The sequence below is a fragment of the Geotrypetes seraphini genome, chromosome 10, assembly GCF_902459505.1.
Source record: "Geotrypetes seraphini chromosome 10, aGeoSer1.1, whole genome shotgun sequence".
Taxonomy (NCBI): domain Eukaryota; kingdom Metazoa; phylum Chordata; class Amphibia; order Gymnophiona; family Dermophiidae; genus Geotrypetes; species Geotrypetes seraphini.
In genome coordinates, this window is record NC_047093.1 from 2132121 (window position 1) to 2397930 (window position 265810).

The 265810-nt window shown below is 45.4% G+C and overlaps 3 protein-coding genes across 10 annotated transcripts in view; all 3 read left to right on the forward strand.

Annotated features, from left to right (window-relative positions):
* Window positions 1–3194: 3194 nt before the first annotated feature.
* LOC117368010 (transcription factor MafG) lies at window positions 3195–150717 on the forward strand. Of its 7 annotated transcripts, XR_004540891.1 has the most exons (13): window positions 3226–3423; window positions 24612–24676; window positions 35857–35961; window positions 82128–82265; window positions 82759–82863; window positions 83656–83726; window positions 112002–112074; window positions 112221–112319; window positions 112402–112638; window positions 112793–112873; window positions 115396–115487; window positions 124334–124496; window positions 124717–124823. XR_004540891.1 is itself a non-coding variant. In XM_033961218.1 (12 exons), the coding sequence occupies exons 2-12, from the start codon at window positions 24641–24643 to the stop codon at window positions 143442–143444; spliced, it is 1278 nt and encodes a 425-aa protein (XP_033817109.1). In that variant the 5' UTR covers window positions 3250–3423; window positions 24612–24640; the 3' UTR covers window positions 143445–150717. The 7 variants fall into 7 exon arrangements, 6 of the variants coding, with proteins under 6 accessions (XP_033817114.1, XP_033817115.1, XP_033817109.1 ...); XM_033961218.1 differs by lacking the exons at window positions 115396–115487; window positions 124334–124496 and adding an exon at window positions 143219–150717 and having other exon boundaries at window positions 3250–3423; XM_033961220.1 differs by lacking the exons at window positions 35857–35961; window positions 115396–115487; window positions 124334–124496 and adding an exon at window positions 143219–150717 and having other exon boundaries at window positions 3257–3423.
* A 30901-nt stretch (window positions 150718–181618) lies between these two features.
* On the forward strand, window positions 181619–247194 carry PCYT2 (phosphate cytidylyltransferase 2, ethanolamine). Of its 2 annotated transcripts, XM_033961233.1 has the most exons (13): window positions 181619–181758; window positions 192544–192632; window positions 201532–201693; window positions 202282–202348; window positions 225486–225570; window positions 233183–233227; window positions 233500–233638; window positions 241220–241302; window positions 245039–245116; window positions 245337–245402; window positions 245528–245593; window positions 245728–245816; window positions 246734–247194. In XM_033961233.1, exons 1-13 carry the CDS (start codon window positions 181679–181681, stop codon window positions 246852–246854), a joined length of 1170 nt encoding a protein of 389 aa, XP_033817124.1. In that variant the 5' UTR covers window positions 181619–181678; the 3' UTR covers window positions 246855–247194. The 2 variants fall into 2 exon arrangements, with proteins under 2 accessions (XP_033817124.1, XP_033817125.1); XM_033961234.1 differs by lacking the exon at window positions 201532–201693.
* A 16231-nt stretch (window positions 247195–263425) lies between these two features.
* NPB (neuropeptide B) overlaps window positions 263426–265810 on the forward strand; it is a 3783-nt gene continuing 1398 nt past the window's right edge. Inside the window, exon 1 of the mRNA XM_033962171.1 lies at window positions 263426–263932. Within this exon, the coding sequence (XP_033818062.1) occupies window positions 263699–263932 (234 nt within the window). The 5' untranslated portion in view covers window positions 263426–263698. The remainder of the gene's footprint in view (window positions 263933–265810) is intronic.

Here is a 265810-nt window from a genome sequence, read left to right on the forward strand (position 1 = left end):
GTTGTTCTTGGTTTTTAGTTTACACATTATTTATTTTTTTCTATGACATGTTCGCATCGCAATTTTACTCAAAAGTATAAATAGATATCCATATTCAAGTTTCATCACGGTACTCTGGTTTTGGCTCCAGTATTTGTCACTTCCGTCCACCAGGTCTGGCTATCCGTTACCGTCTCATATTTTAAAGACTCACTCGTTATAATTAGCGGTGATCCGCACATCTCTTCATATGGACATGTCCGATTTTAGCATTTGGATCTTAGTACTATGGGTTTGGTCTCTTCTGGTTTCCTTTCTATAGTCTGCTTTTCGTCTGAAGTCTTTTGAGTTTAGAATTACATTTTATGACATATTTTTGTGGTTATAATTGTATGACATGTCTAAATCGGTAAAGTTATCCATTCTTTTTATTATTTTTTGTCCCCTCATACAGTGGCAGACCGCCCCGGGTACCAGCCCTAGGGGGGTACACAGCCGGCTGGATCCAGAACCTTCCAAGCTGCTCTAAATGGCACCTGCACCTCAGCATGGCTGCAGTACTTATTCTGAAGCAGAGTCGGCAGCCGCAGTGAAGTGCAGGAAGGTCCCGCTATGCCGCCTCTGCCTCCGGAAGACATAAGTGATGTTGGAAGGGGTGGACCGGCAGCTGCAGTCATTGCGGAACCTTGCCACAACTCCCTGCGTCTGCCGGCCCACCCCCTCCAACGTCATTTACATCTTCCAGAGGCAGAGGTAACAGAAGCAGTCATCATGGGACCTTGCTGGTTTGGAGGGAGCGAGGAGCATAGAAGGGTGGTGGAGGGAGAAAAAGGAGGTCAGGGTGGTATGGAAGGGTGGTGGAGGGAGAGAAAGGGGGCAGATGCTGATGGAATTGGTATACAGGGAAAGGAGAGAGACATAAGGGGTAAGGATACTGGATGGAATTGGGTTGGAGGGAAAGAAAGGGGGCAGATGCTGATGGAAGTGGGGGAAGGGAGAGGAGAGAGTGAAATGCCAGACCATTGAGGTGTGGGAGAGGGAAGGGAAGAAAAGGAGAGAGATGCCAGACCATTGAAGGAGGGAAGGGAAGAAGATGGATGCCAGAATAATAGGGGTAGAGAGATGGAAGGGGAATACAAGGAGAGAAGATGCCATATAGAAGGGGCAGAGAGAGGGTAGACAGTGGATGAAAGGAAGAGAGTGACAAGACTATGAGGAAAGCAGAAACCAGAGAAGACAATGTAGAAAAAAAATTATATTTATTTGCTTTGTGTGCAATTCTGGAGGCCGCATTATCGCAAGGATGTGCTGAGACTGGAGTCGGTACAGAGAATGGCCACCCGGATGGTCTCGGGACTCAAGGATCTCCCATACGAAGAACGTTTAGACAAATTACAGCTATACTCGCTCGAGGAGCGCAGAGAGAGGGGGGACATGATCGAGACGTTCAAGTATCTCACGGGCCGCGTCGAGGCGGAGGAAGATATCTTCTTTTTCAAGGGACCCGCGGCAACAAGAGGGCATCCGTGGAAAATCAGAGGCGGGAAACTACGAGGTGACACCAGGAAATTCTTTTTCACTGAAAGGGTGGTTGATCGCTGGAATGGTCTTCCACTGCAGGTGATTGAGGCCAGCAGCGTGCCTGACTTTAAGGCCAAATGGGATCGACACATGGGATCTATTCACAAGGCAAAGATAGGGGAGGGTCATTAGGGTGGGCAGACTAGATGGGCCGTGGCCCTTATCTGCCGTCTATTTCTATGTTTCTATTTTTTTGCTTTAGAGGAGATGCATTGCTGTTTCTGTGGTGTTGCATTGTATGCAGAGTCCAGCTTCTTGGTGGTTCCAATTTAACCTTTGTCTATGTTTTTCTATTTTATCTCCCTTTTTACAAAACTGTAGAGCGTTTTTTTTGCACCGGCCATGGTGGTAATTGCTCAGAATTCTATGAGAGTCTGAACTGTTACCAATATGGCTAAAAACCGCACTACGGTTTTGTAAAAGGGGGAGGGGTTAGTTTGTGATTACATATTCCATACTAAGTGAAGGTGTTTTCTGTGTTCGAAAGATATGCTTTTCTGTTAGGATTGACTGTGCAGGATTGATCTGTACTAGTCTGGCTTGTTTAGTTTTACAATGGGTGTATTGATGTACTGCTCACTGCAGTATGCAAGATGCTGCCTTTTCCTAGGTACACTCTTGTGCGATGTGTGCACTGTTACTAAAAATCATGTTTTTCATACAGATGGGGGGAAGTGTGTCAAAAAATGATGGGCCTCGGGTGTCACATATGCTAGGTACACCACTGCCTTCATAGTTTATATCTAATCCACAAACCTGCTTTTAGGACTTACAGGGCATGTATCCCTCTGATTCATGATAATTTCACTTCTCATGTTATCTTATCCATTCTTTTTATTATACATCTGCCTAGATAAGCATCATTCTTTGACGTGATTGGACCTTGAAAACTAACGGCAACAGTGTTCTCCCCAGAAATTTTTTCCAGCCATGAAAAACATTTGCTCCGTTTAGTGTGCAGGAGTTAAAAAAGTTTGAGAGACGCTGCTCTATACCATTTGAAAGAGGGCAAATATCTAATTATTCACTTCTAGAATTGGATACTTCTTAAATTTAATAAAAAAATTATTGGAACAAGTGTCAAACCTTAAGAAAGGCAGTCATCTTAAGCATTGGAAAATAACTAATAATAATTAACTAATACAAATAGTACACATTTAGGGCTCCTTTTACTAAGCTGCAATAGCAGTTTTACCGCGCGCTTAGCTCGCGCAGAATTGCCGCATGTGCTAGACGCTAATGCCAGCATTGAGCTGGCGTTAGTTCTAGCTGTCTAGCGCGGCAATTCTGCATGCGCTAAAAACGCTATTGCAGCTTAGTAAAAGGAGCCCTTAATTTTCCCCGCCACCCGGTTGGAAAAAAGTTCTGGGGAGAACACTGACTATAACTAACCACTGGCAAATGAACTGCTTCCAATGGCTTAGCAGACTCAGTATTCTTTTGCTAGGTTGTTTCTTTTTCTCCTGAACTCCCTTCCATATTTACATTCTCAACAACTATACAGAGCTGCAAGCTGCCTCCTCCTTTGGAGTTGTCTATTCTGCTTTGTCCATGGAGAAAGCGAATGTGGCTCACCTTTAAGAGGCTCCAACAATCCCGCCCTGCAGTTCGCTTTTCAATGAAAGGTTCAAAGGCACTCGTTCGGGCGGGAACCTACAGCGCATGCTCAGTAGCCTTTGTCAAGCTCGATCTGAGCTCGGTGACGTCACTCCTCACGTGTGGCTGTGCTCGCGCCTTCACTGAATTTCCTGGTGAAGAGGAGGCGCGTCAGAGGGGGCGGGGCGCCGCTGGAGGAAATCGGCGGGGCCGGCGGCGGCGGCGGCAACAACAACAACATCGTCATCCCGAGGCCTGATTTCGATGGTAGGATGTGGGAGAAGTTGGGACGGAGCCGGCTGCTCGGAGCGAGAGCGCGGCCCAGAGGCGCGCTCCCGCTCCCTCATCCTATGGCCCTGTCTAGTCGCTCTCGTGCCCCGCCCAGGGACCCGAGTCCATCGCCTTTGTCCGGACGGACCGTCGCCCCACTCTCTCCCATTTCGCCCTTCCCCACTTCCATGTCCTTTACTTCCCATTCCCCTGCTCACACCCTCACCTCTTCCCCTATCATGCCAGTCCTTTCCCATAGTCATATCCCCCCCCCAAAAAAAAAAAAAAATCCTTGAATACTCTCCCATACTACCCCTTACTATCACTGATTTTGCTGCTGTCAGCTTAATATTTACAACCAGATGAAGGTTTCATTTTTTGAAAAATCATTTGTCATGCTAGTTTTACAGTTATAAGACATACATAGATAAAAATTGCAAAATTATTGTGAGGTGAACTATCTCTAGTTTCATAAATTAATAGTTCATATTTGGACAACTTTTCTGTTGTACTTTGTTGAAAAGAGAAACATAATCTTTACCTTAATAACAGTTTCAATACTTTTATTTGACCAAAACAATAACGTTATAGCATATATTTTTGTCTTTGCTTAAGCATCCATGTTAACTCTTTTGTTCATAAAGTGGCAAAGAAAAACAAGCTTTTCTGCTTTATCAGCTCTCAGTGAGCAATGAATAAATCCAAAGGCAGAGAATATTCTTTCTGTGCCAGCAGAAGAAGCTACTGCTGTTAAAAGTGAAATCATTACTTCAACAGTCTCTAAATCCAAGTGCTTAATCAGGGACTACCAGTTCACCGGTGTGACTTTCTTTAAAACATCATCGGAAAACATATATTCCTTGAATGGTTCCCTCTTGGCTCTGAATTTTATTATAGTTCTCATTACAGATGGATGATTCCTGGATACTTATGTCATAACTCAATTTTCTTCTTCAGCACTTAAGGTTTGACCCTGGTATTGAATATTGACAATATTTTCAAGAAAATGATCTGGAGACAGTGATTGTCTCTTTTTTTTTAATGCTTGTAATTTAATTGTTATTGTGCAGTTCTGGTTTTAAGTGCTCACTCGGTTCCTTCCAAATTTCAACAGCATCAGCAATAAAGCTATTTTTCTGTATTTTATGTAAAGCTTCAGAAGAGGTTTTGGAATTCTCAGTACATCTTCAACATTTCTCTTAAGTCCATTGTTGAGGATTTTAGCCATAACAGTGCCATCTATTTTCTCTCAATTTTGTTTACAAACTTTCATCAGAATAGGCCAATTCTTGATACACTGCTCAAAACAGTCCACTACAGAGTTTCATCTAACATCTTGTGGGAACATTGACTTGGTTCCACCCATTCATTTTAGAGCTACTGCTACAAAATGATTGCTATGGGAGTATTTAGTAATTTCAACGACAATCTTTATTCCTAGGACACTGAAGTCTCTCTGTTAAATCTAAACTCCCTTGCTCTGTCATGTGACAGAAACTTACTAGGCAGTAAGGCCCTGATTCTGTAGTCCGCCAAAAGTTAGGTGCCAATCAGTGCTGATATTGCACTCAGTACCTCACATTCAACTTTAGTTGGACCTAACTCAAAAAAGTGAGTGTGGTTGAAAGGCAGATCATGAGCGTGTTTTTGAGTTAGGTGCCTCTTTGTGAATCAGGTGCTGTTAGGTTCTGATATTGGCTTCTAACTTTAGGCATAGAAAACCCTAGTATAAATTGGAGCTGCCTAAGCACATTTAGGTGCCGCTAAGCGCTTCTATAATGGAAGCCTAAGTTTTATAAAATCAACTCATATATCGGCTTCTATAAAATCAGGGCCTGGCTGACACATGCTGAAAATCACAGTCTCATTAACGGAACCAGGGTTTGATTCTTCTGCTAGACCCAAAGCTCATTGCTCTCTCACGTGACAGAACCTTGCTAGGTAATGGTTAAATTGTTGATGGAAAGCCACACAGCCATGCCAATTCCATGAGAATCCTTCTTGTAACTCTGCTACTACTTCTGTTTCTCACAGTAGCACCAGGCTACTGGCTCCTTAACAGATAGATCTTGTGCCAATGCATATCCATCCCAGCATTCTCTGAGTAACTCTCTAGTCCACCCATTCCACTTAGGGCTTTCACTCCAGGTGCCTAGCCTTCCTATCCCCCCTTTTCCACCTCCATGGCTGGAAAAACCAAGACATGTCCCCTCTTTAGAGGACTGTCCAGGTGCCCAGAGGGATTTCCAAAACCCAGCAGTTTGTCTAGGTTTTGGTAGGCCCCAAGCTCAGGGAAGGAGACATGAGGTTTGGGGGAGGGGGGGGGCAGGGCAGGGCCAGGTGTCCTTTTTTTTTTTTAAGAGGAAATCTGATAACCCTAACCATGGCTCCTGCTCACCACCACCACCTAATACTGACTCTCCCCAATCCCTTCTCCACCCCAAACTATTGAACTCCTCAAAACCATATTGCCCACTTCTTGAACTTGTCACATCTCCTTCCCTTCTGTCTTCTTCCCTTTTCTCACCTCCTAAAGCTTCAACACTTTCTTCCTCTCATTCAACTATCCCCATTCTGCCTACATGAACCTTGTCTTTAGCTTGGAAAAGAGACGGCTGAGGGGAGATATGATTGAAGTCTACAAAATCCTGAGTGGAGTAGAATGGGTACAAGTAGATCAATTTTTCAAGACTAGGGGACACGCAATGACGTTACAGGGAAATACTTTTAAAACCAATTGGAGGAAATATTTTTTCACTCGGAGCATGGTTAAGCTCTGGAATGCGTTGCCAGAGGATGTGGATAGCATAGCTGGTTTTGAGAAAGGTTTGGACAAGTTCCTGGAGGAAAAGTCCATAGTCTGCTATTGAGAAAAACACGGGGGAAGCCACTGCTTGCCATGTATCGGTAGCATAGAATATTGCTACACCTTGGGTTTTGGCCAGGTACTAGTGACCTGGATTGGCCACCGTGAGAACGGGCTACTGGGCTTGATGGACCATTGATCTGACCCAATAATGCTATTCTTATGTTTGTGATGTGGTTCCCAAGCCTCTCCTACTCTTGTCCATATTCTCTTGCTCCTTCTTTTGCTCTCTGCTGGGGATATCATTCCCAGCCCTGGTCCTCCTAATCAACTCTCACCCTACTCATACGAGTTACACTTCAACGTCTCTAATCTTCTCTATCCCTCTCCTTTCCCCTTCTTCCCTGCCCTTCTCTTGTGCCATCTGGAATGTTCACTCTGTCTCTAACAAGTTTGCTTACATCCATGACCTCTTTCTCTCATTCTCTCCATCTCTGTCCATCCAGAATGACACACCTATTGCACTAGAAAAAGAGGTTAGATTCTTACTTGCTAATATCTTTTCTAGTAGATAGGTGTGTCATTCTGGAGCCCTCCTCTGTCAGTTATCATCTGTGCCTGCTTATTGTCTCAGTCAGAAAGTTTGCGTCCAAACTAAACTTTGGATGTCAGAACTTAAGGGTATAAAGAATAATCAATTGCTATAACACATTGGGCTAATACTTGAGCTCTATAAAGTTTCTATTTAGCATAATGTTTCAATGGTGTGATTATTCAATGGCAATGTTTAACATGTTTGTTTATAATTTCAGAGCAGAACAGAATTGTAGTTCGGGGAATTTTCCTGTACCCCTCCTTCGCATGTGTTTATATATAGGAATATTGCCTGCTTTGGTACAAACTGAAGGGAGCAGTTGAGCCCTCTGGTGAAGGAGGAGGGATTCTCAGAATCTACTTTTTGTTCCCTCCCTCAAAACTTTTCATATGCGATGTACCACTTCATTTGCTGTTACAGCACCCTAAATCTGGAACTCCCTGCCCTCTTATCTGAGGGAAGAATCAAACATTGATAAATTTAAAGGGCATTAAAAAGCTTCCTCTACAGAGATGCTTTTACTCCATAATTTAGGACTCTCTTACAACCTATGAAAAAGCAGCGCTCAACTAACTTTCCCCTACCCCTCTGTGTTATCCTTAACTGTTTTCTTTTCTAAAATATTGTATTTTACCCTCTACCCTCTTGTTTTCCGTTTGTTTGTGGGTCTTGTCTGTGTTTTGATTCTTGTTAATTATTTTAATTTTGATCCCCTCAATTTAATTGTATTGTGTATCGCCTAGAATGTTAATAGGTGAGTAATCAAATTTTTAATAAACCTTGATTCAAAAGCTGGAGTGGATTCCTTCTGCATGGCTCGCAAGCATGGGGAGATTACCTATCTAACCAGAATGCACACCTAACTACTAGAATAGATATCACCAAAATCTGACCCATCCCCTTTGAGCACACCCCCAGAACCTTTATCCATACTCTTAGTTTAGCCTTGACTACTGTAAATTGCTTCTCATGGGCCTTCCACTTAACCATCTCTCTACCCTTCAGTCTGTCCAAAATATTCTGCTGCACAACTCATATTCTGCAGTTGCTATGCCCTCATCATCCCCTCTTCTCAAGTCACTTCATTGGCTCCCCATCCATTTCAGCTTATAGTTCAAACTCCTCTTACTATCCTACAAGTACATTCATTCTGCAGCTCCTTAATATCTTTCCTCTCTTATTTCTCCCTCCTCGGGAACTCTGTTCATTGGGCAAGTATGACTTAACTGTACCCTTCTCCTCTACTGCCAACTCCAGACTCTTCTCTCTTGCTGCACCATATGCCTGAAACAGACTGCCTGAGTCAGTACATCACACTCCATCCCTGGCAGTTTTCAAATCCAGTCTAAGGGCCTACTTCTTCGAGGTTGCTTTTCAGTCCTAGCCCCTACTGGCTTGTTATGCATCCATACCTAAGAAATCCCCTAGTCTCCTACTCATTCTGTTCATCTGTTAATTAGATTGTAAGCTGTACTGAGCAGGGACTGTATGGCTTAATATATAACACTATGTACCTTTAGCAGTGCTTTAGAAATAGGTAGTAGTAATAGATGCAGCGAATGAGCACTGGAACCATATACAGTAGTACCTTGGATTACGAGTATAATCCGTTCCAGGAGCATGCTCGTAATCCAAAATGCTCGTTTATCAAAGTGAGTTTCCCCATAGGAAATAATGGAAACTCGCTTTGATGCGTTCCCCCCCCCTGAGAACCGGCATTGCTCCCCTCGAAGGCCCCCCCTGCGATCAGACACCCCCCTCTGCGATCCGGCACCCCCCTGCCTCGAACCGGCACCCCCCCCCCGCCATGATCCGACACCCCCCCGCCACGATTGGGCACCCCCCGACACGATTGGGCACCCCCCCGACACGATCCGACATCCCCCCGACACAATTGGGCACCCCCCCGCCGCTGCTTACCCTCATCTGGGCACTCTAGAAGATCGGACTCCTCGTCTGCTGGGTCTTGAGCATCTGAGCATGCTCAATAATAATAATAATAATAATTTTATTCTTATATACCGCCATACCCGGAGAGTTCTAGGCGGTTTACATCAGTTACAGTAGTATCTGAGTTGACACGCAGATTTACAAACAGTTTGAACAATTTTAAACAATTTATCAGCAATACACAATTTATCAGATAAAAACAAATGTTAAAGCAGGGTTTACAGCATTTTATCATGTAAAGACAATTTATCCGATATAAATAGTTTATCGGATATAAGCAGAACGTGAACTCGCAGGCCTTGAGCATGCTCAGATGCTCAAGGCCCAGCAGACGAAGGCAGTTCTTCAAGAGTGCCCAGATGAGGGTAAGAAGCGGCAGGGGGGTGCCCAATTGTGTCGGGGGGGGGGGGGGTCGGATCGTGGCGGGGGGGGGTCGGATCGTGGCGGGGGGGGGCCGGTTCGAGGCAGGGGGGGGGGGTGCCGGATCGCAGGAGGGGGGGGTGCCGGATTGCGGGGAGGGTGCTCGTAAATCGAGCCATGCTTGGTTTCCGAAGCACCGATTTTGCAAATGTTTTGCTCGTCTTGCAAAACACTCGCAAACCGGTGCACTCGTAAACCGAGGTACCACTGTATTAGCTTGGTATTCTGTTCATGCTCTTCTAAATTTCTTCTCGTTTTGAATTCATTTGCAGAATTGTCTGTGACTAAACTGTGTACTAGGCATTTGAATTTTTGTTCACATTCTATTATAGCTTCTGCTGTTACTTCTGTAAGTATTCTGCTGTATGTGCATTTCCTGAAGTATCAATTGTTTCTGCAAGAAAGAAATTTCCTTTTTCTTTACCCTCTAGACCTGTTGTTGCACATTGGTCCATTTCTCTGTCATACACTTTATCCAGCAGTTTCCCTGCAACATCTGCTTTGCTGGGTGGACTGTATCCCTATCTCAGTGACTGAACCATATTAATGAAGTCTGGGTTTTCAATCAGATGGAAAAAAGAGTTTGTCGCATAAACAAACTGGGCAGTTTTAGAATTAATGACCTCTTTCTTTTTTTCTTTTTCTTTATTTATAGATTTCAAAAATACAATACAAGAATCCTCTTGTTACAGAAAATCAGAGAAGAAAAATATAAGAACACATATTTGCATAAAATCATGTAAACAGATTAAATCTGTAGAAAGAAGTTTTTAATAAGTAAAATAAATTATGCAAAATTTATAAAGAGTTAAACAGCCACTCTTTCTTGGACCTCTGTAATATCCAGGAGAACAAGAATATAACGAGATAAGGAGCTCTCTAACAATATTTCTGTTTCTCAAAGAAAAAAGGCTTAGCGTGATTCCATCCAGTTCAATTTTCTAATAACAGCCCTCAAATCTATATTACTTTTTTGCATCCAGAAAACTTCAAAGTTGCTCCAGCACAAAATACACATATTTCATTTCAGCATATTTAATCATACATTTGCATAGATAACTGAGCAAAAAGGTAGCTCCAATTTTTATAGTCTCCTCTCTTATACTCAGGAATATTTTCCTTCTCTCTTGAGTGGACTTAATAACATCAGGAAAAATCCATATATTTTTTCTCCCATGAACAAACTCTGGGAGGAACGAAAGAAAATTTTCATTATCGTATTTAAGTCCTGCTCAAAATCAAAAGAAACTAACAAAGTACCACGGTATTGAACTTCTTCCTGAGATGTTTCAAGTATACCAGTTAAGTTCTTTAAATCTATCTCTTGTGGAGGAGAGTTATTTAACTTCTTGGCAAGTAATATATTTTATTTATCAGTGGTATCAGATCTGCAGCAATTTTTAAAGTCTCCATTAAGTATTTCTTAAAGGTGTCAATAGCTGAAACTAAATTTAACTTGGGGAAGTTCAAAACACGCAAGTTTAATCTCCTATTAAAGTTTTCCAGCTATTCTATTTTATGTTGTAGAAAGTTCCTTTCTTTCACCACAGTTTCTGAAAAAGTCTGTAATGAAGAAATCTCTTTATCAACTCGCTCAAATTTCTTATCTCTATTTGGATAGGTTGTACTGAAGTAGTCAAATCTTCTAATTTACTCACGACTTTAGAGATGTCTTCCGCCGATTTTGTTGCCGGAGTTTTGAGTCTCTGTACTATCTTGAAGATATTTGCCAGTGTCATCGCTGAGGAGTCAGCTCCCTCTGCCACTCCAGAGAATATCGACTCAGCGTCTCGGTCAGCAATTTAACCCTCCTCTGTGTGAAGACGCCGTGCTCATCTGGCTTGCCGCTCTCTCACGTTGCATGCTGCCCTGCGCTGGATTTGGCGGTGATTGGGCTGTTGGGGGGGGAAGAGACATTTCCAAGCCTAAGGCTCCGGTGGCTCCTTCCATTGGGGCAACAGCAGGCATTTCTCCCCCAAAGGTAACCGGGGAGCTTGTTAGAAAGTGCTCCATCAACGATTGACCGATTATGGAGGGGTCTCCCCGGACAACGTTCTTACGTTTTGTATGAGGCATGGCTGGAAAAACCACACCAAAAGGTAATATTCCAAAAGATAAAGCAAGAGTAGACAGAACTCCGTCTCTAACAACTCACGCCGCCACCATCTTGTTCTCGTGCACACTTAATGACCTCTTTTTCTAATCTGGTTTTTATCATAGACTTATCTATGGTGGTTCCTGACTGGTTGGAATTTTTCTTTTCTAGGTTAGGGTTACAATATTTGTGAAGTACAAAAAGAGGACACATCCCCATCCCCCACCTTTCACAAGTCTTACCCCTGCCCCGCCCCACCTTTCACCCATTTCCTTAGTCCCCCTTCTCATCTTCTATACCTTTTTAGTGCTTCTCTGTCAATCCCTCCTTCTATCCCCCTACCACCGCATGTGCTTCTCTCTCTCCCCAATGCCCCCCCCCAAATGGGGGCTGGTGCTTCTCTCTCTCCCCTTTATGGCTTTCCTCTGTCCCCAGCTGACTACAGCGAGGTGAGCCTGCTGCCATCAGCCTACCCCAAAAACCCCCTGTCAGGCCATCCTGCCTATGTGGGAACAGTCCTATAAATTTGACTCTCTTAGAATTCTCATTTCCTTATCTATAGCTTGCACAAAATAATAATAAAAATTTTATTTTTTTATATACCGCCAAAGCCAAGGCGGTTTACAATAAGAAGAGCTGGACATTCTCAGACTGGGAAGTTCTCAGACTGGGAGAAAGTGACTAGTGGTGTGCCCCAGGGCTCGGTATTTGGGCCCATCTTATTTAATATTTTCATCAATGACCTAGAAGAAGGAACATCCAGTGAGATCATCAAGTTTGCAGACGACACAAAGCTATGCCGGGCAATCAGATCGCAGAAAGATAGCGAGGAACTCCAGAGTGACTTGTGTCAGTTAGAGAAATGGGTGGAGAAATGGCAGATTAAGTTTAATATGGAAAAGTGCAAAGTAATGCATTTAGGCAGAAAGAACAAGGAACATGAGTATAGAATGTCAGGTGCAACTCTGGGTAAGAGTGAACAAGAAAAGGACCTGGGTGTAATGATAGCTAGGACCCAGAAACCATCAGCACAATGCACGGCAGCGGCAAAGAAAGCAAATAGAATGTTAAGCATGATAAAGAAAGGAATTACGAGTAGATCGGGGAAAGTTATAATGCTGCTTTATAGAGCAATGGTAGACCACAATTGGAATACTGTGGCTAACATTGGTCTCCCAACCTAAAGAAGGATATAAAACTGCTGGAGAGGGTGCAGAGACGAGCATCGAAGCTAATAATACTTCTGTTCTGTGTTCACAGAAGAAAATCCTGAAGAAGGACCGAGATTGTCTAGCAAAGTTACACGAGAAAATGGAGTAGATTCTGCGCCGTTCACGGAGGAGGATGTTTATGAGCAACTTGAAAAACTGAAGGTGGACAAAGCGATGGGACCAGACGGGATCCATCCCAGGATACTAAGGGAACTCAGAGAGGTTCTGGCGAGTCCTATTAAAGACTTCTTCAACAAATCTCTGGAGACGGGAGTGATTCCTGGGGATTGGAGGAGAGCGGATGTGGTCCCTATTCATAAAAGTGGTCACAGGGATGAAGCAGGAAACTACAGGCCGGTGAGCTCACTTCAGTTGTTGGAAAAATAATGGAAGTTTTGCTGAAAGAAAGGATAGTGTACTTCCTTGAATCTAATGGGTTACAGGATCCGAGGCAACGTGGCTTTACAAAAGGTAAATCGTAACAAACGAACCTGATTGAATTTTTTGATTGGGTGACCAGAGAGCTGGATTGAGGACATATGCTAGATGTAATTTACTTGGATTTCAGCAAAGCCTTTGATACAGTTCCTCATAGGAGACTGTTGAACAAACTTGAAGGGCTGAAGTTAGGACCCAAAGTGGTGAACTGGGTCAGAAACTGGCTGTTGGACAGACGCCAGAGGGTGGTGGTTAATGGAAGTCGCTCGAAGGAAGGAAAGGTGACTAGTGGAGTCCCTCAGGGTTCGGTGCTGGGGCCAATCCTGTTCAATATGTATGTGAGTGACATTGCTGAAGGGATAGAAGGAAAAATGTGCCTTTTTGCAGATGATACCAAGATTTGTAACAGAGTAGACACCGAAGAGGGAGTGGAAAATATGAAAAAGGATCTGCAAAAGTTAGAGGAATGGTCTAATGCCTGGCAACTAAAATTCAATGCAGAGTAATGCATTTGGGGATTAATAATAGGAAGGAACCGTATATGCTGGGAGGAGAGAAGCTGAGGAGAGAGGGACCTTGGGGTGATAGTGTCCGAAGATCTAAAGGTGAAAAAGCAGTGTGACAAGGCAGTGGCTGCTGCCAGAAGGATGCTGGGCTGTATAAAGAGAGGCGTAGTCAGTAGAAGGAAGAAGGTGTTGATGCCCCTGTACAGGTCATTGGTAAGGCCCCACTTGGAGTATTGTGTTCAATTTTGGAGACCGTATCTGGCGAAGGACGTAAGAAGACTTGAGGCGGTCCAGAGGAGGGCGACGAAAATGATAGGAGGCTTGCGTCAGAAGACGTATGAGGAGAGACTGGAAGCCCTGAATATGTATACCCTAGAGGAAAGGAGAGACAGGGGAGATATGATTCAGACGTTCAAATACTTAAAGGGTATTAACGTAGAACAAAATCTTTTCCAGAGAAAGGAAAATGGTAAAACCAGAGGACATAATTTGAGGTTGAGGGGTGGTAGATTCAGGGGCAATGTTAGGAAATTCTACTTTACGGAGAGGGTGATGGATGCCTGGAATGCGCTCCCGAGAGAGGTGGTGGAGAGTAAAACTGTGACTGAGTTCAAAGAAGCGTGGGATGAACACAGAGGATCTAGAATCAGAAAATAAGATTAAATATTGAACTAAGGCCAGTACTGGGCAGACTTGCACGGTCTGTGTCTGTATACGGCTGTTTGGTGGAGGATGGGCGGGGGAGGGCTTCAATGGCTGGGAGGGTGTAGATGGGCTAGAGTAAGTCTTAACAGAGATTTCGGCAGTTGGAACCCAAGCACAGTACAGGGTAAAGCTTTGGATTCTTGCCCAGAAATAGCTAAGAAGAAAAAATAAAAAAATTTAAATTGAATCAGGTTGGGCAGACTGGATGGACCATTCGGGTCTTTATCTGCCGTCATCTACTATATTACTATGTGTGGAGAACTTGGAATACGAGGAACGACTTAAGAGACAGGGATTTTTCTCCCTTTGAGAAAAGGAGACTGCAAGGGGATATGATTGAGACTTTCAAAATACTGAAAGGAATCAACAAAATAGAGCAGGAAAAAAAATTATTTACAATGTCCAATGTGACACGGACAAGAGGACATGGATTGAAGCTAAGGGGGGACAAGTCTAGGACAAATATCAGGAAGTTCTGCTTCACGCAACGAGTGGTGGACACTTGGAATGCTCTCCCAGAGGAGGTTATTGCGGAATCCACCGTTCTAGGATTTAAAAGCAAACTAGATGCACATCTCCTTACGAGAGGCATAGAGGGATATAGGTGACTAAAATTACGCCAGGTGTACACCTGGCTGGGCCTCCGCGTGTGCGGATCACCGGACTTGATGGACCGAAGGTCTGATCCGGAGATGGCAGTTCTTATGTTCAGCAAAAAATAAACAATGAAGTCTTAAAATACATGAATATTTGTAGGGAGGAAGGGGGACAGAGTAAGTTTACAATAAGAAGAGCTGGACATTCAGCGGAGAAATAAACAATGAAGTCTTAGAATAAATGTAAGATAACCTTGACATCATTGGCATCACGGAAACATGGTGAAACGAGGAAAATGTCTGGGACACTGCTACTGGGATACAAGCTATACCGCAGAGACAGTGGGTCAAAAAGGTGAGGGTATTGCCCTATACGTTAAAGAGGGAATTGAGTCTACTGGAGAGAACATGCTGGAAACAAAAAATAAGGTAGAGTCTCTATGGGCCAAAATTCCAGAAACAAAAGGAACGGAAACGAAGATCGGCATCTACTACCGACCCCCAGGGCAGTCCGAAGAAACAGATGGAGAAATGATAGACGAGATTAAAAGCAACTGCAAGGGAGGCAACGCAGTTATCATGTGCGACTTCAATTATCCGGGGATAGACTGAAACCTAGGCACCTCCGGCTGCGGTAGGGAGACCAAATTCCTGGATGCTGTAGGCGATTGCTTCCTGGAACAACTTGTCAAGGAAAATACGAGAGGAAATGCAATTCTGTACTTAATTCTAAATGGACTATGAGGACCGGCGCAAGGTGCAGAAGTAGAAGGGATGCTGGGAAGCAGTGATCACAATATGATCCACTTCAACCTGGACATGAAGGCAAAACATCGATCCAAAACGACGGCCACAGCGCTGAACTTCAGAAAAGGAAATTACGAAGGGATGAGACTCATGGTGGGGAAGAAGATAAACACTGTAAAAACGCTAGAGCAAGCATGGGCCCTTTTTAAGGACACAGTCATCGAGGCACAAAATCTATATATACTCAAGGGATCCAAGAGGAAATAGAACAAGGAACCGGCGTAGCTCATTGTAGCGGTGAAAGAAGCGATCAGAGACAAGAAGACTTCATTTAAGGAATGGAAAAGGTAAAAAAACGGACAAAAACTGGAAAAAGCACAAACATCATCAAAACAGGTGCCATAAGGCGGTAAGATGGGCCAAAAGAGACTATGAGAAAAAAATAGCCAAGGAGGCAAAAAAACTTCAAGCTGTTCTTTCGATATATTAAGGGGAAATAACCCGCGAAGGAAGTGGTGGGGCCATTGGATGACCATGGAACAAAGGGAGTGCTAAAGGAGGACAAAGCCATCGCCGACAAAGAACACATTTTTTGCGTCTGTAATTATCGAAGAGGATATACACAGGGGGCGTGGCTTGGAGCGCGCTAAACATGGAGGTGTGATCGAGTTGCTCTGTTTTTCCAGGCAGCAGTTTTAAGATTATAAATACCATTTTCGCCATAATTGTGGTTTTGGGTGGTTCGCAGGCTGTGTGAAGATGGCCAGTACGCGGCAAGGGAAAATTGCCGCGGCTTTTGTGACAGCTGGCACGGCGAAGCGAGTGAAACATGATCATGTGACACCCTCAAAAACACCACTTCCGGAGGAGGAGGAGATTGAAAAAAAAGAAATTATGGCTGAGCTTAAAAAAAAAATATCCACAGCAGATTCAAAAGAATGCTGAAAGTATTCACGAGGTAAAGGAAGAAGTTTTAAATACAAATAAACAGATGGAGATTGCTAACCAGAGAATGGCAGTTTTAGAACACAGAGTGGAGCAGTTAGAAATAACTGCAGCCCAATCTAAAGATGACAACAGAGTTATTAAAGATTTACAAAAACAGCTGGTAGATTATGAAAATCGCGGGAGGAGGAAGAATGTAAAAATAATTGGGCTAGCAGAAAATTTGGAGGGGGGGAATCCAATTCAGTTTCTGGAAAATCTGCTGCCAAAATTATTGCAACTGAATTCTAAGTACCCCCTAGAGATTGAAAGAGCACATAGGATTCCTTTTCAAAGATCTGCTAACAACTCTAAGCCCAGACCTTTTATTTTCAAGCTATTGAGATTTCAACAAGCCTTTGAAATATTAAAATTAGCAAAGGCAGATAAAAACTTAAATTATAAAGGCTCCAAATTATTGTTCCTGCCGGATTTTGCAAAGAGCACTGTGGCTGTAAGACAGCAGTTCCTTCAGCTTCGTCCTCAATTGAAATAAAAAGGATATAAGTATGGATTATACTATCCTGCAAAGATGAGAGTATCCAGTGGGAATAACTCTTTATTTTGAGGATCCTGAAAAACTGAGATTTTTTGGCTATTTCAGAGCCAATGTTTATTTGAAGGTATTCAAAAGAAGAAAAGAAGAGGATGAACAGGAATATGCTGCACCATGATAGTGTTCTTATGATGTCCAATGGAGTTTACTTTATTTCAAAGATGTTATAGGATTTGATTATATCTATTTATTATTTTTCTTTGTTCTTTCCTTTGTGTATGTGACTTGTTTTATGGTGTTGGTGATGTCTTGAATGTTGTATGTTATTTGGTCTTAATGTATTGTCTATCAGTCATGTTTAGGTTTTATCAATTGGTGTCACAAGATTACAAGGAAATACAGTTAAATGTGTTTTTGAACTAATTTAATTCCTTTAGGATAATCTAGACACATGGAATTTATTTGTTTTGATATTAATTGTTCTGTATGTGTGATGTGTCAGTTGTGATTGATTTAGGAAGGTATCAGCGATTATTCCTTATTAGTTATAATCCTAGGATTAATTGCTGCTTTCATTAGCTGATTTTGGAATATGGTAGTTATGAATTATTTATTTGATTTTCCAACTATAATATTATATGTGCTATGCTCAAGTATGATAAGTATTTGAATATGAGGATGGATATAAAATATGTGTTTAATGTCTTCATTTTAATGAATTGGTTGGGGGGATTTTAATGATATAATTTAAAATGTGTTAGGGTGGTGTATATTTGTTTAAAAAAAAAAAAAAGCTTTTAAACAAAATATAGAATGCATATTATGAAGATATTTAAAATTTTTGTTTGAAAGAAGAATATAATTAAAGGGGATCAAATGAGTTCTAATGCTAGTATTTGGGGTATTAATAAGTCTCTGTGATGTACTATAATTGATCTATATAGTCAACATGAATTTGATTGATAATATGATTATTTATTTTATGAAAGAAATGAATTGTTGTATGAATATTTATGGCATTAATGAATTGATTTATGTTATCATTTTTATGAGAAAATGGATTGGAGTTTACGTTGCCTGGGGGGAGTGAATGGGTTACATATCCTATGCGTGTTACAAGTTTAACCATTTATAGGGAGGGTTCGGGTGGGTTAGTGAGGGGGAATTCTTTTACATTATTGATAAAGATGATTTTAGGGAATAAAGAGGTTTGTTATTTAATTAATTTATTATTCGTTTTCATGAAGGTGCTGGTGTCTAGTCATTTCAAGTTGATTAAGCATGCATACTATTATAGGTATTTCCATATTTTAGATGATGATTAAGCTTTTTTCATTAAATGTCAATGGCCTTAATCACATGATTAAAAAGAAGAAATATGTTAGATTTCCTTAAAAAGCAAAATGCTGATATTTATTTAATTCAAGAGACGCATATGTCAATTATTGAATCTAGGAAGCTGGAAGGGGGTTGGATTGCTAAAAGTTTTTTTGCTCCAGCAGTTGGGAAAAAAGTGGGGGTTGCTATCTTAGTTAGTAGAAAGTGTTCAGCGAATTTCCAAATGGTTGCTTCGGACCCCTTAGGAAGGTGGGTACATATCAAAATGAGCATGGGAAATAATACCCTTGATTTGTTCAATGTTTAAGCTTCAAATACGAATCAAATGGAGTTTTTTAAGACTTTACAACAATTATTACTCCCACTGGCTGCCTCTAATTTAATGGTGGCTGAAGATTTCAATGCTGTAATGGATCCAATAGTGGATAAGAATTCAAGAAGGATTATGAAATCATTAGGTTTAGATAATTTGGTTCAATCTTGTGATTTGATAGATATATGGCGTATTCTTCATTTTGGTGATCGGGAATTTTCCTTTTGTTCACAGGTTCATAATTCTTTTTCAAGGATTGATTATATTTTTGTTTCAAATAAAATAGCTCAGAAAGTAATAAAAGCCATCATAAATTCTATCATTTTATCTGATCATGGTGGTGTTTGGATTGAATTACAAGTGGACGAGCAAGTTGATGCTAAGCCAATTTGGAGGTTTGATAATACTTTGATTGCAGATTCAAAATTTCTTGAAGATTTCAAATTAAAAATAATTGAATTTTTTCAAATTAACGCCTCTGATGATATTAATATTGAAGTGTTGTGGGATGCTTTTCAAGCAACCATGAGAGGACATATTATTTCATATTCGGCTTATATTAGAAAACAACTTAAAAAACAATTTTATGATTTGGAAAAAGAAATGATTTTGGAAAATAAATTAATTAGCAGATGGGAACAGAGTACACTACAAATTTTATTAAAAGCCAAAGCCAAGTATAATGAATTATCTTCAAAGTTTGTAAGAAATGATTTGTTTTATTAGCAAGCTCAGTATTGTGGAAATTCAAATAAGGCAGGGAAATTACTAGCAAACTATCTTAAAGCAAAAAAAAGGAAAACAAAAATTATTGTAATAAAAGATAATAAAGGTGAAATACATACTAAAAATGAGCATATTTTACAACAGTTTCTTACTTTCTATAAGGACCTATATTCTTCTGAGACTTATAGAAACAAAGAACAAGATGGTTTAGAATTTTTAAATTTAATTAATGGACCAAAAATTCCTGAGCATATAAAAGGAAGTTTAGAAGAACCTATATCTCTAAAACAATTAGAAATAGCATTGAAATTTCTTTAGAGCTGGATCCGCTCCAGGTGGTGATGGATATACTCTAGAATTCTATAAGTCATTTCAAATTACTCTTTTACCATATTTGTTAAATTTATATCAATATCAACTGACTAAAGGTTGTATTTCAGGTACTATGGCAGATTCCTTGGTTATTGTTTTGCCAAAACCAAACAGAGATCCCACTATGGTTTCAAACTACAGGCCGATTTCATTAATAATTGTGGATGGGAAAATTATTGCCAAATTATTGGCTTTAAGGTTGGCAAAAGCTCTCCCTTTTATTATTGATACTCACCAAACAGGATTTGTTGCAAGGAGAAATTCTTCTCATAATACTAGACTGACTTTTCATACTTTAAATTTAACAAAAAAAGTGAATGATCTGTCTTTCTTGGTTTCTTTGGATGCGGAAAAGGCCTTTGATAGGGTAGAATGAAATTTTATGTATCAAGCGTTGGAATGGTTTGGGGTGGGCTCTGGTTTCATTCAAATGATCCAGACGCTGTATAGCTCTCCTGGTGCAAGATTATACATTAACAATAGTTTATCGGATCGGTTTAACTTGCGAAGGGGGGTTAGACAGGGTTGTCCCTTGTCTCCATTGCTCTTTGATGTTGTTTTAGAACCCTTGTTAATTGCTATTAATCAAGCAAAGGGGATACAGGGTATTCCTTATTCGAATTGGGACTATAAACTTTCTGCTTATGCAGATGATATACTGCTTTATTTGAGGAATCCAGAGTCCACCATTCCATGCTTACTTGAATTGATAGAGAAATTTGGAAAGTTTTCAGGATATAAGATTAATTGGAGTAAGTCTGAAGTCCTCCCGCTTAATGTTCACTGTGCCAAAGGCTTATTCGATTCATTTACTTTTGTCTGGAAAAATGATGGTCTAAAATATTTAGGCATCATTATTAAAAACAATATTGAAGGAGAATGAAAGACTTTTGTTATAAAAAAGTAACAGAAATGTGTGAGAAGTGGAATCCGTTGCATTTATCACGGTGGGGGAGAGTTCAAACTATTAAAATGATGATACTGCCTGTGGTTTACTATCAAATTAGTATGATACCAATTTTTTTTCAGGGGTCCTTTTATAAAAAGTTAAATGGTATTCTTACGAAATTTGTTTGGTTGGGTAAAAGACCAAGAATTGCTTTAGTATCTTTACAGAAATCAATTATGGAGGGAGGGGTAAATTTTCCAAAGGTTATCTTCATTTAAAGCCTTGAAGTTGTCCGCCATTATGCAAACATAGTAACATAGTAGATGACGGCAGATAAAGACCCGAATTGTCCATCCAGTCTGCCCAACCTGATTCAATTTAAATTTTTTCTTCTTAGCTATTTCTGGGTAAGAATCCAAAGCTTTACCCTGTACTGTGCTTGGGTTCCAACTGCTGAAATCTCTGTTAAGACTTACTCCAGTCCATCTACACCCTCCCAGCCATTGAAGCCCTCCCCAGCCCATTCTCCACCAAACGGCCATATACAGACACAGACTGTGCAAGTCTGCCCAGTACTGGCCTTAGTTCAATATTTAATATTATTTTCTGATTCTAAATCCTCTGTGTTCATCCCACACTTCTTTGAACTCAGTCACAGTTTTACTCTCCACCACCTCTCTCGGGAGCGCATTCCAGGCATCCACTACCCTCTCCGTAAAGTAGAATTTCCTACCATTGCCCCTGAATCTACCACCCTTCAACCTCAAATTATGTCCTCTGGTTTTACCATTTTCCTTTCTCTGGAAAAGATTTTGTTCTATGTTAATACCCTTCAAATATTTGAACGTCTGAATCATATCTCCCCTGTCTCTCCTTTTCTCTAGGGTATACATATTCAGGGCTTCCAGTCTCTCCTCATATGTCTTCTGGCGCAAGCCTCCTATCATTTTCATCGCCCTCCTCTGGACCGCCTCAAGTCTTCTTATGTCCTTTGCCAGATACGGTCTCCAAAACAGAACACAATACTTCAAGTGGGGCCTTACCAATGACCTGTACAGGGGCATCAACACCTTCTTCCTTCTACTGACTACGCCTCTCTTTATATAGCCCAGCATCCTTCTGGCAGCAGCCACTGCCTTGTCACACTGTTTTTTCGCCTTTAGATCTTCGGACACTATCACCCCAAGGTCCCTCTCTCCGTCCGTGCATATCAGCTTCTCTCCTCCCAGCATATACGGTTCCTTCCTATTATTAATCCCCAAATGCATTACTCTGCATTTCTTTGCATTGAATTTTAGTTGCCAGGCATTAGACCATTCCTCTAACTTTTGCAGATCCTTTTTCATATTTTCCACTCCCTCTTCGGTGTCTACTCTGTTACAAATCTTGGTATCATCTGCAAAAAGGCACACTTTTCCTTCTAACCCTTCAGCAATGTCACTTACATACATATTGAACAGGATTGGCCCCAGCACCGAACCCTGAGGGACTCCACTAGTCACCTTTCCTTCCTTCGAGCGACTTCCATTAACCACCACCCTCTGGCGTCTGTCCGACAGCCAGTTTCTGACCCAGTTCACCACTTTGGGTCCTAACTTCAGCCCTTCAAGTTTGTTCAACAGTCTCCTATGAGGAACTGTATCAAAGGCTTTGCTGAAATCCAAGTAAATTACATCTAGCATATGTCCTCGATCCAGCTCTCTGGTTACCCAATCAAAAAATTCAATCAGGTTCGTTTGGCACGATTTACCTTTTGTAAAGCCATGTTGCCTCGGATCCTGTAACAGTGCTTTTTCTCTACCATAGAGCTTACTGGACCCCAAATAAACTCTCTAAACTGCATTCCTCTGGCTCTAATAAATGCTGGTCGTCCTTCAAGGTGTGGGTACCCTAGATCACATGTTATTCCACTGTCCTCATCTACACCAAATGTGGGGATACATATGGGGTACTTACTGTTTGTGATGTCTTACCCATTAATGAAGAGCTCTCTTATTCAATTGTATTGTTTGGTCCTTGTGCACTAAAGCAGGAGCTGGACAGATTTGAGACTAAACTCCTGAGGATCTTGCTCTTAATAGCAGTTAAAACAAATCTTTCCTGCTGGAAGGACTTCTCTTTGCTTAATCATAATACCTGGTGGAATACAGTATGTCTTTATTCTAAGTATGAATATGTTGCTGCAGAACGTACTAACTCTCTATTGTCCTTCCAAAGGGTGTGGGCCCTAATTTTAACATACTGTAAAAAAGTTTGATGGTCTAATAATGGTCACAATTTCCTCTATCCCCTTGTAAGTAATTGTTAATCCTGAGTATGCTCTATCTTGTGGGTACACACTATTCCTATTTATGTGTATTATGACAGTTATTATCATTCATGTATGTACGAATTTTGCAGGACTATGTTCATTATTTCTTGTTTCCTGACTTTGTATTTTGTCTTCTTGTATTATAAACTTTAATAAAACGGATTGAATTAAACAAAAAAATAAAGCAACCTAAAAAAAACCTCTTCAAACTGTTTTGATACAGTTTAAGCACACAGCTTTTACTTAAAGTTCTCACACAACTGCTTTTCACAAGACAGGTGCAGGAGTATTTTCAAAAGGGATATTCATGTCAGAATGCTGAAAATGGGCAGACTGAATTGTCCATTTGGTCTTTGTCTGCCATCATGTGTCTATGACATCTCGAACAGATGTCCATCTTGCATGTATTTTCAAACGGGATACAGACATTCATGTCCTGTTTGAAAATCATAAGATAGGCATCCAAGTGCTAAGATCGTCCAGAATGCACATCCATTTTCCAAACTGAAATGGCCACATTTGAACCTAGGAAAGCATGAGAAAAGGGCATCTGTATAGCATTGTTCTTAGCAAAATGGCCACACACATCCATGAAGCAGAGGGGCAGGCTTAGTGCAGTAGAATGTAAACCATGTGACATCAATAGTTTAATTGTGAGCCACACCATTTCATTAGCCTTCAGACTTGCAGGCGTCTCATTTTGTCACATTAGGTATTTTTATATTTTTGGAGGGCTCACAATAAAAAAAAAAAAAGTTTTAAAGTGGGATTTCAACCTGGATCCTTTGGGTCATGCAGTGGACTGTAAACTACTAGGTTATTCCTCAAACGTGCTTCTTGCTCTGGTAACAATGTGCATAACACATGAAGCTGTTTCACTTTCAGGGGAGAGGGAGGGAGACTGTAGCCACTGGAGCATTAATAGAGGTGTCATGCCTTCAATCTCTCCAGTGACCAACTACTCAATCAGAGCTCCTTTCTGTACCCTGGATAAATATTAGTGTCCTTTTTAGACTTGAATGTTTCTTCTCTTTTGCTTATTGCTGTTGAATGTCCTGTATAAGGTCACTCTCTAGTTCCGCCCACCTTGCTCCCTCTTGCTCTTTGGATGTACAGTACAGCAATTTTGGAAGTCCATATTCTGCCTTTGCCAAATCGGTATTTGAACTTTCTAGCATATGGATGTCTGTTGGACATTTGGGGATGTCTGTGTGCTTGGAAAATAAGCTCCTTGGGGTCATGAAATCATTCTGAGAAGGCCAGCAGAATCCCTGCTGTGTCAAATCTTTAAGGAAAGAAAATTCTACCGTACTTGAAAACACCTTAAAAATAAAATGTATTGATCCATGTGTGACTGTTGTTCAGTACTCGTGTATGAGGCTGCTTGCATGGTAAGGAACTATCTGCTCAGGAAGGTCTGGTCTTCAGGGCAGAGAAGTGGACCCTAGCATGGTCAGGGCATGCTGAGCATCCAAATATGAGCTCATTATCTACCATGCTCTGGGGCACAACATAGGCTTGCACTGAAATGGAGCCAAGCAGGATTTTGCAGCACTATTGAGGGGAAAAGGGTCAGAGAACCATGGGGAGAAAGGAGGAGGGCTAGGGAGAAGAGAACAAACTGGTGTTTCTGATATCTCCTTCCATCTTGGATGCTTTGAGCTTATTTTGATCTTTTTCTCACCAGAGTTGGGTAACAGACAAGGCCCTCGTGGTATGACGGCCCCCAACAAAGGAAACAAAGCCCTGAAGGTAAATTTTAGACTGTTTGTGTTTTGGTCTTTGACTCGTACAGATGCTTTACACCCACTTCTCCCACTGCACTTCACCATGAACATCTTTCTGTCCCAACTCCATATTGCTTTATTCTCCAGAATTCCACACCTTTTGTTTCTTTTTTAATTTGATGAACCATCTTTCATTAAGACACAACAAAGTGGTGTATGCAGTAGTAAAGTACAGTAGTACCTTGGATTACGAGTATAATCCGTTCCAGGAGCATGCTCGTAATCCAAAATGCTTGTTTATCAAAGTGAGTTTCCCCATAGGAAATAATGCAAACTCGCTTTGATGCGTTCCCCCCCCCCCCCCCCCGAGAACCGGCATTGCTCCCCTCGAAGGCCCCCCCTGCGATCAGGCACCCCCCTGCGATATGGCACCCCCCTGCCTCGAACCGGCACCCCCTCCCACCACAATCCGACCCCCCCCCGACACGATTGGGCACCCCCCCCGCCACGATCCGATCCCCCCGACACGATTGGGCACCCCCCCTCGTCTTGCAAAACACTCGCAAACCGGTGCACTCGTAAACCGAGGTACCACTGTAGTAGCAAAGCTGTTTAAAAGCCCCCCAAAGCAAGACATAAAAATGATCCCACCCACCCCCAAAATCCCCAGATTCTTAAAGCCTGTCATGAGCTTCACAGAATACCCCACCATGGGATGCTCCAACACCACACCTCACACCTTTCTATTGACCTGTCCACTTGAATCCCATGTATCTGCTACTGCCTCCAGTCTTATACTTTGCTGTAACCTGCTCCTGTGACTCTTAAAGCCAGGATTGCCCCTCATTTCTTGATAGGGGGGAATGGAATGGAGGGTTGTATTTCTATAAATGTGTGCAGAAGCTGTAAGTGGACTTTTGCTAAAGCAGCTATGTAATGTTGTAATGTGAAGAATGTGAGCAAGAGCCACCCTTGGAGTCCTGTTCGCATGGTAATGATCTGCCACTTCTCCTTTGGGAAATAAAAGCCTTTTCTAAGCCACATCAGCCTGTGGCTCCATGACTCTGTGTTTGTTTAAATGTATGAGCTGCAAATAAGTTGAGCAGGAAACAAAAAACACAGCATAACCTAAACCAGGGATGTCCAACCCGTGGCCCTGTGAAGTATTTTGTGTGGCCCCGGTTGAGGGCGATGCAGTGTTTTCCTCTGCTGCCCCCGAGTGTTTACCGTCTTGCCGGCTCCCTACTCTGTCTTGCTTCAGCATTTGTGCAGCCCCAGAAAATTTTTTTTCGGCCAATGCGGCTCAGGGAAGCCAAAAGGTTGGACACCCCTGACCTAAACCCTAATAAAACCAGCCTAATAAAGTTTAGGATTGTTTCTACTTGCTTTTGTTGTTCAAGCAAGCAGAAACATGCTTAGACTGCCCCAGCCAAGGTCCCATTGCTGCCCATCTGAATCCCACATCACATGGTACATGTCTGATGAACTGGTGAAGAAAGAAAGGTTTTGGGTCCTTGAGTAGCTACGAATCACTGCAGATGGGACAGATACTATGGTTCTTACCTGTCTGTCTTGGACTGATTTTAAATCAAATGATGGGGGCCACAAATTATTCTCATCTGCAAGTGAAAACCAAGCAAGATAAATAAGGGAAGCCTTCAAAGAATAAAAGTTCAAAATATTAGATGACAGCATTCTGAAGAGAGCCATTTCGTGCACTATGAAAAGAGGAGGAGAACAGTTCTGAGTCATTTGTGTGAATGCTCCAAGTCTTAACAGAATGTGGCAGTGGAAAGCAGGAGTGGCATGTGACCAGGCTAGGTTGTCATATTTTCAGAAAGGGGAGAAAAAGTAGGGTAAGGATCTCTTTATAAGAGCAAAAGAAGGGAAGAGTTGGGAGTGGTTGAATTACTATATATTGTTGTGAGAGAGTATGGGGTTCTCCCTCACCATGGCTGCAAGTGTACCATTGGGCTAGCCCAATAGTATGTGGATTCAAGCTTCCAGAAGGCACTGAGCCACATCAGAAGGGTGATGCAATCCTGCTGAAGCAGAAGGGGCAGGGTTCAGCCAGGAAGAAGGATAAATGTCCTAGTAGGGAATTAATCAGTGAGGTCAGAGAAGAAGCCCCGAGAGAAGAGGTCTCTAGGAGAGGACCTGGGAAGAGAGAAGTGACCTTAGAGTTTGGTTCTCCCTTGCATGTGTGTATGGAAGTTATGAGAAGTCAGCCAAGGTAAGACAAACTAACTTTGTTTAGAAGATCTGTAGGGAGCCAGATCCATGTTTGAAAACACTGCAAATAGATGTATGTATTGAGGGTTTGAGGGCTGTGTAAAGTTGGTCTCTGAACTTAAGAGACATTGGCCTAGATTCACTAAAGATAGCGATTCAAATCGCTGTTGGCCGATTCTTTGGCTGATTTTCAAACAGCGATTGATTCACTATCAAGTTTGCATGCAAATGATTTGCATGCAAACCCACCAACTCAATCGGTCAGTGAGTGATTGAGACATGCACAGAGCCTTAACAGTAGTGACAGGGGAAGCAGCCTCCTGTCACTGCTGTTAGGGCTTCTGCTTTTTTTTTTTTTAATAGGACAGATGTTCTGGCTATTTTGCATAGGGTTTTACTGATTTGCATGGCTGGATCGGAAAATGGGCAATTGAGGGGAAAAGCATGTGGTGGGCCATTATCCCAGGACAAGCAGGCATGATATTCTCACATGTGGGTGACGTCATCTACGGAGCCCCGATGCGGAAGCATTTTCAAGCAAACTTGATTGAAGATTTAAGTTTGCTCTGCTGCTCCACGCATGCGTGCCTTCCTGCTCCACTAGGGGGTGCATCCCCTCGTGGTCTCCAGTTCAAAATTTTCCGCGAGCCTAGAAGACGTGTTTTTCAGGCTCTGCCCCAACTGCCTTCTAGCACCGCGATTTTTTCTTGTTTTTTCACGATTAAGTCGCTGTGCGCGAATTCCTTACCTTTTTACTTGATTCCTGCTTCGTTTTCAACGACCCGGAGGCTTCCGGGTCCCCGTGGCCGCGTGGCTAATCGAGCCGTGGCTACTTTCGATTTAATGTCCCGGCCTTTGACCGGCTTTAAAAAGTGCACCCGGTGCGAGCGGCTTCTTTCTCTCACAGACCCGCATCGCCGGTGCATCCTTTGTCTGGGGGCGACTCATCCAACCGACTCCTGCCCCCAGTGCGCTATTTTCCAAAACCGGGCCCTCCGCCGAAGAAAAGCCCGCATGGCGGATCTCTTCACCCCGGACCAACCCTCCACTTCGGCCTCGAGGTCGGCCCCGGCCTCGGCCCCGGCCTTGACCTCGGCCCCGGAAACCTCGGCATCGCCTCGAGACTCGACCCCGAAGTCCTCGGGACAACAGAAAGCCTCGGCTCCGGGTAAGTCCCCTCTTCCCTCTTCAGGTTCTGTAACAGCGAAGAAGCCAGCCTCGGGGACAACGGCGACGCATGGCGGAAGCCCCATGCTTACAGCCCCGTCTAAGCCCTCCAAGCCTTCGGGCCGTGCCTCCACCACACGGGAATACTCTGATACGAGGTCGCCCCCGGTGGAGCGCACAGAGGCAGGGGACATGCCTTCGATGCTGTCCATGCCCGTCTTCCAGGACCTACTCCGAGCGATGATCACGTCGGAGCTGTCCGCTGCAATGGCCCAGTTTCAATCGGCCTCGACCTCGAATGTGCCAGACCAACCTGAGCCTCACACCGAACAACCTCGAGGAAAGGTGCGCAATCCTCGCCGCATCCCATCCTCCTCGGACTCCTCGCCGAGACGCCCGAGACGTTCCCCCTCTGGGGACCGCCGAGGGGCAAAACGTCGGGCTAGAACGACAGAAACCTCGAACCGCCGTACCTCCAAGAAGGCCCGAGGTTCACCAACCCTACGAGGCCGTTCTCCCACACCTCGTACAGGACCACTAAGGGTGGCTGAGTTATCACTCTCCAACCCGCGTATCCTCCGAACTCCCCCTCGGACGCATTCTCCGAGGGAGTCCGGATCGAGGTCACCAATCCGACATCGATCGGTACCCCTAACCCCGGCATCGTCTCCGAGGGGCTCCTCGAGACGCCGAAGATCGACAACCCCGGAACACTCTCACAGTGCTTCCCCAACCTCGGAGCATGGATCAGAGCATGAACCTCGATACTCGAGGGAAGCCTCCTTATCCTTCTCCACCCGACGAAGGTCTCGTTCCCTGACCCCGCACGGGGCTCCGGGGACATCTCGCCCATCCTTCACTCGCTTTGTCCAAGACATGGGCCACGCATTGGACTTAGATCTCCAGTCCGACTCCAGATACTCTAAGGAGTACCTGGCGGAGCTGGATATGCCATCACTGCCCAGAGAGTCCCTTCGCTTACCACCTAACCCGGTACTCCAACAGGCCTTCTTCAGGAACCTGGAGACCCCCTACATGGTCACGGCCGTACCCTCCAAAATGGAGGCCAAGTACCGCACAGTACCTTATCCGGGATTCGAGCAACCACAGCTCTCCCACCAATCGCTGCTAGTGGAATCCTCCTTGAAAAAGGCTCACCCGTCCCGGGTCTCAGCAGCGGTACCCCCAGGCCGGGAAGGCCGAACCCTGGACAAGTTCGGCAGGAGACTATACCAAAACGCAATGATGGCCTCTAGGGTGCAAAGCTACACTTTCACCTTCACATCATACCTCAAACACCTCATTGGACTATTGAGAGCCTTTGAGACTGACCTACCGGCCTCCCGGCAGGAAACGTTCGGCCTGCTTTTAGAGTCCCTCTCCAACCTGCGCCTTCATCTATTCCACGCGGCCTACGATGGCTTCGAACTCTCCTCCAGAGAAGCAGCCTTCGCTATCGCCATGCGCCGACTAGCTTGGCTGCGCCTGGTCGACATGGACCCCAACTTACAGGACCGGTTAGCTAACCTCCCCTGCGTGGGAAAGGAATTGTTCGATAGAAACATAGAAACATAGAAACATAGAAATAGACGGCAGATAAGGGCCAAGGCCCATCCAGTCTGCCCACCCTAATGTCCCTCCCCTACCATTGCCCTGTGAATAGATCCCTCCTCTTCTTTTGCCCTGTGAATAGATCCCACGTGACGATCCCATCTGGCCTTAAAATCAGGCACGCTGCTGGCCTCGATCACATGTAGTGGAAGACTATTCCAGCGATCAACCACCCTTTCTGTGAAAAAGAATTTCCTGGTGTCAGCTCGTAGTTTCCCTCCCCTAATTTTCCACGGATGCCCTCTTGTTGTCGTGGGACCCTTGAAGAGGAAGATATCTTCCTCCGTCTCTATGCGGCCCGAGAGATACTTGAACGTCTCGATCATGTCCCCCCTCTCTCTGCGCTCCTCGAGTGAGTATAGCTGCAATTTGTTTAACCGTTCCTCGTATGGGAGATCCTTGAGTCCTGAGACCATCCGAGTGGCCATTCTCTGAACCGACTCCAGTCTCAGCACATCCTTACGATAATGCGGTCTCCAGAATTGCACACAGTATTCCAGGTGGGGCCTCACCATGGATCTATACAATGGCATAATGACTTCCGGCTTTCGGCTGACGAAGCCTCTGCGTATGCAACCCATGACTTGTCTTGCTTTGGATGAAGCTTGCTCCACTTGATTGGCAGCCTTCATGTCCTCACTGACGATCACCCCTAGGTCACGTTCTGCTTCAGTTCTTGTAAGGATCTCGCCATTTAGGGTGTAAGTCTTGCATGGATTTTGGCTGCCCAGGTGCATAACTTTGCATTTTTTGGCATTGAAGCTGAGTTGCCAGGACCTAGACCAGCGCTCCAGTAGGAGTAGGTCGTGCATCATGTTGTCGGGCATTGAAACATCATCTATTGTGCATTTGCCCACTACATTACTTAGTTTGGCGTCATCGGCGAATAATGTTATTTTACCCCTAAGCCCTTCTGCCAAGTCCCTTATAAAGATGTTGAATAGGATTGGGCCCAAGACCGAGCCCTGTGGCACTCCACTGATCACCTCCGTCATTTTAGAGGGTGTGCCGTTCACCACCACCCTTTGAAGCCTACCTCCAAGCCAGTTCCCAACCCATTTCGTCAATGTGTCACCTAATCCTATAGAACTCATCTTGTTCAGCAACCTGCGGTGTGGTACGCTATCAAATGCTTTGCTAAAGTCCAGGTACACGATGTCCAGGGACTCCCCAATATCTAGCTTCCCCGTCACCCAGTCAAAGAAGCTGATCAAGTTGGATTGGCACGATCTCCCTTTTGTAAATCCATGTTGACGGGGATCCCGTAGATTCTCCTCATCTAGGATCTTATCCAATTGGTGTTTTATCAGAGTTTCCATTAGTTTGCATACTATCGATGTTAGACTTACTGGTCTGTAGTTTGCTGTCTCCATCTTGGAGCCTTTCTTGTGGAGTGGAATGACGTTAGCCGTCCTCCAGTCCGACGGAACGCTGCCTTTGCTAAGGGAGAGGTTGAAGAGCTTGGACAGTGGCTCCGCCAGGACATCACACAGCTCCCTTAGCACCCTGGGGTGTAGGTTGTCAGGCCCCATTGCCTTGTTAACCTTGAGCCTAGATAGCTCACTGTAGACACTGCTTGGCGTAAACTCGAAGCTACTGAACGGATCAACTGAGTCAACCCTTGTCTGTAGCTGAGGGCCAAGCCCCGGCGCTTCTCGGGTGAAGACTGAGCTGAAGTATTCATTTAATAGTTGGGCTTTTTCCGAATCCTTTTCCACATAGTCTCCGTCTGGTTTCCTAAGACGTACAATCCCGCTTGAGTTTTTGCTTCGGTCACTGATATACCTAAAGAAGGATTTATCTCCCTTCTTGATGTTTTTTGCCAGAGACTCCTCCATGAGAAACTTAGCCTCCCTGACTGCCTTTTTGACGGCTTTTGATTTGGTCAAGTAGTCTGCTCTAGAGACCTGTTTCCCTGATTGTTTGTAAGAGATGAATGCTTTTTTCTTCTCCTTGATAAGGGCCGAGATCTCTGTAGTGAACCACTTCGGCTTATTGTTCCTTCGTTGTTTACTTACTAATTTAACATATCGAGGCGGCGACAAAACGCCTCTCCGAGCATGAACGCTCATTTACCTCCCTTGTCCGGCAAAAGCCCAAACCGCCAGCGCCCAGGCCATACAGGGCCCCTCCGCGCCGCTACCCACAAAAGTCCACCCCTGCTTTCTCGCGGCCCCCACCCAGACGTCCGCAAGCCCATCACAGGGCCATGCCCAAGTCCCAACCGCCCGCGACCACCAAACCATCCCCGTCCTTTTGACGGGACACGCGGAAGGGGGCGGGCCCCCTCCGCCATAGTCCCAGGCCGCCTTCCCATCGGAGGTCGACTCAAAGCCTTTTACCCTCGCTGGGAACAACTCACGACGGACGCATGGGTCCTTGGCGTGATCTCATCAGGGTACTCTCTCAACTTTCGGGCCATTCCCCCGGACAACCCCCCAAGGAATTGCCCTCCCAACAGGACTCAGCTACCTCTACTCCTCTCCGAAGCTCGAGACCTGCTTCGCCTGAGAGCAGTGGAGAAGGTCCCCCCCGACCAACGGGGGAAGGGCTTCTACTCCCGTTACTTTCTGGTACCGAAAAAAACGGGAGACCTACGCCCAATACTAGACTTGAGACGCCTCAACAAATTCCTGATACGGGAAAAGTTTCGGATGCTCTCACTACCAACACTCTACCCCCTGATCGACGAGGGCGACTGGCTCTGCTCCCTCGATCTCAAGGAGGCGTACACACATGTCCCAGTGCACCCCGCTCACCGCAAGTTTTTGCGTTTCCAAGTAGGAGACTGGCACCTACAATACCGAGTCCTCCCCTTCGGACTAGCATCATCACCTCGAGTCTTCACCAAGTGCCTCGTGGTGGTAGCAGCAACCTTACGCTCCCAGGGCCTCCAGGTATTCCCCTACCTGGACGACTGGCTAATCAAAGCCCCGTCCAAAGAAGGGGCTATCTCAGCGACCCAACAGACTATTACCTATCTACAAAGTCTGGGGTTCGAAATAAACTTCCCAAAATCTCAACTACGCCCCTCACAATCCCTACAGTTCATCGGGGCCACGCTGGACACGGTTCGCCTCCGTTCCTTCCTCCCCCCTCCGCGCCTGGAGGCGTTAGTAAGTCTGAGCCGAAGGATCTCTCGGCTGACCTCAGTATCAGCCCGACAGATGATGACCCTCCTGGGCCACATGGCCTCCACCGTCCATGTCACACCCTTCGCCCGCCTCCATCTGAGAATCCCTCAATGGACCCTGGCGTCTCAATGGCGTCAAGACCGGGACCCGATCGACCGCTCCGTGACAGTGACTCCTTCATTGCAACGATCGCTCCGCTGGTGGGCCGACTCTTCAAATCTTTCCAAAGGTTTGCTCTTCCTCACCCCACCCCACAGCAAGGTACTCACCACGGACTCGTCGGAGTACGCTTGGGGAGCCCATCTGGACGGCCTGCGCACCCAAGGAATGTGGTCAGCACAAGACCGCCGTTGCCACATCAACGTGCTAGAACTTCGGGCCATCTACCTCGCAGCAGTAGCCTTCCAACATCTGCTCCGCGACCGAGTGGTTCTCATCCGAACCGACAATCAAGTAGCGATGTACTACGTAAACAAACAAGGGGGCACAGGATCTTGGCCCCTTTGCCGGGAAGCCCTGCGCCTCTGGAAATGGGCAATCTCCAACAACACCTTCCTTCGGGCGGTGTACATACAAGGAGAACAAAACTGCCTGGCGGACAGACTCAGCCGCCTCCTCCAGCCACACGAGTGGTCACTACACTCTCAGGCCCTACGAGGAGTGTTCGAACGGTGGGGGACGCCTCAAATAGACCTGTTCGCGTCCCCTCACAATCACAAGCTGCCTCTCTTCTGCTCCCGGATATACTCCCCGGACCGGCTCGAGGCCGACGCCTTCCTCCTCGATTGGGAGGGAAGGTTCCTGTACGCGTTCCCGCCGTTCCCTCTGATACTGCGGACGCTTGTCCACCTGAAAACAGTACAAGCCACCCTGATCCTGATTGCCCCTCGCTGGCCACGCCAGCCGTGGTTTTCCCTTCTACTTCAACTCAGTGTCAGAGATCCACTGCCTCTGCCTCTGTTTCCCTCTCTACTGTCACAGGGTCAGGGTTCACTGTTACATCCCAATCTTCAATCTCTTCATCTGAATGCTTGGTTTCTCTCCCCCTGACTGCTCTCCCCGTGTCTCAATCAGTCAAGGAGATATTGGAGGCCTCTAGAAAAACCTCGACGAGAACCTGCTACTCCCAAAAGTGGACCAGATTCTCAACCTGGTGCTCCTCCCACAGCCAGGACCCGGTGTCGGTCCCCGTCCCCCTGGTCCTTGACTATCTACTTCAACTATCTCATTCCGGCCTAAAGACCAACTCCATTCGAGTACACCTCAGTGCGATTGCGGCCTTTCATCAGCCCCTGGAAGGGAAAGCCCTCTCGCTCCATCCCTTAGTCACTCGCTTCATGAAGGGCCTGCTGAACGTCCACCCCCCTCTCAAACCTCCCCCGGTGGTTTGGGACCTTAACGTGGTTCTGGCTCAACTAATGAAACCTCCATTTGAGCCCCTAGACAAATGCCATCCAAAATTCCTCACTTGGAAGGTAATTTTCCTACTTGCACTCACGTCCGCACGGCGGGTTAGTGAGCTACAAGCTCTGGTAGCGGACCCACCCTTCACGGTATTCCATCACGACAAGGTGGTACTCCGCACCCATCCAAAGTTCCTACCTAAAGTAGTGTCTGATTTCCATCTCAATCAGTCCATTGTCTTACCTGTGTTTTTTCCCAAGCCCCACTCTCACCCTGGAGAAGTGGCGCTCCACACTCTTGACTGCAAAAGAGCGTTGGCCTTTTACCTCCAACGCACTCTGCCACACCGGAAAGTCCCACAACTGTTTTTGTCCTTCGACCCAAACCGGTTAGGTCACCCAGTTTCCAAACGCACCTTGTCCAACTGGTTGGCCGATTGCATCTCCTTTTGCTACGCTCAGGCTGGTCTCGCGCTGCATGGTCGAGTAACGGGACACAAAGTCCGAGCGATGGCAGCCTCCGTAGCCTTCCTCAGGTCAACACCTATTGAGGAAATCTGCAAGGCTGCCACATGGTCTTCGGTTCATACCTTCACCTCCCACTACTGTCTGGACTCCCTGTCCAGAAGCGATGGCCGGTTCGGCCAATCGGTGTTGCGAAATCTATTTGCTTAAATTGCCAACTTCCCTCCATCCCTCTTCAGTAAGCTTGGAGGTCACCCACATGTGAGAATATCATGCCTGCTTGTCCTGGGATAAAGCACAGTTACTTACCGTAACAGGTGTTATCCAGGGACAGCAGGCATATATTCTCACAACCCACCCACCTCCCCGAGGTTGGCTTCTTGGCTAGTTAAGTGAACTGGAGACCACGAGGGGATGCACCCCCTAGTGGAGCAGGAAGGCACGCATGCGTGGAGCAGCAGAGCAAACTTAAATCTTCAATCAAGTTTGCTTGAAAATGCTTCCGCATCGGGGCTCCGTAGATGACGTCACCCACATGTGAGAATATATGCCTGCTGTCCCTGGATAACACCTGTTACGGTAAGTAACTGTGCTTTTTGTGAATCGGGTTGGTTAGCAGTGATCATTGCTAAACCTGTGAAAACAAGTTTAGCGACAATTACTGACTTTAGTGAATCTAGGCCATTATTCATTTATTGTGCCAGAGGAGTGATAAGGATCAGTCTTTGGTTAATAAAGGTTTTTGTTTCACCTTGTATCCCTGTCTGACTGTATTTTATGAAGGCATTGCTTCCCCACCACTCACACAATTGTCCTGGAAGAGCCAAAGAGAAATAGGATGTAAAGAGAGGAACTATAGAACTTTCATCCTTGAGAAAGGATAGGCTTTTGCCCATAATAAGAGATCACCAAATGGTATGTATATTCCTCTGGCAATTATTGAGGAGAACATCAAATTCTTATTCTGTGGGTTTTAGAAATTAATAAGCTGCCTTTTAGAGAGATTCATTAATGCAGAATATAAAAGTATGAAAACAGCAACATAAGAACATTAAGTACATATCATGATAGGATAAAAGCAGATTGCCCTCCTTCCATTACATTCATTAAAAAAGCAAAGTTTTCATGCTCTCCTAAACGTCATTGCACCAATTTTTAAATTCCATGCTTGCTGTTTAAATTGTTCATTATAGATGGTCAGGAGAAGGACAGGTGTCAGCGTATGGAAAGCTGAGGACTGGATTGTATGGAGATTGCGTCTTGTATTGGGGAAGAAAGTGTCCCGGGTGGCTGCACAGGTATCGGTCCTCTCAGTATTAGATTATGGTAGATATGCAGGTTTGGCAGGATGTTATCATCTCGTAGGTGGCACAGAATTGCAACTGCAAGAGTAATTTCATGAAAATCAAGATGGGTTCCTGCAAATTCACGGTTAGGAGGGCTTCATTGGCTTCAGATACATTTTTAACTATTTTGCCTTCCGTTTTTAAAGCATTAAATGATGAAGGATCTAAGTGTCGTGTGGAGTAGCTGAGAAGCTATATTTCAAGAAGACAGTTAAGATCTAGTCACAAGGGTATAATTTAGAGAACCATCACTTCCAGTGGACCAAGTTGAGAGCTGGGGCTTTTTCTAGAGCTGTTCGCATACTATGGAATACCCTACCAGAGTTGTTGAGTCAGGAAAGGAATTGATGGGGGGAGGGGGGGTAGAAGAAACTGAAGATGTGTATCTTCCCTAAATGAGGAGAGACTGGTGGGATCTTTGAAATCTGTATCTGCTGCTGCTTGGGGAGGGATATCATTTATGGGGTTAGGGAGTGCTTCTGTTCTTTTTATTTGGGGTTTTAATATTATTATTAACTACTTTACATGACTGCTATAACATGTAGGGAGTGTACAAGAATTTTAAATAAACCTGCTACATAGAAACAGTAAATCATAGTATTAAACATGACATTAAGCCCTGGATCCAAATGTTTTGAGAAAAAACCCCAAAACGTTTGCTTTCCAGATGTCAGTAAATTAGATTCTTCCCAGAGTTCTTGAGCCTAAGCATCCCACAGTAAGTATAGTGTGTAAACAAAAAAGGCCTGACCTGTGTTGAACTAAATGTGACATTGCCATCCAGATAGAGAGTAGTGTCAAACATCAGTGGAGAGCTGGGAGGGCTGCAGTTGTTTGGATAGTGGTAATTATCCAAGTGCTAACCAGATCCTTTACCAGGAAAAGTTAGGATAGTAATTCTTCTGAAGATATGTGCAGCAAGGAGTGCTGTAACTGTTTTGGATCAGTGGGTCCTAGAGGTTATTTGGAACAGCTATGCTCTCGTGTTTCCCCGGCCCTTACCAGATCATTTCCTCTCTTCTCCTTATCAGGCAACTTGAAAGAAGTGGGCTTTTCAGCAAAAGTTGCTGGACCTCAAAGCAATAGTCCCAGTGCTTCCTCAGGAGTTTCGTACTGGCAACTATTCAATTTACTTCATGGTACCCAAGGAAAAGGGGTCTTTTCGGCCCCTCTTGGATCTGAAAGGTGATAACAGGGCACTTTGGGTTCCGTCCTTTCGCATAGAGACCCTAAAATCTGTCATTCTTGCCATTCAGCCTGGGGAATTTCTGACTTCCTTCGATCTGACAGGGGCCTCCCATCAGCAATTCCTTTGCTATCTGATTTTGGGAAAGGACTATCAGTTTTGTGCGCTTCCTTTTGGTCTGGCAACGGCTCCACAGACTTTCACCAAGATTATGGTAGTGGTGGCGGCCTTGCGCAAGGAGGGCTTTCTGGTTTATCCCTTTCTGGATGACTGGTTGATTCGAGCAAAGTCCTTTCTAGAGAGCTCCCGGGTCACAACTCGGGTTGTGGAGTTTCTGCAGTCTCTGGGTTGGGTGGTCAATTTGTCCAAAAGCCGGTTGACTCCGTCTCAGCACTTGTAGTATCTCGGAGTTCTCTTCGACACCAGCTTGGGGAGAGTCTTCCTTCCCGAGGCCTGGGTATTGAAATTGCAGTCGCAGATTCGCTTTCTAATGGATTGTCATTGCCCTTGGGCTTAGGATTTTCTGCAGGTCTTGGGGTTGATGGTGGCCTTCCTAGAAGTGGTCAGGTGGGCTCAGGCTCTCCTTCTGCAATGGTCTCCGCAGTTTCATGATCTGGACTCCCCTGTCCCTCTTTGGGGGTTAGTTTGTCACAGCCTTCCAATCTGGTTCAAGGAGTGAGTCTAGATCAGATTCAGTTGGCTAGTGCTTCTCACGGATGCCAGTCTCCTCGGTTGGGGAGCTCAATGTCTCAGTTGCCCAGCTCAGGGCAGCTGGTCACCGGAGGAAGTGTCCTGGTCGATCAATATTCTGGAGACCAGAGCCATTTGGTTGGCGTTACTAGCTTTCCAGTCATTGCTGGAGGGCAAGTCAATTTGGGTTCTCTTGGACAATGCCACAGCGGTGTCTTATGTCAATCGTCGGGGGGGAGGGGGGTGACCAAGAGTCATCTGGTAGCGCAGGATAAATCTCTTCTCATGGAATGGGCATCTTCTGTACATTTCGGCTTCTCACATAGCAGGAGTGGACAATGTCCAGGTCGACTTATCAGTCGTCATGTGCTAGATCCCGGAGAGAGGCTCAAGGCATTCAAGTTGATTGTTCATGGCTGGGGCCATTACGTCTGCGAAACACGTTTCTGAACTGCAGGCCTTTTTGTGTAGGCCTTCCTTCCTGGAGTTCTCTAGGGAGTGGTTCGTGCTGCGGCTGGTTCCTTTCTTTCTTCCAAAGGTGGTTTTGCCTTTTCATGTTAACCAGTCTGTTGTCCTTCCGGTCTTGGGTAGTTGGGAGGGCTCTTTGGAGCAGAGACCATTGTGCAAATTGGATATCTGTAGTGTCCTTTGCACTTATATTCAGCGGACCCAGGAGTTTCGTCAGTAAGATCGTCTTTTTGTCCTGTTAGCAGGTCTTCGTAAAGGATAGTGCTTCTAAGGCTATGATTGCTTACCTTCTTCAGAAGAAGCCTGCTCCAGATTTTCTCAAAGCTCATTCCACTTGGGGTTAAGCGGTCTCTTGGGCTGAGAGTTCTCTTGTGCCTCCGGTGGATATCTGTAAAGCTACGGTTTGGTCTTCTCTCCATTGTTTTGTTCACCACTACCGTGTGGACGTTCAGGCGCATTAGGATATGGTGTTCAATGAGTGTGTCCTTTGGCGGCCCTTCTGGGGTCCCACCCAAGATGGGTACTACTTTAGTGCGTCCCATCCGGTCTGGAGGGATGCTAAAGAAGGAGAAATTAGATTCTTACCTGCTAATTTTCTTTCTTTTAAAAGACTCCACAGACTTCGCCCTGTCGTTTTTATTCAGTGTCTTTTCAAGAAGAGTATGTTTGTTTGTTTGTTTTGTGGTATCTTTTTGTTGGGGTTTAATAAGAGCAGCTGTGTTTTGGTTTGTCTGGCTTAGCTGATGAACTGTGGGGACATTTTTGAAGGTTCTTTTTCTCATCGGTATCCAACAGTGTTTTCCTTGTCCAATTAGAACAATTGCTTGATATTCTCTTTCGGGGTTTATAGTTGTTGTGTTTATAGTTCACAGTTCTTAAGGTTTAGTTAGTTCCTGCTTGGCTATTCGTTAGACTGATTGTAGATGGGACTGCACAGCCCACTTGTACTATAGCCAAAACTAAGTGTCTCAATCTCCACCTTCTGGCAGAGGAGTGTAAACCCATCCGTTCTATGCCGTTCTGGAGGGGCTAAAAGAAAGAAAATTAGCAGGTAAGAACCTAATTTCTCCATTTTCTGGATAAATGTCTGTGAATAAGGGACCCATATAATTAACTTTACCTTATTGAGGTAAAAGCTCTGGTTCTCATCTTCAGAAGTTTAAGCACCCTATAAGAAGATATTATTGATAAAACTTTAGATAGCAGGAAAGCCTGACCCATTAAGGGCCTTAACAACAACAGTAAAAATCAGCCAAGCAGTGGGGTTTTGAATTAGAGAATGACATGGTGACTGTTACCCACGGTTAGCTGAGGGTAACCTGCTGAAATGGGGGGGGGGGGACTGGTTGCCGCAGGTATGGGGCCAAGGCCATTCACCACCCCATGGAGCAGTGAAAGGCCTTGTCCCCGCACTAAAGTGCTGCGTTGCTTCCTTTCCCAGCCCTCCTCACGATCGCACACTCCCTTCCGCTGGTGGCAAAACAAAATCTGGCTATCTCTTCCCTTTGTCTAGCCACCTCCCTCCCTTCCTCTCATCTTCACAGGCGCTGATCAGAATTTTATCTTCTTTCTGAGGTGTCTGGACATGGTAAACCATTCTCACAAGTCCTGTGCTTGACTGCCCTAAAGCTTCTCCTCTGACGCACTTCCTGTTTGCATCAGAGGAGAAGCTTTGGGGCAGTCGTGCGGGACTTGAGAGACTATTGCTGCGTCCGGACACCCAGAAAGAAAAAAGTCTGAAGAGCACCTGAGAAGGTGATGGGAAGGTGGTCTGATGAATGGAAGAGGTTGAGTGGCGCTGAAGGGAACTGGAAGGAAAGGGGAGAGCAGATGCTGGTTGGAAGGGGATAATGAGAGAGGGGAACAGACACTGAAATTGGAGAGAGAGGGAACAGACACTAGAAGGAAGTGGGGAGGAGAGAAAGGGGAGCAGACGCTGGATGGGAGGGGGAAGAGAGGGGAGCAGACACTGGATGGGAGAGGATAGAGAGGGGATCAGAATCTGGAAGGAAGTGGAGAGGAGAGAGTGAGCACATACTGGGTGGAAGGAGGGGATAAAGAAAAAGAGCACATGTTGGATTGGGGTAAGAGGTTAGATCTAGTGAGATACTGGAAGGGGTGAGGGAAAAGGGTGGCAAGATGTAAGTAGCCACAATGAAAGGGAAATTGAGGACTGGAAAGTAAGAAGACGAGAGGTAGAAAACAAATTGAGAAAGAAGAACAGGAAAGGGAGAGGAGAGAGAGATACCAGAGCATTGGTAGAGACATAGAAATAGATCAGATACCATAAGGAAGAGGCAGAGAGAAGGCAGACAGTGGATGGAAGAAAGAGAATGATGAGAAGATGAGGAAAGTGGAAACCACACAACAAAGATAGAAAAAAAATTATTTATTTTTGCTTTACGATAAAGTACCGTATTTCCCCGAAAATAAGAGACTGTCTTATATTAATTTTGAGCCCCAAAAAGGCACTAGGTCTTATTTTTGGTTAGGTCTAATTTTTTTTATGTACAATGATCATCTCTCTCTTCTTCTCCTCCACCCCAATTCTTCCTATTTCCTTTCTCTCTTCCACATGTGCAGCATCTTTCCTCCCCTCTCACCCATCCCCTTGTGCAGCAGAACCCTTGCAGCTTCTATCCCTCCCTCCCATCCCTTGTGCAGCAGAACCCTTGCAGCTTCTATTCCTCCCTCCCATCCCCCCCAGCCGCATGCACTCCCCCTTCCATCTCTCCCCCGCCAACTGCGAGACCGAAATACTTTGTAACAAACGGCAACGTCGGCAGCAATCTAGACAGGCTGCTTTGCAGCTTTCTCCCGCCCAGGCTTTACTACCGCATCACTGATGTCATCAGCAACGCAGCACATGGAACGCCCGAGAGAAGGTCATGAAGCAGCCTATCTAGATTGCTGCCGACGTTGCCGTTTGTTACAAGGTATTTCGGTCTCGCAATTGGCGGGGGAGAGATGGAAGGGTCAGCAGGGGGAGCAGGGTGGGAGAAGTGCTGCCGCTGGCGACTAGGGCTTATTTTTGGGGGTATGGCTTATATTAAGACTTACCCTGAAAATCATGCTAGGGCTTATTTTCAGGGTAGGTCTTATTTTCAGGGAAACACGGTAGTATTGCTGTAGGATAAAGTAGCATTGTAGCTGTGATCAGTATAAAACTATTCGAGGCTTGTATGGATGGGATCAGATGGTTTACGGCAGGGGTCTCAAAGTCCCTCCTCGAGGGCCACAATCCAGTCGGGTTTTCAGGATTTCCCCAATGAATATGCATGAGATCGATGTGCATGCACTGCTTTCAGTGCATATTCATCAGGGAAATCCTGAAAACCCGATTGGATTGCGGCCCTCGAGGAGGGACTTTGAGATCCCTGGTTTACGGGGACTGAGTGCACAGGGGCGAAGACGGGGACAAATTTTTTCTCCATTGTCATTCTCTATTTTGAATAACTTGCAATACTTTTAGTAGCTGCACTGATAAAACCCACACAAACAGCAGTACAGTAATATAGTTTAAGTAGTGGGGAGTAGGGTTATGGATTGAAGTCTGTATTAAAAAGGTGGGTTTTCAGTCTACTAAACAAGGGACGGGGCGTGAAGGACGCCACTGCTATGCTTCCCTCTTTCGCAGTGTGTTCACATTTTTCCAGCCTTTCTTCTAATTACTAGAGGTGTGCATTTTTATATTACTGTAATATGTGCACACTTACAAAATGATCCAAATGAGAAAACAAAACACCCCTCCCCAAATCGGACATAACCAAATGAAATTTTTTTGCTCATGTTCACATACTGTTTTTCTTTCCATGAAATCAGTTCCTGAGTAATCCATCTCTCTCCTTTCTCCTACATCCCCATCTTGTGGTTTGTTTGTTTTTTTTCCACTATCAGCGTTAAATCACATTTCTGCTTTTCTGTTATGGTCTCCTCTTGATCAAGTGCTGTGCCAGCATTTTGTTGGTCTTCCTGATTCAGCATTTCCTAGCTTTGCTTTCACTGCTTAAGTTAAATATCTTGCAGTATTTAAACTCTTTATGCTACAGTATGTACAAATGCATTTATGACTTGTGCTTGTCACTCATAATCTCAGATTCTGAGCCTTGCAGTGAATCGTTTCCTTGCAGTAACAAACTTGCCTCTCGTGTCAAAGAGCTCTTAGGAGCAAACTAAAACTATCTAACTTGTCTTTCCTGATAATATATTGCATTGCACAACTTCTGTCTGCTTTCTGTTATAACTTGAGACACCCTAAAGAAGATGCCATATAAACAAATACAAACTTTCTCCCCTACCTACTGAATGCTAAGTCTCATGTGAACTCACTTTCTGTTGAAGAAGAGAGCAGTGTCTGAAATTTCATTCACTCTGTAGCTGACTGGTAGAGCAGAGGCTGCAGGAAGCTGATCCTTGATCTTCCTCATCTCCCAAACACCCAGATGGTGTTCAGAGGATGGGGGTGTGCAGAATGTTTATGAGAGAGGGTGAATCCAAACACCAAATGTAGCACATTGCTTTGTAAGGTGAGGAAGAGATTAATGATTTTGATGAAATGGAGAATATGGTAGTTCAGAAATTGCTTGCTCTACTGTACTCTCTTCTCTTATGATGTAGGTGAAGCGGGAGCCAGGGGAGAATGGTACCAGCCTGACAGATGAGGAGCTGGTCACCATGTCTGTACGAGAACTGAACCAGCATTTGCGGGGACTGTCCAAGGAGGAAATCATCCAATTGAAACAGCGCCGGCGCACATTGAAAAACCGTGGTTATGCAGCCAGCTGTCGAGTGAAAAGGGTAACGCAGAAGGAGGAGCTAGAGAAACAGAAGGCTGAGCTGCAGCAGGAGGTAGAGAAACTGGCTTCTGAGAATGCCAGCATGAAAGTAGAACTTGATACACTGCGCTCTAAATATGAAGCTCTCCAGAACTTTGCTAGAACTGTGGCCCGCAGCCCTGTAGTCCCTGTGCGGGGACCTATCATTCCTGCCAAAGTTGCCACTACAAGCGTAATCACAATAGTGAAATCCAAAACAGATGCGAGATCATAGTAGGGGGGCACAGTTTGCAGGATTGGCCAGGCTTGTCTGTACATCGCCTTTATGAACAATGTGATTCTTATATTCCCCAAAGCACAAGAGCTCCACTTAAGGACTGCGCTGAGATACCACTGCTACAAGCCCACTCTCCATACAGCCAAATCTTTTGCTTCCTGCTTAATATAAGCAGTTGGATATCCAACTGAGCTGGATTCCAGATCTCACAATGGGCACTTGAAAGTCTGAGAAATTGCTTGCTTCTACATCTTCCTTCAGTAGTAAACAAAAATGAGGTTGGGTACTCCTCTGGAAGGTCTTGAGTCATCTCTTGGGAGTAGGAGGATTGTGGTGTAACGCTTTGCCTAAAGAAGACCAAAATCTCTGTTCCGTATTTCAAGGTAGTCAAGAAAATCCATCAGTTCATTATGGTATTTATTTTGAGATGTGTATTAGTGATCATTTGCCTCCTTTTATAAAGATGTTCATTTTGAAATGGATTAAATTACAGAAACTCTCTGCAACTGAGCGGCACTTTCTCCATGATCTTCCACCTGTCTCCACATTCCAAGTAACTTACAGGCAGGAGGGACAAGGCATTTAGAGATTCAGCATTATTTTGAAAAGTTGAAACAAAAAAGTACTATTTGCCACTTTGTTTGCAATTCTAAAGCGTCACTGAGCCTTGCAGTGAGCTCTAGGTGTGCACCAGTGTGATGACATACACTTTCATGATTTGGGGAGAGGGTACTTTCCCCTCCATGGACTTAGCACAGTGAATGAGCCCCACTGTGAGGTATCTCCAGAAGAGCCCCAATTCCTGATACAGGCAGTCCCTGAGTTACAGACGCCCGATTTAAGTACGACTTGTACTTAAGACAGTGGTTGTGGCTTCATTTGATTTCATTGAGCAGTATTTCCAGTGGCATAGACTCCTATACTTCTCCTGTAGCAGATTCAGGAATGATGCATGGCCACATTAAGAACAGTGTGTGGTTGTGCAGGCTGTACCTTAGATCTGGTAGGGAAAGTTGGCCCTTTTGTCAGCTGGGAGCAGAGATAAGCAGCAAGAATCTGAAAATCTACAAGTTCTGAGTTACATACAAATCTGACTGAAGAACAGCTTTAAAAATGTAACTCGTTCTTAACCCGGGGACTGCCTGTACTGAAATTTTCACAGATGAAGCCAGTTTTCAACCTGCAAAGTATGGTGGAAAGGAAAGGAGTCTTTGAAGCCTTTCTCTGCTTATTCTGCTCAGTCACTTGCAGGTACGGCCTGTTCCAGAGGAACACACCTACTTCATCCCTTAGTCTTGGGATTCCTAACCTTAAAACGTTTTGGTTATTAGCTAAAGCTCTTAATCTCAAATGTCTTCTGTCTAAATTAGCATCCTAGTCACCTGTCAGGGAACGGTCTCCTCTCTCAGGTACTACTGAATCTACTGAGTTACTGGGTAGGCCTATTTGACGGGAAGACTGAAACTTCTAGTTCAGTCATTCTGGTATTTGTAACCTAGGTCCAGGATCTCTGAAATGCCTCCCTTCCCCCCTGCTGTTCTCTCCTTTTTTTTCCTGTACCAGAGCACTTGGGAGCTGGTATTTCCCCCTTGTGCTTCCAATGGGTTTCTGGTAGCATGTCCAGTTTAATTTGCATTTTCTATGGTAGATGCCCCATAATGCACTGGTGCACCAGATCCCCCAACAAGTGTATTTCTGGGGATGGGGGAGAGTTTGGGGGAAATACCAAAAATGAGTTTGTTTCTTTAAAAAAAAAAAAAAGGCTTCTGCTTCCTGTTGACCTAGGGCAAGGTGAAAATGTGTGCTAAAATTTTAGTGCATATTTCTTTAACACCTGCTTTAAATAAAGGTAACTGACAATGCAGTAAGCAGTTTAATGCTCCTCCTTATATAAAAATGTAAGCTAAATGTAGTAACTGTTAACTTCCTTGGTCAGTGGCGGAAGTTAAGTCTAACTGTTGAGTTATAGAAATTGGAGCGTCCCTGGTCCAGCTCCTGACTTTGCTGCAGGATGCCCTCCCCATCCACTAACACCCTCCTCCAACCCAGAGTCCTATCCTATTCGTGGCACAACTTAACTGTCACTCATCTTCTCATTAATACAGTGAGTAGGTGAATTGGTAGAGGGGGGAATAAGGATAGATTCCCTGATTTGAGTACCCTAGTGCTTAGCCTGTTTGAGTTGTTGTTTTTTTTTTTCCAGGTTAGAAATTTAACTTCTGAGCTAATGGTAGTAGTTTTAGGACTATTGTTAATCCAGGGTGATGTGCCAGTGTAGTCTACAAACCTGGGGTTTCTGGGTGTACTGATCCAATCTGGGCTTAAATCCAGAATCGCTACAACTACAACTCTAGGTCTGGGATCACGCTGGCACTGTACCTTGTAAATGTGAGCTAATTTTACCTCTGACTTGGGCATTAACTGGTGTGCTTTTAAAGTCTAAAATGTGAGCTTTCCGAGCTTAAAAGTGTCTCCTTAATTCTAGCACCTTTATTAAATCATGAGTAAAGTTTAACTTAAAAAAAAGGTGTTAACTGAGAAACTCATCCTGTTTCATTCTTTAAGGAGAGAGGGAGGAATTTGAGTAGAAATAGGCGCAGCTACTCACCCTTAAGCTTTGCATTAAAGAATGCTGGTGTAGATAGACACTAAAGAATGACACGGGATGATTTCCTACGGTTATCTGTGGGGACAGGAATAAATTCTGTCCCCATGTCATTCTCTAATAGAGCAGGCAAAACAGAAGAGCCCCTCGTCTTGGGATACAGGCAAAAACAACACAAAAAGACATGTTGGATGTCTTAAATAACCAAAATGGATCTTTATTCAAAACAGTAAATTCCTTATTCAAAATATTAAGTCCCAACAAGGATCCTAGTTTCGGCGTTTAGAAGACGTCTTCTTCAGGGGACACTTATTCAGGAGACACTTTGCTGAATCAGCTCAGCATGATTTTTCTGCTCATGCAGTCATTATGTATTCGCATTGTCTTCAGCAAAGTGTCTCCTGAAGAAGGCGTCTTCTGAACGCCGAAACTTGGATCTTTGTTGGGATTTATTGTTTTGAATAAGGAATTTACTGTTTTGAATAAAGATCCATTTTGGTTGTTTAACACATCCCCCTTGTCTTTCCTTGTTGGGTTTTTTTATTCTCTAATAGAGCATCATAATACAGTGGCCCTTTAAGGTTATTTATTTATTTATTTAAAACATTTGTAATCCACTTTCTCCGTAGTGACTCACAGTTTAACATACATAGCTTCAGACACATACAAGCAGTTGAAAATTAGGGATCAAAATTACTAATAATACATTATAACGGTCTTAAAAGAGGTAAACATCATTTTCAAAGAGGCAAAGTGCTAACCATGGTAAGCCTGAGCAAACATATAGGTTTTGAGTAATTTTTCTAAATTGCAACAAATTTCTAAAAAACCTCAAACTGCCATTCATGGCATTCCATAACACTGGCCCAGTAGTTGAGAAACAAGACTTTTTAGTTTGCACACATTGGACACTGTTCGTTTTCCTTGTATCAAGTAATCAACGATTTTCAGATCTCATTGCTCTTGAAGGACTGTGCATTTGGCCAAATAATTTGGCAAGGTGTCATAAACACCCTGTTGGACAAGTTTTAAGATCTTAAATTGAACACGAAATAATATTGGCAGCCAATGTAATTTCCTTAAGATGGGAGAAATGTGTTTTGACTTAATTCTGGATGTTACCAAAATCAATATACAGTACTGCATTTTGAAACTTGTAAGCTGCTTTCTCTGTAATTTTCTCTGTACACTTTAAAAATCCTCTAGCTGATGGATCATGTTTTGATTGGTTTAATTTGTGATTTGGGGTTATATTTGTGCATACTATGACAGGAATGAGCATCACTCCGACAGTATGATCTCAGTCTCTTAAATTTACTACTGGCACTCACCATGAAGCTTGCATCATCCCAAAGAGAGCAGTGTTTTGCTTTATAGTTCCTTGTGAAATCTGGTTCCCTTCTTGTGTAAAATCTTCAGCTCTTGTTAACAAGCTCTCTTGCCACTTATAAGCTCTCTTTTAAGAGATGGATTGATGTATGTTTGGATAGTACTTTGAAACCTCTCATAGTCTTAAGACCATTTTGGACTCCTTCAGTTCTGGATGTCAAGCTTCTTCATGTGTTCTGTGGTCTCCAGGTTCCTTGCTGGAGAGCCACTATGGCTGTTCTCATGGAATCTGTGTCTCTCTTCCAAGCTGGCTGTCCTTATCGACAGGGGGTTCTTCCTTGCAGAAGACACTCGTTTCTCCATAGTGGAAACTTCAGTATAGTAGTGGATTCCAGCTGGACTTGGGGAGCCTGAATGTGAAGCTCCTGTTTGTGTAAATCCAGGATCCCTATGGTCTACGGTACCAGCTTTGTTTGAGTACGTTTGAAATGGAATATGCTTCCTGTTCAGTTTTTGTATACACAGCACTGACCTTTGTAACTTCACCAACCACTTTCAGATACATCCTGCATATCAGTCTTACAGCAGCAGTGAGAAAGCTATGGAAGGGATGGATGGGCCCCTTTAAACTTCTAGATTGAAAATTTCCAAATGTAAACTAAATTTTGAATAATATGCTGACATTTTCAGACCAGTGTGCTCTGGCTGCTAAAAAGGCAAGTAGAACATTAGGGATTATCCAGAAAGGTGTAGAGAAGAAATCTGGAAATATTGTTCTTCATCTGTATCAGTCCCTGGCACATCTGCACCTTGAGGACTCACTCGCAAATATATAGTGCAACTGGAGAAGGTAGAGATGAGATGGAACACCTCCCTTTTGAAGACAGGCTAAAGAGATTAGGGCTCTTCAGCTTGGAGAAAAGATGACCGAGAGGAGATACCATATAAGGTTATAAAAGGTGATCACTGGACGTAAAAAAAAAAAACTGGAAGAAAAAAAAATAGAGATTTTAATGAATTCTTTAAGAACAATTTGCAATTCTGTTACATCCCTTCTGGATTCCATATGCTAGGTGTTCAATCCCAACCCACAATCCGGGAGTTGCAGAAATCCACAAACTTTTCTGAGCACATGCTCCACCCCCCTAGCCTGAGAGCTAGCAAACATATAATCCATGCAGAAGTATCTGGCAGTTGCTCTGCTTCATTTTCTTATTTTTTTGCTTAAAAGTTTATTTCTCGGTGGCTTCAGTGCCTTGAGACCCCTTCCCGGTGGTCTCCTGTTGGAGAAAAGGATGCAGTCCAGAAGTGCCGGATTGCAGCTTTACAGAGAAACTCTGGTGGATCTGTGGACCCAGCCTACTGTGTGCCACCCTTCTTAGAATACTGAGTCCCTTTTCTTGAGAGTCTGCTTGCCGGTGACCCTGTCACAGGTTTTAAGCGCAGGCTATGTGCGTTTGGAGGGAAACCCACCCGGGTTTCAAGGCGCAGGCTGCCTTTCCCACCCCAGACCATGTGGCAGAGGATCAGTGGAGGCAGAGGTTATAGTTGGTGTCTAGCCAGCTGGCAGTCCGAAGATCTACAACTCTGAGCATTTGGTGCTGTTTCTGAGGCAGAAAAGTCATTTTTCTCCACTCTGCTGCTTTTAAAATCGCTGACAGGAAAGGAACTTTGGGGGTGGCTTGTGAAGAGTTTTAAATCATGTTTTTCATAGTTTCTGAGAGTAGAGGTCAGGTCTCTTACCTCCCCAGACCTCAAATCGCTATTTTTTTTTTTTTTTTTTTTCAGGGGAGGGGATGTATGCTGTTTTTGGCATGAAATCGCTGATGGCGGCTATCTTGGATTTTTATTTATCTTTTTTTTTCAAAGTTTTGTTTCTGCCTCAAAACTCCTTGATTTGTCTAAAAATCGTTTGGGATGGACTCCCCACCCCTAATCTGCTGGATATGTGCAGTGATTGTGCCAGATGGCAATTCACCCGATAGTATGACACAGGACCTACATTTGTTGGATATTTGGTCCTCGACCTGGCAGCTGGGCTTCAACGCTAAGAAATGCAAGATCATACACCTCGGCAGCAGAAATCCGTGCAGAACTTACACCTTGAATGGTGAGACCTTAGCTAGAACTTCAACAGAACGAGATTTGGGGGTGAACATCAGCGCAGACATGAAAACTGCTGATCATGTGGAGAAGGCTTCATCTAAGGCAAGACAGTTGTTAGGTTGCATCCGCATGCGTTTCGTCAGCCGGAAGCCTAAAGTCATAATGCCATTATACAGAACCATGGTGAGGCCTCATTTGGAATACTGTGTGCAATTCTGTAGGCCACTCTACTGAAAAGATGTGCTGAGAGTAGAGTCAGTGCAACGGATGGCCACCAGGATGGTCTCGGGGCTCAAGAATCTATCGTACGAGGAAAGGCTGAAAAGTTTGCGGCTGTACTCACTCGAGGAACGTAGGGAGAGGAGACATGATCGAGACTTTTAAGTATATTACCGGCCGTATCGAGATGGAAGAAGAGATTCTCTTTCTCAAAGGACCCTCAGCCACAAGAGGGCATCCGCTCAAACTCAGGGGTGGAAAATTTCATGGCGACACCAGGAAATATTTCTTCACTGAGAGAGTGGTTGATCCTTGGAACGAGCTCCCGGTGCAGGTGATCGAGGCAAACAGCATGCAAGAATTTAAGAGCAAATGGGATGCCCATGTGGGATCCCTTAGAGCACAGGTGTCAAAGTCAGTCCTCGAAGGCCGCAATCCAGTCTGGTTTTCAGGATTTCCCCAATGAATATGCATTGAAAGCAGTGCATGCAAATAGATCTCATGCATATTCATTGGGGAAATCTTGAAAACCTGACTGGACTGCGGCCCTTGAGGACTGACTTTGACACCCCTGCCTTAGAGGTTTAAGCCAAGGGAACCTGTCACCAGGAGTGGGATCCCTAGGATAGTAGACTTGGGGGTAGGTCAGTAGAGTGCGCAGACCTGATGGGCTATGGCCCTTATCTGCCGTCATCTTCTATGTTTCTATGTTTAGATCCAGTACCAAGCGAACATTCGGGTTCATACAGATACTCTGTTTATTTTATCGTTCCTAAGAGAGAATCAACAGATTGGAGATCGATTCTGATTTTGCAGCACTTCCATCCGGCTCTCAAGCTTCCTCGGTTCTGGATGGAGACTTGATTGATCCTTACAGCAATGGCTCCGGGGGAATTTGTGGTCTCCTTGGATCTTAAGAAGGCAAATTTGCACATTCCCATTTTTCCAGATTACCGCAAGTTTCTGCGATTTTCATGTGCTGGATCTGCATTGTCAGTTTTCGGTCCTGCCCTTTGGGCTGGTGACAGCACCCCAGACCTTCACCAAAGTGATGGTGGTAGTAGCGGCTTCTCTGAGAAAGATGGAGTTGCAGGCTCATCCTTATCCTGCCGCCTGGCTGCTCAGAGAGCCCTCAGAAAAGGGTGCACTACGGTAGCGACATTGCTTCGCATGTTGGAGGACCTGAGTTGAATTGTGAATCTTAACCCCCCCTTCCAAAAAAAAAAAAAAACCCCTTCTGATGCCCACTCAGTCGCTGGAATAGTCTATATGGCAGCGGGCCATGTTTACCTCTGAGCACAGATTTCAGAGATATTGAAGATGGCGCCCCTTCGGCATGAGATGTCCTACAGAGTTTGGGTTCCAGGATTACCAAGCTGGATGCGGTTCCTCTTCAGAATGCGTCCTCTTCAGAATGCCTTCCTCTCTCACTGGGACCCCCACTGAGATGTTTTAGAGCTGAGTCTTCCATGAACTCTGGAGGCCAGAGTTTGTATGACTTGGTGGCTTCAACCTCAATCACTCTGCCAGAGCGTTCCATTAAGCATTGCCTCGATTGTAGTAACCACGGATGTCAGCCTTTATAGCTGGGAGGGGCTCACTACAGTCGTCGTCCTTTTCAGGACTATTGGACTCCATCACCACAGAAGTGGTCGATCATTGATGGCAGTGGTCTCTGTTAATCGTCAGAGAGGAGCCAAGACCTCTCCCTTGGTTCAGGAGGCTTAACTTCTTTCCCTTGGGCCGGAAAGATTTCCTCATCCATCAATCTAGAGTTTTGGGTGAGTGGATTCTAGGCGCTGTAGGCATTTGGGCAATTGTGAGGCACTGGGGGCAGCCCCGCCTCGACCTCATGGCCACAGCGCAAAGCAAGATGGCTCCACACTTCTTCAATTGCAGATCCGGCTCAGAAGCAAGAGACTTGATGCTGTTGAGCAACTGTGGCCTCCGGAGGTTCTTCTATCTGTTTTTCTGCCTTGGCCACTGATTGGCCGGGTCCTTCGGAGTATTGCAACTCACACCAGCCACGTCATTCTGGTGGCGCCTGATTTGCATAGAAGGCCATGGTGTGTGGATCTGATGCAGCTGCGGGTAGCATACAATCTACACCTGAGTGTCTTTCTGACTTTCTCTTCCAGAACCAGTTGCCATGACTGATCCGGGTCATTTTGCTCTTATGGCTTAGCTCTTGAGCGCTCAGCCTTAAAAAAAAAATAGAATAATAAAGGCTATTCGGAGCTTGTCATAGCTAAAGCTTCTTAGGTCTACCAAGTCGTCCACGGTGTCTGGTTATGCTAAGGTGTAGAAGACCTTTCGAGCGCTGGAGTGACCAAGAACGGAGGACCCTTATTTGGCTCAGGTGTCACAGGTCCTTGCTTTCTCCAAGCGGGCCTAAATAAAGGCCTCAAGATGGCGTCTCTGTGGCTCCCAGTGGCCGGTCTATCTGGTTTTAGATCCCAGGATTGTCTGTTCTCTTTGGCGTTTCATCCGGATGTTACTTGGTTTTTACAGCAAGATCTTCGGGTCTGACCACCCGTTAAGAATCCGCTTCCAGCCTGGGACCTTAATGTGGTGCTGTCTGGTTTTGCCAGTGTTCCTTTTGAACCATTGAGAGATGCTTCTCTCTGGGATTTAACTCTCCAGACTATTTTTTCTGGTTGCTTTCTCTTGGGACTGTGGAGTTTCAGAATGGTAGGCATTGTCATGTCGATACCCTTTGCTCCGAGATCCTGAGAGCAGACAGTTCCTTCCTTTTTGATGAAGGTGGTTTTGGCTTTCCATGTCCATCCGGAAGTGTGTTTTCCAGTTGTTCAGCTAACGGGTTCCAATCTCAGGATTGTCTGCTAAAGAACTTGGATGTGCGCAGGGTGCTCCTGCATTAATGGCGGGTCTCTAAAGGGTTTCGCTTTCTGACCATCTATTTGTGGTGGCTCATTTTATTATGCGGGGTTCTCCCGCTTCTAAGGCTACGATTTCTAGGTGGATTCGTAGAGCCATTTCGTCCACTTACATTCTTGTGGAGCAACTGTCCCATATTTATGTTAAGGCGCTTTCTACCATGAGTGTAGCTTCTTCGTGGGCAGAAGCTAGATCTGTTTCTCCTGAAGAAATTTGCAGAGCGGCGACATGATCTTCTCTTCACACGTTTGCCAAGTTCTACAAAGTGGATGTTGCTGCCAGACAGGACTCTGCCTTTAGGTCCTTGGTCTTAAGGGCTGGCGCAGCAAGCCCACCCTAGCTTTCTTGGGGGACTGCTTTTGTATGTCTCTGTGGTCTAGAATGTCTCATCTATTGCACTGGAAAAGGAGATTATGTACTTGCCCTGGTAAGCTCTTTTCCAGTAGATAGGTGAAACATTCTAGACCCCACACCCAGTCTTTGCTGTGCCTGTTTCAGATTCTGATTTCAGTCTCCTTCTGTTTATCCAATCTGTTTCTTGGAGACCAGTCAACCTTTTGGGGGTTAAGAAGGAGTACTTCTGAACTCCTTTGATGCCTTTGTTGGCGGTTAACGGTATTGTTTAGTTGTGTGAGCAGAACAATAATTTAACTTGTTGTTACAGGTGCCTCTGCTTCACAGATGGGTGTGGCTCTCTATGCTTGGGTACTGACTAGAGAATGACACGGTGAATGCTACCTGCTGAAACGGGGCCGAAAAAAAAATGGTCGCCGCAGGGACAAGGAGAAGGCCATTCACCGCCCATGGAGCGGTGAATGGTCTAGTCCCTGTAATTAATTGAGGATCGCACTGAAGATTGCACGGTCCAGCAGCCCCCTCCCTCCCAATCATAGAAACATAGAAATAGACGGCAGATAAGGGCCACGGCCCATCTAGTCTGCCCACCCCAATAACCCTCCCTACCTGACTCTGCGAATAGATCCCACATGTCTATCCCATTTGGCCTTAAAATCTGGCACGCTGCTGGCCTCAATTACCTGAAGTGGAAGACTGTTCCAGCGATCAACCACCCTTTCAGTGAAGAAGAACTTCCTAGTGTCACCGTGCAGTTTCTCGCCCCTGATTTTCCACGGATGCCCCCTTGTTGCTGCGGGACCCTTGAAAAAGAAGATATCTTCTTCCACCTCGATGCGGCCCATGAGATACTTGAATGTCTCGATCATATCTCCCCTGTCTCTATGTTTCTCGAGTGAGTAGAGCTGTAACATCCCTAGCCGCTCCTCGTATGGGAGATCCTTGAGTCCCGAGACCATCCGGGTGGCCATTCTCTGGACCGATTCCAGTCTCAGCACATCCTTACGGTAATGCGGCCTCCAGAATTGCACACAGTACTCCAGGTGCGGTCTCACCATGGATCTATACAACGGCATAATGACTTCAGGTTTACGGCTGACGAAACTCCTGCGTATGCAACCTATGATTTGCCTTGCTTTGGAGGAAGCTTGCTCCACTTGATTTGCAGTCTTCATGTCTTCACTGACCCCTAAGTCTCGTTCTGCTTCAGTTCTTGTTAGGATCTCGCCATTAAGGGTATAAGTCTTGCATGGATTTTGGCTGCCCAGGTGCATGACTTTGCATTTTTTGGCATTAAAACTGAGTTGCCAGGACCTAGACCAGCGCTCCAGTAGAAGTAGGTCATGCATCATGTCGTCTGGCATTGAATTATTGTCATGATCCGGGCATCTCCCTCCCTCCTTCCCTTCCCCTTCCCTGGCTTACTTTAATTTTCATCTTAACAAGCCACCAGAGCCTTAAAGTCGCGTGCGGCTGCCGGAAAGTCCTCTGACGCAACTTCCTGTTTCAGTTGCGGCAGAGGAGGACTTTCCAGTAGCTGCACGTGACTCCAAGGCTCCGGCGGCTTGTTAAGATGAAAATTTAAAGTAAGCCTGCAAAGATAAGGGGAAGGAAGGGAGGGAGGGGGCTGCTGGATCGGGTGGAGAGGAACAGACTTTGTACTCGGTGAGGACTATATATGGAGGTGGGGATGGGGACTGAGCTCGCGGTGATGGGATGGGGACGAGCGGACAGGGCGGATGTGTCATTCTCTAGTACTGACTGCTAGAGAGCGCTAAACTAGCCTGTGATGTACTCTGGAAGCAGAGTAAAAAAACCTGGAATGAATTTCTTCTGCAGCTCACGCGAATAGTGGGAAATAACCTATGGTCTAGAATGTCTCACCTGTCTACTGGAAAAGAGCTTACCAGGGTAAGTACATAATGTCCTTTTTGTTGTTATGAACAGTTAAAATGCACATTGCCTTTAGAACAGGGGTTTCAAAGTCCCTCCTCGAAGGCCACAATCCAGTTGGGTTTTCAGGATTTCCCCAATGAATATGCATGAGATCTATTAGCATACAATGAAAGCAGTGCATGCAAATAGATCTCATGCATATTCATTGGGGAAATCCTGAAAACCCAACTGGATTGTGGCCCTCGAGGAGGAACTTTGACATCCCTGCTTTAGAAGCATAGAAGAATCATCGTCAACTGAATCTAATTATAGGCTGTAAGATGAGACCTGGTCAGGACGCACAAGGCTTCTCATTCGGAACCTCTTTCCAGACCTTCTAAATTTACATTACACAGAAACTCCGTAGCACGGCTTCTGCATTCTGTTAAGAGGCTAGTAGAAATACAAGATTTATTTTCAAAATGTTTCATTCACAGAAGCTAAGTTGAGAGATCTGTCTGGTCCTTCTCCATTCATACTGAATCTCTGGAGTGTACCATCTGACCCTGAGACTCTCAGCACTGTGTTGGCGTGAATCTGGGAGGTTTCTGCTTTTACAGTTATATTTATTTGGCTGGTTTTATTGCCATGAAAGGTGATTTTTCTTCCTCCTTTTGACTCTTCAGTGCATTGAAGTAGGATTTTCTAATGCCCTTTTTGGGAAGATGCTGAGGGACCCTGGAGTATCTGAGAAGAGGGCAGTCTGTAACTGTCTGTGCTGCTGCTACCACTGGACTCATACTGCCAAAGGTGGTTTTGCTGCTGAGTTTACCTCTTATTCCTGTTGGTTTTCATAGCAAGAATATTTGCTAGTATGGTGCACTTATGGTCCTGTTTTTCTTTAGCATATACTGTTTGTTGTGTGTGGTTTTGTGCTTCTGCACATTGTCGTTTCTTGCTGCTTCTGTTGATGTGGATATGAATTAGTGTGGCAGAGCAGTGAGAGGAATTTAAGCTTAAAAGTGAGACATTATTCTAAAGCAAATTTTCACTTAATAGATTTTCAAAACATTTAGAAATGCATTTCTGAAAGTTCAGCGTGACAAGTTATGGATTAGCAAAAGCGGTTTACAAATATTTATGTGAAGAAGTCATTGTGTCCTGTTGGCAGCTGAGGTTATGACCGCACCTGCGCATACACTCACACTCAGAACCTGCCAAGTAGAGAACAGTATTTTAGGATGTTTGAATAAGGAACTACTTTATTTGTAGTGATAATTACTACAAATGATGTCACATAGGGTATAATCTGTTCGCCTTGTTTTCTCTCTTTGAAGAGCACTGAAATGTAGGAATGCATGCTCAGTATAAATATGCAAGCACTTAGAATTGGGGCCCAGAGAGCAGCTGGCTGAGGGAGCCCTGGTTTACTGTATTGCAGCTATGAACTTGCAGTTGGTTTTCCTAAAGAATTTGAAAGTATAAGATCTAAGCCAGGATGCACATAACACTCCCAAGTCCAGCATGACCATACATGCAGCTCAGAAATCTAATCTAATCTTCTATTTGTGAGTCGCACAAACCTATACAAGCAATCTAACGTGGAACCCCCAACAACTTGCACAAACTGCTTTCTGAGCAGGGATGGGAAGAAAATGAGAGTTTTCTGTGTTGGTGGGTGTAGACTTGCCTTTGTGACTAGGAGTGGGAGGTGCTGAATGTGTGTGCTGGTGAACATTGCCCTCCGTGTGTGCTTAGGGAACAGCAGCGCCAGCGAATATTCCCCTTCATATGTCTAGAGGCCGAGTGGAAGAGTTCTTTGTATAGATAATCTCCTGTAAATACACAAACCTTCTTACAATCTCGGTGAATGATCAAACTCTGTCTTCTCAAATGTCTGATCTTTCTTACTGGAACTGTCTTGATATTCCCCTGTATGTGTGTGAGTGGGGGTGGGACTGGGTTGCTATGCCCTTGTGTGTGAATGGGTAAGAATGGGTTGGTATTCCCCTGTGTCGGTAGCACCAGGTTGATACTCCTCAGGGTGGGGGTGGAGTGGGACTGGGTGGCTGATATTCCTCTGTGTGTGCGCGAAGGGAGTCATCCCTGGATAGGTAACTGGATATTCCACACATTGTTTTGCGTGAAGGCATTCACAGACTAATGTTCTTTGCATATATTGTTGAAGCTTCCAGCTTGTGTGAATGTGGTAGGAACAGCTGGATGGGTAAGTTTCCCCTTTCATCATGTATGGGCAGAGGAAGCTGACTGAGTGGATGGCAAAGGGCTACTCCCCTGCTGGACAGTAGATTCTCCCTGCCGTGGGGTACTGCTGGAGCCTTTTTCTGGTGTTAGCCTTGTTTACAGCTTTTATGAAACGGGAAAGTTCCTTGCCAGACATTGCCGTGCTCTCTTCTTGTACAATCCCTCTGGAGGCTGAACTAGAGGGTTCTTGTATGTCTGATAGCTTCTGCTGCAGGGCAACCAAAAGATGATCCTTCCCCTTTGGACTACCTGCTCGGGAGCTTCCTGTCCTGCTCAGTTTTGAACCTGCAGCTTCTCTGCATGGTTGAAATTAGTTAATTCTGCTCATGATTTGTTTTCAATTCCTAGTTTGTTGTTTTTTATATTTTTGCGGGTTTTCCCACATGCTGCAGATCAACTCTGTGAAGTGATCCTTCGGCAGGAGATCGCAGACATTTAAAATTTTGTCTGCTTCTGGAGGGTCCTCTGTGAGCCTGAAACTGCAATAAGCCCTCTGGACAGCCTGCAGATTGGATCAGGTCTCCAGGATCGGGAGCCCTTCTCTCCCCTGGTTCGTTCGCAAAGGGGTAAAGCGCAGGCTGCTGCAGTTCCGAGGAAGTACGCTGGGATTGGAACCGCACCGCGTGTCTTCCCTGATTTCCCTGAGGAGTCCTGGTGGTCATGATCTGAGGTGACAGGGAAGGTGAGGCAGCCAGAAAATCTGAAAAATCCAGTTTAATCATCTCCTGAGATACTGATCTCCCTATGCTTGCACTGTATTGCTGGCTGCCATTGAAATGCATTGCAGCACATGTCTCTGTGGTGTCTGAGTCACAGAGTTTGCTGATTTTGGGGGATACCTCTCGGAGAGAGGTCTGCGTCTTGCTTGCCATCGGAGGTTGCTTACGCAGGGCTCGATTACACTTCCAGATCCAGACTGCTTTGGTCTTTTGGTCTGGCGCTTGAGCGAGCGGCCTTGACGGCCAGGGGTTATTCCTCTGTGGTTATCGCCATGCTCCTTCAGATCAAGCAGAAATCAACTATATCGGCCTATGCGAAGGCCTGGAGATGCTTTTAGGTTTGGTGGATCCATTGGTACCATTGGTGGCTCATGTTCTGGACTTAGAACATAAGAATTGCCGCTGCTGGGTCAGACCAGTGGTCATCATGCCCAGAAGTCCGCTCATGTGGTGGCCCTTAGGTCAAAGACCAGTGCCCTAACTGAGTCTAGCATTACCTGCGTACGTTCTGGTTCAGCAGGAACTTCTCTAACTTTATCTTGAATCCCTGGAGGGTGTTTTGCCCTATAACTACTCCGGAAGAGCATTCCAGTTTTCTACCACTCTCTGGGTGAAGAAGAACTTCCTTACGTTTGTATAGAATCTATCCCCTTTTAACTTTACAGAGTGCCTTCTCTTTCTCCCTACCTTGGAGAGGGTGAACAACCTGTCTTTTATCTACCAAGTCTATTCCCTTCATTATCTTGAATGTCATATCCCCTCAGTCTCCTCTTTTTAAGGGAGAAGAGTCCCAGTTTCTCTAATCTCTCACTGTACAACAACTCCTCCAGGCCCTTAACCATTTTAGTCTCTCTTCTCTGGACACTTTCGAGTAGTACTGTGTCCTTCATGTATGGGGACCAGTGCTGGATGCAGTATTCCAGGTGAGGGCGTACCATGACCTGGTACAGCGGCATGATAACCTTCTCCGATCTGTTTGTGATCCCCTTCCTAATCATGCCCAGCACTCTGTTCGCCCTTTTCCCCGCCGCCGCGCATTGTGCGGATGACTTCATTGACTTGTTGACCAGTACTCCCAAGTCTCTTTCCTGGGGGGTCTCTCCAAGTACTCCACCGGACATCCTGTATTCGTTTATAAGATTTTTGTTACCGACATGCATCATCTTACACTTATCCACATTAAACCTCATTTGGCATGTCGCAGCCCATTTCTTGAGCGTGTTTGTCCCATTACAGTTCTTCGCAATCCTCCTGCGTCTTCACTAGTCTGAATAACTTCGTATCGTCTGCAAATTTAATCACCTCACTTGTCTACCTATGTCCAGATCGTTTATAAATATGTTGAAGAGCATGGGTCCAAGCACCGAACCCTGCGGCACTCCGCTCGTGATGATTTTCCAGTCCGAGTATTGTCCATTTACCCCCACTCTCTGTTTCCTATCCGCCAGCCAGTTTTTAATTCACATGAGTATTTCACCCTCGATTCCATGGCTCGCAATTTTTCAAAGTAGTCGTTCATGCGGAACCTTGTCAAACGCCTTCTGAAAATCCAGATATACAATGTCAACCGGGTCACCCTTGTCTATCTGCCTGTTTACTCCTTCAAAGAAGTACAGCAAGTTCATCCAGCAAGATCTTCCTTTGTTGAAGCTGTGCTGGCTGGTCCTCATCAGATTGTGTTCGTTAAGGTAATCAATGATGCGGTCCTTTATCAGCGCCTCTACCATCTTTCCCGGTACCGAGGTCAGAATCACCAGTTTGTAGTTTCCCGGATCTCCCCTTGAACCTTTCTGGAAGGTATTAACTTAGAACAAAATATTTTCCAGAGAAAGGAAAATGGTTAAACCATAGGACATAATTTGAGGTTGAGGGGTGGGAAACTCAAGAGCAATGTAAGGAAATTCTTCTTTATGGAGAGGGTGGTGGATGCCTGGAAAGTGCTCCCGAGAGAGGTGGTGGAGAGGAAAACGGTGATTGAGTTCAAAAAAGCGCGGGATGAACACAGAGGATCTAGAATCAGAAAATAATAGTAAATATTGACGAACTAAGGCCAGTACTGGACAGACTTGCATGGTCTGTGTCTATATATGGCTGTTTGGTGGAGGATGGACTGGGGAGGGCTTCAATGGCTAGGAGGGTGTAGATGGACTGGAGTGAGCTTTGACAGAGACTTCAGTAGTTGGAACCTAAGAACAGTACCGGGCAGAGCTTTAGATCCTTGCCCAAAAATAGTTAAGGAGAAGAAGAAGAAAAAAACCCAACAAATTTTTAGATTGAATCAGGTTGGGCAGACTAGATGGACCATTCGGGTCTTTATCTGCCGTCATCTACTATGTTACTATATTCCCCTTTGCAAGGTTTAAGGGTTGGGGGGTGCCCCTTCTGATCTTCAGGCTGTGTCTCCATTCCAGCCCTGGGTTTTGCAGTTCATAATGTTCACATTATGTGTTAATTACAGTTTGCTTTTTTTTTGGACGTAGTTTTTAGTATAATAATTTCTTGAGCAGAATTGACTGGTAGCGGGAGTTCCCATGCCCTCCCTTTCTTTTCTTGTTTCCTGTTGTCATAGATCTGCATGGCTTTTCTATTAACAGAGCAAGACAGGAAGCTCTCGGACAGGTAGCCCAAAGGGAAGGGATCATCTTTTAATTGCCCTGCAACAGACACTATCAGACATACAAGAACCCTCTAGTTCAGCCTCCAGAGGAGATTTACAAGAAGGAAGATTAGCAGAGGTAAGAAACCTAATCTTTCATTCTGAACACTGAAGTATCTTTGAGTCAAAAGTAAATAGCTAAGTCTAACTGGAAATTTTTATTTTAATAAACTTCTGATAATTTGTAAATATTGTGCAGTAATAAGAGTCCAAGCAGTGTTTGCTAAATGTTCAGTCTATATGTTCTAAAGGGTGTAATAAACTTCCATATCACAGTTTGTTGTTCTAATAAAAACAAAATCCAGTTAATTATCAGTATTTATTGCTAAATTATACTTTTCATTCTGTAGAGAATTGTCTGTTTCTGACTGTTTGGAATTTGACAGTATTGCCAGCTGAAGACTTTAATTTATTGATGTAAATAAATGTATGTTGATATAAGATGTACTTTATTTTGTATATGAGAAATAAATATCTTGTAAAAAGCTTCTTTGATTTTTCTTTTCTTGGGATTTGGCAATTGAGAAGGCTGAACCTCCTATCTTGTTGTAGGGAAGGTGTGGTATGTGGGAAATGGATTGGAGAATGATAGCATAAGAAAGGAGAAATGGTAGAGGATGGGGAAAGAATGGAAAGTGTATGGAACTGGGGAACAGTAATAAATTCAGAGGGTTAGATTACACAGTAGTATAGGCGGAAGTGGTAAATGATATAAGAAGCTCTGGAATGGCTGGGGAATAGTTTAGAACAGGGGATGGAGGAACTTGGTGAGTGGGTAGTTTGCTGAAGGAGGATAATTTGGGGTAAGGGTTGGCGGAGTGTTTAGGATGGAGGAATGAATTTGGGGAAGGAGGAGGATGGGCAGAAAACACTATAGGGTGGGAGAGGGTATGTAGAGATGACTGAAACTTTGAAAAACCAAGCAAATGAAACAGGACTGTGGAATCGATAATCTTGATAAAAAGTTTACTAAAAGTCTTCACAATGAGATGATGCAGATCAGTTGGTCATTTCATATACAGTCAAACCTTGGTTTGCGAGTAATGCGGTTTGCGAGTGTTTTGCAAGACGAGCAAAACAATCTAGCAAATTGTGACTCGCAAACTGAGCGTTGACTCAATTTGCGAGCACCCCCCCCCGGCATTGTTTCCCCCCTGCTCGCGAACGTCCCCCTGCGCAAACTGGCACCCCTGCCTGCCTGAACAGAAGCCTTACCCCAGCTGGCACCGGTACGCAGCCCACAGGACATGCCGGTGAACGAAGATCCTTCCTGTTGCCTGGGCCTTGAGCATCTGCGCATGCTCAAGGCCTTCTGGCTCGCTCTCTTGGAGAGAGCGAGAGCCAGAAGGCCTTGAGCATGCGCAGATGCACAAGGCCCAGGCAACAGGAAGGATCTTTGTGCATCGGCACATCTTGGGCCTGCATGCCGGTGCCAGATGGTGTAAGGCTTCTGTTCAGGTTGGCAGGGGATGCCGGTGCGAGCGGGGGAGCGATGCCGGTTCTCAGGGGGTTGGAGCAGTGCCACTGGCCTCAGGGGGTGGGTGGAAACAAATCAAGTGAGTTTTCCTTACTTCCTATGGGAAACTCGCTTTGATATACGAGTAATTTGGTTTACGAGCATGCTTCTGGAACAAATTATGCTCGTAGACCAAGGTTCCACTGTATATCACAATACAGATATGTGGTGTGGACCCAACATGGTGCGTGTTTCGGAAATGACAACCTTCTTCTGGGGTCTAATTTGATGATGCCACGAAGAAAGATATGCTGAGAAGCATCCAAAAATACAAATGTGAGCTAAAATCCGGAGTGCTGGCGAAGCACAAGATACTCTTCACCTGCTCCTATTTACATCACAGGCTTGGATCCAACCCACCAACCTACCTACACTCCAGTGTTGTCATTGCTCATGGAAGCATTGCCATAAACTTCTCCCTGATGCAGCGGGAGAGTTGTTTGCCCCGAGAAACGCAGGCTGCGTCGGATGGATAAAAGAAAGTAAAGCAAGCAACTGCTTTCAGCATAAATTCAAGCACTTTAAAACGTTGCAGATCATGAGCATGTATCCAAGCACTTTTAAGCACGAGTGCACTTTCCAACAACGCACTTTAAAGCATTAGTGTACTTTAAGATAAGTACAAATGATTTTTTTAATTGAATTTTTGCACTAATCTGCCGGTTCTGTTACTGAAATGAGTTGTTGGGTTAATAGTTTGTTATAGAGAGTTTACAAAGTCTTTAGTAAGTTTTTAATAATGAATTTGAGAAACTTTGATTAACTACACTACACCAATATGAGATTTAATAAAGATAAAAAAACATAAATTTAGTGATGGGTGGATAGGTTGAGTCCAAGCCTGTGATGCAAATAGGAGCAGGTGAAGAGAAATTTCTTCATAAGAAACCCCAAAGTGGGTATATAGCTCCACAGCCTGAGGCTTGTAACCCTTATAAATATTTTCAGTGTCATTTCTGTTTTTGCCAATGGTTGTGAATATTTGATTTAACAATTTACTAACCACCATCTATTCGAGTATATTGTTGTATTACAATTATTATATGCAGGAGTAGTATAATGGGTATGCCTCATATCAAACTGATTGGTCGATCCTTATCTTGACAGCTGTCAATCAGTGTTCATTTCTGGGTTAAACCATGCCCACCTCCCATCCTGCATATATTACAGAATAAAGCCTTAAAAACATCAACCTCATATATCAAAATGTTTACAGCAAAAAGAAGGGGGAGAGGGATTTCTCAAATAGACAAAGAAACAAATTTAATTAAATCTTTAACTAATTATAACTGTTATGACAACAAATGAATTATGCATTGATAATTTTTTAATGTTCACTAATTCATCTATTTCAAATGTTATATTGTTTATTTCCTCTAAGTATTTTAGTGAATTCATGGTGGACATATCATAAATTATTTGTGTGTGTGTGTGGGGGGGGGGGGTCTGAGCTGTCAAACCTTCACTTTCTTGTTAGTGCCTGAGCCATTTGGCACTCAGGCACTGAGCAGAAAGAACATAAAAATAGCCTTTCTGGGTCGACCAATGGTCCATCAAGTCCAGTAGCCCGTTCTCGCGGTGGCCAATCCTGGTCACTCATACCTGGCCAAAACCCAAGGTGTAGCAATATTTCACGTTACCAATATAGGACAAGCAGTGGCTTCTCCCTTATCTTTCTCAATAACAGACTATGGACTTTTCCTTCAGGAACTTGTCCAAACCTTTCTTAAAACCAGCTACGCTATCCACTCTTACCACGTCCTCTGGCAACGTGTTGCAGAGCCTAACTATTCTCTGAGTGAAAAAAAATTTCCTCTAATTGGTTTTAAAAGTATTTCCCTGTAACTTCGAGTGTCCCCTAGCCTTTGTAATTTTTGAAGGAGCGAAAAATCGATCCACTTGTACCCTTCCTACTCCACTCAGGATTTTGTACACTTCAATCATGTCTCCCCTCAGTTGTCTCTTTTCCAAGCTGAAAAGCCCTAACCATTTTAGTCTTTCCTCATGGGAGAAGAGTTCATCCCCTTTACCATCTTGGTCGCTCTTCTTTGAACCTTTTCCAGTGCCACTATATCTTTCTTGAGATATGGAGACCAGAATTTGACGCAATACTCCAGATGAGGTTGCACCATGGAGCGATACAGGGGTATTATGACATCTCTTTTTTAATAATTCCCAGCATCCTGTTTGCTTTTTTTTGCCGCTGCTTCTTTGGGCAGACTATTTCAACAATATCTGCATTAAAATTGGTAGGTGTCATTTTAGATTCTCAACTTTCCGTTTCCCAGCAGATATCTATTCGAAATTATCTTGGCAAAGATGCACTACTTCCCCTATTCTATGCTTTCATCAACTTATGATATAACCGAGGAAAATTGGAAAGAGCACAGGAAACATCAAAAAGAATGTCACCGTGTGGTCAGAACAGCAAGAAAAGAGTATGAAGAGAGATTTGCCAAGGAGGCATGGAATTTTAAACCATTCTTTCGATATGTGAAAGGAAAACAACTGGTGAGGGAGGAGGTGGGACCCCTGGATGAGGGAGACAAGAAAGGAATGGAAAAGGAGGTGGCAGATAGATTAAACAAGTTCTTCTTGTCGGTCTTCACAAAAGAGGACACATCCAATGTGCCGAAACCGGAAAAAATCTTCAAGGGGGATCAAGAGGAAAAATTATTGTCAATGGATGTGAGCCTTGAAGACGTACTGAAACAGATAGATAGATTAAAAACTGACAAATCTCCGGGACCAGACGGAATCCACCCGAGAATACTGAAAGAGCTCAGAGACGCAATAGTGGAGTTACTACAGGAGATTTGCAACCTATCCTTGAAAACAGGGGTAATCCCGGAGGACTGGAGGAGAGCGAATGTTACACCTATCTTCAAAAAGGGATCCAGAGGCGACTTGGGGAAGTACAGATACCGGTGAGCTTAACCTCAGTTCCGGGGAAGATGGCCGAATCATTAATCAAGGACAGCATCAATGAGCATATAGAAAGAAATAATCTGTTGAGAACCAGCCAGCACGGTTTCTGTAAAGGAAGATCTTTCCAAACGAACCTACTGTACTTCTTTGAGGGGATAAACAAACAATTGGATAAAGGTGACCCCATAGACATCATGTATCTGGACTTCCAAAAAGCCTTTGACAAGGTACCCCACGAGCGCCTACTAAGGAAACTGTGGAACCACGGGGTGGAAGGGGACGTGCACAGATGGATCAGAAATTGGCTGGTGGACAGGAAACAGAGGGTAGGAGTAAAGGGACACTCCTCTGACTGGTGTCCCGTAGGGGTCAATGCTGGGACCACTGCTGTTTAATATATTCATAAATGACCTGGAAGTAGGGGCGAAGTGGACACCTGGAATGTGCTTCCAGAGGAGATGGTAGAGCAGAGTACGATTTTGGGTTTCAAAAAGGGATTGAAGGGTACAATTAGAGGGGTACTATACAGGATCATTGAGCTGGGGGGCTGCTGGGCATGATGGACCTATGATCAGGCGATGCTTATGTTCTTAATTATGAAAGCTAATACAGTATTAAACACACACTTTGCTTAGTGGTTAGGGCAGCTGGCTCGAACCAAACAAAACTCCATTTTCCTGTGGAAAAAGACCTCCCTCAGCTACAGATCAATTGTTATTCATAAAAGCCAGTGGGCTCAGAAACCTCAGCTGGCCAGGTCCCCTGTTTGGCCTGTCACAGTGTGTTTATTCTGGATTTAGTAGCAGGGTTGGCTCTCGGCGCTAGAGAATACACCCAAACTGGCTTCGCGCTCACAGGCGCTATTGCTGCCACGGTGGGGGGTGACGTCACGGCGCTCCGGGTTTTGTGCGTCACTTCCGCTCCGCGCGAACTGTAGCCAATGATTGTTGCGAGTTGGCGGAAGCGGAAGTCGTGTCTTGCCGGTGCTGATGGCAGCTGGACGAGTGAGTCGTTGGGAGAGGAAGGCGGTCGAGAGGGATCGGATCCTGCGTCGGGAGCAGCTTCGAAGCCGGCGGAAGCAGGTATCGACCTCCGGGACCCTTGCAGCCCTAACCGTATCCCTTTACACGCAGAGCCTAATAGCAGGGGACCCCTCCCTGCCCGAGTAGCGCCTCTGGGGGAAAGCCTAGTGGCCCGAGTCGTCCGTCACCTAATAAAGGTAACTTATGCGACCCCCAAATGGACTTATAGGAGTTGGAAGGTTACAGTCGAAATAGGAGTTAACCAATAGAGCGAGAGATTCTGAACTATAACCCCAAGATGTAGTAGAGCTTCTTAAATGCACATTAGGTTCAAAGTGAATCATGATTAAATAAACCAATTGGAATCAGAAACTGCAAAACCCAATTAAATCGTTTTTATTACTACAAAAAAATTCTATATAGATGTCCCAATCCTAAATCCAAATATTTGTTATAAAGCGACAAGTTCAGGTGTTCTTTCATAAACAAAGAAGCAACTAACAGGAAAGAAATAATCTGCAGAATGGGACTTGGTCGCTCTTTAATGAAGACTTTCAACAAAATATTCAAAGGCAAGGAAATAACACTCCAAACAAAGAGCAAACTTGTCCGCACATTCATTTTCTCAGTGGTCACTTATGGATGTGAAAGCTGAACACTATGGAGCCAAGACAGAAAGATTGACTTATTTGAGCTTTGGTGCTGGAGAAGGATTTTCAGCGTGATGTGGACTGCCTAAAAAACTAACAAATCGATTTTGGAAAAGATCAAACTGGTTATGTCACTCAAAGCCCAAATAATGAAGTTATGACTGTCTTGTTTTGGTCACACTGTCGGAAGAAAGTAGTGCTGCCCGATTCACGATTCGAATCTATTCAATTCAAAGCAGGAGCGGGGGAAGGGTCGGTCAGAAAGGCCTCCCCCAGCTTCCCCGCTCTTGCCTCCTTAACGCTAATAGGGCAGCTTGCAGGCTCGCTGGTGTTATAGCGATCCCTGCAGCTGCCCGTGATCCTCAGCAGCACGTTCTCTCTGCCGCGATCCTGCCCTTGCTCTGATGTCAGGGGCAGGATTGCGGTAGAAAGAACATGCCGCTGAGGACCACGGGCAGCTGCAAGGATCACTATAACACCAGCGAGCTTGCAAGCTGCCCTATTAGCGTTAAGGAGATAAGAACGGGGAAGGTGCAGGCTTGCAAGGGGAGCAGGCATTTGTTTGCGGCGGGGGGAGGAGAAAATGTGCCTTTGCGGTGGAGGGGAGCAGGCGTTCGTTTGTGGGTGGGGGAAGCAGACCTTCGTGGCGGGGAGGAAGGGAAAATGTGCCTTTGCAGTGGGGGGGGGGGGGAGGAAGCAGTCCTCGTGGAGGACCTGCTTTATTCCTCTCAGGCACCTTCTCCCTCTTTTTCTGTGAGCTAGCAGCAGTTACTTAAGCACGCAGCTGCTAGCTTCCGCCTCTCCTCTTTCCGATTGGTTCTCCTGCACAAAGTGAAATCAATTGCAGAAACACATCAGCCTGTCTTGCGAGATCAGCAGCAGACCAAAAGCAAACACGACATCGGGGTTCCCTCCGTTGCTGACCTATCTCCCCTATTTGACCATAGCCCGTAGTGAATCTGCCGGGGGGGGGAAGAGAAATGCTGCTGCCACTGCACCCAATTGGGGGGGGGGGGAGGAAGACAAGGAGAGGAGAGGAAAGAGAGATGCCAAGACTATGGGAGGGAGGGAAAGGAAAGGGCAGACCATGGAGGGGGAGGGAGAGATGTCAGGGCATATGGGGGGAAGGAGACAGATGTCAGACCAGGGGGAAGGAAGGAGTGGAGATGCCAGATAATGGAGGGAGTGGGGGAGATGGAAGGAGAGGAGAGAGATGACAGGGTATGGGGTGGAGGGAAGGGAAACTAAGGAGACAAATGCCAGACCAGAGGGAAAGCAAGGAGAGGTGCCAGAGCAAGGAGGGGGAGGGAGACATAGGAGAGGAGAGAGATGCCGGGGCATGGGGGGGAGGGACAGGAAGGAGATAGAAATGCCAGATCATGGGGTGGAGTGGGAAGGAAGGAGAAGAGAGAGATGCCAGAGCATAGGAGAGAGGATGGAGACAAAAAAATGGAGAGGGCATGAAGCTGAAATGAATCATGTACAAAGGAGAGAAACAGCACAGGATATACAGTTTATTGAAGGGACAAAGAAAGAGGGAAGATGCTGTATGGATGGAAAGGGCAGAGAGGGTGGACAGTGGATGGAAGGGGCAGAGAGAGGGTGGACAGTAGATAGAAGGGTTAGAGAGAGAGGGCAGATGTTGCATGAAAGGGAGAGAGGACATAAGCTGAATAAAAAGAAGAGAGTGAAGAGAACATGATTAAAGCAGAAACGACAAAAGGTAGAAATAAATTTTTTTTGTTGCTTTACATAGAAACAAGTAGCGTTGTAACTGTATTGTTAAAATCTATAAATAGAGAATGGAAATAAGGTAATTTTTTTTTGGGGGGGGGGGACTAAACCCCTTTCCTCAGGTCAGGACAGGATACCATAACAGCAGTATACTGTACTGTCTTGAAGAAAGATTTGGCCTCTGAAAGCTACCGTATTTTTTGCTCCATAAGATGCACTTTTTTTCCGCCTCAAAGTGAGTGGAAATAAAGGTGCGTCTTATGGAGCGAATACCCAACTCCCCCCCCCCCCCCACACCTTTCACTCCAACACCCTAAGTTTTTCCCGGGTCCCACTTCCTGATTTCTGGGTTGTCGCACCGCCTCGCGCTCACCGAACAGCTCCTGCACCAGTCCGAGGGGGTTCAGCAGCCAATCCCCACTGCCCGGCATTCTCCCTCACGGACGCTCTCACTGCTGTTTCTGCCTCTGCTGATCGAGTGAGTTGCTGCTGTGGGCCATTCCATTGGATCGGACCCGTCCCAGTTGTGCGGTCCCATTGGCTGCGCATGTCGAGAACTGGCGTCTGATTGGCTGTTTGGTTCGCTGTACTTGGATACTTGTAAGAGTGGCTCAGACATGGCGGACGAGAGAACGAATGGCTCCACCACCAACATGATGTTCTCCTCCGCCACCAACTTCAGCTTCAGCATCCCCTTCATCCCCGTGAGCCAGCTGGCCGAGTCTGCTCTGCTGCCTGCGGGTAAGAGAGGCTGATCCACTACTACTAATCCCTTCTATGGCGCTGTACACTTAACCTTCAATTGACGGTCCCTGCTCAGAATCAGCTTGCACCTGCCTTGACGCTGCTCTGACGCTGTCGGAGGAGTCAGACGGTTGGAAGGGCAGCAGCGCAGGATACAGTGCTGGATGGCAGCAATTTTTAAAAAGTACCAGGGGCCCCTGCCTGCCTGCCTCGGGGTGGGGGGTCCTACCTGTCACAAGGCCACTAGGCCTGCCTGCCTGCCCTATGCCCTGTCCTAGCCTACCACTAGATCACCAGAGGGGGGACACGATGCAGAGCCTGGCAAGGAGTATGGGGTTGGGTGCAGAGCCTGGCAGGGAGAATTTGGTTCAGAATGTTTTTTTTCTTGTTTTCCTCCTCTAAATCTAGGGTTCATCTTATGGTCTGGTGTGTCTTATGGAGCAAAAAATACAGTAATTGAAAAATGGATTAATCATTATTTGTTTTATTTCTATTTGTTAATTTGTAAAGTGGTGATTGTTATGTATCAGTTTTTTCAAATTTACATCTACTGTCTTTATATTTTGCACAGTATTAGGGGACGTGTCACTGTTTCTGTGATTTTGCATTGTATGCAGAGTCTGGTTTCTTGGTTCAATTTAACTTTTGTCTATATATTCCTATTTTTAGTTTGTGATTATTCATATTGGGTGAGGACGTGTATCTGTGTGTATGAAAGGGACATGGCTTTCTGTTAGCATCGACTGTGCAGGATCTGGCTTGTTTAGTTTTACAATGCATGTGTTGGTGTTCTAGTGCTCACAGCAGTGTTTAAGATGCTGCCTTTTCCTAGGTGCACCCTTGTGTGACTCGTGGATTATTACTAAAAATAACTTTTTATATAGAGGAGGGGGTTGTTAAAAAATGATCAGCACTGGCTTTTATATATATTAGGTAAGCCACTGGATTTAATGACCCTATTCTAACTTTACTGTTGATGTAAGTGTTGTGTCCCCTCCCACCCCCCACACACTATAAAGAATTAAATTAAAGTTGAATTAACATCAAGCAGCTTTCAAATGACATAAGAAAATAAAACCAAAATTTTTTAATACATTGCTAATTATTACCTGCATCTTTACCTAAACTATTTTGCCCTAGCTCTCACTATGATCTTTATCTGCTACTTTTTTATTTTGCTGTAGTGCAATCACACAGATCTCCAAGGCTCAGTAACACCTCTCCATAAATTATGTGGAAGAGGTCTGGAAGTGGGGATCGCATCTATTTCATATCCTCAGTGAGACCTCAGGGAGGAACCTAGTGATCAAAACATTATTAGAGGTGCTGTAGAGCCATTTCTTCTATGACTGGATGAGCTATAATTATTATTATTATTTTTTTTAGTTGTTTAAATTCATGCAGAAATAAATGGCTAGATTGAACCTAATGACTTCATTAACGCATTTCCCTTTTTTAAACCTAGTCTATACCATTTGAAAGAGGGCAAATATCTAATTATTCGCTTCTAGAATTGGATACTTAAATTTAATAAAAATATTCTGGCACAAGTGTCAAACCTTAAAAAAAGAAGTCGTATTGAGCATTGGAAAATAATTAATAATAATTAACTAATAAAAATAGTGCACATTTTAATTTTTCCCACCGCCAAATTTCCCCGTCCCATCCCGCCCTACCCGGCTACTTTTTCATGCCACCTGGCTGGAAAAAAATTCTGGGGAGAACACTGCAGGGTACTAAAAGAACTCAAACATTAAATTTCTGACCTGCTGTTAGTGATATGTAACCTGTTGCTAAAATCGTCTGTAGTACCTGAAGATTTGGAGGGTGGCCAATGTTATGCCAATTTTTAAAAAGGGCTCCAGGGGAGTTATAGGAAATTACAAACTGGTAAGCCTCACTTTTGTGCCAGGCAAAATGGTGAAAACAATTTAATAGAATAAAATTATTGAACACCGTAGACAAATATGATTTAATGAGACATAGTCAGCATGGGTTCAGCCGAGTGAGATCTTACCTCACAAATTTGCTTGACTTCTTTGAAGGTGTTAATAAACATGCGGCTAAAGGTGAGCCAGTTGATATAGCGTAGCTAGATTTTCAGAAAGCTTTTGATAAGGTTCCTCACGAGAGGCTCCTGAGAAAATTAAAGAGTCATGGGATAGGTGGCAAAGTTCAGTTGTAGATAAGGAATTGGTTATCAGATAGAAAACAGAGGGTAGGGTTAAATGGTCATTTTTCTCAATGCAGGAGAGTAAACAGTGGAGTGCCACAGGGGTCTGTACTGGGACCGGTGCTATTTAACTTATTTATAAATGATCTGGAAATTGGAACGACGAGTGAGGTGATTAAATTTGCAGATGACACTAAACTGTTCAAAGTTGTTAAAACGCATGTGAATTGTGAAAAATTGCAGGCGCACCCTAGAAAATTGAAGGACTGGGCATCCAAGTGGCAGACTGGGCATCCAAGTGGCAGATTAAATTTAATGTGGAAAAATGTAAAGTGATACACATTGGGAAGAATAACCTGAATCACAGTTACCGGATGCTAGGGTCCATCTTGGGGATTAGTGCCCAAGAAAAGGATCTGGGTATCATTGTAGACAATACGATGAAATCTTCCACCCAATGTGTAGCGGACGCCAAAAAAGCAAACAGGATGCTGGGAATTATTAAAAAAGGGATGGTTAACAAGACTAAGAATGTTATAATGCCCCTGTATCGCTCCATGGTGCGACCTCATTTGGAGTATTGCATTCAATTCTGGTCTTATCTCAAGAAAGATATAGTGGCGCTAGAAAAGGTTCAAAGAAGAACGACAAAGATGGTAAAGAGGATGGAACTCCTCTCGTATGAGGAAAGACTAAAACGGTTAGAGCTCTTCAGCTTGGAAAAGAGACGGCTGAGGGGAGATATGATTGAAGTCTACAAAATTCTGAGTGGAGTAGAACGGACAAGTGGATCGATTTTTCACTCTGTCAAAAATTACAAATACTAGGAGACACTCAATGAAGTTACATGGAAATACTTTTAAAACCAATAGGAGGAAATTTTTTTTTTCACTCGGAGAATAGTTAAGCTCTGGAACACATTGCTAGGGGATGTGGTAAGAGCAGATAGCGGTAGCTGGTTTTAAGAAAGGATTGGACAAGTTCCTGGAGGAAAAGTCCATAGTCTGTTATTGAGAAAGACATGTGAGAAGTCACTGCTTGCCCTGTATTGGTAGCATGGACTATTGCTACACCTTGGGTTTTGGCCAGGTACTAGTGACCTGGATTGGCCATCATGAGAACAGGCTATTGGGCTTGATGGGCCATTGGTCTGACCCAGTAAGGCTATTCTTATGTTCTTATGTAACTTAGGCACAGTTTGGACATGCTTAATGCGATCTGCTAAATAGCTCTCTGGGTTTTTATTTTTGCTTTATTAAGAACATAAGAACTGCCGCCGCTGGGTCAGACCAGTGGTCGATCGTGCCCAGCAGTCTGCTTATTCGGCAGCCCTCTGATCAAAGATTAGTGCCCTGAGACTATCCCTAACTGAGCACGTTCCGGTTCAGCAGGAACTTGTCTAACTTTGTCTTGAATCCCTGGAGGGTGTTTTTCCCTATGATAGACTCCGGAAGAGTGTTCCGGTTTTCTACCATTCTCTGGGTTCATACGGAATTTATCCCCTTTCAATTTTAGAGAGTGCCCTCTTGTTCTCCCTATCTTGGAGAGGGTGAACAACCTGTCCTTATCTACTAAGTCTATTCCCTTCAGTACCTTGAATGTTTCGATCATGTCCCCTCTCAATCTCCTCTGTTCGAGGGAGAAAAGACCCAGTTTCTCTAATCTTTCACTGTACGGCAACTCCTCCAGCTCCTTAACCATCTAAGTCGCTCTTCTCTGGACCCTTTCGAGTAGTACCATGTCCTTCTTCATGTACGGTGACCAGTGCTGGACGCAGTATTCCAGGTGAGGGTGCACCCTGGCCCAGTACAGCGTCATGATAACCTTCTCCGATCTGTTCGTGATCCACTTCTTTATCATTCCTAGCATTGTTTGCCCTTTTTGCCGCCACCGCACATTGCGTGGACGGCTTCATCGACTTGTCGATCATAACTCCCAAGTCTCTTTCCTGGGATGTGTCTCCAAGTACCGCCCTGGACATCCTGTATTTATGCATGAGATTTTTGTTACCTACATGCATCACTTTACTCTTATCCACGTTGAACCTCATCTGCTCAAAATACATTTGATAAGGCACCACATAAATAGGTCACATCAAAACAGATATATTGCATGCAAAACCTTCTATTTTTGTGGACAAACAGCAATGCTATTTGCTGGAGGAAAAGATCCATTGACAAGCACAGCATGTGAAAAACACAGCTTTATGTTTGATGCTAAAAAGCTGCTTTCTGATTAAACAGTGCTCCAATCAGCTCATTATTGAAAGCAAGAACATAAGCAGTGTCTCTGCTGGGTCAGACCAGAGGTCCATCTTGCCCAGCAGTCCGCTCACGCGGCGGCCCATTAGGTCCAGGACCTCTATAGTGATTCTCTATCTATACCCTTCTATCCCTTTTTTCTTCAGGAATTCATCCAATCCCTTCTTGAATCCCGATACCGTACCATGTCCTATCACACCCTCTGGAAGCGCATTCCAGGTGACCACCACCCTTTGGGTGAAGAAGAACGTCCTAGCATTGGTTCTGAATCTGTCTCTTAATTTTTCCGTATGCCCTCTCATTCTTGTAGTTTCTGAAAGTTTGAAGAATCTGTCCCTCTCCACTTTCTCTATGCCTTTCATGATCTTACATTACATTACATTACATTACATTACATTAGTGATTTCTATTCCGCCATTACCTTGCGGTTCAAGGCGGATTACATTTCAACTAAAAAACGGGAATTACATACAAATTAAAAGGAGTAGAATAAGCGATGACATAGAATTTTTTAAGGTAATAAACATTGGATAAAGAGTTACCAAAGGGAAGTGGAGGTCTTTAGGAGGTAAGAATATGATGAAATTATGGGTTTTAGATAGCATTTGATAGGTAAAAGTGTTGTTAAGAGTAAGAGGTTTTAAGGGTGGGTGTGGTTAGGACTGTTTCAGGGCTTTCTTGAAGAGTATAGTTTTTATTTGTTTTCTGAAAATCTTGTAGTCTGGGGTGGTTAACAGTAGGTTGGAGATTTGGTTATCCATTCTTGCAGCTTGAGTGGCTAGGAGGCCGTCGTATTGTTTTGACCGTTTTACTTCCTTGATCGGGGGAGGTGTGAAAGGGGAGTGCGTTTTTCTATGTCTGGTTGAGGTTGCTTGGATGAGGCGATTGTTTAGGTAGGCTGGGCTGTTTCCATTTAGGGTTTTGAATATCATGCAGTAGAATTTAAATAATATTCTTTCTTGGATTGGTAGCCAGTGTGAGTTGATGTAGGCTTCTGTGATATGATCATGTTTCCTCAGTGAGTAGATGAGTCTCAGAGCAGTGTTTTGGATTGTTTGTAGTTGCTTGGTCATCGTGGCAGGGCAGGGGAGGTAGAGGATGTTGCAGTAGTCTAGCACTCCTAGGATTAGGGATTGCACTATGAGCTGGAATTGTGATCTTTCAAAGAATTTCCGGACTTGTCTCAGGTTTCTCATTATTGCAAAGGATTTCTGTATGGTTTTATTTATTTGCAGTTGCATAGTGCAGCATCTGTCTATTGTCATTCCTAGTAGTTTTATGGTGGTTTGGATTGGATAGTTGATTGAGTTAAGTTCTAAATTGGTTATAGTTGGGACTTTGTCATTTTCGAGGAGGATGAATTTAGTTTTATCTGGGTTGAGTTTTAGTTTGTGTTCTTTCATCCAGGTTGTAACTGTTTCTATTGTTTGGTGTATTATGTTTGTCATGGTGGTCTTTGGCTGATCATATGGTATGAGGATGGTGATGTCATCCGCATAACTATAGGTGGTAATGCCTAGGTTATCCAGGTATGCCCCGAGAGAGGCAGTGTATAGGTTGAAGAGAGTAGGGGATAGTGGGGATCCCTGTGGTACGCCGCAAGGGTTTGACCAAGGATCAGATTTTTCTTTGTTTGATTTTACTCTGTAGGTTCTGGATTTTAGGAAGCCTTCAAACCAAGAATATACTGTATCTGAGATACCTATTGCATCCAAGATTTGGAGAAGGATGTTATGATCAACTAGGTCGAATGCTGCAGTTAGGTCCAGTTGTATGAGAAGCATTTTTTTTCCTGTGCTGAGGTGTTGTCTGGCTGTGTCCATAAGGGAGCCCAGGAGTGTCTCTGTGCTGAAGTTAGTTCTGAATCCTGATTGCATGGGGTGGAGTAGGTTATGGTCATCTAGATAGTTTGTGAGGAGTTTGGCTACTAGGCCTTCTGTAATTTTGACATATAGCGGTATAGAGGCAATGGGTCTGAAGTTGGATGGTTGGTCTGTTGGTCCTTTTGGGTCTTTTTGAATTGGGGTGATGATAATTTCGCTGAAGTCAGTAGGGAAAAAGCCGTCTGTGAGTGTTGTTTGTATCCATTGCAGAAGTAGAGTACGGAATTTTATACTGGAGGTGGTAAGGAGATATGCTGGGCAGTGGTTGAGGTCACAGGAGGCGTGGCTGTATTTTTTGTAGAGTTTATTGAATTCGGACCATTGTATGTTGGGGAATTGAGACCATGTTCTGTCCGCTGTAGTAGATTCTTTATCCGTGGGTTGGGTTGTGATTTCGTTTAGGTGGGATGGGGTAAAGTTGAGGGTGGATCTTGTAAGTCTCTATCATGTCCCCTCTAAGTCTCCGCTTTTCCAGGGAAAAGAGCCCCAGTTTCTCCAATCTCTCAGCATATGAAAGGTTTTCCATACCTTTTATCAATCGCTTCACTCTTTTCTGAACCCTCTCAAGTATCGCCATATCCTTCTTAAGGTACGGTGACCAATATTGGACGCAGCACTCCAGATGCGGGCGCACCATTGTCCGATACAACAGCAGGATGACATCTTTCAATCTTGTTGTAATGCCTTTCTTGATAATACCTAGCATTGTATTCGTCTTCTTAGAGGCCGCTGTGCACTGTGCCAACGGCTTCATTGTGTTGTCTACTCTTACCCCCAAGTCCTTTTCTTGGGCACTTTCACCCATTACCAGCACATGAAAAAAATATATAGATTGCAGCGTGAAAGCCCTGCTCCGCCCCTCTCCCTGACCGAAAGGGAACATTTAAAAGAGCACAGCAGCCAGTTGGGCCCCCTTTCAGGCCACCAGCGGGAGACAGCGTATCCAGATTGTTCCCGAAGAGAGGCAGCGTGGGAGCCCTGCTCCGCCCCTCTCCCTGACCGAAAGGGAACATTTAAAAGAGCACAGCGCCAACGGCGCGCCGACGAAGGCGCACGACAAAGGCGCATGAGCCTTAGTGCGCGCCTTTGTGAAGCGCCTGCAGTGACGACAGTTGGATTCTGAAGCTAACAAAATAACAGGCTCCAATCAGCAGGAGCACACCAGCACTTTACGAGAGCGATGGAGGACCCAGGATCCCAGAGGTACTTTCCGGTATACTGCACAGAGTGCAATATGTACGACTACCTCCCCTTGGGAAGGCAGGAGTACATATGTAGTCGGTGTCAGGAACTGGAAAGCCTGAGGATGGAGGTCGGCAGATTGAGGGTCAGGGTCCAGGAACTGGAGGGACTGCGCACCACAGAGGAGATGAGCTGGTCAACCCAGAACACAGACGGAGCAGGCCCCATTGTGGACCAGGTGAGGGACCTCGAGAGATTCATCGAGGAGGCCTATAGGAAGGTGGAGGAATGGGACCAGCAGCTGCACAGACGGATGTTGGCAGACGAGACCCAGGATCCACAAGGCGACACCGGGGAAGGACCTAGTGGAGGAACCACGCAAGAGGAGGAGACCGCGACTCACCGGGACCCCGAGGGAGAGACACCGCACTACACCAAGGACACGGACCTGAGGCAGAGGAGGTTGCTGAGGAAAGGGAAGTCTGCTATTGTGGTGGGAGACTCGATCTTGAGAGAGGTAGACAGTCACGTAGCTGGAGGACCGGCTAGTGACTTGTCTCCCAGGGGCCAAGACACGAGACATCACTGATAGGATTGAGAGGATCCTGGACGGAGCAGAGACAGAGGAGACTGCGGTAATAATCCACGTCGGAACGAATGATGTGAGCCGGAGGAACTTCAGCATGGCCACACTGACTGACCAGTTCAGGGTCCTGGGACGAAAGCTGAAGCGGAGCACATGGAGGATAGCATTCTCGGAGATCCTGCCTGTACCGAGAGCAGATGCAAAGAGGCAGGCAGACCTCCAGGCTGTGAATGCATGGTTGAGGAGATGGTGCCAGGAGGAGGGCTTCCACTTTGTGAGGAACTGTACGTCCTTGTGGGGAAAGAGCAAGCTCTACCGGCGGGACGGCCTGCACCTGAGCACAGCGGGAACTAGACTACTGGCAGCCAATGTGAGGAGGGAGATCGAGAGGGCTTTAAACTGAGGAGAGGGGGAAAGCCGACAGCTGATCTGATGTTGACGTTTCGGACAACAGTATCCAGAACAGATGCTGAACGGGCTGACTGCAGGGAGGAAGCAGAGGGACCGGAGGATCTTATGATCAGACAGCGAGGGAAACATCAGGTAAAGGGAGCTTGCTGGGAGAAGACTAAGGGGCATGGAGACACAGGAGGACTGGGTGGCACGAGGGCGAAAGCTGAGGGCAATATAGAGGTACCACAAGGCGAGGGGGATCAAACAGAGGCTCAAGGGATGATAGCCCAGGAGGGGGTCGGTAGGGCTAGAAAACCCAGAGGAAAAGCGGGGAAGTGGGGTGGCGGGAATGTGGGGAAGCTGAAAGCTAAGAGGGTAAAGGCTGAGGGCAAAGCAGAAGCACAGGGAATGGGAGAACTGCCCAAAATCCAAGGGAAGGTGGCCCAGGTAAATGCAGAGGTGGAGGAAAAACGACGGGACCTGCGGTGCTTATACGCAAATGCAAGAAGCCTCATGGCCAAGATGGGTGAACTAGAAGTCGTGGCCAAGGGGGAGGACCTAGATATAATTGGAATTGCAGAAACCTGATGGACAGAGGAAAATCAATGGGATGTGGCGCTGCCGGGGTACAAGCTCTACAGGAGGGACAGGACACACAAGAAGGGGGGAGGCATAGCACTATATATAAAGGACTCTATCCACTCGGTCGGGATGGATATGGCAACGAAGGCAGAGGGGCTGGAATCGCTATGGGTCAAATTGCCGGGAAACAAGGGTGCAGGCATAAAACTGGGGCTGTACTATCGCCCACCTGATACGCCAGAAGGAGTCGGACACGACTTGGAAGCGGAACTGAGACAGGAATGCAGGACTGGAAGTGTAACAGTGATGGGGGACTTCAACTACCCGGGAATAGACTGGAGTACGGGTCACTCCAACTGCACTAGGGAAACAGGATTTGTAGAAGCTGTGAGGGACTGCTTCATGGAGCAACTAGTCAAAGAACCGACGCGAGGGGGTGCTACTCTTGACCTCATCCTAAACGGATTAGGGGGGCCTGCAAGAGGGGTAGAAGTGGGAGGACCACTAGGCAACAGTGATCACAACGCGATCAGATTCACATTAGAAAGGGGGACACCCATAGTAAGGAGGACCGCAACAACTGCGCTCAACTTCAAGAAAGGGAACTATGTTGCTATGAGGGAAATGGTGGGGAGGAAGCTCAGAAACATCTTTAGGATGGAGACTGTGGGAAGCGCCTGGACCCTATTCAGGGACACCCTGCAGGAAGCACAAAGAATGTACGTCCCCAGTTTCAGGAAAGGCTGCAAGAACAAGCGATCAAAGGACCCGGTTTGGATGTCAACTGAAGTAAAGAGGGCAATAAATGACAAAAAAGTATCCTTCCGGAGATGGAAAAAGGACCCAACGGAGGAAAATCACCAGGCGCACAGGAAATGCCAAAAGGAATGCCACCGAGAGGTTAGGAAAGGGGAATACGAAGAGGGGCTGGCCAGGGAGGCGAAAAACTTCAAGGCATTCTTCAGTTACGTAAAGGGGAAGCGACCAGCGAGAGAGGAGGTGGGGCCGTTGGACGATGGGGATAGGAAGGGAGTGATTAAGGAGGATAAAGAGGTAGCTGAGAGGTTCAACACGTTCTTCTCGTCGGTTTTCACGAGCGAAGACACATCTAATATACCGGACTCAGAGGAGCTCATGAGTGGGGAACAGGCCGAAAAATTGGAGCACATAGAGGTAAGTAAGGAGGATGTCCTCAAACAGATAGACAGGTTAAAATGCGGTAAATCACCGGGTCCGGACGGGATCCACCCAAGGATTCTGAAGGAACTAAGACAAGAAATAGCGGGCACAATCCAGCATGTTTGCAACCTATCCTTGAAAACTGGTGAGGTACCAGAGGACTGGAAATTGGCGAATGTCACACCTATCTTCAAGAAGGGATCGAGGGGTGACCCCGGGAACTACAGGCCGGTGAGCCTGACTTCAATTATAGGGAAGATGGTGGAAGCTATGATCAAAGACGGCATTTGCGAGCACATCGAGAGGAATGGCCTACTGAGAACAAGCCAGCACGGATTCTGTAAGGGAAGGTCGTGCCTAACGAACCTTCTGTACTTCTTTGAGGGAATAAGCAGTCGGGTGGACAATGGGGAACCCATAGACATCATTTACCTCGATTTTCAAAAGGCTTTCGACAAGGTGCCACATGAAAGGCTGCTTAGGAAGCTGTGGAACCACGGGGTGGGAGGGGATGTGCACAGATGGATCAAGCACTGGTTGTCGGGTAGACTGCAGAGGGTCGGAGTGAAGGGCCAATATTCTGACTGGCGGGGAGTCACAAGCGGTGTGCCACAGGATTCGGTGCTGGGGCCGTTACTCTTCAACATATTTATCAATGACCTGGAAAAGGAGGCAAAGTGCGAGGTTATAAAATTTGCAGACGATACCAAACTGTGCGGCAGAGTTAGGTCCAGGGAGGAGTGTGAGGACCTGCAAAGGGACCTGGACAAGCTGGAAGACTGGGCAAACAAATGGCAAATGCGCTTTAACGTGGAAAAATGCAAGGTCATGCATATAGGGAAAAAGAACCCGTTGTTCAACTACAAATTGGGGGGGGGCATTGTTGGGAGACAGCAGTCTTGAGAGAGACTTGAGTGTGCTGGTGGATGCATCACTGAAGCCATCTGCACAGTGCGCAGCAGCCTCGAAAAAAGCCAACAGGATACTGGGCATCATAAAGAGGGGCATAACAACCAGGATGCGGGAAGTCATCATGCCATTGTATCGAGCGATGGTGCGTCCACATCTGGAATACTGCGTTCAGTATTGGTCGCCGCACCTCAAGAAGGACATGGTGGTACTTGAGAGAGTCCAAAGGAGAGCAACGAAACTGGTAAAAGGGCTGGAACACTGCCCATACGCCAAGAGGTTGGATAGGCTGGGGCTCTTCTCTCTGGAAAAAAGGAGGCTCAGGGGAGATATGATAGAGACTTTCAAGATCATGAGGGGCATAGAGAGGGTGGATAGGGACAGATTCTTCAGACTGAAGGGGACAACAAGTACGAGGGGGCATTCGGAGAAACTGAAGGGAGATAGGTTCAAAACAAATGCAAGGAAGTTTTTTTTCACCCAAAGGGTCGTGGACACTTGGAATGCGCTACCGGAGGAAGTGATCAGGCAGAGTACAGTACAGGGATTCAAACAGGGATTGGACGGATTCCTGAGGGATAAAGGGATCGTGGGATACTGAGGGAGGAGCTGGGATGTAACACAAGTATAGAAAGCTAACCAGGTAATAAGTATAGAAACCCAACCAGGTCGTGCATGTGCAAGACCGGAGGGTTAGGACTTTGATGGGAAGATAGGACTTCAATGAGAAACCAAGGTGGCAAGGGAGCCCCTTCTGGTGATTCAGACAGGTTGTGAACTGTTTGGGCCGCCGCGGGAGTGGACTGCCGGGCAGGATGGACCTATGGTCTGACCCGGCGGAGGCACTGCTTATGTTCTTATGTTCTTATTTGCAAAAGCTTAAAAACAGAAAAAAAACAGATACAGACCTTAGCATGTCTTCTACTTCATTGCAAATGGAGATGTGCAGCTGCACAATGCCAACCTCATTGTGAGATTATCAAGGTGCACCTGCAAGGTAGAATGCCACAATTAAAATATGTGCTGGGATTTGAACTCATGACCTCTGGAAGATGAGCACAGAGCTTTTACCCAGTGAGCCACAGCTGCTTCCTTTCAGTTGTGGAGGATCCTACCATGAGAGCTTAGTGATCCTAGCCATGTGAAGGTGAAAATAACTGACTATGAAGTTTAGCAGATCCCTAAGCTATCATATCAGATGTGAGGAAGAAAGACATTAGTGGAAGCTTCTGTGGCATTAAACAGATCCAACTCCCAGTATCACAATTATAATGAAAAACACTTTAAAATCACCATTCGAATAAGGAAATAATATAACATTAAAGACATTGTTTGGCTGTCTAACTCTTGCCTAAAACCCAATTCTCTAAAGGACATCTCAAAATTTGGACGTGTAAACAATGCTGAGCGTCGCTGAGCACAATTCTACATAGGACGCCCAAACTGCCCCTAACTTTAGGCATGCTTTGCAAAATCAGGGCCTCGGTGTCCTCCTGGCTTTGGCTATTGCCTTATCTGTTTATTCACCTTAAAGTCATCTAATACAATGACCCCCTCCAGATCATTTTTACATGGAACAACTTGCCATCCATCTGTGGTTTTCTAAGTTAGAGTGTGACTTTCTTGAAAGAGGATTTAATTGTACTTTCTTAACCTCTAACTCATGGTTTATAGTGCTGGCAGCAGTGAGAACAGCTCCAGTGCTCATAGAATTCTAATGAGCGTCAGAGCTGTTACCGCTGTGGCCGGCGCTAAAAAAAGCACTAATTTAAGCTGACCTAGGTATATTAAAAGTGGGAAAGTTTGTTCCTCCCCCTGTTGCAAATAACTAATATTTAGTGTTGCCCCTCCCACAGATGCTAGGCAATCAGAAGGAAGGCTGGAATTGATAGCACCCTGGTTTGCTTTCAATCAAGACTAACTGTAATTCTCCTTCTCCTGGGAGGGATTGTAGATCTCTTGGATTCTTAAGAAAACGGTGGAAGAGCGAAGTCAGGAGGAGTGTCTAATGCTTAGTGAGAGTGCAGATCTGGTGAAAGAACTGGAATGGCGCAACCAGAGATGTGAAAGCTTGAGGAGGAGGCAAGAAGAGGTGAGTCCCAAATGAAAAAAGTGGAAAATTCTGATTCCTTGGCAGATGTTCATGCTGATATTACATAGGTCTTATCCCTAAACACATTACGTGCTTTAACTGTCTGCCTTTAGTACAGTAGGATGTGGATAAAAGCATACAGGTTTAATAAAAGGTGTACATTTTTATCCCTGTAAAGGATGGAAAATAACAAAAAAAGTGTGGCATCTGAGGATCATTTGTAACACATACACACCCTCTGAAGCAAAAGGAACTCTGCTAGTGCCATGACTGATCTAATCCAACACACAGGCTCTCATGCATGTCTTCTTATCAAGCTGTTAGGGCTGTCTTTATCCTGTGTAAGAAATAGAGATTAAAAGCATGTTGCTATGTGAAGCTTGATGGATAATATGATTAATCAAATGCAATTAAATGAGAAATCCCCCTACAGTTGGTCTACTGTGTCACTGTTTGGCAGAGGAAGTTTAACGGCACTTGATTTGAACTGTAGGTGTTTGATGAACCGGAGACGTTGAGGAAGAAAGTGTGGGAATTGGCAAGTGCCGTCCAGAGTGCCAAGCACTTGGTGGTGTACACAGGAGCAGGCATTAGCACGGTGAGACCCCTTTCTCAGGATGCATGTGAATGTCACACCAATCGAGCAGGAGAGACTGCCTCTGAATATACAATGGCATCTTAGCAGTCTCCTGGTGGCACTGGAGCCTGATCCACAAAGGGGAACATAAGAAGTGCCTCTGCTGGGTCAGACCAGAGGTCCATCGTGCCCAGCAGTCCAGGACCTTTATAGTAATCCTCTGTCTATACCCTTCTATCCCCTTTTCCTTCAGGAAATCATCCAATCCCTTCTTGAACCCCGATACCGTACTCTGTCCTATCACGCCCTCTGTAAGTGCATATCACAGAGAGTGGCACAGTGGTTAAGGCTACAGCCTCAGCACCCTGGGGTTGTGGGTTCAAACCCACGCTGCTCCTTGTGACCCTGGGCAACTCACTTAATCCCCCCATTGTCCCAGGTGCATTAGATTGTCCCCCCGGGACAGAAAGGGAAAAATGCTTGAGTACTTGAATAAATTCATGTAAAGCACTCTGAGCTCCCTTGGGAGAACAGTGTAGAAAATGAAATGAATGAATAAAGTGGAACAATTCCAAACTCCAGCCCACCCGCTAAGCACCCAGGCCTGTCTTACTCCCTCTGTCTAGATGCACCTTATCGACCAGCTTGTCTGTCAGCTCTTTTGAGCAGGGACTGCATATGTCTCTTAGTCTTGTAGCAGCATCTGGTGTTGCACTTTTCTTTGAAGATCACCTCCTTATTCTAGTAGCTCTCTTTACGTCATCAACTTGGTTCCTTTTTATGCTAGCTATGTTTTTGTGTTTGTGGATGCAGGCGGCTTCCATTCCAGATTACAGGGGCCCAAATGGCGTGTGGACTCTGCTTCATAAAGGAAAGTCTACATGGTAAGGCAAAATTAGAAAATGTTCTGTATTAGACAACAGAGGTGTTCCTATCAGTTATGGCAACAATAAGCCAACTTCAATTTCTTAATAACTTAAATTTATACCCCACCCTCCATAATTGATTTTTGTAAAGATACTAAGGCAATTCTAGGCCTTTTACCCAGCCAAACAAATTTTGTAAGAATACAATTTAATTTTTTATAAAAGGAACCCTGAAAAAAAACCTGGTATCATACTCATTTGATAACAGACCACAGGCAATATCATCATTTTAATAGTTTGGACTCCCCCACCATGAAAGATGTAGAGGATTCCATTGCTCGCACATTTCTGATACTTTTTTAATAAAAATTCTTCATTCTCCTTTACAGTGTCTTCTAGTGTATTTTTAATTCTAATACCTAAATATTTTAACCCATCTTTCCATACAAATGAGAATGAATCAAATAAACCTTTAATACAATGCACATTAAGTGGAAGAATTTCTGACTTGTTCCAATTTATCTTATATCCTGAAAACTTTCCAAATTTCTCTATCAATTCAAGCAAGCATGGAATGGTAGTTTCTGGATTCCTCAAATAAAGCAGTATATCATCTGCATAAGCAGAGATTTTATATTCCCAGTCTGTCCGAGGAATACCCTGTATCCCCTTTGCCTGTTGAATAGCTAATAACAAAATTTTCCAAACTTTTATAGGTATCATCAAGCCTATATTTTACGCCAGGGTATGTATTGGGTCCTCCCAGATCTCATGGAAAACATCCCAGACTGGCTGTATTTAGAATGGCGACTCATGTTTCCTTTACATCTTTCTCATGTTCTCAGTATAAAAATGCCTAGAATATATAAAGAGAATAGAATATTGATGGATATATGGAAAACATTATATTATGTCAGCAACATAACACCTAATCCAATACACAAATCAACAAATCAATCTATTTGGCTAAACTCCAAAATTCAAATTGGCGATTTTAAAATCGTATGCAAGCATTGGATTATTGCAGGTATACGAACTTTAATTGATGTTATTTCAAATGGTAAACTGCTTGATTTTTCACAGTTGCAACATAAATATGGTCTAAACAAATCACAAAGTTTTAAATGGTTGCAGCTGAAGCAGGCTATTCAGGAGGGGTTCCCTGAATGGAAAAATCTTAGCAATCTGGAATTTCTATGCTTTCAGACGGATTTCTTGGGACACCAAGCCGCACAGTGGTATAAATTGATATCTGGATTCATGAATAAAAAACTAAAGACTGGTCTTAGAGACATTTGGAGCATTGAGATTAAGCATCAAATTTCTGCATCTCAATGGCCACGAATTTGGTCTTGGAGAATGAGATGTACAGTGTCTGCATCTATGAGACAAACTTGGTTCTTTTTGTTACATAGAGCATTTTGGACCCCAGTTCGATTACAAAAGTTGGATAGCTCTAAGTCTAATAGATGCTGGCACTGTAATCTGGAAGCAGGAACTCTTGATCATTTAATTTATTTTTGTCCCTTTATCATGGCCTTTTGGAAATCAATTTGGTCCCAAATTAATTGTTTATTAGAGAATCATGTAGCTCTATCATATGATGCAGTTCTATTTGGGACATCCATGAGAATAAAAAGTCAAATTTCATCTAGCAATAATAAACTTTTGTTGATAATGACAGAAGTTGCCATTAAACATATTACCAGAAATTGGAAAAATTACAACAGACTTAATTACACCTTCTGGTGGAACTCGTTGTGCCATATATACAAAATGGAGAGAACACTTGCTGTACAAAATGGAAATTATAATAATTTTAACAAGATTTTGGGGCCATTGATAACATATTGTAATGATTAGACACCTTTTTACACTAAAGTATAATTATAATAATGGGAAAGGGGGGATATATTGCTATATTATTGGTATAAACAATATTTTTGAATGTATTACATGTATATGTTTGATTTACAATATTTGTGGAAAGGGAGGGTGGGGGAGGGGTTTAATTTATGTATTGAAATTAATAATAGGAAAGAATTTCAAGTGATGTATATGAGTCAATTGATATAATATTGTACACTTGATGTAAGATGAAAAATGAATAAAGAATTGGGAAAAAAACCTTAAATTTTATAAAATAGCATTGTATGTGGAGACATTAAGCTTACCTGTTATGTTCTTTCCTTTAGTCCAGAATCTGTGGAGAAAGACTGGAGAATTGGAGACTCTACCCTATAGAAACATAGAAAGATGACGGCAGAAAAGGGCCAAGGCCCATCAAGTCTGCCCACTATAGACCCTCCCCTTAAGATTAGCTAGTGTTTTGCCCTGACCCTCTTAGGGATCCCACATGGGCGTCCCATTTATTCTTAAAATCTGGCACGCTGCTGGCCTCGATCACCTGCACTGGAAGCCCGTTCCACCGATCAATCACTCGCTCCGTGAAGAAATACTTCCTGGTGTCGCTGTGAAATTTTCCGCCCCTGAGTTTGAGCGGGTGCCCTCTTGTGGTTGAGGGGCCTCTAAGAAGGAAGATGTTATCTTCCACTTCTATACGTCTGGTGACGTATTTAAACGTCTCAATCATGTCTCCCCTCTCCCTGCGCTCCTCTAGAGTGTAGAGCTGCAAATTGTCCAGTCTTGCTTCGTACGGGAGACCTTTAAGCCCCGAGACCATTCTGGTGGCCATTCTTTGGACCGACTCGACCCTCTGCACGTCTTTGCGGTAGTGTGGCTTCCAGAATTGCACGCAGTATTCCAGATGAGGTCTCACCATGGCCCTGTACAATGGCATAATGACAGCAGGCTTTCTGCTGACAAAACTTCTACGGATGCAACCCAGCATCTGCCTTGCCCTTGAGGAAGCCTTCTCCACCTGATTGGCAGATTTCATGTCTGCACTAATGATTACTCCCAAATCTCGTTCCGCTGAAGTCCTGGTCAAGGTCTCCCCGTTCAAGGTATAAGTTCTGCACGGGTTTCTGTTACCTAGGTGCATGACCTTACATTTTCCAGCATTGAAGCCCAGCTGCCAGGTTGAGGACCAGCATTCCAATGTGCGCAGGTCCTGCGCCATACTATCTTGTAAATTGCCCTCGCTTACCATATTACATAGTTTGGCGTCGTCGGCGAATAATGTTACTTTACCTTGAAGCCCTTGAGTCAGATCTCCTATGAATATGTTGAAGAGGAGCGGACCCAAGACCGAGCCCTGAGGCACCCCGCTGGTCACCTCCGATGTCCCAGAGAAAGTACCGTTAACCATCACCCTCTGACGTCTGCCACTCAGCCAATCTCTGACCCATGCCGTACCTTCAGCTTTAGCTCTTCCTTGTTTTGAGTGATAAAGTAGTGGCAATTAGGTGTGTGTTTTCCATTCAAATTATAAATTAGGAAGAAAAAAATAATGGAACAAAATCTTATATTAACTTGGGGGGTGGGGAGCACTCTGAACTGGTCTACTGGTCTAAAGAAAATCGGTGAGCCTAATTTCTCCTTCCTCAGAACCTGTGGCTTATGAAGGATGGGACTCTAAAAGCCTTGCTGTAATCACTTGGGCTGCAAACCCAGTAACTGCTCATGCACTCCTTAGCTTGCAAAAGCATGAAGGGATGACTAGCAACTGTTCACTGAAGAAGTTAAGAAGTGCCATGTTTGGTCAGACTGAAGGTCCATCCTGGTTTTAACTGTGGCTAGTCTAGGTCACAAGCATTTGGCAGAATCCCCAAGAGTTGCAAGATTCCATGGTACCGACCCCAGGGATAAGTATGTTTGTGTTTATTGTTAGAGATTCGCTATACTGCCTTTACTAAACAAATAGGTCAAAGCAGTGTTCAAACTAATTCAATTCAAAGAAAAGAGCTCCAGAGATCAAAATAGACAGTCAAAGAAAGAAAACTTATAAATTGTACATCCAGGACTAGGAGGCAAAGCATCTGAAAAAAGTAAAATAAATAATGGCTTTCCCCGTGTTTACCTTAACAGCAGTTTGTGGACTTTTCCTCCAGGAACTTATCCAAACGCTAAATGCTGTTACCACATGAGTTCCAAAGCTTAACAATTCTTTCAGTGAAAACATATTTTCTCCTATTTGCTTTGAAGGTATTTACCATGTAACTGAATCCAAACATCTTCCAAGTGAAACTGAGCATGCTGGACCTAACAAGGAAGCAGCAGAACCTTAAGCATCATCTACCATCACTAGAATAGCTTCTTTGGCAACTACAATGCTTAGTTGAAAGGATTGCATCTTAGGTATAAGCTCTGAGCCTCTTTTAATGGAGAGAAGCCTTTTGGAAATGGCCTTTCCCAAGGCATGTACCTGAGGCTCTCTCAACTTTCCCTTATAAATCAGATATGCCTCTTCTTCCTAACAGCCTCCGTGATGGAATATTATACTTTATTCTGCTCCTGGGTTAAGGCTTCAGCCATGCTCAATGCTTGAAGATCTAACAAACCGAACAGAAACTCTAATGTGTGGAAATCTTCCCCATTATCTAGCAGCCTTAGAACAAAAGATGCATCACACTCCGAACAGTAATGGAAACTGTTGAAGGTAAATCTCCAGATGGCCTAGCTGAATGCTAAAAAGTCTGCACCTACAGAGGAAGGAAGAATTTGCCTTGATTTTTCTTTTGAGTGCTATAAGATAACTTTATCGATAATACAAGCAGCTCAGGGAAAAAAAAAATCTCTGCTCCTCACTCACCAGCAGGGGGAAAGGATGGTGAGCAAGTATCAGCGTTATTCACATTGGCAAATGCGACTCGGACAAGAGGTCATGGCCTGAAGCTGAGAGGGGATACGGCCAGGACAAATGTCAGAAAGTTCTGCTTCACACAGCGAGTGGTGAACGCCTGGAACTCTCTCCCGAAAGAGATGGTGGAGGAAACCACCATTCTAGGATTTAAGGGAAAATTGGACGCACATCTTCTTGCAGGACACATTGAGGGATATGAGTGACTAATGTATTCGCCAGGATATGCCTGGCTGAGCCGCCGCGTGTGCGGATCGCCGGACTGGATGGACCCCTGGTCTGATCCGGTGTAGGCATTTCTTATGTTCTTATGTTCCTAGAGATTCATTCAAGCCAGAAGGAAGAAAAGGATTAAAGGAGATTTAAAACTCTCTGGTGCTCCTGCATCCAACATCAGGTCTATAACAGAATCGCTTTGGGAAAGGTGTGTGCCAGAATGTCTGTTCCTGTCACAGGATCTGACTTGGAATTGCAAGCCTGCAGAACAGGAGCAAAGAGCTCCTTATTCCACCTTAAAACCACTTTTTAAGTGGTTGCAATTGAAGCAGGCTATTCAGTAAGGGTTCCCTGAATGGAAAATTCTTAACTCTCAGTATAGTTTGGAATTCCTATGCTTTCAGGCGGATTTCTTGGGTCACCAAGCCGCACAGTGGTATAAATTGTTGTATGGGTATTTGAATAACACAAAACTGGTCTTAGAGATATTTGGAGCATTGAGATTGGGCACCAAATTTCTGCCTCTCAATGGCCACGATTTTGGTCTTGGAGAATAAGAACTACAAGGTCAGTATCTATGAGGCAGACTTGGTTCTTTTTGTTGCATAGAGCTTTTTGGACCCCAGTTCGTTTACAGAAGTTGGATAGCTCTAGGTCTAATAGATGCTGGCATTGTAGTTTAGAAGCGGGGACTTTAGATCATTTAATTTTTTTCTGTCCCTATATAAATGCTTTTTGGAAGTTAATTTGGTCCCAAATTAATTCATTGTTAGAAAATCATGTTGCCCTTTCCTATGATACTATATTATTTGGTACATCTATGAGATTTAAGAGTCCAATTTCAGCAAATAATAATAAACTTTTATTAATACTGACGGGGGTTGCCATTCAACATATTACTGGAAATTGGAAGGATTATACTAAACTTAATTATACTTTTGGTGGAATTCAGTATGCCATATTTATAAAATGGAGAGGGTGCTTGCCATGCAACAAGGAAATTATCACAAGTTTAAAAAGATTTGGGGGCCATTGATTAATTATTCTAATGATCAGACACCTTAAACACCTTGTTATTATATAAGATATAGGTAGGATGGGATTTGGCAATATGATATTTGCTAATTGGTTTATTATTAATGGATGGTGTGGGTGGGGAGGGATTCTTTTATACTTTAATGATTATAAGTAAGAATGTCAAGTGAGTTGTAAAAAGTTTTTGATTGAATATTATACACTTGTTGTAAGATATGAAAATGAATAAAGATTTAAAAAACAAAACAAAACACTATAAGAGGTTTCAGGAGATTTGGGAGCCATTAGCAAAATGTTGTAACATTTAAATAGTGTTTTCCTCTTTAAATATGCACATGCAGGTGGGAGGATGGCAGTCTCTTACAATTCTCTTCCTCCCAATGACTCAAACCCTATCCCAGCGGATAGATCCTGGATGACATTTGAACCCATATCTGAACCCCAGATCTCTAAACTCTGCCTCAGACTGAAATCCTGCAAATGCATCTTAGATCCTTTCCCATCCCACCTTTATGAAAACATTCCTGCACAGGCCATCTCCTCCCTTACGAGACTCATTAACTCTGCTCTACTATCAGGCTATCTCCACAAAAATGGGCCACATTGCCTTGTCACCTATTCTGAAAAAAGCCGATCTCGATCCCTCCCTACCATCAAACTACCGTCCCATAGCAAATATCCCTCTACTTACCAAACTTCTAGAAATCATAGTTGCTACCCAGCTCTCCTCCTATCTCGAGAGATTCTCCATTCTTCACCCCTACCAACATGGCTTCAGACCCTGCTTTAGCACTGAATCCCTCCTAGTTTCCCTAATTTCAAAGGTACAACAACTACACTCACGTAACAAATTCGCTGTCCTACTACAATTCGATCTTTCCGCTGCTTTTGATGTCGTCCATCACGACATACTACTTTACCAACTTTCCGAGATTGGAATCGACTCCACCGTCCTAATGTGGTTCTCAAACTTCTTACGCTCCCGTTCCTACATCGTCAACACAAATGGCACCATGTCCACTCCTTGGACTCCATCTTGCGGTGTCCCTCAAGGATCACCCCTTTCCCCTATTCTCTTTAACATCTACATGTCCTCCCTGAAACTCTTTCAACTATCCCCCCTGGAAACAATCTACACTTATGCAGATGACATCCTTGTCCTCCTTGAGACTGACCATAACCTCACCAACCTCCACGAAAACATTACAGCTTGCATAATGAGACTCCGTGCCTGGTCCCTCTCGGTACAGATGAAACTAAACGAATCTAAAACAAAACTACTCTGGCTCGGCCCAAAATTTGAACACCTGCCCACACTTTTCACACTACCTACAGGCGATACACTACAGCTCGAGTTCTCATGCAAGGTCCTTGGTATCACTATCGATTCCTCTCTCTCCCTCAATGACCACCTCAACTCCTTGGCAAAATCATGCTTTTTCAGCCTTCACATGCTGAGGAAAGCTAGATCCTACTTCAGCCAACAACACTTTGCCATCCTTGTCCAATCCATCATCCTCTCCAAACTAGATTACTGCAACGCCATCTACTTAAATCTATCAAAAAAAAGTATTCTAAGACTCCAGCTAATCCAGAATACTGCAGCCAAACTGATCTTCTCAAAACGCAAGTTTGACCATGCCTCCCCACTCCTTGCCAAACTTCATTGGCTCCCAATAATCTCCAGAATCCATTTCAAATGTTCCTGCCTGGCTTTCAAGATCATTCACGGAATCCTGCCTCCTCTTATCCCACTGTCTTTCAACTCCTCCAGTCCCGACTCCTCCAGAACTGCCCAAAGGCTTAAACTAGCCTTCCCCTCTCCACGTGGCATCCACTATTCAGGCAAACTGGGAAAATCCCTTCTCTTCAAAATCACAGGTCTTTGGAACGACCTCACCACCCCGCTGCGGAACCTGAGCTCCCTTCAGTTATTCCGCAAACAACTGAAAACCTGGCTTTTCAGCAAATTGTAGCTCTATCCTTCCCCCCTTTCTCTCCCCCCTTCTATACATAAGTTCATGTAATCCTTTTTCTTCTTCTCTACCCACTATTTTAAGTTCTTGAAAACCGTGTCGAGCTCCATTCTCATGGAGATGATGCGGTATATAAACTTAAGGTTTAGATTAGATTAGGTTAATGAATTTTGAATAATTGATATAGGATGATTATAGATATTTTATGTATGTGCATTGTGATTGTTTAGGGGGGAGGGGGGATTAATTCTGAAATGGATATTACAAGAATATTAAGTGTGATATTTGAGCATAAAATGCTATATTTACTGTTACACTTATTGTAAGTATTGAAAATAATAAAGAAGTGGGGAAAAAAAACAACCACTTTTTTGCTGGGCTCCACCTCTGGACAGCAGGCAAAGAGGTCTTGCTGGGAATAGAGCTGCAGATCCCTGCCACACTTCATTGGCCCTGGTGCCAGCCATAACTACCAGCCAGATCTGCTATGGCCTTTAAGTCAACGCAGCTGCAAATCTCTTTTAAGTGTGCCTGTCATCCTAAAAATTGAAGTCAATGTCGTGGCTTATTGCAGCTGATTGTCCAGACTTTTAAGACTTTTGGAAACAAACATAAACTAAACTAAGCCTTAAATTTATATACCGCATCTTCTTCACAGAAGTGGAGCTCGGCACGGTTTACAAAGCTTAAAAATATAAGAAGAGAAAAGAGAGAGATTTACAGGAGCATATAAATAGAGGGAATAAAAGGAGGGAAATAAAGTTATATGTTAGAGAAAAGCCAGGTTTTCAGCTGTTTGTGGAATAATTGGAGGGAGCCCAGGTTCCACAGCGGGGTGGTGAGATCGTTTCAAAGGCCCATGATTTTGAAGAGAAGGGATTTTCCCAGTTTGCCTGCGTAGAGAATACCGTGTAGAGAGGGGAAGGATAGTTTATGTCTGTGGACGGATCTGGTGGTAGCAGGCCTCGAGGCGTTAAAGGATATTGGGATTAGGGGAGGGAGGATGCCGTGAATGATCTTGAAAGCTAGGCAGGAGCATTTGAAATGAATTCTGGGAATCACTGGGAGCCAGTGAAGGTTGGTAAGGAGTGGGGAGACATGGTCAAATTTGCGTTTTGCAAAGATCAGCTTGGCTGCAGTATTCTGGATAAGCTGGAGTCTTTGAAGATTTTTTGTTAGGCATAAATAAATGGCATTACAGTTATCGAGTTTAGAGAGGATGATGGATTGGACAAGGACGGCGAAATGTTTTTGGCGAAAGTAGGATCTTACTTTCTTCAGCATGTGGAGGCTGAAAAAGCAAGATTTTGCCAGGGAATTGAGGTGATCATTGAGGGAGAGAGAAGAGTCAATAATGATGCCGAGGACCTTGCTAGAGAACTCAAGGTGCAGAGCGGAGCCTGTGGGTAGTGTGAAGAGGGTGGACAGGTATTCTAATTTTGGGCCGAGCCAGAGTAATTTTGTTTTTGATTCATTTAATTTCATTTGTACTGAGAGGGACCAGGCGTGAAGTCTCATTATGCATGAAGTAATGTTCTCATGGAGGTTTGTGAGGTTCTGGTTTGTTTCAAGGAGGATAAGGATGTCGTCAGCGTGTGTGTAGATTGTTTCAAGGGGGGAAAGTTTGAGGAGCTTCAGGGAGGTCATATAAATGTTGAAGAGAATAGGGGATAGGGGAGAACCCTGTGGGACACCGCAAGATGGACTCCACGGAGCGGACCTGGAACCATTTGTGTTGACAATGTAGGAACGAGAACGAAGGAAGCTTGAGAACCATTTTAGGACGATGGAGTCTATTCCTATCTCAGAAAGTTGGTAGATTAGTATGTCATGGTGGACAACGTCAAAAGCTGCGGAGAGATCGAATTGTAGCAGAACAGCAAATTTGTTTCGAGAGTGTAGTTGTTGCACCTTTGAAATTAGGGAAACTAGGAGGGACTCGGTGCTGAAGTTGGGTCTGAATCCATATTGGTAGTGTTGGAGAATGGAGAATCTCTCTAGGTAAGAAGAAAGCTGAGTAGCGACTATGGTCTCTAGCGGTTTAGTTAGAAGAGGGATATTTGCTATGGGGCGGTAGTTCGATGGTAAGGTAGGGTCGAGATCGGCTTTTTTCAGAAGAGGCGATAAGGCAATGTGTCCCATTTCTGTGGAGAACAGGCCCGATAGTAATGCTTTGTTTATAAGGCTGGTAAGGGAGGAGATGGCCTGCGCAGGAATGTTTTCGTAAAGGTAGGATGGGAAAGGATCTAGGATGCATTTGCAGGATTTAAGTTTGAGACAAAATTTAGAGATCTGGGGTTCGGATACGAGGTCAAAGGAGGTCCATGATCTGTCAGCAGGGATAGGGTTGGAGTCATTCGGAGGTAGAGAATTGTAAGACAGCTGGGGGAAGTGAACTCTTTATGGAAGTGATCTTTTTGTTGAAAAATTTGGCTAGGTCGTTTGGAGATGGGAGGGAGGGGGAAAAGGTGGAGTCGTTTTTTGAAATGAGGTTGTGCCAGATGTGGAACAGTGTCCTGTTTTGTTTTTTTGACCTGGCGATTTTGTCTCCATAGTAATTCTTCCTGGCTTTTTTTAATACGGTGTTATAGAACATAAGAAATGCCTCTGCTGGGTCAGACCCGAGGTCCATCGTGCCCAGCAGTCCGCTCACGCGGCGGCCCAACAGGTCCAGGACCTGTGCAGTAATCTTCTATCTATACCCCTCTATCCCCTTTTCCAGTAGGAATTTGTCCAATCCTTTCTTGAACCCCAGTACCGTACTCTGCCCTATTACGTCCTTTGGAAGCGCATTCCAGGTGTCCACCACACGTTGGGTAAAGAAGAACTTCCTAGCATTTGTTTTGAATCTGTCTCCTATCAACTTTTCCGAATGCCCTCTTGTTCTTTTATTATTAGAAAGTTTGAAGAATCTGTCCCTCTTTACTCTCTCTATGCCCTTCATGATCCTATAAGTCTCTATCATATCTCCTCTAAGTCTCCTCTTCTCCAGAGAAAAGAGACCCAGCTTCTCCAATCTCTCAGAATATAACAGGTTTTCCATACCTTTTATCAGACGTGTCGCTCTCCTCTGAACCCTCTCGACTAACGCCATATCCTTCTTAAGGTACGGCGACCAATATTGGACACAGTACTCCAAATGCGGGCGCACCATCGCCCAATACAACGGCAGGATAACTTCTTTCGTTCTGGCTGTAATACCCTTTTTGATTATACCAAGCATTCTATTTGCTCTCTTAGCGGCCGCTGCACACTGTGCCGACGGCTTCATTGTCATGTCCACCATTACCCCCAAGTCCCTTTCCTGGGTACTCTTATTCAATAACATCCCTCCCATTGTATAGTTGTACCTCGAATTTCTGCTCCCCACGTGTAATACTTTACATTTCTCAATGTTGAACTTCATCAGCCATCTCGCTGCCCATTCTTCTAGTTTGTTCAAGTCCCTTTGCAATTCTTCGCAGTCCTCTGTAGTCCGAGCTCCATTAAATAGTTTGATGTCGTCCGCAAATTTTATTATCTCGCACTTCGTCCCTGTTTCTAGATCATTTATGAAGATATTAAATAGCAGCGGCCCGAGCACCGAGCCCTGCGGGACACCACTCGTGACCCTCCTCCAGTCGGAGTAGTGACCCTTCACTCCTACCCTTTGTTTTCTACCCTCCAACCAGTTTCTAATCCATCTATGTACGTCTCCTTCCACCCCATTGTTCTTCAGTTTCCGGAGTAGACGTTCATGGGGCACCTTGTCAAAGGCTTTTTGGAAATCTAGATATATGATGTCTATGGGGTCTCCTTTGTCCATCCGTTTGTTGATCATAAGAACATAAGAAGCGCCATCTCCGGATCAGACCTTCGGTCCATCAAGTCCGGCGATCCGCACACGCGGAGGCCCTGCTAGGTATACACCTGGCTTATTTTATAGCCAACCATATCTTTATATGCCTCTCTCAAGGAGATATGCATCTAGTTTGCTTTTGAAGCCTAGGACTGTCGATTCCGCAATAATCTCCCCTGGGAGAGTATTCCAGATGTCAACCACTCTCTGTGTGAAGCAGAACTTCCTGATATTAGTCCTGAACTTGCCCCCCCTTAGCTTCCTTTCATGTCCTCTTGTCCGTGTCAAATTGGACAATGTAAATAGTTTTTTCTGCTCTATTTTGTCGATTCCTTTCAGTATTTTGAAGGTTTCGATCATATCCCCACGCAGTCTCCTTTTCTCAAGGGAGAACAATCCCAGTGTTTTAAGTCGATCCTCATATTCCAGTTTCTCCATACCCTTCACTAGTTTAGTTGCTCATCTCTGCACCCTCTCCAGCAGTTTTATATCCTTCTTTAAGTAGGGAGACCAATGTTGGACGCAGTATTCCAAGTGGGGTCTGACCATTGCCCTATAAAGCGGCATTATAACTTTCTCCGATCTACTCGAGATTCCTTTCTTTATCATGCCCAACATTCTATTTGCCTTATTTGCCGCTGCCGCGCATTGTGCCGACGGCTTCAGGGTCCTATCTATCAGTACACCCAGATCCCTTTCTTGTTCACTTTTTCCCAGAGTTGCACCTGACATTCTGTACTCGTATTCCTTATTTTTACTGCCTAAATGCATTACCTTGCATTTCTCCACGTTGAACTTCATCTGCCATTTCTCCGCCCATTTTTCTAACCGACACAAATCGCTCTGGAGTTCCTCACTGTCCTCCTGCGATCTGATTGCCCGGCAGAGTTTTGTGTCGTCTGCAAACTTGATGATCTCACTGGATGTTCCGTTTTCCAGGTCATTGATATAAATATTAAAAAGGATCGGCCCAAGTACCGAGCCTTGGGGTACACCACTAGTCACTTTCTCCCAGTCGGAGAACTTCCCATTTATGCCCACTCTCTGCTTCCTGTTTTCCAGCCATTTGCCTATCCATCTTTGTATATCTCCCTCTATGCCATGGCTTTGTAGTTTCCTAAGAAGTCTTTTGTGTGGAACTTTGTCAAATGCTTTCTGGAAGTCCAAGTATATTATGTCCACCGGCTTTCCACTATCAATTTGCTCGTTCACGGTCTCAAAGAATTGGAGTAAATTCGTCAAACACGATTTCCCTTTCCTGAATCCATGTTGACTGGGTTTCATCAAGTCATGTGTGTCCAAGTGCTGAACTATGCTATCCTTGATCAGTGATTCAATCATCTTGCCGGGGACAGATGTAAGACTCACAGGTCTATAGTTGCCCGGTTCTCCTCTCGATCCTTTTTTGAAAATTGGCGTGACGTTCGCTTTCCTCCAGTCGTCTGGTATCTGACCAGTTCTGATTGACAGGTTTGCAAGTTTTTGCAGTAACTCTCCGATTTCGACCTTCAATTCCTTCAAGACTCTCGGGTGAATTTCATCCGGTCCAGGGGATTTGTCACTTTTAAGTTTGTCGATCTGGTAGTATATCTGATCTAAGTTCACTTCAACTGTGGTGAGGCTGTCCTTTATTTCTCCTGTAAACAGTTTCTCCACTTCAGGTATTGTTGAGGTGTCCTCCTTCGTAAAGACAGACGCAAAGAAGGAATTTAGTTTGTCTGCGATTTGTTTATCTTCCTTGATGTACCCTTTTCTTCCCATGTCGTCCAGGGGTCCCACTGCCTCTTTTGCAGGTTTTTTCCCTTTCACGTATCTAAAGAAGGGCTTGAAGTTTTTGGCCTCCCGGGCTATTTTTTCCTCATAGTCCTGTTTTGCATCCCTCACCGCCTTGTGACATTTCTTCTGTTCATCTTTATGTTTGTTCCAGGCTTCGGTTGTCTTCGTGCATTTCGAAGAAGTGCAATAAGTTCATTAGGCACGATCTTCTCTTGCAGAAACCATGCTGGCTGGTTATCAGAAGTTCATGTTTTTCAAAATGTTGATTGATGTTTTCTTTTATCAGTGCTTCTGCCATTTTCCCCAGAACCGAAGTCAGGCTCACTGGCCTGTAGTTTCCCGGGTCACCTCTTGATCCCTTTTTTAAAGATGGACGTAACGTTGGCTATCTTCCAATCTTCCGGGATCTCGCCTGTTTTCAGGGATAAGTTGCAAATTTGCTGCAGTAGTTCCGCTATCTCCTCCTTTAATTCCTTCAGAACCCTTGGATGTATGCCATCCGGACCCGAGGATTTGTCAGTTTTTAGTTTTTCTATCTGCCTGCGAACGTCCTCAAGGCTCACTTCTATGGATGTTAATTTTTCTGCCTGACTTCCGTTGAAGAATTGCTCAGGTTCCGGTATGTTGGACGTGTTTTCGTTAGTAAATACAGACGAGAAGAACATGTTAAGCCTTTCTGCCACTACCTGTTGTCTCCAAGATTGTCTGTCAGAAGGGGATTTCGATTTTTTCCATTTTTGTTCCAAGGCTCGACATTTCTGCTTTAATTCCCTGTGGTATGGGAGATACCAGGGAGCCTTGTGGGAGTAGGAGATGGAAATATGATGGAAACATAGAAATATGATGGCAGATAAAGACCAAATGGTCCCTCCAGTTTGCCCCTCCGCAGCACCCACTATCTCCTCTTTCCCTAAGAGTTCCCACGTGCCTGTCCCAAGCTTTCTTGATTTCAAATAGTCTTTGTCTCCACCACCTCTATCAGGAGACTATTCCACATTTCTACCACCCTTTCTGTAAAAAAGCATTTTCTTAGGTTACTCCTAAGCCTATCGCCTTTTAACTTCATCCTATGTCCTCTCATTCCTGAGTTTTCTTTCAAATGAAAGACTTGCCTCATGCACATTTATGCCATGTGTATATTTGGTCTGTTTTGTGCAGTCTATGCTGAGGTCTAAGACCTTTTGGTTCTGGTTAGTGAATCTTTCTTGTCCCTTTTTCTGTCTGGACTGAGCTTGGGGGACCCTCTCGGGGGTCCTACCGACCTCGGGAGGGGGGGTCACACTTGGAAGGGTCGAATCTCTCCTTCCATTAAACTAAACTAAACCTTTCCCCATTTCCCCCACCTCCCTAAAGTTTTATCAATGTAGAGGAGCCTCAACTGTACGCCTTGCCACTGATACCGACACTGACTACTAAAGTTTAGAGTGCCTGTGGGGTCTGCTTTCTCTTGATAAAGCTGGCTGGCTGTGAGAAGAAGTAAAAAAGAAAAAAGGAGCTTTGTATTGGGAGGTCGAGGCTGCCGTTTCCCACGGTGTTGTTGTGAGTGGGTTTTTGATGCTTTTATTATGAACACTTCAAAAAAGCAGAAAAGTGTGCTGTTTGTGGATGCCGAACAGTGGATGCAGTTGGCGGGTGCACAAAATGTTCTGGCCATCTTGAGGGACCTAGCTTCAGGTGTCTGCGTGCTGGGTTCTCCTTCACGCGTGCATCGCTAATCAGTGGGGCTTCCCCTGTCGCCCATGCTGGGTTTTCTTAGCCACCAGTGGTCAGTCAGATTCGGTGTTGCAGTCCACCGGGGCTGGGGATTCCATTTCAGCTGCAGCTGAGCAGTAGAGTCAGCTGTGCCTTCAGTACCACATATTTTTTCTGGTGATAGTTTGGCAATGGCCCTTCCCTCAGCGGGAAGCGTGTCTAATTTGCTTCTGGGTTTTTTTCCCCTGATTTGGTATTGGCCATGTGCAAGGCTTATTTACAGGCGGCTGGGGGTCCTGCTTTGGCTGCCCAGTCATTCGCAGTCAGAAAATGCCGCGAATGACCGGGACCGCAAATTCACGGGGGAGCACTGTAAATAATTTCCTTAGATGGCAAAATTTATAGAATTTGACGTTTTTGGTCTACTTCTCAGTTATGTATTGTATTATATGACATTCTACACGGAACTCAATACAGTTTCCAACCAAACCACAGCACAGAGGCACTGTTACTTACACTAGTAACAGAAGTAAGACAGTACCTAAGTAAAGACATGATTCTGCTACAATTTGATATCTCTGCAGCTTTCAGTGCCATAGATCATAATCTAATGAGCTATAGACTCAGAGTACCACAAGGATCACCATTATCACCACTTCTCTTCAACATCTACATTTGTATGAATACACGTCAACAATGGGCATCCTAATCCTATCATATGTAGATGACATATTCCTGTTATGCCCTGCCTTAGACTCAGTCAACAATGTACTTCATATGCTGTCATAAAACCACTATCAAATGAGACCAAAAATAATTTCTTGAAATTAAATAATCAAAAAACCAAGTTTGTATGATTCAGTAACGAGAAAAGTGCACCAGTCCCAAACCTCACCCTGAGTACCAGTGAATTGCTTCAGACAAAGTAAATCAAAAGTTGGCTTTATCCTAGATGCCAGATTAACCAAGCAAGACCAAAATTGCATTTAAGAAATCGTTCTTTAAAATGAGACAACCAAGGACCGTCCGCTCGTCTTTAGATCCCATCAGCTTCCGGATTATAGCACAAGTCATCTTACTCCCACTCATGGATTACTGGAACTCCCTGTATGAAGACATGTCTGCCAAACTCCTGAAAAGCTGCAACTCCTGCAAAACACCGCTGCAAGATTGATCTTTGGTGCTAAGAAATGTGACAGGGTAACCCCACTACTGAAAGAACTTCATTGGCCACCTGTCCAAAGAATACAATTCAAAATCTCCTATTTGGTCAAGCACAAGAAACAACAAAAGATGCCTATTTCTAAGAAATCGTGACAAATGAAAGAACGGACCAGAAACTTACATTATCATTTCCAACAATAAGAAAAACAAAATTAAAAAACAAAACACCACCAACTATCTTTTGAATATTTAGGAGCAAAAATTTGGAATGACCTGCCAGTTAAAATCAGAACTTCACCCTCATACATCATCTTTCAAAAGAGTGTAAAAAGTTATCTATATGAATCTGATCATCTCACTAATCTCAACTCTCCCTGAGTCAAAATGATCTAATAACCATGCCTACCTTATTCTTTATGTAATCTGCAATGGATAAAACAGAATATAAATTACCTTTACCATAGCATCGGTGCCACAAATAGCAGTTAAATGTCTCTGGGTGGGTGCAGCTTCCAACTGGGTTGCTTGTTTGACAACATTTGCTACTTGAGTTTTTATATCTAGTCCTGAATGAAAAATAATTCCTGATATATGGACAAAAGCTAGCAAACTCTGGTTTGGGATAAACATGGGCACTCTGCAGTTGCCAACCAAAACATAAGAACATAAGAGATGCCGCTGCTGGGTCAAACCAGTGGTCCATCATGCCCAGCAGTCCGCTCATGCGGCGGCCCTTTTGGTTAAAGACAAGCGCCCTACCAGCGTACGTCCTTGATTTTATTTGGGTTTGCTTTTAATTTATTCAAAAAACATCTTTTGATATCCGGTAGATAGTGACTTGAATCTGTCAGTTGTGTGTTACGAATGTTCATAGGGTAGGAAAATGGATTCTGAAATTTAAAAAAAATCAAAGATTTGGGCCAATTCTTCCATAGGGATTGCCCCAAAACATTGTAAACCCCAGTGAAGAGGTGAACAGTACAATATAGTTGCCCTGGATCAGTAGCATAGAATATTGCTACATCTGGATTGGCCACTGTGAGAACAGGCTACTGGGCTTGATGGACCATTGATCTGACCCAGTAAGGCTAGTTTTATGTTCTTATACAGGACAAAATATCTGATTGAATTGCATGAAACAGGTTACCAGATTTTCCGGAACTAAAATCCAGACCTATGGCCCTGCCCCCAGTCACACCCCGTTCCGCCCCACCCCTTCAACCTGTTCACTTGTCAGGAGGGCATCTGCGCATGCGCTGGTGTGACACGATGTCACACACATGTACGTGACATCACCATGCGCAGATGCCATCCCTGCTGGACAAAGTGCCGGATTTGAAAAGTCGTCCAGGCGCCCGGACATGTCCTCTAAAAGGGAGGAAATGTCCAGGGAAATCAGAACATCTGGTAACCCTATGAAACATCGTCTGTTCCCATGGATCGTTTGTTCAGGTGTTGATTTTGGGCACTAAAATAATTATGGCAACAAGTGTGAAACATAGAGCTTCATGAGAATGAGGACTATGGGACTGGAAGAAGTTGCTGCAGCATTCCTGTGAGATTGTAGTTAAAATCTCTGATGATTCCAGAATGAGACTTGGAACATACAGAGGCAGCTGGGACACTGGAATGAGGCTTGGAATACTCATTGGTTAAATAGTGAATACCATCCAATACAGTGGCCTCAAACTCACGGCCTGGGGGCCACATGCGGCCCTTTGGGTACTATTTATCATAATCACAAAAGTACAATAAAACAGTTTCTTGATCATATGACTCTAGCTATAAATTACAATATTATTATTAAGACTTAGCCAAAATGAAAGATTTATAAACTATAAAGAGTTTTTACCTCATGCAAAATTGTCATTTCTTTAATATTACATTAGCTATTTTTTTCTGAGGCCCTCCAAGTACCTACAAATCCAAAATGTGGCCCTGTGAGTTTGAGACCACTGATCCAAAACAACCAGAGGAGGCTGTTGGGGGTTGGGAGAAGGAAATGGAGGGCTGCGATTGAATATAATGTTGACTCCTATAGGTATGGATTGGGATGCAGGAGATTAATTGTGGGGATAGAATTGATCTTAGCAGGTACAGGTGGGTATGGGTTAGATTCCACCAGGGATGGGTGAAATTTCTGTCCTTGTGCAACTCTCTAGTATAAAATTGAATAAATGCCAGCACCCAAGAAAAGGATCTGGGTGTCATCAAAGACAATATGATGAAATCTTCCGCCCAATGTGTGTTAGTGGCTGTGGCCACCAAAAAAAGCAAATAGGATGCTAGGAATTATTAAAAAAGGAATAGTTAACAAGATTAAGAATGTTATAATGCCCCTATATCGTTCCATGGTGCGACTTCATTTGGAATATTGTGTTCAATTTTGGTCTCCTTATCTCAAGAAAGATATAGTGGTGCTAGAAAAGGTTCAAAGAAGAGCGACTGAGATGGTAGAGGGGATGGAACTCCTCTCGTATGAGGAAAGACTAAAACGGTTAGGGCTCTTCAGCTTGGATAAGAGACAGCTGAGGGGGAGATATGATTGAAGTCTACAAAATCCTGAGTGAAGTAGAACTGGTACAAGTGGATCGATTTTTCACTCCATTAAAAATTACAAAGACTAGGGGACACTCGAAGTTACAGGAAAAATACTTTTAAAACCAATTGGAGGAAAATTTTTTTCACTCAGAGAATAGTTAACCTCTGGAATGCATTGCTAGAGGATGTGGTAAGAGTGGATAGCATAGCTGGTTTTAAGAAAGGTTTGGACAATTTCCTGGCGAAAAAGTCCATAGTCGGTTATTAAGAAAGACACGTGGAAAGCCACTGCTTGCCCTGTATCGGTAGCATGGAATATTGCTACACCTTGGGTTTTGGTCTGATACTAGTGATCTGCATTGGCACCGTAAGAACAGGCTATGGGCTTGATGGACCATTGGTCTGACCCAGTAAGGCTATTCTTATGTTCTTATGTATTTCTCTCTCTTAGTGTGTGCCTGAAGCTGAATTAGCAACAGCTCATAAACTGATATACCTCAACCTGATGTACCTCCAAAACACTTCCAGATAAACCTGACTAAGCTTAGCATGCCAATGTAATTTTGAAAGTTCTCTGTAATATTGCTGTCTGTATACAGTCTCTTCCCTTGTAAACCGCTTAGAACTGTTTGTGGTATGACGGTATATAAAAATAAAGTTGTTATTAATATTATTTGAAGGGCTAAGTTTTCATAAGAATAAAAACATTTCATTAAATACCTTCTGAGGAAAAGAGGGATAGATAAAAAAGACAGGCCAGGTAGCCTGCATTCCTGGCAGTAAATGTTCATTCTTCAGCATTCCTCCAGACCAGCACAGATGGATGGAATGATTACGCTGCTCTGCCAGCAGGTGGAGACTGAGAACAGTTGAATTCTGATAATAGTACAAATGGACTGTGCCATCCTCCTAGAACCAGTCTGTTCTCAGTCTCCAGCAAGTGGAGGTGGTAAGTCTATGTAGTCTCTGAAAAGGCCATAGCTTTGTGGAGGTAGAATGGTTTTAGTTTCACCATTCCTAGTCTAACCTTTCCTGGACTGAGGTAGGGGCTTGAGGAGGTCCCTTTGTTGGTCTTGGGGTACCACACTTGAGTTCCCCCCTTTTTTTTCCTGTAGTGGTCCCTCAACTGGTAGCCCTTTGCTCTTGGGCATTGACTACAGCTTAGAGAGCCTGTGGGTTCTGCTCTCCCTGTAGTTAAAAAAAAAAAAAAAAAAAAGCCAGAACAGAGGCCTGAGGGACAAGCAGGCAAGCAGGAGAAAGCAGAGGAGAGAGAGGATTTAGAAGGACAAAACAGAAGGAAACATAGAACATAGAAACTGACGGCAGAAAAGGGCCACGGCCCATCTAATCTGCCCATACCAAAGCTGAGAAGGGGAGAGAAGAGGCAAGAGGCTAAGGGGATCGGCGAGAGTTAGCTCCACCCACCCCTGACATCAGCCACTGAAGCTCCCCTTAAAAGGGGAGGGGCCAACAGCGCGCAGCCGTTCAGCGAGCGGTAAAGGCGCTCGCCTTAGCAAGAGCGCCTTTGCGAAAGGCCTCAAGAAGGGCAGAGTCAGTACATCAAGGAAGGGCGACAAGGTAAGAAAACAAATAACTAACAGAAGAAAATCTATTAGAACATATAAGCAAAACAAAGCAGACACAGAGGGCACTTACACAGTGAACTAAAAGAGAGTACTCCGGAAAAATGTGAACGACAATGGAAGCAGAGGGAAGCAAGAAGATGAGCTTTCCAGTATTCTGTACAGACTGTCATATGTATGACTACCTCCCCTCGGGGAGACAGTCATATGTATGCGCTCGGTGTCAGGAGCTGAAAAGCTTGAAGAAGGAAGTAAAGTGACTAGAGAGCAAGATACAGGAGCTAGAAGAACTTTACACTACGGAGGACCCAATCAGGACAGCTGAAGACTTCATGAATGAGAGACACATTGAGGAGGAAGTCAGGGAACTCGAGAAATTCATCGAGGATGCCTACAGGAGGAGGGTGGAAGAGAACGAACTTCAGATGAAAGACGAAGATACACCAACATGGAAGGGAGAACAAGAAACAGATGACCTCAAAGAAGACGACCACGGAGGAACACCGCACAAGGGGGAGAAAATAGCTAATCGATGCCCAGAAGAAGAAACAGCGAAGCACACCAAGGATATAGAAGAAGAAGCAGCAAAACACTCCAAGGACATTGACCTGAGACCGAAGCGAAAATTGAAGAAGGGAAAGTCAGCAATCCTAGTGGGAGACTCAATCCTGAGGCATTTGGAGAGCCACATAGCAGGAGGGAGAGAGGATCGACTAGTCACCTGCCTCCCAGGAGCAAGAACCAAGGACATCGTGGACAAAATTGGAAAGATCCTGGAAGGAGCGAAGACAGAAGAGACTACAGTAATGATCCACATCTGGACAAATGATGTCAGCAGGAGAGACTACAGAAGAAGCACGCTGATAGAACAGTTCAAGATTCTGGGAAGGAAGTTGAAGATGAGGACTCAGAAAATAGCGTTCTCAGAGATCCTACCGGTACCGAGGGCAGATGTGAAAAGGCAGGAGGAACTACATTCAATAAATGCATAGATGAGGAGATGGTGTGAGGAAGAGGGGTTTCACTTCGTGAGGAACTGGACAGTGTTCTGGGGCAAGAGCAAGCTCTACAGGAGAGATGGACTGCACTTGAGCACGGCGGGAATTAGACTTCTAGCAAACAACGTCAGGAGACGAATAGAACAGGCTTTAAACTAAGAAGAAGGGGAAAGCCGACAGTCGACAAAGCGTCGATGATTCGGAAGAAGGTATCCCATGAAGATACTAAGGGGGAAAAAGGCTGGGAAGAAACATTGGGCAAATTACAGGAGTTGACTAACTCAAAAGAGGAGGTTAGAAGGGTTATAGCACAGGAGAAGAAACTAAAGATCGAAGCACAGGGAAAGGAAATGAAGAAAGAAAATACCAGGATCTAAATTGCATATATGCCAATGCAAGGAGCCTAAGAAACAAAATGGGGGAATTAGAAGGCGTGGCCAATGCAGAGGACATAGACATCATTGGAGTCTCTGAAACATGGTGGAATGAAGAAAACAAATGGGATACAGCACTGTCAGAGTACAAGCTCTATCGCCAGGACAGGTCAGGACAGAAAGGAGGTGGAATAGCCCTATACATAAAAGAAAGCATACAATCGACAAGAATGGACACAGCAGAGATGACAAACAGGCTGGAATCACTATGGGTTAAAATACCGGGAAGGAAAGGGCCTGAAATAAAGATGGGCCTATACTATCGTCCACCCGGGCAAACCAGAGATATCGATGAAGAAATGGAAGCCGAGATAAAATGAGAATGCAATAGCGGTAACAGAGTTATTATGGGAGACTTTAACTATCCCGGGATAGACTGGAGTCTTGGAAGCTCAAAATGCGCTAGGGAGACAGAATTCCTGGAGGCTACACAAGATTGCTTCATGGAGTAGCTTGTTAGAGAACTGACGAGAGGATATGCCACTCTGGATCTAATCCTAAATGGGTTAAGGGGACCTGCAAAGGAAGTGAAAGTAGAGGAACTGTTGGGAAACAGTGATCATAATATGATCAAGTTCAAGGTTGAGGTAGGGATACTGAAAGGAAAGAGAACCATAGCGACTACTTTCAACTTCAAGAAAGGAAATTATGAAGCAATGAGGGAAATGGTAAGGAAGAAACTTAGGAACACTTCCAAGAAATGGCAGACGGTAGAACATGCCTGGTCTTTTTTCAAGGACACGATGAGCGAGGTGCAAAATCTGCATATCCCCAGATTCAGAAAGGGGTGCAAAAAGAGTCGAACAAAAGACCCAGCGTGGATAACTAAAGTAGTGAAGGAAGTGAAAGGCAATAAGAAAAATTCATTCAGGAAATGGAAAAAGGACAAAACTGAGGAGAACTGGAAAGAGCACAGGAGGTATCAAAAAGAATGTCACCGTGTGGTTAGAAAAGCCAAAAAAGAGTATGAAGAGAGGTTAGCCAGGGAAGCACGAAATTTCAAACCATTCTTTAGATATGTTAAAGGGAAGCAGCCGGCTAGGGAGGAGGTGGGACCGCTGGATGACGGAGACAGGAAGGGAGTAGTGAAGGGGGAGAAAGAAGTGGCAGAAAGACTTAACATGTTTTTCTCGTCTGTATTTACAAATGAAGACACATTCAACATACTGGAACCTGAGCAAATCTTCAATGGAGATCAAGCAGAAAAATTAACATCCATGGAAGTGAGCCTTGAAGACGTACGCAGGCAGATAGAAAAATTAAAAACTGACAATTCTCCGGGTCCGGACGGAATCCACTCAAGGGTTCTGAAGGAACTAAAGGAGGAAATAGCGGAACTACTTCAGCAAATTTGCAATCTATTCCTGAAAACAGGCGAGATCCCGGAGGATTGGAAGATAGCCAATGTTATGCCCATCTTTAAAAAGGGATCAAGAGGTGACCCGGGAAACTACAGACCGGTGAGTCTGACCTCGGTTCCGGGGAAAATGGCGGAAGCGCTGATAAAAGACAACATCGATGAACATTTTGAAAGAAACAAACTTCTGATAACTTGCCAACATGGATTCTGTAAGGGGAGATCATGCCTAACGAACTTATTGCACTTCTTCGAAGGAGTTAACAGACGGATGGATAGAGGAGACCCTCATAGACATCATATATCTAGATTTCCAAAAGGCCTTTGACAAGGTGCCCCATGAACGCCTACTTCGGAAACTGAAGAACCATGGGGTGGAAGGAGATGTACATAGATGGATCAGGAATTGGTTGGCAGGTAGGAAACAGAGGGTAGGAGTGAAGGGCCTCTACTCATACTGGAGGAGGGTCACGAGTGGTGTTCCGCAGGGCTCGGTGCTCGGACGCTAATATTTAATATATTTATAAATGATCTAGAAACAGGGACGAAGTGCGAGATAATAAAATTCGCGGACGACACCAAACTATTTAGTAGAGCTCGGACTAGAGGACTGCGAAGAATTACAAAAGGACTTGAACATACTGGGGGAATGGGTAACAAGATGGCAGATGAAGTTCAATGTTGAGAAATGTAAAGTACTACATGTGGGAAGCAGAAATCTGAGGTACAGCTATACGATGGGAGGGATGTTACTGAATGAGAGTACCCAAGAAAGGGACTTGGGGGTAATGGTGGATATGACAATGAAGCCGACGGCAAAGTACGCAGCGGCCGCTAAGAGAGCGAATAGAATGCTAGGTATAATCAAGAAAGGTATTACAACCAGAACGAAAGAAGTTATCCTGCCATTGTATCGGGCGATGGTGCGTCCGCATCTGGAGTTCTGCGTCCAATATTGGTCGCCGTACCTTAAAAAGCATATGGCGATACTCGAGAGGGTTGAGAGGAGAGCGACATGTTTGATAAAAGGTATGGAAAATCTTTCATATACTGAGAGATTGGAGAAACTGAGTCTCTTTTCCCTGGAGAAGAGGAGACTTAGAGGGGATATGATAGAGACTTACAAGATCATGAAGGGCATAGAGAGAGTAGAGAGGGACAGGTTCTTCAAACTTTCGGAAAATAAAAGAACAAGAGGGCATTCAGAAAAGTTGAAAGGGGACAGATTCAAAACGAATGCTAGGAAGTTTTTCTTCACTCAACTTGTGGTGGACACCTGGAATGCACTTCCAGAGGGCGTAATAGGGCAGAGTACGGTACTGGGGTTCAAGAAAGGATTGGACAATTTCCTGTTGGAAAAGGGGATAGAGGGGTATAGATAGAGGATTACTGCACAGGTCCCGAACCTATTGGGCCGCCGCGTGAGCAAATTGCTGGGCACGATGGACCTCAGGTCTGACCCAGCATTGCTTATGTTCTTCCCTTACTGGCGGTTTTTTAAATTCCCCCCCCCTTCCCTTTGGTGCTGTTCCCATGTGGCAGCAGTTCACAATGAGCACCTCCCACCCAAAGACATGCTCTGTTTGTTCGCGCTGAAGCCTCCAGGCAGATGGCATCTAAATTTTGCTTTCATCAAGATGAGCTAGCGCTGTCAGAGGAATCCTCTGTTCGCTTTGCATTCAGCCACAGCAGCAAACAGGGAGGTTTCTCTTTCAACTGCGAGTGCTAGAGGTTTCCCGTCATTTTAACTGTCTTCGGCACTCCCACCTTGGCTGGAGAGGCAGGAGCTTACTGCACAGGCTTCTTCTCTGGAATAGAGCAAGGGTCCCTCGCAGCTCTGGGGCTTCTCCTGACTTTGTGCTGGCAATGTATAGGGCCTATTGTATGCATTCAGCTGATACTACTCCCCTCTTCCATTGACTGCTGGTACCGCGGGGGCCTTGGGCTCCTCGCCTATATGCCAGGGCTTGTCCTAGGTGGAGGAAGACTGTTTTGATGAGGATTTTCCCTCAGATGAGGACTGGTTTGTATCGGGGTTCCCACAGGGGACTTGGGGAGGCAGATGGCTCGGAAGACTGGATGACCGAGCCGCCCGTGAGAGAAAGATACTTCAGTGGTCTGTTTTTTTCACAGGGAGGAGTTAACAGGAGCTCATTCTTCAGGTCTCGTCCATGTTGCATTTTGAGGATGACACTAAGATCCTGCGGGTGGTTGACCCTCTTCTCAAAGATATTCAGATGACTTTGCAGTCCTTTCCTATGCATCAGTGACATTCAGGCACAGTGGAGGACCCTGGATGTGCCTTTCTGGGTTGCACACTCCATGGCACATTTGTATTCCATCTCCGAAGCTGATAAGGACTCTTTGCGGTGGTTGATACTGTGGTTTCGGTTATTACTAAAAAACAAACCGCACAGTCCCCTTTGAGGGGGGGGGAGGGCTCTGCCCTTAAGGACCCCCAGAATTGTCTGATGGAGTCTCTCCTTAAGCAGAGCTTCGATGTGGCGACTGGCGGTTCAGGCTGCAATTTGTGGTGGTTTAGTTACTAGAGCGGGCTGAGTATGTGTTGGGTAGAGAGTCTGATCATGAGTCTGAGCATGTGTTGGATAGAAAGTCTGATCAGGAAGTTGTGAAGATTGAGTTAGGAACTTCTATCTGTCGGATGCGATGTACAGTTTGTTGCGAGCCTTGGCCAAGTCTATGACTGTTGGGACAACTACTAGGTGTTCCTTGTGGCTCCATGGTTGGTTGGCAGATTCGGCCTCAAAGTCTAAACTCAGTTGTTTTCCTTTTTAAAGGTTCTTTTTTGTTTGGGGAGGTATTATATAAGCTGGTACAGAGTTTAGGTGACTCTAAGGTGCCCTGTCTACCGGAAGACAAGCCTCGGCAGATGTGTAGGGGCGGTTCTAGCTGGGGACGTCTTTGAGTTTCGCCGTTTTCGGCCTGGTAGAGTTTCCATAGCCTCTAGAGGTCGGCATTTCAGGGTGCCCGCTGGGGAGGCCTAGATTCCTTTGGGCTTTCTTCCTCTTCTTGCCCTGCACAGTGAAGGTGTTCGGGTCCTCCCGCTGGTACCAGTAGGAGCCAGGTTACAGATGTTTTACCAGGGGTGGACCCAGATAACAGCAGACTAGTGGGTGCTGGAGGTAGTCCACGATGGTTATGCGCTTGAGTTTGAATGGCCATTACCCGACCTTTTTCTCTCCTTTCCTTGTCGCTCTGCCTGGAAGAAATGGACTTTTCGTCAAACTCTCCAGAGGTTGGTAGAGCTCAAAGCAGTGCTTCCCAGCGAAGTGGGAACCAGGATGTACTCAATTTACTTTGTGGTCCCCAAAAAGGAGGGGTCCTTTCATCCTATTTTAAACCTCAAGGGAGTTTTTCTTACGACTTGGCTCTTGAGAGGGAGCACCTAAATAGGAAAGGATACTTGGACAGAGTCATCTATGCTTTTGGGATCTCGGAGGCTTTCTTCTTTCCGTGCTTATGTGTGCATCTGGCGTTTGTTTGAGGATTGGTGTTCCACTTGCTCGTTGGTCCCCCTGTGTGCTTCCTTGCCCTGCATTCTGGATTTTTTTGCAAGATGATTTAGGGAAGGGTCTTGTCTGGTCTTCCTTGCAAGTTCAGGTAGCAGCTCTGGTGACATTTGGGAGGGGGGGATAGTTGGGGAAGGTGGATAGCGACCCACCCAGTTGTGATCCGTTTCTTGCAAACGGTAAGGTTGCTGTGGCCTCCAGTGTCTTCAGCCTCCAACCTGGGATCTCAAGTTGGTATTGTCAGTGTTAATTCATCAGCCATTCGAACCTTTGGGTTTTTGTATGCTGAAGAACCTTAATCTGAAGATGGTTTTTCTAGTGGCCATCATTTCAGCACAGCACGTGTCAGAGTTGCAGGCCTTTGCTTGTCAGCCCTCCTTCTTGGAATTTTCTAGGGCGTGTATAATACTGCGTCCTGTTTCATCCTTTCTCCCTAAAGTGCTTTCCCCCTTTCATGTCAGACAGTCTCCTTTCTGGTCTTGGGGAGTCGGGAGGGGTCCTTAGAGCAGAGACAATTGCACAAATTAGATGTTTGCCTGGTTCACTTATGTGAACAGGACTGAAAAGTTCTGGTGAACAGAAAGTCTTTTTGTGTTGCTGGCAAGAAGGAGGAAGGAGCATCTAAGCCTTCTAAGACAACCATTGTGCAATAAATCAAAGAAACAATTGCCTCAGTGTACTACCTTCAGAAGAAATCCATTCCTGACTTTCTCAAGGCTCATTTTACCAGAGGGCAAGCGATTTCTTGTGCACCCGGTGGACATCTGTAAAGCTGCAGTTTGGTCCTCTCCATTTGTTTATACATCACTATCGGGTGGATGTTCAGGCATGGCAGGATGCCGTTTTTGGCAAACGTTCTGGTGTCAGACCTGTGATGGCTACTTCTTTGGTATGTTCCATCTGTCTGTGCCGGTCTGGAGGGACGCTAAAGAAGGAGAAATTAGATCTTTCCTGCTAACATTCTTTCTTTTAGTCCCTCCAGACTGGTATAGAACCCACCCAGTGCTTATATTCTGTCTCTTTATTGGGGATTGTTTCTATGTTATATGGAGCACTGGCATATCATGCAGCTGGTTTAGCTGGTGAACCATGGTTTGGGTTTTGGTTGACTCTTCTGTTCTTTCCTCCAACAGTTTAAAAAGAAATGTTCAGAATTTGGAGTGTTCTTTTACCCTGCAAGTAGTTTCCTGCTTTGCTATTCGTAGACTGGTTCTAGGGGGACTGCACAGCCCGCTTGTACTCTTGACAGAATTCAGTTGTTCTCAGTCTCCACCTGCTGGCAGAGAAGCGTAACCATCCCATCCATTTGTGCTGGTCTGGAGGGACTAAAAGAAAGAAAGAGAAAAAATTAGCAGGTAAGATCTAATTTCTCCTTTGCTTCTCTCCTATAGTACTTCAGACCTAAGTGATGCAGAGCCCACTCTCACCCACATGGCGATCGCCCAGTTACATGCATGCAAACTAGTAAGAGGCATCATTTTTACACTTGGCCTCCTCTCCTCTCTGTATGTGCTCTTCACCCTTCTTTATTTTCATCATCTTGATTCTTCTCTCATCCCTGCAGCTGAGCCCTGCTCACTTTTCTCTGGCTCTTCTCTACCTACCTTTAGGTGCAGCATGTGGTTTCACAGAACTGTGATGGGTTGCATCTCCGCAGTGGATTATCGCGAGCAGCAATCTCAGAGTTGCATGGAAACATGTATATTGAGGTAAGTCGAGTGCTCACAATTCTTCACAGAGCAGCCAGAAGACATGCAATTACTTCTCTTCTGTCTTTACCTTCTCACCCAGGTTTGCACTTCATGTTCTCCAAACCGGGAATACATCCGTCTGTTTGATGTCACAGAACGCACAGGGCTGCACAGACACCTTACGGGCAGAAAATGTTGCCATTGTGCTGGGGATCTTCGAGACACTATAGTCCACTTTGGGGAGAGAGGAATACTGGCACAGCCTCTGAACTGGGCAGCAGCAGTGGAGGCCGCAGAGAAAGCAGATATGATCCTGTGTTTAGGTTCCAGCTTAAAGGTAAGTGTGCCAAAATCAAGAAACGCACTCGGAATCGGCAGAGCTAAAGCCTGTCACTCCCCCCCCCCCCTTCCCCTCGCCAGCACTTGTAAAAACACCCACCCATAGCTAGAAATGCTAGTACCATGCCATCAGTTTCTTTCTGTCCCTTTAGGTACTGAAGAAATACCATTGTCTGTGGTGTATGAACAAACCACGTAGTCGTCGACCAAAACTTTACATTGTTAATTTACAGGTAAGAGCAGAAGGGAGTGGAATGATTTCTACATTTTTAAATGAATGAACTGGAATGGGGGATATTGGGTCCCCAGTAAACTAGGAGGAGATCTAGTTATGGAGGGTAGGAGGAAACTGAGTTGCTGGTGTCCTAGAAAGTAAAAACAAAAATGAGCCAGTTGGGTATAAAAATTAAGTAATGTGAAACTTGAAAAAATAATTGGAGATGAGAAAACTGTTGTAAACTTAATACAAATGATTGTTTAAAAATCATGAAAGGAAAAGTATGAAGGGAAAAAGATAATGTGGTTGGCTAAGGAGCTTGTGCTGCAATACATTCCCCCCCCCATTCATCTCCTTACTCTGCACCCTCCCAGTCTGCAGCGAAGTGGGATACCCTGAAAGAGTTGCCTCTTGGGGACCACTTTAGGAAGTAATCAGTTGGGTAAGCTTTCTGACATAGCTTTTTGATGGGTTTTTTGTGTACATCAAAACAGAACATAACACAGTAAATGCTGGCAGATAAAGGTGTGTACAGTCCATCCAGTCTGCTTAACCAGATATCCAGAGTTGTATCTGGCACTCTGTGCAGGTTATACTTCTTGATTAAATACTGGCATTGTAAACTGCAGTTGGCAACTTGCCCATCTTGCCAACCTCATATAGGCAGTTATTTGGTGCAGTCTAAAATACTGAGTTGAGAGGAATGGGTAGATGTGAACCGCTTGTTTATCCTTTAAATGCATTGAAGCTACTAAATAGTAAATTTTAATACAAACTGGAGAAAATATTTCTTCACTCTGCATGTAATTAAACTCTGGAATTCTTTGCCAGAGAATGTGATAAAAGCAGTTAACTTAGCAGGGATTAAAAAAGGTTTGTAAAATTTTATAAAAGAAAGATTGATAAGCCATTATTAAGATGGGAAAATCCATGGCTTACTTCTAGGATACTGTTATCACTGGCTATATTGTTATGTGTAGGATTTTTGTCCAGTATGAAATCAACATATTTCCCCAAAAAATATCACCTGGATCCAATACGTTCTATTCACTGTGTGATTTTTTTAGGACGCCTCAGCCCCACCACTCCACCGCTGTAATAGTTTTGTTACCGCGGGAAGGTTGTGTGGTGCCTCATCATTGGCTGTCCATTTTTTAGTCAATTTTTTAACCGTGTGTCACAAATATTCCAAAAATGTCTTCAGAAAGAAACTTTTTAGTGCAAATGCTAAACTTTATAAAAGTATAAATATTTACTTATCTCAGCCACCTTGGGAGTCAGACCCGACATGTTTCGCACTACAAAAGTGCTGTAGAATGGGGGACACTGATAGGTTAAAATTCGGGTGGACGTCATCAGGAAGGCAGGGCTAGGATATGATTGGATGGGATATTTAAATGGCGCCGGGAGACGCCGCCGTCATCACACATAGAACGAAATAGGAGTCAGATGACAGCGGCAGCCCCGGTGAGTTCTTTTATAATAAATTTATGAGTAAATGAAGACTATACATTTTAAGTTAGGTGGGGAGAGGCTAGGTTATGTATGGATATCATAGCTTTCTTCCTTTATCTCGTAGGGAAACCCTTGAAACAGCACTTTTGTAGTGCGAAACATGTCGGGTCTGACTCCCAAGGTGGCTGAGATAAGTAAATATTTATACTTTTATAAAGTTTAGCATTTGCACTAAAAAGTTTCTTTTTGAAGACATTTTTGGAATATTTGTGACACACGGTTAAAAAATTGACTAAAAAATGGACAGCCAATGATGAGGCACCACACAACCTTCCCGCGGTAACAAAACTATTACAGCGGTGGAGTGGTGGGGCTGAGGCGTCCTAAAAAAATCACACAGTGAATAGAACGTATTGGATCCAGGTGATATTTTTGGGGGAAATGTGTTTACTTCTAGGATAAGCAGCATAAAATCTGTTTTACTCTTTGTGATCTTGCCAGTTGAAGAGATACTGGACTTGATGGGCCTTCGGTCGTTCCCAGCAGGGCAACATTATGTTCTTTATCATCCCTCCAGACTGGCACAGAGAGTGATGGGTAATATCTCACCACAACCAGCAGGTGGAGACTGACACACAAACTTCTGGCTGTAGTATAAGTGGGCTGTGCAGTCCCAAGTACAATCAGTGTGGTCTCAGTCTCCAGCAGGTGGCAGTGGTAAGTCTGTGGACCGTTTTCACCCACCTTTGCAGGGTGGCGTCCCCTGGGGATGTTTGTGTGATTTTTTTTTTTTCAATTCCGCTCTAGTCAGGGGGCAACTTATTTTCCTTCCAGTGGCCATTTCTTTCAGCGCATGCAGTCCTTTCAGGGTGCTTGCCAGGGGGATTGTGACTCCTCCGGAGGCCTCGCTGCCGCCTGGCTCATTGACTCCTTACGAGCCCTTCCCCTGGTACTGGTGGGAGCCCGGTTGCAGGAGTGGGCCGAGATCACACAGATCAGTGGGTCCTGAAAGTAATTTGGGATAGTTATGCTCTAGAGTTTTCCCAGCCCTTGCCAGATTGTTTCCTCTCTTCTCCTTATCAGGCAGCTTGGAAGAAGTGGGCTTTTTGTCAAATGCTGCAAAGGTTGCTTGACCTCAAGACTGATCCCAGTGCCTCCTTGGGAGGTTCGCACCAGTAAGTATTCCATTACTTCGTGGTACCCAAGAAAGAGGGGTCTTCTTGGCCCATTTTGGATCTGAAAGGTGTCAACAGGGCGCTCCAGGTTCCATCTTTTTGCATGGAGACCCTGAGATCTGTCATTCTGGCAGTCCAGCCTGTGGAGAGTTCCTGACTTCCCTCGATCTGAAAGAGACATACCTGCATGTTCCAATTCGGGCTCCCAAAAAACAAAAGAGAAAACTGCAGACAGTATGTGTACAAGATGCAGGCTGTGTTTATTAAACTAAATATAAAATAAGAACATAAGAAATGCCTTCGCCAGATCAGACCGAGGTCCATCAAGTCCGGCGATCCGCTCACGCGGCGGCCCATTTAGGTTCTCTATTATGAAAACCTGAAATTACCGTATCCCTCAATATGATTTGCAAGAAGAAACATAGAAACATAGAAAATGACGGCAGAAAAGGGCTATAGCCCACCAAGTCTGCCCATTGCAATTAGCCTCCCCCCAGAGTTCATTCCCTTAGAGATCCCACATGAGTATCCCATTTCTTCTTAAAATCAGTTACGCTGCTGGCCTCAATCACCTGCAGTGGGAGTCCATTCCAACGCTCCACCACTCTCTCGGTGAAAAAGTACTTCCTGGAGTCGCTATGAAATTTCCCTCCTCTGATTTTCAGCGGATGCCCTCTGGTTGTTGAGGGTCCCGAAGAGTAGTCTCCGCCACAACATCCTCAGGAAGAGAATTCCAAGCGCCCACCACTCGTTGTGAGAAACAGAACTTCCTGGCATTCGTCACTCTTTGTTTTACAAACCCTGGGACCCGACACGGTCCGTGTTTCAGAGAACATGCCTTCTTCAGGGGTCCATGAATTGTAAGGGTTAAAACAAACCGCAATATAAATTGGTAATAAGCAAAGCGCCTGTGTTAAAGCAATCAATGCGATCCAGCTGTACACCGCAAAAACGAGATGTTGTTTGCCAATTCGGGCTCCCATCAGTGTTTCCTTCATTTTGCAATTTTGGGAAAGCATTATCAGTTCTGTGCGCCCCCTTTTGGTCTGGCCATGGCTCCACAGACATTCACCAAGATTATGGTGGTGGTGATGGCAGCCTTACGCAAAGAGGGTATCCTGGTTCATCTCTATCTGGACAACAGGTTGATTCAAGCAAAGTCCTTTCAGGAGAGCTCCCGTGCTACGACAGGTTGTAGAGTACCTGCAGTCGTTGAGATGGGTGGTCAACTTGTCCAAGAGCTGGTTGGATCCGTCTCAGCACCTGGAGTATCTCGAGATTCTCTTCAACACCTGCCTGGGGAAAGTCTTTCTTCCAGAGGCCTGTGTGTACAAATTGCAGTTGCAGATTCGCTTCCTGATGGATTGTTGGTGTCCTCGGGCGCAGGATTTTCTGCAGGTCTTGGGGCTGATGGTGGCCTCACTGGACAAGGTCAGGTAGGCTCAGGCTCACATGCACCCACTTTAGTATGCTCTTCTTTGGCGGTGGTCACCTCAGATGCACGATCTGGCCTCTCCCGTTACGCTTTGGGGGTTAGTTCGTCACAGCCTCTGCTGGTAGCTACAGTCTTCCAATCTGGTGCAGGGAGTGAGTCTTGATCAGTGGACGGTGCTTATCACGGATGCCAGTCTTCTTGGTTTGCACTTGGCTCTGGGCAACTGGTCTCCGGAGGAAGTGTCCTGGTTGATCAATTTTCTGGAGACTAGAGCCATCCGGTTGGTGTTACTAGTGTTCCAGACATTGCTGAAGGACAAATCAGTTGGGTTCTCTCAGACAATGCTACGGTGGTGGCTTACGTCTATCATCAAAGGGGAACCAAGAGTTGTCTAGTGGTGCAGGAGGCTTCTCTGCTCATAGCTTGGGCAGAGATTCATCTTCTGGACATCTCGGCTTCCCACACAGTGGGAGTGAAGAGTGTCCAGGTTGACTTTCTCAGTTGTTACGTACTCGATCCCGGCAAGTGTTGTCTAGGTCCCATGGCTTTCGAGTTGATTGTGCAGACTTGAGGCCAGCCGGTCATGGACCTGATGGCCACGAGCATCAACACCACAGCGCTGAGGTTTTTCAGTCGGTGCAGAGATTACCAGGCTGAGGAGCTGGATGGTCTGATGCAGCCTTGGCTGACGGACAGTCTTCTGTATGTTTTTTCCCTGTGGCCGATGGTGGGCAGAGTCCTTCTTTGCATTGCTCGTTACATTGGCCTTGAGATCTTGTTGGCTTTGGACTGGCCCTGTCACCTGTAGTACGCAGATCTGGTTCGTCTTCTCATGGCAGATTTTCTTCCGCTGCCCCTTTCGTCTGACCTTCTGACACTGGGTCCCATTCCAGTGTTCGATCCGGTTCCCTTTTGTCTTACGGCTTGGCTTTTGAAAGGGAACACCTAAGTTAAAAAGGTTATTCAGATAAGGTGATCTCCATCATCTTCGGTTCCTAGAGACTTTCCACCTCTCAGGCTTATGTGTGAGTTTGGCGTTTCTTTGAGGAGTGGTGTTCTGCGCATGGTGTGGTTTCCCTTCGCACATGAGCGGGCTGCTTGGCGCGATGGACCACAGGTCTGACCCAGCGGAGGATAGATGCAAAAGATACAAAAACTCATAGCAATTATTCTAGGTACATCAGAAGCAGGAAACCTGTGAGGGAATCTGTAGGACCGTTGAATGATCAAGGAGCAAAAGGGGCGCTCAGGGAGGCTAAGGCCATAGCGAAAAGACTAAATGAATTCTTTGTTTCAGTCTTTACGGAAGAAGATGTAAGAAATCTACCTAAACTGGAAATGGTTTTCAAGGGTTATGATGTAGAGGAACTGAAAGAAATTTCGGTGAATCTAGAAGATGTACTAAGCTAAATCGACAAGTTAAAAAGTGATAAATTGCCAGGACAAGATGGTATACATCCCAGGGTACTAAAAGAACTCAAACATGAAATTGCTGACCTGCTGTTAGTGATCTGTAATCTGTCGCTAAAATCGTCTGTAGTACCTGAAGATTGGAGGGTGGCCAATGGCATGCCAATTTTTAAAAAGGGCTCCAAGGAAGATCCAGGAAATTACAGACTGGTAAGCCTCACTTCAGTGCTGGGCAAAATGGTAGAAACAATTATATAAAATAAAATTGTGGAACAAGTAGACAAACATGATTTAATGAGACGGAGTCAGCATGGGTTCAGTCAAGGGATATCTTGCCTCACTAATTTGCTTGACAACTTTGAAGGTGTAAATGAACATGTGGATAAAGGTGAGCCAGTTGATATAGTGTATGTAGATTTTCAGAAAGCTTTTGATAAAGTTCCTCACGAGAGAAAATTAAAGAGTCATGGGATAGGTGGCAAAGTTCAGTTGTGGATTAGGAATTGGTTATCGGATAGAAAACAGGGTAGGGTTAAATGGTCATTTTTCTCAATGGAAGAGAGTAATCAGTGGAATGCTGCAGGGGTCTGTACTAGGACTTGTGCTATTTAATCCGCTATAATAAAACCCTTAGCACGCATACACACTTCAAACTCTGTGGGTCCGTAATCCGTGGCGCCATGCCTGCGCTTGCGCAATACACCGCTGAGCTCCGGCAGTTGGCCCCTGGGGTTGATGTGCTATGCTGTAGGGGCGTGCGTGCCGAGCAGGTGGGGGGAGGGGAGAGGAGTTTCTGCTCTCTCGGTCTGGCTGCCGCGTTATAGCGGGTGTGGTGTCCCCCTTCTTATTCGCACCGATATGGAAGATGCGGTGATGAAAGGTAAAAAGCGGCGGTTTCTATATCGGGCGCACAGACAGCATGTGGGAACATGACTGCGGATCTTCGGCGTTGTGAGGGGTGCTGCTGGACAGGGGAGAGGTAAAAGGAAGGGACAAGGGCTACTGCTGGACAGGGGGAGCAGGGATGGAGTGCTGCTGGACAGGGGGAGAGGTAAAAGGAAGAGAGAAGGGCTACTGCCGGACAGGGGCAGCAAGGAAGGGGTGCTGCTGAATAGGGGGGAGGTAAAAGGAAGGGAGAAGGGCTACTGCTGGAAAGGGGGAGCAAAGAAGGGGTGCTGCTGGACAGGGGAGAAGTAAAAGTAAGGGAGAAGGGCTACTGCTGGACAGGGGGAGCAGGGAAGGGGTGCTGCTGGATAGGGGAAGGTAAAAGGAAGGGAGAAGGGCTACTGCTGGACAGGGGAAGCAGGGAAGGGGTGCTGCTGGACAGAGGTGAGAGAAAAAAAGAAAGACAAACAGCGGGCAGGGAGACAAAGAAAGACAGACAGACAGTGGGCCAGGGAGAGAGACACAAAGAAAGACAAAGAAAAAGAAATAAAGGGGACAGGGAGAGAGAAAGAGACAGACAGACATAAAGAAAGAAAGATAGAAAGAAAGAAATGCCTAAGTCTACACATCTATTCTAGCACCCGTTAATGTAACGGGCTAAAAAATTAGTTCATTTATAAATGATCTGGAAATTGGAACGACGAGTGAGGTGATTAAATTTGCAGATGACACTAAACTGTTCAAAGTTGTTAAAACGCATGCAGATTGTGAAAAATTGCAGGTGAACCTTAGGAAATTGGAAGACTGGGTGTCAAAATGGTAAATGAAATTTAATTTGGCCAAATGCAGTGTGATACACATTGGGAAGAATAACCTGAATCACAGTTACTGAATGCTAGGGTTCACCTTGGGGATTAGTGCCCAAGAAAAGAATCCGAGTATCATCGTAGGCAATAAGATGCGAAGAGGAAGGCTGTGACTTCGTGCGCAACTTGACAACGTTCTGGGGAAGAAGCAAGTACTACAGGAAGGACGGACTGCATCTCAACGAGGAAGGAGCAAGAGTATTGGCAGGCAACATGAGGAAGGCCATTGAGAAGGCTTTAAACTAAAGGACAGGGGACAGCCGACAGTCGACCACCAGTCGATGGTCCGGGCGACAGGATGTCCCGAAGAAGGAACTATGGACAACTACTCAGACACAGGAGGGGATGACCACAAAGCATGTAAGAGAGACAACACAGGAGCAGAAAAGGATACCGTGAAAGAACTAGGGGACACAACTAAGCTTAAAGAGTCCAAGAAGGTAACACAAAGGGAACTCAAATGTATGTATACGAACGCTAGAAGTTTGAGAAACAAAATGGGAGAATTAGAAGCAATAGCGAAAAACGACGAACTGAAAATCATTGGCATAACAGAAACCTGGTGGAATGACGAAAACAAATGGGATACAGTACTATAGGGATACAAACTGTACAGAAGAGATAGAGTGGGGCAGAAAGGTGGAGGTATTTCCCTATATGTTCGTGAAGGAATAGAATCTGTGAGAGAGACTATGACGGAAGAGAAAGAGAAGCTGGAATCCCTCTGGATAAAGATTCCCAGACACAATGGTGCTGACACAAAGATTGGCCTTTACTACCGACCGCCAGGACAGGGGGAGGTAACAGACTCGGAAATGATAGAGGAAATTAAACACGAATGCAAGACAGGAAATGTCGTAATCTTGGGGGATTTCAATTTTCTGGGGATAGACTGGGACCTGGGAACCTCAAATTGTGGCAAGAAGGCAATGTTCCTGGAAGTATTAGGGGATTGCTTCCTGGAACAATTGGTGGGAGAGCCAACAAGAGGAAATGTCACCTTGGACTTGGTCCTAAACGGCATTATGGGGCCGGCAAAGAAAGTAGAAGTCATGGTCCTGCTGGGGACGAGCGACCACAACATGATCAACTTCAAACTCGATGTCGGGAAGGGGAAAGGTACTAAAACCTCAACCACGACTTTAAACTTTAAAAGGGGAAGATACGATAGCATGAGAGCCATGGTGAAACAACGGATCAAGAAAAAAATGGGCAAAGTCAAAACGGTAGAACAGTCCCTCCTGAAAAATACTATCACAGTAGCACAAAGCCTCTACATTCCGTGGATGTCCAAAGCAAAGAAAACCAAAGGCAAAAGAGAGCCGGCGTGGCTTACTAAAGAGGTGAAGGAAGCCATAAAAGAAAAGAAGGACTCCTTTAAAGCATGGAAACACACGAAAACAACCAAAACTTGGAACAAACACAAGCAAGATCAGAAGTGTCACAGGGCGGTGAGGGATGCCAAAAAGGACTTTGAGGAGAAAATAGCGCAGGAGGCCAAAAACTTCAAGCCCTTCTTCAGGTACGTGAAATGGAGAAAACCCGCAAAAGAGGCGGTGGGATTGCTGGACGACCAGGGAAGGAAAGGGTACATCAAAGAAGACAAACAAATCGCAGACAGACTAAATTCCTTCTTTGCGTCTGTCTTTACACTGCGACAATTCCAGCAGCAGTAAAAGTGTTCAAAGGAGCAACAGAGGACAGCCTTACCACAGTAGAAGTGGACCTGGACCAGATTTACCGCCAGATCGACAAACTCAAAAGTGGCAAATCTCCTGGACCAGACGGAATTCATCTGAGAGTCTTGAAAGAGCTAAAAGTGGAAATCGGAGAATTATTGTAAAAACTTGCCAACCTGTCAATCAAAACAGGACAGATAACGGATGACTGGAAAATAGCGAACGTCACGCCGATATTTTAAAAAGGATCGACAGGAGTACCGGGCAACTTTAGACCTGTAAGTCTCACGTCGGTCCCTGGGAAGATGGTGGAGGTGCTGATCAAGGATAGCATAACCCGGCACTTAGACACACACGACCTGATGAGAGCCAAACAACATGGATTCAGGAAAGGGAAGTCATGTTTGACGAACCTACTTCAATTTTTTGAGACAGTGAACAGACAAATTGATAATGGAGAACCGGTGGATATTATATACTTGGATTTTCAGAAAGCGTTCGACAAGGTTCCACATGTGAGACTCCTAAGGAAACTGCAAGGCCATGGAATAGAAGGAGATATACTAAGATGGATAGGCAAATGGCTGGAGAACAGAAGGCAGAGAGTGGGCATAAATGGGAAGTTCTCAGACTGGGAGCATGTGACTAGCGGTGTGCCCCAGGGCTCGATACTTGGGCCCATCTTATTAAATATTTTCATCAACGACCTAGAGGATGGAACATCCAGTGAGATCATCAAGTTTGCAGATGACACAAAGCTATGCTGGGCAATCAACTCACAGAAGGACAGTGAGGAATTCCAGAGCGACTTGAGCCGATTGGAGAAATGGGCAGACAAATGGCAGATGAAGTTTAATGTGGAAAAATGCAAAGTGATGCACTTAGGCAGAAAAAATAAGGAACACAAGTATAGTATGTCAGGTGCGACTCTGGGAAGAACCGAACAGGAAAAGGACCTGGGCGTATTAATCGATAGGACCCTGAAGCCGTTGGTGCAATGTGCGGCGGCAGCGAAGAACCAAACAGAATGCTAGGCATGATAAAGAAGGGAATCACGAGTAGCTCGGAGAAAGTAATAATGCCGCTTTATAGAACAATGGTCAGACCACACTTGGAATACTGCGTCCAACATTGGTCTCCATACCTAAAGAAGGATATAAAAATACTCGAGAGGGTGCAAAGATGAGCAACGAAGCTAATAAAGGGTATGGAGAACTTGGAATACGAGGAACGACTCAAGAGATTGGGATTGTTCTCTCTCGAGAAGAGGAGACTGCGAGGGGATATGATCGAGACTTTCAAAATATTGAAAGGAATCGACAAAATAGAGCAGGAAAAAAAATTATTTACAATGTCTAATGTGATACGGACAAGAGGACATGGGGACAAGGGGGGACAAGTTCAGGACAAATATCAGGAAGTTCTGCTTCACGCAACGAGTGGTGGACACTGGATTGCTCTCCCAGAAGAGGTAATTGCGGAATCCACCGTTCTAGAATTTAAGGGTAAGTTAGATGTGCATCTCCTTATGAGTGGCATAAAGTGACATGGGTAAGGTTAAGCTAGACACACATCTCCTTACGAGAAGCTTAGAGTGATATGGGGTCTAAAACTATGCCAGGGTACACCTGGTGGGGCCTCCGCGTGTGCGGATCGCCAGACTTGATGGACCTAGGATCTGTTCCAGAGATGGCACTTCTTATGTCCTTATCTTCTGCCCAATGTGTGGCGGCGGCCAAAAAAGCAAACAGGATGCTAGGAATTATTTAAAAAGGGATGATTAATAAGACTAAGAATGTTATAATGCTCCTATATTGCTCCATGGTGCAACCTCACCTGGAGTATTGCGTTCAATTCTGGTCTGCTTATCTCAAGAAAGATATAGTGGCACTAGAAAAGGTTCAAAGAAAAGTGACCAAGATGGTAAAGGGGATGGAACTCCTCTCATACGAGGAAAGACTAAAACAGTTAGGGCTCTTCAGCTTGGATAAGAGACGACAGAGGGGAGATATGATTAAAGTCTACAAAATCCTGAGTGGAGTAGAACGGGTACAAGTGGATCGATTTTTCACTCCACCAAAAATTACAAAGACTAGGGGACACTCAATGAAGTTACAGGGAAATATTTTTAAAATCAATTGGAGGAAATTTTTTTTCACTCGGAGAATAGTTAAGCTTTGGAACACATTGCTAGAGGTTGTGGTAAAAGTGGATAGCATAGCTGGTTTTAAGAAAGGTTTGGACAAGTTCCTGGAGGAAAAGTTCATAGTCTGTTATTGAGAAAAACATGGGGGAAGCCACTGCTTGCCTTGGATCGGTAGTATGGAATATTGCTACTCTTTGTATTTTGGCCAGTTACCAGTAAGCTGAATTTCTGTTTTCTGACCAGCCTTTATATGAGTGCCATCAGAAAGGGTTTAGCACTTAATTTTGGAGGGTCTCTAGTTCAGGTGCCCCCTTCTGACAGCACCTGTTCCCTCGTTTTTCATTATTGCATTTGTTGATATGAGCACAATAATTTGTTGGGGAGTGTCCCCATTCCCCTCTTTCTCTTGTTCTTATCCTCTACAGATGTTCCTGGCTGCTTTAAGACTGATTCCTACAGGGACAGTGATGAGGGGGAGGGGTTTAAGTCTCTGAAGTTTGGGGCTTCCTACAAAGTCCTGGTGGGTAGACAGAAATAACCCACTAGTCCCAGAAAAAAGTGGATTTACAAGAAAGAAGATTAGCTAAGGTAAGAACCTAATCTTTCAGTATGTTTGTTGGAAATGTTGATAGAGCGGAATATAAATTTTTTAAATAAATACATAGAAATACTGCAAAAGCTGTGAATGCTTTTGGATAATGTAACCTTTGCAAACCTGAATGATGTTCTAGAAGTGTCACATCTGCAGGGAACGAAATGGAAATTTAGCACCTTTTTTAAAATGTTGCTTTCCCTTTTTCTGCCTTAGTGGACTCCAAAAGATGACATGGCTGTGCTGAAGATTCATGGGAAATGTGATGATGTGTTGAGACTGCTAATAGGAGAATTAGGCCTAGAGATTCCCGCTTACAACAGGTGATATTCTGGCATTCCTATCAGCGTGAAAGTGGTGCTGGGGGGAGGGGACAATGCTAGTGAATGAGTAGCACCATGAGAGGTTATGGCCCTGAATGGGTTGAGGTTGACATTGGCAGCGACACTGCGGGAAGGAGGGTGACGATTTTTTTTACCAGTAGTGGCAGCTTGTTGGGGGGAGAGGGGGAGTAACTATAATAAAATGCCCACTACAGTATAGTGGAGATGAAATGGGGGTTAGGAAGTAACGATGTCTCTCATTTCACATGCACTTTTTAACTTCACCACTTGCTGACACATTTCATCTTATTCTTTAGCATCTCTCCAGACAGCTTCACTGATGGGTAATAGCTCATCATGACCAGCAGGTGGAGACTGAGACCAAATCTTTTGGCTGTAGTAGAAATAGCTGTGCTTCCCTATCATACCTCAGTCTGCTCTCAGTCTCCAGCAGGTGTGGTAAGCTATTGGAGTCTTCCCTCTTGAGTGTTAGGACTGTTGGATTTTGTGTAGTGCCGGACTGAGCTTGGGAGGACTCTGTTTGAGAGTCTATCCAATCTCAGGGGAGTCACACTCGACAGGTCACTAGTTGAGGCCCCCCTTCCTCCACATCCCCCAAATTTTGTAGAGGTGCGTCTGCTATAAGCCTTGACACTGATACAGGCAAGGCATATGGCTTAGAGTTTCAAGTTTATTAAAAATTTGATGTACACGCAATGTCAGATACTTCAGTGTGTATAACAATTTAAAATTAGGAGACAAACAATAAACAAATAAACATACAGTGTATATGTACAAATATTTACCAGTACAAAAGGGAAGGAGTCTGTTCTGACATTAAAAAAAAAATCCTGAGACAGTGCCGGTCTGAAGGGACCCTACCTTTTATTATTGCTTTTTTCTTGTTAACCAGCACTTTTCTTACAGCTAGGTGGCATTTTGCACAATGAGCATTTTTAAGAACATAAGAATTGCCGCTGCTGGGTCAGACCAGTGGTCCATCGTGCCCAGTAGTCCACTTATACGGCAGCCTTTAGGTGAAAGACCAGTGCTCTAACTGAGTCTAGTCTTACCTGCATACGTTCTGGTTCAGCAGGAACTTGTTTAACTTTGTCTTGAATCCCCTATAACAGCCTCCGGAAGAGCGTTCCAGTTTTCTACCACACTCTGGGTGAAGAAGAACTTCCTTACGTTTGTACAGAATCTATCCCCTTTTAACTTTAAAGAGTACCCTCTCATTCTCTCTACCTGGAGAGGGTGAACAACCTGTCTTTATTTATTAAGTCTATTCCCTTCATTATTAAGAAGAGAATAGACTTAATTAAGAACATAAGAATTGCCGCTGCTGGGTCAGACCGGTGGTCCATCGTGTCCAGCAGTCCGCTCATGCGGCGGCCCCCATGTCTCCTCTTTTCAAGGAAGAAGAGGCCCAGTTTCTCTAATCTCTCACTGTACGGCAACTCCTCCAGCCCCTTAACCATTTTAGTCACTCTTCTCTGGACCCTTTTGAGTAGTACTGTGTCCTTCTTCAAGTACGGCGCCCAGTGCTGGACGCAGTATTCCAGGTGAGGGCGTACCATGGCCCGGTACAGCGGCATGATATCCTTCTCCAATCTGTTTGTGATCCCCTTCTTAATCATTCCTAGCATCCTGTTCGCCCTTTTTGCTGTCTCCGCGCATTAAGCGGACAGCTTCATCAACTTTCAACCAGTACTCCCAAGTCTCTTTCCTGGGGGGTCTCTCAGAGTACTGCACCAGACATGGAGGAGTGTGTGGCGCAGTGGTTGAAGCTACAGCCTCAGTACCCTGGGGTTGTGGGTTCAAATCCCGTGCTGCTCCTTGTGACCCTGGGCAAGTCACTTAGTCCTCCTTAGCCCCAGGTATGATAGATAGATTGTGAGCCCACCAGGACAGATAGAGAAAATGCTTGAGTACCTGATTGTAAAACCGCTTAGATAACCTTGATAGGCGGTATAGAAAATCCTAATAAAACTTGAAAACTAATAATCCTGTATTCGTGTATAAGATTTTTGTTACCGACATGCATCACCTTACACTTATCCACGTTAAACCTCATTTGCCATGTCACAGCCCATTTCTCAAGCGTGTTTGTCACGTTGCAGGTCTTCGCAATCCTTCTGTATCTTCACTACTCTGAATAACTTTGTATCATCTGCAAATTTAATCACCTCACTCGTCATACCAATTTCCAGGTCATTTATAAATATGTTGACGAGCAAGGGAAAAAGTGTTCATTGTGCTCCAGACATAAGGTAACTTCGGCCAGCCTATTCTCGCGGTGTGCAGGCTGCTACGAAGGGGAATCCTCGGTGGCTTCAGGTGCTGTCGAACAGGGTTCCCCTTCACAAGTAACTCGCGCACTGACAGCTGACAGCGGGGAAGCTCGAGCTTCTCCCTCTGCCCACACAGGGATTTACTCAGCCACCAATGTTCAGGGAAATAAGGTTTCTCTTACCACCGATGCTGCTGGGGACTCCCTTACCACTGCTGCCTGCTTTAGGGGCTGGGAAGGTTCAGGCTTCTCAGCTGCTACAGGACTCAGGGGTGTCTTTTTCGGCATGATCTCTGTTTTTGGCTGGAAGCACCTCCATTTTGTCTGTAGCATCAGGTGACCTACCCCTATTTTGGAGAGACAGGGGAAGGTTTCTACTGGATCCTCTGCTTTTGGTTTTGCCCCGTGTAAAGCTTATTTTCAGGCAGTCAGTGGTCCTGCTTCCGCCCTGGGAGTCTGGTGGTGTCCCTCCATGACTGCTCCGGTTCGGCCCTCCTCAGCACCGGTCTCATCCCTGTCTCCTTCTCTCTCGTCCAAGTGGCCGCGGGTCTCTTGGGATGATGATTTATTGGATGAGGACCTGGACCCTTTAGGATACCTCTAGGATCCTCTTGGGGGGGATGGGGACGGATGCTGTTAGTGGCGGCTTTGTGATTCCGTCTGCTGGCAAGGATGTGTCCTTGGTGGGCATTTTTCAGCAGGAAGAGCTGCAGGAGCTGATTCTTCAGGTATCCTCGGTGTTGACCTTCTACTTCGAGGATCCGATCTGCTTTCCTTTGTATCAGGATATTTGGGATTTTGTCCTTGTGCAGTGGAAAGCACCGGAAGGTGCCCTTTCATTTTGCGCGCTCTATGGCTTGCCTATATCCCATCTTAGAGGGGGATAAGGATACCTTGAAGTTGCCAGTAGTGTGCGTGGTGTTCTCTGTCATCAAAAAGCAGCATACAGTGCCTGTCGATGGCAGCTCGGCCTTACGCAACTCTGAGGAGCGTAGATCAGAGGCCCTTCTTAAGCAGAATTTTGATGTCTCTGCCTTAGCAGTCCAGGCGGCAATGTGTGACGGTCTGGTGGCTCAGGCCTGTTTTTGGTGGGTCGAGTGTGTCCTTGACCACTGTGAGTCTGATGGCTGGTCCTTGGTGGAACAGGACGTATCTAAAATTGACATGGGTGCCTCTTATCTCTCTGATGCCCTGTATGACCTGTTGCAAGCATCAGCCAAGTCCATGGCTCTTGGGGTAGCTGCACATCGTACCTTATGACTTTGGGCTTGGTTGGTGGATGCGGCATCTAAGGCTAAGCTGACAAAATTTCCATTTCAGGGTTTTTTTTTTTGGTTTGGAGAGGATTTGGACAAGTTGATTCAGACCTTGACAGACTCTAAGGTGCCCTGTCTTCCTGAAGATCGTTCCAGCCCGCCTGTGTGGGGTGGCATTGCATGAGGGTGTTTGCGTGATTTCCGCAGGTACTTCCCTGGTCGAGGGGGCTTCTTGTTTTCCAGCCTTGGGGGTTTCTCGGGGCCGTTTCTTAAAGTGCATGCAGTCCTTTCAGGGGGGGATGTGTTTCCTCCACCGGCTCCTTTGCCGCCTGGCCCGCCCAATGACTCCCTGCCGGCGCCTCCCTTGGTTCTGGTGGGCACTCGGTTACGAGATTTTTGCCAGGGATGGGCTGCGATCACAATGGATCAGTGGATCCTGGAAGTGATTCAAGACGGTTAAGCTCTGGTGTTTTCCCACTCCTTGTCAGATCACTTTCTCGCTTCTCCTTGTCAGGCAGCATGGAAGAAGCGGGCCTTTCACCAGATGCTACAAAGATTGCTAGATCTCAAAGCGGTGGTGTAGTACCTCCACAGGAAGTACTCCATTTACTTCATAGTGCCCAAGAAAGAGGGGACTTTTCAGACCATCTTGGATCTGAAGGGGGGTCAATAGGGCTCTGCAAGTTACGTCTTTTCGCTTGGAGATCTGTCATTCTGGTGGTTCAGTCAGGGGAATTTCTGACCTCTCTAGATCTGACCGAAGCATACTTGCATGTTCCGATTTGCGCCTTTCATCAGCAGTTCTTTCATTTTGCAATCTTGGGAGGGCACTTCCAGTTTTGGGCACTTCTTTTTGATCTAGCCATGGCTCCGCAGATGTTCACCAAGATTATGGTGGTCATGGCAACAGCCTTGCGCAAGGAGGGCATTCTGGTTCACACCTATCTGGACAATTGGTTGATCTGAGCAAAGTCATTTCAAGAGAGCTCCCGGATTACGTCTCGGGTTGTGGAGTTCCTGCAGTCGCTGAGTCGGTTGGCTCCGTCTCAGCACCTGGAGTACCTTGGGGTTCTGTCGACACTAGCTTGGGGAAGGTCTACTTGCCAGAGGCCCAAGTGGTCAAGTTGCAATCACAGATTCGCCTTTTGATGGTTTACTGGTGTCCTTGGGCTCAGGGTTTTCTCCAGGTCTTGGGGGCAATGGTGACTTCCCTAGACATGGTTCAGTGGGCCCCAGTAGGTTCTACTTCAGCGGTGGTCGCCTCAGGTGCACGATTTGGACTCTCCCGTTCCTCTTCGGGAGTTAATTTGTCGCTACAGTCTTCAAATCTGGTGCAGGGAGTGAGTTTGGATCAGCCCCAGTGGACAGTTGTTCTCACGGATGAACATAAAAAGAACATAAGAAGCGCCATCTCCAGATCAGACCTTCGGTCCATCTAGTCCGGCGATCCGCACATGCGGAGGCCCTGCCAGGTGTATACCTGGCATAATTTTTAGTCAGAAACCTAAAATCATACAACCCAGCAGTATATGTCACAATCACAGAAAAATAGTATAGAATTCCACTTATATGGAACAATACACATCAGTATTGTTAGCCCATTACAATTTAGGGCTTACTATACGGCCTCAGAGATGGAGCCTACGCACAGCAGTTCAGTCACAAGCTGAGATGATCCGCGTAGTTTTGATTCTCCTGCTCCAATCATTGGCCAATAAATACTTTTTTTGTACTTTTTTTATATATATATAGGCCCTGATTCTCCAAAAGTGCGTCCCGATTTTAGGCAGCTGTAGACGTCCTACAGCTGTCTAATCAGCCAATCGGGATGCACTTTTTTTTTTTTTTTTAAATGCTCCCCAGGCAGGCCGCCCGGGAGAGGCGTCCTATACTAAACGCCGATTCTGTAACCGGCGTCTTTAGAGAATCGGGTTAAATTAGACGTGGCCGCTATACTTATGGCAGCAAGGGATCTCCCTGCTGCAATATGTATAGCGGCCGCGGTTGTTGCGGCCGCCTGTCCCATCACCGACAGGAGAATGCCTAACTCCTCCTGTCGGAACCCTTCCCCCCCTCCCCCCCAAACTCGTAATCGCCGACAGGAGGATGCCCAACTCCTCCTGTCGGAACCCCGGACCCCCCTCCCCCCAAAACTCGTAATCGCCGACAGGAGGATGCCCAACTCCTCCTGTCGGAACCCCGGAACCCCCTCCCCCCCCCCCAAACTCGTAATCGCCGACAGGAGGATGCCCAACTCCTCCTGTCGGAACCCCGGAACCCCCTCCCCCCCCCCAAACTCGTAATCGCCGACAGGAGGATGCCCAACTCCTCCTGTCGGAACCCCGGAACCCCCCCCCCCCCCAAACTCGTAATCGCCGACAGGAGGATGCCCAACTCCTCCTGTCGGAACCCCGGAACCCCCTCCCCCCCAAACTCGTAATCGCTGACAGGAGGATGCCCAACTCCTCCTGCCGGAAAGCCCAACGACCCCCCGCCCCAACTAATCTCCCTCCCCCAACTAACCTTTCAATGTTGGTCAGCTGGACGGTCTTGCTGCCGTCCAGCCGACGGGTCTGCCTCGTGGAAATGAGACGGCACGCCCCTTCCCGGCCCATCCCCGCTAAATCTAAGGCCTGATTGGCCCAGGCTAGGCACCTTGGCCAATCAGGCCTTAGGATTAGTGGGGATGGGTGGACCCGCTATGCCTAAGGCCTGATTGGTCCAGGCTTCTACAGCCTGGGCCAATCAGGCCTTAGATTTAGCGGGGATGGGCCGGGAAGGGGCGTGCCGTCTCATTTCCACGAGGCAGACCCGTTGACTGGACGGCAGCAAGACCCGTCCAGCTGACCAACATTGAAAGGTTAGTTGGGGGAGGGAGATTAGTTGGGGCGGGGGGTCGTTGGGCTTTCCGGCAGGAGGAGTTGGGCATCCTCCTGTCGGCGATTACGAGTTTGGGGGGGAGGGGGTTCCGGGGTTCCGACAGGAGGAGTTGGGCATCCTCCTGTCGGTGATGAGACAGGCGGCCGCGGCCGCTATACTTTATTGCAGCAGGGAGATCCCTTGCCGCGATCAGTATAGCGACCGCGTCTACTTACAATGTAGACCAGCATTTTGCTGGCCTACATTTTAAGCGTCTCTTCCTTTACTAGGGAGACGCGTAGGGCCGCCTAAGTTCGCCTAAGGCCTGTAGGCGAGCTTAGGCATCTTGCGGGTCTCCCTAGGCTCCCGGAGGCGCCTTCAGGCCTGCCTGGGGAGCATTTTTTTTTAAAAAACGTGCATCCCGATTGGCTGATTAGACAGCTGTAGGACGTCTACAGCTGCCTAAAATCGGGACGCACTTTTGGAGAATCAGGGCCATAGTGTTTATCTTAGAGCTAATATAAACCCTTCACCAATCAATTCTGAAGATGTAGTAGTTTTTTCAAAAACTCTTCAGCAAGTACTGTGCATATTATCCAGATCTGAAAAACTAGACCACAAAAATTATCTTGTTATTTAGTAGTCTTCACTGTTGGAGTCTTATTTTAAAACCTCATTTAGTTCATGTCCGTCTGCCAACGCGGCCAGCGTTTCGCGGTAATTACATACATCCGCTGCGTCAGGGCCACTGGGACATTAACAATTACACTAGAAATAAATACAAAAGTTAAGACATTCACCCTCCAAAACCAGATAACACAAAATTTAAAAAATTTAAATACCACAACACTCACATCAGTGCATTCGGTCACAGCTTTTCAAACAGTGTCAAGATGGCAGCAACGTCTTTTTTATAGCCTATTCAACGTAATGACGTGACAGTAACATGACTATTACAAGCTTCCTACTTCAAAAAAAAATTTTTAGTCACCCATATCCTTCTATGCCTCTCGTAAGGAGATGTGCATCTAGTTTGCTTTTGAATCCTAGGACGGTCGATTCCGCAATAACCTCCTCTGGGAGAGTATTCCAGGTGTCAACCACTCTCTGAGTGAAGCAGAACTTCCTGATATTAGTCCTGAACTTGTCCCCCCTTAGCTTCATTTCGTATCCTCTTGTCTGTGTCAAATTGGACAATGTAAATAGTTTTTTCTGCTCTATTTTGTCGATTCCTTTCAGTATTTTGAAGGTCTCAATCATATCCCCTCGTAGTCTCCTTTTCTCAAGGGAGAACAATCCCAGTCTTTTAAGTTGATCCTCGTATTCCAGTTTCTCCATACCCTTTACTAGTTTTGCTGCTCGTCTCTGCACCTTCTCCAGCAGTTTTATGTCCTTCTTTAGATTGGGAGACCAATGTTGGACGCAGTATTCCAAGTGGGGTCTGACCATTGCTCTATAAAGCGGCATTATGACCCTCTCTGATCTACTTGTGATTCCCTTCTTTATTTACTTTCCTTGCCGCCGCCGCACATTGTGCTGATGGTTTCAGGGTCCTATCTATCAGTACACCCAGGTCCTTTTCTTCGCTCTTACCCAGAGTTGCACCTGACATTCTATACTCGTGTTCCTTATTCTTTCTGCCTAAATGCATTACTTTGACCAGAAATAGCTAAGAAGAAAAAAATTTAAAAATTTAAATTGAATCAGGTTGTGCAGACTGGATGGACCATTCGGGTCTTTATCTGCCGTCATCTACTATGTTAATATGTTACTATGTTTTGCATTTCTCCACATTAAACTTCATCTGCCATTTCTCCACCCATTTCTCTAACTGACACAAATCACTCTGGAGTTCCTCGCTATCCTTTTGCTATCTGATTGCCCGGCATAGTTTTGTGTCGTCTGCAAACTTGATGATCTCACTGGATGTTCCTTCTTCTATTAAATAAAATCAGCCCAAGTACCGAGCCCTGGAGTACACCACTAGTCACTTTCTCCCAGTCGGAGAACTTCCCATTTATGCCCACTCTCTGTTTTCTGTTCTCCAGCCATTTGCCTATCCATCTTTGTATATCCCCCTCTATTCCATGGCTTTGTAGTTTCCTGAGAAGTCTTTTGTGTGGAACTTTGTTGAACGCTTTATCCCAGGACAAGCAGGCAGCATATTCTTAACACATGGGTGACGTCACCGACGGAGCCCTCGGTACGGACCTTTTAACTAGAAGTTTCTAGTTGGCCGCACCGCGCGTGCGCGAGTGCCTTCCCGCCCGACGAAGGAGTGCGTGGTCCCCAGTTTCTTCGTTTCCGCGGAGCGAAGAAGACGCGTGTATTTTTTCAACGGCCGTTGAAATCACTTTTTGCCTTCCCGCTCGCGCTTTTGTTATATATTTTTCTTCCTCTACCTTCGGGTTTCCTTTTTCTTTCAATTGCAAAAAAAAAAAAAAAAAAAACTTTGATTTTTATTGTTTCTTTCGTTTTTGCCCCGGCGGGGCCTGTTGCCATTATACAGGCCTCGGACTTCGATTTTGCGGAGGCTATCTTCCCCTTCATGCCCCCGCAGGTCGGTTTTAAGAAGTGCCAGCGGTGTGCACGCCCGATCTCCGTTTCTGACCCACACAATTGGTGTTTGCAGTGCCTGGGTCCGGAGCATCGGGCAGATTCCTGCACCCGCTGTGCCACTTTACAAAAACGTACACTTAAAAACCGAAGAATCCAGCAAACCCTGCTCTTCGGCTCCGAGTCGGCGATGGATTCATCACCCTCAACGGCGGTACCGCAGAAATCGGCACCGTCCAGCTCGACACCGACCGATCCCGCATCGGCGCCACTGGCGCCAGGTAAGCCGGCTAAGAAGCCTTCCTCTTCCCTCGAGCGCCCTCCAGCTACGGTGACGACACCGTCCATACCGGCATCGCACCGGTCCCGTAAACGCTCCGCCCCGATAACGGTGAGTGCCTCGTCATCGGCCTCCTCATCACCGGGGCGTGGAGCGGCATCCAAGGAACCGAAGAAAAAGAAAGCGGTTCCGATGCCACCCCTGGATGACCGTATCTCGGCCATTCTGCAAACTCAGCTTCAGGAGCAGTTGAAGAAACAGCTTGAACAACTGCTACCCTCTATCCTGGCACCGCTCCTTCCGGTACCAGACCGGCCCGAGCCCCGCACCGAGCCCCCGGTGTCCACTCCTTCGGTACCGGTAAACACCTCGATGCCGATCCTTTCGGCCCAACAACTTCCTGATGATCCTGTGGTTCATTCTCAACCCACAGTGGATCCTGCTCGGCACCAGGCGGTACGGCACTCTTCTCGGGACCGAGAACGACGCCGATCGTCCTCCCCTGGTGCCGTTTCGGTGCGCTCTGGTAAATCTTTGTCCAAGACTCGCCACACCGCACCCTCCACCCCGGTGTCCCGACACGCACCAGAGGTCAGGGATCCTGATTTATGGGAGGAGACTCCTCTCGGTACCGAGGAGGATCCCTCCTCATCTGATGAGGAACCATCGGCACCTGATGCCACCTCTAAACCTGAGCAGTCCTCTTTTTCTAAATTTCTGAGGGAAATGTCTGCTGCTCTGTCACTTCCCCTTGAATCTGACTCCAAAAAGTCCCAAGCCTTTTTAGAAGCCTTAGACTTTGAGCAACCTCCTAAAGAGTTCCTCAAACTTCCCGTACATGACATCTTACGGGAGACATTCTACAAAAACTTGGAAAATCCCCTCACGGTACCGGGAGCTCCCCGTAAACTGGACAACCTTTACCGTGTCATCCCTATTCCAGGATTCGACAAATCTCAATTGCCCCATGAGTCCCTTCTGGTGGAATCCACCTTAAAAAAGACTCAGGGCTCCAGTGTCTATGCCTCTACCCCTCCTGGCAGAGAAGGTAAGACCATGGACAAGTTTGGCAAGAGGCTTTACCAAAATGCCATGCTTGCCAACAGGGCAAACAACTATTCCTTCCATTTTTCCTTTTATCTCAAACACTTGGTCCAACAGCTGTCTGCCCTCCAGAAGTACCTACCTGAGCGCAAGGTCCCGCTATTCCAGCAGCACATATCTGGCCTTCTCCAAATGCGCAAGTATATGGTCCGCTCGATATACGACTCCTTCGAGCTCACCTCTCGGGCCTCTGCCATGGCTGTAGCCATGCGTCGCTTGGCCTGGCTCAGAGTCTCCGACCTGGACATCAACCACCAGGACCGCCTGGCCAATGCCCCCTGTCTCGGGGATGAGCTTTTTGGAGAGTCACTGGATTCCACCACCCAGAAACTCTCCGCCCATGAGACCAGGTGGGACACCCTGATCAAGCCGAAAAAGAAGGCTCCGCCTGCTCGACCCTATCGGCCTCAATCATCTTACCAGCGGAGGTTCTCAGCCAGGCCACTCAATCCACCTCCCCAACAATCTCGGCGACCCCGTCAACAGCAGCACCATGCCCAGGCTCGGTCTCAGGCCACTCAACCCTCCAAGCCTCCTCAGCCTGCTAAACAATCTCAGCCCTTTTGACTCTTCTCTCCAGGGCATAGCCAGTCATCCACCCTCGCTGCCTCTTCCACAGCCTATCGGGGGTCGTCTCACCATTTTCTCAAGCCGTTGGGAAGTCATCACGTCGGACCAGTGGGTCCTCAACATCATCCGCCACGGCTACTCTCTCAACTTCCAGACTCTGCCTTCGGACAACCTTCCCGTAGAGTCTGCTTCAAACTCATCTCAAACCCCCCTCCTCCTGAGGGAGGTTCAATCCCTCCTCCTTCTCAATGCCATCGAAGAAGTACCTCCAGATCAAAGGGGGCAGGGATTCTACTCCCGCTACTTCCTGGTACCCAAAAAGACGGGAGACCTCCGTCCCATTCTCGATCTCAGGAACCTCAACAAGTGTCTGGTCAAGGAGAAGTTCAGAATGCTCTCCCTTGCCACGCTCTACCCTCTTCTTTCTCAACACGACTGGCTATGTTCCCTGGACCTCAAAGAGGCCTACACTCACATCTCCATCAATCAACATTCTCGCCGCTACCTGCGGTTCCAGGTACTGCACCACCACTATCAGTACAAGGTGCTACCGTTCGGCCTCGCCTCCTCACCCAGGGTCTTCACCAAGTGCCTTATAGTGGTAGCGGCCTTCCTCAGGTCTCACAACCTCCAGGTGTTCCCCTATTTGGACGATTGGTTGGTGAAAGCACCTACGTCTCCACTTGTGCTACAGGCTACTCATCACACCATCTCTCTCCTCCACCTCCTGGGGTTCGAGATCAACTACCCCAAGTCGCATCTGCTTCCCACCCAGCGACTTCAATTCATTGGAGCAGTTCTGGACACCACGCTAATGAGGGCTTTTCTCCCCTCCGATCGCAAGCAGACCCTGCTCCATCTCTGCCGTCAGGTACTCATGCATCCCTCCATTCCTGCTCGACAGATGATGGTCCTCCTGGGTCACATGGCCTCGACAGTGCATGTCCTTCCTCTGGCTCGTCTCCACCTTCGTACACCTCAGTGGACGCTCGCCAACCAGTGGTCACAGACTACGGATCTTCTTTCTCATCCCATCTCTGTGACATCATCTCTTCAGCAATCTCTCCAATGGTGGTTGAACTCCTCAAATCTTTCCAGGGGTCTACTTTTCCATCTGCCCCCCCACTCTATGATCATCACCACAGATGCGTCCCCCTACGCGTGGGGAGCTCACCTGGGAGATCTACGCACCCAGGGACTTTGGACCCCACAGGAGCGTCGTCATCACATCAATTTCCTGGAACTCAGAGCCATGTTCTACGCCCTCAAGGCTTTCCAACATCTTCTCTGTCCTCAAGTCCTCCTCCTATGCACAGACAATCAAGTCGCCATGTACTACATAAACAAGCAAGGCGGCACCGGATCTCGCCCCCTTTGTCTGGAGGCTCTGCGCATCTGGACCTGGGCCACGGACCGCAATCTCTTTCTCAGGGCGGTCTATATCCAGGGCGAACAGAACTCTCTGGCCGACAATCTCAGCCGCATCCTTCAACCTCACGAGTGGACGTTGGACCCTCCGACTCTACTCTCCATCTTTGCTCGATGGGGCACTCCGCAGGTGGACCTCTTTGCAGCACCTCACAACCATCAGCTGCCCCAATTCTGTTCCAGACTCTTCTCTCCTCACCGTCTGGCCCCGGATGCATTCCTGCTCGACTGGAGGGATCGGTTCCTCTATGCCTTCCCTCCACTTCCTTTGATGTTGCGGACCTTGTCCAAACTCCGCAAGGACAATGCCACCATGATCCTCATCGCCCCTCGGTGGCCTCGTCAACACTGGTTCTCCCTTCTGCTTCAACTCAGCTCCAGGGAGCCCATTCCTCTTCCTGTGTTTCCTACTCTACTTACACAGCAGAATCAGTCTCTACTACATCCCAACCTGTCTTCCCTCCACCTGACAGCTTGGTTTCTCTCGGGCTGACCTCTCCTGAGAATCTGTCTCAACCGGTCCGCCTCATTTTGGACGCCTCCAGGAAACCGGCCACTCTCCAATGTTACCATCAGAAGTGGACCAGATTCTCCTCGTGGTGTCTCCGGCATCATCAAGAACCCACCTCTTTGGCGGTGGAAACTGTCTTGGAATATTTGCTCTCGCTGTCCAACGCTGGCCTCAAAACCACCTCCATCAGAGTCCACCTCAGTGCCATCACTGCGTTTCACGAGCCTATTCTCGGAAAACCCCTCACGGCTCATCCTCTGGTTTCAAGATTTATGAGAGGGCTCTTCAACATCAAACCGCCTCTCAAGCCTCCTCCCGTCGTCTGGGACCTGAATGTGGTTCTCTCTGCTCTCATGAAACCTCCGTTTGAGCCTCTTGCCACAGCTTCATTCAGGCTTCTTACATGGAAGGTGCTTTTCCTAATTGCCATCACCTCTGCCAGGAGGGTTAGCGAACTGCATGCACTGGTTGCCGACCCACCGTTCACTGTTTTTCACCATGACAAGGTTGTTCTGCGTACCCACCCTAAATTCCTTCCCAAGGTGGTCTCGGCTTTTCACCTCAACCAGTCCATTGTGCTTCCCGTCTTCTTCCCTAAGCCTCACTCGCATCCTGGAGAACAGGCGTTGCACACGCTGGATTGTAAGCGTGCCCTTGCTTACTACCTTGATCGTACCAGAGCTCACCGAACATCCCCTCAGCTCTTTTTGTCTTCCGATCCCAACCGTTTGGGCCGTCCTGTCTCCAAACGGACACTTTCAAATTGGCTTGCTGCCTGTATTGCCTTCTGTTATGCTCGGGCCGGTCTCTCACTGGAAGGATCTGTCACGGCCCACAGAGTCCGAGCTATGGCTGCTTCTGTGGCTTTCCTCCGTTCCACGCCCGTCGAGGAAATCTGCAAGGCGGCCACTTGGTCCTCAGTTCACACGTTCACTACTCACTACTGTCTGGATGCGTTCTCCAGACGGGATGGACACTTCGGCCAATCTGTGTTACAAAATTTATTTTCCTAATGGCCAACCATCCCTCCTCCCTCTTTGTTAGCTTGGAGGTCACCCATGTGTTAAGAATATGCTGCCTGCTTGTCCTGGGATAAAGCACAGTTACTTACCGTAACAGGTGTTATCCAGGGACAGCAGGCAGATATTCTTAAGTCCCACCCACCTCCCCGGGTTGGCTTCTTAGCTGGCTTATCCTAACTGGGGACCACGCACTCCTTCGTCGGGCGGGAAGGCACTCGCGCACGCGCGGTGCGGCCAACTAGAAACTTCTAGTTAAAAGGTCCGTACCGAGGGCTCCGTCGGTGACGTCACCCATGTGTTAAGAATATCTGCCTGCTGTCCCTGGATAACACCTGTTACGGTAAGTAACTGTGCTTTCTGGAAGTCTAAGTATATTATGTCCACCGGTTCTCCACTATCAATTTGTTCGTTCACGGTCTCAAAAAATTGAAGTAAATTCATTAAACATGATTTCCCTTTCCTGAAGCCATGTTGACTGGCTTTCATCGGGTCGTATGTATATAAGTGCCGGACTATGCTATCTTTAATCAGTGCTTCAACCATCTTTCCAGGGACAGACGTAAGGCTCACAGGTCTGTAGTTGCCCGGTTCTCCTCTCGATCCTTTTTTGAAAATTGGCGTGACATTCGCTATCTTCCAGTCATCCGGTATCTGTCCAGTTCTAATTGTCAGGTTGGCAAGTTTTTGCAATAACTCTCCGATTTCAACCTTCAATTCTTTTAAGACTCTCGGGTGAATTCCATCCGGTCCAGGAGATTTGTCACTTTTAAGTTTGTCAATCTGGTAGTATACCTGGTCCAAGTCCACTTCTACTGAGGCAGTCTTCTATTACTCCTTTGAACACTTCTACTGCATCTGATATTGTAGCAGTGTCCTCCTTTGTAAAGACGGACGCAAAAAAGGAATTTAGTCTGTCTGCAATTTGTTTGTCTTTCTTGATATACCCTTTTCTTCCCTGGTCGTCCAGCGGTCCCACCGCCTCTTTTGCGGGTTTTTTCCCTTTTATGTATCTAAAGAAGGGCTTGAAATTTTTGGCCTCTTGCGCTATTTTCTCCTCATAGTCCTTTTTGGCATCCCTCACCGCCTTGTGACATTTCTTCTGATCATCTTTATGTTTGTTCCAAGCTTCTGTTGTTTTTGTGCATTTCCATTTTTTGAAAGAGTCCTTCTTTTCTTTTATGGCTTCCTTCACCTGTCTGGTAAGCCATGCTGATTTTCCTTTGCCTTTAGTTCTCCTTTCTTTGGAAATCTACGGAATGTAGAGATTTTGTGCTTCCGTGATAGTATTTTTCAGTAGAGACCATGCATGATCTACCATTTTAATGCCAGTCTCCTAGGTTGGGGAGCTCAGTGTCTTGGTCGCTCAGCTCAGGGTCTCCAAAGGAGGTGTCTTGGTCTATCAATATTCTAGAGACCAGAGCCATCCGGTTGACGTTGCTAGCGTTCCAGACATTGTTGACGGGCAAGTCTGTTTGGGTTCTCCTAGACAATGCTATGGAGGTGGCTTATGTCAATTATCAGGGGGGAACCAGAAGTCGTCTGGTGGCGCAGGACGTACTTCTTGAACGGAGAAACTTTAACTAGGACTTCAGCAGAACGAGATTTAGGAGTAATCATCAGTGCAGACATGAAAACTGCCAATCAAATGGAGAAGGCTTCATCTAAGGCAAGGCAGATATTGGGTTGTATCAATAGAAGTTTCGTCAGCCGAAAGCCTGAAGTCATAATGCCGTTGTACAGGGCCATGGTGAGACCTCATCTGGAGTACTGTGTGCAATTCTGGAGGCCACATTACAGTAAAGATGTGCGCAGAATTGAATCGGTTCAGCGGACGGCCACCAGGATGATCTCGGGGCTCAAGGGTCTCTCGTATGAAGAGAGACTGAACAAATTGCAGTTCTACACTCTCGAGGAACGTAGGGAGAGGGGAGACATGATCGAAACATTTAAGTACCTCACGGGACGTGTCAAAGTGGAAGATGATATTTTCTTTCTCAAGGGATCTTCGGCCACAAGAGGGCACCCGCTCAAACTCAGGGGCGGAAAATTTCATGGCGACACCAGAAAGTATTTCTTCACAGAGAGAGTGGTTGATCATTGGAACAAGCTTCCAGTGCAGGTGATCGAGGCAGACAGCGTGCCAGACTTTAAGAATAAATGGGATACCCATGTGGGATCCCTACGAGGGTCAAGATAAGGAAATTGGGTCATTAGGGCATAGACAGGGGGTAGGTAAGCAGAGTGGGCAGACTTGATGGGCTGTAGCCCTTTTCTGCCTCATCTTCTATGTTTCTATGAGACGGCTCTGCTCATGGTTTGGGCAGAGACTCATTTTCTGGACATCTCGGCTTCCCACATAGCAGGAATGGAGAATGTCCAGGCAGACTTCCTCATTCACATGCTAGATCCCGGAGAGTGGTGTCTTGGTCCCGCGGTCTTCAAGTTAGTTGTGCAGACTTGGGGTCAGCCGGTCATGGACCTGATAGCCACGAGTGTCAATGCCAAAACGCCCCAGTTCTACAGTCAGCACAGGGATGTTCATGCTGAGGGGGTTGGATGCTCTGGTACAGCCTTGGCCGACAGCAGGTCAACTGTTAGTGTTTCCACCGTGGCTGATGGTGGGCAGAGTTCTTCTTCGCATTACTCGGCACCCCAGCTGCGTGATCCTGGTGGCCCTGGCACCTGTGGTACAAAGATCTGGTTCGTCATCTCATAGCAGATCCTCTTCCTCTGCCCCTCTCGTCCGACCTTTTGTGTCAGGGTCCCATTCCAATGTTCGATCTTGGTCCCTTATATCTTACGGCTTGGCTCTTGAGAGCAGACCGCCTAGGTAAGAAGGGTTATTGGGATCTCTACTCTTGGGGTCCCGGAGACTTTCCTCTTCTTGGGCTTATGTGCGAGTGTGGCATATTTTTGAAGAGTGGTGTGTGCGGCGCATGGGGTGGTTTCCTTTTGTGCCTCTTTGCCTCACTTCTTGGAGTTCTTCCAGGATGGCCTGGTCTTACCTCCAGGTGGAGCTTGCAGCTTTGTCAGCATTTCGCTGCAGGGTCAGCGCTTAACATCTATTTCGAACGTGGTTCGGTTTTTGAGTGCTGCCAAGTTGCTTCAGTGTCCGGTGTGGCTTTCGGTTCCGGCTTGGGATCTCAATCTGGTCCTGTCTGCGCTTGTGTGCCCGCCTTTTGCGCCCCTGGGTGCATTTCTTATGCAAGATGCTTTTCTGAGCTGCAGGCTTTCTCTTCTAGGTCTCTCTTCCTGGAGTTCTCTAGGGAGTGGGTTGTGCTGCGGCCTGTTCCTACTTCAAAAAATTGCAAGCCATGGAATCGAGGGTGATATACTCACATGGATTAAAAACTGGTTGGCGGATAAGAAACAGAGAGTAGGGGGTAAATGGACAATACTCGGACTGGAAAAGCATCATGAGTGGAGTGCCACAGGGTTCAGTGCTCTGCTCTTCAACATATTTATAAATGACCTAGAAATTGGCACAATGAGTGAGGTGATTAAATTGGCGGACGATACAAAGTTATTTAGAGTAGTGAGGGCACAGAAGGATTGTGAAGACCTACAACAAGATATAAACACACTCGAGGAATGGGCTGCGAAATGGCAAATGAAGTTCAACGTGGATAAGTGCAAGGTGATGCATGTCGGCAACAAAAATCATATGCACGAATACAGGATGTCCGGTGTTATACTCAGAGAGAGTCCCCAGGCAAGAGACTTGGGACTACTTGTAGACAAATCAATGAAACCGTCCGCACAATGTGCAGTGGCGGTGAAGAGGGCAAACAGAATGCTAGGAATGATTAAGAAGGGGATCACAAACAAATCTGAAAAGGTTATCATGCCGTTGAACCGGGCCATGGTACGCCCCCCACCTGGAATACTGCATCTAACACTGGTCGCCTTACATGAAAAAGGTCATAGTACTACTCAAAAGGGTCCAGAGAAGAGTGACAAAAATGGTTAAGGGGCTGGAGGAGTTGCCGTACAATGAGAGGCTAGAGAAACTGGGCCTCTTCTCCCTTGAAAAGAGGAGACTGAGAGGGTACAGGTTGTTCACCGTCTCCAAGGTAGAGAGAACGAGAGGGCACTCTCTAAAGTTAAAATAGAATAGATTCTATACAAACTTAAGGATGTTGTTCTTCACCCAGAGAGTGGTAGAAAACAGGAACACTCTTCCGGAGGCTGTTATAGGGGAAAACACTCTCCAGGGATTCAAGACAAAGTTAGACAAGTTCCTGCTGAACCAGAACGTACACAGGTAAGGCTAGACTCAGTTAGGACACTGGTCTTTGACCTAAGGGCCACCATGGGAGTGGACTGCTGGGCACGATAGACCACTGGTCTGACTAAATGAATTTTTTGAAAGAAAAATAAGAGATAGGACTAGAATACTTGATTAGAACCTTAAGCAGAAGTCGCTACTAATGAGCTAAAGCTGAGTTTGCTCTGGTTTGCTAGGAAGGCTGGTGGCTGACCTTGGAAATCTCGTTTTCTGCCTTTTCTTCACTAGATCCAAGGATCCCATTTTCTCTTTGGCGGTTCCTCTGCAGTCTGGTGAGGAAGCCAGTCACAATCGTAGAGCTGTTAGAACTGCAGAGGAAGTGGACAGATCACAAAATGGAGCTCACCAGGAAGAAGACGTCAGGGGTCTGGAGGCTTGTCAGATCAGTGCAGTTCCGCCCAGTGTTGGCTGGTTTGGTAAAGGCTGCAGAAAGCATACTAAGAGAAAAAAGTGACTGAAAAGGATGGGAACAGAATAAGCTTTTGCAGGGGTTGGGAGAGTGGCTCAGCTGTCACCAAGAGACAGACGAAGAAGGTAGCCGTGCCTTTAAGCACTGGGTACAGCCACAGCGCAAACAACTAGTGGATGTCATTTGTATTTATTTCAAGGGTTTGAAAGCTGCTGATGGCTGCTGTGCTGTTAATATGCAGTTTGTACACTTGCAAGAAGTTCAGAAACGTGTATGCACCTTCCTAGTCTAGAATATAACATTCAAGAACAACAAATTGAGACCTGGGAGGCAGTCTAAAAGAAAACAGTGTGGACAAATTTGGGTTTTTATTTTATTGTCTGATCCTCTTCATTCCATTTTTCAATTTCTGTATAACAGAACAGAGTGTACCACAATCAGAAACCAGTGTTGTATTGAACTTTCTCCCCACCTCTTTCACACTTTCTTATTCTTGGAACTAGCAATGATATAATTTCTACAGATCAATATAGTTAGGAGTCTTGTGAGGCAGTGGGATTGGCCAGTCCCTGGCCTCTATTGTGGAGCAGTAGAGGCCAGGCTTAAACAAAAGCTTCATTTCCTGTGCAAATAGCATACAATTTCTTACGGATGGGTTTGAGTTGTATTGTAGGCATCAATCACTTTTCTGACTTTTTTTTTTTTTTTTACTTTTTTATTGAGTTTTCAACAATGCAATGCAAATAACACAATCAGAATAGAAATTCAAAAAAAGAAAGAACCCCCACACACCCATCCTACCCTTATCCCCACCCAATATAGAGAGATGATAACAGTGGGCAGCAAATGCATATGGAGGGGATGTATGAGCCACAAAGTTCATTCACAAGATTCGTAAGCACTCCAGACCTTATAATATGGTGGCATCACTTGCCATCTGGTTGCAGTCAGTTTACACATCAATTGAACATATAGTCTACTTGGCGAAGCAGGTCTTGTGAGGGAAGTAAATTTGGGGAGCACCAAGTGTGCCGTGCTAGGCGCGCAGCAGTAAAAATATACATGGCCAAGGGATGTTCCTGTGGAGAGTATTCAGGTTTAGCTGCATTCAGCAAACAACATTGGGTTAATGTAGGACAGCCCTACCCTATACCAGTAATTTTTAACCAATGGACAGGCCCAGCAAATGTGCCAGAAATCCCATACCCTCTCCAACACATCCCTGAGGAGTGACTGTAAATTTGCATCAAACGCTGTGGTGTCATTTACCACCTATACTATATCCTGCAGCCATTTTCTATCGAGGACAGGGGAGGGGGTGGCAAACAAAGACTTATAGAGACCCATGAAGAGGTTGGTCCCCCTGATCCCAAGTTCACCTCCCATTGTGATATATAGGGGGTCAGTAGGAGCTTGATACAAACAGGATACCCCTCCACACCCTGGCCCCTTCTTAAGTGTTTTCTCCAGCATTCTTTCCCCTAGGCAGGGGTAGGTAATTCTGGTCCTCGAGAGCCGGAGTCAGGTCAAGTTTTCAGGATATCCTCAATAAATATGCATGAGATAGATTTGCATCTCAAGGAGGCAGTGCATGCAAATCCATCTCATAAATATTCATTGTGGGTATCCTGAAAACCTGACCTGGCTCTGGCTCTCGAGGACCGAAATTGCCTACCCCTGCCCTAGGCTAAGGTCCCAATAAGCTCGCTTATGTAGAAATATTTGTAATTGTGTATAGGTAAAAGCATCTCGGTCAGGGAGACCATATTCCCCCTGTAGAGGACCAAAGGACAGTATATCCCCAGCCTGCCAATTTGATCCAAGGTGCGCAACCCCGCCCTCATCCAGCAAAACCGAATGGGATCCTTACCCCCAGGGGTGAAGCTATATATAAGACTAATTGGGGTGAGGGCGAAGTATAAATGCTCAGGAAACATCTACGCACAGCATATACCAAGCACTCAAAATTATTCTAAAAAATGTTGTTGTTTTTTTACTGAGAGCCTAGCTCTAAGTTCTGAGATTGGGGTCCAGGGGAGTCTCCATAAGGTGATACCTGGAAGAAAAGCTTGTTCTATATGAACACCAAGGCCAATCTGTACAGGTAATCCATACAGCTATATCCAATAATAGTGCTGCCTTATAATAAAGAGCAAAATGGGGCATTCCCATTCCTTCATTTAACATAGCTTGATACAAAATTACTCTGTGCACCCTACATTGCTTTCTACGCCAAATATAGGCAAACACTTTCCGGGTCAACATTCAAAAAAATACCTGGGAGATCACAATGGGAAGGGCCAAAAATAAAGTAGTTTAGGCAGTAACATCATTTTAATGGCCGCTATACGTCCTAGCCAACCCAAAGTAGCTCTTCCCACTTGTCCAGAAACAGCTGTTGTAACAAACAAGGATAATTGGCCTCATATAATTGGGGGTCAAATATAACTCCTAGATATTTAATTGATCTATCAGACCACTTAAAGGAAAATTGAGATAGTAAGGCTTGCATTTGGCTAGCCTCCACATTAATATTCAATATTTCAGATTTATTCATATTAATCCGGAAACCACTCCATAGCTGACTAGGGCACTCGTTAGATTCGTCAGGGAAGTCTCCAGATTCTGTATAAATAACAAAATATCATCAGCAAATAACAAAAGCTTATGCTGATGATCTCGCACCAAGACTCCCGAGATCCCCTCATGCTGGTGTATCAGGCAAGCCAACGGCTCAATCAAGAGTGCAATTCAATAGGCTTTGTCAACCTACTGTTGATTTTGAGATGAGAGAGCAGACTTACATAAATCTGACAAATCCAGTGAAGAAAATCACCCTTAAACCCCCATTCTAGTAAGCATGCTAAATAGGAAGTGCCAGCTAACCCTATCGAATGCCTTTTCAGCGTCCAAGGAGAGAGGACTAAGGTAGGTATTTTTTCTCCCGTGCATGCCGTCTGAGATGTAACACCGATTTAATATTATCAAATAAAGCCAGCTTGATCCTCATGTATCAATTTAGGAAGTATACACTGCAGTTGCTGCGCCAGTAATTTGGTAAAGATTTTATCAATCATTTTTCTCAGCTCTGCCTCCTTGTCTCCCTGGGCAGTACCCTCCCTTTTTAGTCTTGACTTCTACAAGCGAATTGAGAAGGTGTCTTTTCCTCTGCTCTGCACTAGATTTGTTAGTTTTGGGTTTTAATCTGATCTTTTTCAAGGCTTCCCTGTGCTGAGAGGTTTCCCGTAGTCCTGGGATAGCTCTGCCTGAAAGAAGGGTCATTTGTTGGGGTCTGAAGCCAGGAGAACCACACTTTTAAAAAAAACACCTGCCTGGCTGGTCTGCTGTAACACTAGAAGCTTGGGAATAGGTTCCCTGGGAGTGGTGCTGACCCCTGTGGAATTGGGTGCTTGAGCACAGGTTGATTAAACTGCAACTGGCCAGGAGGCTTAGTGGAGGTCAGCTGTGTGCTGCCCTCCCCCCAAGAATTGTGTGGGAGCATGAGGGGCCGAGGATTTCAAGTATTGGAAACAGAATAAAAGGCATTTCAATGAGACAAGTCCACTGGATCCACCCGTTTCCAACTGCAGTGAGAAGCTGATGCAGGCACAGCACATGGCAGGTCTGACTGTGAAGACTGTTTTGGGTCGCAATTAAATGACATGGGGATAAATTTTTTCCTGTCCCATCCCTGTGAGTTCTTTTCCTGTCCTTGCCCCATTCCTACAAACTCTGTCCTCATCTGCACAAGCCTCACTTTAAAATCATAACTGTTTGAGGCTTGTGCAGTTAAGGCAGAGCTTACAGGAATGGGACAGGGACAGCGACAAAATTCACGTGGACAGGATGGGGAAATGTAGTTCCTGTGGAGATGGGAAAAAAATTATCACCGTGTCATTCTCTAGTTGCAATCACTTTGGTTAGGAGGGTGTTCGAGCTGCAGGCATTATTGTGCAGTGTGCCTTTTCAGCTTCATGAAAGCAGGAGTGTCTTTGCACACCTTGCCTTCCTTTCTACTGAAGGTTGTTTCGGTATTCCGTGTTAAATCAGGAATTGAGGTTACCTGTGTTTCAGCCCACCTGTGAAAGAAACAGGACAAGGTTTTGAGGTTACTGGATGTGCAGAGGGTACTTCTCCACTATCTTGAGGTGAGAAACTTGTTTGTTTTATCCACTTCTAATCATTGGGGAAGAGCAGCCTCTAAGGCTTTTATCTCCCGATGGATTCACATGACAATCTTCTTGGTGTGCATTGGCTGTGGTAAACAACCGCCAGTTGCCTTGCAAGCTCACTCTTCCAGAAGTATGGCTTCTTTTTGGGTAGAGTCCAGGGCAGTGCCACCTGATGAAATTTGCAGGGCAGTCATATGGTCCACTCTTCATACCTTTACAAAGGTTTACAGAGTGGACGTGGCCTTTGGGTCCTCGGTGTTTGTTGTAGGCTCATTCTCTCCACCCTAGATTCAAGGGACTGCTCTGGTATGTCCCATCCGTAAGGAATTGTATGCTGTTTGCACAGGAAAGATTAGGTTCTTACCTTGATAATCCTCTTTTCTGTAGAATAGCAAATAATTCCTTATGCCCTGCCCTGCCAGAGATGGATATTGTCTGGGTTGGATTTCCAGTGGCTTGGCTTGTGGCAGCCAAAAGAGAAGAAAACAAAAATTACTGTAAGGCAGTGGGTTAGAGTTCTACTGTTCGCTGCTTTCACAGAGCTATACAAGTGTTAGTGTTGGTTGCACACAGGTAAGTGGTGAGTTACTGCCACCTTTAGTTTTGCAATTGCAATATTTTACTGTTTTTCGTTCCTATTGCAGAGCAGAGCAAAGTTAACAAACTCTCCTTGTTGTTTTTTTTCTTTTAGGGGTTATCTCTTGCTTTGGTTTGGACTGAAGAGAGACAAGGTTTGGACTGCCCAGGTAGACAAGGAGGTGGAGCTGAGAAAAATGATTGATGCCTTCTACAATCCAACTATTTTGAGTTGGGGTACACAACCCATCCATAAGGAATCATATTCTGTTCTACAGGAAAGAAGGTTATCGAGGAAAGAACCTACCTTTCTCTCTCTTCCATCCCATCCCCACTCTCTTGTGCTCCTTGAAGCTTGGAGGTTATTGGCATCACGGTACCTTGGGCTGCATCCTTCTCAGCTGCTTGGGACAAAAGTATCACATTTTACCATATGATTCAAAGCAGGACATGTTTACTCAACAGCAGAGGAAGAGAACGTGGCCCCAGGTGCTGCCGTTGTACTCATTCACTCGCGTACTAAACTGCCTGAAAGGAAATGATAGTTTTAAGGAGATATGGGAACAGTGAATGGAGGATGGTACTGATGGTGACAAGTGGACAGGGATGGAGAATGAATGACTGAGGGGCAGTGGGTGGGGTGTGTGGTGGAAGGGAGAACAAGAATAGAGTGAGGGAATTGTTGAAGGGCAAGGGGAGAAAATGACTGGGGGATATTAGGGATGGGAAGATGTGAAGAAAATATGGCTAAAGGAATGTAAGAAACAGAGGCAATTGGAGGGGATGTGGCTTGTGAGTAAGCAGAGATGCTATTACCGTGTTTCCCCAAAAATATTAACGAGGCAGACAAGAAATAGCAGAAAACCAACTTTATTAAAAGTCAGGATTATTTAATAAGATGCATTCTCTACTAGGCATTCATGCTACATATGTGCAGCAGAAAATGGACAATACTCATATTCCCATATCTGCCAGAAAGGATGCTGTTATTTGTCTAACTTTATGAACTTTTCTTCTTTTCCAAAAGTTCAGTCCCTCTCTTTTCCAAATCTGAGTTATGTTTAGATAAAGGAGGTGAAATCTTTGTACTATTTAGGATTCTGCTAGATACTTGTGACTTAGATCAGCCACTGTTGGAAGCAGGATATTGGGCTAGATGGATCATCAGTTTGATCCAGTATGGCTATTCTTATATTCTAACACCGGTTAAACTTGTACTAATGCCTTACTGAATGAGTCTAGTGTCTTCCAGGAAGTGAGGCAGGCTTTAACTTGCTATTTATATCTTTTAACGTGGGCTTTGTTCCGAGCTGTTAATTCATCTGGGGATGGGGTTTCTTGGATCAAAATCACAGCAAATAAAGCCCAAGAACTCGGGGATGAGAGATGGAATTTGTAATTGCCAATTTTGGCTTCTCTCTTTTCTTCAGCTGGAGGCAGCAGAAGCAGTAGTTTCCTCTTATCTTACATCAAAGAGTTTCAGTGTTTGGGCTTCGGAATGCTTTTCCTTCCTGCCTCGGTTGTTTTTTTGTATTTTATAGTTTGGATTAAGTAATGTAGTCCTGTTGCTCAAGTTGACTATGTGAAAATCACGGTCAGCAATCAAAAACTTTGAACCATTGAACTAAATTGACTGATGAGGCACATGTAACGCAGTTGGTCCAATGACGAGGTGTCCAATCCAGGTTCTATGAAATAAGGTCTAAAAGCAGAAGCAGGAGGTTAATGACCTTTGTTTCCCTCTACCCCATTGCATGCAGGTTCTTAGTTTTCATTAAGAATTCAGAACTACCTTTTTCTAAACACGGGAGAAAATCCACAACTGGCTCAGCTTGTCCCCTTCAAGATGCAGTTCCATATTATCATCCCACTTACATAGATTTATTTCAGTGCACTGGTCTTATAGATACAAAAATGCGGAACAGCAACACTTGGTTTCTTCATGTAGAGAGCTACAGTGGCACTTTAGAGCACATTTGACTGAAACTCACCACAGGAATATTCATTAATTTTCTAAATGTAAACAGGTAAAGGAGCATTCATTAGATGACAAATGATTTCCTAGAAGAGCCATTTGGACTGGTCTTTGTATTTGGTCATGAAGGAGGTTCATGTGAGCTACATGCCCATGAAACCATCCTTGGCAACTGCCCTGGACATTTCCCTCACCTATCACAGGGATGGTTCTTGGCTAAAGTTATTAATTGTATTTCCAGTATTGAGCTAATGTAGATCCCAAGCTGTTGCTGTTCATCACTGGCTAAAAGTACCTAATTCTCTGTTTTTGCATTGTGTGACACTTAATATTAACTAGCATTACACCAGTTACAAAATACATAGACTCTCAGTTAACTGGCACTCATGGGGATAAATGTAGTCTCTGGTTGCTTGAGAGTTACCATTAAAAATAGGCCTTAACTGGCACTCATGGGGATAAATGTAGTCTCTGGTTGCTTGAGAGTTACTATTAAAAATAGGCCTAAACTAACATTATATCCCATACCATAAACTGTTCCAATCTACCGGACATATGGTAGGCAAAGCATGGGCCTACTCGGGTGTGGCATGCCAAGTTACACTTAAATTTCCACCAGAAGTTGATTTTATTTTCATTTTTATTTAAAGTAGTACAGTATTTGACTTTTTTTTTGCTGGTTGCTTGAGTTCTGGTTAGCAGAGAGTCTACTGTATCTATATCTATATATATATATATATATATTTGTATATTATTTATACTAGTAAGGTTTGTAGATTTGCAAACAAAACTTGAAGGATTTGAATGTGTAGGCCCCAACTAAAGCAAAACTGATGCTTGTTTTGAGTTAAAAATGTCTGCTTGAGCCTGAAGTCTGCCATGTTTCAAACTCCCTCTGCAGATGGACCATAAAAATTCCCTTAAAGAGACTTTTCTGGCCTTAGCTGTACAAGGGAATAGAGCTCCTAGGGTCTTAGGAGTGAGCAGTGGATCTGGAATTGATGACAGCTAAAATGTATGGGAAATCTTCATAAGCAATTAAAACAGCTCACTGTGTTTGTTTTTATCTTTGGATTGTTCTTTTCTTTCATAAACCCCTCAACTAGTGTTTCGTGAATCTGAAAAGTTATCTTTAGCTTTAAATGTTTGCATTTCCACTTTTCAGGGTGTAGGAATGTCATGTGAGATTACCAACAGTGAAACTTCTAACATTACCAAGCTTAAATGTGCAAAGCATAAATATACAGTATCACTTAAATCTCTTACAGGTTTATTTTTTAATCGCTGAGGTGGGTTGTGGACAAAGTTTATGATTACTTTATACTTACAGCTCTGACAACTTTTATTAAAAAGAAACAAAACTATGAAGTCTGTGATGTGTGGGTTAATTATTAAGAATTTTATAGCATTTTTCACTGATTGGTTCTTTTGAATTCGAGTATTGTAAAGTTTTAGGAAGTTTACACAAAATCTGAACCTGATAGATGGGAACGAGCACAGCAGAAGTGCTTTTCAGACAAGCTGATAACTACTGCTGGTTTGGGACAGTCTTAAAGCATGTTCAATTTGAATTGGTACCACCCATTGGGAGTTCTTCTCTGCAGTTTATATGTTTCCCTAAAATTACTAGAAAAAGAAAGTAGAAATAACAATCCATTACAAGAAAGGAAATGGGATAAGAAAGCAGATCTCTGTCTAAACCGGTAACCATGCATCCCAAGGTCCACAGCAGCAAATGGCTGAGCTCTTGAGATCAATGATAAACTCACATGGGTAGTGCTAGGTACAAAATATGCAATAGCACAGGCGGAAACAAAAAAATTAGAGAAGGAAAAGGCCTCAGAATATAATCCCTTCTTACCCCACAATGGTGGTTCAAGGTGTTTGGGGTGAAAACCTCCCCTGGTTCTGTTTCAGCCTATGCTGGTGCATACTATGTATCTAGCACTACCAATGTGAAAGTATTTATCATTGAGCTCTTGAGATCTACAGACCAGTTCTACATAAGATAAGATTTGCTGCTGCTGTGTCAGACCAATGGTCCATCGTGCCCAGTAGTCTGCTCACGCGGCGGCCCTTAGGTTAAAGACCGCCTACTTCGAAGGGCTTTAAACTAGGTAAGTCGGGGGTGGGTACCCACTTTTACACCGGAGCAGTAAGTAACAATCCTGATGTAGCGAACCAACATTACGCTTCTAGGTCTGAGGTAAGTACCCTTACTGCAAACGAATCGCTAGGAGACAATTTGTCTCAAATGGGTGGCTCACAACAGGAGCTTAGCAAACAGAAAGAGTGGAGAGCTATGTATGTTAATGCACACAGCCTAGGGAATAAATTTCTAGAACTAGAAACAGAAATAGTTAATGCAGACATAGACATAGTAGCAATATCCGAAACATGGTTCACAGACTTTCATGGGTGGGATATAACCATACCAGGATACAACCTGATTACACAAGATAGAGAGGGTAAGTTAGGTGGTGGGGTAGCACTTTATATCAAAGAGAACATTAAGACAACCAGGATCACAAATGTCAAGTATACTGGGGAATCCATCTGGGTAAACTTGGCCATAGGTGGAGAAAAATGCCTGTACCTTGGTGTGGTATACAGACCTCCGAGACAATCGGAGGAAAAGGACGCAGAATTAATTGAAGACATTGAGAATATTACCTTACGGGGGGAGGCTGTTCTATTAGGAGACTTCAACATGCCTGATGTAGACAGGAACACACTATCAGCGACAACTTGTGATAGCAGGAGGATATTAATGTCCATGAAGGGAGTACGGCTCAAACAAATGGTACTAGAGCCCACTAGGGCCCAGGCCATCCTGGACCTGGTACTTACGAATGGGGAAAGCGTCTCGGACGTCTCGGTGGGAGAAACGCTAGCCACCAGTGACCATAACATGGTATGGTTTAACCTTAAGAAAGGCTTCCCTAGATCACAAACAAAAACAAGGGTACTCAATTTCAGGGGCACTAACTTCGCACGCATGGGAGATTTTGTCTACCAGACGCTGCAGGTTCAAGAAGTAACTGATAATGTGGAAGCTATGTGGACAACCTTAAAATCGATCCTTCATGAGGCAACTATCCGCTACATAAAATCGGTATCCAAACAACAAAGAAAAAGGAAACCCCAATGGTTCACAGATGAGGTATCATACCTCGTCAAGGAGAAGAAAAGAGCATTTCTATCATACAAACGCATGGGGGAAAAAGAAGCAAACATTGAATACAGGACAAAGTCTGCAGCGGTCAAAACAGCAGTCAGGGAGGCCAAACTTCGTATGGAAGAAACTCTAGCGAAGAACATCAAGAAAGGGGACAAATCCTTCTTCAGATACATTAGCGACAGAAAAAAGAACACAAACGGGATAGTACGCCTTAGAACGCCAGACGGGAATTATGTGGAAACTGACTCCGATAAAGCCAAACTACTGAATGATTACTTCTGTTCAGTCTTAACCTGCGAGGCACCAGGGCACGGGCCTCGGCTGGATGCAAAACAAAGCATGGATGACCCATTTCAGAAGTTTGAGTTCACACCAGCTGATGTTTACCAAGAACTGTCAAGACTCAAGGTGAACAAAGCCATGGAACCGGACAATCTGCACCCAAGAGTGCTCAGAAAGCTGTGCGATGTTTTGGTGGAGCCATGCTCTTCAATCTCTCCCTAAGTACGGGGAGAGTCCCCCTGGATTGGAAAACTGCCAATGTTGTTCCTTTGCACAAAAAGGGTTGCAGAGCGGAGGCTGCGAATTACAGACCAGTAAGTCTCACATCAATAGTGTGTAAGCTCATGGAAACTCTACTTAAAGGGAAATTAGACACGATATTGGATGAGGGGAATCTGAGGGATCCCTGTCAACATGGATTCACTAGGGGCAGGTCATGCCAATCCAATCTTATCAGCTTCTTTGACTGGGTGACAGGAAAGCTAGACTCGGGAGAGTCTCTGGACATAGTGTACTTGGATTTCAGTAAAGCGTTTGACAGTGTCCCACACCGTAGACTATTAAACAAGATGAAATCGATGGGGTTAGGTGAGAAACTAACAGCATGGGTCAATGATTGGCTGAGTGACTTCAGAGGGTGGTGGTCAACGGCACCCTCTCTGAGACATCGGAGGTGACTAGCGGAGTGCCGCAGGGCTGTCCTGGGACCATCCCTTTTTAACATATTCATAAGGGACTTGACCCGAGGGCTTCAGGGAAAAGTAGCGCTGTTTGCCGACGACGCCAAACTGTGTAATATAGTAGGTGAAAGCGATCTCACGGATGGTATGGCGCAGGATCTGATCAAGTTGGAAAACTGGTCCTCAACATGGCAGCTGGGCTTCAACACAAAGAAATGTAAGGTGATGCATCTCGGCAGCAGAAATCCATGCAGAACATATACCTTGAATGGAGAAACACTAGCTACGACCTCAGAACGGGACTTGGGAGTAATCATCAGTGCAGACATGAAGGCTGCCAAACAAGTAGAGAAGGCCTCATCCAAGGCAAGGCGGATGATGGGATGTATCAATAGAAGCTTCGTCAGCCGTAAACCTGAAGTCATAATGCCACTGTACAGAGCCATGGTGAGACCTCATCTGGAGTACTGTGTGCAATTCTGGAGGCCACATTACTGTAAAGATGTACTTCGAGCTGAGTCAGTCCAGCGAATGGCCACTAGGATGGTCTCCGGACTCATGGGTCTCTCATACGAGGAAAGACTGGGCAAGTTGCAGCTCTACTCTCTAGAGGAGCGCAGGGAGAGGGGTGACATGATTGAGATGTTTAAGTACGTCACAGGTCGTGTCGAGGTGGAAAACGACATATTCTTTCCTAAGGGACCTTCAGTCACAAGGGGGCACCCGCTCAAACTCAGAGGAGGGAGATTTGGTGGCGACACCAGGAAGTATTTCTTTACAGAAAGGGTGGTGGATCACTGGAACAAACTACCGGTGCAGGTGATCAAGGCCACTAGCGTGCTCGACTTTAAGAATAAATGGGACATCCAGTGGGATCTCTACGTGGGTCGAGCAGCACTCTGACTTAATGGGGTGGGACAGTAGAGTGGGCAGACTTGATGGGCTATAGCCCTTTTCTGCCGTCATCTTTCTATTGTTTCTATTATCCCAGGACAAGCAGGCAGCATATTCTCTACATGTGGGTGACGTCATCCACGGAGCCCCGACACGGACAGCTTTTCAAGCAAACTTGATTGAAGATTTCAAGTTTGCTGGTGCTGCACCACGCATGTGTGTGCCTTCCTGATCCACTAGAGGACGCATCCCTTCCTCGTGGTCTTCAGTTCTTAGCTTTCCGCAGACCCAGAAAGCCCTGTTGTTTTTCTCTCCGTGTCTAAGTGCCTCTCTAGCACCGCAGCTTTTTTGTTTTCTTGACGGGAGTCGCTGTGCGCTTTTTTCCTTGTGCTTGCGAGTTTTTGCGTGTCTCTTTTTTTTACATCGATTCGGCTTCCGGGTTGCCGTGGCCGCTTGGCCTCGAACGGCCGCAGCCTGTTTTTTCCTTATGTCCCGGCCTCTTACCGGGTTTAAAAAGTGCTCGCAGTGCGGTCGGCTGTTGTCCATAACCGACCCGCACCGCTGGTGCATCCTGTGCCTGGGGGCTGATCATCCGACCAACTCTTGCCCCAGGTGTGCCACATTCCAGTCTCATGCCCTGCGTTGTCGTCGGGCCCGCATAGCTGAGCTGTTTGTGGTGGAGCTGGCCCTGGTTTCGGCTCCGGTCTCGACCTCGGCCTTGAAGACCTCGGCTTCAAGTAAACTGCCCTCGGCTTCGAAAGGATCGGCCTCGACCTCGAAGTCCTTGGCTCCGGGTAAGTCCCCTCTTCCTTCTTCAGGATTGGCATCGGCGAAGAAGCCAACCTCGACGAGGCCCTCTAAGCCCTCCAAGCGTGCTTCCGCCTCCAGGGAATACTCATCCTCGATGTCGCCCTCGGTGGAATGCACTGCTGCACGGGACATGCCCAGCATGATGTCGGTGCCCGTGTTCCAGGATATGCTCCGGGCTATGATTTCCTCGGAGCTCTCCTCGGCTTTGGCCCACTTAACCCCAGCCTCGACTTCGCGTGTGGCAGACCAGCCTGAGCATTGCGTCGGTCTCGGCGTCTTTCCTCTTCAGACTCTTCGCCGCTTGGCGAAGCAGCCCCGGGACTCCCCCCAAGGTGGGGCCGGTCCCCGAGTGGTCGCACGGCCGGGGCTCTCCGAGTCTCGGAGTTGACTTTGTCCAACCCCCCTTCCCAAACTGAGGCTCCGCGCCAGAAGGTCCCAGCTTCGCAAGGGTCACCTTCTTTTTCCCAAGGCGTGTCTCCTCGGCGCTATCGGGCCTCGGACCCCGGGGTCCTCACGTCGGCAGTCCTCGACCCTGCCCCATTCTCTCAGCGGAGCGTCCTGGGGCTCTGGTCGTGGGGACACGGATAGGCCGCCTCACTACTCTCGGGAGGCTTCTCCCTCTTTTTCGGCGGTGATTCGTTCTCGCTCGACCCCCCCTTCCCGTGGAGGGCCGGTCGGACGGTCAGCTCTCGTCCTTCCCGAGGTTCGTCCAGGACATGGGGAATGCGCTCCATCTTGACCTTCAGTCGGACTCCAAGTACACCAAGGAGTTTTTGGAGGAGATGGATCTAACCTGTCCTCGGGAGTCCTTACGGCTCTCTTTGAATCCAGTACTGCGCCAGGCGTTTTTCCGGAATTTGGAGACCCCTTATGCGGTCCCGGCCATCCCGTCCAAGATGGAGTCTCGATACTGGACTGTCCCCTGCTCGGGGTTTGAGAAGGCTCAACTTTCCCACCAGTCCTTGCTGGTGGAATCTTTCTTAAAGAAGTCTCATCCATCCAGGGTGTCCGCGGCTGTCCCGCCTGGCCGGGAAGGGAGGACGATGGATAAGTTTGGCAGACGCCTCTACCAAAACTCCATGATGGCTAACTGGGTCTTGAATTATAACTTTACATTCACTTCTTATCTCAAGGTTCTGGTCAACTCCTTGCCCGCCTTTCAGGAGGACTTGCCCACCTCGCGCCGTGGGGAGTTTCGACAGCTGGTGGACTCTGTCGCAGCTTCGTCTGCACATGTTTCATGCGGCTTATGATGCTTTCGAGCTTTCCTCGAGGGTCTCCGCCCTTGCGGTTGCCATGCGTCAATTGCCATGGCTACGGATCGTTGATATGGACCCTAACCTTCAGGATCGGTTGGCCAACCTTCCCTGTTTAGGCAATGAACTCTTCGATGACTATCGAGGCGGCCACAAAACGTCTCTCCAAGCACAAGCGTTCTTTTGCATCCTTGGTGTGGTCCAAGCCGAAGCCCACTCCTCCCAAGGCCTATCGATTGCCGTCTCGGCGGTACCCGCAGAAGTCAATGCCTGCTTTTTCGCGTCCTCCCCATGACGCCAACAGCAGCAGCGGGCTCCCCCCCAAGCCTCAGACTCCGGCTGCGACTAAACCCATGCCGTCCTTTTGACGGGCTGGCCGGGAGGGGGCTGGCCTCCACGTTGGGCCCCACCTCCGTGCCTTTTATCCGGTTTGGGAAAGCGTCACCTCGGATGCTTGGGTCCTCTCGGTGATCAGAGAGGGGTATTCTCTAAATTTCCGGGAGTTCCCGCCGGACTGTCCTCCCGGCGTGTCTCCTTCGAATTGCGCGCAGCTTCCGTTGCTTCTTCTGAAGGCTCGGGCCCTGCTTCGCCTTCAGGCGGTGGAGGAGGTTCCCCCTTGTTAGTGGGAGCGGGGTTTTTACTCCCGCTATTTCCTGGTCCCCAAAAAGACCGGGGACCTCCGGCCCATCCTAGACCTCCGGGGGCTGAACAAGTTTCTCGTTCGAGAGAAGTTCTGAATGCTTACGCTACCCATCCTGTACCCCTTGATGGACGAGGGGGACTGGTTGTGTTCCCTCGATCTGAAGGTTCAGGTGCATCCAGCTTGTCGCCGATTCCTTCGGTTTCAGGTGGGGGACCTGCATCTTTAATATTGGATTCTCCTGTTCGGGCTTGCTTCGTCCCCTCGAGTTTTCACAAAGTGTCTCGTGGTGGTGGCTGCGGCCCTCAGATCCCAAGGATTCCAGGTTTTTCCGTACCTCGACGACTGGCTGATCAAAGCCCCTTCGAGGGTGGGAGTTCTTTCAGCGACCCGATGGACTATTTTATTCCTTCAAAGCCTGGGGTTCGAGGTCAACTTCCCAAAATCTCAGCTGTGCCCCACTCAATCGCTACAGTTCATCGGGGCCTTGCTGGTTCGCCTACGATCTTTTCTGCCTCCTCCGCATCAGGCCGCTCTGGTTCGGCTGAGCCAGTCGGTTTCCCTGCGGGATTCGGTCTCGGCCAGGCAGATGATTCTGGTGGGTCACATGGCCTCCACCATCCATGTCACACCGTTCGCCAGGCTGCATCTTCGGGTTCCTCAGTGGACCCTGGCGTCTCAATGGCGTCAGGATTGCGATCCCGCTTCCCAGCACATTGTGGTGACTCCTTCCTTGAGACGCTCGCTCCGTTGGTGGACCAACTCTTCCAATCTTTCCAGAGGGTTGCTCTTTCTCAAGCCTCCGCATCACAAGGTCCTGACCACGGACTCCTCGGCGTATGCCTGGGGGGCTCACTTCAACGATCTACGGACTCTGGTCGAGTGCAGATTGTCGTTGTCACATCAATCTGCTGGAACTTCGGGCCATTTACCTTGCCCTGGTCGCTTTTTGTCATCTGCTTCAGGCCTGGGTGGTCCTGGTGTGCATGGACAACCAGGTGGCAATGTATTATGTCAACAAGCAGGGGGGCACAGATTTCCTGTCTCTGCAGGGAGGCTCTTCGCCTTTGGGATTGGGCATTCCGCCACAACATCTTTCTTCGTGAGGTTTATATCCAGGGGGAGCACAACTGTCTGGCGGACAAGTTGAGTCACCTCCTGCAGCCGCACGAGTGGTCTCTCTATTCCCAGACTCTGCGTCAGGTGTTCATTCGCTGGGGGACTCCACAGATCGATCTGTTCGCCTCCCCCCTCAATCACAAGTTGCCTCAATTTTGATCGAGGATGTACTCCCCGAACCGTCTCGAGGCGGATGCGTTCCTCTTGGATTGGGAGGCAGATTCCTTTATGCGTTTCCGCCTTTCCCTCTGATTTTGCGGATGCTTGTGCATCTCAAGTCGGTTCATGCCACCATGATTCTGATCGCTCCTCGGTGGCCTCGGCATCCGTGGTTCTCCCTGCTTCTACAACTCAGTGTTAGGGAACCTCTACTTCTGCCTGTTTTTCCTTCTTTGCTGTCTGAGTCAGGGTTTGCTGCTGCATCCCAATCTGCAGTCTCTTCATCTGACAGTTTGGTTCCTTTCTACCTGACCCCTTCTCTTGGGTTGTCTTGGTCGGTGCAGGATGTCCTTGAGGTTTCTCGGAAGGCTTCTACGAGGCAGTGCTATTCTCAGAAGTGGACTCGTTTCGCCATATGGTGTGTTTCGCATCGTGTGGAACCTCTGTCTGCTTCGTTGTCCTCGGTTCTGGAATATTTGCTTCATTTGTCTCAATCTGGTCTCAAGACCAATTCGGTTCGTGTCCATTTCAGTGCGATTGCTGCCTTTCATCGGCAGTTTGATGGGCAATCGCTTTCTGTTCACCCTGTGGTTTCTCATTTTATGAAGGGTCTCTTGCATGTCTATCCTCTCCTGAAGCCTCCGCCTGTGGTTTGGGATCTTAATGCGGTTCTTGCTCAGTTGATGAAACCTCCCTTTGAACCCATGGATAAGGCTCATCTGAAGTTTCTTACTTGGAAAGTGATCTTCCTGCTTGCACTCATGTCTGCTCGAAGAGTCAGTGAGCTGCAGGCGCTGGTGGCGGACTCGCCTTTTACTATATTTCATCATGACAAGGTGGTCCTGCGTACTCACCCTAAGTTCTTGCCTAAGGTGATTTCGGATTTCCATCTTAATCAGTCTATTGTTCTTCTGGTGTTTTTTCCTAAGCCCCATTCTCATCCTGGGGAAGTGGCTTTGCATACTCTGGACTGTAAGAGGGCATTGGCTTTCTATCTTCAACGCACCCAGTCTCATCGGAGGGTTCCTCATCTTTTCTTGTCTTTTGATCCTAATCGGTTGGGTCGTCCGGTTTCCAAGCGCACCTTGTCCAACTGGTTGGCTGCTTGTATTTCATTCTACTACGCTCAGGCTGGTCTCTCGCTGCGCGGTCGGGTTACGGGACATAGAGTCCGAGCGATGGCGGCTTTGGTCGCTTTCCTCAGGTCCACGCCAATTGAGGAGATCTGTAAGGCTGCCACTTGGTCTTCGGTTCATACCTTCACCTCTCGCTACTGTCTGGATACTTTGTCCAGGAGCGACGGCCGATTTGGCTAGTCGGTTTTGCGTAATCTTTTTTCCTGAATTGCCAACTTCCCTCCGTCCCTTTTTGGTTAGCTTGGAGGTCACCCACATGTAGAGAATATGCTGCCTGCTTGTCCTGGGATAAAGCACAGTTACTTACCGTAACAGGTGTTATCCAGGAACAGCAGGCAGATATTCTCGCAACCCTCCCACCTCCCCGAGGTTGGCTTCTTTGCTAGCTATCTGAACTGAAGACCACGAGGAGGGGATGCGCCCTCTAGTGGAGCAGGAAGGCACACACATGCGTGGTGCAGCACCAGCAAACTTGAAATCTTCAATCAAGTTTACTTGAAAAGCTGTCCGCGTCGGGGCTCCGTGGATGACGTCACTCACATGTAGAGAATATCTGCCTGCTGTCCCTGGATAACACCTGTTATGGTAAGTAACTGTGCTTTTTAGTCTAGCCTTACCTACGTATGTTCTGTTCCAGCAGGAACTTATCCAACCTTTTCTTGAATCCCTGAAGGGTGCTTTCCCCTATAACAGCCTCTGGAAGAGCGTTCCAGTTTTCTACCACTCTCTGGGTGAAGTAGAACTTTCTTACGAGTCTAAAGTCCTAGATTTCAAACATACTGACTTTAGTAATATGGGGGACTATCTGAAGAAAGAGCCAAGTAGATGGAGGACATAAGAGAGCTGGAAAGAGTGGCTAGCTGAAAGGAGCTTTAAAAATGGTGATAAATAAAAGCAAGAGAAAAAGGAAACTGATATGCTTCTCCAAATAAGTGGCTGAAAAAAATAAAGGCTAGAGCTGATGGCCTTAAAATACATAACCACAAGTACAAAAATACAGAAATAATGGATAAAACACAGTGTACTTAAGTGAAAATACAGCTAGAGATGATAAAATAGGTGGTGAGACTTTCAGGTATGTTGGGGAAAGGAGAAAGACTAGAATGGAATTGTAGGACTGAAAGATGCTGAGAACCACGATGTGGAAAGTGATCTGGAAAAAGCAAATGTGCTGAACAAAGTACTTCTGTGCTCACAGAAGAAAATGTTGGAAAAGGGCCACAGTTGCCTGACAGATACATATGAGAACAGAGTAGATACTGTACTAGTCACAGAAGACAGGGTTCATGAATAACTTTAAAAACTGAAAGTGGACAAAGCCATGGGGCTTCATGGGCTACATCCCAGAATACTGAGGGAGCTCAAAGGGCCTTCCTTAAAGACAGGAGAGATTCCACGGGATTGGAGAAAAACAATTTGTGAACAAGTGGTAAATCTCATTGGTGGCTGGAAAGGTAATGGAGATACTGAAGGATAGGATAGTGAACTTACTGGAATCTAGGCAAAATATTTTTACCAAAGAAAAATCATGCCAAAAAATCTGATTGATTTTTCTTTGACTGGCTGACAAAAGAACTTGTTAAAGGATACTCAGTAGATGTAGTCCACTCAGATTTCAGGAAAACCTTTGACACAGTTTCTTATGAATAAACTGAGCAGGCTGAAGTTAGGAGCCAAACTGGTAAGCTGAATTAGAAACTAGTTGACTGACAGGTGACGGAGGATGGTGGCAAATGGAATCCATTCGGAGGAAAGACCAGTGAGTGTGGAGTGCCTCAAGGATTGATATGGGGGCTGTTTCTTTTCAGCATAGTTGTGAATAATATTGCGAAAGGGTCAGAAAGGAAAGTTGTGGATGATATGAAGATTTGAAACATAGTGAACACACCAGAAGGAACAGAAACATAGAAGATGACGGCAGATAAGGGCCATAGCCCATCAGTCTGCCCACTCTACTGACCCACCCCCAAGTCTACTATCCTAGGGATCCCACTCCTGGTGACAGGTTCCCTTGACTTAACCCTCTAAGGGATCCCACATGGGCATCCCATTTGCTCTTAAATTCTTGCACGCTGTTTGCCTCGATCACCTGCACCGGGAGCTCGTTCCAAGGATCAACCACTCTCTCGGTGAAGAAATATTTCCTGGTATCGCCATGAAATTTCCTGCCCCTGAGTTTGAGCGGATGCCCTCTTGTGGCTGAGGGTCCTTTGAGAAAGAGAATCTCTTCTGCCATCTCGATACGGTCGGTAATATACTTAAATCTCTCGATCATGTCTCCTCTCTCCCTACGTTCCTCGAGTGAGTACAGCCGCAAATTTTTCAGCCTTTCCTCATACGATAGATCCTTGAGCCCCAAGACCATTCTGGTGGCCATCCGTTGCACCGACTCTACTCTCAGCACATCTTTTCGGTAGTATGGCCTCCAGAATCGCACACAGTATTCCAAATGAGGCCTCACCATGGTTCTGTATAATGGCATTATGACTTCAGGCTTCCAGCTGACGAAACTCCTGCAGATGCAACCTAACAACTGTCTTGCCTTAGATGAAGCCTTCTCCACATGATCAGCAGTTTTCATGTCTGCGCTGATGATCACTCCCAAGTCTCATTCTGTTAAAGATCTAGCTAAGGTCTCACCATTCAAGGTGTAAGTTCTGCACGGATTTCTGCTGCCGAGGTGCATGATCTTGCATTTCTTAGCGTTTAAGCCCAGCTGCCAGGTCGAGGACCAAAGCTCCAACATATGTAGGTCCTGTGTAGAGAATGACACGGTGGCGGTTAACCCGCAGCCACCGCGTCTAGCCGCAGGTAACCCGCCAAAACGGGGAACGAAAACTAGCAGTCGCTGCGGGGATGGGGACAAGGCCATTCACCGCCCCGTGGAGCGGTGAATGGTCTTGTCCCTGCAGTGAGGCATGAAGGATCGCACGGTCCCCGCAGCCCACACCCGCTGCCCAATCGATCCTAGTGATTAGCCAGCTCTCTCCCTTCTCCTCACCTTAGTTTGTAGGTTTTCTTTTTCGGCGACCTGCATACTATCAAAGAGCCACGCACCCGCTGCTGCTCAGTTTCGATCTGCTCTGACGCAACCGGAAACAGGAAGTTGCAGCAGAGCAGAAGATTGAACACTGAGCAGCCGCGCGTGCAGGTCGCCGAAAAAGAAAGCCTGCAAACTAAGGTGAGGAGAAGGGAGAGAGCTGGCTAAACACTAGGATCGATTAGGCAGGCGGGTGGGGGCTGCAGGGACCGTGCGATCGCCCGTGTTCCCGGTTCAAACTGGAAGGAGGGAGTGAAAGGGAAAAGGATTCTGGGCCAAGGGGATGAAGATGGAAAGAAAAACCCACAGCAGGAAAGAAAGGGAAGGACAGGCAGGTGAGCCAGATGGTAGAAGCAGGGGGGGGGGGAGGATGAAAGAGGGAAAAAAGCTAGATAGGGTTGAAAAGAAGAGACACACTGGTATGGAAGAGGAAGATAGGGGAAATCTGGACACAGGAAGGTAACAGAAAGAGGGGAAATTATGTGCATGGGGCATAGGGCCAGAGACATAAAAGGGACATGCCATGGGGATGGTATATGGACACAGGGGGGGGGGGGGGCAATGGCAGATACATAGGGGAGATATTAGAAATGGGGAAAATAGGAGCACAGAAGCAAGATGGTTTGTGGGGATGGGACAGAGACTGAGCTCGCAGGCTCCAGTGGCTTGCACAAATTACATTGTAACGTGCCATGAAAATAAGAGGGAGGAAGGTAGATAGATAGGCCACGCGAGAGGAGCTGAAGGGTGGTAGAAAGGAACAGATGGTAAAGGAGGGAGGGAAGGGTGGTGGTGGAAAGGAATAGGACAGACATTGAAGGAGGGTGGAGAGGAACAGACCCTGAAGGGAAATGTGGAAGACAGAATGGGAAGAAGACAGATGCCAGACTATGGGGGAGCGGAGGGAAGAAGATGGGTGCTAGACCAATTAGGGGGGGTGAAGGGAGAGGCACAGTAACAGCAAATGGAAGATGCAGAGAGAAGACACACAGTGGATGGAAGGAATTGAATGAGAAGATGTGGAAAGCAGAAACCAGACAACAAAGGTAGAAAAAAAATTCTATTTATTTATTTTTTGCTTTAGGATAAAGTAGTATATTAGTTGTGTTGATAAAAATTTATAAACAAAGCCCTGCCAGCTGAACATCTTTCTCTAGTTCAGCAGCAGGAACTTTGATTTATAAGAAAGGAATAAATGGCTTACTAAGGCTTATATGGATGTAGCGGGGCCGGTGAATGGGATGGCGGTGATGGGGCGGTGAAGGGGACGGCGGTGACGGGGCGGTGCAGAGGATGGTGGGACGGGGACGGGGCGGTGACAGGAACAGATTTTTTCCCCGTGTCATTCTCTAGTCCTGTGTCATACTATCGGGTGAATTGCCATCTCTCACTATATTGCATAGTTTGGTGTCGTCAGCGAATAACGTTACCTTACCTTGAAGCCCCTGAGTTAAGTCACCTATGAATATGTTGAAAAGGAGCGGGCCCAAGACTGAGCCCTGCGGTACTCCACTGGTCACCTCCGATGTTTTAGAGAGGGTACCATTAACTACCACCCTCTGAAGTCTGCCACTCAGCCAGTCATTGACCCATGTAGTTAGTGTTTCTTCCAGCCCCATTGATTTCATCTTGCTCAACAGCCTGCGATGCGGGACATTATCGAAAGCTTTGCTGAAGTCTAGGTATACGACGTCCACGGATTCTCCCAAGTCTAACTGTTTTGTTACCCAGTCAAAGAAGCTGATGAGATTGGATTGGCAGGACCTACCCTTGGTGAATCTGTGTTGACTGGGATCCCATAGATTCTCCTCATCCAAGATTGCGTCTAATTTACGTTTGATTAGTGTTTCCATGAGTTTGCATACTATTGATGTGAGACTCACCGGTCTGTAGTTTGCAGCCTCTGCCCTGCAACCCTTTTTGTGCAGTGGAACGACATTAGCTGTTTTCCAGTCTATGGGGACTCTCCCCGAACTTAGGGAGAGATTGAAGAGTCGTGATAGCGGTTCTGCCAGGACATCATGCAGCTCACTGAGCACCCTGGGGTGTAGATTGTCCGATCCCATGGCTTTGTTCACCTTGAGTCTTGCCAGTTCGTAGTAGACGTTGCCAGGTGTGAACTCGAAATTCTGAAACGGGTCTTCCATGCTGGGCCTTGCCTGCAACTGCGGACCGTGCCCCGGTGCCTCGCAGGTGAAGACCGAGCAGAAGTATTCATTCAGTAGTTCTGCTTTATCGGAATCTGATTCTGCGCAGTTCCCATCTGGTTTTCTAAGGCGTACTATCCCGTCTGTGTTCTTTTTCCTATCACTAATATACCTGAAGAAGGATTTGTCCCCTTTCTTCATGTTCTTTGCCAGAGTCTCTTCCACTCGAAGTCTCTTCCACTCCCTGACTGCCGTTTTGACTGCTGCAGACCTCGCCCTATGTTCTAGTTTAGCTTCCCTAGTCTCCGTTCGTTTGTAGGAAATAAATGTTTTTTTCTTCTCCTTGACGAGGTGCGAGATTTCTGCGAAGTACCATTGGGGTTTGTTGTTTCTCCGCCGTTTGTGTACTGATTTAATGTAGAGGCTTGTCGCTTCATGTATGGTAAATTTCAGGGATGACCACATAGCTTCCACATCATTGGTCGTAGCTTGGTTCTGCAGTGTCCAGTGGATGAAATCTCCCATGCGTTCGAAGTCAGTGCCTCGGAAGTTGAGTACTTTTGTTTTCGTGTTTGATCTAGGGCAGAGGTGTCAAAGTCGGTCCTCGAGGGCCAGAATCCAGTCGGGTTTTCAGGATTTCTCCAATGAATCTGCATGAGATCTATTTGCATGCACTGCTTTCAATGCATATTCATTGGGGAAATCCAGAAAACCCGACTGGATTCCGGCCCTCGAGGAGGGACTTTGACACCCCTGATCTAGGGAAACCTTTCCTGAGGTAGAACCACACCATGGACAACATTGGCAGTGATCTACAAAAACTATAATGTTGTAATGTTTGGCAGTTAATATTTAACGCAAAGAAATGCAGAATGATGCACTAGGGTATTAAAAATGAAAAAGTGAGAGGCTGATATGCATGGATTGGAAAAGGAACCTTGGGATATCTGTATGAGGATCTCCAGGTGACAAGGCAGTGGCCTAGCCAAAAGTACACTGGGTTGTAGAGAGCAGCATAACCAGCAGAAGAATGGTGGTGCTGATGCCCCTGAATAGGTAATTGGTGAGGCTCAACTTGGAGTATTGGCGTCAGTTTTGGAAGCCATGCCTTGCTAAGGATATAAAAATACACAAAGCAGTTCACAGGAAGATGACAAAAATGGTATGGGGTTTGTGCCAAAGGCTGTAAGAGAAGAGGCTTTGAAGAACTGAATATAAACATAACAACATAGTAAATGATGATTGGCCCATCCAGTCTGCCCTGTAACCATAGTTATGGAACTCACTTCCAGGATATATAAGAGAAGAAGTGGCATTAAAAGCTCTTTGAAAACTTTTCTATTTAGAGAAACGCATTCGATAATTAGATTGCATATTCGTCGATAGCGTCCCAACAGACTTTGCTTTCCTTTTACCCCTACCCTAATATATGAGCTTTTAATGTTACTTTCCTATAAAATATATGTAATCTGTAAGTCTGTCCTTAAATGTTATTGTAATTAAATGTTATTTATAAATCCCGATTTTAGTAATTTGTAATTCGCTTTGAAATATTATTATAAACATGAAACATTCTGAACTTTAATCTTTTGAGGCAGGCATTTTGTGGTCGAAGATCAAGAATAGGATGGAAGCCCTGAGTTTTCTTTGGGATTAGAACAAATCTGGAATAAAATCCTACAATTGTTTGATGGTGGTTAGAGTGTGAGAAAGGAAGTTTAGGGAGTATCCTTGAGATATGATGGTCAGGACCCATTTGTCTGTTGTAATGCGCTGCCATGTTGAGAAAAAATGAGTTAGCTGCCCCCCTCACCCCCTGGTAATTGGTCAAAAACCAGGATTAGGCTTAAGCGGAGGGAGCATAGATGTAGCCGATTGTTTCCTATCCTTTGAACGTGGCTTTTGCGGATAAGAAGAAACTTGTGATAAGAACATAAGTGCCGCTGCTGGGTCAGACCAGTGTCCATCATGCCCAGCAGTCCACTCACGTAGCAGCCCTTTTGGTCAAAGACCAGCGCCCTAACTGAGACTAGCCCTAGCAGCATACGTCCTTGTTCAGTAGGAACTTGTCTAACTTTGTCTTGAAACCCTGGAGGGTGTTTTCCCCTATGACAGCCTCCGAGAGAGCATTCCAGTTTTCCACCACTCTCTGAACATAAGAAGTTGCCTCCGCTGAGGCAGACCAGAGGTCCATCTTGCCCAGCGTTCCTCTCCCGCGGCGGCCCATCAGGCCTATTGCCTGAATAGTGGTCTCTGACTAATTTTATAAATTACCTCTAAGGAGAGTCACGTGATGCCATGATCGAGTGAGCTCGTCTCCTTGCTCGCTCCGGGGCTGCCCTGAATACTTATTAGCACTACGGGACGATTTCTCCCCCAAGCGCTGGTGCGGCGACTTTCGGGGCGCTATAACTGTATGGACAGATACATAACGAGGTCGCAGGACTCCATGCAGGCTAAATCTACAAGAAAAGATCATGAACAAGTGCGGCCTGTTGAGGCCAAGATGGCGGCGAGCCCTGCAGCTCCGGTTACTCACCTTACAGAAGCAGCGCTGGGCAATATTAAAGAGGCGGTCGCGCAAGTCCTGGCCCCAAAAATGGAATCACTCTCTGCCCAAATCTCCAACATCGAAACTTTACTGACTGCCGCAGCGGCTCGCACTACGGAATTGGAGCAGCGGGTCTCGAACTTAGAAGATTCCTCTGAAACCAGAAATGCAGACTTGAGCACGCTGCAGGCCCAGGTACGCTCACAAGCGGAAAAACTTGACGACTTAGAGAACCGCTCGCGCCGATCCAACCTGCGCCTGATGGGCATTCCAGAAACAATTGCTGATCGGCTGCTGCTGGATGTCCTGGAATGCTGGCTGCAGGATGAATTGCCTCTACCGCCCTCAGTGGGGCCACTGCGCCTGGAGCGGGCACATCGTTTGGGCCCTCGACCTGGCCTGGAAACACGCCCGCGGGTAGTAATCCTGAAGCTCCTGAATTTTAGACATAAAGTGGAGCTGTTACAGCAATACCAGGCCAAGCGGGATGAGTTGAAATACAATGGAACTTTGGTCCGTATTAGTCAAGATTTTTCATTGGTCTTACAAGAAAGGAGAAAGCCCTATTACCCTCTATGTGCTCAGCTATCGGAGCTTAAGCAACGGTTTCAATTCAACTATCCGGCTTTGCTGCGGATCCAGCACAATGGAGTTTGGAAGTCTTTCCAATCCCCTGAGGCAGCAGCAGACTTCATCAAGCTCCTGGGTAACCCCACGTCTGGGGTGGTTTGACTGTTTGGACTTGGGCACAATTTGTGGGTATTTTATTGCAGTTTGAACCCATATTGTAGAGGGGACTTGGTTCCATTAGCCCCTTGAGGGCCTGCTTATATGGCTAGTTGGGGCAGCCCCGGGTGGGGTGTCTTTCGTGACCTGTACTTATCCCTAATGGCAGGGATTTTTGGGATTGTTGGGGGGAACTGGGGGGGTTGGGACTTTTGGGTGGTAGCAGCGGCATTGCAATGGTATTTTGTGATATATATTTTATTTCATTTGGGGTTTTCTTCGGTGGCATGGTTTGGTGTGAGTGGAGTATGATTGTGGGGTCTTGGGGTGAGGCTGGGCGCCCTGGGACACTCTTTATTTGGTGGTATATTAGCTTTGGTCTAATGGGTGAGGTTCCTCATGGGTGACCGTTCATTGCATATACTTTCCTGGAATGTATCTGGCATTACATCGCCAACTAAACGCTCAAAAATCTTGTCCCAATTAAAACATCATCGCGCTGACATTGCCTGTCTCCAGGAGACTAGGCTTACTGATTTAGAACATAAAAAATTACAACGGGGTTGGGTTGGAGAACTACACTATGCTTCCTCCCTAGGGAGAAGGGCTGGGGTTGCTATCCTTTTCAGGGAGGGCTTATCCTGCACTGTTCGGGTCTTGCGGCGTGATCCTCAGGGCCGTTACATTTTGGTGCGGGTGGTAGGACCTGGAGGGCCTTTTCGACTGTTAGTAGGTTATGGCCCTAATGGTTATCAACATTCCTTTTTTCAGAATTTGGTTAATATATGTTTACAAGATGCTGATTGCCCCCTGGTTCTGGCTGGTGATTTGAACCAAGTGCATGATCCAAGTATAGACCGTTCTGGGACATCGGGAGTAGCTTCTTTGAGACAAACCAAAGGGGTCCCTTATCTTTGTCACGCTTTGGGGTTGGTTGACCCCTGGCGCTTGCTTCACCCTACTGAACGGGACTATACCCACCAGTCTAGGGCACATGGGACCTTTTCTAGAATTGACTATACCTTGCTCTCGGAATCCCTATTTTCCCGTGTTACGGCAGCGACGATAGGCCCCCCTGGAAGTGTCGGACCATAACATGATTTGGATTGATATAGAGCTGGGCGGTCCAGCTGGTACTGGGGTGGGATGGCGATTTCCCTCTTATTTACATCATGACGCTCACTTCCAAAAGTTTTTGATTGAAAAGTGGGAGGCCTATAGTTCTTTTAATTCACAGCATGTTGACCAGCCTGTGTTATTTTGGGATGCGGCCAAGGCGGTCTTACGTGGGGATATTATTGCTTATGTTTCTACCCGAGCACGCCGCATAGCCTTGAACATCAATTGGTACAACTGAAATGGGATTTATTGGATACCCCAACCCCGGCCACTCGGGAGGCCTATAAGACCGTCTTGGTAGCGTTAAATTCTTTAATACATGAGCGTACGATGAAATTATTGTTTTTTCGTAAATATCGCTTTTATAAATATGGTAACAAGGCCGGGAAGCTTTTAGCTTCTATAACCAAGAGTTGGAAGGGGTCACGTTATATCTCTATGCTCCGTGAGAGCTCGGGGAGGATATTGACGTCTTCTGTGGATATCTCGGCCAGTTTCCAACGTTACTTTGAGAACTTTTATGCGTCCCCGGGTCCTTACGCGGGTCCAGATGTGAGTGATTACTTGGAAGACGCGGGAATGCCTCGTTTGTCGGCGGCCCAGGTATCCTTACTTGACAGACCATTCCAGCTTCAGGAAGTATTGCTGGCAATACAGAAATTGAGACCCTGTACCGCGCCGGGCCCAGATGGTTATTCTCCGGAGTTTTTTAAGATCTTATCTTTTTCCATAGGGGGCTCTCTTTTGGATTATTACCGGTCCATTCAGACACAGCGCTCGTTTCCACGTTATGCTAATGAAGCCCTGATAACTTTGATCCCAAAGCCGTCTAAACCACCCACTGATATTGAATCATACAGACCTATATCGTTGTTGAATGTTGATATAAAAATTTTTGCTAGGGTTTTGGCCGATAGGTTGGCTCCCCTGTTGCCTTCTATTATTGTCCCTGAACAGGTGGGTTTTGTTCGGTCTCGTCATTCGGTATTAAATGTTCGACGGGTTCTTCTTGCATATTCGCGTGCACAGCATGAGAGGTTGCCTGGCTTGTTAGTCGGCCTGGATGCAGCGAAAGCCTTTGATAAGGTTCATTGGCATTACTTGTTCAGGGTATTACAATATATGGGGGTGCCTGACAGTTACTTAGCGTCCCTACAAGCGCTCTATTCCGACCCAACCGCCTCCGTGTTAGTTAATGGGGTGCGTTCTCCCCTTTTTTCTATAGGTAGGGGGACGCGGCAAGGTTGCCCGTTGTCCCCTCTTCTTTTTCTTTTATATTTGGATCCCCTGCTGCGCACGCTACAGAAGGATGATGAGATTACGGGATTACCTTAGGGCTCCTCTCAGTTGCGGGTATTAGCCTTTGCTGATGATCTTTTGCTTACTTTGGGTGACCCTCATCGCTCGTTGTTTCGGGCTCTGGAACTCTTAGATGAATTTCATCTTTATTCGGGTTTGGTCCTTAATAAGCAAAAGTCTCTAGCACTTCCTACATTCACTGAGGTATAACGCACTTGGGGTGGCGGGTTTCCTCTGGCTTGGGCTCCCTCTTCTTTAGTTTACTTAGGGGTGGTTATTCCACAGGACTTGAAGGGACTTTATGATGCTAACGTTTTGCCCCTACTCCGTCGTACTGCATCCACGTTACATAATTGGCGAACATTTCCCCTTTCCCTTTCTGGACGCATAGCTCTTTACAACATGATGATACTCCCACAATGGCTCTACATCCTACAAATGCTCCCCATTATGTTGACCACACAACACTTATCTCAACATAGGTCTCACCTTTCCGCTTATTTGTGGCAGGGTAAAAGGGCTAGACTATCACTAGCTAAGTTAATGCTTCATAGAAACATAGAAACATAGAAACATAGAAAGATGACGGCAGAAAAGGGCTACAGCCCATCAAGTCTGCCCACTCTTCTGACCCACCCCATCAAGTCTGAGTGCTAATGACCCAGATCCTTAGCTCGACCCCCATAGGGATCCCACGTGGATGTCCCATTTATTCTTAAAGTCTAGCACGCTGGTGGCCTTGACCACCTGCACCGGAAGTTTGTTCCAGTGATCTACAACCCTTTCTGTGAAGAAATACTTCCTGGTGTCACCATTAAATTTCCCTCCTCTGAGTTTGAGCGGGTGCCCCCTTGTGACCGAGGGTCCCCTGGGGAAGAATATATCGCTTTCCGCCTCGACACAACCTGTGATGTACTTAAATGTCTCAATCATGTCTCCCCTTTCTCTACGCTCCTCAAGAGTGTATAGCTGTAGTTTGCCCAGTCTTTCTTCGTATGTGAGACTCTTGAGTCCGGAGACCATTCTAGTGGCCATTCGCTGGACAGATTCAGCTCGAAGCACATCTTTTTGGTAGTGTGGTCTCCAAAATTGCACACAGTATTCCAGGTGAGGTCTCACCATGGCTCTGTAAAGCGGCATTATGACTTCAGGTTTGCGGCTGATGAAGCCTCTATTGATACATCCCAACATCTGCCTTGCCTTGGATGAGGCCTGCTCCATCTGTTTGGCAGCCTTCATATCAGCACTGACGATTACTCCCAAGTCCCGTTCTTCTGAAGTCCTAGCTAGTGTTTCCCCATTTAAGGTGTAAGTTTTGCATGGATTTCCGCAGCCGAGATGCATGACCTTACATTTCTTAGCGTTGAAGCCCAGCTGCCATGTCGAGGACCAGTTTTCCAACGTGATCAAATCCTGCGTCATATTATCCTTGAGATTGCTTTCACTTACTATATTACACAGTTTGGCGTCGTCGGCGAACAATGTTACTTTACCCTGAAGCCCTTGGGTCAAGTCCCTTATGAATATGTTGAAAAGGGATGGTCCCAGGACCGAGCCCTGCGGCACTCCGCTAGTCACTTCCGATGTCTCAGAGAGGGTGCCGTTGACCACCACCCTCTGAAGTCTTCCACTCAGCCAATCGTTGACCCATGCAGTTAGTTTCTCACCTAACCCCATCGACTTCATCTTGTGCAATAGTCTGCGGTGTGGGACACTGTCAAAAGCTTTACTGAAATCCAAGTACACTATGTCCAGAGACTCTCCCGAGTCTAACTTTCCCGTCACCCAATCAAAGAAGCTGATTAGATTGGATTGGCATGACCTACCCCTAGTGAATCCATGTTGACAGGGATCCCTTAGGTTCCCCTCGTCCAAAATCGTGTCTAGTTTACCTTTAAGTAAAGTTTCCATGAGTTTACATACTACTGATGTGAGACTTACTGGTCTGTAATTTGCAGCCTCTGCTCTGCAACCTTTTTTGTGCAGAGGAATGACGTTGGCTGTTTTCCAGTCCAGGGGGACTCTCCCCGTACTTAGGGAGAGATTGAAGAGTACTGCTAACGGTTTTGCCAAAACATCGCTTAGCTCTCTGAGCACTCTTGGGTGCAAATTGTCCGGTCCCATGGCTTTGTTCACCTTAAGTTTTGACAGTTCACTGTAGACATCAGCAGGTGTGAACTCAAAATTCTGAAATGGATCTTCCATGCTTTGCTTCATTTCCAGCCTTGGCCCGTGCCCTGGTGCCTCGCAGGTAAAGACCGAGCAGAAGTAATCATTCAGCAGTTTGGCTTTATCGGAATCTGTTTCCACATAATTCCCGTCCGTCGTTCTAAGGCGTACTATCCCATTTGTGTTCTTCTTCCTGTCACTAATGTACCTGAAGAAGGACTTGTCCCCTTTCTTAATGTTCTTCGCTAGAGTTTCTTCCATTCGAAGTTTGGCCTCCCTGACTGCTGTTTTGACCACTGCAGACTTTGTCTTGTATTCAATGTTTGCTTCCTTCTCCCCGGTGCGTTTGTATAAGAGAAATGCTCTTTTCTTCTCCTTGACGCGGTTCGAGACCTCATCAGTGAACCATTTGGGTCTCTTGTTTCTTTGTTGTTTATTTACCGATTTAATGTAGCGGATAGATGCCTCATGAAGGGTCGACTTCAAGGTTGACCACATAGCTTCCACATTATTAGTTACTTCTTGAACCTGTAGTGTCTGATGAACGAAATCTCCCATGCGTGCGAAGTCAGTGCCCCGGAAATTGAGTACCCTTGTTCTTGTTTGAGATCTAGGGAAGCCTTTCCTAAGGTTAAACCATACCATGTTATGGTCACTGGTGGCTAGCGTTTCTCCCACCGAGACCTCCGAGACGCTTTCCCCGTTCGTAAGTACCAGGTCCAGGATGGCCTGGGCCCTAGTAGGCTCTAGCACCATTTGTTTGAGCTGTACTCCCTTCATGGACGCTAATATCCTCCTGCTATCACAAGTTGTTGCTGAGAGTGTGTTCCAGTCTACATCAGGCATATTGAAGTCTCCTGATAGAACAACATCCCCCCGCAAGGTGATATTCTCAATGTCTTCGATTAATTCTGCGTCTTTGTCCTCCGATTGTCTAGGAGGTCTATATACCACACCAAGGTATAGGCATTTTTCTCCGCCTCTGGCCAGGTTTACCCAGATAGATTCCCCAGTATACTTGACATCCGTGATCCTGGTTGTCTTAATGTTCTCTTTGATGTAAAGTGCTACCCCTCCTCCTAACTTACCCTCTCTGTCTTGGCGAAGCAAGTTGTATCCTGGTATAGTCATATCCCACCCATGAGAGTCCGTGAACCATGTTTCGGACACAGCCACCACGTCTAAGTCTGCATTAACCATTTCTGTTTCCAGTTCTAGAAGTTTATTCCCCACTCAAGGGGGGTTAGGTTTATTGTGTGTATCTAGGTTTAATTTGGCTTGTCAATTGCGACATATCCATGACTGGTTTTGTAATACCACCTGTTTTTCCTTGCCAGTTGTTGAATGTTTTTATTTGCAGCCATATCACTTTAGTTATCTCCTACACTCTCCTCGCTTGCCTGAGTTACCTGTGCTACAGTGTCATCCCTTCTTGCCAGCTATGCGCATGGCCTGGAGAAAACTGCAGAATATTGAAGGTCTCCTCCTCTACTACACCTTACCTTCCTATTGTGGGTAATGGCGACTTCCTACCTGGGATAGATTCTCCATCGTTCCGGCGCTGGTCGGGTGCCGGCCTCCAGTATGTGTCCCAGGTGGTGACACGCGCTGGCCTTCCTGTCTCCTTTGCTGAACTTCAACAGACATTTCGTCTTCTACCTACAGACTGGTTGGCCTATAATCAATTGCAACATTATTTGCGGGCTTTAACTCCGGTGGTGATATCGGTGGACATACAAGACCAGTTACAGGAGGCCTTGTCCCTCACGGCTCAGGAACCCATCCCTTTGAAGTATTACCACAAGTTTTTACAAGAACGTGCTGGTGCCCTGGACTTTGTTGTGCTGGCTCGGAAGTGGTCGGATGACCTTCAGTTACCCATATCCGAGGACATGCTGCGTAAGGGTATCCGTTTGGGGACAACTGCCACTCTGTCCTCGGTTGAAAGGGAGCGAAATTACAAATTCCTGTTGCGTGCCTTTTATACGCCTAAAAGAGCCCATGTGATGGGAATTAGTCTGGAACATTGCTGTGGTAAATGCGCGCATCCAATGGCCTCCTTTGGACATATGTTTTGGACTTGTCCGCTGGTGTCTTCCTTTTGGATTCAATTGGTGTCCTCTGTGGCGCAGTTGTGGCAGTGCTCCTGGAGACTACATCCAAGTTTTCTTTTTACTCTACAAATTTGCTTTCATCCGCCTAGACCGGGATGTGCAGCATTTCTTAGAAAAACCATACTGCTGGGCCGCAAATGTATCTTGTTACAATGGTGTTCTTCTCAACCTCCCACCATTTCTCATTGGAGAGTCTTAATGTTGCATCAAATGTTGCTGGAGCGCAGAGACATTGTGGACTTGTCCTCTAAAGCGGGACGCTTGTTCTGTCAATGTTGGCAGTTATTCAGTCTTACCTTCACTCCTTATGTTCAGAAGAAAATTTGGGACTCATAATATGTGCCTTTTGGTTTGCTTCTTACAATTGTCATTTTCTTTGGTTGCCGCTGCTGCTGCCCGGGGAGGGTGGGGGATGGGGAGATTGGCTGAGGTTTATGCCTGTAAAATTGTTTCTGGCACTGCTGTTTCTTGCTACTTGTGCTGTTTAATAAAAATGATTTAAACATAAATTACCTCTAATCCTACATTTGTACGGAATCTATCCCTTTTCAACTTTAAAGAGTGCCCTCTCATTCTCCCTACCTTGGAAAGGGTGAACAACCTGTCCTTATCTACCAAGTCTATCCCCTTCAGTACCTTGAATATTTCAACCATGTCCCCTCTTTAAACTCCTCTGTTCGAGGGAGGAGGCCCAGTTTCTCTAATCCAGTGGTCTCAAACTCAAACCCTTTGCAGGGCCACATTTTCGATTTGGAAGGCCGCAGAAAAAATAGTTAATGTCTTATTAAAGAAATTACAATTTTGCATGAGGTAACACTCTTTATAGTTTATAAATCTTTCCTTTTGGCTAAGTCGTAATAATAATATTGTAATTTATAGCTAAAGAGACACGTGATCAAGAAACTTCTTTATTTTACTTTTGTGATTATCATAAACATACTGAGGGCCTCAAAATAGTACCTGGTGGGCCGCATGTGGCCCCCGGGCCGCGAGTTTGAGACCACTGCTCTAATCTAAGCTGTACGGCAGCTCCTCCAACCCCTTAACTATCTTAATCGCTCTTCTCTGGACCCTCTCAAGTAGTACCGTGTCCTTCTTCATCATTCCCAGCATTCTGTTCACCCTTTTTGCCACCGCCGCCATACATTGCATAGACGGCTTCATCGACTTGTCGATCAGAACTCCCAAGTCCCTTTCCTGGGAGGTCTCTCTAAGTACCGCCCCGGACATCCTGTACTCGTGCTTGAGATTTTTGTTACCAACATGCATCACTTTACACTTATCTTTGTAAAGCCGGTCTATTGTAAGGAACAAAACATCTATGCGGATAGTACTGTTGGAAGATTTGCTGGTGGTAGGCTCTTTGATAAGAAGAGAGAGGGACGGTGAAATTGTTGTGATTGATCTGAAAGCTCACGCATAGTAGAAAAATCTTCTTTGAGCTGTGAAACTGTATCTTTAACTTTTTCACCAGAGATTATCTCCTAAGCAGGGTGCATCCGCCAGTCTTTCATGGTACGTTAGATAGATTGTGAGCCCACCGGGACAGAAAGGGAAAATGCTTGAGTACCTGATTGTAAAACCGCTTATAAAATTCTAATAAACTTAAAAAACTTAAACTTAAAAAAGAGATCTTCCCTGAGGTCAGATGATTTAAGCCATGCTGTACAAGATGCAATCGCTATGGCTGTTGTGTGAGACATCATATCATATATGCATTATAGTTAGTTTTTATGAGATGGTAGGTTGATTCTTGAAGTGCAATGTGCAAAGTTGGTGCTTCATCCGGTAAGGCTGTCTCCAGTTATTGTAAGATGGAGTGTTGAAAATGGAGGATATCTGAAGCTAATGAGCTATTATTTTGGAAGCCAGCATTGTGCCTTGGTAGACCTTTCACCCTATAGAGTCCAGTATACGATATTCTTTTACTGGTGGAGAATGGTATTGAGTTTTTGATGCCTTAGCCTTTTTAATAGCTGATTCAGAAACCACAGAATGGTGGGGCAGTTGGGTAAAATCATGCCCAGGCACCTTTTGCACTTTGTACTTCAATTCAAAGTGTCTAGATGCTGTAGAAACAGAATGTGGCTTTTGCCAGTTTTCAAGCTGAAGTTCTTAAAAAACTTGGTGTACTGGCAAAACAGTAAATTCCTTTGAAGGAGTTTTGCAGGACTGAAGAATTGTTTGAAAATATTTCTTCTCTGACTTTGCAGAAGCTTGGTTAAGATTAAGTAAAGTAGATACTTTTTGTAAGAATTTTGGATAAGAATATTCTTCCCCCTCTTCCACAAGCTGAGGTACGTCCATGTGAGAAGTAGGGTCTTGTTGAGAAGAGGTTCCCAGGATGAAGCCACCCTGGAGACAAAATTGTAGCTTGTGGTGGAGAAGCACAAACATAAGTGCGAGGAGTCCAGTGAAGGTCCTGGTGGACCAAGTCAAATTCAGGAAGATACTCATCTGGTATAGGAGACTGGTCTATACCAGTGTTAACATGTGGCATGCGTATCCCAGGGGGTAAGCGGCCTGGCCGCCACCTGGGATCTCTCCCTGCCTGCCCCCCCCCCAATGAAGCCGCCGCTGATTCCTTCCTGCCACCCGATACGCTACATCCACCACCACCCCTGCTTCCACCCAACATGCTCTATCTAATCATCCCCCACCCCTGCCGCAACTCCAGGCAAGAAAGGGCCAGGCGCATGCAGCAATTGCACGCTGCCAGCTCACAAGCCTTCCCCCTGACATCAATTCCGACTTCGAAGAGAAGGTTCCAGGCCAACCAAGCAGTGATTGGCTGGCCCAGAACTTTCTCTCCTTCAGAATTGACGTCGGTGGGAAGGCTTGTGGGCCGGAAGCATGCAATTGCTGCACGCGCCTGGCCCTTGCCCAGAATTGCAGCAGTGGGGGATGATTGGATGGAGCATGTGGTGTGGCGGACCAGGGGATGGATGTAGCGTGTCGGGTGGCAGGAAGGAATTGGCTGCGGCTTCAGTGGGGAGCAGGTAGGTTTTGGCACGGCTTGGCTTCAGGGGAGAGAGGAAGGGGATGGGACAAAGGCTGGAAGGCAGTGAGGGGGAGGGGGCACAAACCCGGGACATAGAAGGAAGGGAGGGGACATAAACACGAGGGAGGAAGGAGGCACTAACTTGGGACACAGGAGGGAGGGAAGGAATAGAAAGGGACAGTCGGGTGTTAGTGAGGGAAATAGATGGTGCACATGAGGAAAGGAGGAAAATTGGGTTGAAAGAATGAGGTAGAGATGCATGGGGAATAGAAGGAAGAGGGGAAGAAATGTTGGATTTGGTGGAGAGGGAACAGAGGAATGGATTGAAGGGGATACAAGGGGGAGGAATGTTGGGCATAGTGATGGAGGGAGAGATGTGGCATGGTGTTGGAGAGGGGTGATAGGAGAAATGGGCATGGGGCTAGTGGGCAGCGGTGAAAAATGCACATGATCTGGGGGATGAGAAAGAAAGAAAAGTTGGACTCATGGAGGGACAGAGATGTTGGCTGGGGAATGGAATGAGGTCTGGGCAAGAGGAAGCATGCAGGAGGCACAGTCAGAAGGAAGTGCAACCAGTGACTCATGAAATCACCGGACAGCAAAGGTAGGAAAAATGGTTTTAGTTTCAATTTAGTGGTCGAAATGTATCAGTTTTGAGAATTTATATCTGCTTGTCTATATTTTGCACTATATTTGTCTTTTTCTATAGTTGTTACCGAGGTGACATTGCAGTCATCTGCCTTAACCTCTTTGGAAAAAAAAAGAATACTGTAGAAATAATTAACATTTTCTCTGCATACAGTGTGCTTTGTGGGGTTTTTTTTATTTTGTGGTTGCCATTATGTATTAAGATTATATTGTGTGTATATGAAAAATGGATGGAAGAAATTGCATTACTAAACTAAACCTTAAGTTTATATACCGCATCCTCTCCACGAAGTGGAGCTCGGCATGGTTTACATGAACTTAAAATATAAGAAAAGAAAGGAAAAGGTTTACATGAGCTTATATATAGAATGGAAGAGTAAGGGGGAAAATAGAATTACATGTTAGAGAAGAGCCAAGTTTTCAGTTGCTTGCGGAATAGTTGGAGAGAGCCCAGGTTCCACAACGGGATAGTAAGGTCGTTCCAGAGACCTGTGATTACAATTAGTATTATTATTATGGGGTGGGGTCAGGGACGGAGCATGGGTGGGGGTACTCAGTTGATATTTATTAGACTTAGAGCAGTGGTTCCCAACCCTGTCCTAGAGGACCAATAGGCCAGTTGGGTTTTTGGGATAGCCCTAATGAATATGCATGAGAGAGATTTGCATATAATGGAGGTATCAGGCATGCAAATCTTCCCCATGCATATTCATTAGGGCTATCCCAAAAACCAGAATGGACTGTTGGTCCTCTAGGACAGGGTTGGGAACCACTGACAGAGGATACTTGGCTTGAAGAAGTTGAGGAACACTGCTCTAGGGTAGGTAGACAATTCCAGTCCTCGAGAGCTGGAGCCAGGTCAGGTTTTCAGGATATCCACAATGAATATGCATGATATAGATTTGCATCTCAAGGAGGCAGTGCATGTAAATCCATCTCATACATCAGGGGTAGGGAACTCCAGTCCTCGAGAGCTGTATTCCAGTTGGGTTTTCAGGATTTCCCCAATGAATATGCATGAGATCTATTTGCATGCACTGCTTTCAATGCATATTCATTGGGGAAATCCTGAAAACCCAACTGGAATAAGGCTCTCGAGGACTGGAATTCCCTACCCCTGTCATACATATTCATTGTGGACATCCTGAAAACCTGACCTGGCTCCGGCTCTCGAGGACCGGAATTGCCTACCCCTGCTCTAGGGTATACATATTCAGGGCTGCCAGTCTCTCCTTATGTTTTCTGGCGTAAACCTACTACCATTTTTGTCACCTTCCTCTGGACCGGAGTCTTCTTATGTCCTTTGCCAGATACGGTCTCCAGTATTGAACATAATACTCCAAGTGGGACCTCATGAATGACCTGAACAGGGGCTTCAACACCTTCTTCTACTGGTCACGCCAGGCAAACCAACAACACATTCTGAAAATCAATTAAAACCGTTCTATTTGACAAATTCCTTGCTTAATGAGATCACATCTCTCAGGTTTTTGTTTTTTTTTTCACCTTATAACCCCATTGTATTATGTAACATCTTTCTTCTTGCATTTTGTAATTCGCTGATTGTCCAGCCTTCTTTCTATGTGAACCGCCTAGAAGTCAGTTTGACTATGGCAGTATAGAAAAATAAAGTTATTATTATTATTATACAGCCTAGCATCCTTCTGGCAAAAGCCAGCGCCTTGTCACACTGTTTCTTTGCCTTTAGATCTTCAGACACTATCACCCCCAAGGTCCCTCTCCCCATCCGTGCATATCAGCCTCTCACCTCCCAGCACATATGGCTCCGTCCAGTTTCTAATCCCCAAATGCATTACTCTACACTTCTTTGCATTGAATTTTAGTTGCCAAATATTTATTTAGACCATTCTTCTCTTTCATGTTTTCCATTGCCTCCTCCGTATCTATTCTGTTACAAATCTTGGTATCATTTCCCTTCAGCAATGTGGCTCATATTGAACAGGAGTGGCCCCAGCACCAATCCCTAAGGGACTCCACTACTCACCTTTCCCTCCGAGTGAATTCCATTAACCACCAGTTTCTAATCCAGTTCATCACTTTGGGTCCTAACTTCAGCCTGCTCTGAGGAACTGTGTCAAAGGCTTTGCTGAAATCAAATCTAAGTAAATTATATCTAGCATATGTCCTTGATCCAATTCTCTGGTTACCCAATTAAAAAAGTTCAATCAGTTTCGTTTGGCATGATTTACCTTTAGATCCTGTAACCCATTACTGGCCGTCCTCTCTGCCCCCAATCCCCAGGAACGACTCCTGTCTCAAAAGATTTGTTGACCAGAAATGCCAATCTTGGCCGGTCCTTTCTTTCACAGGATCTACTCCTTTCCCGTGTGTAACTTTGCCAGACAATCTCAGTCCTTCTCCAGATCGACAAACTGGAACGTCCGTCGGACCCCCCAACCCCCCCGTCAGCCTGCCCGGGAAGCCTTTGCTCTGTCGCGTTCTGGCGCCGGCCGGGAGCTCTATTTAGTGGCCGTTTTCGCCTCAGGTGAGCAGTTCCGGCGCGCTTTTGTGTCGTCGCTTCCGGGGCGGGTCCCCGAGGTTGTCCTGTCTTTTTGACAGCCGCGATGCTGAGAAACGGGCAGGAGGCGGAGGTGGGAAGCCCGGAGCCAGGCAAAGGCCCGGTGCGGGTCTGGTGCGACGGCTGGTGAGTGGCGGGGAGCGGGAGGTCGCTGCGCTCCTGTCAAAGACCCCCAGCGCGCGCTGAGCCCTCTCTGGCTGCTTCGGCAGAGCGCGCGCGAGGTCTCGTGGACCCTCGCGCCCGCCTGCCTGTGCCGTTGGCGTAGCCTCTTTCTGACAGCGCCCAGGAAGTGACGACAGAGGACTAGCCAACATGAAGCGGGCAGCAAGTTCATGCTGTTGCTCTGTCCTGGAAAGTTAAAGGGAAGGGGGGAGGGGCGCCCCTCTGGTCACGTGTTCCTTGTGGGTGGACTTCTTGGGCTGCCTAGGAGGTTGCTTTTAAACCACAGATTTGAGGGGCCCAGGAAGTCCTTGACTGAATTTGACCTCCCTAGCATGACTTGATGCTACACTTACCCAGTCAATATTGTTTGTTAGCCTCCCTAATTTCTGATAACGTTTCAGCATCTATCCCTTAATCCTGCAGACTTCTAGCACTATCCTTTTCCCCTTTACACATGGAATCTCTACTTACAGGGATTCCAAGGTGTGTTTCTGCTCCTGTAGAATTTTCAATCCAAGGACCTCCTTAACATAAAATGCTTTGCCTCCACTGTTTCAATCCACCCTCTCGCTGCAATATAGTTTGTACCCCGGTATGACGCTGTCTCATTGATTATCTTCCTTCCACCAGGTCTCAGAAGGGGGCTATTATAGCTATCTTTTCATTTAGTGCAATATATTCTAACTCTCCCATCTTGTTTCTCGATATCAGGATGCCCTATCTTCCCTGTTTTGCTGTTATTTTTTATAAATACCTTGGGATAGGCAGTGTTTTGTTGTAAGTTAGGAATTGGTTATTTGACAGAAAACAGAGGGTAGGATTAAATGGCTATCAGGATGGATATGATTTAAATCACTAGTCAGAAAAATATGATTTAAAACATGTTACATGTTTTTTTACAGAAAGACTCAATCTTATTGGTATAATATTAATATTTACAACCAGATGAAGGTTTAAGGGCTCCTTTTACGAAGCCAAGTTAGCCGAAGAACTACCACCTGCTCAGGAGGCGGTAGCAGCTAGCATGGCCGGCAGTTTAGCACACGCTATTAAGTGCGTTAAACCGCTAGCACGGCTTCATAAAAGGAGCCCTAAGTTTTTGAAAAATAATTTTTCAGATTAATTTTACAGTTATATCTTAAATAATAAAATGCTAGCTGCGCATGCGCACTTGCCTCGCGTGTTCCCTGATTCCTTTTCTGTCGGGATGTGACAAGACAAGTGCGCATGCATGATTATTACGTCACTGACGGAGAGCAGGCCCTTCTACTTCCCTGATTTGCTCTGCCGCGTCTCTGATGATGTCATCAGGGACGTGCCAGAGTAAATCAGGGCAGTAGAAGGACCCGAAGCAGCGTGTAAACACTGGTGCACACGCTGCTTGAATCGCCGGGTAGGTGGTCAGGTCCGTGGGAAGGGAAGGGGGGGAGGCGCAAGGACTCTGGGGAGAATGGCAGACACCGGCTCTGTACTAACTCCCATGGACAGGGGGAGCAGGAAGGGGTGCTGATGGACAGGGGGGGAAAATGAAGGGAGGCCTATTGCTGGACAGAGGGAGCAGGAAGAGGTGATGATGGACAGGGGGGGGAAAAGGAAGGGAGGTTTATTGCTTGACAGGGGGAACAGGAAGAGGTGCTGATGGACAGGGGGGGGAAAATGAACGGAGGCCTACTGCTGGACAGGGGGAGCAGGAAGAGGTGCTGATGGACAGGGGGGAAATGAAGGGAGACCTACTGCTGGACAGGGGGAGCAGGAAGAGGTGCTGATGGACAGGGGGGGAAATGAAGGGAGGCCTACTGCTGGACAGAGGGAGCAGGAAGAAGTGATGATGGACGGGGGGAAGGAATGGAGGCCTATTGTTGGACAGGGGGAGCAGGAAAAGGTGCTGATGGACACAGAGGGGGGGGAATGAAGGGAGGCCTACTGCTGGACATGGGGAGCAGGAAGAGGTGCTGATGGACAGGGGGGGAAATGAAGGAAGGCCTACTGCTGGACAGAGTGAGCAGGAAGAGGTGATGATGGACACGGGGGAAAAATGAAGAGAGGCTTACTGTTGGACAGGGGGAGCAGGAAGAGGTGCTGATGGACAGGGGAGAGGTAAAACAAAGGGAGAAGGGCTGCTGCTGGATAAGGGGAGCAGTGAAGGGGTGGTGGTGGACACAGGGGAGGTAAAAATAAGGGAGAATGGACAGGAAAAAGCGGCTAAGGAGACAGAGAGAAAGAAATAAAGACAGACACACATATATTCTAGCACCCGTTAATGTAACGGGCTATAAAGCTAGTTAAAAAATACTTATTTGTACTATTAGAAATACATAGATAAATAATTCTGAAATTATTGCATTTTCTGCTGTACTTTTATTGAAAGGAGAAAAATAATAATTATTTTAACAACAATTTAAATAGTTTTATTTAACCAAAACGATAATAACATAGCATATGTATTCTTGTATTAAACATCCATTATAACTGATGTAGTTAAACAAATTATCTTTAAAAAAAATCTTGGACTATTAGCCAAGTCCACACATGAAAAACTTATAATACTGTCTTCTGTAACTCACTCATCTTCATCTTGTTTCTTCATAAACTGGAAAAGAAAAACAAGCTTTACTGCTTTATCAGGTCCCAAACAATTTCTCAATTTGGGATGAACAAATCCAAAAGAAAAGAATATTCTTTCTATGCCAGCAGAAGAAGCTACTGTTGTTAAAAGTGAAATCATTGCTTCAACAGTCTCTAAATCCAAGTGCATAATCAGTGACCCTCACCAGTTCACTGGTGTGACTTTCTTTACAGCATCATTGGCAAACTTTTTTTTTTTTTTAATGGTTCCCCCTTAGCTCTGAAGTTTATTATAGTTGGCATTCAAATGGATGATTCCTGGATATTCACGTCATAGCCAAATCTTCTTCAGCATTTAAGGTTTGCCCCGGTACCAAATAGTGACAATATTTTCAAGAAAATGAGCTGAAGACAGTGCTTGTCACATACATTTTTTAATGCTTGTAATTTAATTCTGTCATTGTGCAACAAATCAATTCTGGAAGAGATCAAACCGGCTATGTCACTAGAAACCCAAATGATGAAGTTACAACTGTCTTATTTTAGTCACTCTATCAGAAGAGAAAGATCATCGGAGAAGGACATTGAACGAACCAGGGGAGATTGAAGGAACCAGGTGAACAGGGCGATCTGCAATCAGATGGCTGGACACACTGAAAATAACAATGGGGATGACACTGAAGGACCTTACTAAACTAGCACAAAACCATTTTTTTTTTTAGATCTGTAATTCATCAAGTTGCTAGGACTCAAATACGAGTCTATAGCACCTAACGCACATTGTACAGTTCTGTTTTTAAGTGCTCACTCAGGTCCTTCCAAATTTCAACAGCATCAGCAATAAAACAGATATTTTTCTGTATTTTGTTTAAAGCTTCAGAAATGGGTTTCAGGATTCTCAGTATATCTTCAACAATTCTCTTAAGCCCAATGTTGAGGATTTTAGCCATAACAGTGCCATCTATTTTCTCTCCATTTTGTTCACAAACTGTCATCAGAATAGACTAGTTCTAGATATATCTCTCAAAACAGTCCACTACAGAGTTCCATCTAAAATCTTGTGGGATCATTAGCTTGGTTCCACCCATTATTTTCAGAGCTGTTGTAAAATGATTGTTATGGAAGTATTAAGCATTTTCAATGACATTAGTCTTTATTTCTGGGACACTGAAAGGAGTTATTGTAAGGGTGACAAATCTTTTTGTGAGGCAAGTAAGTAAAATTAAGAGGAAAAGAAGGCCATTTTGGTTCTCAAAAATAATAGCTGAAAAGGTAAGGAATAAGAGGTTAGCTTTCATAAACTACAAAAGATCACAGAAAGAGGAATACAGACAAAATATCTGGAAAAGTTAAGAGAGGCTGGTCAAGAAGTCTGGAAAGCAAAGATACAAATGGAAGAAAAAATAGCTGACAGTAAAACGGGGAGACAAAACATTTTGTAGATATATCAGTGATAGCAAGAAATACAAAAGTGGCATTGTGAGACTCAAAAGTGAATGGGAGGAATATGTAGAAGCTGATAAAGAAAAGGCTGAATTGCTTAACAAATATTTCTATTTGTGTTCACGGCTGATGATCCAGAAGCAGGACCACAGAAGACAAATGAGAATAGGGATGATGGAGTGGTAGACCCCGATCGATTTTCAGAGGCTTTTGTTCGTGAAGAGTTAGCTAAAATAAAGGTAGATAAAGCAATGAGGCCGGATGGTGTACATCCGAGGGTGCTGAAGGAACTTGGGGAAGTTTTAGTAGCTCTGCTGACTGACCTTTTCAATGCTTCTGTAGAGTCGGGAGTGGTACCGGAGGACTGGAGAAGGGCGGATGTGGTCCCTTTCCACAAAAGTGGAAGTATTGAAGAAGTAGGGAATTATAGGCCGGTAAGTCTGACTTATGTGGTAAGCAAATTAATGGAAACGCTTTTAAAACAGAGAATGGTGAAGTTTCTAGAATCCGGTTGATTACAGGACCACAAAGCCAACATGGATTCACTAGAGGTATGTCTTGTCAATTCACTAGAGGTAGGTCTGATCAATTTCTTTGACTGGGTGACCAGAGAATTAGATAGAGGGAGTATGCTAGATGTGGTGTATTTAGATTTTAGCAAAGCCTTTGACAGTGTACCACACAGAGAGCTAATAAATAAACTGAATGCCCTCGGGATGGGCCCCAGGCTGGGTCAGGAACTGGTTAAGTGGAAGACGACAGAGTATAGTGGTCAATGGAGATTGCTCTGAGGAAAGGGATGTTACCAGTGGTTTGCCTCAAGGTTCTGTTATTGGGCCTGTTATTTTTAACATTTTTATAAGCAATATTGCTGAAAGGCTGTCAGGCAAGATTTGCCTCTTTACGGATGATACCAAAGTCTGCAGTAGAGTAGACACCCTGGATGATGTGAATGTCATAAAGAAAGACCGAGCTAAGCTTGAAGAATGATTTGAAATTTGGCAGCTAAAATTTAATGCTAAGAAGTGCAAGGTCATGAATTTGGGCTGCAAAAACCCAAAGGAACGGTACAGTTTAGGGGTGAAAAACTTTTGTGCATGACAGAAGAACAGGGCTTGGGCGTGATTGTATGTGATGACCTCAAGGTGGCCAAACAGGTTGAAAAGGTTGAAAGCTAGAAGGATGCTAGGGTGCATAGGGAGAGGTATGGCCAGTAGGAAAAAGGAGATATCGATGCCCCTATATAAGACTCTGGTGAGACCTCATTTAGAATATTGTGTACAATTCTGGAGGCTGCACCTTCAAAAAGATATAAAAAGGATGGAGGAAGGCTACTAAAATGGTGCGTAGTCTTCGTCATAACGTGTATGTGGACAGACTTAAAGATCTCAATCTGTATACTTTGGAGGAAAGGCGGGAGAGGGGAGATATGATAGAGACGTTTAAATTCCTATGTGGTGTAAGTACTCATGAGTCGAGTCCCTTTCAATTGAAAGGAAGCTTGGAATGAGAGGGCATAGGACAGCGGTCTCAAACACGCAGGCCGAATGTGGCTCTCCAGGTTTTATTTGCAGCCCGCAGTCTGGACGCGATAAACAGCATTTCTCTTCCCCTTTCCCTTCATTTTGGAGCAGCAGCGTGTCTGGCCGGCTCATTCCGTTCAAAGCCGCGGGTTGGCGGCTCCTTGCGCTATCCACTCCTGCATCGGAAGCCTCTCTGACGTCACAACATCAGAGAGGCTTCAGACGCAGGCGCAGATCTCGCAAGGAGCCGCCACCTGCGGCTTTGAACGGAACGAGCCGGCCAGACACGCTGCTGCTCCACAAGGAAGAGAATGGAAAGGGAGGGGAAAAAGAAATGCTTCTGCTACATAGGGAAAGGGGGACCCTAGGGAAATGCTGCTGCTGCTGTACAGGGAAAGGGAGAGGGAGGGAAAGGAGAAGAGAAATACCTCTCCTGCACAGGAAAGGGGGAAGGGAAATGCTGCTTCTGTTGCTGCTGCACCCAATTGGGGAAAGAGAGGGAAGGAAGGAGAGAGGAAAGGAGAGGAACAAGAGAAGAAGCCAAGTTCATTGGAGGGAGGGAAGGAAAGGAGATATCAGACCATGGAGGGGGAGGGAGAGATGCCAGGGCATAGGGGAAGGGAAGGAGACAGATGCCAGACCAGGGGAATGGAAGGAAGGAGGGAGGGAGGGAGGGAGAGAAAGGAAGGAAAGAGATGCCAGACCATGGAAATAGGACGGAAGAAGAGAGAGATAGGAAGGGAAGGGAAGACATGGAAATGTAGATTTTGAAAAGAAAGCCGAAAAATTGAACATTAAGTTAATGCCAAAGATGGATGCAAGGCAGAAAGTGAAGACGGAGAGAAAAACAGTCAAAGGACAAGAAGGCCCTGGAAACATAGTTGAAAGCACAGAAAAATAAAGTCACCAGACAACAAAGGTAGGGAAATGATTTTATTTTCAATATAGTGATTGAAATGTGCCAGTTTTGAGAAAGAAAAGATATTAAACTTTAAATGTGAGTGCTGCAGAAAAAATAGAGTACTTGGAGGGCCGCAGAAAAAATAGTTAATGTCTTATTAAAGAAATGATAATTTTGCATAAGGTAAAACTCTTTATAATTTATATATCTTTCCTTTTAACTGTTAAATCCAAAATGTGGCCCCGCAAAAGGTTTGAGTTTGAGACCACTGCTTTAGACTGATGATAGATTCCCCTAAACAACAACAAAAAAATGTCAATGCTGTTATTTTATTATTAATACCATTTTTGCTTATTTAGTATTACTGATTGTATTACATTACATTACATTAGAGATTTCTATTCTGCCATTACCTTGTGGTTCAAGGCGGATTACAAAAGAGTTATATTCAAATATATTTTATTGAGCTCAATAGAAAAACCAGAAATAGGTACACAAGACAGCAAAACAAGCTCAAGGTATATGAAATATCCCACAACATCCAACTACCCATCCCCCCCAATAGTTCCCCCCCCATCCACCCCACCCCCAGTCCTCCTTCCAAGTACAAGCCTTATGATAAACTGTAGTACAATATAAAAGGGCAAAGGCATACATAAATGGAAGACAGCAATATAAAAGAGCCTTAACAGTTAAGCAAGTGGCTATGTGCCACATGCGTCATGATAGTCCAAAAGGGTTCCCAAGTGCGCTGAAAAGAGCACCGCGGGAGAGAGAAAAAATCGAACACATCTCATCTTTCCCACATCAGAAGAGTAATCATCCGGCACTGCCTTAGAGAGTAGTCCAGCACATCCTGGTCAAGCCATTTGAGCAGGATACATTTCAATGGAAAAAGAACTGTCCACTTAAGAAAGGCAGCAACCCCCTGATACGGGGAGGGAATAGTGGGGGTTCAGCTCCAAATAAAACTAAGGGGGAGTGGTGAATAGTTATGTTCCAAATGCGCTCCACAAAGATAAAAATTGCATCCCAAAAAGAAATAATAGCGGGGCAAGTCCAAAACATGTGTCCCAAGCCTGCCTCGGCGGTCTGACATCACGGGCAGGCAGCTGACTCCTGAAACCCAGACAGGTAAGCCCTCTTAGGAGAAATGTACAATCGAAGGACAAGCTTATATTGTTGTTCCCAAAAGTAGTATATTCAAACAAGGGGGACTCATCTTTCAAATGACAATGGTGAAATTTAAGAGGAACAGGGAATTGGGAGCCAATAGTAAAGGCCGTAGACAGCAACTCCTGACAAGGAGCTACAAAAGAGTTATAAACGGTTGGTTACAATGGAAGATCGTCATTTCTAGAGAAGGTAAAGAGTAGGTCAAGGTAGTTTCTGTGTGGCGGGAAGAGGGAGGGAGGGAGGACGGTATATGTGATGTTAGGACTGTTTCAGGAATTCTTGAAGAATATAGTTTTTATTTCTTTTCTGAGCATCTTGTAGTCTGGGGTAGTTATCAGTAGATTAGAGATTTGGTTATCTAGTTTGCTGCTTGAGTGGCTAGGAGGCCATCGTATAGTTTTTTCCGTTTAACTTGTTTGATCGTGGGAAGGGTGTGTGTGAATGGGGTGTGTGTCTTTCTATGTCTGATTGAGGTGGCTTGAATGAGGCAGTTGTTCAGGTAGGTTGGGCTGTCTCCATTTAAGGTTTTAAATAGTATTCTTTCTTGGATTGGTAGCCAGTGTGAGTTGATGTATGGTTCTGTAATATGGTCGTGTTTCCTCAATGAGTAGATGAGTCTCAGAGCTGTATTTTGGATTGTTTGTAGTTGTTTAGTCATTGTAGCAGGGCAGGGGAGGTAGAGGATGTTGCAGGAATCTAGTAGATCTAGGATTAGGGATTGTACTATAAGCTGGAATTGTGTTCTTTCGAAGAATTTCCGGACTTGTCTTAGGCTTCTCATAACTGCGAAGGATTTCTGTATTGTTTTATTTATTTGCGGTTGCATGGTGCAGCATCTGTCTATAGTCATTCCTAGTAGTTTTATGGTGGTTTGAATGGAGTAGTTGATTGAGTTGATTTCTATATTGGTTATGGTTGTGATTTTGTCATTTTCGAGGAGGATGAATTTAGTTTTGTCCGGGTTGAGTTTCAGTTTGTGATCTTTCATCAAGGTCATTACTGTTTCTAGTGTTCAGTGTAGTGTTTGTCATGGCAGTCTTTGGTTGATCAAAAGGTATGAGAATGGTAATGTCATCTGCATAACTATAGGTGGTTATGCCTAGATTATCCAGGTATGTTCCGAGAGAGGCAGTTGAAGAGAGTAGGGGATAGTGGGGATCTTTGTGGTATGCCGCAGAGGTTGAACCAAGGTTCAGATTTTTCTTTATCTGATTTTACTCTGTATGTTCTGGATTTTAGGAAGTCTTCAAACCAAGAGTATACTTTATCAGAGATACCTATTGCGTCCAAAATTTGCAGTAGGATGTTATGGTCTACCAGGTCAAATGCTGCGGTCAGGTCCAGTTGTATGAGAAGCATTTTTTTTTTTCTTGTGCTGAGGAGTTGTCTGGCTGTGTCAATAAGGGACTCTAGTAATGTCTCTGTGCTGAACTTGGTTCTGAAGCCAGATTGCGTGGGGTGAAGTATGTTATGGTCTTCTAGATAGCTGATGAGGAGTTTGGCTACTAGTCCTTCTGTTAATATGACATATAGAGGTATTGAGGCAATGGGTCTGTAGTTGGATGGTTGGTCTGTTGGTCCTTTTGGATCTTTTTGGATTGGCGTGATGATGATTTCGCTGAGGTCAGTTGGGGAAAGGCCATCTGTGAGTATGGTTTGTATCCATTGCAGAAGTAGAGTACGGAATTTTGCGCTGGAGGTTGTAAGAAGATATGATGGGCAGTGGTTGAGGTCACAGGGTGCGTGGCTGTATTTTTTGTAGAGTTTATTGAGTTCGAACCATTGTATGTTGGGGAATTGAGACCATGCTCTGTCTGCTGCAGTTGATTCTTTTTCTGTGGGATGAATTGTGTATTCACCGCCACTCAGTACTGCCCAAAAAAGGATATTTGCTTGTTTCAACTCTTTATTTCTTCATAACAACTGTATCAAAATGATGGTAATAATAGCAAATATATTTTTGCTCAAATATGACCATTGCATCTGTGATAATATATTCTAGATGAAAATTACCTGTAACATTATGAATGGATTCATAGAATTCATTTACCCAAAAATTTAAACATTGCATGAATATACAACCTCATGCTATAAGAACATAAGAATAGCCTTACTGGGTCAGACCAAAGGTCCATCAAGCCCAGTAGCCTGTTCTTACGGTGGCCAATCCAGGTCACTAGTACCTGGCCAAAATCCAAGGAGTAGCAATATTCGATGCTACCAATCCAGGGCAAGCAGTGACGTCCCCCATTTCTTTCTCAATAACAGACTATGGACTTTTCCTCCAGGAACTTGTCCAAATCTTTCTTAAAGCTAGCTACCCTCTCTGCTTTTACCACAACTTCTGGCAATGCGTTCCAGAGCTTAACTAAAAAAATTTCCTCCTATTGGTTTTAAAAGTATTTTCCTGTAACTTCGAGTGTCCCCTAGTCTTTGTATTATTTGACAGAGTAAAAATTCGATCCACTCGTTTACTCTACTGTTTACTCTCCTCCATTGAGAAAAATGACCATTTAACCCTATCCTCTGTTTTCTATCCAATAACCAATTCCTAACCCACAACTGAACTTTGCCACCTATCCCAGGAGCCTCTCATGAGGAACTTTAAAAAGCTTTCTGAAAATCGAGATACACTACATCAACTGGCTCACCTTTATTCACACCTTCAGTGATGTCAAGCAAATTGGTGCGGCAAAATCTCCCTTGGCCAAACCCATGCTGACTCTGTCTACGTGTTCCACAATTTTGGGGTCCTTTTACTAAGGCACACTAACGTATCTATAGACTAATAAAAGGACCCCTTTATTTTTTATAATTGTTTCCATCATTTTGCCCAGCACTGTAATTTCCCGGATCTCCCCTGGAGCCCTTTTTAAAAATCAGCGTAACATTGGCCACCTTCCAGTCTTCAGGTACTACACAATGAATAACTTTTGAACTAGAATGTATCTTAAATAGAAAACTACTTTTAGATAGATTTTTCCTCAAAAGCATTTTATTAAAGCAAAAATCCATTTTTTGAACTCATTGATTTTTATCCATCCTGGCTGTAGTGCAGGAGTCATGCCAGAGTCTAAAGGCAGGAAGTGGATGGTCTTCGTAGATTCTTTTCCTGAATTTATTCTTTTCCTTTTCTTCTAGCTATGACATGGTGCATTATGGACATTCCAACCAACTGCGGCAGGCTCGTGCCATGGGCGATTACCTCATCGCTGGTGTTCACACAGATGGTAAGATGTGGCCTTTGCACTCTGCCTGGTGAGGTGTGTTGATCTTTGCTCTTCAGGATTCGTTGACTGGGAGGAGAAAAGATGATGTGGATTACAGATGATGAATAAAGCAGTCTAAACAATTGATCAGTGTGTGGAAGTGAACAATCATTTGGTATTTGTCAGGGCTCTTGTCTATTTCCCTTACACTGTAAAAGGGACTGCAGTTCCATTACCTGCTGGGTGGGTGTTACAGGGACGTACACAAAATGCTTCATACTCTAGCCATACCTGCAAATATAGAGAACATGAGTAAAATAATTTTACCCAGCTGCCTGGGAATTTCTCTTCCTAATTTTGACTAAAAGTCCCTATCTTTGGCCCCATGAAGAGGAAGCATGTTTTGGGTAGGGATGGAAAACTGCTACAGGTTCCTCCATTGTGCTAACTCTGCTTTTTCCTCACTATCACTGGCTTTGTGTGCGCATGCAGAGTTGAAAATGCAAATCTATGAATATACTATTTCGGACCAACTCCAACATTTAAAATTGACTTACCTTATGCCAAGGATCATGTCTCTTCCCCTTCTGTTGGAAAATTAACCATTTAGTCTTTGTAGTTAGAGCGAGGAAAGCCAGGGTTCAAATCCCACTGACCATGCTTGGAGTCTTAAGTCATTTAAAATCCACTGTCTCAAGTACAGACTCAGATTGCAAGCTGCCTGGGTACAGAAAAAGACCTACTGTGCCTGATTATAACTAGTTTTGAGTTACTTCTGGTTATGTCTAGATCCATATTGTAATGTGTGGGAGCAAGGCCTTCATAAACCACAGTCAGACAAGGATACAAGGTGAAACAAAAGCCCCTTTAGTAACCAGTGCTGAACTTTGTTACCCCATATGCACAGGAAATACAGAATAGTTTTGGCTAAACAAGAATTCTTTTTAGGAGCCAGGCCTGTGTTGTGCAATCCTGCACGTAGTTGTATGTCTTGAGGGTTAAAGTTCTGTGCACAGTTTGCCTCTGAACTTAAACAAACATTAAAGCTTAAGAACATAAGAATAGCCTTACTGGGTCAGACCAGTGGTCCATCTTCACAGAAGCCAATCCAAGTCACAAGTACCTGGCAGAAGCCCATATAGTAGAAGCATTCCATGGCTTCCCCCGTGTCTGTCTCAACAGCAGACTATGGACTTTTCCTCCAGGAACTTGTCCAAAGCTTTTTTTTTAAACCAGCTGCATTAACTTCTCTCACCAAATCCTCTGGCAATACATTCCAAAGCTTAACTATTCTCTCAGTGAAAAAATATTTCCTCCTCTTGATTTTAAAAGTGTCTCTCTGTCACTTTGTGTATCCCCTAGTCTTTGTAAATCTCGATACAGTAAAAAATCAATCCATTTGTACCTGTTCTACTCCACTCAGGATTTTGTAGACTTCAATCATATCTCCCCTCAGCCGTCTCTTTTCCAAGCTGAAGAGCCCTAACCTCTTTAGTCTTTCCTCATACGAGAGGGGTGGCTACTGGACGTACTCTGTGGCTACGTGATTTGTCGGTGGATGCGGCCTCCAAATCCAAGCTTAGCAAATTTACCTTCAAGGGTTCTTTTCTTTTTGGCAAGGACTTGGACAGAGCTGGTGCAGAGTTTAGGTGATTCCAAGGTGCCTCAATTGCCAGAGGACAGGCCTTGGCAGTCTGGTAAAGGAGGATTAGACTGCACTCATCTTTGTGAGTTTTGCCAGTATAGGCCTTTGGGGCTTCCTCACAGAGTTGGTTCTTCCAGTGTATACAGTGCTTTCTGGGTGCTCGCTAGGTAGGTCAGGACTCCTCTTCTATCTCCTCCTCTTCTCAACCTGCCCAATGACAGTGTTCGGGTCCTTCCTCCGGTTCAAGTGGGAGCCCATTTATGGAATGAGAGGGCATAGGATGAAGTTAAGAGGTGATAGGCTAAGGAGTAATCTAAGGAAATACGTTTTTACAGAAAGAGTGGTAGATGCATTGTCTCTCCATAGAGGTGGTGACAATCAATTTAAAAATCCTGCCAGGGCTTATCAATAAACTTTAAATAGCTTCAATCACTATTATACAAATCATATATTCAAAAAAAGCTGTTTTAATCTCTATTCAAAACATTTATCATTAACCATTAATATAAATACATAATACTTTTATTAATTTCATGAATACTCATAAACATATCTCATACAACATCACCATACATATAGAGCCCACCCAGTTCATACATAAATTATAAAATCTCCTTAAAAGATTTCATGAAATGTTCACCCATCACTTGGGTATAGCAGCAATCAATTAGCACCAATGTCCAACACCAGCATCCAAAATGCTTGGATTCAAAGTGCTCACTCATGAATACTCATCATTTGCTTCAATTGCACTTATCCCGTAAATCTTCAGTGATGTCCAATTCACCCTCGCTAAATATTCTCATTCAGCTCGATAAGATTCACATGTTTCGCCATCAGGAGCTTACTGGGTACGACTCCATTTCAAATTAACATACTACAATACATAATAACTAAACTAAACTTCACCTATTATCAAACATATTCCATAAACATACAATATAATATATTCCAAAATCCATGTTACCTTGAAGTTTCATTATAAATAATCATGTACAGCAGCTCATAAGGTCGGAGCGTCCAAACCAGGATCACCCTTTCAACTTCAACATGAAAGGAAAGTTCCGTTAACTACCTCACTTCCTGTTTCCCTTTTATCAGGGCAAATGACCCTATAATAGATGCCAATATCCTTATTTAATCCTTTTGGTTCAACCGTTCCTCACTAGTATTTCAGAAATATTCCCCCCCCCCCTGATTAACATCAATATCACAAATTGCAACTCAAGAACCCCATGTTGCTGTTGAACCCAATGAGATACCAAAGATAGGTCAGTTTTTTCCTGTCTCAAGTTACTCATATGCTGAGCAATTCAGTACTTAATTTTACGTTTAGTCTGCCCCAGATATCACTTATTATATGGGCATCTAACCCCATACACAACCTGACTAGTGTCACAATTAGTAATGCTCCGTAAAGGAAATATTTTTTCACTGTTTGGTATGTTTATGCAATCAACTTCCAACGCATACTGACAATACACACATTTCTGATGACAGCCGCTCCCGTTATCCATAGATCTTTTTGTTACAGATAATATCTCCCGTAAATTCCGACCTTGTTTAAAAGCAAATCTTGGCATGTCCTGCAACCCAGCAATTATCCCTTATAACTTGTTTAATTTGTTGAGCTTGACGTGAAAACGGCAATATGAATGTAACTTGTGTTTCCCGATGTTTATCTTTATTTAACATTAACCAACTCCTATTAACATTTTTTGCTCGTTTATATGCTCGCCTTATCACCTTCTGAGGATAACCTCTTTGACTAAAACGCTCTGTCATATGTTGGGCCTGATTTGTAAAATCTACCGGCTCACTGCATAATTGTTTCACTCTGAGAAACTGCCCCACCAGGACTCCATCCTTCAATGTCCTAGGGTGATGACTACTGTAGTGAAGGGCAGTGTTCCGGTCTGTAGGTTTTCTATACATTGACGTCTTGAATTTATCACTTTGACACCCAATTTGAACATCCAGGAACTGTATCATAGTAGAGGAGATAGAGGATTGAAATGTGATATTTGGGTCACAAATATTGCAAAAAGCTTTCTAAGGATTGCCTGTCACCAGACCAAATCAACAGTACATCGTCTATAAAACGCTTCCAACTTACTATCTTTTCACTATACCGACATCCATCAACAAACAGCTGCTCAAATATGCAATTGCAGGGGCCACCGTAGTACCTATGGCAACTCCCTTCGTTTGTAAATAATATTGATCCTCATAGCTCAAATAATTACATTCAATCACTAACCGGCTAAATTGCTTGAGGAGATCTTTCATACCAATAGTAATATCCATAGTATTAATTAAATCTTGCAATAGATTTTAAGTGGTTTTAAATGACATGGTCAATTACTGCATCATTTATCACCAATTAAACTACTTAAGTTAGGTGGCAGTAGGGCAGTAATTGCCATTACCCTATTACGTTCAATCTATGAATTTATATCACATTGCCTTGGAAAGGACATATTAAACTGAAAGCCATAATAGACCAATTGAAAACCACTCATCTGACCCCACAGGCTGCAGTATGTTTAAATAGATTTTATTGGTTTTAACAAAATAAAAATCAGCCATATACAGACAGAACAACCAATCAGCAAGAATAATACAGTCCCCTACAACCCCTCGTCTCCCCCCCAACCATCTAGAATACAATCCTGCAAAGAAAAGAATAGGAACCTGCCAACAAGGTTACGTGTTCAGAATTCTGCGGGCCTGAGGCATGAGGTCAATCCAAAAGGGCTCCCATAGGGCACAAAAACGACAACCTGAAAGGGATTCAAGATCAGAAATGCTTTGACGTTCCAAGGCTGCTTGTAGTATCAGAAGTGAATGCCAGTGTTGCACCGATGGCACCTCAGGAGAGAGCCAAACGTGCAATATGGCTTTCTTGCTCATCAGCATGACTCAGTTCACAAAAGCTGCCATTCCCCGTGGCTTTGGAGTTACAATCCTGTAGTGTCCAAACAAAGCTGCTGGTGTAGGAGTCCAACTACGATTCCAGAGGGTTGAGACATATCTACCCAAAGTCATCCAGAATGTGAAACCCTCAGACAGGACCAAAATTGGTGACCTAAAGAGGCATAGGAGGCGGAACACTTGAGGCAGCAGGGAGATTGACTAATAAGCATCCGAAACGCACATGTATAAGAAACGCCTCCACCGGATCAGACCGAGGTCCATCCAGTCCTATGCTCTGCACACGCGGCGGCCCATTTAGGTACTCTTTTTTGGAGACCCGACTTTACCGTATCCCTCAATATGATATGCAAGAAGGTGTGCATCCAACTTGCGCTTGAATCCCAGTACAGTAGTTTCTGCCACAACCTCCTCCGGGAGTGCATTCCAAGCACCCACCACTCGCTGTGTGAAGCAGAACTTCCTGACATTTGTCCTGAACCTGCTGCCACACAGTTTCAGGCTGTGACCTCTTGTCCGTGTCACCTCTGAATATGTTAGCAATGCTGCTTCCTGGTCTATTTTATCAAATCCTTTTAATATTTTAAAAGTCTCTATCAAATCCCCTCTCATTCTTCTCTTCTCAAGGGTAAACAGTCCCAGTTTCCTGAGTCGTTCTTTGTAGCTCAAATGCTCCATCCCTTTAACAAGTTTTGTGGCTCGCCTCTGCACTTTCTCCAACAGAGTTATATCCTTCTTGAGGTATGGAGACCAGTGTTGGACACAATATTCTAAGTTTGGTCTGACCTTTGTTCTATAAAGTGGAATTATGACATCTTCCGATCTACTCGTGATCCCTTTCTTAATTATGCCTAACATCCTGTTTGCTTTCTTCGCCACCGCCGCACACTGTACAGACGGCTTTAGGGTACTGTCAATCAGTACCCCCAGATCCCTTTCCTGTTCGCATTTTGATAATGTAACTCCCAACATCTTATACTCGTGTTCTTTGTTTTTCTTTCCCAGAGGCATCACCTTGAATTTGTTTATGTTAAAGTTCATCTGCCAATTTGTCGCCCAAGTTACCAGTTGGTTCAGATCTTTCTGGAGGTCCTCGCAGTCCCCTTGAGAGCCAACCGCTCAACATAGTTTTGTATCATCTGCAAACTTTAATATATTGCATGTTGTTTCTTCTTCTAGGTCGTTTATAAAAATGTTGAACAAGATAGGCCCAAGAACCGAGCCCTGGGGCACACCGCTGGTCACTTTCTCCCAGTCCGAGAATTTCCCATTTATGCTTACCCTCTGCCTTCTGTTTTCTAGCCATTTGCCTATCCATCTGTGCACTTCACCCCCTATTCCATGGCTTATTAGTTTCTTCATAAGCCTTGCATGTGGGACCTTGTCAAACGCTTTCTGGAAGTCCAAGTAAATTATATCCACTGGATCTCCACTATCCATTTGTTTGTTCACTACCTCAAAGAATTGTAGTAAATTTGTCAAACATGACTTCCCTTTTCTGAAGCCGTGTTGACTAGCCCTTATTAGATTGTGATCCTCCAAGTGTTGTACAATATTATCTTTTATTAGTGTTTCAATTATCTTCCCTGGAACAGATGTGAGGCTCACAGGTCGGTAGTTTCCTGGATCCCCTCTTGATCCTTTTTTGAAAATTGGGATGACATTTGCTATCCTCCAGTCTTCTGGTATTTGCCCAGTTCTAATAGACATGTTAGCTACGGATTGTAATAATTCACCAATTTCCACCTTAAGTTCCTTTAATACTCTTGGGTGAATTCCATCCGGTCCAGGGGATTTGTCGCTTTTTAATTTGTCAATCTGAAAGTATATCATATCCAACGTCACATTTACTGTTGTGAGGCTTTCCTCTATGCCCCCGGTGAATATCTTCCCTGTGGTTGGCACTGTTGACATGTCCTCATTTGTGAAGACTGAGGCAAAGAATGAGTTTAACCTATCGGCAACCTGTTTGTCCTCTTTAATTGACCCTTTCCTTCCCTGGTCGTCAAGAGGGCCCACTGCCTCTCTTGCTGGCATAAAGGCGAAGTAGAAACTTATGTTGAAGTTCCCAATGGGTAATGTCAATTTGAGAGCTTTCTTCAAAGCTCTACTTATATGCTGCTCCAAAAGGGTACACTGTAAATCCGCAGCTCATAGTCCCACTATAAGCACAAAGTTTGCTCCCAGCTGACATTCCAAGAGACCGACATGATGGAAACGAAGTGGGATGAGATTTTGTGCCAAGAGACTAAACATTTCAGAGAGCACCTCACAATTTGCCTTCGTCAATGTTTCAGGGAGCAAAGAATGGATATAATGTCTAACCTGAAAATAATGAAATACATCAGAACTAGGTAAAAAAATGTTTTGCAGTTGTTCAAATGTATGCAGAATATCTTTATCATCAAATAACTGAAAAATAAATTGGAGACCCATAGTTTTCCAAGATCTGATTGCTTGACATTGCATACCCGGTGTAAAATCCCCATTTCCCTGGATAGGTAAGTAAGGAGATGATTTAGAGGAAACGTAAAGAATGCGGTACACCCAACGCCATGTCTTACAGGCCGGGGTAAAAATGTGGTAGGCAGAAATAATTTTACGAAGGCCTGGTGGTGCGACTTGTAACAGAGCACTAAAATGAGTGAGGTGAAGTAATGAAGTTTCCAGCGAAGTAGCCAAAAAATGGGAAGTACCAGTCGTTAATATGGCGCATTTGACAAGCCAGGGCATACCATTTTATATTTAGCAAACCATAACCCCCTCTCTCATGATATACAGGATTAGGCGTAAGTAAGGCATGCCCAAGATCCCATGGATCATTTCGTAAGTTGGGCTAGAAATTTCCCCATTCTATTGCTATATCAGTAATATTTATATTTATGATAAAACAGCAATTTTTTCGTACACTCATGGATTAGAGTGTTGAGCGCTGCCTCTGTAGCTGTCAAAGCTTCCTGATGAGCCGGGGACGGAGAGGACATATATTGCTGTTTAGCAATTCGAAGCTCCCTTTCTAAATTAATACCCCGGGAAATCCGGCGGTTGTGCGCTATCACATAGGCTATACAATCCCCCCTTAACACCTTAGCTGCTCCGGATCCACTAAATGTTGTTGATTATTGGCATAATAATCCTCCCACCCGCCCTGCAGATATTCCTGGAAGTGTGCATCTGCAAAAAGGTATCCCGGAAAGCGCCAGCGTTGAGGGCCAAATACTCCAAAGCCAATGTTAATAGTGACCCATATTAAAGAATGATCCCCCCATCTATGTGCGTGAATTCTGCACTGGATGAAAGTATATAATCTGTTCTGGAATAGGTACTGTGGGCACGTCGTTCTAATATGCCAATTCTCTTTTGACAAATGCTGTTCCTTTTAAGAAATTGGAGACATAGAGCAGCTGGCCACGGTTCAGCCAAAGGGGGGGGCCCCTATAGCCCTTTGTGTATACAACTTCGATGCGCAGTTAGATGGGTGCGTGCCACTTCTCTGTCATACACTTTATCCAGCAGTTTCCCTGCAACATCTGCTCTGCTGAGTGGACTGTATCTCGATCTTGGTGACTCAACCATATTAATAAAGTCTGGGTTTTCAATCAGACAGAAAGAAGAGTTGTCACATAAATTGGGTAATTTTGATTTATCTAGTGTAGCATGGTGGTTTGCTCGGTTATAATTTGAATTTGAAGATTAAAACACCATGCTTGTCTAATTTTCATAGTGGTACTATAGTTCTTTCAGTCTGCTTAAGTATATCGTGGAGGGGGGATGACTCTTGCTCCTAACCAGCATTGGATGAAAACTAAAAGCTAGGTCATACCCTTCTCTAGCATAGAACCCTCTCATTTTGGTAGTGGCAGTGGCACCAACCGTAACATCCCCCTTTTATCTCTGTACAGCACCATTATCTCCTTCTTTCCCTTGTCCTTGAGGGTAACAGCATGATGGGGTCCCCTCAGTCAGTATGCCCCATGTAGCCACATAGCTCATACATCCCTCACAGACTTATTTGATTAAATGAGAAAGAGATGAATATTTGCAGCCTCCATGTAGATCCATGTGATTTATAATGAGAAATAATTTCAGTGTGTGCTGATTGCAATCTGAAGGTGTACCTCAGACATTTCCCTTAGTTCTGGGAGGAGGAAGAATAAAGCTCCTGTGCTCCTCTTTGGAGACACCGCAGGCAGCAAAGAGAGGACAAAATATCTAACCGAATTAAAATAAAGTTGAGATGGGGAGAGAAACTTGCTCATGGTCACACAGCCAGAGACAGTGAGGGGGGTCTGCAGTCCTGTCTCTACTGACCTTTAAACTTTGTTGTGTCCTTTGAACTAGAGGAGATTTCTAAGCACAAGGGGCCCCCAGTTTTCACCCAAGAAGAGAGGTACAAAATGGTGCGTGCCATCAAATGGGTAGATGACATCGTGGCTGGTGCTCCATATGTGACTACGCTGGAAACCCTAGACAAGTACAACTGTGACTTCTGTGTGCATGGAAGTGAGTGGTGTTTTTTTCCCAGTCCTCACCTGCAGCCTTAGCATTTGGTGCATGGATTCCTTGTTCTCATTATTGTCAGTAAGCACTCTTCCTTCCTGCCTGTCTTTCTTGGATTCATTGGTTGCTGCTTTTACCTGTCTTAATTGAACATAAGAATAGCCATAGTGGGTCATCTAACCCAGTATCCTGTTTCCAACAGTGGCAGTCCAAGGCAGAAACTCAAACAGTAGCAACATCCCACGCTACCAATCCCATGGTTTTCCCCATGTCTGTTTCAATAGCAGGCTATGGACTTTTCCTCCAGGAACTTGTCCAAACCTTTCTTAATCCTAGATATGCCAGAACTGCCTGATCCATGTACTAAACTAGACTTAGCTGTGGGAGCAGCTGCAGAGGAGAGAGGTTTCCCAGTAACAAGTCACAGAAGCAATGTCTGCTCTTTCTGGTTCTTGAAGGGAGGTTGGGGGGGTGAAATGTCTCTTAACTCTTTTCAAGAAAACAATGTTTTGATCTGGAGTCAACCTGAATGATCTTCTACCTCACCTTTAGACTCATTTTTCACAGTTTTAGTGTTTCTTTTTTTTACAGATGATATCACATTAACCATTGATGGCAGAGACACATATGAAGAGGTGAAGAAAGCCGGGAGATACAGGTGAGGGCTGGTGGTGTTTGCACAGAGAAAAGGAAATACGTTTAGAGGGTGAAGGAGGGAGTGAGAAGGGGAGTACTAAGGGGCAGATTCTCAAAAGACAGATAATCCAGCCGTCTCTGATATTGCCATGAAATGTAATATGAGGTCATTCATATTAAACTCATCACTCCGAGCGATTCCCTATAATCGCCGCGTGATCCTCTAAAATCGTTGTGCCACATTTGCAGCCAAAATTTACTATCAGACTGAGCTGTCATTGCATTATTTTCTGATCAGTGCCTGAACGCTAATTCACTCAGGCACTAGCAGGCACCGACAGCTCAGACTCACTTCGCCCCAAATTAAATTAATAATAATAAAAACAAAACCAAATTGAAGATCGTCAGGAGAGATACCCACTTTCTCCTGCTGCTAAGCAATGCCCCCCTGGCAGTGGGAGAGATGCCCACTCCCGCTGCCAAGCAACACCCTCTTCCCCCTCCGACAGCCCCCAGCAGCAGAAGAGATGCTCACTCATGCTGCCTAGCAATACCACCCCCCATGCAACCCTGGCAGCAGGAGAAATACCCGCTCTTTCCCACCACCAAGCAACGTACCCCCGACACCCCCCCGGCAGCAGGAGAGATACCTACTCTCTTCTGCCAACACACAACCCTCCCCCCCCCAGTGCCTCTGCCAACCCCTGCCCTTTCCCCGTTACCTTACTTAGATGGCTGGCCAGAGGGATGTGTGCTCCCTCCAGCCAGCTGGCCCACCTCTTCAAAATGGTGGGCCTTCCACTACACTGGGGAGGACCCTGAGGCTCTGAATGGCCCAGGTTGTTTAAGGCCCCTACTATGGGAGGGTTGTTATTCGTCTTGGCCAGTCAGAGCCTTAGGCCCCTCCCTAGATGCACCGGGAAAGAGCCTAAGACTCTGATTGGCCCAGATGCCTAAGGTCCCACCCATAAGAGGGGCCTTAAACAACTTGGGCCAATCAGAGTCTTAGGCCCCTTCCCGGAGCATTCCAGGATACACCAGGAAGGGGAAGGCCTGCCATTTTGAAGAGGCAGACCTGCTGGCTGAAGTAGGTGTCCTTTCTGCCAGCCATCTAAGTAAGGTAAGGGGGAGAGGATGGGGTTGTTGGAGGCTCCGGGGAGGGGAGTGCGTGGCAGCGGGAGTGGGCATCTCTCCTGCTGTTGGGGGGGACATTGCTTTGTGGCGGGAGAGAGTGGCCATCTCTCCCACTGTCAAGGTGGTGTTGGAGTGTGTGTTGCTTGGCAGCAGGAGAGAGTGGGTTGCTTGACTTCGGTAGCTCAATTTGTTGTTGGGGTTTTTTTTGGGGGGGGAGGGGATTTTGCATTTATTCTGCACATGTGCCCATCGCTATCACCAGTGATGGGCACGTGAAAATTTAGTGAAACTTTGCTACTCTCCGCCAACCTCATTTGCATGAGCGTTTTTTTGAAGAATGGCTCACCTTTTTAAAATTACTACTATAAGAGCTGCGACAGCGGGCTGTGAATTTTTGAGAATCTAGCCCTAAAGGAAGAGATCTAGAGAGAGTTAGAGAAGGAAGGAAAGAAGAAGGGATGGGACTTAATATTCCCTCTTTCTGTGGTTACATTCAAAGCAGTTTACATATATATTGTTTGTATCTGAGGCATTGGAGGCTTAAGTGGCTTGCCCAGAGTCACAAGGACTTCGGTAGGAATTGAACCCTGTTCCCCAGGTTGTCTGGCTACTGCACTGATCACTAGGCTACACTTCCTTTCCTGAACACCAGAGAAAGTGGGTGACGGCCAGCCGTTAAGGTGTGGATTAGGAGGAAGGACCCAAATGGACATCTCAGCTTTTGTGATCTGTGCTTAGGAAGGAGAGGAGGACAAATATGATCCAGTAGCATCTATTTTAGAGGCCAGTGTTTCCCAAGTAATGTGATTGCAGCCTGGTGCTAAGGTCCGTCCCAGCACCTCGCAGCAACAAACGCCAGCAGCAGCTGAAACATGTGGGAGTTTCTCCTTTCTGAGTCCACCGGCAATCACGCCTGCCTTTCTTTCTTAACTGCAGCCTGAGCTCAGAACATAAGAAATGTATTAGGTTAGACCAAAAATCCATCCAGCACGATCCCTGTCAGTCCAGACAGCAAGTAGCAGGAATAGATCCAGTCCTTTTTGTTACCGGATGTTACGGTCCAACTTGGGGGTTAGCGTCCAAGAAAGGATCTGGGTATCCTTGTAGACAGTACGATGAAACCTTCCGCCCAATGTGCGGTGGCAGCCAAAAAAGCAAACAGGATGCTGGGAATTATTAAAAAAGGGATGGTTAACAAGACTAAGAATGTTATAATGTCTCTGTATTGCACTATGGTGCGACCTCATCTGGAGTATTGCATTCAATTCTGGTCTCCTTATCTCAAGAAAGGTATAGTGGCGCTAGAAAAGGTTCAAAGAACGACCAAGATGATAAAGGGGATGGAACTCCTCTCATATGAGGAAAGACTAAAAAGGTAAGGGCTCTTCAGCTTGGAAAAGAGACGGCTGAGGGGAGATATGATTGAAGTCTACAAAATCCTGAGTGATGTAGAACAGGTACAAGCGGATCGATTTTTCACTCCATCAAAAATGACAAAGTCTAGGGGGCACTTGATGAAGTTACAGGGAAATACTTTTAAAACCAATAGGAGGAAATTTTTTTCACTTAGAGAATAGTTAAGCTCTGGAACACATTGCCAGAGGATGTGGTAAGAGCGGATAGCATAGCTGGTTTTAAGAAAGATTTGGACAAGTTCTTGGAGGAAAAGTCTATAGTCTGTTATTGAGAAAGACATGGGGGAAGCCACTGCTTGCCATGTATTGGTAGCATGGATTATCCCAGGACAAGCAGGCAGATAACATAAGAACATAAGCAGTGCCTCCGCTGGGTCAGACCATAGGTCCATCCCGCCCAGCAGTCCGCTCCCGCGGCGGCCCGAACAGGTCACGACCTGTCTGAATCACCAGAAGGGGCTCCCTTGCCACCTTGGTTTCCCATTGAGTCCTATCTTCCCATCGAAGTCCTAACCCTCCGGTCTTGCACATGCACGACCTGGTTGGATTTCTATACTTATTACCTGGTTAGCTTTCTATACCTGTGTTACATCCCAGAACCTCTCTCAGTATCCCATGATCCCCCTATCCCTCAGGAATCCGTCCAATCCCTGTTTGAATCCTTGTACCATACTCTGCCTGATCACTTCCTCCAGTAGCGCATTCCAAGTGTCCACGACCCTTTGGGTGAAAAAAAACTTCCTTGCATTTGTTCTGAACCTATCTCCCTTCAGTTTCTCCGAATGCCCCCTCGTGCCTGTTGACCCCTTCAGCCTGAAGAATCTGTCCCTATCCACCTTCTCTATGCCCCTCATGATCTTGAAGGTCTCTATCATATCTCCCCTGAGCCTCCTTTTTTCCAGAGAGAAGAGCCCCAGCCTATCCAACCTCTCGGCGTATGGGCAGTGTTCCAGCCCTCTTACCAGTTTCGTTGCTCTCCTTTGAACTCTCTCAAGTACCGCCATGTCCTTCTTGAGATACGGCAACCAATATTGAACGCAGTATTCCAGATGTGGACGCACCATCGCTCGATACAATGGCATGATGACTTCCCGCGTCCTGGTTGTTATGCCCCTCTTTATGATGCCCAGCATCCTGTTGGCTTTTTTCGAGGCTGCTGCGCACTGTGCAGATGGCTTCAGTGATGCATCCACCAGCACACCCAAGTCTCTCTCAAGACTGCTGTCTCCCAACAATGCCCCCCCCCAATTTGTAGTTGAACAACGGGTTCTTTTTCCCTATATGCATGACCTTGCATTTTTCCACGTTAAAGCGCATTTGCCATTTGTTTGCCCAGTCTTCCAGCTTGTCCAGGTCACTTTGCAGGTCCTCACACTCCTCCCTGGACCTAACTCTGCCGCACAGTTTGGTATCGTCTTGACTGATGGGTGACGGCACCGACGGAGCCCCGGTACGGACAATTTTAGAGTGATTGCACTCTAAGAACTTGGAAAGTTCTAGTAGGCCGCACCGCGCACGCGCGAGTGCCTTCCCGCCCGACAGAGGCGCGCGGTCCCCAGTTTCTTAGTTTCCGCGGAGCTAAGAAGTCGCACTTTTCAACTTTTTTTTTTTTTTTTTTTTTTCGAGCGTGCACACAAAATGGTCGTGTGATCGCAGCGCTCCTCTTACCTGGGCAACCGTTGAATAAATAAAGATTTCCTTTTAAACTGTTTTCGGCTGAAAACATCGGAGAGGACAGCGGGAGCATGGCGAGCACCCGACAGAGTAAGAGTAAAACCGGAGGGGCTGTGAAAAGGCAGAAGCAGGATCAAATTACCCCGAGTAAGGTTCCACTTCCTGCTGATGTATCAGAGGAGTTAAGCAAAGCTGAAGTTATGGGGGAACTGAGGCAAATCAAACAAATGCTGACAGAGACTGTGAGTAATATGGCAGAACTGAAGGAAGAAATCCTGAATATACACAGACAAATGGAAGTAGCTAATAAAAGAACAACAGAGTTAGAAGTTAAAATGGAGAAGGAAAAAGATGCAAAAATGACAGTTTGGAAATAATTCAATTGAAAAGTCAGCTGGAAGATTACGAAAACCGTGGAAGAAGAAAGAATATAAAACTTTTTGGAATACAGGAAAATTTGGAAGGGAAAAATGCAATACAGTTTTTAGAAAATTTAATTCCTAGATTATTGCAGTTGGATTTCAAACAGCCTTTGGAAATAGAACGGGCGCACAGGATTCCAATAAAGAGTCTGGAAAATCAAGGGAGACCAAGACCATTAATATTCAAGATGTTAAGATACCAGCAAGCAATAGAAAAGATAAAAACTTAAACTATAAAGGATCCAAAATATGGTTTTTACCAGACTTTGCTAAAAATACAGCAAATATTAGGAAGAAATTCCTTGAGCTGAGATCTCAATTAAAGGAAAAAGGATATAAGTATGGGTTATATTACCCAGCAAAAATGAGGGTATCTTGTGGGGATAAATCTTTGTATTTTGTTGACCCGGAAAAACTAAAGACCTTTCTTTCAAAATCAGAACCTATGTCATTTTAGCACAATGGGTGTTGAAATGAAGGGATAAATACTAAGACTGGATTGGTGGATATTGAACAAAAAATTAAATATAAAGAACTATGGGACTTTTGTTTGTTGGAAAAAGAAGAATATGCAACAAAGAACAGGAAATAAAAATGAACAAGTGAAAAAGAAAATAAAAGAATGTAAAGAAGAAAGTAGAAAGAAGGATAGACTGGAAAAACTTGAAGTGAAGTTATTAGACTGAACTTTTAGGAGACTGAAAGATGGATGGTTGGAGTAAAGAATGAACAAGAAGGATTAAAGGACTGGTCAAATTAACACAAAAGGAAAAGTGAAGACTGAATAGGAAAATAAATAGATGTGAAGAAGAAGAAAGCAGGACTGATAGACTAAAAGGATATTATAAAAAGAAAAATGAATGACAATTGGCAGTCAAAAGTCTTTAAGAGTGGATGGATGGAGATAAGAAATAAATATGAAAGTTCAGTTTATTTAATAAGTCAGAAAAGGAGAAAGTAAAGAATGAAAGGACAATAAGGAAAAGATTGCAGAATGGACTAATGATAGAAAGGACAAGTTATATGATATTTAAATGCAAGTAAAGGAAAGGAAAATGAATAATATAAAAGAAAGATACATAAGAATTTATTGGTAGCTGAAGGAATGTAAAGATTGATGTTGTGATAATATAGTTTTAAAAAGATTGGATTTAATTTGGAGAAGAGGAAATATAAAAAGGGGGGAAAAAAAATTTTCAATTTTATAAGTTTTTATCCCCTATTTGTATTTAAACATTTGTATTTCATTTTCAAAATAATTTTTTTTTTTTTTTAAATAGAAATATATGAAGAGATGAATATTTGCTGATGGATATTTAAAGGAGGATAGGAGAAGATGGATTAGATAATAAAAGATATAGGAAAATGATACTTTTTATTAAATATATGACTATGATAGAATTTTCTTGAATGAAATAAAATGTTGGGGGAATGAATTAGAGATTGGTGAAATGATAAAAATGCATTAATGGAATGTTAGGAAATAAATATGGTTATGTGACTAAAGGTTAAATAATAGATAGAGAAATTAATTACTTTAAAATGGAAAAAAAAAAAAGAAAAAAGGTTTTATGACTAGAAGAGAGATATAATTAGATATATTGTGGAGAGGTAGTGAGTTTGTCTCAATAAAGGAATAAAGGGGTTATTAATAAATATTGGTTGCCTGGGGGGAGAGGGGAAGTTAGGATTACTGTCCAATGTGTGTCCTTAAGCAGTCATTATATTGGGGAGGGAGGGGTGGGAAGAAGGTGGGTATTAAACATAGAAATAAACGGCAGATAAGGGCCCACGGCCCATCTAGTCTGCCCACCTTAATGTCCCTCCCCTACCTTTGCCCTGTGAATAGATCCCATGTGCCGATCCCATTTGGCCTTAAAATCAGGCACGCTGCTGGCCTCAATCACCTGTAGTGGAAGACTATTCCAGCGATCAACCACTCTTTCAGTGAAAAATAATTTCCTGGTGTCACCTCGTAGTTTCCCGCCCCTGATTTTCAACGGATGCCCTCTTGTTGTCGTGGGACCCTTGAAAAAGAAGATATCTTCCTCCGCCTCGATGCAGGCCCGTAAGATACTTGAACGTCTCGATCATGTCCCCCCTCTCTCTGCGCTCCTCGAGCGAGTATAGCTGTAATTTGTCAAGCCGTTTTTCGTATGGTAGATCCTTGAGTCCCGAGACCATCCGGGTGGCCATTCTTTGCACCGACTCCAGTCTCAGCACATCCTTGCGATAATGCGGCCTCCAGAATTGCACACAGTATTCCAGGTGGGGCTTCACCATGGATCTATACAATGGCATAATGACTTCCGCCTTACGACTGACGAAACCCCTTCGTATGCAGCCCATGATTTGTCTTGCCTTGGACGAAGCCTGCTCCACTTGATTGGCAGACTTCATGTCCTCACTGACGATTACCCCCAAGTCTCGTTCTGCTACCGTTTTTGCTAGGATCTCGCCATTAAGGGTATAAGACTTGCATGGATTCTGGCTGCCCAGGTGCATAACTTTGCATTTTTTGGCATTGAAGTTGAGTTGCCATGTCCTAGACCATCGCTCCAGTAGGAGTAGGTCGTGCATCATGTTGTCGGGCACTGAATCTTCGTCTGTTGTGCATTTGCCCACTACATTACTCAGTTTGGCGTCATCGGCGAATAATGTTATTTTACCTCGAAGCCCTTCTGCCAAGTCTCTTATAAAGATGTTGAATAGGATTGGGCCCAAGACTGAGCCCTGTGGTACTCCACTAATCACCTCCGTCATTTCGGAGGGGGTGCCGTTCACCACCACCCTTTGGAGCCTACTTCCAAGCCAGCTCCCAACCCATTTCGTCAATGTGTTACCTAATCCTATAGAACTCATCTTGCTCAGTAACCTGCGGTGTGGTACGCTATCGAATGCTTTGCTAAAGTCCAGGTACACGATGTCCAGCGACTCCCCAATATCCAGCTTCCCCGTTACCCAGTCAAAGAAGCTGATCAGGTTGGATTGGCAGGATCTCCCCTTAGTAAATCCATGTTGTCGGGGATCCCGTAGATTCTCCTCATCCAGGATCTTATCTAATTGGTGTTTGATTAGAGTTTCCATTAGTTTGCTCACTATCGATGTTAGACTCACTGGTCTGTAGTTTGATGTCTCCATCTTTGAGCCTTTCTTGTGGAGTGGAATGACGTTAGCCGTCCTCCAGTCCAACGGGACGCTGCCTGTACTAAGGGAGAGGTTGAAGAGCGCGGACAGTAGCTCCGCCAAGACATCACTCAGCTCCCTAAGCACCCTGGGGTGCAGGTTGTCCGGCCCCATTGCTTTGTTAACCTTGAGCTTTGACAGCTTACCGTAGACACTGCTGGGCGTAAACTCAAAGTTAGTAAACGGGTCAACTGAGCCAACCCTTGTCTGTAGCTGAGGGCCGAGCCCTGGCGCTTCTCGGGTGAAGACTGAGCAGAAGTATTCATTTAATAGTTGGGCTTTTTCTGAATTCCTTTTCCACATAGTCTCCGTCTGGTTTCCTAAGACGTACAAACCCGCCTGAGTTTTTTCTTCTATCACTGATATACCTGAAGAAGGATTTATCTCCCTTCTGGATGTTCTTTGCTAGAGACTCCTCAATGAGGAATTTAGCCTCCCTGACTGCTGTTTTGACGGCTTTTGATTTGGCCAGGTAGTCTGCTCTAGAGTCCTGCTTCCCTGATTGTTTGTAAGAGATGATTGCTTTTTTCTTCTCCTTGATCAGGTCTGAGATCTCCGCAGTAAACCACTGTGGCTTCTTGTTCCTTCGCCGTTTACTTACTGATTTTACATAGCGGTTTGTTGCTTCTTGTATGGTTGCTTTCAAAGTCGACCACATGTCTTCCACGTTATCGGTTTCTTCTTGGCTTTGTAGCGCCTGGTGAACGAAGTCTCCCATTTCTTTGAAATTTGTGTCCTTGAATTTGAGGACTTTGGTTAGTGTAGTAGATTTAGTGAAACCTTTCCTGATATTGAACCATACCATGTTGTGATCACTGGAGGCCAATGTGTCGCCCACCGAGACCTCTGTGACACTTTCTCCATTGGTAAGTATCAGGTCCAGTATTGCCTGATCCCTTGTCGGTTCCAACACCAGTTGCCTGAGGCTTGCTCCTTTCATAGAGTTTAATAGCCTCCTGCTGCTGCCGGAAGCAGAGGTAAGTGTAACCCAGTCCACATCAGGCATGTTGAAGTCACCTAGCAATACTGTGTCCCCACGCAAGGTGATATTTTCTATATCTTCGATTATTTCCATATCCAGGTCATCCTGTTGTCTTGGGGGTCTGTAAATTACGCCAAGATACAAGCATTTGTTCTTCCCTCTGGCCAAATTAACCCAAAGGGATTCCCCAGTATACTGGACATCTGGGATTCTCGTGACCTTAATGTCATCTTTAGTATATAATGCTACACCCCCTCCCTTCCTACCCTCTCTGTCCCGGCGAAGCAAGTTGTAACCCGGTATGACCATGTCCCACCCGTGGGAGTCTGTGAGCCAGGTTTCGGATATCACCACCACATCCAGGTCGGCATTCCTTATTTCTGTTTCCAATTTCCAGGATCTTGTTTCCTAAACTGTGTGCGTTGACGTACATAGCCCTCCATGTTATATTTTTGTTATGTCTCAGTGGGGATATTCCTGTTTGAGCTATTTGAACACCTTTAGCATTGTTTGTGTTATTTGTGCTTTCCTGAGGCTCAGAACCACAATGTGTACTCCCCATATACCCAGAACTACAGTGTGTACTCCCCCTAGACCCGGAATTACAATGTGACCCATAAATATGATGTGACCCTACTCCCGACTCAAAAGTGTGTGCACTCACCCCTGACCCAGAATTTCGGTGTCTACTTTCCTCAGCCTCATAAATGTATTGGCATTTTAGTTCGCCTGGTATGTTGTTTGTGCCTGTACCCTCCCCCGACTTACCTAGTTTAAAGCCCTGTGGAGTAGGCGGGCTAGGCGGTGTCCAAGGACATTCTTCCCTCTTCTGGTTAGGTGTAGCCCGTCGTGTCCCTGTAGTCCTTGCAATGCTTCTCCATGGTGCAGAAACCCGAAGTTCATCTCCTTGCACCATCCTCGCAGCCAGTCGTTCGCCCTTTGTATTCGATCCTCTCTGGCTCTGCCCTTGCCCCTCACTGGGAGAATCGAGGAGAAGACTACCTGCGCATCCATCCTCCTCAGCTTCTCCCCCAGGGCCCTGAAGTCTTCAGGTATGCTGTCCGGGCTGCTCCTTGCGGTGTCGTTGGTTCCGACGTGGATTAGAACCATGGGGAAGTGGTCTCGGGGCTTGATGAGTCTGTCAATGCAAGCAGTGACATCCCGGATCCTGGCCCCTGGCAAACAGCAGACCTCTCTTGATTGTAGGTCTGGTCTGCAGATTGGTCCCTCGGTGCCCCTCAGCAGCGAATCTCCGATGACCACCACTCTGCGCTTCTTAGGGGTGGGCTGTACTGTTGATATTACTATAACATAGTAACATAGTAACATAGTAGATGACGGCAGATAAAGACCCGAATGGTCCATCCAGTCTGCCCAACCTGATTCAATTTAAATTTTTTTTTTTTTTTTTTCTTCTTAGCTATTTCTGGGCGAGAATCCAAAGCTTTTACCGGTACTGTGCTTGGGTTCCAACTGCCGAAATCTCTGTTAAGACTTACTCCAGCCCATCTACACCCTCCCAGCCATTGAAGCCCTCCCCTGCCCATCCTCCTCCAAACGGCCATGCACAGACACAGACCGTACAAGTCTGCCCAGTAACTGGCCTAGTTCAATCTTTAATATTATTTTCTGATTCTAAATCTTCTGTGTTCATCCCACGCTTCTTTGAACTCAGTCACAGTTTTACTCTCCACCACCTCTCTCGGGAGCGCATTCCAGGCATCCATCACCCTCTCCGTAAAGTAGAATTTCCTAACATTGCCCCTGAATCTACCACCCCTCAACCTCAAATTATGTCCTCTGGTTTTACCATTTTCCTTTCTCTGGAAAAGATTTTGTTCTACGTTAATACCCTTTAAGTATTTGAACGTCTGAATCATATCTCCCCTGTCTCTCCTTTCCTCTAGGGTATACATATTCAGGGCTTCCAGTCTCTCCTCATACGTCTTCTGGCGCAAGCCTCCTATCATTTTCGTCGCCCTCCTCTGGACCGCCTCAAGTCTTCTTACATCTTTCGCCAGATACGGTCTCCAAAACTGAACACAATACTCCAAGTGGGGCCTCACCAATGACCTGTACAGGGGCATCAACACCTTCTTCCTTCTACTGACTACGCCTCTCTTTATACAGCCCAGAATCCTTCTGGCAGCAGCCACTGCCTTGTCACACTGTTTTTTCGCCTTTAGATCTTCGGACACTATCACCCCAAGGTCCCTCTCCCCGTCCGTGCATATCAGCTTCTCTCCTCCCAGCATATACGGTTCCTTCCTATTATTAATCCCCAAATGCATTACTCTGCATTTCTTTGCATTGAATTTTAGTTGCCAGGCATTAGACCATTCCTCTAACTTTTGCAGATCCTTTTTCATATTTTCCACTCCCTCTTCGGTGTCTACTCTGTTACAAATCTTGGTATCATCTGCAAAAAGGCACACTTTTCCTTCTAACCCTTCAGCAATGTCACTTACATACATATTGAACAGGATTGGCCCCAGCACCGAACCCTGAGGGACTCCACTAGTCACCTTTCCTTCCTTCGAGCGACTTCCATTAACCACCACCCTCTGGCGTCTATCCGATAGCCAGTTTCTGACCCAGTTCACCACTTTGGGTCCTAACTTCAGCCCTTCAAGTTTGTTCAACAGCCTCCTATGAGGAACTGTATCAAAGGCTTTGCTGAAATCCAAGTAAATTACATCTAGCATATGTCCTCGATCCAGCTCTCTGGTCACCCAATCAAAAAATTCAATCAGGTTCGTTTGGCACGATTTACCTTTTGTAAAGCCATGTTGCCTCGGATCCTGTAACCCATTAGATTCAAGAAAATATACTATCCTTTCTTTCAGCAACACTTCCATTATTTTTCCAACAACTGAAGTGAGGCTCACCGGCCTGTAGTTTCCTGCTTCATCCTTGTGACCACTTTTATGAATAGGGACCACATCCGCTCTCCTCCAATCCCCAGGAATCACTCCCGTCTCCAGAGATTTGTTGAACAAGTCTTTAATAGGACTCGCCAGAACCTCTCTGAGTTCCCTTAGTATCCTGGGATGGATCCCGTCTGGTCCCATCGCTTTGTCCACCTTCAGTTTTTCAAGTTGCTCATAAACACCCTCCTCCGTGAACGGCGCAGAATCTACTCCATTTTCTCGTGTAACTTTGCCAGGACAATCTCGGTCCTTCTCCAGGATTTTCTTCTGTGAACACAGAACAGAAGTATTTGTTTAGCACATTTGCTTTCTCCTCATCACTCTCCACATATTTGTTCCCAGCATCTTTTAGCCTAGCAATTCCATTTTTTATCTTCCTCCTTTCACTAATATATCTGAAAAAATTTTTATCTCCCTTTTTTACATTTTTAGCCATTTGTTCTTCCGCCTGTGCCTTCGCCAAACGTATCTCTCTCTTGGCTTCTTTCAAGTTTCACCCTGTAGTCCTTTCTGCTCTCCTCTTCTTGGGTTTTTTTATATTTCATGAACGCCAACTCTTTCGCCTTTATTTTCTCAACCACTAGGTTGGAGAACCATATCGGCTTCCTTTTTCTCTTGTTTTTATTGATTTTCTTCACATAAAGGTCCGTACTAGGATGATTAAGGAAAAGATTAATAAGGGATTGGGTAATTTGGAGGTAAGAATGTGTGCCATGGGGAGAAGTTTTTTAGATCTTAGTTATGGAAGAAGGGAAGAGGAAGATTATGATAAGGAGTATAAAATATATTATGTCTTTTAAGATATTTTCTATTAATGTCAATGGCCTGAATCATGTAATCAAAAGGAAAAAGGTATTATCATTTTTAAAGAAGTAAAACGCGGATGTTTATTGTCTGCAGGAGACCCATCTTAATATAAAGGAATCACAGAAACTAACAGGTGGGTGGGTGAAAGAATGTTTTTTTGCTCCAGCAGAGGGTAAAATAGCAGGAGTAGCAGTTCTTATAAATAAAAAGTGTATGGCCAATTTTAAGATAGTAAATTCGGACCCACATGGAAGATGGCTACATGTTGATATAAGTATGGGAAATAATGCCCTGACGTTGTTCAATATATATGCCCCTAATTCGAATCAATCAGAATTCTTTAAAAAATTGCAGAGTATGTTGTTACCACTGGCTGCTTCTAATTTAGTGGTGGCTGGAGATTTTAATGCTGTAATGGATCCATTAATGGATAAAAAACCAGGTAAAAGTATAAAATCTTTAGGTTTAGATAATTTGGTTCAATCATGTGATTTGAAGGATATATGGCGTATTCTTCATTTTAATGATCAGGAATTTTCATTTTGTTCACAGGTTCATAAATCATTTTCAAGAATAGATTATATTTTTATTTCATCACATAAGGTGCAGCAAGTGATTAAGGCTTCCATTGATCCCATTATCATTTCGGATCATGCGGAAGTATGGATAGATTTACAATTAGATCAATTAGAAAATAGAAGACCTCTTTGGAGATTTGATAATGCATTGCTTGTGGATGAAAAATTTTTGGAAAATTTTAAAACACAAATTAGTGATTTCTTTCAAATTAATTTAGTGGAAGATACATCTATTGAAAATGTATGGGACGCTTTTAAAACGACTATGAGAGGTCATATTATATCATATTCGGCTTTTATTAGGAAACAGATTAAAAAACAGTATATAGAGTTAGAAAAAGAAATTAAAATACTAGAAACTAAATTGGTAAGCAAATGGGAACATGATGTATTACAAGCTCTTTTGAAAGCAAAAGGTAAATATAACGAATTAGCTTCAAAAATGATAAGAAGAGATTTGTTTTCCAAACAGACAATGTATTAAGGAAATTCTAATAAGGCGGGAAGATTATTGGCAAATTATCTTAAAGCAAAAAAAAAAGAAGAACTAACATTAATGGGATAAAAGATGATAATGGTATAATAACCAATCAAACGGATATAATTTTAAAGCAATTTCTAAAATTTTATAAGGACCTGTATTCTTCCGAGCCTTATTTGGAGAGGCAAAAAGATGGTAAAAATTTTTTAGATTTAATTATTGGACCTAAAGTTCCTGATCATATAAAACGGAGTTTAGATGAACCTATATCATTAAAAGAATTAGAAACAGCATTGAGATCTCTTAGAGTTGGATCCGCTCCAGGTGGTGATGGTTATACAGTAGAATTTTATAAAACATTTCAAAATGTCCTTTCCCCATATTTACTAAATTTATATCAGACACAACTTATAAAAGGTGATATTAAAGGTACTATGGCTGAATCAATAGTAATTGTTTTGCCTAAGCCAAATAAAGATCCTACTTTGGTTTCAAACTACAGGCCTATATCTTTAATAAATGTGGATAATAAACTATTGGCTAAAATTTTGGCTTTGAGATTAGCCAAAGCTCTCCCACATATTATAGACACGCATCAGACGGGTTTCGTTGCTAAAAGACATTCCTCTAATAACTCTAGATTATTGTTTCATATGTTAAATTTATTTTAAAAAAATGGATGAACCGGCTTTTACAGTTTCCTTGGATGCAGAAAAAGCGTTTGATAGGGTAGAATGGAATTTTATGTATCAGGCTTTAGAATGGTTTGGTATAGGTTCTGGATTTATACAAATGGTAAAAACATTGTATAGCTTCCCGATTGCAAGATTAAATATTAATAATATGATATCTGATGATTTTCATTTGCAGAGGGGAGTTAGACAAGGTTGTCCTTTATCTCCTTTGTTATTTGATGTTGTATTAGAACCCTTATTGTTAGCAATACAGCAAGCAAGGGGGATACAGGGTATTCCATATTCTGATATGGAATATAAAATTTCGGCTTATGCGGATGATATTTTACTTTATTTGAGGAATCCAGAGTCTACCTTATCTTGTCTATTGGAATTAATTGATATGTTTGGCAAATTTTCAGGTTATAAAATTAATTGGAGTAAGTCTGAACTTATACCTTTAAATGTTCATTGTGTAAAAGGATTATTTGACGCTTTTCCGTTCATATGGAAAGAAGGATTTAAATATCTTGGCATTCAAGTTAAAAATACAATTAAAGATACAGTAAAAGAAAATAAAAAATTTGTATTGAAAAGAGTTACAGAGTTATGTGAGCAATGGAATCCGTTACATCTTTCTTGGTGGGGGAGAGTTCAAACTATTAAAATGATGATCTTGCCTGTAGTTTGCTACCAAATGAGTATGATACCTATTTATTTTCAGGGGTCCTTTTATAAAAAGCTTAATAGCATTTTAACGAAATTTCTTTGGCTTGGTAAAACGCATAGAATAGCTTTGGTATCTTTGCAAAAATCAATTAAGGAGGGAGGGGTAAATTTTCCAAATTTTTATAGGTACCATGAAGCCTATATTTTACGTCAGGGTATGTATTGGATCCTCCCAGAACTGATAGATAATGCACCGGATTGGTTATATTTGGAATGGTGCCTTATGTTTCCCCTAAATTTAGTTCATCTTCCAAGTATCAACATGCCTAGAAGATACAGAGAAAATAAGATATTAATGGATACTTGGAAAACGTTGAGGTTTATTAGTAAATTAACACCTGTCCCAATAAACAAGTCAACTAATCAGTCTTTATGGATAAACTCCAAGATTAAAATTGGCGGAGCTCAAATCCTTTGGAAGGAATGGATTATTGCAGGCATTAGATCTCTGAATGATGTTATTTCGGAAGGTAAACTGCTGGAATTTTCATAGATTTGGTCTTAGTAAAACACAAAGTTTTAAATGGTTGCAATTGAAGCAGGCCATTCAGGTTGGGTTCCCTGAATGGAAAACATTGAATAATCAATATAGTTTAGAGTTCTTATGTTTTCAAGCAGACTTCCTAGGGCATCAAGCTGCATTGTGGTATAAATTAATATCTGGATATTTGAATAAAAAACCAAAAAATGGTCTAAGAGAAATTTGGAGCATTGAGATTAAGCATCAAATTACTGCATCTCAATGGCCACTAATTTGGTCTTGGAGAATGAGATGTACAGTGTCAGCATCTATGAGACAAACTTGGTTCTTTTTATTACATAGAGCTTTTTGGACCCCTACACGTTTGCAAAAATTAGATAGTTCTAAGTCCAATAAATGCTGGCACTGTAATCTGGAACCTGGGACGTTGGATCATTTACTGTATCATTGTCCGTACATTAAAAGTTTTTGGAATGCAATTTGGCCACAAATTAATAAATTGATGGAAAATCATGTAGCAATATCATATGATACAGTGTTATTTGGAATGATGATGAGAAAAAAAAGTCAAATTTCACCAGAAAATAACAAGCTTTTACTAGTCATGACAGGGGTTGCCATTCAGCATATAACCAATAACTGGAAGAATCATAGTAACCTTAATTATACATTTTGGTGGAATACAATTTGTCATATATTCAAAATGGAAAGAGCAATAGCAATACAAAGAGGGACATATCCTAAATTTATAAAAATATGGGGGCCATTGACAAAGTATTGTACTGAATGAATAGTAGGATTTATCTTCTTCTTTTTCTTGTCTTCTTTATGGCACACATGGAGGGGGGGGTAGTGAAAATAATTTTACATAACATGTTATAATATAGTATACAATATGTATAAGGTGATTGGAAAGTACTTGAAGGGTGGGGGGTGGGAGAGGGGATAAAAAAATTTGTTCAGAATATTATGTAATAGATATAAAAGTGATATTGTGTATTCATTAGTTGTAACTCAATATTTTGTACACTTCATGTAAAATATGAAAATGAATAAAGAATTATAAAAAAAAATAAAAGATATTTTTCTGTCGCCTTCCCGCTCGCGAAATCTTTTTGGAAATTATATTTCCTTTTTTTCTTTTGTTATTTTCTTTTAAAAAAAAAAACAGTTTTTTTCTTTTTTCTTCATTTCGTCGGTTTTGCCCCGGCGGGGCCTACTGCCGCCATCGAGACCTCGGCCTTCGATTTGGCAGAAGCCGTTTTTCCTTTCATGCCTCCCCAGCCAGGTTTTAAAAAGTGCCAGCGGTGTGCACGGCCTATCTCTCTTACGGACCCGCACAATTGGTGCTTACAGTGCCTGGGTCCAGAACATCAGGCTTCTACCTGCACCCGCTGTGCCACTTTGAAAAAACGTACATTAAAAAACCGACAAATCCAACAACGTTTGCTTTTCGGTGCCGATATGTCTGACCCTGCGACATCGACACCGGCATCGGCACCACCTCAGTCGGCACCCACTTCGTCGACGCCGCAACACTCAGGTAAGCCGGCTAAGAAGCCATCTCCGTTGGAGCGTCCTCCGGTCTCAGTAGCAGCGAGTCCAATCCTGCGGACCTCGAGGCGCCCACGGAAGCGCTCCGCTCCTATTGAGGTGAGCCCCTCGACATCGGGTTCCTCATCCTCGGAGCGTAGAGCGGCACCACAGGTACCGCAGAAGAAAAAGGCGGTACCGGTGCCTTCGCTAGACGAGCGGATTGCTGCTGTGCTGCAAGTGCAACTTAAGGAGCAGTTGCAACAACTCCTTCCCGCACTTTTGACACCGAGCCTTCCAGTCCCGGTCCGGTCTGAGCCACCGGTACCGACAGTGGAGCGCCCTCCTTTATCGGCATCCACTTTGTCGGTACCGGTTCACACTGCTTCCTCGACTTCGATGCCAATCTTAGCACCGGAACCGAGAGCTCAACACCAGGCGGTGCAGACTTCGGTACCGACACAGCATGTCACATCTCCTAGTACCGTGTCTATGAGGTCGGGTAAGTCGGTGCGCAAAACCCGACATCTGGAACCCTCCACTCCGGAGTCTCGAGACCGTGGCTCTCAGATTCGGGACCCTGATTTGTGGGGTGACTCTGAAGAGCCCTTTCTGTCTGAGGGTGAGTGTTCCTCTGATGAAGAGGATCATCTTGTTGCTGATCCCTCTTCTAAGCAGGATTCCACATCTTTTACCTCTTTCTTAAAAGAGATGTGTGAATCACTTTCTATTCCCTTGGAGGCTGAGTCGAAGAAATCCAAGGCATTCCTTGATGCTCTGGACTTTGACCAGCCTCCAAGGGAATTTCTCAAACTTCCTCTCCATGACATCTTAAGAGAGACTTTTTATAAAAATTTAGAGACTCCCCTGACTGTACCGGGAGCTCCTCGTAAATTGGACTCCTTATACAAGGTTATCCCTATCCCTGGTTTTGACAAACCTCAGCTCCTGCATGAGTCTCTTTTGGTGGAATCCACACTTAAGAAATCAGCGGGAGCTAGTGTGTATGCCTCAGTCCCTCCTGGCAGAGAAGGAAAAGCCATGGACAAATTTGGCAAACGTTTATATCAGAATGCCATGTTAGCCAATAGGTCAGGGAACTACGCTTTTCATTTTTCATTTTATTTAAAGCACCTCATTCAAAACATGGCTGCTTTTGAAAAGTACCTCCCTGACCGCAAGAAATCTGCATTTCATGCCTGCTCTACTTCTCTTCTCCAGTTACGCAAGTTCCTAGTTCGGTCAATTTATGACACATTTGAATTGACTTCTAGGGCCAAGGCTATGTCTGTTGCCATGCGTCGGTTGGCATGGCTCAGAGTCTCAGAGCTCGATGTAAATCATCAGGACCGCCTAGCAAATGCTCCCTGCTTGGGTGATGAGCTCTTCGGAGAGTCCATGGATTCCACTACACAAAAGCTGTCTGCCCATGAGACTCGGTGGGATACTCTCCTGAAGACTAAGAAAAAGACTCCACCTGCTCGGCCTTTTCGCCAACAATCTGCCTACCAGCGCCGCTATGCTGCCCGTCCCTTGCCACCGGCTACTCAACAGCCTAGACGTCAGCGTCAGCAACAGCAACAACCACCTAGGCCAGCCCAGCAGCAACAGGTGAAGCCTCCTCCACCACAAAAGTCTACCCAACCCTTTTGACGTGGTTCTCCAAAGCATAGCCAGTATTCCACCATCTGCCAATCTCCCTCGACCCATAGGAGGACGTCTTTCTTGTTACACCAGCCGTTGGGAGAACATCACATCGGATCAGTGGGTCCTCAACATCATCCGCCACGGCTACTCTCTCAACTTTCAGACACGTCCTGCACAAAGTCTGCCAAGAGAGTCTGCTTTGAACACCTCTCAGTCTTCTCTCCTTCTTCAGGAGGTTCAATCCCTCCTCCTCCTGAACGCCATAGAGGAAGTTCCTCTAGATCAGAAGGGGCAGGGATTCTACTCCCGTTATTTTCTGGTCCCCAAAAAAACAGGGGATCTCAGACCCACCCTAGATCTTCGCGATCTCAACAAATGCTTGGTCAAGGAGAAATTCAAGATGCTTTCTCTGGCAACTCTTTATCCTCTTCTCCATCAAAGCGACTGGCTATGCTCCCTCGATCTCAAAAAGGCATACACTCACATTCCGGTCAATCTGGCCTCCAGACAGTACCTCCGCTTCATGATCAATCATTGTCATTACCAATACAAGGTGCTGCCCTTCGGTCTTGCCTCCTCTCCAAGAGTGTTCACCAAATGTCTGATTGTGGTGGCTGCCTTTCTACGCTCTCACCACCTTCAAGTCTTTCCTTATCTGGACGATTGGTTAATCAAGGCCAATTCATCTCAAACAGTGCTCCTGGCCACCAACCAAACCATCCTGTTTCTACAGCTTCTGGGGTTCGAGATCAATCTACCCAAATCTCATCTCATCCCCACTCAGAGACTTCAATTCATTGGAGCGGTGCTGGACACAGTCCTCATGAGAGCATTCCTGCCATCCAACCGTCTTCAAACTCTTCAATCTCTATGTCAGCAGGTGCTTCCACAACGTTCCATCTCTGCCAAGCAAATGATGATACTCTTGGGTCACATGGCCTCCACAGTTCATGTCACACCCCTCGCACGTCTTCACCTGCACACTCCTCAATGGACCCTAGCTACCCAGTGGTCCCAAGCGATGGATCCTTGCTCACAACACATATCTGTGACATCATCTCTTCGTCAGTCTCTACAATGGTGGTTGATATCCTCAAATCTTTCCAGAGGTCTTCTGTTTCATCTACCTCCTCATCAACTTGTCATCACCACCGACGCCTCCCCTTATGCCTGGGGAGCTCATTTGAACGAATTCCAAACTCAAGGACTTTGGACAGCCCAGGAAATGAAACATCACATCAATTTCCTGGAACTCAGAGCGATGTTTTATGCCCTCAAGGCCTTCCAACATCTTCTCTTTCCTCAGGTCCTCCTGCTGTGCACAGACAATCAAGTTGCGATGTACTACATCAACAAGCAGGGTGGGACAGGCTCTCGCCTCTTGTGCCAGGAAGCCCAGAAGATTTGGGCTTGGGCCACAGATCACCAACTATTCCTGAAAGCTATCTACATTCAGGGAGAACAGAATTTCTTAGCGGACAAGCTCAGCAGAATTCTCCAGCCTCACGAGTGGACACTCGATCCTTTAACTCTTCAGTCCATCTTCGCTCAGTGGGGCACTCCTCAGATAGACCTCTTTGCAGCTCCTCACAATCACCAGCTGCCCCTATTCTGCTCCAGACTCTACTCCCCTCACCGTCTGGCAGCGGATGCATTTCTCCTCGATTGGTCCAATCTGTTCCTGTACGCTTTCCCTCCTCTGCCTCTCATGTTACGAACCTTGTTCAAGCTCAAGAGGAAACGAGCCACCATGATTCTGATTGCTCCACGGTGGCCCAGGCAACATTGGTTCTCCCTTCTACTTCAACTCAGTTCCAGGGAGCCTTTCCTTCTTCCACTGTTTCCTTCTCTGCTTACGCAACATCAGGAGACCCTTTTGCATCCCAACCTTCCGTCTCTGCACCTGACAGCTTGGTTTCTCTCGGGCTGACTTCTCATGATACTCTTTTGTCTCAGCCCGTTCGTTCCATTCTGGATGCCTCCAGTAAACCGGCCACTCTGCATTGTTACCATCAGAAGTGGACACGGTTTTCTTCCTGGTGTCTTCTTCATCATCAAGATCCCACTTCCCTTGCAGTGGAGACCTTATTGGATTATCTTCTTTCTTTGTCTGACTCTGGCCTCAAGTCTACTTCCATCAGAGTCCACCTCAGTGCTATTGCTGCTTTTCATGAGCCAGTTCATGGAAAACTTCTCTCGGCTCATCCCTTGGTGTCCAGATTCATGCGGGGTCTTTTCAATGTGAAACCACCTCTCAAAGCCCCTCCGGTAATCTGGGATCTCAATGTGGTTCTTTCCGCCTTAATGAAGCCTCCTTTTGAACCTTTGGCTACCGCTCCTTTCAAGTTTCTCACTTGGAAGGTATTTTTCCTTATTGCTCTTACCTCTGCCAGGAGGGTCAGTGAGCTACATGCACTAGTTGCTGATCCACCTTATACAGTCTTTCATCATGACAAGGTGGTTCTGCGTACACATCCAAAGTTTCTCCCTAAGGTTGTCTCGGAATTCCATCTCAACCAATCCATTGTTCTGCCTGTCTTCTTTCCGAAACCTCACTCTCATTCTGGAGAACAAGCTCTGCATACTTTGGACTGTAAGCGGGCTCTGGCTTACTATTTAAAGCGTACTAAGCCCCACAGATCAGCTCCCCAACTCTTTCTGTCCTTTGATCCGAATAAATTGGGACGTCCTGTTTCTAAATGTACGTTGTCTAATTGGCTGGCAGCGTGCATTTCTTTCTGTTATGCTCAGACCGGACTGACACTGGAAGGTTCTGTCACGGCCCATAGAGTTCGAGCTATGGCAGCATCTGTGGCTTTCCTCCGCTCCACGCCTATTGAGGAAATCTGCAAGGCTGCTACTTGGTCCTCAGTTCATACTTTTACATCTCATTATTGTCTGGATGCTTTCTCCAGACGGGATGGACACTTCGGCCAATCTGTTTTGCAAAATTTGTTTTCCTAATGGCCAACCTTCCCACCATCCCTCTTTTTGTTAGCTTGGAGGTCACCCATCAGTCAAGAATATGCTGCCTGCTTGTCCTGGGATAAAGCACAGTTACTTACCGTAACAGGTGTTATCCAGGGACAGCAGACAGATATTCTTGCGTCCCACCCACCTCCCCGGGTTGGCTTCTTAGCTGGCTTATCCTAACTGGGGACCGCGCGCCTCTGTCAGGCAGGAAGGCACTCGCACGTGCGCGGTGCGGCCTACTAGAACTTTCCAAGTTCTTAGAGTGCAATCACTCTAAAATTGTCCGTACCGGGGCTCCGTCGGTGCCGTCACCCATCAGTCAAGAATATCTGCCTGCTGTCCCTGGATAACACCTGTTACGGTAAGTAACTGTGCTATATTGCTACACCTTAGGTTTTGGCCAGGTACTAGTGACCTGGATTGGCCACCGTGAGAATGGGCTACTGGGCTTGATGGACCATTGGTCTGGCCCAGTAAGGCTATTCTTATGTTAATAGAAACATGAAGGCAGATAAAGGCCAAATGGCCCATCCAGTCTGCCCATCTGCAGTAACCATTATCTCTTCGTCTCTCTAAGAGATCCTACATGCCTAGCCCAGGCCCTTTTGAATTCATACATTGTCTCTGTCTCTACCACCTCTTCCAGGAGACTGTTCCACGCATCTCCCACCCTTTCTGTAAAAAAGTATTTCCTTAGATTACTCCAGAGCCAATCACCTCTTCACTTCATCCTATGCCCTCTCATTGCAAAGTTTCCTTTCAAATGAAAGAGACTCGACTCATGTGCATTTACGGCATGTAGGTATTTAAACGTCTCTATCATATCTCCCCTCTCCCGCCTTTCCTCAAAAGTATACAGATTGAGATCTTTAAGTCTGTCCCCATATGCCTTATGATGAAGACCACACACCATTTTAGTAGCCTTCAGAATTGTACTTAATATTCTAAATGAGGTCTCACCAGAGTCTTATACCTCCTTCTTCCTACTAGCCATCCCTCTCTCCCTATGCATCCTAACATCCTTCTAGCTTTCTCTGTCACCTTTTGGCATACAATCACATCCAAAAAGACATTTGACCACAGCCCTACCCCACATGAATTTTGTCTCTTCTTCCCCAAGCTTGGCGCTGCATCTGGAGGGCCTCCGAGCGATGTGATGATGTCACGTCGCATCCACGCCTATTCAGAGGCCCTCCAGACGTGGCCCTGAACGCGGGTCCTTCCAAAATCTGGACAAACTGCTGGGTTTTGGAAAGAGGATGTGTCTGGGGTTTCCCAGACATCTGGTAACCCTATGTGCATGTGTTGCTTTGTTCTCTGGTTTCTGCACATAGAAGAGACACGAGATGCCTTCTGCTTGCTGTCAATGATTAATATGAGGCCATTTCTTCCTTTCTCAGTATTTTGTGTAGGATTGCTAAGTCTAGAAATGAGGAGTCCTGTAGCTTTGATTGTAACCACAGAAAGTTGCTCGATCAAGCTGAGTGTGGCTTTGGTTTGTTTTGTTTTGCAGGGAGTGTAAGCGCACCCAAGGCGTGTCCACGACAGACCTGGTGGGCAGAATGCTTCTCATGACCAAATCACATCACAGCAACATTGTGAGTTGGTCCCACCTTGCCCAGGCTGGAAGAGCTTGAGGCACTTGTTAGTCTCTTGCATGAGTTCAAGGATTTTTGATATGAACAGGTTCTAGGCAGACTAGCCTTAAGCAGTATAACCAGATGCACAGCGGTTCAGAGGGAGGCGATGAAAATAGTAGGGGGGTTTTGCCAAAAGACTTACGAGAAGAGACTGGAAGACCTGAACATGTATAATCTAGAGCAGTGTTCTTCAACCTTTCTACACCTATGGACCGGCGGAAATAAAATAATTATTTTGTGGACCGGCAAAGTACTAAGACTGAAATAAAAAACCCGTTTCTGCCTCGTCTCCGCGAGCTCAGTCCCCGCAAACCATGTGATACCATCTGCACAAGCCTCAGTTATGATTTTATATTGAACGTATTTTATTAAAGTATAAAAAGAAACAATATTCTGTACAATTCTCATTTTATAAACACAAATATACAGAGCAAGGATCAACAAAACCCCTGTCTCCCCTCCCCTTCACATATATCCCCTCTACTATCAAGAAAACTGAATAAGCCAAATTATTACAGAATGTATCATACTAACACAATACCGCAGTCACACATGACAGGAATAGTGTTAGGGGAGTGCAACTAGGGCAACTGCCCCCTGGTCAGAGAGAGCCCTAAGCCAGCTGGAAGCTAAAGAAGCACTGCCTGGGCTTTGCAGTCCCCAGTTATGTCTCCAGCAGGATATATATTTCAAATCTGATATATTCTAATGACTAAATAGAAATTATTTTTTTCTACCTTTTATTGTCTCTGGTTTCATCTTTTCATTCTCTTCCTTCCAGTGTCTACCCTGTCTCTTCAATCCAGCATCTGCACTCTCCCCCTTCCATATGGCATCTGCCTTCTTTCTATGTCCCTCTCCGCTTTACATCCAGGCTGTGCCCCCTCTCTCCTTTTTACATGATTCATTCCAGCTTCACTGCTCTCTTATTTTTATCTCTCCTACACCAGATCTAGCATCTTTGTCCCTCTCTCATTTCTCTGCTGACCCCCCTTTCCAGCATCAATCTCTCTCTACTTTCTCATTCCTCTGTCTCTCCCCTTTCCCTCATCTGATCTCTCCATTCCACCCTTACCCCTTCCCCTACTCTAATCTCCCTGCCAGCTGTTTCCTTCCTTTTTTCCTTCTACCTTTCCTCCTCCCCCTATCCAACAGTAACTCTCTTCCCATCCCTTTCCCTCCTCCCCTCCTAGCACCATCTCTCCTTCTACTTCCCTCCAGGTCCAGTAGCAGCTCTCCCTTTATCCAGCAGCTTCCCAGCCTCCAACAGTGGCTTCCTCCCCTTCCCTCCCTCCAGCTCTCAGTACTTGCTTGCAGCAGCAATTCACTTAGGCAGCCTTGAGTCCTTTGCTGCTTCTGAGGAAAGAGGAAGTTGCTCCCAAACTCCCGCGTGCACTGCACATTCGGGGGCCCCCCTCCCCCCCAAGCTGGCACAAACAGCATTGCACTGCAGGCCGTGCCGCCCAAGACGAGACGGAGGCCCCTACCCGCTGCCCTGCCGTCGAGTCACCACAAGTGAGCGGCCCGCCTACAGGAAAGCTCAGGGCCAGCGCCACACCACTCACTCACCCGTGGATGCTATCAACAACCCGGCGGCAGCCAGCAAACACAGCATGACCCCGCAGCCACATGGGCTCAACCAGCTGCACCCAGACTCATCCTCTCAACCGCTGGGTGCCTGCACACATCCCGCACATGGGCGGACTCTCGCTGCACAAGTGAGCTGTCGTAGAGGGAAGGCCCACACGTTGCCGATGGCCCCAATCCACACGCTGGCCCTGCGCACCACCTGGAGCGCAAGGCTGGGTGGAACAGCAGCCTGCTGCCAACACCACCGCAGTCGGGGAGGCCAAGACTGGTGCCGCACTGCTATACACCTGGGAGGAATTTTCCACGGACTGGCGGTTGAAGAACACTGCTCTAGAGGAGAGGAGGGACAGGGGTGATGTGATATAGAGGGCATGAATTGAGGTTGCAGGGTGGCAGACTTAGGAGTAATGTTAGGAAATTCTTTTTCATGGAGAGGGTGGTTGATGCCTGGAATGCCTTCCCAAAGGAGGTGGTGGAGAGGAAAAGTTTGGGATGAACACAGAGGATCTTTAATTAGAATATGAATGGTATAAATTGAATAACTAAGGCTGGTGCTGGGCAGACTTGCATGGTCTGTGTCCCGTTTATGGCAGTTCGGTTTAAGGTGGGCCCCACCAATTTGGTCTGAATCCCGCAAATGATGAGATGGTTTGGATAGGCTGGAGTGAGCTTCAAGAGCAACTCTAGTAGTTGGAACTGAAGGACAATATCGGACAGAAATAGCAATGAATAAAGACATTTAATCATGAGATTGTAATGTGTGAAATTATAGGGTACCCTGGATGGACCGTTCAGGACATTGGATAGATTTTGAGCCCATCAGGACAAACAGGGCAGAATACTTGAGTACCTGTATAAGATTCACGTAAACTGTTCTGAGCTCCCCTGGGAGAAGGGTATAGAAAACGGAAAAAGAAATCCTGAGCAGAGACCGTCTTTTTATAGCGCTGGGTATGCCTTTATCAGCGCTATAGAAATGTTAAATAGTAGTAGGATTTTGCAACTCCTTCTGTACATCTGAGCCCTGGTTAAGGTCTTTCAGAGAATCAGAGTTTACTTGGTGAATTCAGAGAAGGAATAAAAATAGCAATAACTCGTTCGGCACCCGGACCCGATGGTTTCACCCCAGAATTTTATAAAGTACTGTTTCCGCAACTTTGTGGCCCGTTGGAGGCCTATTATACCACTGCGTTGGAAGTGGGTACCTTCCCGGTTGGTGCTAATCAGGCCTATATTATGCTTATTCCGAAACCGGGCAAGCCGGAGACTGATATTGATTCTTATCGTCCCATCTCCTTAATCAATGTAGATATAAAAATATTGGATAAGGTATTGGCAAATCGCTTGGCTTCCCTGTTACCGCAGTTGATTGTCCCAGAATAGGTAGGTTTTGTGCGACAGAGGCATTTGGTTTTGAATGTCTGTCGCTTGCTGACTGCGATACACAGAGCCCAGGCTGCTCATACTGTGGGTATTTTGGTTAGTTTCAAGTTCAAGTTTCAAGTTTATTAAATTTTGATTTTACGCAATATCAAATATTTCAATGCGTATTACATAATTGTAATGTACAATAGAAACCAGGGATGACAAATACAAATACAAATAAGACAAAATACAGACTAATCATTATGTTCTATTAATACAAATTGAAACATGTAGGTAAAAGGTGGAAATACAATTTAAATAATTTATAATATTAATTAAAAAAAAAAAAAAAAGGAACAATTAAGGTTTGTACATAAGGGGTAGGGGTTAGCCTTGATGCTGCTAAAGCCTTTGATCTGGTTAACTGGTCCTACTTGTTCACAGTTCTCACTCACATGGGTATTACGGGCTGGTTTCAAGATATGGTTCGTTTGCTGTATCATGAACCCACTGCTTGTGTCCTGGTGAACGGCACACGAACGTCGCCTTTTTCCATTGAGCACGGGACGAGACAGGGTAGCCCTTTGTCTCCCTTGTTGTTTTTGCTTTACCTAGATCCATTTTTGCGCACAATTAAGAGGGATGATGAATTGAGTGGCCTCCTGGAAGGAGACAGTCAACTGCGTGTGTTAGCCTTTGCGGACGATATGATGCTGACTTTGGCGACTCCACAACCGTCTTTGTCCTGGGCTTTGGCACTTGTGGATGAGTTTAATATGTACTCGGGTTTAGTCCTTAATTATCAAAAATCAATGGTGCTACCACTTTCACCGGAAATCCCGGGATAATGGAGGGGACCCTTTCCTTTAAAATGGGCACCAGATCATCTTACTTATTTGGGAATTCAAATCCCAAGGGATCTTACGAAACTGTACCAACTGAATGTCTTGCCACTCATGTCCCTGACTAAACAGCGGTTGGGTCTCTGGAGGGAGTTTCCTCTTTCTCTGATGGGAAAAATAGCACTGTATAATATGGTTTTGGTGTCTCAGTGGCTTTATGTGTTTCAGATGCTTCCATTATTGCTACTTGTTAAACATGACAAAGAACTTGGTAGATGTTTGACTGCTTATCTGTGGAATGGGAGGAGGGCACGGTTGTCCTTATCAGTGTTAATGAAACCGAGAGACCAGGGGGGGCTGGGACCAGTGTTCCCTCTAAGCTGCGCTGGCGTGCGCTGGCGCACAAAATATTACATCCAGCGCACAAGTTTCACGTCACAGCGCACGGCGGGCAGGGCGGCGAGAGGAGAATCGGGCGAGTTGGCTCATAACTTGCTGGCGCCCGATATTTTTAGCGCACAGCGAAAAATATTTTGCTCACAACACCCGCCCGCTTAGAGGGAGCACTGGCTGGGACTGCATAGTATTCGGTTATTTTCCCAGGCTTGTCAGATGAGGCACCTGAATGATTGGTTCCGGGGAACCTGTCATTTTTCGGATACTCCATCTGAACTTACTCTTTGTGCCCCATATCATTTTAGCTATCTCTTGCATGCCCAACGCCTCCCTGGCTGCCCTGCTCCCTTGGGTGGTATTCTCTTCAAGCCTCTTCGACAGGTTTGGCGGAGATTATGTAACCATTTGCAGATCAGGCCTTCTGCCAAGGCTTATATGCCTTTTTGGGATAACATGGATTTCCCCCCGGGGACCTCCCGATTTCCTCAGTCGGTGTGGAAAAAGACTAACTTGCAATACTTATTTCAGGTGGTTAATTCTCAGGGCACCCTGCTTTCTTTTGCTACATTACAAACTTGAACATCACTGGCGCCCTTCTGATTGTTTGGCATACTCTCAGATGGCATCCTATGTGCAGTCTCTTCCGCGGGCCGGACTTACCAATCTCAGTCAGGAGGCTCTTTCTGAAGCGTTATGCCTTTCAGCTCAAACGCAGATACCTTTGAAGTATCATCACCGATTTCTCTGGGAGAGCCTGGGACATATACCTTATGAATTTTATGCAACTAAATGGTCTGTGTGATTACTGGAGATATTATTCAGAAAGATCTTAAGCGCACAGCCGGTATTACCACTCAGGTTACTTTAATTGAAATGAACTATAAGTTTTTTCTTAGACTTCATCGTTCGCCTGTTTATCTCCACCGAGTTAAATTTCTACAGACAGATGCTTGTTTAAAATGCACTCAACTTCATGCAACATTGGGTCACCAGTTTTGGGCCTGTCCACTGGTGCAGTACTTTTGGACTCAGTTACGTCGCCACAGTACATCTATGTGGCATCATGGCTATGTTAGTCGTCCCGACTTGCTTTTTACTTTAGAGGGTATATCCCGTGCATCTCCCAAGGGGTTTCGGGGTTTTCTGGAACGATAGTGCGTAAACTCAATAGTGTGTAAACTCATGGAAACACTAATTAAGTATAAATTAGATACGATCCTGAACGAGGGAAATCTCCGGGATCCCAGCCAACATGGATTCACCAAGGGTAGGTCATGTCAGTCCAATCTAATCAGCTTCTTTGACTGGGTAACAAGAAGACTGGACTCAGGAGAGTCCTTGGACGTCGTGTACCTGGACTTCAGCAAAGCGTTTGACAGCGTCCCACACCGCAGGCTGCTGAACAAGATGAAATCGATGGGATTAGGAGAGACTCTAACTGCATGGGTTAAAGATTGGCTTAGTGGCAGACTTCAGAAGGTGGTGGTCAACGGTACCCTCTCTAAAATGTCGGAGATGACCAGCGGAGTGCCACAGGGTTCGGTCCTGGGCCCACTCCTCTTCAACATATTCATTGGGGATCTAACTCAAGGGCTTCAAGGCAAGGTAACCTTATTCGCTGATGACGCTAAACTATGCAATATAGTAAATGGCTATAATCTTCAGGATGCTATGGAGCAAGACCTGCGTACTTTAGAAAGTTGGTCCTTGATCTGGCAGCTGGGCTTCAATGCCAAGAAATGTAAGGTCATGCATCTCGGTAATGGAAATCCTTGCAGAACTTACACCCTGAATGGAGAAACTTTAGCCAGGACTACGGCAGAACGAGACTTAGGAGTAATCATCAGTGCTGACATGAAAGCAGCCACTCAAGTGGAGAAGGCTTCATCTAAAGCACGGCAAATGATAGGTTGTATCAAGAGAAGCTTCGTCAACAGGAAACCTGAAGTCATGATGCCATTGTACAGAGCCATGGTGAGACCTCATCTGGAATACTGTGTGCAATTCTGGAGGCCACATTACCGTAAGGATGTGCTCAGAGTTGAATCGGTTCAGCGGATGGCCACCAGGATGGTCTCGGGGCTAAAGGGTCTCCCGTACGAGGAAAGACTGAGCAAATTGCAGCTCTACACTCTCGAGGAGCGTAGGGAGAGGGGAGACATGATTGAGACATTTAAGTACATCACGGGACGGGTCGAGGTGGAAGATGATATCTTTCTTCTCAAGGGACCCTCGACCACAAGAGGACATCCACTCAAGCTCAGGGGAGGGAAGTTTCGTGGAGACGCCAGGAAGTACTTCTTCACGGAGAGAGTGATTGAACACTGGAACAAGCTTCCAGTGCAGGTGGTCGAGGCACGCAGCATCCCAAACTTCAAGAACAAATGGGATACCTATGTGGGATCCCTGCGAGGTTATGCCAAGGGATAGGGTCACTAGGACTGAATGAGCAGGTCAGTAGAGTGACAGTATAATCACAATTATACTTTAGGGGGTCAGTAGACTTAAGAGGGTGGGTAAATAGTGTGGGCAGACTTGAAAGGCTATGGCCCTTATCTGCCGTCATCTTTCTATGTTTCTATGTTTCTATTGGGAAAAAAGACAATACTGCAATGTTGGACTGTTCCTGATCCACCCACACAATCACACTGGCGTTCTCTTATGATTCAGCAGGCTTCGATGGAACGTCTCTCCATCGCTTCCTTTGAGGTGCCCCAGGGACGCTTGTTTTGCCATATTTGGGAGTCTTTTTGGTTAACTTTAACTCCTGCTGCTCGCAGTCACCTTTTGAATCCTTGATTACTCATACGCTCTAACCATTGTACAGTTTGCATTTTGGGGTGGATGGGTGGGTGGGGGGGGGGATGGGTGGTTGGGAGGTGAGGTTGAGTACTGTTTGTATCATTTGAGTATGTAAACTATTTTTGCTTGTTTGTCATTTTCAATTTCAATAAAAACATTTCAACATAAAAAATAGCAATAAGGTGATGCCCCTTTTACTGGACTAACTTAATTTGACAACTAAAACCCTCTTTCCTCAAAATGGATCTTAGCTCTTGAAAGCTAGTCTGACGTGTATTAACCTTTATTTCTATATACTGAAGAGGAATAACACTACTTTATCATAGGAAAAAGATATGCAGATAACTTCAACCAATTTATTTTGGGAGGGAAGGCAAAAATTGGATCGAGAAAGCTTTGTGCACTATTTCTGTTCAGTTTAGATAAAAGACAGAGGGTAAGAGATCTCTCTCTTGTCTTTACCTGATCTGTGCTGCAAGGGGCTGGTACTTCATTCCTCTCTCTGACTGTGCTGTACAGTGGCAGGTAAGCTTTCTGGCTAGTCCCCTAACCTGAGTTTCTCTTTCTCTGTTCAGGATGAAAATTCAGATTACCAGCAGCACACAGATAACTTCGGCAAGGTGGGTAGATGCCATTGTTCTGTCCACAAAATCCAAGCAAACTCAGGATTTTGACATTGAAAGGAGGAGTGAAAATGCTTGATCATTGGTCATTTGCTCCACTCCTTCCACAGAGGGTGGGGGGGGGGAGAGGGGAGCTGGTGGTGGTCTGCTTTGGGTAAGCTTCCCATGGAGTCTAAAGGGGACATACAGTATCTTCTCCTTTTGTGGACATAGTCTTGTGCTTGAGTCGTGGTGAGAGTCTTTCTCCTCATTTTCTTTTCATTTGTTAGGGTCCAAAAGGGCACAGCCCCTGGACAGGAGTGTCTCAGTTCTTGCAGACATCTCAGAAGATCATCCAGTTTGCTTCTGGAAAGGAGCCAGAGCCAGGCGATACGATCATATACGTGGCTGGAGCATTTGACCTGTTCCGTATCATTTGGCTCAGGTTGACTGGGCGTGGAACTTTCTTAAAGAGACTGAAGAAGAAGGTGATGGTCCCAGGGCTGCACCCATATTCTCGCTTTGCAATTGTGACTGTGACCTTGCTCTTCTCTAACAATAGCTGTCCTTACCACCACCACTGCATTCTTCTCTTTGAACCTTGACCTCCCATCTATCTTGCCCACTGCATTCCCTATCAACCATCTGCTTGCCCTCCCTTCGCAGCTCTGCACTACTAGTGCTCCATCTCAAATTGACCTTAGCACAAGATTATCCACCTTGTAGGGCTTTTTATTCCTTATAAATCCATTGCTTTAAAGAGTTGAGTGAAGAAGAATAGTGACAGAGTGAGGATGAAGGTAGGGAAGACGGTCTCCGGCATGTGGGAGATGATGTCTAGGAAGCAGAGAAGAGGCAAGAGTGACATCCTGGGTGCAGACCCCAGAGAGTGAGCAAAGGCAGGGCACTGGCTAGTATGTGGAGGGGGGAAAAGAAAAGGATGAAAAAGGGGAGGGACAATGACTGAGATACATTGATCATAGTTTTATTTACTGTATTTTTCGGTCTATAAGACGCACCTACGTATAGAGGAGGAAAATCCAAGGAAAAAATTAATTTGGTTCAGAATTTTTTTTCTTGGTTTTTCCTCCTCTACAAGTTTCAAGTTTATTAAAATTTGTTGTATACGCAATGTCAAATACTTCAGTGCATATGATAGTTTAAAATTAGGAGACAAACAATAGAACAATTTTAAACAAATAAATGTACACTTCTCCACCCACTTTTTGGGGCGGAAAAAGTGTTTCTTATGGAGCGAAAAATGTAGTATATTCTTTCTCCTGTAATAAAGATCCTAGGGGTTTATTTGGATCAAACATAATTCCTTGAATCTCTTATTAATACTCTAATTAAGATGTATTAGGAAATATTTTGAAGTGGAACAGTTTAGACCAGGGGTGTCCAATGTCGGTCCTCGAGGGCCGCAATCCAGTCGGGTTTTCAGGATTTCCCCAATGAATATGCATGAGATCTATTAGCATACAATGAAAGCAGTGCATGCAAATAGACCTCATGTATATTCATTGGGGAAATCCTGAAAATCCGACTGGACTGCGGCCCTCGAGGACCGACATTGGACACCCCTGGTTTAGACTGTTGGTTCAGTCTCTGTTGTCCAGGTTGGATTATTGTAATCTTAGTTATATAGGCAACATTAAGCATATGACTCGGAACATGCGTGATCATATCGTGATCATGCGTGATCATATCGTGGGATATTGCATTAACCTACATTGACTTCCAGTAGAGGAGAGGATTTTATTTAAGGTTGTCCAGAAAGCACAGTTACTTACCGTAACAGGTGTTATCCAGGGACAGCAGGCAGATATTCTTGACTGATGGGTGACGGCACCGACGGAGCCCCGGTACGGACAATTTTAGAGTGATTGCACTCTAAGAACTTAGAAAGTTCCAGTAGGCCGCACCGCGCACGCGCGAGTGCTTTCCCGCCCGACAGAGGCGCGCGGTCCCCAGTTAGGATAAGCCAGCTAAGAAGCCAACCCGGGGAGGTGGGAGGGACGCAAGAATATCTGCCTGCTGTCCCTGGATAACACCTGTTACGGTAAGTAACTGTGCTTTATCCCAGGACAAGCAGGCAGCATATTCTTGACTGATGGGTGACCTCCAAGCTAACAAAAAGAGGGATGGTGGGAAGGTTGGCCATTAGGAAAACAAATTTTGCAAAACAGATTGGCCGAAGTGTCCATCCCGTCTGGAGAAAGCGTCCAGACAATAATGAGATGTAAAAGTATGAACTGAGGACCAAGTAGCAGCCTTGCAGATTTCCTCAATAGGAGTGGAACGGAGGAAAGCTACAGATGCTGCCATGGCTCGGACTCTATGGGCCGTGACAGAACCCCCCAGTGTCAGTCCGGTCTGAGCATAACAGAATGAAATGCACGCTGCCAGCCAATTAGACAACGTACGTTTAGAAACAGGACGTCCCAATTTATTCAGATCAAAAGATAGAAATAGTTGGGGAGATGATCTGTAGGGCTTAGTGCGGTCTAAATAGTAAGCTAGAGCCCTCTTACAGTCCAAAGTATGCAGAGCCTGTTCCCCTGAATGTGAGTGAGGTTTCGGAAAGAAGACAGGCAGAACAATGGATTGGTTTAGATGAAATTCAGAAACAACCTTAGGAAGAAACTTTGGGTGCGTACGCAGAACCACCTTGTCGTGATGGAATACTGTAAAAGGTGGGTCTGCAACTAGTGCATGAAGCTCACTGACCCTCCTGGCAGAGGTAAGGGCAATAAGGAAAAGTACCTTCCAAGTGAGAAACTTGAAAGAAGCGGTAGCCAAGGGTTCAAATGGAGGTTTCATTAAAATGGAAAGAACCACATTGAGATCCCAGATAACAGGAGGGGCTTTAAGAGGTGGTTTAACATTAAAAAGACCCCGCATGAACCTGGACACCAAGGGATGAGCTGAGAGGAGTTTTCCATGGACTGGCTCATGAAAAGCCGCTATAGCACTGAGATGGACTCTGATTGAAGTGGACTTGAGGCCAGAGTCTGACAAAGAAAGAAGATAATCCAACAAGGTCTCTACTGCAAGGGAAGTGGGATTATAATGATGAAGAAGACACCAGGAAGAAAACCGTGTCCACTTCTGATGGTAACATTGAAGAGTGGCCGGTTTCCTGGAGGCATCCAGAATTGAACGAACAGGCTGAGACAACAGCGTATCATGAGAAGTCAGCCCGAAAGATACCAAGCTGTCAGGTGCAGAGACTGGAGGTTGGGATGTAGAAGGGTTTCCTGATGCTGTGTAAGCAGAGAAGGATACAGTGGCAGAAGAAAAGGTTCCCTGGAACTGAGTTGAAGTAGAAGGGAGAACCAATGTTGCCTGGGCCACCTCGGAGCAATCAGAATCATGGTTGCTCGTTCCCTCTTGAGCTTGAACAAGGTTCTCAACATGAGAGGCAGAGGAGGGAAAGCGTACAGGAACAGATTGGACCAATCGAGGAGAAATGCATCCGCTGCCAGACGGTGAGGAGAGGAGAGTCTGGAGCAGAAAAGGGGCAGCTGGTGATTGTGAGGAGCTGCAAAGAGGTCTATCTGAGGAGTGCCCCATTGAGCGAAGATGGATTGTAGAGTTACAGGATCTAGAGTCCACTCGTGAGGCTGGAGAATTCTGCTGAGCTTGTCCGCTAAGGTATTCTTCTCTCCCTGAATGTAAATAGCTTTCAGGAATAGATGGTGATTTATGGCCCAAGTCCAGATCTTTTGGGCTTCCTGACATAAGAGGCGAGAGCCCGTCCCACCCTGTTTGTTGATGTAGTACATCGCAACTTGATTGTCTGTGCACAACATGATAACTTGAGGAAAGAGAAGATGCTGGAAGGCCTTGAGGGCATAAAACATCGCTCTGAGTTCCAGGAAATTGATGTGATGCTTCTTTTCCTGGTCTGTCCAAAGGCCCTGAGTTTGGAACTCGTTCAAATGAGCTCCCCATGCATAAGGAGAGGCATCGGTTGTGATGACTAGTTGATGAGGAGGTTGATGGAACAGAAGACCTCTGGATAGATTTGAGTATACCAACCACCATTGTAGAGACTGACGAAGAGATGACGTCACAGATATGTGACGTGAGCAAGGATCCGTCGCTTGGGACCACTGAGTAGCAAGGGTCCATTGAGGAGAGCGCAGGTGAAGACGTGCGAGGAGTGTGACATGAACTGTGGACGCCATGTGACCCAAGAGAATCATCATTTGCTTTGCCGAGATGGAACGCTGTGGAAGCACCTGCTGACATAGAGATTGAAGCGTTTGAAGACGGTTGGATGGCAGGAACGCTCTCATGAGGACTGTGTCCAAGATAGCTCCTATGAATTGAAGTCTCTGAGTGGGGATGAGATGAGATTTGGGTAGATTGATCTCGAACCCCAGAAGTTGAAGAAACCTGATGGTTTGGTTGGTGGCCAGGAGAACAGTCTGAGATGCATTGGCCTTGATTAACCAGTCGTCCAGGTAAGGAAAGACCTGAAGGTGGTGAGATCGTAGAAAGGCAGCCACCACAATCAGACATTTGGTGAACACTCTTGGAGAGGAGGCAAGACCGAAGGGCAGCACCTTGTATTGGTAATGACAACGATTGATCATGAAGCGTAGGTACTGTCTGGAGACCAGATTGACCGGTATATGAGTGTATGCGTCTTTGAGATCGAGGGAACATAGCCAGTCGCCTTGATTGAGAAGAGGATAAAGAGTGGCCAGAGAAAGCATTTTGAACTTTTCTTTGACCAAATACTTATTGAGATCGCAGAGATCTAGAATGGGTCTGAGATCTCCTGTTTTTTTGGGGACTAAAAAATAACGGGAGTAGAACCCCTGCCCCTTTTGATCTAGAGGAACCTCCTCTATAGCGTTCAGAAGGAGGAGGGATTGAACCTCCTGGAGAAGAAGGGAAGACTGAGGAGTGTGCAAAGCAGACTCTTTTGGTTGACTTGGAGGAGGTAGAATCTGAAAGTTGAGAGAGTAGCCGTGGTGGATGATGTTCAGGACCCACTGATCTGACGTGATAAGTTCCCAACGGCTTTTGAAATAAGTAAGGCGTCCTCCTATAGGCTGTGGAAGTTGGGTAGAAGGAACAAGACTGGCTATGTTCTGGAGAACCAAGTCAAAAGGATTGTGTAGACTTTTGTGAAGGTGTAGGTTTTACCTGCTGCTGTTGTTGAGGTTGTCTAGCAGCTGGTCGTTGTTGTCTCTGACGTCTAGGCTGTTGTGCAGCTTGAGGCAGAGGACGAGCCACAAATCTACGTTGGTAGGTTGATTGTGGACGAAAAGGCCTGGTTGGTGGAGGCTTCTTAGTTTTAAGAAGCGTGTCCCATCTAGTCTCATGAGCCGATAGTTTTTGAGTAGTGGAGTCCATGGAATCTCCAAACAGCTCATCCCCCAAGCAAGGTGCATTGGCTAGTCGATCCTGGTGATTGACGTTGAGTTCTGAAACCCGAAGCCAGGCTAGCCGTCGCATGGCCACTGACATGGCTGTGGCCCTGGAGGTCAGCTCGAAGGTATCATAAATGGATCTGACCATGAATTTACGAAGCTGTAAAAGAGAGGAACAAGTTTGGTGAAAAGCAGACTTTTTCCGATCAGGAAGATATTTCTCAAAAGCAGTGAGATTTTGAATAAGCTGCTTAAGATAGAAAGAGAAATGAAATGCGTAATTTCCTGATCGATTGGCTAACATTGCATTTTGGTATAGCCTTTTACCAAACTTGTCCATGGATTTGCCCTCTCTGCCAGGAGGGACTGAAGCATATACACTAGTCCCTTTGGACTTTTTTAAGGTGGACTCAACCAAAAGGGACTCATGAGGCAGTTGGGGTTTGTCAAACCCAGGGATAGGAATGACCTTATACAAGGAATCCAATTTTCGGGGAGCTCCAGGAATAGTTAAAGGAGATTCCAGATTCTTATAAAAAGTCTCTCTCAAGATGTCATGGAGAGGTAACTTAAGGTATTCCTTTGGAGGCTGGTCAAAATCCAAGGCATCTAGAAAAGCTTTGGATTTCTTTGACTCAGCCTCCAAAGGAATGGAGAGAGAGTCACACATTTCCTTTAAAAAGGAAGAAAAAGAAGACACCTCTGGTCTAGAGGAGGGTCCTAAAGCAGACGGGTCCTCATCACCAGAAGAGCATTCCCCCTCAGAAAGAATAGGATCCTCTGAGTCACCCCACAAGTCAGGATCTCGAACTTGAAAACTCCGGTCTCGAGATTCCGGTGTGGAAGGCTCTAAATGACGGGATTTGCGACGAGACTTCCCTGACCTGCCTGACTCGGTACCGGGAGATGTCACTGTATGCACCGGAGCCGAAGTCTGTACAGCTTGATGGTGAGCTCTCGGCTCCAGTGCAAGAATCGGCATGGAGACCGAGGAAACAGATTGTACCGGTACCGACAAAGTGGACGTCGATAAAATAGGACGGTCCACTATCGGTACCGGTGGCTCAGACCGAACTGGTACCGGTAGATTCGGTGCCAGGAATGAAGGCAGGAGGTGCTGTAACTGTTCTTTAAGTTGCGCCTGCAGAACAGCAGCTATACGGTCTTCGAGGGAAGGCACCGGTACCGCTTTTTTCTTTTGTGGTACCTGCGGTGCCGCTCTACGCCCCGAGGATGAGGAACCCGATGTAGAGGGGCTCACCTCTATTGGGGCGGAGCGCTTCCGTGGGCGCCTCGAGGTCGGCAGGATTGGGCTCGCTGCCATCGAGACCGGAGGACGCTCCAACGGGGAAGGCTTCTTAGCCGGCTTACCTGAAGGAGTCAACACCGACGCGGTATCGCGTGGTGTCGATGATGTGGGTGCCGACTGCGCCGGTGCCGATGTCGGTGCCGGTGTTGTAGAATCAGACATTTCGGCACCAAACAGTAATTTCTGTTGAATTTCTCTATTTTTAAGAGTTCTCTTTTTCAAAGTCGCACAGCGGGTGCAGGTAGACGCTCGATGGTCGGGACCAAGACACTGGAGACACCAATTATGTGGGTCAGTTAGTGAAATTGGTCGTGCACACCGCTGGCACTTCTTGAAGCCGGGTTGAGGGGGCATGAATGTAAAGACGGCTTCAACCAAATCGAAGGCCGAGGCCTCGATGGTGGCAAAAGGCCCCGCCGGGGCAAATCCGAAAAAGAAGGAAAAAAACAAATGTTTTTTTTTTTTTTTTTAAATAAAGAAAAGAAAGAAAAAAGGAAAGGAAATAATATTTCCTTAACAAGTTTACGCGAGCGGGAAGTTTACACAAAGGTTCTTTCACAACGGCCGTTGAGAGAGACGCGTTTTCTTAGCTCCGCGGAAACTAAGAAACTGGGGACCGCGCGCCTCTTTCGGGCGGGAAAGCACTCGCGCGTGCGCGGTGCGGCCTACTGGAACTTTCTAAGTTCTTAGAGTGCAATCACTCTAAAATTGTCCGTACCGGGGCTCCGTCGGTGCCGTCACCCATCAGTCAAGAATATGCTGCCTGCTTGTCCTGGGATAATATATGCATTCTCACTTTCAATTTGCTATTTCTTCCAGGATCAGGCAACCCCTTAATAATTCTCTTTTTACCTTCCTTTTTGTGAAGGGCAGGAAAAGATTTGAGTTACATGAAATGTTGCTAGTTTTTCAAGCTCCTACGATTTGGAAAGAAACTTCTGCATGCTTTGTTCAGTCTCACTCTTATCAGGCTTTTAGAAGAAATATAAAGACATTATTTAGGAAATTTATTCTTAATTCAGTGTCTCTTTCTTTTTTTATTGTATTAATTACTATATTTTATTTTTCTTATTTGCAGGAGAATGTCCTGCTATCTTGGGTTTGTAATCTGCTTAAATCTTTATATTGTTAGCAGTATACAACTGCCATTGTTATGTTATGTAAGCAACATTTCATTAACTGGTTCACTTTTAGGTAAAGAAACTTTTTGTAAGTCAGGTTTAGAGGTATGAATGATGAGTTAACCTATTGCACCTAAGGTTGGTTTAGAAATTAGTATATGGTAACTGAGATCCTTAATTAGAGCTGCAGATATTGGACATGTGGATTTCCTGGAGAAGGTGCATAGACTGGCAGAAAGACCCTACATCATCGTTGGACTCCACTTTGATCAGGTTATAGTACAGCTTGCTGGAAACCAAACACCTGGTGTCTGAGCATGAGTGGAAAGAGATGGGAGAACCAAAGGGCGAGGGGGGGGAATAGCATGGCTCCTAAAAGAGATCCTTAGCATCTTCATCAGACCAGTGGGTTATGCCAGTAGACCAGCAGATGGAGACAGAGGGTGTGTGTGTGGGGGGGGGGGGGGGTAATAGTCCTTCATGTTTCACCTAATAAGGATACACTGCAGTTTTAAATGTTCAGTGTTTCTCTGTCTCCACTGAACAGTGATAGGCAAACCATGTAGATCGTGAACTAGTTACTGAAGCAACTCCTGACCTAGTTGAGCAGAGGGATACTTCACCTGAGGTTTTAAACTCCCAAAATAAGCAATAAAATGGACATATTTAATTTGATCTAGAACAGGGATGATATGCAGAAGTATCTGAGTTCTTCGCCCTCCCTTTTTCTTTCTTATGTAGTGCTTTACATCCTCCTGTACGTTTCTTCTGAGTCTGTCACTTAAGGCACTGAGACTTTTGTCTTGGAAGAATCTTACCCTTTACGTAGTTATTCTCAGTTTCTTTCTCCTCTTCTAAGAGAATTTTGAGCTACAAGCTCGTACAGGAGCTGGAAACAGGAATGTTGATTAAATAATTCTGTCCTTTCTTTCAGAGAGGGTATCCTCATTTCAGACAAATCAAATCTTTACTTTTGTTCCATGTCCATTGTGTACTTTAGAAGTGCAATGACGTGACCTACCAATTTGCAAGGTTGAGCAGATTGATTTTTCTCTTTGCAGGTTTCAGATAAGGTGATCCAATTCCTAAAGCTTATTGTTCATTTGAACTTTGATGTTGGAGAAGGATTTTATGAGTGCTGTGGACCACCAGAACTAACAAATCAATTCTGGAAGAAATCAAACCGGCTATGTCACTCGAAGCCCAAATGATGAAGTTATGACTGACTTATTTTGGTCATACTGTCAAAAGAGAGAGATTATTGGAGAAGAACATCATGTTTGGGAAGATCAAAGGAACCAGACGAAGAGGGCGACCTGCAATCAGATGGCTGGACACGTTGAAAGCAACCATAGGGATGACACTGGAGGACTTGACCAGACTAGCACAAAACCTATTTCTTATTAGATCTGTAATTCATCTACTCACTAGGATGGTACTTAACTAACTATTGCTCAGTAGCTAAAGTAATATTTTGTTGGAAGTGACATTTTACACTTTGAAAACTTTCTACCAGTGCTGTTTCAGCTTCATGGTAGAATAGTGAGCAATATTCCTGATTCACAATTGCAGAATGGTGATACAGTTGTTTCTTCTGATATTCACAAAGCTTTGGACTCCAGATAGAAGCATGTCTGTTTACTGCATTTAGAATTGAAATTTTTCAAGCAGAGATTTTAGAGTTTCACCCCTCTTGAGAACTGTTTTGATACTTCCTATGAGTACTGGACTGGTCTGGTGAGGACACTAAGAAAAGAGAAATTAGGTCTTACCTGCTAATTTTCTTTCTATTTGCCACCAGACCAGTCCAGGGACTCTCCTTATTATATTTTTGGTTATCAAACCACTTTAATATACTTTATATTACTCTTTTTAATCAACAAGCTGTGTTCAGGTTTCCTTTCTGTTTAACTTAAGAGCATAAGTATTGTCTTTCTGGGTTAGATCACAGGCCCATCTAACCCTGTACCCTGTTTCCAGTAGTGGTCAGTCCAGGTCCAAAAACATAAGAACATAAGAATTGCCGCTGCTGGGTCAGACCAGTGGTCCATCGTGCCCAGCAGTCCGCCAACGCCGTGGCCCTTAGGTCGAAGACCAGTGCCCTAACTGAGACTAGCCTTACCTGCGTACGTTCCGGTTCAACAGGAACTTTTCTAACTTTGTCTTGAATCCCTTGAGGGTGTTTAATCCTAAGACAGACTCCGGAAGAGCGTTCCAGTTTTCTACCACTCTCTGGGTGAAGAAGGACTTCCTTACGTTTGTACAGAATCTATCCCCTTTCAATTTTAGAGAGTGCCCGCTCGTTCTCCCTACCTTGGAAAGGGTGAACAACCTGTCTATCTACTAAGTCTATTCCCTTCATTATCTTGAATGTTTTGATCATGTCCCCTGCAGACAGCTCCCAAAAAGCCAGATTCTATGCTACCAGGGTTAAGTAATGGCTTTCTCCAGGTCTACCTTAACAGTTTATGGACTTTTCCTCCAGGAATTTGTCCAAGCCAAGCTACATTAATTGCTTTTACCACTTGCTCCAACAGTGAATTCCAGAGTTTAACTATATGTTGAATGAAGAAATATTTTCTTCTTTTATTTCTTTGTACTTTTTGAGCGACTAAACAATGTATTCACGTTTACCTGTTCTGCTCCATCCAGGATTTTTTTTTTAATCCTTTATTGCAACACTCAATAAGAAAGGCAAGAAATAGGGTTTCATAACAATCTCCATCTATATTAAACCAGTTAAAACTTTTCTAATGTAGTGTCAATATAATGCAAGCAAAACAACATGTTTCCATTCTAGATCCCCTTCAGGCCTTACCCAATTATTTTACTGAAAATCAAGGCCCACTTCGTAGACCTCTATTATAGCTCTCATCTCCAAGCTAAAAAAAACCCCAACCTCTTGAGCCATTTCAGTGTTTTTTTACTGGTGAATATTGAGTATTATTAGCACAACTTAAGCAAAATGGAAAATAAATGGTCCATTATTTGAAATACTTAACTGATCAATATTCAAAGCAGTTCAAACGGGCAAGAGAGGCTCCATCTTTCTGCAGTTGCAGTCTGCAGGCTGGGTGCCAGTATTCAGCAGTACTTGACTGGGCATAGCTGCTGAATATCGGATTTGACGGGTCTATATCAAGTGAGCCAGAGAGAGTCATTCCAGAGGTGCAATCGGGGAGAAGCCAGTAATTTTGCGGGTGCTGGCTCTGAATATTGGCCTGAAGCTGCTCTGCCCTTCCCAAGCACAGTTGTCCTGGCCTCCTCCCACCAAGTAACAGCAGGCCCTTCCAGGCTTTCTGAAAAGCCCTGACGGTTCAGTTGTGCTAAGGCAGAAGTGAACCCTATTTTCTTCCGCCCCTCAAGGTTCCAGTTTTAAAATGGCTGCCGCAATCTCTGCAGTAGACCCCTAGTGATAGTACCACAAGACTACCCCTAGAGGTTGCGGCTGCCATTTATAGTTGGAGCCAACCTGCCAAAATCACCACTAGACCACAAAGCATCTTGAGGTCCGAGGGGGAGGGCAGAGAGGAAGACTTGCCTTTGCTGGGGGGAGGGAGGGGTAGAGAACAGGAGAGAAGAACTGTTGATTGCCAGGACCCACTTAAGCCCTGCTGGTAGGTTAAGACTGTCGAGAGCCAGATATTCAATGCTAGTTCCAGTACCCGGACATGGCCCAACATTGAATACCTGGAGCTAATTTAGCCAATAACCAATAAACAGCTAAGGCTGCATTATGTCCTTATTGGGTGATGCACGCAGGACTTTTTCTCCATCTTCTGGTCAGTGGGCACACACCAAAGTTCTGGACTGGTCTGGTAAGTCTAAAGGAAAGAAACTTAGTAGGTAAGTCCTAATTACTCCATCTTGTTAGAGGGAGGAGGAAGTTGGGGATAGCAGGGCCATGAGGCTAAGTGACAACACAGCTCCTGAGATGAAGGGAATAGCTGTCCTCCACTGAAAGCAATTTTGGCCTTCTGTCCTGAAGTTTTTATCAATGTGTCTGCAGGAAGTGAATCATTACAAAGGGAAAAACTATCCCATCATGAATGTACATGAGAGGACTCTGAGTGTGCTGGCCTGCCGGGTAAGTGTCACTTCCAGCTTCTTTCTCTCTTCTCATTCAGTATTTCTGCCATGAATATTGATCCCATCTTTCGCAATTACCCTTGCAAATGCATTTGATTCTTAACCTTTTTTGTCAGTAGTGGTTTTCTCAATTTTATTCCGTGTCACTGCCTTGAAACTTTTTTGAACTTGCAGCTGAAGTGGAGGGTAGAACTAGCAGAGTGTGTTTGTTCTTGCAGTATGTGGCAGAGGTTGTGATTGGCGCCCCTTATGCTGTGACAGCGGATCTGCTGGACCATTTCAAGGTGAGTCCCAGAAGCAAGTTGGACAGGACAGGAAGAGAAGGGAGTTGGTCACTTGCATTAGTACTAGAAATGCTCATCTTTGTTTCGCTGAGCATGGAATAAAGTGCAAACTTACCCTCTTACAGGTAGAGTGTGTGTGTCATGGGAAGACAGAGGTCCCTTCAGACAAAGATGGCTCTGATCCCTACCTGGTAAGTTCCAAGCAAGGCACAGGCACACAAACCAGGAAGTGCAGAAGGGAATCCTTTGTTCTGATTATACCTGGAGGTACAGTGATACAGAGTAGACTTCAGTCTGTAATAGAAGGTTTCTTTTATGTTTCCAGGAGCCTAAGAGACGTGGGATCTTCCACACTGTGGACAGTGGTAATGGTCTGACCACAGATGATATTGTGCAGAGGATAATTAAGAATAGGTAGGTTTTGTGGATCTCTGTGCTGTTAATATTAGCAATATTGAATACAGTATATAGTTCTGGATGTTTGTACAGTATTATATATACTCAAATATAAACAGAGATAATATTTCCCCCCTTTTGGGGGGGAAAAATGTTAAGTCAAATATAAATCAAGGGTTTATATTCAAGTGCCGCCCAGCTGTACACCACCCGCCCCTCCCAAACCTAGCACTGGCCTCTCCCCAGGTCTACCTAAAATCCTGGTGGTCCAGTGGTATGGTGAGCCAAACTGGGATGGGAGTGAGCTCTCCCTCCCCTGAGGTGAGGTGAAATGTCAGGTCCTGTCCCGGGTGGCTGTAGAATCACCACATGCCCCTTCTTGCCTCCCTCCCTCCTGTAGAATCAGTGCACATCCCTTCCTTCGGAGAAGCAGCGTAGGCCTCCCCCAGGCCTACCTTAATTGCTGGTGGTCCAGCAGAGTAAGTCAGGACAGGAGCGATCCTCTTGTGCTCCTTGCCTGTGCAGTCTCACTGAAAAAATGGCTGCTGTGAATTCTGCAGCAATTCACGAGACTGCTTCAAGGGAGGAGGCGTATATTGATTCTACAGGAGGGAGGGCGAGGACATGCGTTGATTCTGCAGCATGGAAGGAAGGGGCACGCGGTGATTCAACAGCCGGGACAGGACCCGACACCTCACCTCGGGAGAAGGAGAGATTGCACCATTCCAGCTAGGCTCACCACACCACTGGATTACCAGAATTTAAGGTTGATCTGAATATAAACTGAGACCTGAGTATATCAGGTAAATTCCTTTTTCTGAGCCTCATTTGTTTTTCCTGTACAGTGAAGTAAGAGTCTGAGTATGAGTCTTGCTACTCTGTGATGGGAAGTGATGTTCACTTAGTCCTTCATTTAATACAATTGTGATTTGCAGGTTGGAATTTGAAGCTCGAAACCAAAAGAAAGAAGCAAAGGAGCTGGCAGTACTGGAGGCTTTGAAAAAACGGGAGAAGCTGAGGGAGATGTTGCAGCTTCAGAAAGATGGGGAGAATTAAGTCTCTGCAGCCTGGACATACCACCCTGTGTCTGCATTCTTCCTGGTCCTTTGACGTTACCTAATGGAAGGCTGGAGAAGAGGAAGTTTTATTTTTGAACTTTTTTGATGTTAAAATGGATTTTAACAAGAACTAATTTGTTTTCAGTGTGTTTTTATCTGTTCAGGTGAAGCCTGAGCAGGACTGGCCTTTGCAGATCAATACTGGTAATGCCCTTGACATTTGATTTTGAATGGTCACTTTTGCTGTAAACACTAATTTCTAATTTAACTTTTATCTTTCTGTTGTATTGTACAGCTACAGTTTTTAAATATATCAAAATAAAATTAACTGAAATTTCCTCAGTGCTAAACAGTTTGATGCAGCAGATTCCCAGACTTATGACTTTGATGGTTTCTGCTGCCCCGACCTCTGTTTTTTCTCAGCTCTGCTGATGTGGGATATGGTGGGAATGTCATTGGCAGCTGCATGGAATATTCACCCAGATGGATAAGCCAGAGTTAGATACTTCCGATGCTGCTAGTTTCTTGGTACACCATTCTACGCCAAAACATTTGAGAGTGATAGTAAAAAAAAACAAAAAAACATTAGGCTCATATTAGAGCTGGGCCTAAGCTTATGCTGCTAGTTTCACTAGGCTCTTAAAATGTGGGTGGCGGCAGGAGAAGATTTAAGGTGGGAAAATAAGGGAGGAGCTTAGAACTGATTTTCAAAAGCAGGCATCTAACTTGTGCCACTCTATAGGCAAATTAATGGCTGCTGTACTTTTAAAAGCATATCTTTTGAGCTGAATTTTGGTGAACTTGAAACTAAAAACTAGGCACCTATGTTTTGGCTGAAAACAAATTTAGGCCCTTAGGGTATCTTTTACTCAAGATTAGCACATATTATCTGCCAGGACCCATCTATTCCTATGAAACCTACTAGAAAATGACACAGTGACAGAATTCATCACCATTCTGGTCCTCACGGATAACTGAAGGAAACTATCCTATGTCATTCTTTAGTGTTCATCTCAACCTCGGTCCTTCTACATCAGCATTCTTCAACGCAAGGCTTGACAGACAGTGGCTAGAAATCATCCCGTGTCATTCTCCCCCAAAACCTCCACTTAAATAATCTCTTCCTCCCCAAAACACCAACCAAGTATTCAGATCCCTGAAATGTTACATAATCTTATTTGTACTCTAACTGTAATCTATTTGTTATATCACACAGTAACGTACAGTCAATTTAATATCCAATTTGCAAGTTCTTCCAGAATTAATCCAGGTATCTCTCCTCCCTTGTAACCAAAAAAACCCTCCAAAAAACCCCAAAACAGCTGTAACTTCACTGGAAATGTCCAGTTAGCTCTTTTGTAATCCGCCTTGAACTGCAAGGTATAGGCGGAATAGAAGTCCCTAATGTAATGTAATGTAATTCTTTAGTGTCTATCTCAACCCCAGTCCTTCTACACCAGCATTCTTCAATGCAAGGCTTGAGGGTCAGTGGCTGGAAACCATCCTGTGTCATTCTTTAGTGTCTATCTCAACCTCGGTCCTTCTACATCAGCATTCTTCAATGCAAGGCTTGAGGGACAGTGGCTAGAAACCATCCCGTGTCATTCTTTAGTGTCTATCTCAACCTCGGTCCTTCTACACCAGGGTTCTTCAACGCAAGACTTGAGGGACAGTGGCTGGAAACCATCCTGTGTCATTCTTTAGTGTCAATCTCAACCTCAATCCTTTTATACCAGGGTTCTTCAATGCAAGGCTTGAGGGTCAGTGGCTGGAAACCATCCTGTGTCATTCTTTAGTATCTATCTCAACCTCGGTCCTTCTACATCAGCATTCTTCAACGCAAGGCTTGAGGGACAGTGGCTGGAAACCATTCCGTGTCATTCTTTAGTGTCTATCTCAACCTCAATCCTTTTACATCAGGGTTCTTCAATGCAAGGCTTGAGGGTCAGTGGCTGGAAACCATCCTATGTCATTCTTTAGTGTCAATCTCAACCTCAATCCTTTTATACCAGGGTTCTTCAATGCAAGGCTTGAGGGTCAGTGGCTGAAAACCATCCTGTGTCATTCTTTAGTATCTATCTCAACCTCGGTCCTTCTACATCAGCATTCTTCAACGCAAGGCTTGAGGGACAGTGGCTAGAAACCTCCTGTGTCATTCTTTAGTGTCTATCTCAACCTCGGTCCTTCTACACCAGCATTCTTCAATGCAAGGCTTGAGGGACAGTGGCTAGAAACCATCCCATGTCATTCTTTAGTGTCTATCTCAACCTCGGTTCTTCTACACCAGCATTCTTCAATGCAAGGCTTGAGGGACAGTGGCTGGAAACCATCCTGTGTCATTCTTTAGTGTCTATCACAACTTCAATCCTTTTACACCAGTGTTCTTCAACGCAAGGCTTGAGGGACAGTGGCTGGAAACCATCCCGTGTCATTCTTTAGTGTCTATCTCAACCTCGGTCCTTTTACAACAGGGTTCTACAATGCAAGGCTTGATGGTCAGTGGCTGGAAACTATCCTGTGTCATTCTTTAGTGTCTATCTCAACCTCGGTCCTTCTACACCAGCATTCTTCAATGCAAGGCTTGAGGGACAGTGGCTGGAAACCATCCCGTGTCATTCTTTAGTGTCTATCTCAACCTCAATCCTTTTCCACCAGGGTTCTTCAATGCAAGGCTTGAGGGTCAGTGGCTGGAAACCATCCTGTGTTATTCTTTAGTGTCTATCTCAAACTCAATCATTTTCCACCAATGTTCTTCAACGCAAGGCTTGAGGGACAGTGGCTGGAAACCATCCCATGTCATTCTTTATCGTCTATCTCAACCTCAATCCTTTCACACCAGGGTTCTTCAATGCAAGGCTTGAGGGACAGTGGCTGGAAACCATCCCGTATTACTCTTTAGTGTCTACCTCAACCCCAGTCCTTCAACACCAGCCTTTTTCAACACAAGGCTTGATAGTGAGTGGCTGGAAACCAACCCGTGTCATTCTTTAGTGTCTATCTCAACCTCAGTCCTTTTACACCAGCATTCTTCAATGCAAGGCTTGAGGGTCAGTTACTGGAAACCATCCCGTGTCATTCTTTAGTGTCCATCTCAACCTCGGTTCTTCTACACCAGCATTCTTCAATGAAAGGCTTGAGGGTCAGTTTCTGGAAACCATCCCGTGTCATTCTTTAGTGTCCATCTCAACCTCAGTCCTTCTACACCAGCATTCTTCAATGCAAGGCTTGAGGGTCAGTTTCTGGAAACCATCCCGTGTCATTCTTTACTGTCTATCTCAACCCCAGTCCTTCTAAACCAGCCTTTTTCAAAGCAAGGCTTAAGGGTCAGTGGCTGGAAACCATCTCGTGTCATTCTTTAGTATCCATCTCAATCTCAGTCCTTCTACACCAGCATTCTTCAATGCAAGGCTTGAGGGTCAGTTTCTGGAAACCATCCCATGTCATTCTTTAGTGTTTATCTCAACCTCAGTCCTTCTACATCAGCATTCTTCAACGCAAGGCTTGAGGGACAGTGGCTAGAAACCATCCCGTGTCATTCTCCCCCAAAACCTCCACTTAAATAATCTCTTCCTCCCCAAAACACCAACCAAGTATTCAGATCCCTGAAATGTTACATAATCTTATTTGTACTCTAACTGTAATCTATTTGTTATATCACACAGTAACGTACAGTCAATTTAATATCCAATTTGCAAGTTCTTCCAGAATTAATCCAGGTTCCTCTCCTCCCTTGTAACAAAAAAAACAAACCCAAAAAACCCCAAAACTGTTGTAACTTCACTGGAAATGTCCAGTTAGCTCTTTTGTAATCCGCCTTGAACTGCAAAGTTTAGGCGGAATAGAAGTCCCTAATGTAATGTAATGTAATTCTTTAGTGTCTATCTCAACCTCGGTCCTTCTACACCAGCATTCTTCAATGCAAGGCTTGAGGGTCAGTGGCTGGAAACCATCCTGTGTCATTCTTTAGTGTCTATCTCAACCTCGGTCCTTCTACATCAGCATTCTTCAACGCAAGGCTTGAGGGACATTGGCTAGAAACCTTTCCGTGTCATTCTTTAGTGTCTATCTCAACCTCGGTCCTTCTACACCAGCATTTTTCAATGCAAGGCTTGAGGGACAGTGGCTGGAAACCATCCCGTGTCATTCTTTAGTGTCTATCTCAACCTCAATCCTTTTACACTGAGAGCAAGGAAGATAGCCTTCTCGGAGATCCTGCCAGTACCGAGAGCGGACACTAGGAGACAGAGCGAACTACAAGCAATAAACGGTTGGCTCAGGAGATGGTGCGAAGAGGAGGGTTTCCTTTTTGTACGGAACTGGACAACTTTCTTGGGAAAGAGTAAGCTCTACAGGAGAGACGGACTGCACCTGAGCACGACTGGGGCGAGGATGCTGGCGCACAACGTCCAGAACGTCATAGATTTGGCTTTAAACTGAAGAAGAGGGGAAAGCCGACAGTCGATCAGACACATCGGACAAAAGTATCAAACAAGGATACTGAGCAAGGACATTGTAACAGAGGGCTTGGGACTGAGTGGGACTTTTTGGAAAAAGGGCCTAAGGATGCAATACAGGGGCCCAGGGCCAAGGACAATGAGCAAGGACATTGTAAAAAAGGGATCTGGACTGAGTGGGAATTTTTGGAAAAAGAATCTAAGGACGCTATGCAGGGGACCAGGGCCAGGGACATTGAACAAGGACACTGTAATAGAGGGCTCAGGACTGAGTGGGAATTTTTTGAAAAAGGACCTAAGGACAAATTGCAGGGGTCTAGGGCACAAATGCAACTGGTAAGCAGGACTAACAGAGAACAAAGGAATCCAGAGGGACATCCAAAAATGGGGAAACAGGCTGAGGACGAAACAGACACACCACAGGAGGAGGATGACCGAGAAGAGGCTTGGGGACTGGAAACTCACGAGGGGGTCGCCAGGAGCGCCAAACCACGAGGAAAACCAGCAAGAAAGGCGAACAGCTGGGACTTACATTGCCTATACACTAATGCTAGGAGCCTAAGGGCTAAAATGGGAGAGCTGGAAGTCTTAGCCAACAAAAAGGGCCTAGACATAATTGGAGTCACAGAAACATGGTGGACTGATGACAGTAAATGGGATGTGGCTTTACCAGGGTTCAAACTCTACAGGAGTGATAGGTCACACCAAAAGGGAGGAGGAATAGCGCTATATATAAAAGATTCCATACCTTCAACCAGGATGGAAACAACAGTAAGGGCAGATGACTTGGAATCACTACCAGGAGGAATTAGAGCAGACATAAAATTGGGTTTGTACTATCGCCCACCTGGACAAACGGAAGAAATCGACCAGGATCTGGAGGCTGAACTGAGGCAGGTATGCAAAAGCGGAAGTGTGGTGGTGATGGGGGACTTCAACCACCCGGGAATAGACTGGAGTATCGGGCACTCAAACTGCATGAGGGAGACCAAATTCCTGGAGGTCACGAGGGACTGTTTCATGGAACAGCTGGTCACGGAACCAACACGGGGAGATGCCACTCTTGACCTAATCTTCAACGGACTAGGGGGACCCGCTAAGGAGGTGGCGGTACTAGCCCCACTAGGAAACAGCGATCACAACACGATCCAGTACAAACTAGAATTTGGAACGTCCAAGGTGAAAAGAACTACAACGACGGCACTCAACTTCAAAAAAGGGAATTATGAGGCCATTAGGAAAATGGTGGGAAAGAAGCTCAACGACGACACAAGGAGTCCGTAAAAAAAGCCTGGACCCTACTCAAGGGTACGGTGCACGAAGCACAGAACCTGTGCATCCCCAAGTTCAGGAAAGGGTGCAAAAAAAATAGAACAAAAAACCCAGTGTGGATAACAAATGCAGTGAAAAAGGCGATAAGTGACAAGAAAGCATCGTTCAAAAAATGGAAAAAGGACCAAACAGATGACAACCAAAAGGAGCATAAAAAACACCAAAAGGAGTGTCACCGAGTGGTTAGGAAAGCAAAAAGAGAATATGAAGAGAGACTGGCAGGGGAAGTGACAAACTTCAAATCATTCTTCAGGTACGTTAAGGGGAAGCAACCAGCAAGGGAGGAAGTGGGACCCTTGGATGATGGAGGCAGAAAGGGAGTGGTGAAAGAGGAAAAGGAGATAGCTGACAGGTTAAATGAGTTCTTCATGTCAGTTTTCACGAGGGAGGACACAACTAACATTCCGGAACCCGAAGAGATCGTAAAAGGAGATCAGGATGAAAATCTGGTCCAACTAGAGGTGAGCAAGGTAGATGTCCTCAGGCAGATAGACAGGCTAAAGAGCAACAAATCGCCAGGTCCGGACAGCATTTACCCAAGGGTACTCAAGGAACTAAGGAACGAAATAGCTGAGCCACTTCGACAAATATGCAACCTATCCTTAAAAACTGGAGAGATTCCGGAGGACTGGAAAATAGCAAATGTCACGCCCATCTTCAAGAAAGGCTCAAGGGGAGACCCAGGAAACTACAGGCCGGTGAGCTTGACCTCAGTCCCAGGAAAGATGATGGAAGCGCTGATTAAAGACAGCATCTGGGAACACATCGAAAACAATGGGCAGCTAAAGTCGAGCCAGCATGGTTTCTGCAAGGGCAGGTCATGCCTCACGAACTTATTACACTTCTTTGAGGGGGTAAATAACCAGGTGGATAAAGGGGAATCCATAGACATCATTTACCTTGACTTCCAAAAAGCCTTCGACAAGGTGCCACACAAAAGACTGCTAAGAAAGCTATGGAACCACGGGGTGCAAGGGGAGGTCCACCGATGGATCAAAAACTGGCTGGCGGACAGGAAACAGAGGGTTGGAGTAAAGGGCCATTACTCAGACTGGCAATGGGTCAGGAGCGGAGTTCCACAGGGGTCGGTGCTGGGACCGCTCCTGTTCAACATATTCATTAACGACCTGGAGGCGGGAACAAAATGTGAGGTCATTAAATTTGCGGACGACACCAAACTATACAGCAGGGTTAAAAACACGGAGGACTGCAAAGTTCTCCAAAAAGATCTGACAACGCTGGAAGAGTGGGCCAAAAAGTGGCAAATGAGCTTCAACATAGGGAAATGCAAGGTCATGCATGTAGGGAAAAAGAACCCGATGTTCACTTACAAAATGGGGGGATCACCGCTAGGGGTGAGCAACCTTGAAAGAGACCTGGGAGTGATGGTAGACACAATATTAAAGGTGTCGACGCAGTGCGCCACAGCCTCAAGGAAGGCAAACAAAATGTTGGGTATCATTAAGAAGGGTATCACGGCCAGGACGAAGGAAGTCATCCTGCCACTGTATCGTGCATTGGTGCGCCTGCACCTGGAGTACTGTGTCCAGTACTGGTCACCGTACCTCAAGAAGGACATGGCGGTACTTGAGAGAGTCCAGAGAAGAGCAACTAGGCTAATAAAGGGTATGGAGGACCTCTCATATACTGACAGACTGAAAAAGCTGGGGCTTTTCTCCCTGGAAAAGCGGAAACTTAGAGGAGACATGATAGAAACTTTCAAGATCATGAAGGGCATAGAAAAAGTAGACAGGGACAGATTTTTTAAATTATGGGGAACCACAAGTACAAGGGGGCACTCAGAAAAGTTGAAAGGGGACAGATTCAAAATGAATGCTAGGAAGTTCTTTACCCAACGTGTGGTGGACACCTGGAATGCGCTTCCAGAGAGTGTAATAGGGCAGAGTACGATACTGGGTTTCAAGAAAGGATTGGACAATTTCCTGCTGGAAAAGGGGATAGAGGAGTATAGATAGAGGATTACAGTTCAGGTCCTGGACTTGTTGGGCCGCCGCGTGTGCGGACTGCTGGGCACGATGGATCTCAGGTCTGACCCAGCGGAGGCATTGCTTATGTTCGTATGTTCAGTGCCTCCTTTTCGTGTCCTTAGTGCCCCCAGTGCCTCTGTCCTGCTTAGTGCCCTCAGTGCATCCTATGTCCTTAGTGCCCTCAGTGCCCTTTTCTATGTCCGTAGTGTCCCCAGTGCCTCCTTCCTATATCCTTAGTGCCCCCAGTGCCTCCTTTCCATGTCCTTAGTGCCTCCTTCCTGTGTCCTTAGTGCCCCAGTGCCTCTGTCCTGCTTAGTGCCCTCAGTGCATCCTATGTCCTTAGTGCCCTCAGTGCCCTTTTCTATGTCCGTAGTGTCCCCAGTGCCTCCTTCCTATGTCCTTAGTGCCCCCAGTGCCTCCTTTCCATGTCCTTAGTGCCTCCTTCCTGTGTCCTTAGTGCCCCAGTGCCTCTGTCCTGCTTAGTGCCCTCAGTGCATCCTATGTCCTTAGTGCCCTCAGTGCCCTTTTCTATGTCCGTAGTGTCCCCAGTGCCTCCTTCCTATGTCCTTAGTGCCCCCAGTGCCTCCTTTCCATGTCCTTAGTGCCTCCTTCCTGTGTCCTTTGTGCCCCCAGTGCCTCTGTCCTGCTTAGTGCCCTCAGTGCATCCTATGTCCTTAGTGCCCTCAGTGCCCTTTTCTATGTCCGTAGTGTCCCCAGTGCCTCCTTTCCATGTCCTTAGTGCCTCCTTCCTGTGTCCTTAGTGCCCCAGTGCCTCTGTCCTGCTTAGTGCCCTCAGTGCATCCTATGTCCTTAGTGCCCTCAGTGCCCTTTTCTATGTCCGTAGTGTCCCCAGTGCCTCCTTCCTATGTCCTTAGTGCCCCCAGTGCCTCCTTTCCATGTCCTTAGTGCCTCCTTCCTGTGTCCTTTGTGCCCCCAGTGCCTCTGTCCTGCTTAGTGCCCTCAGTGCATCCTATGTCCTTAGTGCCCTCAGTGCCCTTTTCTATGTCCGTAGTGTCCCCAGTGCCTCCTTCCTATGTCCTTAGTGCCCCCAGTGCCTCCTTTCCATGTCCTTAGTGCCTCCTTCCTGTGTCCTTTGTGCCCCCAGTGCCTCTGTCCTGCTTAGTGCCCTCAGTGCATCCTATGTCCTTAGTGCCCTCAGTGCCCTTTTCTATGTCCGTAGTGTCCCCAGTGCCTCCTTTCCATGTCCTTAGTGCCTCCTTCCTGTGTCCTTAGTGCCCCAGTGCCTCTGTCCTGCTTAGTGCCCCCAGTGCCTCCTTCCCATGTCCTTAGTGCCCCCAGTGCCTCCTTCCTATGTCCTTAGTGCCCCCAGTGCCTCCTTTCCATGTCCTTAGTGCCTCCTTCCTGTGTCCTTAGTGCCCCAGTGCCTCTGTCCTGCTTAGTGCCCCCAGTGCCTCCTTCCCATGTCCTTAGTGCCCCCAGTGCCTCCTTCCTATGTCCCCATCACTATCTTCTAGACTTTGTCCCACCCCCACCCCCCGATGCCAGCCTGCCTGCCTGCCTCCCATCCCCCTGAGAAGCATGTTTACATTTACCACCCCCCCGGCACTGACCCTACCCGGCACACCCGAAAGCCCCGTTGACCCTCCGCTAGACAGCCAACAAACCTCCCAGCTCCAGCAGCGTCTGAGGCACAGTAAACACGTTGCTTCGCGTCCTTCTACTGTCTCTGATGATATCATCAGCGACGCAGCAGAGGAAATCAGGCCAGTAGAAGGACGCGAAGCAGCGTATTTACTGTGCCTCAGACGCTGCTGCAGCCGGGAGGTTTGTGTTTGTCTCGTGGCGGGAGGTTTGACTGGGTGGGTCAACGGGGGGGGGGGGGGAGTCCCGGCGTGTTACCTGCCGCCAGTCATTAGAATAGAACCCTAAGCGTGCATGCGCACTCTTACCTGCCACAGACATACAGATCAGGGAACATGCAGGTAAGAGTGCGCATGCACGCTTAGCGTTTTATTATAGTAGATAAAATGACAATTGTACAGAATATGGTTTCTTTTTATGTTTTTAATCAAATGATTTCAATATAAAATCATAACTATTTGAGAGTTGTGCGGATGGGACTGAGCTTATGGAGACAGGCTGGAGACAAAGTTTGTCCACGTTTCATTCTCTACCCACAACCTCAGGGTGCTGAGGCAGCAGCTCTTATCACTAAGCCACCTCACCTCCAATTAAGATTAAAAAGAATATTTTTGATTATTTAACAAAGCGTTTCAGCAAGTATCCTTTTGTGAAAAATGTATGTAAACCCTTCATTCAATAGCTGGTGCCATCTCCATGAACAGGAACAATGTTTGCTGGGATTGATGATCAGTCTTCCCCCCCACACACACACACACAATATTTGTTCTTTAGGCTTCACCTCCAGAATTTATTAATGGAGGATCTAGAGGTTGATCACATTTTGGTTTCAACTTAAGCGCCAAAACCAGCCCAAAATTAATATTTGGCCTCATTTTGAATGAAAATGTCAGTGCATTTTTAGCTGGCTTCCCTAGCTCTCCCTTCCCATACACAAAAAGAGCCCCCTTCCTACCCCCCCCCCCCAGGCCTACTGTCCATCCTCTGGTGATCTGCTAGGTTGTTGGGACAGGAATGATCCCCAGTTGCTCCTACCCGTGTCCACTTCACCATAAGACTGACACTGGAGATTGTGGCAGCCATTTTGGCAGTGGAGAGGACATAGGTAGGAATGACCAGACCTCACTCTCGTTCTGACTACCCACTAGACTACTAGAGAATGAACAGGAGTGGGACTCTGTGCACAGAGGGGGAGGGGAGAATGAACGGGAGAGGGACTTTGCACACAGAGGGGGAGGGGAGAATGAATGGGAGAGGGACTCTGCACACAAGGGAGAAGAGAATGAACTGGAGAGGGACTTTGCACACAGAGGGGGAGGGGAGAATGAATGGGAGAGGGACTCTGCGCACAAGGGAGAAGAGAATGAACGGGAGAGGGACTTTGCACACAGAGGGGAAGGGAGAATGAACGGGAAAGGGACTTTGCACACAAAGGGGGGAGGAGAGAATGAACAGGGGTGGGACTTTGCGCACAGAGGGGGAGGAGAGAATGAACGGGAGAGGGACTTTGCACACAGGGGAAGGAGTGGTTAATCGTTCCATGTAGGGGCAAATTTCAGCTGCAGATTTGGTTTCAGCTGAAACCAAAGAAACTGGTTTTGGTCACCCTCTAATAGTGTCCATTTAGTAAACTGTGGTAAAATTTGGGCTTAGTGCATGGGAGAGTCCCGTATTCAAACACTAAACTCAGATTTGCAGGTCATGAGTTAACAGTCATTAGCACACAGTACCTGCAGCAAAATTAATGTGTTATCCAGTTAGTGCGCGCTAATCCTAATGTGCTGACTAGATAACATGCGAACACCCACTCCTCACCTAGGTAATCTGAGGGTTTCTGTAGGCCAACAGGCAAAACACCATAATATGTTTTGCAGGAGCCTGTTGGCACACATTACCCGCAAATTAAGGGCTTAACACTGTTAAAGGGCCCCTGTAAAACAGACTTGGACGTCATGGTTCAAGATGCGTACTTGAGTCCTGAGCTGTGGTAGGGCCACAGTGGCCTGGATAGTGCAGGACAGCTGGAGACCTCAGAGGCCCCTATTACTCCTCTTGCCAAGGAGTCCCCAGAATGATGTAGGAGACTTTTTTTACTGGGATCTGCCATCATGGCAGGGCTGGAGCAGGAGGATGCAGGCGTACCCCATGTTCAGCAGGTTGGAGGAGTTACATGGTGTGGCAGCAGCTAGGATGGGCACAGACAGCCCCAGGGCAGCTTGGGTTGACCAAAAAAGGCCTTTTTCCTATAATTTGTTCTTCTGTTGCACAAGGTAATTATTTAAAAAAAAAAAGTCTGGTGGTAGGACCTCAGAGGTTCTGGGTCAGGAAACAGGTTGAAAAGGTGATGGCAAAAGATAGAAGGATGCTTGGGTGCATAAGACTCTGGTGAGACCAAATTTAGAATATTGTGTACAATTCTGAAGGCCGCACCTTCAAAAAGTTATAAAAAGGATGGAGTTGGTCCAGAGGAAGGCTACTAAAATGGTGTGTGGTTTTCGTGATAAGGCATATGGGGACAGACTTAAAGATCTCTATACTTTGGAGGAAAGGTGGGAGAGGGGAGATATGATAGAGACGTTTAAATACCTACATGGCGTAAATGCACATAAGTCGAGTCTTTTTCATTTGAAAGGAAACTCTGTAATGAGAGGGCATAGGATGAAGTTAAGAGGTGACAGGCTCAGGAGAAATCTAAGGAAATACTTTTTTTTATAGAAAGGGTGGTTTATGTATGGAACAGTCTCTCAGAAGAGGTGGTGGAGATTGATACTGTGTCTGAATTCAAGAAAGCGTGGGACAGGCACTTGGGTCTCAGGGAGAGGAGGAGGTTGAGCAGTTGCAGCCCTCCTCTCTGCCTCCCCTCGCCACACATACCACCCCTTCTCCCACACCTTGAGTTGTTTGCCACAACAAGTTCAACATGCTCCTCTCGCCCACTGACGTCACTTCTGAGTACCATGAATAGGAAGTGACATCAGAGGGAGAGCCGATGGGGTCACGAGGAGCACCTGGAAGTTCTTGTTGCTCACAGCAGTGAAAGAGTAGAGGTGTGGGGGGAAGGGAAGGGAACGAGGGTGGAGGAGGGGTGCCACTCGCTATGCCATTGTGGATGGGCCATTTGGTTTTTACCTGCCTTGTGGTACAGCTACATTCAACACTTATGCTTATCCCCCCCCCCCAAAAAAAAAAAAATCATAGCAATCTAATGAGTATCGCCATTTGGGACTGACCAAAGGTCCATCAAGTCCAGCATCCTGTTTCCTACAGTAGCCAAGCCACATCCCAAAGAGTAAAGCTGCTCCTCTAAGTTTTTGGTTGGTTGGTTTTATTGTGTGTGTGTGTGTGGGTGGGGGGGGGGGGGTTACCAATCTCTTCATTCTATCATAGTCGCCTTTTTGAAAGTCTAATTTTCTGCGTGTACTTAACCCAAGAGATTATATTCAATCTGCTCATGTTATGATCACTGTTATCAAGTGACCTTGTGCCTATGAACAGGTCTAAAATTGCTCCTGAACCAGCTTCTCCATAAAGCAGTCCTTGATTTCTTCTAACATGCCCTCATGTTACATTTACCCAGTCAATACTGGGGTAATTGAACTCAGGAGACACATTTCATCTGCCTGCTGTGAGATTTAGTCCCTTCCAGATGCACTAGACACCCCTTTTAACCCATCGCTCCTTCTTACTCCCTCCCTCCCTTCCTTCTTACTCCCTCCCTTCCTTTCACCTTGGTTTATCCTTCCCAAGCTGTTTTCCATACTTCCCTTGGTTCTCAACATCCCCCCCCAAAAAAAAATTTTGGCATGCTAAATAAGCCACTGTGACATTGACACACCCGATCCCCCTCCCAGAAACAGGTACCCTGTTTAATCTGAAGTGAATCTGTTATGTCATATGTAATAACCCAAATCGGAGGAGGGGGGCTGCTTGCTTTCTTTACGGTGACTTGTTAACGGATCTGCTCTCCCAATCCAGCTGAGATGTAACAAAAATACAACATGGAGGGCTATGTACGTCAATGCCCACAGTCTGGGAAACAAGATCCTGGAATTGGAAACAGAAATAAGGAATGTCAACTTGGATGTGGTGGCGATATCTGAGACTTGGCTCATGGACTCCCATGGGTGGGACATGGTCATACCGGGTTACAACTTGTTTTGCCGGGACAGGGAGGGCAAAATGGGAGGAGGTGTAGCATTATATACTAAAGATGACATTAAGGTCACCAGAATCGCAGATGTCCAGTACACTGGGGAATCCCTTTGGGTTAATTTGGCCAGAGGGAAGGACAAATGCCTGTATCTTGGCATAATATACAGACCCCCAAGACAACAGGATGACCTGGATATGGAATTAATCGGAGATATAGAGAATATCACCTTGCGTGGGGACACAGTATTGTTAGGTGACTTTAACATGCCTGATGTGGATTGGGACACACTTTCCTCTGCTTACGGCAGCAGCAGGAGGCTATTAAACTCTATGAAGGGAGCACGACTCAGGCAACTGGTGTTGGACCCAACAAGGGATCAGGCAATACTGGACCTGATACTTACCAATGGAAAAAGTGTCACAGAGGTCTCGGTGGGCGACACATTGACCTCCAGTGACCACAACATGGTATGGTTCAAATTAGGAAAGGTTTCACTAAATCTACCACACTGACCAAGGTCCTCAAATTCAAGGACACAAACTTCCAAGACATGGGAGACTTCGTTCAGCAGGCGCCGCAAAGCCAAGCAGAAACCGATAACGTGGAAGAAATGTGGTCGACTTTGAAAGCCACCATACAGGAAGCAACAAACCGCTATGTTAAATCAGTAAGTAAACGGCGAAGGAACAATAAGCCGCAGTGGTTCTCTGCAGAGATCTCGGACCTCATCAAGGAGAAGAAAAAAGCATTCATCTCTTACAAACAAACAGGGAAACAGGACTCTAGAGTAGACTATCTGACCAAGTCAAAAGTTGTCAAAACAGCAGTTAGGGAGGCCAAATTCCGCATGGAGGAGTTTCTAGTGAAGAACATCCAGAAGAGAGATAAATCCTTCTTCAGGTATATCAGTGACAGAAATAAAAACTCAGGTGGGATAGTACGTCTTAGGAAACCAGACGGAGACTATGTAGAAACAGACTCGGAAAAAGCCCAACTGTTAAATGAATACTTCTGCTCAGTCTTCACCCGAGAGGCACCGGGACTTGGCCCTCAGCTACAGACAAGGGTTGACTTAGTTGACCCGTTTAGTAATTTTTAGTTTATGCCCAGCAGTGTCTACTGCAAGCTGTCAAAGCTCAAGGTTAACAAGGCAATGGGGCCTGACAACCTACACCCCAGGGTGCTCAGGGAGTTGAGTGATGTCTTGGCGGAACCGCTATCCGCGCTCTTCAATCTCTCCCTTAGTACAGGCAGCGTCCTGTTGGACTGGAAGATGGCTAACGTCATTCCACTCCACAAGAAAGATGGAGGCAGCAAACTACAGACCAGTGAGTCTCACATCAATAGTGAGCAAACTAATGGAAACTCTAATCAAACGCCAATTGGATATGATCCTGAACGAGGAGAATCTACGGGATCCTCGTCAACATGAATTTACTAAGGGGAGATCCTGCTAATCCAACCTGATCAGCTTCTTTGACTGGGTGACGTGGAAGCTGGATGTTGGGGAATCCCTGGACATCGTATACCTGGACTTTAGCAAAGCATTCGATAGCGTACCACACCGCAGGTTTCTGAGTAAGATGAGTTCTATAGGATTGGGCGACACATTGACAAAATGGGTTGGGAACTGGCTTGGAGATAGGCTTCAGAGGGTAGTGGTGAATGGCACCCCCTCCAAAATGACGGAGGTGATCAGTGGAGTGCCGCAGGGCTCGGTCTTGGGCCAGATCCTATTCAACATCTTTATAAGAGACTTGGCAGAAGGGCTCCGAGGTAAAATAACATTATTCGCCGATGACACCAAACTAAGCAATGTAGTGGGCAAAAGCACAATGGACAAAAATTCAATGCCCGACAACATGATGCACGACCTACTCCTACTGGAGCACTGGTCTAGGACCTGGCAACTCAGCTTCAATGCCAAAAAATGCAAAGTCATGCACCTGGGCAGCCAAAATCCATGCAAGATTTATACCCTTAATGGCGAGATCCTAACAAGAACTGTAGCAGAACGAGACTTAGGGGTGATAGTCAGTGAGGACATGAAGACTGCCAATCAAGTGGAGCAAGCTTCATCCAAGGCAAGCCAAATCATAGGTTGCATACGCAGGAGTTTCATCAGCCGTAAGCCTGAAGTCATTATGCCATTGTATAGATCCATGGTGAGACCCCACCTGGAATATTGTGTGCAATTCTGGAGGCTGTATTATCGCAAGGATGTTTTGAGACTGGAGTCGGTCCAGAGAATGGCCACCCGGATGGTCTCGGGACTCAAGGATCTCCCATACGAGGAACGGCTAGATAAATTACAGCTATACTCACTCGAGGAACGCAGAGAGAGGGGAGACATGATCGAGACGTTCAAGTATCTCACTGGCCGCATCGAGGTGGAAGAAGATATCTTCTTTGTCAAGGGTCCCACGGCAACAAGAGGGCCTCCATGGAAAATCAGGGGCGGGAAACTGCACAGTGACACCAGGAAATTCTTTTTCACTGAAAGGGTGGTTGATCGCTGGAATAGTCTTCCACTTCAGGTTATTGAGGACAGCAGCGTGCCTGATTTCAAGGCTAAATGGGATCGACACGTGGGATCTATTCACAGAGAAAGGTAGGGGAGGGTCATTAAGGTGGGCAGACTAGATGGGCTGTGGCCCTTATCTGCCATCTATTTCTATGTTTCTATGTTTCTACCACCACTGGCCATATTTACTTGGCAACAAATTCCAAATCTGCAAATGGAATATCCCCACAGTACAGTACTTACTATATAAATTCTTCAAAAGTATATAACCTACCTCTACTATTTCTAGTTTGACATTTATAGACGGTCCCTGCTTGGAAGAGCTTACAATCTCACTTGGACAGACAGACATGACATAGAGGGTTGGGGATGCAGAATCCAAGGTGAGAGGAATTAAGTTATCCCCCTCTATTAACCCCTGCCCCCCTCCCATCCACCCTGCAGCCGAACCGCCGATGACCCTCTCCACCCCCTTCCGATTTGGGTTATTACCTATGACATAATAGATTCACTGCTTAATGCAATCAAGGTTTATATCTGTGCAGTTTCAACTAGGAATCAGCTTAAAACCAGTTTCTGTATTTAGAAGCACGAGGTATTTGGGGGGGGAGGGGTCGAGGTGGGTACAGGTGAAAGTTCGGGCAAGGTATCCAAGAGTCAAATCTCATCTGATTGAAGCCCAACTGAAGGTATTGGTGACAAGCCTCGGTCTCCACCTCTCTGCTCCCCCCTCCCCACCCCCGCTTCTATATAAGGACCACAGCGACGGCTGCTCCCCGACTTCGCATCATGCTGAGCTCAGCCGGCTTCTTGCTGCTCGGCGGCGCCCTCTGGCTGCTGCTCGGTTGCCCTGCAGCCAGCGCCTGGTACAAGCAGAGCGCTGCTCCCGGCTCCTACTCGGTCGGTCGGGCTTCGGGGCTGCTGTCGGGCATCCGCCGCTCACCATTCAGCCGCCGAGCGGAGAGCGCCGAGAGCCCTGCAGATGTCGGCAGCCAGAGCCAGGCAGTCCTGCTGAAAAGCCTGGTGAGTGCAGGCAAAGAGGGGAAAAGGAGGAGAAGGGAAATGGAACAGGGAAGAGCTAAAGGAGGGAGAGAAGGGACGAGCTGGAGGGAAGAAGGTGAGTTAAAGAGGTGGGGAAGGGAAATGATGCAAGGAAGAGCTAAAGGAGAGAGAGAAGGGAAGAGCTGGGGGAAGAGGAGGGAAGAAGGTGAGCTAAAGAGGTGGAGAAGGGAAATGGTGCAAGGAAAAGCTAAAGGAGGGAGAGAAGGGAAGAGCTGGGGAAGAGGAGGGAAGAAGGGGAGCTAAAGACGTGGAGAAGGGAAATGGTGGAAGGAAGAGCTAAAGGAGGGAGAGAAGGGAAGAGCTGGGGGAAATAGGGGAAGAGCAGGGAAGAAGGTGAGCTAAAGAGGTGGAGAAGGGAAATGATGCAAAGAAGAGCTAAAAGAGAGAGAGAAGGGAAGAGCTGGGGGGGGGGAAGGAAGTGAGCTAAAGAGGTGGAGAAGGGAAATGGTCCAAGGAAGACCTAAAGGAGGAAGATAAGGGAAGAGCTGGGGGAAAGAGGGGAAGAAGGTGAGCTAAAGAGGTGGAGAAGGGAAATGGTGCAAGGAAGAGCTAAAGGAGGTAGAGAAGGGAAGAGGGGAAGAAAGGTGAGCTAAAGAGGTGGAGAAGGAAAATGGTGCAAAGAAGAGCTAAATGAGGGGAAGAAGGGAAGAGCTGGGGGAAAGAGAGGAAGAGGAGAGGATGAGAATGGGAAGAGTTAAAGGAGAAGAAGGAGAGAAGGGAAGAGCTGGGGGAAAGAGGGGAAGAGGAAGGAAGAAGGTGATCTAAAGAGGTGGAGAATGGAAGTGGTGCAAGGAAGAGCTAAACGAGGGAGAGAATGAAAGAGCTGGGGGGAAGAGTAGGGAAGAAGGTGATTTAAAGAGGTGGAGAAGGGAAATGGTGCAAGGAAGAGTTAAATGAGGGAGAGAAGGGAAGAGCTGAGGGAAAGAGGGGGGAGAGTGGGGAAGAAGGTGAGCTAAAGAGGTGGAGTGATGTCGTAGACCAGGGGTAGGCAATTCCAGTCCTTGGGAGCCAGGTCAGGTTTTCAGGATATTCACAATAAATATGCATGAAATAGAGGCAGTGCCTGCAAATCCATCTCATACATATTAATTGTGGAGATCCTGAAAACCTGACCTGGCTCTCGCGGACCGGAATTGCCTACCCCTGTCATAGACCATGCAGCCTATGGGCTGCATCGTATTTGCTGGGCCAGTCCTTATTGCTCTATAGTTCAGTCCTTTTGAAAATGACAAGTGTGGTTGCTTAAGCTCTTCCAAATAATCTTCCTAATCCTATCTGGAATATCAGTTTTGTTTCAGAGTTGAAGATACAGCTGTTTTCATCATTCCGTTTGCTCATTTCACAATACATCAAATCAATGTGTGTGCAGGGCTGTATGTGTTGCTTTTGCCAGGATTCTTTCTTAGCTGTTTTACCGCTTTTGCACACTGCTCTGATGCCAGTTTTAGCCATCCAGTGGTACTGTAGATCAAGTTTTAAGAAAGCTAAATTTGTTACCAGATAAAACAGCTAAACAGGTGTTCTACAACTGCAGTGGCCCAAAGTGACTTGCCAAACATTCCTTCAAATCAGGCCCAGCTGCAATATTACGCATGTCTTTTGACTGGGTCTGCAGATGAATCTCTTCTGAAACACTCCCCTTCTGACTAGCCAAGAATACTTTTATCATCTGCATCTGAAAAGAGCATCTAAAGACAATCAATCCAGTGAAGAGTCACCCAATATAACATTTTCCTTGGGATGACTACAATGAATATGTATGAGATGGATTTGCATGCACTGCCTCTATCTCATGCATATTTACTGTGGATATCCTGAAAACCTGACCTGGCTCCGGCT

What these genes read in the sequence shown, in the direction of transcription:
- PCYT2 (XM_033961233.1), top strand. Translation starts at nt 181,679, where the DNA reads ATGCTGAGAAACGGGCAGGAGGCGGAGGTGGGAAGCCCGGAGCCAGGC. An exon ending in ACACAGATAACTTCGGCAAG is followed by an intron (nt 233,228 to 233,499) that starts GTGGGTAGATGC and finishes TTCATTTGTTAG; the next exon opens with GGTCCAAAAGGGCACAGCCC. An exon ending in TGGAGCATTTGACCTGTTCC is followed by an intron (nt 233,639 to 241,219) that starts GTATCATTTGGC and finishes TTAGAGCTGCAG; the next exon opens with ATATTGGACATGTGGATTTC.
- LOC117368010 (XM_033961218.1), top strand. Translation starts at nt 24,641, where the DNA reads ATGACGGCCCCCAACAAAGGAAACAAAGCCCTGAAG. An exon ending in ATGGAAACATGTATATTGAG is followed by an intron (nt 112,320 to 112,401) that starts GTAAGTCGAGTG and finishes CTTCTCACCCAG; the next exon opens with GTTTGCACTTCATGTTCTCC. An exon ending in GAGATTCCCGCTTACAACAG is followed by an intron (nt 124,824 to 143,218) that starts GTGATATTCTGG and finishes TTTCTTCACTAG; the next exon opens with ATCCAAGGATCCCATTTTCT.